Consider the following 279423-nt stretch of genomic DNA (forward strand, 5'->3'; position numbering starts at 1 on the left):
ACAACGCAATAATGCGTGCAGAAAGTGAAGGGGTCTGGATACTTTCTGAACCCACTGTGTGTGATTTTCATACTTTGTGAGTATATGTGAGGGTGTTGTGGGAGCAGTGCGGTAAGATTAGAGAGGGGGCCTTTCCAGTTTCAACACCCAAGGGTTTATAAGGGGTCTTAATGTGGCGTTACCTAAAAGGATAAAGTGTCAGATCAGGACTTGCTCCCTATGGTCATGATGGATGACACTGCATCAGAGGTTCTCTCTCTGGTCAGTTTTTTTTTAATCATCCAGTTTTAGGGTCTGTACTTTAGACCGCCCCATATCTAACCTGAAATTCACTAAAATGACAAATACTCGCATCACTTCATGGGTCAATTGAGGCCGGCTCCACTTTATTCAGCATCCTTTTTCTTTCTTCTTCCTCATTCTTTTACGCCACACTTTATGCGTTTCAAGAGTTAATGTCCCACAGAGTTTTGGGCAGGCTAGCTGAGCTCTAAGATGACTACACAGTGAGCTGAAAGCGTGCATTAGCTGGAATGACTGACTTGTCTCTAATACAGGATCTGAGGCAATGTGTTAAATCAGTAATGAGGTCATGAAGGCCTCGGTGTGAACTTTTAGATGTAACTCTGGATGAAGGCGCTGTGTTGATGCCACCATATATAGTAAAGGTTGCATTGCAGAAGAGAATTTTTGACCCCCCCCAAAAAAAATGATGTGCAACCGTGGCCCACAGGTAACTCTTTCTGGATTTAATGAGTGCGCCTCCGGGTGATCATGAGGGGATTCTCACTGCTCAAGGTTGAAGAACACCCAGTCAACATTCATTATCCTTTTCTTTCATCTGCAAAAGTAAGCTTTCGGTAAAATTCTACGGATATTGGGTATCTGATAGGTCTAAACAGATAGCTGTGTGATCTCATATTAAAAGTGATGAAAGTAAAGGCTCCTTCCATTGCGTTCTGCAAACAAAGGTAGCAGTACTACCCCTCACTCAGTGCCCCCTAGTGATCGATTTAACTGTAAGGCCTCGGTGCACCATTGATAAGCCACTTTAACAGCTTGATCGTTGGGTCCTGATCTGTGCTGTGGTAGACCACTAACATTTTACACACAAGTGTCTGCTTGTGGTGTACTATAAGTTGCAGGCCATGATGGAAAGTGCTGGCATCTTAAGGGTTAAGTTCACAGAGGCAAACAAGCGGAAACAACACAAGCTCCTGCTCTTGACCACAATATTGCAGTCTGTGGGTGCCGAGCCTTACTCACTGGTTTCTGTCTCTCTTGCTTTTGCACATGAAACATTCAGGCTGGTTCTTAGGGGGCTGAACATCTGACTAAGGCTGTGGGTTCAGATTTCACTGCTGACTTCCCCATTTATTACTGTGGGGTGAGTGGGGCTTAGCAGATTCATGATGGGTTGGCCAACTCCTGCATATCCTAAATCCTTAATCCAAATACGTCATCATGAGTGGTGCCTGCACAGCCTACCACTCCTCCAGTGTTCCCACCAGGGGCTCACTAGCTTAGAGTAGAGCAGACCAGACAGGTGTTATCAACACAATGAACGCTTCATCTTCTTCTTCGTCTTCTTCTTTATATTTTTCTACTTCTATGTGGGGTTGATGTGCTTGATCATTCCTCTGAATACAGCTCGCTCCTGCATCTCCTCACCATTCAGACTCTTTTCCTTCAGATTTTCTTTTACTTTATCCCTCCAGCTCTGCTTTGGCCTACCTTGCTTTCTCTTGGCCAGTACTTCCATTTCCATCATTCTTTAGCCCAGGGGTGTCGAAACTCCAGGCCTGGAGGGCCGCAGTGGCTACAGGTTTTCATTCTAACCCTTTTCCTAATCAGCGAGCAGTTTTCACTGCTAATTAACTCCTTTTCCATTCATTTTAATAGCCTTGTTTTTAAGGAATCAGTCCTCGAATTGATTCCTTTCTTCAGCAGCCAAACAGAAATGAGACATGAAACGAGCCAACAGATGACCAGCTAAACTGGAATTTCAAACTCCAACCAATTTCACTCCAAACAGTCTCTTAATGAGAAGCTGATTCTTGCTGTTAATTAAGCCCGTTATTTAATTCCATGGCTTGTTGCTGCTTTCATTCTGCCACAGCAGACATTTCCAAATTTGATGATTTTTCTGTTTTTTCTAAGAACATTTTCAAAATGTTTTGGTGACCTGAGAGATCAGCTTTACTGAGACCTTCACCTTTATTTATTTTCAGATATTGCATGATGGGCACAGGTGAGCTGGTCATATGGTGGCTTGTTTGGCTACTAATTAAGGAAAAAGAGACAATTAAGGGGCCTGAGTCAAATTAATTAAAACTAAAGCAAAAGAAGTTAATTAGCAGTAAAAACGACTCACTAATGAAGAAGATGGTTAGAATGAAAACATGCAGCCACTGCGGCCCTCGAGGACTGGAGTTCGACACCCCTGCTTTAGCCCACATGGTTATTGTCTCTCCTCATCAGACGTCCATATCACTTCAATCTACTTCTTTGTACTTCTTAGCTATCTATCCCACTTTTGTTGTACCTCTGATATCCCAGTTCTTATTCTGTTCTTTTTTGTAACTCCACATATCCATCTCGGCATTCTCATTTCTGCCATATCTAACTTCTTCTCATTTACTGTCCATGTCTCAGCTCCATACATCATTGCTGCTCTTAAACACCTGACCTTTAGCCTTTGCTTTACTACTTCGATCACACAATACTCCTGATGACTTCTTCCAATCGTTCCATCCATACTGCACTCTGTGGGTTATCTCTGCTTTTAATTGTCCATCTTGGGTTACCACTGACTGTCCAGAGGTGTCCTGGCGGTCAATGAACTGGCCTGTAGAGGCAGAAAGAGAGAGAGAGGCATTAGGACACAGCGCCAACCCCTGGAGCGGAGGTAGAATTTCAGTCACTTGGGCACTTTAGCTGTCCCCTATGAGTACCCATGTGAAAAAAAAAAAAAATATATATATCTAAATATACCTTATATATAAAGCAGACTGTAACAACCTTGCAGTCTTGTATGTACTGTATGTTATCATCCAGTTGACACTTGGAACGTTTCTGGTGTGCTCCGTAAAAGCAACTGACAGTTATGTCATGAAAAATCTGTAGCATTATTTGTTTGTCGTTTAATATTTGGTTTTGTTAATTATATTTTCATCTTGCATTATTCTTATTGTAACAATGTTGTAGTAGCAATAGAATTAAATCAACCTAATACTAATATTAATTTAATTGACATTTTCTTTTTGTCGTCAAAAATTCTGCATGTGAAAACATATTACTACACCACAAAACAAAAATTAATCTGTCAAGTTGTATTTTTTTAAATGATATTTTTCAAAACAATTTTTAAAAAAAAACTTTATTTTCCTCCTGTGCAATGCCTGGTATATACAGCATATATATGCGTGTGTGTACTGTATATATATATATATATATATATATATATATATATATGTGTGTGTGTGTGTGTGTGTTTGTGTGTGTGTGTGTGTAACTGTTTTTGGTTTCTATTTCTTTATGTTTGATTTCTTTTCTGTTTATAGTTCATATTTTGTTATGAAAAAGAATATTTGATTTTCAATAATAATTTTCATTTCAAATTTATTTTGATGAAGTTTCCTTGCAGCATTGGGTACAAGGCAGGAAATCGGCCAAAATGGAGCAATAGTCCATTAAGGTGCCAGAGATATATAATATAACTTTTGTTCTTTCTTACTTTCTTTCTTTTGAGTGTTTGTGATTGGAAAGATTTTGACTTTTGCTTTAAGTTTTTTGTTTTTTGTTAATTGTTACTAAATAATAAAGTCTACATAAAAATCTTTCTTTCTTTCTTTCTTTCTTTCTTTCTTTCTTTCTTTCTTTCTTTCTTTCTTTCTTTCTTTCTTTCTTCACAGAAGTTTTCACAGACATTTGCTTCAGTTCTCGTTATCATTTTTTCTCATGCCTTTTTTACAATGCACTGTAGGTGCCATGAAGGAAGGACAGGAATTCTATCCAAGATAAAGGAAGGATACTTGGCTGGACAGGAGGCCATAAAGAATGAATTGGGTGAACAGGCATACCGGGAGCAGTTCATTCCCCCCACACAACAGGTGGCAGAGTTCATCATAGCTAAACACAATTAGGGTGACATGGGTGTTGGAGTCCAGAAATGCAGCCTCGTGGGCGTCTTTGGGTGCCACCAGAGGGCACTGCATTGGCTTCCACATGACCCTGAAATGCTCCGGGTGACTTGGGTGTGAGTTAAAAGAAAGTCTGGAGGCTCACTTATTTGAGTCAGAGTCGAGAGGCAGTGGGTAACACTCTCTTGGTGGTGGAAGGAGATGATTTGTATTTGTGTATTGTCGCTAGTGTTCTTGTAAAGACGGTGCTGGTGGTCAATAAAAATGTTTTATTTGACCTGGAATTTTGTTTGGGCATTACTGTGTCTGTGGTTTGGGGCTCAGTGAAGCCCCCTTGTGGTCACAACAACCTAATGTAAAAAAAGGAAAAAATCAACATGTCATAAATGAACATAACATAATCTAATTTAGGGTCATACTGGTGTGGGTGGCAAAGCCCATCCTGGCATCACTGGGGGCAAGGCAGGAAATCTGCCAAAATGGAGCAATAGTCCATTAAGGTGCCAGAAATATATAATGGAGCAAAAGTGTAACACATATATAACTTTTTTTCTTTCTTACTTTCTTTCTTTTGAATGTTTGTGATTGGAAAGATTTTGACTTTTGCTTTTAGTTTTTTTTGGGTTTGCAATGATTGTTACTAAATAATAAAGTTTATATTAAAAATCTTTCTTTCTTTCTTTCTTTCTTTCTTTCTTTCTTTCTTTCTTTCTTTCTTTCTTTCTTTCTTTCTTTCTTTCTTTCTTTCTTTCGTGTGTTTGTGATTTGAAACATTTTGATTTTTGCTTTTAGTTTTTTGGGTTTGCAATGATTGTTATTAAATAATAGAGTCTATTTTAAACATCTTTCTTTCTTTCTTTCTTTCTTTCTTTCTTTCTTTCTTTCTTTCTTTCTTTCTTTCTTTCTTTCATGTGTTTGTGATTTAAACCATTTTGATTTTTGCTTTTAGTTTTTTTGCATTTGCAATGATTGTTACTAAATAATAAAGTTTATATTAAAAATCTTTCTTTCTTTCTTTCTTTCTTTCTTTCTTTCTTTCTTTCTTTCTTTCTTTCTTTCTTTCTTTCTTTCTTTCTTTCTTTCATGTGTTTGTGATTTAAACCATTTTCATTTTTGCTTTTAGTTTTTTTGCGTTTGCAATGATTGTTACTAAATAATAAAGTTTATATTAAAAATCTTTCTTTCTTTCTTTCTTTCTTTCTTTCTTTCTTTCTTTCTTTCTTTCTTTCTTTCTTTCTTTCTTTCTTTCTTTCTTTCTTTCTTTCTTTCATGTGTTTGTGATTTAAACCATTTTGATTTTTGCTTTTAGTTTTTTTGCATTTGCAATGATTGTTACTAAATAATAAAGTTTATATTAAAAATCTTTTTTTCTTTCTTTCTTTCTTTCTTTTTTTCTTTCTTTCTTTCTTTCTTTTTCTCTTTCTTTCTTTCTCTATTTTTTCCCCTTCTGCCATTTCACCTTTAGAGCTAAAGGCTGAATTTAGTAGAAGAAGTAGAGGCATCCATCAGCGGACCACCACACATGATTCTTTTCAGGTGTCTATAAGCCAGACTTTAAACAATAAACCTTTTTTCAGACAAGAATCTTTCTTTTCTTTCTGACCTATGAGTACCCAGCTTGACAGCCCAGCCTGAGGACACCAGAGCCTCTTGAGAGAACTTTGCAGAACTTTGTGAACTGCACCAAGCGGGGACTTCAGCCTGTCAGTGTTGTGAGGTGCAGGAAAGCCACCAAACATCTTTATCGGACTCTTCACCTCTCTGCCTGTGTGCCGGCATATTACATTTTGGGGACTGCTGCTTAATCAGATACGTTTCTAATCTTTTTAAGGAGAATTTTCTTTCAGTTCTCCGCATTTCGTTTTAAAAATATTTAAACAATGCATAATAAAGAAAAAAGCCCCGTTGTTACTAAAATAGAGAAATTATGAGCAAATCTGGAAATCTTCTGAATGTTGCATATTTTTTGGAAGTCCTCTTGCAGTTTAAACAAATATTTCAAAGTTTTTTACACCCTTAACGGTGTCTTGACTATTGGAAACAACACTTGAAGCCTGATTTGCTTGATAAGGAGTAAAACCTCCAGATATGCCTAGCGGTTGTAACCTGATACCTTAGATTCTTTTGAAGCCAGATATAGCTGATATTGTCACCACAAGCTCAAAATATGCAGACCATGAATTGGTTGATAATGTCATATTGTGATGAATTACAGAAAAGTAAAGTACTGAATACAAAGAATTACATGAGTCAGAAGAACCTGTATGAAAACATCAGATATAAATCTTAACTGCTTATTTCTTCCTTGGCAAAGAGTGTAGATGTGGCCTGGCACCTCCAAATAACAGGGTGTCCTGCCATGTCTTCCTCTGCTATGCTGCAGTTATGCTTAGGTCCTACCAAAGCAATTCAGTTCTTAACAGATTTCTTAGACTTAATAATAATTCTTTGCATTTATATAACGCTTTTCTCACTACTCAAAGTGCTCAGCAATTGCAGGTTAAGGGCTTTACTCAAAGGCCCAACAGAGCAGAGTCCCTATTGGCATTTATGGGATTCGAACCAGCAACCTTCCAATTGCCAGAGCAGATCCGTAGCCTCAGAACCACCACTCCACCCTTGTGTCATGCATGTGTGTCTGACTCATCAGAGACATGCAACGTCACTCCAGGACAAGAGAGGGCGCTGTCGCTAATAATCTCCTCTCCTTTTCACCCATCTGGACACTGCCATTTTCCCCCATTCATATTTGCAAAACTGCTCATGTTGATCGTAAGTGAATCGCCTTTGTCAAGTCCTTCCACTAAAGTTTCCCTCCATGGCCCTGAGAAGACACCCAGTGAGATCAACTGACTCTGCCCCTTTTGGGCAGAGCCCTACAAATCCCAGAAGACCCTGGAAGGAGGCACCTGACTTAGAACTGAGCAGACTCATCCAAAGAAAGACCTGCTCAACCCGAGCTATTTAAGATAAGCCAGGAAGGTCTTTACCTTTGGACTATTTTGATTTTTTACATCATCATGGGCCTGTTTTGTTTGACTCCGCTGTTTAAATTAAACTGGGTGATCCGGCTGGCACCCCAACATTTGTTTTTGGACTCGCCCCTTGTTTCATTTGACCACACTAATCAGTCAAAAAGGAAATTAAATCATGTGCTAAGACCCAGAAGTAGAGTTTATCATGTTCTCACCATCTCTGATACTCTTGCGTTTGTCCCATATCTTTACATGTTTCTTGGATGACCTAAAATGATCAAACATCACCAAGTCTGGATGTGTAAGTGAGTGTGCCTTGCTGTGGACTAACACGTCTTGTCTTGTGTTCAGAGTTCTAGGGATAGATGCTGGCTCATGATGGAGATATCTTAGACTAACCAGATACACAAAATGGATAACGGATACATGGTGCGTGGCATTTTACAGGTGGCATAAGACTTCACCCCCGAGAGGGTCAATGGATTGATAGTTGGAATGTTATATTAGAACAATGACCCATCCAGCCTAATAAGCTCGCTAGGCCTATTCACTTAATTCTTCCAGGTCAGGTTTTGAAGCTACTTAATAACTTATTCCATGTATCTGTGGTCCCCTGTGTGAAGAAGAACTTGATAATGTTTGTGTGAAATTACACAAATCACAACAACAGCCAATTGCATGAATCCTTGCTCCCAACCTGTCTTATGTCACTCTCTCAGGTTTATCCATCTGGACACTGCCATTTCCCCCCCATTCATATTTGCAAAACTGCTCACATTGATCACGAGTGAATAGCCTTTGTCAAGTCCATCCACTAAAATTCCCCTCAAAGCACCGAGAAGACACCCAGTCAACTGACTCCGCCCCTTTTGGGCAGAGCCCTATAAATCCCAGAAGTCCCTGGAAGGAGGCACCTCACTTAGAACTGAGCAGGCTCATCCAAAGACAGACCTGCTCAACCCGAGCTATTTAAGACAAGTCAGGAAGATCTTTACCTTTGGACTATTTTGATTTTTTACATCATCATGGGCCTGTTTTGTTTGACTCCACTGTTTAAATTGAACTGAGTGACCAGGCTGGTGTCCCAACATTTGTTTTTGGACTTGCCCCTTGCTTCACTTGACCATACTAGTCAGTGAAAAAAGAAATTAAATCATGTGCTAAGACCCAGAAGTGGAGTTTATCATGTTCTCACCATCTCTGATACTCTTGCGTTTGTCCCATATCTTTACAAGTTTCTTGGATGACCTAAAATGGGTCGAGTATCGCCGAGTCTGGATGTATAAGTGAGTGTGCCTTGCAGTGGACTAGCACGTCTTGTCTTGTGTTGAGAGTTGTAGTGATAGATGCTGGGTCGTGATGGAGATATCTTAGACTAACCAGATACACAAAATGGATAACGGATACATGGTGCGTGGCATTTTACAGGTGGGATAAGATTTTGCCCCCGAGAGGCTCAATGGATTGATAGTTGCAATATTATACGGGGAGATTCACTCGAAAGAGGCCCGGAATATTCTGTTGTAACTCCCGTTAGGATGAAGCAAACTGAACCAAAAAAATACGCTATATTCCTTGATGTATGTGTAATCAATTACATTACATGCAATGCTGGAAGTGGTTTCCGTTTTCTGCCAGACACATTTCAACGTGGCGCTCCATGTTCCTGAACGTATCAGCAAGCGTCTCGGGGGGAATAGCAGCAATTTCACATTAGATGTTTTCCTTCAAATCTTCCACAGTGTGAAACTTGTTCCAATAGACTTTTCCTCTGAGCAGACCCCAAATGAAGAAGTCTGATGGTGTCAGATCCGGTGACCGTGGTGGCCAAAGCCCCTTTAAAATTACCCTGTTGCCGAAGAAAGACTCAATTCCTGCCATGTTCCTTGCTGGTGTGTGACACATTGCTCCATCTTGCTGGAAGTAACCTTCTGGTAACTCACGATCATCCAGTTGATTCTGACAAATTGGTGACCCAATAGGTTTGCACGATGAAGACGCGCTGCTCAATACAGCACACCACCATCCTGATGAGAAGTCAAGTGACTGAGTGAAGGGATACGGGAGGTACGCACCCAGAAGTTGCAAATGAAGGTTAAACGTCACAACAGCTGTCTGGCGCCTACCTCATCGCTCCGATGCAGGGGCATCCTGGCTTGTTTGAAGCTCCGTATACTGAGGAGCACATAGTGAGAATTATTACAGAATATTTGGGGCTTCTTTTGAGTGAATCTCCCTCTTTTAGAACAATGACCCATCCAGCTCACCAGGCCTATTCACATAATTTTTCCAGGTCAAGTTTTGAAGTTACTTAATAACTTGTTCCATTTATCTGTGGTTCTCTGTGTGAAGAAGAACTTGGCAACGTTTGTGTGAAATTACACAAATAACAACAAATAGCCAACAAGCATGAATCATTGCACCCATCCTGGCTTGTGTCTCTCTCAGCTTTATCCCATTCATATTTGCAAATCTGCTCAAGCTCTCTCAGGTTACGTGTTGATCAGGAGTGAACAGCCTTCATCAAGACCATTCACTAATTCTCAGTTGGATTGAGGTCTGGACCCTGAATCGTCCACTCCAGGAGAATCCCATTGTTGTTTTAAAGCCATTCCTGTGTAGCTTTGGCTTTAAGCTTGGTGTTGTTGTACTGTTACCCTATTGATCTACCAACAGTCCAGGCTGATGCTGGTCGTGGTGATGTAATGGTGAGAGGGATGTTTCCTGAGCACACTTTGGGCCTGTAAACACCAATTAATCATCACTTGAATGCCACAGCCTATTTCAGCATTGGTCACAATTTACTCATCTGCAGATGGTTACATCCAGCATGATAATGCACCATGTCACAAAGCAAATGTCATCTCAAACTGGTTTCATGGACATGACAATATATTCAGTGATCTTCAGTGGCCTTCCTAGTCACTGGATCTGAATCCAGTAGAAGGCCTTTGGAATGTGGTAGAACAGGAGATTCACAGCAGGAATGTGCAGCTGACAAATCTACAGAAACTATGTAATGCAATCCTATCAAAATGGACCAGATTCTCAAAGGAATGTTTCCAACATCTTGCAAAATCCATGCCGTAAAGAAATGAGGCTGTTCTAAGAGGAAAAGGAGGTCCTACACAGAATTAATATGCTTGTAGCGGGGCTACATAGTAGTAATAGTGCTGTCAATGTTTGTGCTGAGTGTGTTTTGTTTCCATCGTCCCGTTTGCTGTTTATCATGTGTGCGTCAGTGAATGTTGTCCCCGTAAATACAGAGGGGACGGATGATGGAGGGAGACCGCAGCCCCAAGATGGAAAGACACCTGTTCACAATCAATTACATCTGGCTCTTTACTATTTAAATAATCAGGAAGGGAAAACAGAAAAAAAGAAAGAGAAAGACGAAGATTACATTTCACCACAACGAACCAACTTTATCTGCTGTTTTCTACATCGGGCTTTTGTAACCAGTTTGTTTTTCATTCCGCCGGACTTACTTCAATTCAATCATCACTAGAGACCCCGGGGTTGGACTACATCATCCAGCACACGCCGAGGATTCACTGTGAGGTTGCTCCATTTTTTCCGGGAAATTCAAACACATCACATATCTGTTGACCAGTCATCCGTATTCAGGACAGTTGTATACTCGGACTCAAGTTCACGATCATTGCCATTTTCCTTTTTCATTCATTGTTATTCGTGTTTTGTGTTTGTTATATGTTACTGGGACAAGGGAGGGTTTGTTATTGTATATATGGTGTTGTCACGTTGTTAGTTTGGTGGAGGGATATACATATCTATATATATACTTATTTTCTACGTGTGGAATTTGCATTTTTTGTTATTGTTTCATTTAATATATTTATCCACCTATTTTTACATATCTGCTTTTTTGTGCTTATGTTTAAACCGTCAATTGTGGGGAAAATTTTATTTTTTAGAGGTACGGCTTGATATACAGTTAGGTCCATAAATATTTGGACAGAGACAACGTTTCTCTAATTTTGGTTCTGTACATTACCACAATGAATTTTAAATGAAACAACTCAAATGCAGTTGAAGTGCAGACTTTCAGCTTTAATTCAGTGGGGTGAACAAAACGATTGCATAAAAATGTGAGGCAACTAAAGCATTTTTTAACACAATCATTTCATTTCAGGGGCTCAAAATTAATTGGACAATTGACTCAAAGGCTATTTCATGGGCAGGTGTGGGCAAGTCCGTCGTTATGTCATTATCAATTAAGCAGATAAAAGGCCTGGAGTTGATTTGAGGTGTGGTGCTTGCATGTGGAAGATTTTGCTGTGAACAGACAACATGTGGTCAAAGGAGCTCTCCATGCAGGTGAAAGAAGCCATCCTTAAGCTGCGAAAACAGAAAAAACCCATCGGAGAAATTGCTACAATATTACGAGTGGCAAAATCTACAGTTTGGTACATCCTGAGAAAGAAAGCAAGCACTGGTGAACTCAGCAACGCAAAAAGACCTGGACATCCACGGAAGACAACAGTGGTGGATGATCACAGAATCATTTCCATGGTGAAGAGAAACCCCCCTAACAACAGCCAACCAAGTGAACAACACTCTCCAGGGGGTAGGCGTATCAATATCCAAGTCTACCATAAAGAGAAGACTGCATGAAAGTAAATACAGAGGGTGCACTGCAAGGTGCAAGCCACTCATAAGCCTCAAGAATAGAAAGGCTAGATTGGACTTTGCTAAAGAACATCTAAAAAAGCCAGCACAGTTCTGGAAAAACATTCTTTGGACAGATGAAACCAAGATCAACCTCTACCAGAATGATGGCAAGAAAAAAGTATGGAGAAGGCGTGGAACGGCTCATTATCCAAAACATACCACATCATCTGTAAAACACGGTGGAGGCAGTGTGATGGCTTGGGCGTGCATGGCTGCCAGTGCACTGGGACACTCGTGTTTATTGATGATGTGACACAGGACAGAAGCAGCCGAATGAATTCTGAGGTGTTCAGAGACATACTGTCTGCTCAAATCCAGCTAAATGCAGTCAAATTGATTGGGTGGCGTTTCATGGTACAGATGGACAATGACCCAAAACATATAGCCAAAGCAACCCAGGAGTTTATTAAAGCAAAGAAGTGGAAAATTCTTGAATGGCCAAGCCAGTCACCTGATCTTAACCCAATTGAGCAGGCATTTCACTTGTTGAAGACTAAACTTTGGACAGAAAGGCCCACAAACAGCAACTGAAAGCCGCTGCAGTAAAGGCCTGGCAGAGCATTAAAAAGGAGGAAACCCAGCATCTGGTGACGTCCAGGAGTTCAAGACTTCAGGCTGTCATTGCCAGCAAAGGGTTTTCAACCAAGTATTAGAAATGAGCATTTTATTTCCAGTTATTTAATTTGTCCAATTACTTTTGAGCCCCTGAAATGAAGGGATTGTGTTAAAAAAATGCTTTAGTAGCCTCACATTTTTATGCAATCGTTTTGTTCACCCCACTGAATTAAAGCCGAAAGTCTGCACTTCAACTGCATCTGAGTTGTTTCATTTAAAATTCATTGTGGTAATGTACAGAACCAAAAAAAGTTGTCTCTGTCCAAATATTTATGGACCTAACTGTATAAGATTCATCTCAGTAATTTATCCAGGCCACAGGTCTTGGAAGTATAGCTGCTGGCTGGGTAAGGGGTCGGCCGTTACATGCTTTATTAATATACAGTTTTAATATATATAAATGATTTGGATAGGAATATAAGTAACAAGCTGGTTAAGTTTTGCAGATGATACCAAGATAGTTGGATTAGCAGATAATTTGGAATCCTATCATTACAGGAGGACTTGGATAGCATCCAGATTTGTGGTAGATGAAATTTAATATCAGTAAATGTAAAGTATTACACATAGGAAGTAAGAATGTTAGATTTAAATACAAAATCAGAAAATCAAGAGTACACCGTATGAGAAGGATTTAGGAGTCATAGTGGACTCTAAGCTATCAACTTCCCAACAGTGTTCAGAGGCCATTAAGAAGGCTAACAAAATGTCACATTATATAGCGCCCTGATGAGTTGAATACAAGTCACAGGAGGTTCTGCTCAAGCTTCATAACGCACTGGTGAGGCCTCATCTGGAGTACTGTGTGCAGTTTTGGTCTCCGGGCTACAAAAAGGACATAGCAGCACAAGAGAAGGTCCAGAGAAGAGCATCTAGGCTGATTCCAGGGCTACAGGGGTTGAATTATGAGGAAAAATTAAAAGAGCTGAGCCTTTACAGTTTAAGCAAAAGAAGATTAAGAGGAGACCTAACTGAAGTGTTTAAAATTATGAAGGGAATTAGTACAGTAGATCGAGACTGTTAATTTAAAATTAGTTCATCAAGAACACGGGGACAGAGTTGGAAACTTGTTAAGGGTGTATTTCGCACAAATATTAGGAAATTTTTCTTTACCCAAAGAACGATAGAAACTTGGAATAAGCTACCAAGTAGTGTGGTAGACAGTAAGACTTTAGGGACTTTCAAAACTCGACTTGATGTTTCTTTGGAAGAAATAAGTGGATACGACTGGCTAGCTTTGTTGGGCTGAATAGCCCATTCTCATCTAGATTGTTCTAATGTTCTAATTAGTATAGTGCAAGGGTGAGCAGTGCCAGTCCTGGAGGGCCGCTGTGGCTGCAGGTTTTCGTTCCAATCCAATTTCTTAATTAGAAACCAATGATTACCAATCTCTGAACTTATTTTATTGGATGGCTTGTGTGGCGGACAGCTGGGGCTCATGCCCAGCTGGAATGCCCAGAGAGTGGAAGGACCGGGAGAGGAGCAGTATCTTCCCTGGAAAACGAGAGGGCAGCCACCCTGGTGTGTGTTGGGGCCATGGGAACAGAGCTTGGAAGTTTAACCCTGTGGGCGCCCGTGGTCACTGCCAGTGGGTGCCTGGACATTTGCTAAGCCCTGAACTGCAGCACTTCCGCCACACCAGAAAGTGCCGCCGAAACAGGAACTAGGTACACCCGGACTGCATACCAGGAAGTGCTGCAGGAAGGTCACCAGGGAGCACCTGGAGCACATCCGGGTGAACTATAAAAGGGGCCGCCTCACTCCAGTCGAGGATCCAGAGTCGGGAGGCAGAGGATGGAGCTTGCGAGTGGAGGAATGAGGGCGGCAGAGAAGACGAAAGAAAGGAAAGAGAAAAAGAGAGAAAAGGACTGCGAGTATTATTGCGGTTGATTTGTGCACTGTGTGCTGTAGAGAGGTAGAGAAAAATTAAACATTCATATTTTGGGACTTCTGTGTGTCCTGTGTCTGACTGTAGTCGGGCTGATCTTCCACACTTGTTAGTCGGCAATGTTTGGTTCTTTTATCGTAGATTTTATTCCTTTCCAAGGATATCATCCAAATGACTTGAAGCCATTTTCAATCTGTCACATTTTTCCCGTAAGTGTTTTATTAAAAGAAGTAGTTCACGATGAACACACACAAGTGTAAACGGAGAAAAGTTAGATGGAGACCTGCTGGCTGCTTTGTCTTTTACTTCGTACTGCTAGTAAGGAGCCATTAAAACAGCGAATGCAACAATTTAAAACTGAAATAAGCAATTGAGGGTGGGGAACCTTAACAAGCGAGCCCACTAAAATGAGACATCAAAATGTCACTTGAGCAGTAAGTGCTTCATCAGCAATAAGTGACTTCTCATTAACAAACTGGGTTGGAGCAAAAACCTGCAGCCATTGTGGCCCTGCGGGACTGACGCTGCCCACCCCTGCTCTAGTGCTCCTAAGTATTTGCTCAGTGAGTGTACCACCTGCATAACCCGCCACATTGTTTTAACACCGATCTAGCCAAAGATCAAGTGAAGTAAGTTGTGGTCAGCCAAATGGAGTCACGGTCACTAGCTGCTCCTCCATCTTTTAGTTCAGGGTTTCTGATAAAGAAGACCTGTTAGTTATGGCTTCCCAAAGTCACTGGGCGTTTGGCGGCAGCTGCCACTTCCGTTTAGTCTTCACAAGAATAAATGTGGTGAGTGGAAACTTCACAAGCTGAAAAGGCTATTTTCCGGCTTGTGACATTTTCTGAGCGTTTGCTGGCTGTGGGAGTGAAAAATGGTATCTCGGCTGAGAAGTCATTTTTAGCAACAGAAGGTAGATCAAACGGATGATAAACCTTGTTGTTGCTAACAGAACAGGAAGCCAGGTGAAGACGGGTGGCCAAAACAAATGTGGTGTGCTGACCGATACAAAAAGAAAAACGGCACGTTTGGATTCATATGTATTATGTATTTACCTTATGAGAAAGAAAGAAAGAAAGAAAGAAAGAAAGAAAGAAAGAAAGAAAGAAAGAAAGAAAGAAAGAAAGAAAGAAAGAAAGATTTTTATGTAGACTTTATTATTTAGTAACAATTAACAAAAACCAAAAATGTAAAGCAAAAGTTAAAATCTTTCCAATCACAAACACTCAAAAGAAAGAAAGTAAGAAAGAACAAAAGTTATATTATATATTTCTGGCACCTTAATGGACTATTGCTCCATTTTGGCCGATTTCCTGCCTTGTACCCAATGCTGCCAGGAAACTTCATCAAAATAAATTTGAAATGAAAGTTATTATTGAAAATCAAAAATTCTTTTTCATAACAGAATATGAACTATAAACAGAAAAGAAATCAAGTATTTTAATATAGACTTTATTATTTAGTAACAATCATTCAATCAGAAAGATGACTGAAATGTTGGGTCACTCACCTTTTTTTGGAATAAAGTTTTAATTTTTTTCCTAAAAGGGTGTTCTATTGTATTTACCGAATAAAAAAAAGTTATTTTTAATGAGTGCATGAGTTTATTAAAAGCCTCAAAAATAAAATGTTCAACAGGTGTAGCATAAAGATCACAGCAGTAGCAACAGAGATTAGACAGACTCTGACCGACATGCAGCCCTCGTGGCATTGTGTCGGATGGTCAAAAATGTCAGTTTTTATTCTCATCAGACCAAAGAATCATCTTACAGCTGATGTCAGTGTCTTCCATGTCTTGCTCTTTGCCACTCTCCAATAAAGCTATGAATGGTGAAGCACCTGGACAACAGTTATATCTCCAGTTGGAGTCACTGTTACTTGTACCTTCTTCAGAGGTCTCATAGGTCTCTCGGTGGCCTCCCTCACTTGTTGTTTTCTTGCACAATCACTCAGTTTTTCTGGATGGCCTGCTCTAGGAGATTTACAGCTTTGCTCTACTCCATCATTAAACTGGATATTCAGTGACTTGGACATTTTCTTGCCTCCATCCCCTGACTTGTGTGTTTAAGTCACCTCTCCATGGAGATTCTTAGAATGTCTTTTTTGTCTTCATTATGTTGGTTAGTCCACCATACTGACTCACCACAAGTTGGACCTTCCAGATAAGGTACATATCCACCACAATCAATTGAAACCCCAGAAAGGTGATCTCCATTTAGCTAATTCTGGGACATCTAAAACTAATCGGCTGCACCAGTGTTGTGTCAAATGAATATTTATTCAATCAATTATTTTGTGTTTTATATTTATAATTAATTTAGACCACTTTGCAGAGATCTGCTTTCATTTTGCCATTAAAGGGTCTTTTTCTTCTGATCAGAGTCAAATAAGTCAAATTAAATCACTGTGATTCAATGTTGTACAGTATAAGAATATAATATCAAGAAAACATTTTATAGACACTATGTATTATATTATATTATATTATATTATATTATATTATATTATATTATATTATATTATATTAAAAAAGTTTCCCATCGTGTCCACGTTTTTCAGCCTTAACCATGCCGATTCTCTATTCAAGAATGTCAGATTTTCGATCTCGGTACAAAAAGAGTGGCAAGAGCTGACAATGAACATCGAAACATAGAAAATGAACAAATAAACAGCTGCATATAATAAAAGTCAAGAATAAAGAGAATCATCCAATAAATGAAAAAGAGAAAAATATCCCGAACAATAGGCAAACAGAAATGCAGAAAAAGTAATGTTTATAGAATTTAAGTTAGAGGATAATGATAATATTGCTTTTAACGAGGCATTAATGTAATTTAGTTTTTTATTTATTTTTTAATTATGTTTTATTAAGTTTTACTTTTTTACTTCTACTTTTTTAATTTTACCTTTTACTATGTTTTATTATTCATTTGTATTTAAAATAGACAGTTGTAGTGAGATACTCAAGAAACTGATTTTCTGTCCAGAACAACTAAGGACCAAACTGTCTTCTCCTGTACCCCGCATACTCTTCTATATACCATCTCTTTAATTAGAATCACATTCTGTAACGGAAGGACGCCCAACTCCCTCCAGGGGTTGGCAAGTGAAGTGAGCAGGGGGAGTGATCCCCCTAGTATATGATATGATATAATATAATATAATATATTATATTATATTATATTATATATATTATATTATATTATATTATATTATATTATATTATATTATATTATATTAGCTGTGTAAGCCCATGGGGTCCTAGAAACTATTGAAATCGTCAGAAAAAAAGTTGAACTGTAGAGATGTCAGGTAATTGTAAAGAACTATTCTGGGAGTCTCTCTTGTGTGTTAGCAGCTAAGCGACTTTGTCTTTCTTTGGAGGTATCATTTTGTTGACGTGCTCGCATCGCTTGTGTATTAGTGGCGGGAGGAAAAGTAAAAGAGATACCGTTTTGCAGATGTCTTCACCCCGCTTCTGTATTAGCCGCTAAGTCAGTATCTCTTTCATCAGAGTTTCGTTTTATCAACGTGCTGGCCTCGCTTGCATATCCTCAAAGGTGGAGCCCTTACCCTGACTCTACCTCTCATGTCCAGGCTGGACAGACAGACAGACACACACACGTGCACGCATAGATGTTTATATTATACTATATTAAAAGTTTGGAGATTCCACCCCGTATACTTGGTAAACAAGCAAAAAAGGACCAGGTAATAAATAGATCTTGGCAGACTTTAGTTCACAACAGAACTAAAGATAGTTACAAAATGACTGGTAAATATATGAAACTAACAGGAAGAGGTGGGATTAAGGAAGTGATGATTATGGCAGGGAAGAATCCTGATGACCAGAAAAGGAAACAATGTCATTGGAAGAGGCAGGTTTTGAATGACCAGAAGAGGAAATGTTGTCTGACTCCTGAGGACAGAGTGGTTAGTGCCTGGAATGTTCTGCTGGTCTGCAGGGGGAAAGGAGAAAGAATTAAAGGGCAGCGTCAACCCCCCGGGTTTGGCAGGGAAGTACATTTATTTGAGCCCATAAACTGTCACCCGTGCACACATGTGTGACATATTATATTATATTATATTATATTATATTATATTATATTATATTATATTATATTATATTATATTATATTATATTATATTATTCTCAAACCAAATTATTCTGAATCAGATGGTCCAGGGATTGCAGGATAGTCCAAACCTAACGTAAGCCTGTAGTTAAAAACCTCAGAAAACAGATGAATGGGTGGATGAATTATGTTAGGGGAAACACAGTGGCACAGTGCTTAGTGATGCTGTCACATAAGACCTTGCTCTAGTTTGGGGCCGATTATTGCCTAGTTGGACTTACGTTTGACCCTTCTCTGAGTACTCTTTTGTTATGTTACACCCCAAAGGTGTGACTGTTTGGCTATTTGAAATCTGTAAGCTGAATGAGGGTGGGCGAGAAATTTAACTCTAAGTGAGAAAAGAAAAGACTATAAAACAAGAAGTGCAACCATGATATCTGCAAATGAGCTCCGACCCTTCATCCTCACCAGATCGCTCTGACTCACCAAATGTTTGCTGGCTGACATGGCTTATGGTGCGTTTTACTATACAAAATCCCAAATATCAAGACAGCTGGAAGGCAGTGTACAGATAATTTTAAAAACAGTTAACCAGTTCAATAGACAAGTGCATAAAACAATAAATTAAACCATAAAGCTGAACAAAAATGACACTGTTCTGGAACAGCTGGACATTTCACCCAGTGCTTTTATAAACCTTTTATTTATGTAGGTGACACAGTTGGAATAGGAATGGTTAATCTTCAAATGAGATTCAATACAAAAAATAAAACTGAACATTTTGCCTCTGCTTCATTAGCTAAAAGACCTCTAAATGACAGTTTGTCCCATCACAAGAGGTTTTGAGTTGGAAATGGCAGTTACACATTTTTCCAAATAAGGGACTGGCCCTGCATGGTGAGATGAAAGGAAAGAGAACTACTGAGTTTAGTTTGAAGAGTCAGTTGGCTGAGCATTGGTTGAAACTACTTGCAAATAACAAGTCAAGAAAAAAATAAGAAATGCAGCAAGTAGAGAAAACACTGGATCAGCAAAAAGAAAGAATGGCAGGCTATAGGGCTGCAAGCTATAAAACACTTGAAATGAGTTCAGGTCTTAGCTCTTCTGCTGACTCACTTTGCTAATTTTATCAAAGTCTATAATGGAGAGGAACCATGTAAGGAAAGTGTGAGGAAAGAAAAGAAATGACATCTCGAGAGTACAGGCGATCAAATGACCTCAAACTGGACCAATCCATCTATTATATAGTGCCTTTCCTCTATGTCTGTCTATGTGTTAGAATTACACAGAATTGTACATAGTATCTATCTATCTATCTATCTATCTATCTATCTATCTATCTATCTATCTATCTATCTATCTATCTATCTATCTATCTATCTATCTATCTATCTATGAGAGATGTTCAAAAAGTTTCTGCACTCTTTTTTTAAATCTATTTATTATGAATTCCAAAAACAAATGACATCACTTTTCTACAAAGTCACCTTCCTTTGTGATGCAATTTTCCCAGCGTCGCACCAACTTTTTAATGCCATCAACAAAAAATTCTTTTGTTTTCACGAATCAGTTCCAGGGTTCTTTCTTCATTCCTCATGGTCGTGGCTGTAGCTGGATGTCCACAGTGTTCTGCTCCATCACACTAGTATGGCCATTTTCGAACATTTTAATCCAATCATAGATGACTCTTTGAGAAAGAGATGAATTTGTGCTCCCTGCACACCTTCTGCCCACAAAAAGTGTATGACAGAACTCTGTTCCTCTTTGGTGCAATTTATAAGTTTCTCAGCCATCTTCACCACAGGATGACAACTCTTATACTAAACTGTAAGGGCACATGACCCTCTCAGACATGACCAATTACTACTCCTCCAGCCTTCACCATTTCCAACGAAAATATAAAAGTGCGGAAGCCTTTTGAACATCCCTCGTATCTATCTATCTATCTATCTATCTATCTATCTATCTATCTATCTATCTATCTATCTATCTATCTATCTATCTATCTATCTATCTATCTATCTATCTATCTATCTATCTATCTATCTATCTATCTATCTATCTATCTATCTATCTGTCACAAACTTGACTCAGAGTCATAGAAAGGTTTGGGGCAGCCACCCGTATAATTGATTTCCTGGCTGCAAAGTCGTAAATTAGGTACAGCACTGCTGTGCACAAAACCGAGTCCAAAACAGAACTGAGGGAATAGGGAAAAGGTGGAGGCTTTTAAAGGGGAAGACAGGAAGTGAGGTCAAAGGGGCCGGGCTCATAAAGGTCTTCAGCCATAGGTTCGAGCCCGGACGTGATATCGCAGGGGCCGGAACCGGCAAGGACTCCTTCCATAGGCTCGGTCCCAGAAGTGACGTCACGAGGACCAGGTGGAATCTCCCGTGAATGGTCTACAGGAAAGGGAGAAAAAGAGTCAATGCACTCTGTCACATCCCGGTATGACTCGGAATTGCCCTTACTCAAGCCCTTTAGCTGCCTCCCATGCTCACGTGTGTGACACTATCTATCTATCTATCTATCTATCTATCTATCTATCTATCTATCTATCTATCTATCTATCTATCTATCTATCTATCTATCTATCTATCTATCTATCTATCTATCTATCTATCTATCTATCTATCTATCTATCTATCTATCTGTTTGCCTCAAAGATGTTTGCCAAAGACAGCAGTGACACTTTAGTGTAGGTCTCTCCATTTACATTGTACACAAATATTAAAACCTCTGAAAATGAATTGTTAAAATATATTTACTGGCTTATCTGAATAACAGTATGGGTAAGTAGGCATTTTGCTTTCCTGTTACATTCCTGTTTGCTGAAATGCATGGTAAGTAGTATATTTTTTTGCACTACGGCTTATCAGTTTCTAGTTATGCCATTGTTAAAGGGGAAGCTAAAAAGGTAAAACCTAATCAATTTAATGTCCATCCATCCATCCATCCATCCATCCATCCATCCATCCATCCATCCATCCATCCATCCATCCATCCATCCATCCATCCATCAGTCCGTCCATCCATCTAACGTCTCAATGAATATTGATCGAATGAATTCATGAAAGGGTTTTTCGTAGCCAATTTTCTGGTTCCCCTGGTGACCTTGTTTGCTGAAATTTTCCATGTAAATTTGCCGTGTTTCTGGCTTAGGTAAACTTTTTTTTCCCAGTGACCCATGATGCTTTGCAAAGCCAGTGTGACATCATAGAGCTGTAGCAGCCAGTGTTGGATGGGATGTCACTACCCAATCTATGCTACCTGTCCAATTTGAGTCCACAACTTTCATGAGTATTCCACCTCAGACTTTATGGTGCTGCCCAATCAGCCTTGCACATGTGAGAATAATTTATGGTGTATATGAATGAGTGATGTGACTAGCGATTTGGTAGATTTGCACCCCACATGTCTCAAAAAAAAAAAAAAAACTTGCAGTTTTTTGAGAGTTACATTAGCCAACTATATTGAGAATATTTTGCGAATAAACTGTTGTTCTGCCTAGATTCATTGTATATTGTGTCTTCACTGCTCGATTATACTACTCACTATGTAGTGCAGATCGGATAGTGACAGGGAGAGCCCCTGAGCATAGGGTATCACAGGCTTTGTGGGTGTTAGATAGTTGTAGTGATAGGAGCACAGGAGACGTACAGAGAGATAAAGGATTCGGGGTATTGCAGACTGTTGTGGTGTGATTTTATCTCAAGGAGCGACAGTGATTAGCACCGCTGCCTCACAGCTCAGGTCATATTTTTGGTCTCAATAATCAGTCCAGTATTAATGGCAAGTGATTCTCTAGCCCTCTGGAACTCTTAAAAGTCCACTGAATCATTATAATCCACTCAAAACTTGTTCAGTTTCTCCTTCCCCTTTGACTTCAATGCATTTCACTTCAATGTTATCACCAAACTTGAGGCAAACTGAATTGAGCAGGGATCACCCATAATTCGTCTCCACCCCCTTATCCAGGGGAGGCTGGAGAGTATCCCAGCAAGCATCAGGTGCAAAGCAAGAATAATCCCTGGACAGGGCACCAGTCCATCCCAGAGCAAACACACACATATACACACACACAGCCAAGGCTGATGTCACATTATGTGACTTTTTGTCATGGAGTATGTCAGTTTTGTCGATTGCTGATCTCATCGCTGCACTATGTCAAATTATATGACTGAAAAATCGCAGCCCATGTTATATTTACAAACAAAGCGTCGATCTTAAGGGGGTCATGCCTTCCCCTTTCTCATTACAGCCAATATTGTGCTCTTGATGAAGTAGTAAGAGCTGCAGTGGATTCAGCAGACATTTTATTTCTATTTCTGTTCTCCATTCTGTTCTGGTATGTAAAATATGAGACCTCAACCAAACAAGCTTCTCTTCTATTTGTGAGGACCACAGACCCCATGCTGCCTGACGGAGCCAGCGATGTACTGGCATGGAGTGAAGGGTTAATAGCTGTGGTGCTTTCAGCTGCTCTGAAAATCATTCAAAAAGTCGTCTGATGTGACATAGCCTTAACCTGCATGTCTTTGGGAGGAAGCCCACACAGATATGAGGAGAACATGTAGGGAGCACCCAGGACGTGAACCCTGGTCTTCTTGCTGTGAAGCAGCAGTGCCGCCATGCTGCTCCAAGGTAATCTAATTTGTTTAAAACATCAATAATTCAATAATCTTATAACCATGCAAAAACAAGATAATTAACTCTTTGAGGCCTGCATACTTTTTCCAAAAAACACAGCTTTCTGAAAAGCACTGAAAGCAACGGTTTCCCACAGGAATCAACATTAAACATCTGTTGCTGCATGCTGTGGTGGGCAGGTTACCAGTAATGTGCTGCAGGCTGCCTGCCAGGCTGTCTTTGCGTGGCCTAGGGTGGCAGCGGCTGTCGTGGTCACAGCACATCACAATCTGGTTTGTACCTCTTTTCATTGCAAGTGGCGGTCCTTGCGGGCAACCATTACCATAGGCGGTTCAGCTACAGAAACCTTTTCAGCACCACGAGCAGCTGGGGACCAATCAGGTCATGCTGGTAACTCACATTTGTTTTCGATCACTTGTATCAAAATTGGTGTCTGACACATCAGAGTCCAATTCAGCGATAATATGCAAAACGTCGTCCGGGGAATATTTTGCTTTACGCATTCGTCTCGAACTCTCATCAGATATCAATGCCATGTTTGATGTTGTTTGCTCCTCGCTACTCACGCAAACGCAGGGAATCTCGGTCAAACCAATGAAGCTGACTTTCTTTCTAGCAAAAAGAATCCAACTAAAACATAAGAGTGGATTTGCTCACTGCTTGATTACCACCGTTAACCACTTCTTTTGGCAAAAGTCGACATCAGCCCCGAAAAAGTTAAACAATACAGTACCACTCTATTTATTTATTCTTAAGAAACAATTTGCATAAAAATGTGACATTTTGTTCCTTTGCAATTTTTACTGATTTGTTCATAAAAGTCTTTCAAACGTTTACACAAATTGGCTTCGCCAGTACCCGTGGCTGCCTTGTTTGAATTGCTGGCACTCCTCTTTTCACTACCTTCGTACCTCCATGGCACCTTTCCTTTGATGACATTACACCAGGGGTCTCCACCCCTCCCCTCCCACATCCCAGACTGTCTGTCTTCATTGAACAGGTGAGGGGATTGCTGAGGTTGACCTTAGGGAATCAGTCACAGCGTGCTGAAAACATGTGCCAGCCAGCTCTGTGGAGTTTTTCAGTTTCGCGTCTCCCTTTCCCTAAGTTTGCAAAAGGTTCACCTGCTGTGGAAAATATCTTGTGTGATCCGAGTGACAAAGAAAGGGCAACCCAGTGCCCCCAACGACTTCAAATCAGTTGCTTTCACTTCATAGATTAGGAAGACCTTTGAGAGGGTGGTCCTGGTTATGGACCATCATGATCCTCTGCAGTTTGTGTACCAAACACATGTTGGTAATGAGGTTGCTTTGATTTATATGCTCCACAGAGCCAAGTCACAATAGAACAAGGCCAACACCACAGTCAGGATCATGTTCTTTCATTTCTTCAGTGCCATTAGCACCATTCTGCATCATAAACTAGAGAACAAGCTAAGGGGTATGGATTTCACCACCGTCTCCTGGATCAGCAGGTGGCAGTTTGTGAAGCTCAAGGGCTGGGTGTCAGAGATGGTGCCGTATAATATTAGAGCAACTCAGAGAATGGTCCTGTCACCCTTCCTGCTTACTCACTACACAATGAACTCCTACAATACCAGCTCTTGCCATCTACAGAAGTTCTCAGATGACTTCTCCATCACAGGTTGTAGTAATAATGGAGACGAGTCTGAATACAGGATGCTGGTGAAGGACTTGTCTTGTGATGTAGGGAGAACCATCTGCAGCTTAACATCAACAAGACAAAAAAGCTGGTGGTGGACTTTTTCAAAGAGCCCCCAAGATCATCCAGGATGAGGGAGTGGAGGTGGTGCAGAGCTATAAGTACATGGGGGTCCATATGAGCATGAAGCTGGACTGGTCTGACAACATAGTGGCGCTGTACAAGAAGGGACAGTTCAGTTCGGGATTCCTAAGAAGATTCAGGTCTTTTGATGTGTGCAGCAAGCTGCTGGAAATAATCACCGAGGGAAGTAACTTGAGTTCAAGTGATGCAATATGCCTGAACAGACAAATTAGAAATATCAGCCCTAGCACAGGACCCTGGACACTATGAAGGCTATTGTGGAAAAGAGGATGATGACAAAATTGGATGCCATCACGAACAATTCTTGCAGTAATTTTTGCCACAGGTTCATACCTCCACAACAAGGGACTTCAACTCTTGTCTTGGAGTGCTACTCTGGCTGCAGGTTTTCATTCTAACACTTTTAGTAATTAGTGACCAGTTTTTGATTCTTCTTTCCTCTTGATTTTAAAGAACTTAATTTTTAAGATCCAGTCCTCTGAATTGCTTAATTTTTTTCGTTAATCAGCAGCATAACAGAAGTGAGATTTGAAGTGCGCCAAAAGATGACCAGCTAAGTCGGGACCTCAATGTCAAACCAGTTTCTTAGTTAGAAGTCGTTTCTTGTTATTAATAAAACCTGTCATTTAATTCGATGGCTTGCTGGTGATCTCATTCTGCCACAGCGGACATTTCCAAAACTTAGAGTGTTGATTTTCTTTTTTTTAAGAACACAGTCAATGGAACTATGGACCTGAAAAGATCAGCATTACTGAGACCCTCACCTTTCTTCATTCTCAGATATTGTGTGATGGACACAGGTTGCTGGTTGTGTGTTGACTCATTTTGTATCTCATTATTTTTTGGAAGCTAATTAAAGAAAAAATAAATAATTAAGATGTCTGTGTCTTAAATAGCAAGTCAATTAAAATTAAAGGAAATGAGTTAATTAGCAGCAATGACTGGTCATTAAATATGAAATGAGTTAGAAAGAAAACTTGCAGTCACAGTAGGCAGCTTAATGCTTCTTTCTGACATTCCATTATGCACTCCAGCCAGAAGCCATAGGAAGATAGTATAGACTTAGTTTACTGCAGTTATTTTAGTATAATATTTAATGTATATTTTTTTAATTGTAATGTCTTATATTGTATTTTGAGTTGGTAACTGTGTATTCTGTTTTTGCTGCTGTATGATTTTGAAATTCCCTTTGGGGATTAATTAAGTATATTTAATCATGCCTTTTTAAATATGTGCTGCATTTCCACTAAATCTCTTGAAATACTGTCAGATATTTTTATGTTCAAATTAAGAGACAGCGTACCAGAAGATGAAGATCCTACATTGCAAAAATTCCCTCTATTTGTCTTTGCCTTTAAAGTAAACAAAATCAATAAAGAATAGATCTCCTTGTACTTAGGCTGTCATTTTGTTATATTGGATCAAACTATTAGGAAATATCTCAGAGCGGGGTTAAATCTGAGGGCAGAAGAGGAGGTGAAGTGTGCTTAAATGCCAGGTAGATCTGGTGCAGAGGAGTTTAATGTATACAGTGCATCCGGAAAGTATTCATAGCGCATCACTTTTTCCACATTTTGTTGTGTTACAGCCTTATTCCAAAATGGATTAAATTCATTTTTTTACTCAGAATTCTACACACAACACCCCATAATGACAACATGAAAAAAGTTTACTTGAGATTTTTGCAAATTTATTAAAAATAAAAAAATTGAGAAAGCACATGTACATAAGTATTCACAGCCTTTGCCATGAAGCTCAAAATTGAGCTCAGGTTCATCCTGTTTCCCCTGATCATCCTTGAGATGTTTCTGCAGCTTCATTGGAGTCCACCTGTGGTAAATTCAGTTGACTGGACATGATTTGGAAAGGCACACACCTGTCTATATAAGGTCCCACAGTTGACAATTCATGTCAGAGCACAAACCAAGAATGAAGTCAAAGGAATTGTCTGTAGACCTCCAAGACAGGATTGTCTCGAGGCACAAATCTGGGGAAGGTTACAGAAAAATTTCTGCTGCTTTGAAGGTCCCAATGAGTACAGTGGCCTCCATCATCCATAAGTGGGAGAAGTTCAAAACCACCAGGACTCTTCCTAGAGCTGGCCGGCCATCTAAACTGAGCGATCGGGGGAGAAGGGCCTCCCACCTGGAGTTTGCCAAAAGGCACCTGAAGGACTCTCAGACCATGAGAAAGAAAATTCTCTAGTCTGATGAGACAAAGATTGAACTCTTTGGTGTGAATGCCAGGCGTCACGTTTGGATGAAACCAGGCACCGCTCATCACCAGGCCAATACCATGCCTACAGTGAAGCATGGTGGAGGCAGCATCATACTGTGGGGATGTTTTTCAGTGGCAGGAACTGGGAGACACGTCAGGATAAAGGGAAAGATGACTGCAGCAATGTACAGAGACATCCTGGATGAAAACCTGCTCCAGAGCGCACTTGACCTCAGACTGGGGCGACGGTTCATCTTTCAGCAGGACAACGACCCTAAGCACACAGCCAAGATATCAAAGGAGTGGCTTCAGGACAACTCTGTGAATGTCCTTGAGTGGCCCAGCCAGAGCCAAGACTTGAATCCGATTGAACATCTCTGGAGAGATCTTAAAATGGCTGTGCACCGACGCTTCCCATCCAACCTGATGGAGCTTGAGAGGTGCTGCAAAGAGGAATGGGCGAAACTGGACAAGGATAGGTGTGCCAAGCTTGTGGCATCATATTCAACAAGACTTGAGGCTGGAATTGCTGCCAAAGGTGCATCGACAAAGTATTGAGCAAAGGCTGTGAATACTTATGTACATGTGATTTCTCAGTGTTTTTATTTTTAATAAATTTGCAAAAACCTCAAGTAAACTTTTTTCACGTTGTCATTATGGGGTGTTGTGTAGAATTCTGAGGAAAAAAATGAATTTAATCCATTTTGGAATAAGGCTGTAACATAATAAAATGTGGAAAAAAGTGATGCGCTGTGAATACTTTCCGGATGCACTTTAAATATTAGTGGAATTCCAGTGTTAATAGTGAAAGGAATCATAACAATAACATATGTAAAGGAACAGGCCAACTGACAGATCTGATTAAATCTCCAGCCAAAGCCGACTTTCATCTACTGGATATCCTTAGTGCCTTGTTCTCCCTCTTTTGCAGTTCTTTAGCCTCATCTCTGGCTTCACGTGCTCCATGATATGGCATACTTCTAAACTCTGAAAAGTCAAAACCTTGGCTAGTCAGCTGTGTCCATAAAAAATGTAGCCATGTACATGGCTAGTTTCCTAATTTTTTGTTAAATGCTTAGTTAAACCGTTTACATTCCAGTTTCTGAATTCACACAGAGCTTTCTGTATCAGCGCATGCTCCCAATCTCCTCCTCAGTTAAGAAATTGTAGTTCACAAAACTAAATTCTGCTTCTTTAAGTTTATAATTTTTTCTTTTAAATGTGTGCTCAATGCTTATAACTTGACACAGAGGCCTACAACTAGAAGCCGCATATTTCTTGCTTGTTAAGTGAAAATTACCAGTGATTTATAAAAAGACTGATGGCAACACATAAATGCACCCTTATGGGCCAGCTTTTCACACCTAAATGCAGCCTTGCTACATTTTACACCGCTGGTTCATTCTAAATTTACCAATTGAATACGTAAAGACAGAGATAAAAAAAGCAACAAATCCAATCCAACCAAGAATAACTTCCGATGAGCAAATGAGCTTAAGTAATATCCTGCAGCAGCACAAACTCATTGTAGACACAGTTGAGTTCCCCTCTGCTACATGGTCTCACTCTTACTCTGCTGTATCACTCACTTCGCCCAAACTTGTGTTGATTTACTATGTACTGCGCTGAGGGACTGCACTTAATCTGGCTCGTTGTTACAATCCGTTGCTTGTAAAAGCAACATTTTAGTAAACAATGCTATCTATTATGAGAAATACTGTATAATCAGATTTTATTTAGCTAGAAGGCTCATCTGGAGACTTCTGTATAGAAGGTGGGTGTCCTGTTGACCTTCCTACAGTCTGCAGAATGTTGCAATGGTACTGTACATATACAGTATATTTTCACATTTATTCTTTGTGCTATCTTACTTATTCATCTTATTTTATTTTATTGCTATGATAACTTTGGTTGCATGGAATTTGATCTTGTGAAGCTCAATCAGATAAAACATCAACAGAAATGGACAACCTAAGCAACACAGTACACATGACTAAATGACAGCTGCCAAATGATTAACCCATCAAAAAACTTGGACTAATTCATCACAAAGATTCTCCTTCTAGGTGGTCAATTGATCAGTCCTACCGTCTGTTCATTGTCCTAACCTGCTTATCCAGTTCAGCATCATTGTCTGTCGATACACCACTGGGATCAACACTAGACATGAAGCCAGCCCTGTGTCACATAACATTTTCTATGGCACACTTAATAATAGAACGCCTTCAAAGAAATTATGGCTGTATTGTCTCAGAGTCATGAACTTGGAAGTATCTAAAGACAAATGTCCCAAAAAACTAAAGCATAAACCTTTATAAGAGGAAGGAACAATCAAACCTTCTACTTGTGTAACATAGAGGAAATTAAGGATCTTTATAAATAGAAAATATTTATTTTCACATAAAATGCTCTTCTTAAGAAAAGATCCAAGGAGTGCACAAAGCACAGCAGGAGCTGGAAAACAATTCCCAAAAATGCAAATCCATATAAGGATGTCTGAGAATTCCCTTCCAGACTCTGCTGGGTCTGCTGTATGTTACCACCCCGGGGTGATAGGGTGCGCTGTCACTAACAGTACTGTCTCTTTTTCCTTATGCAGTACTGAGAAGATGCCCAGTGACGGCAATTGAGCCACACCTGCAACTTCTTCCGATCAAACCCTTTTCCCAAAAGAAGCTGTGTCATTTGGTAACTGGATGCTCTGTATGTTGGACGTCCCTGACCTTGAGTTGCTTGATAATGTCTCTTCATTCGAAAAGCCTTGTTGGCTTACCAGGTGATTCTCATGCCTTATTTCAGTTGTTGTGGCCTTGAGCGCCTGTTTTAGTTCTGTTTTTTTGGACTGGATGGCCAGATTGGCTCCACAATTATTCTGATCTTTCCTCTATTCTTTAACCCATTTATAATATACTGTATATATATATATATATATATATATATATATATATATATATATATATATATATATATATATATATATATATATATATATATATATATATATATAGTAAAGAGAAGATAAGACAACGTCAAAGAGTTGGGGCACCACCCTGGTGACTCGATATAATCAGAGTGGTTATCTCCATTCAGACAAGAGTGCAAAATAAAATTAATTTTAAACTGTCCAAAATTTTGGTCATATCGGTTCTAGGCAGGCAAACAACGGAAGTAACATCAGTGGCCATCAATCTTCAATTCTTCTTCAGTGGGAGAAATAGAGAAGGCATTAGGACACAGCGCCAATCCCTGGTTCGGTGGGTAATTCCCATCACTAAATATAAGAGTAAGTAAATGTCTCAGTTCAGATGAAGTATCCAGCTGTTCCCTCAAACCTTTAATTTATTCAGTTTGCCCTTCATGTTTCTTCTAAGAAAAGATTGCAGAACAAACCTGATGACTTTTGTCATTGACGTCAGCTTTAACAGGCACCCACTAGCATGAATAGCAATAATGAATTAAATCCACTCTAAACTGCATCAGCTGAACAGATTCTCTAATGATGGCAATTCCCTTGCTTCTTATACTGTGCTATCTCCTCGAGATAATTACTCAGTATTTAGTTTTTAGATTTTGTGCCCCAGTCTCTTAGAAATCATAGTGACATGTCTTCTGTGGTGGTACCCTGGGTCATTCCCCTTGGTTTGCTCATGATCAAATGGCTAGACACAAATCTGATTTCATCTTCACCCATGATTAGAAACAAAGATTAGACACCATAGAGGAAGAAGATAGAGATGTGACAGTGTCATGTCCTCACAGTAATTTCTCCTTTAACATCAGCAAAACTAACAAGCGTGTTGCTTCCTTTAAGAACATGGGCCTGCTGATCCAACAGCAGCAATTTGCCACCAGCAACTCCCCTTAGTTGAATCACAAACTTCAGTAATTTAGAAGGCAACAGAGCTCTATGTCCTCAAGAATACAATATGATGCAATTTATTTTTGTATAGCCCAAAATCACACAAGAAATACCACAAGGGGCTTTAACAGACCCTGCCTTTTGACAGCCCCCCAGCCTTGACTCTCTAAGGAGACAAGGAAAAACCTCACAAAAAAAACCCTTGTACGGAAAGAAATGGAAGAAACCTTGGGAAAGGCAGCTCAAAAAGAGACCCCTTTCCAGGTAGGTTGGGTGTGCAGTGGGTGTCAAAAAAAGGGGGGTGAATACAATGCAAAACACAGAACAGAACACAAGTAATTCTCAATATATTATAAAAATACAAATATTACAAGTACGGAGCAGAATTTAACAGTAGATAATATTACGTCTGCGGTGGGCTGGCGCCCTGCCCAGGGTTTGTTTCCTGCCTTGCTCCCTGTTTTGGCTGGGACTGGCTCCAGCAGACCCCCGTGACCCTGTAGTGAAACTGCGAGGCAGTAGCACTACCCACTGCGCCACCATGCCGCCCCATAATAATAATAAAACATGTTATTTATATAGCGATATTTGTCACAGATCTAAATTTTCCTGTTTCTGTAGACTTTCTCTACTCAGCTCTGTCTCCTCAATCACCCTACACTGGCCTTCTGGTATTTTATTTACCACGGACCAAACTGCCTATGGTCAGTGATTCAGAAAGGCATAAAGTTAGACGCTATTACAGAATCCGATTAGAACGGAGCTTGAAATGGACAGATAGATGGACGCTCTTTCTCGCTCTCACTCACTAAGGCAGACTGGACTGGCATAAAAGTTAGTCGTAAAGTCACAACTTTACACACTTAATAGAAATCCTTATCTCTTAAAATAAAGTCGTCTCACCCTAACAGTAAGACAAGTATCGTAGCTATTACCAACCCAACCCCCCTCACTTATTATTATTATTTTTAAAATCCTCTTGCATGACTAGTGAAGCACAAGTGCGGTTTTTCCTTTTTCTCGTGTTGAGTTGTAGCTAATTTGTGTCACGGAAGTGGTATCTTTTTTTTCTTTCTTCTGTGTTTTGTCACTACTTTACCTTAGTTGCCTTTATATTTAAAGGAAGGATGTGTATGTGTTTTTATGGCCCTTTCAAAGATCGATAATTTAAAAAACTACACCGCAGACCTCACCCTTAACACACAGGCGCGCGCGCACACAACGTACAAGATAGAGTAGTGCGCAAATCGGCTTGTACTCGCGCTCTCGCACTCTCTAAACCGCCACCCCCCTCCCTCTTTCTCGGTCACTCACACACTAATATCAGGCAGATCATAGGCTGCCTGTAAAAAAAAAAAAAAAAAAAGAGTTTGTAAAGGTAGGTTGGTCATCAGAGTGGGGGGAAATGAAAAAACTCAAGACATCAGTGAACAGCAAGTTCTGTGGCTTTCTTTCGATATCCGCTTGAGTTTTACCAGTTGGAACATCGCTCTGCCCATCAGTCTACAGCGGGTAGGCACAGGAGGAGTCAGTGTGGGTGGCACACATCGCCGGGCTCCTTCCGACAAAACGTAACGACCTGCACAGAGAGAGAGACGGGAGGACGGAAGACATGCTGAAGATTCACAAGGCTTTCTGAACCTCCGCAACTGTCAGAATGACAATTTTGAAAGCCGGGAATCCCAAGTCATCCTTAGAAGGTATTCATTAATCAGAGTGTTAACGTTAAATTCAGAGAATCTATCTATCTATCTATCTATCTATCTATCTATCTATCTATCTATCTATCTATCTTGAGAGTACAGGCGATCAAATGACCTCAAACTGGATCAATCCATCTATTATATAGTGCCTTTCCTCTATGTCTGTCTATGTGTTAGAATTACACAGAATTGTACATAGTATCTATCTATCTATCTATCTATCTATCTATCTATCTATCTATCTATCTATCTATCTATCTATCTATCTATCTATCTATCTATCTATCTATCTATCTATCCTGTCTACTATACAAAAATGAGTATCTATCTATCTATCTATCTATCTATCTATCTATCTATCTATCTATCTATCTATCTATTGAGAAGGTTCTGTAATTTTAAAGGTTCAGAAAAGAATGATAAATATGATAAATAATATATATTATAATAATAATGATAAATAAATGTATATAAAATGTGTGAGATCCCACTACCGCAATTGAAAGAAATGAATGTCAGCTAATTGCCGACTCTGTGTTGCTGTAATATGAGTGCAGGTGTGAGTCTGCCCCACTGTGAACGGCACTCTTGACCAGGATTTGTCCCACTCCAGCAGCCAGTGCCACTAATATAGGCTTTCACTCCTTGCCCCTTGATGGGAAAAAGTATACTGAATTGAATAAGAAATATAATCAAATAGAACAAGATATGGTTTAGTTGTCACCTACTCTCTGCGACCATGCATCAGACTAATGGGTGTTTGCGATTTTAAGCGTTTATTGTGTTTCGGTGTGTCTCTGATGCAACTCGTTGTCCTCTGTGTGGTGTTTACTTGTTCTACCTGTTCACGTTGAACTTCTCTCTGTGATTGCAAAAACACTTTGCTTTATTGCTCCTGCATTTGTTTTCAGTGCTGGACATTGCATCTCTTCTCTTCTCTTCTCTTCTCTTCTCTTCTCTTCTCTTCTCTTCTCTTCTCTTCTCTTCTCTTCTCTTCAAATACTTGCTCCTAAATTGCATTTTATGGTTCTTTCCTGGGTTGAGTACATCTTGACAAAGCACCGTTTTTATTCTGGGATGAGCTCTTTGCTAATGAAGTTGGTTCTTTGTGCTTTGAAAAACTTCCTAAAATCTTTAATGTGTGGTAGGCTACCTAGCAGGACACTAACAGATTAAGTAAACCCGATCTTGGGTTTATTGTTTGCTTTGCAGTGAGACTCATTGTTTTTTCTCAAATCTGTTACCATCTCTTCATGGTCATTTACTTTATAGAGTCTGCTATGGATCTAAATAAATGAGGGTTCTTCCTGGAGCCTTCATTTGGACGGGTCTTTTAGAAACCAAAAAAATGTCATCACTCTGAAGAACAGCATTGGCACTTTAATTTTTACGAATGTAGCTGCTCCAAGATATTTATTTCACACTAGAGTCACAATTTACTTATTTATTACATAACAGAAGGATAATGTCATTATACAGTACCTGTCCTACAAAGGGGGTCCCAGAGGCGTCGGGAGGAAGGGGTTTTAGAGGCTAAACCCCTGGCATGCTGTGCCAAGCCCCTGAACTTTCAGTTCGTTTTTTTTTTTTTTTTAAGTGCAAAACCACAAGTCGGCACCCAGAGATCATACAGAAGTATATGAGTGCACTCGAAACCCCAAGGGACCCCTGGAGTCAACTCCAGCTGTGTGATTTAACTAAAGATTATTTTCTCGTAAATGCCTTAATAGTTATTGATGAAGGTTTATTTTATCGTTACATTTTGTCACCTTTTACGGTGTTGGTTCCTTCTTTGTGCTTAATGCTGCTGGAAAAAAGCTGTTGCTATCCACGACCAAAAATTGGAGTCTGGGGTCCCGAAAATAGTTGGATGAATGGGTTCAGGAAATTTTCAGATAGATGGATGGATGAACGTTTCTTCTACTTAGGCCTCTTCTGCCTCTAGGAGATGCTGGGTTACGGTGTATACATGTGACTAAATGACAAGTGGTACTCTCTGGTGTGAATACTGTCACCAAGCAAAATGTCACCAAATGTTAAACATATGATATATAAAGTGAATTTCTGTTTTACTTAATTCAAGCCGGTAAGCAGGTTCAGAAAATGGACGGATGGGTTTTATTTGAGCAGCCACCCGCAGCACCCGCCGTGGCACATCCCGTTAGACTAAAAGTTACAGATACGCAGTTTAAAGAGTTATTTGGTATCATGGGCCCCGTTAACTGAAGCTGGATTAACAGGACGTTCTTCCTCCGGTCTGCTCTTCATCCACCTCACGATGCACCTCCATCATTGTGATATTTGCGCTGTGCTTCCAGGCCCACTCAAAAGGGCTGTCATAAAGGTGCAGAGGCGTGAAGAGGCACAAAGTGGCGTACTTAGTGACTCGTCCTGTGGTTACTTCAAGTCATTAAGTTATAAATAATATAAAAAGGGAAGATGCAAGAAAAAAAAAAGCCCTAAAGTCTTCTTCACCGTATCATTTGCATTTTTGTTTTTTTATGGTTTCGATGAGCTACACAATGTAAACTGCACATACTCATAAACAAACAAAAAAGAATAATAAAAAAAAAAGAAAACCACAGAGTCATCTTCTTTTCCACCAACCAGCCCGTGTGAAGTTTGCACGACCTCTTTGTGTTTTTTCGTGCCTCCCCCCACCCCCAGTTTTCTTCTTTGTCTCTTCGAGACCCCCGGTTTTCTTCTCACGTCCACAATACGCGTGTGGCGCCAGGTTGTAAACTGTATGGGTGAGAATGTGTCTGTGCCAGCTTGCCTTGCCACCCGCCCAGAGCTGTGTCCCCTATCTAGAGTGGCCCCCCGACTCTACAACTGCATTAAGTGAGAAATGGTCTGTTCACAGTATTGAGACTGCTAAACAAAGCTCTGCTGGCAGTATTTAACAGGCTGATATGAAAAACATAAAAATAGGACGATAACTCTTAAAAATATTTCTTGAATGGCACTTTACTGGCTTGTGGGTTTCATCATAGAACCATTGCTTGACATAAAAATATTTAATTCTGAGATAGGATCTTTGCAAGTAAAATTAGTTCTTTGGGCCTTTAAGAAGGAAAGGAAGGAAAAAACGAATCTTTAACATTTAGTAGTCTTGTGGTTCTCAGGCTGGGGATCTGCACTGGTAATCAGAACGTTGCCAGTTCAAATCCTGTAAATGCCAAAGGGAACTCTGCTCTGTTGGGCCCTTAATAAATCTTTACATTTATATAGTGCTTTTCTCACAACTCAAAGCGCTCTCCACACAGGGAGGACCTGGGAAGCAAACCCACAATCTCGTTACTGCAAAGCAGCAGCGCTACCACTGCGCCACCTTAGACTGCAATTGCTGAGCGCTTTGAGTAGTGAGAAAAGTGCTGTATAGATGCAAAGAATTATTATTATTATTAACCTGCAGGGAAAAACCTGAGGGTTGGTGGCAGAATTGGCACTCCAGCCACCATTAAAAAACCTCACAGTGTTCCACTTCATCTGAACTAGCGTGGTGCTGAGGTGTGACCCGTTGCATGGCTGCACTCGAGTCCTAATCTGGGATCCTGAGGTGGTTTGTCGTGTGGTGAGTGAGGCAATGCGCTGTATCAGCGTGTGCTCCTGACCTCCTCCTCCTACCAGGAAAGACCGAGTGTTGGCTCTGAGGCTGGGGATCTGCACTGGTAATCGGAAGGTTGCTGGTTCAAGTCCTGCAAACGCCAAAAGCGACTCTAATTCATTGGGTCCTTGAACAACAACAAGTGATGTAGCTGAACGTGGTTTACGGGATGAAGAAAGAGAGAACAAAAAGACAAAATATAAGAATAAAATTAGGCAATACTAATTAACATAGAATAAATGACTTTGTTAAATGGTGCGACTCCAATCACCTACAACTGAACACCAGCAAAACCAAGGAGCTGGTGGTGGATTTTAGGAGGCCCAGACCCCTCATGGACCCCGTGATCATCAAAGGTGACTGTGTGCAGATGGTGCAGACCTATAAATATCTGGGAGTGCAGCTGGATGATAAATTAGACTGGACTGCCAATATCGATGCTCTGTGCAAGAAAGTTACAGAGCCGGTTATACTTCCTTAGAAGACTGGTGTCATTCAACATCTGCAATAAGATGCTACAGATGTTCTATCAGACGGTTGTGGCGAGTGCCCTCTTCTATGCGGTAGTGTGCTGGGGAAGCAGCATAAAGAAGAAAGATGCCTCACGCCTGGACAAACTGGTGAGGAAGGCAGGCTCTATTGTTGGCATGGAGCTGGACAGTTTAACATCTGTGGCAGAGCGAAGGGCGCTCAGCAGGCTCCTATCAATTATGGAGAATCCACTGCATCTACTAAACAGGATCATCTCCAGACAGAGGAGCAGCTTCAGCGACAGACTGCTGTCACTGTCCTGCTCCACTGACAGATTGAGGAGATCGTTCCTCCCCCAAACTATGCGACTCTTCAATTCCACCTGGGGGGGGGGGGTAAACGTTAACATTTAACATTACACAAAGTTATTGTCTGTTTTTCACCTGCATTATTATTATTATCAATCTTTAATTTAATATTATTTATTGTATCAGTATACTGCTGCTGGATAATGTGAATTTCCCATTGGTATTAATAAAGTATCTGTCTATCTATCTGTCTATCTAAAAGTAAGGTCCGATGGCCAGGGAGGACAGAAAAAACAAAAAAAAACTCAAGACGGCTGGAGAAAAAAAAACCAAAATCTGCAGGGGTTCCAAGGCCACGAGACCACCCAGCCCCCTCTAGGCATTCTACCTAACATACATGATCTCAATCAGTCTTCATGGTTTAGAAGAAGTAGATGATGACTGTGATGTGAACCCCTGGCCTTCAATCCATCAGTGTAGGGACTGCATGGTGCTTTGATCAGGTGGTGGGGGCGCAGATCACCACCACAGAAAACCAGAAAAAGAACAGCAGAGAAAGTAGGGGTTAGTACGGACGGCAGAGATATGATAAAAATGAAAATTCATTGTATATACAGAGTATCAGGATTAAACTAAATGTAGCTATGAGAAAGCCATGTTAAAATAATGAGTTTCTAGCAGTTTTTTAAGGTGCTCCACCGTATTAGCCTGACGAATTTCTTTCGTTAAGCTATTCCAGATTTTAGGTGCGTAACAGCAGAAGGCCGCCTCACCACTTCTTTTAAGTTTAGCTCTTGGAGTTATAAGCAGAACCTCATTTAAAGATCTAAGGGTATGATTTGGAGTGTAAGGTGTAAGACATTCTGAAATATAAGATGGAGTGAGATTACTGAAGGCTTTGTAAACCATAAGCGGAATTTTAAAGTCAGTTCTAAATCACACGGGTAAACAAGGCCCTTAACCTGCAATGGCTCCGTCCTGGGTATGACATTAAATTACATCCAGCTGTGCATGTACAGTAGACCCTTCAATATTAAAAATATTTAATTCTGAGATAGGATCTTTGCATGTAAAATTAATTCTTTGGGCCTTTAAGAAGGAAAGGAAGGAAAAACGAATCTTTAATATTTAGTAGTCCTGTGGTTCTGAGGCTGGGGATCTGCACTGGCAATCGGAAGGTTGCCAGTTCAAATCCTGTAAATGCCAAAAGGAACACTGCTCTGTTGGGCCCTTGAGCAAGGCCCTTAACCTGCGATTGCTGAGCGCTTTGAGTAGAGAGATAAGCGCTATATAAATGCAAAGAATTATTATTATTATTAACCTGCAGGGAAAAACCTGGGCGTTGGTGGCAGAATTGGCACTCCAGCCACCATATAAAGCCTCACGCTGTTCCATTCCATCTGAACTAGTGTGGTGCTGAGGTGTCACCCACTGCATGGCTGAACTAGGATCCTAATCTGGGATCTTGAGTTGGTTTGTCATGTGGTGAGTGCGGCAATGCGCTGTATCAGTGTGTGCTCCTAACAGGAAAAAACAAGAGAGTGCAGGCAGGGTGGAATGAGTGGAGAAGAGTGTCAAGAGTGATTTGTGACAGACGGGTATCAGCAAGAGTGAAAGGGAAGGTCTACAGGACGGTAGTGAGACCAGCTATGTTATATGGGCTGGAGACAGTGGCACTGACCAGAAAACAGGAGACAGAGCTGGAGGTGGCAGAGTTAAAGATGCTAAGATTTGCATTGGGTGTGACGAGGATGGACAGGATTAGAAATGAGGACATTAGAGGGTCAGCTCAGATTGGACGGTTGGGAGACAAAGTCAGAGAGGAGAGATTGCATTGGTTTGGACATGTGCAGAGGAGAGATGCTGGGTATATTGGGAGAAGGATGCTAAGGTAAGAGGAAAAGCAGAAGGCCTGAGAGAAGGTTTATGGATGTGGTGAGAGAGGACATGCAGGACAGCAAGATGATGAGGAGAGAAAGATATGGAAGAAGATGATCTGCTGTGGCAACCCCTAACAGGAGCAGCCGACAAAAGAAGAAGAAGTCTAGCTAGCAGGATACTAATAGTTCAAGAAACCCTAAACAGCATGAGTCACTCGATGCAGTAGTAGCTTAGGAACCCATTAGCGTTTCACAGGTCTGCTATCATCCATTCACGGCTCTTTATGGACCCTGGTATAGATCTGAATAAACAGAAGTCTCCCACCTTGATGGCTCCCCTATAACATCTCTGTGAAGAATCACTTGGGCGCCTTTATTTTTTATGACCGCACTAGTCCTTGTAAAGGAATGGTTTGCTATATTCCTGGAAACGTATATATATTTTTAGCACCCTTTCATACAAGTACTTTCACAAGTTATTTCACACAGCAAACCTGCTAGTGTTAAAATGACCCTTACTGTGTCAAAGTAAAACTTCATAGTGTAAATACAGACGCAGAGGGCCATATATACAGTTACAGTGTTAATTTAACGTGGGTGATTTTACTATGCTGGGGTGGGCTGGTGTCCTGCCCGGGGTTTGTTTCCTGCCTTGTGCCCTGTGTTGGCTGGGATTGGCTCCAGCAGACCCTCCCGTGACCCTGTAGTTAGGATATAGCGGGTTGGATAATGGATGGATGGGTGGATTTTACTATGTGCAAACTTAATAAATAGCACAATTAAAAGTTTTAATAGGATAAAAGCACTACAGTTGTCTCGGCAGGAACTGAAAACATTCAGATGCGCTTTGTTAGAGATTGTAAAAGTCTAAGCCACCAGCAGTGAGAGCAGAGCAGGCAGCCTGCAGGAGATTCTGGCTGAGAGCAGAACTAAGGAAGCGAGGGAACAAAATGTACGAACGTGAAATGCTGTCTGATTTAGCTGACTTGTCACAGTTAAATTTAAAAGAGCGAATCTGATTGTGATTAATGGGGACTGGTAACTCTGAGAACATAAGCACTTGTTCATGCTGCTTAGGTGTGTGGTACCTTTTAATAATAATAACAATAATAATAATAATAATAATAATAATAATACTTTACATTTAGGGCAGAACGGAGGCAGGACTGGATTATCTTCCAAGGTCCTCCCTGCATGGTGTTTGCATGTTCTCCCCGTGTCTGCATGGGCTTCCTCCAGGTGCTCTGGTTTCCTCCCACAGACCAAAGGTTAGGTGCATTGTTGATCCTAAATTGTCCCTAGTGTGTGTGTGTGTGTGTGTGTGTGTGTGCCCTGTGGTGGGCTGGCGCCCTGCCCGGGATTTCTTCCTGCCTTGTGCCCTGTGCTGGCTGGGATTGACTCCAGCAGACCCCCGTGACCTTGTGTTAGGATATAGCGGGTTGGACAATGACTGACTACTTCACATTTATATTGCACTTTTCTCACTACTCAAAGTGCCCTCCATGCAGAGAGGAATGTAGACGTGAACCCATCATCTCCTTACTGTGTGCTTTGCATGGAGTTGATTTGTTCTGCGTATTCACACTGGGCATTTCTCTCACATCAGAAATGTACCACAGTGTTTGTACTCCTATCAATCATCCTGTGTAGGCGTAGCAGCAGCAAGCAGTTTCAGTATTAACAAATATTTAGGAATATAAGACAGTCAGGTTGGCAACACAAAGTAAAATGAATGTTCACAGCTCGGTGTCAGATGATCTCAATAGTTTGACTTGTAGAGCAACACAGAGAAGTGAATTGGAGCGCAGGACGGTTTGGCCATGCCTGTTAGCAGCATTGTTTAACATAACAGATGAAAATGATGGGACATCTATCCATCCATCCATCGGGTCATAGTTAAAATGTCCTCCACTCCAATACACTTCTCAATCCATCCATTCATCCATTAATCCATCCATCCATCAAATGTATTGATCTAGTGCATCGACGTACTGAGAAGTGTATCGGGGTGCAGCACATTTAAGCTAGCATTGATTAACACAACGCTTAAAAAAGATGGAGGATCCATCCAGACATAGTCAAAATGTCCTGCACTCCAATACACTTCTCATTCCATCCATCCATCCATCCATCCATCCATCCATTCATCCATCAAATGTATTGATCTAGTGCATCGACGTACTGAGAAGTGTATCGGAGTGCAGGACATTTAAGCTAGCATTGATTAACACAACGCTTAAAAAAGATGGAGGATCCATCCAGACATAGTCAAAATGTCCTGCACTCCAATACACTTCTCATTCCATCCATCCATCCATCCATCCATCCATCCATCCATCCATCCATCCATCCATCCATCCATCCATCCATCAAATGTGTTGATCAAGTGCATCGATGTATGTATGTGTATTGGAGTGTAGGACATTTTCATTATGTCTGTCAGCAGTATTGTTTATCATATAACGTGAAAGAGATGGGGTATCCATCCATCCATCCATCCATCCATCCATCCATCCATCCATCCATCCATCCATCCATCCATCCATCCATTCATTCCTCCATCAAGCTCACTGATCAAGTAAATTGATGTACTGAAACTTGTATTGCGGTGCAGACATTATATCTATGTTTTGTTTTTTGTAGTATGGCTTAATGTAAGACAGGAAAAGCATGGGGTGTCCATCCAGCTATTCATCAATAATTTCTAACCAGTGTATGTACTTCATGGTCACGGGCAGCCATTTCCTTTCCAGGCAGCTCTGGTCACAAGCCTTGTGCCAACTCTGGATAGTAGGGCACCATTACTCACGTGCACATTCAGTCCCATGCGGCTCTTTTACAGTTGATAATCTGCAGGTCTTTGGAATGTGAGAGGACCAACTGGACCACTGGAGAATAAGCTGTGCAGACACAGGTTGTGAAAGTTGGGTGGTCTGTCCACTATTGGCAGTTGCTGCCTCCACCATCAAATAAAACACAAGCTGGGGCAGATCACAAATAACTCTGCCTGAGTCAGAGGAAGGGAAAATAAACCTATATATAGGAAACGGCCTGCATTTACACTTTAAATGCTGACTCAAAATGTGATGACAGCTATGTGGCACTTTGTCTATAGGTTCTGTGATGATATGCACATTAAAGTCTGCATCCGTAGAGCATGGAATTCACCAGAGTAGCATCACTATTTACGGATATCGTATTGTCATCATTTCCTATCTTAACCACAATGTCATTAATGTAGAGTAAATTACGCTGAAAGCCGGAAGTGCAGCTGCAATTTATCTTTGCGTCATTGGCAGCATTTAGTGTAGGAATTTTTCAGGCAGATATTAATTCTGTTAAGCTAGGTTGGAAAAATAAGAAAAAGGATTTAGGGGTAAATGTTTAAGCTGATGTGACATCTTTCAACTTGTTCTCTGTAGGGTCCCACAAATTAGTGTGGCATTACACTAAATTAAATTGACAAGTTGGATTTTCTATGTACTCCAGATGTAAGAATGAGGGATTTTGATAAGTTTGTATTTGCTCTGTGCTGGCCATTAAAGGTGCACCCTATGACTCTTATACACCATGTCTGTATGGAGCGTTGAGTATGGCACTTGGCATGGCAGCAGCATTGGCAGGATGGCAGCATTCAGTCCGACCGCAGCAGAGGTCAGAGGTTTCAGAGTTAAGGTTTTTATTTGCATGGTTTTGATTTTAATTATCTACGTGCTATTGTTTTTATAGTTTAATGAATTCATTGTTTCTTGTTTTTGTAGCTGAGTTAAACAGCCTGAGGTCCTAAATAAGTTCTTATTATATCAAAGTCTTTGGATTAATTTATTTGTTTGTTCTTTTAATTTGTTTGGAAGCATGCTAGTAGAGATTGGGCTTTGGCTGCCTGGGGTGAGGCCTATTTCTAGGCAGGCTTTTGAAAACCCTAGTCTTTTTTGAAGCCTCACACACATTTTTTTTGTACACTGTGGTGTGGATGGAGGTATGTGAGGAGAGTGTCCTGTGATGAACTTGTGCCCTCTGAAGGATTGGTTCCAGACTTGTATCTGATGCTGCGAGGCTCCACATGAGTATAAAAGTAGATGATAAAGTAGATGAATGGATCAATGGAAGAGTCTCTGCATGTTAAGAGTAAAATGATGGACAGTATAGCAAGTCAGCTGTCACTACTAAATCCTTCTTCCTCATAACACTCAGAGAACTCTGTGGTTGTTCTAAGATCAGTATTTTGCATAAAAGTCTTATTTCTTAGGATTATGATCAATCAGTGTGTTAACATGCACTTTAATAACTTGGTTTTTCACAGAAATGTTAAAAAAAGGTCATGTATACTGTGGCAAACGCCAGGGCCCATACCCGGGCAGGACACCAATAGATTAGAAGGACCAGGGGAGAGAGCAGACAAAGATCATTATCTCCCCCCAGATCACTAGATGGCAGCCCCCTTGGGTTGCAGCGGTGCCTTGGATTCCCAAAGGGCTTCATGGGAGTTGGCGGTTCAGCACAGCTGTGTTGTGTTTCGTGGGTGCCGTCGAGGGGTGATGCAGGGGCTGCACAGCCGTACTTTATCAGGTTTCCTTCTCTCTTCCGCACCATGCTAAAACGCCACCGGAAGTATTCCCGGGTGCAGGATAAAAGGAGCCAGTTTCCACTGCTACGAGAGGCAGAATCAGGAGGAAGAGGGACAATGCTTGCTGGAGTAGGAGTGGAGGTGGAAGTAAAGAGAAAGAGAAGAAGTGAAAGGCATTGCTGTGTGCTCCTTTATGGTGCTTTGTGTTGTGCTTACAAGTGGGAAACATTTGGGAAAAGTTTACCACAGCAAAATAAAAACCCTTGCTGTGCTTGAATTGTGCCTCATGTCTGTCTGTGTCGGGTTTGGAAGACTGGTGTGCCCCCTGCAGGCCACAATACCCTTAGTCCAGTTATAGAAAACGGAATATTGGTTTCTGAGGAACCAGGTTAACACACGTAAATTTCTCCACAAGTAACCCAGTTATGTGGCCATGCATGCTCTTAACCCGGTTCCAATGAAGAATTTTGTAGTTTGCATGTATCTGTTGCACAAGTTAACTTCACACACGCATTCCAGCAGCCACAGGCAGAAAGCAGTGGAAGCATCCACAAGGATAAAATCAGGTGATCTCATTATCGCCCGGCTGAAGTAATCTGTTTCAGTATTTCAGAAATAGCTACATACTGTACGTGCTGAAGCTCAGCAGCACAATCTCGGGAGACACAGGCTCCATACTTGTTTTTGGATTCATGGCGGCCATTGATGACGTTTAATTGTTTTTTTAGCACATTTTTGTGATTTCGCAGCATTTGCTGAAGGAGGGCTCAAGAAGTGGACTTGCACATGTAAATTGGGGGTGATCAACAGGGGGCGCCACTGAGCCTCCAACCCCAAACACGAATACACAGACAAGCGCTGGGTTCAAAACAAAGGGATTTATTCAAAGCAATAGCTTTGTATGACAATCATACGTATCCTTGTGTTCTTTTCTCTGCACTGCACTGCTACTCCGGCTTCGACTTGCCTGGACAGGGCATGGCGGCCCTTCTTATTGTAAACCTTGAAGTACTTCCGGTGTCCTGAAACTGGGGCTGGAGAGCACTTCCAGGTACGTTAGAAGTCCTTTCAGCGGCACCCACGGGTGAGCCCTGTTGGGTCCCGTGGGCATCTGCAAGGGTACTTGTAGCCCAGGGACGCTGCCACTTAGTGTATGGGGGGAGACAATGATCTGAATATATTTCCTTCCCCTCTCCTTCCGTGACACTGGTGTCCTGGCCAGGTAAAGATCCCAAATCAAATCCTTCTGGGACACTGGACTCAGCATGTCATCCCTCATATGGGGAGTTTAAGAAACCCGGGTTTCTGCCTTAACCAGGTTACTCAGCTTATTTCGGTGTTGTGTGTGCATATAAATACGCTCATTATGACTGTTTCACGTTATTCAGCCTTATTTGTTGGGTAAGAAATTATTGGCTGAGCAGCACTCATAATCGTCTCCAGGTTTTTGGGTTACTTACTGTACTTTAATTCAGTTTTCTCGATTTCTTTATTTTTTCAGTTTTATTAGACTGATATTCTGCTTTTTTGAGCATCGCATGGCAAGAAGAGACAAAATGAGTCACAATAAAGAGTGAAAGTAGAGGTTAAGAAAGCCAGTAAGAAACCCAATGCAAAAACCGATACTTTCACAGCTGCCTGCGCTCTCTCTCTCTTCTGCTTTCCATTCCCTCCATGTGACCTCTTTGCCATTTTTATCTCGTCTTCCTGCGGTGGGTTGGCACCCTGCCCGGGATTGGTCCCTGCCTTGTGCCGTGTGTTGGCTGGGATTGGCTCCAGCAGACCCCCGTGACCCTGTGTTCGGATTCAGCGGGTTGGAAAATGGATGGATGGATATCTCCTCTTCTTACACCTTTATACCTTATATAGCCCCTCTCATGACAAACCTGATCACAAACCAGTTTAGAGTGCTGTTATGCTGTGGCTCTGGCCTACCAGCTTTCTCCTCTCTGTGAGCTTAACACTTCATCTGTGAGTGGCAGGACTTCCAGACGAAACACCAGGGAGCTGGTCACTACTGTTCAGACATCTTTTGAAAAGATCCAAAAAGGGAAATTGACAAGACTGGAGCAGATCTGTTCTCATCTGGTGTTCTGTGCTGTAACTTTTTACCCTGCTGTGTAATTGATGGATAAGCTTGGTCTTTATATCTTTCTTAGCTTTGTATATCACTATTGCATTGTACTTTATTAGAAGTTATGGGTTTGCAGAACTTATTGTCATGCATGTCACTGTATATCTGAACCACATCTACCCCATATGTGTCTGCGTTTTGCGTGATCCCTTGTTTTCTTATGACAGTCCAATAGTCATTATTGATGGGTGTGTGTGGTCTTCCTCCTGCTTCCTATGATCAGCTCCTTGGTTTTACTGATCTTAAGGGTGGGATTGTTGTCCTGGACCCATTGAGCTAGCAGTTAGACATCTCCTGTCTCATCATTGTTGATCAACCCAGTGATGGTGGTGTCATCAGCAAACTCAATGAAACGGTTGCAGGGCCTCACCAGTAGAATAACAGTGGGAGGTATCTGGTTTGAGATTCAGCTAATTTGCACATATGGGGCGGGGGGCTGTCTACTACTACAGTAATCAGAAAAACACTAACTGATTCACATTCAGAATAAGAATGTGTCAGAAGTAATACCACCAACGCTTCAGAACAGGTCATCTACAGGAAGCTAAGCATGATTGGGTCTGGCCTGTACTTGGATGGGAGACCATCTAGGAAAAGCTTGGGTTGCTACTGGTGTCCAGCAGGGGGAGCTTACCTTGTTATCTGAATGTGGATCCCAATGCCCCAATGCAGTGATGGGGACATTGTGCTGTAAACATGGTGCCATCCTTCAGATGAGACACAAAACTGAGGTCCTGACTCTCTGTGGTCATTAAAGATCATCCTTCATGAAGAGTAGGGTGTATCCCAATGTGCAGGCTAAAATTACCCACCATGGCCTAGTCATTCTGGTCACTAATTGTCCCCTGTCTCTCACCACTTCACTACCTAACAGCTAATGTGTGGTGAGCGTACTTGCACAAAAATGGCTGCCATTGTGTCATCCAGGTGGCTGCTACACATTAGTGGTGGTTGAAGTGGCTCTCCACTCACTTTGAGTAGTGAGAAAAGCGCTATATAAATGTGAATTATTATTATAATTATTTATAGGAAAATGAGAGAATGTGGAAAGGGAAACAAAAAGATTCAATGTACTAGGTTGGAGAGAGAGAGATAATCGAAATTAGAGAGATATTAAAAGCAAGAGTCAAACTTGAACAGCGAGCCTGATGACGAATTCCATTACCAAACAACAGTAACTGCTTCCAGAGAAAGGAGATGTGATGGTGAGCACTGAGAATTCGAGAGAAGGGAGGACAATAGCACCAATAAGAGAAAGGGGGAGGAGTCAAAAGCCTCAATAAAGGCAGAGGGGCGGGAACAATAGCACCAACAAGAGAAAGGGGAAGGTGTCAAAAGGACCAATAGAGTCAGAGGGGTGGGAACAATAGCACCAACCAGAGAAAGGGGCGTGTACAGCCTGACATATTTAAGTTAGAGTGCTACCATCTCCGTCTTTCTTTCTTAATATTATTGTTTCTGTCTGTTATTTATATAAAATCAAATATTAATCAAATGTTTCTTTCTTTCAGATTGAATTTTCAGTCTTAAAATAAAGAAGATGTTCACTCAAATTTTTGCACTTCTACTCCTGATGTTTTTTGGACTGAGTCATGAAAGTCAAGGTGAGTATTGGCTTCATCTTACAAAGATTTTAAATAGGAGATCAGTCCGATACACCATCATCCAGAATATTTGGTCCTAAGGGCGCCACACTGTAGGGTGCATTGCATTGTAAAAGTGACAACTGGCACTGAATGCCTGCTGCTGGCTGATGATTAGCCATGGCATGTTGGACATTGTTTAGTCTCCGGCAGCTTGTTGTAGATCACTCAGCGTGATCTGTTTTAAAAAAGAGAAGCAGAAAGTAAAATAGAGAACCTGAATTTTACACAAGACAATGAAGGATTGTTCATTTAAATCTTCAGTTACATCAAATACAATTTATTTGTACAGGACTTTACCATTCCCCTTTTTTTAACATTCTCAATCCTGCTTAATCTTTATCATATGGGATCAGAGTCGGACTCTTAAGTTCTGGGGGCACAGCAGGAGAAACTTCGTGGACTTAACGTCAGTCCATTTTTGGCTTTGGCCAATCTGGCTTTAGGCCTTATCATGATGTTGAGACGGCCCTCCTGAAAGTATTCAATGACATCTCTATCATTCCTGACTCGGGTGGCACTGCAGTCCTTGTCCTCCTTGACCTGTCCGCTGCCTTTGACACCATTGACTATGAGACATTGCTGTTGCGGCTTGAACATCTTGTTGGGCTTGAAGGGGCTGCTCTTAACTGGTTTAGGTCATATCTAACTGGTAGACACTTTTCAGTGACTTTAAATTCCTCTTTTTCGTCTACTGCTCCTCTTAATTGTGGTGTTTCTCAGGGATCCATTTAGGGTCCTATCGTATTCTCTATATACCTTCACCCTATTGGAGTAATTTTTAGGAAACTAAACATTTCTTTTCACTACTATGCCGATGATACACAGGTTTATATTCCCGTCTGCAACTCTGCAATGAATCAACTGCACAGCTGTCTTTCTGAACTAAGATCCTGGATGGCTAATAATTTTCTTGACCTAAATCAAAATAAAATGGAGGTGCTTATAGTTGGTCCATCAGCTAAAGCCCAAATTGGTCTTGGAATTCTCGGTTCTTTCTCTGTCTTTTGCAAACCTCAAGTCAGCAATCTTGGTGTTATCTTTGACGGTAACCTCTCTTTTGAGAAACAGATTAATTCTGTAGTCAAGAGTTGCTTTTTCCAGCTTCGTCTTTTAGGTAAGATCAAGCCTTTTTTATCTTCTAGGGATCTTGAGAAAGCTACTCCTGCTTTTATCTTTTCTAGCCTTGATTACTGCAACTCGCTGTATTCTGGGATTAGCAAATCCCTGATACGCAGGTAACAGTTGGTACAGAATGCTGCCACTTGTTTTCTGGTTGGGGCAAGAAAGTATGATTCTGTTTCTCCAATATTAGCTTCTTTACACTGGCTGCCTGTCAGTTTTCGAATTGGTTTTAAAATCTTGTTGCTAGTTTTTAAATCTTTACATGGTCCTGCTCCTGCCTATTTATCTGAACTGTGTGTTTTACATCAGCCATCTAGAGTGCTTAGATCTTCTGGTCAGTTGTCTCTTGTTGTCCCTCGTACCAAGTGTAAAACTAAGGGGGACAGCGGCTGCTCCTCGCCTGTGGAACTCTTTACCTCATCACATAAAGGAGTCGTCTACAACTGAACTGTTCAAAACAAGATTAAAGACTCATTTCTATGCACTTGCATTCCGTGACCTTCAGTAATACTGATGGTTTCCTCATTGTGATTATGTAACATTACTTCTATTTATTAGTTATTTTATTTATGTTCATTTGTTTTATTTCTACTTATGTTATTTATGCTAATTGTATGTTTTTCTTTTATTCTAATATTGTAAAACACTTTGGCTGCAGCATTCCTATGTTGTTTTAAATGTGCTAAAGAAATAAATTGACATTGATGGACCACAGCTGGGCCAATTTCCATCCATCCATCCATTATCCAACCCGCTATATCCTAACTACAGGGTCACGGGAGTCTGCTGGAGCCAATCCCAGCCAACACAGTGGCGCAAGGCAGGAAACAAATCCCAGGCAGGGCGCCAGCCTACCGCAGGGCACACACTAGGGACAATTTAGGATTGCCAATGCACCTAACCTGCGTGGGAGGAAACCCATGCAGACACATGGGAAGCAAACCCGGGTCTCTTAAGCACTACCACTGCGCCACCGTGCCGCCCACTGGGCCAATTTGAAATTGACAATTAATCTAATTTATATGTCTTTGATTATGCAGAGAAAACCTGGAATACCTGGGGAAATTTCCTCATGGACACGTCCTGATTGTACAAACTACTCATACAGTACACAGTGACTGGGCATGGGGTCTATGAAGCTCAAGTGCTAGCCTCTGCATTACTCTGCTGATTATTCCTGTTTTGGTTTTCCATTTTTTTGATTTACTTATTTTTTTTTTCTCTTTATATTCCACTTTGATTAGATGCTGGGGACACTCAGCTGGACTGTTTTTCTGATTTCAAGTCCACAATCACTTGTACCTGGAACAACACACAGAAATCACAAGACATCCAGTGTCACCTCAGCGGTTTGTGGATGTAAGTCCTTTTGGTTTTTTTCTTTTCTGCTCTGATAAAAAGCTGTAGAGAATCACTTTTCTTGATTAATAATATAGTTATCTCCATGACATAAGCGGAAGAACAGAATGTACATTTATTTGATTATCTTCACAGCAATTTTATCTTGACTTGCCTGTGGAAAAAAAAGACTAAAAGCTAACATTTGAAAGGTTGACAGATGGAAGAAATGACCAAATAAGATAGATAGATAGATAGATAGATAGATAGATAGATAGATAGATAGATAGATAGATAGATAGATAGATAGATAGATAGATAGATAGATAGATAGATAGATAGATAGATAGATAGATAGATAGATAGATAGATAGATAGATAGATAGATAGATACTTTATTAATCCCAAGGGGAAATTCACATAAGGTGATGGACGGTAGGACTTCAGGGACCATCAAAGCTTGACTTGATGTTATTGCGGAGAAATTAGATGGATAAAATTGGTGAGCTTTGCTCTGATGAATGGCCTGTTCTTGTCAAGACTGTTCTAGCGTCTTTAATGGATGTCATTTTTATTGTTACAGTAGTGAAACAGGCTGACCTACAGTCTTAAAATAAAATATTATGAAACGGCTAGGTATGTATAAACAACAGTAAACTCTCTGCTGATTGTTTATAAGCTGTGTCCTGATGGGCTTGCAGGGGCTGCGCTTTAATTACAATTTTTCTTAAATTCCTGAACATAATCAGATCATAAGCTTTCATTTAAGACCAAGCTTAAGGTTCTAGACCCATTATTCATGAGTATTTGTGTGACAGACAGGCCGATCTTAGCATCTTATATATATATACTAGGGGGCTTTGCCCCCTACTCACTTCACTTGCCCTCCCCCCAACCCCTCTCTCCAGGGGCGCACTTCACACTCGCCACTTTGTGTCTCTGCCGCTCGTATTGTGAAGGGGGGGGGGGGGGGGGGGGCTGAACGCACGCTAAGGAGATGCGAACGAATCAGCTGCTGCCGCCGAGCTGCGTGTTCTGCTTGTCGCGCTGCACGTCGATCATTTAAAAGCCTGGACAGCAGCTGTCATTTTGTTTCACTTCCTTGTCTCCTGGGATGTTAAAGTGTCTCTGAGAAATTGTTTGTAAGTAGGGCATGACGTGCAAGTAGTCTCACAAAACTTCAAAGTGTCTCCCCGAGATGATCACATCTCGACCCAAGATTTTTTTTATATAATAGATAGATATAATACATACAGTGGGTATAGAAAAGAATCACCTCCTTTGAAATATTCCCATTTCTTTTTGCTTTACAGCCTTAAATGAAAAAATACAAACCAACATTTTTTCCAGCTTTACTTACTCAATCAATAACAGTGCAATCAATAACATTCAAGTGAAAGATACCACAGCTACAGTTCAAAGAATTGTAGAAGACATACTGAGATGAATAAAGGATCCCCACCCTCCTAAACTCAATCAGGTGTAAGTGCCCACCATTTCCATTGTGGTTACTGGCTTCCTTCCACCGCTGATCAATTGTAATCAGTGTGATTAGTGAAGCTGTTCCTGCAGCATTCATTCCCTTGCTTGGTAGTGCAACTGACAGCAAACAACTGACTATGGGTGGCCAGCCACTTTCAAAAGATCTCAGGGATAGAGTTGTGGACAGACATAAGGCAGGAGATGGATACACAAAACAATCTCAAAGGCTTTATCAACCCCAAGGAGCACAATAAAGTCCATAATAAAGAAGTGGCAAGTGTTTGGTACTACTAGGACCCTCCCTGGATCCTCCAAACTGGATGGAAAAGTAAGGAGGAAACTGGTAAGAGAGGCCACCAAGAGGCCAATGGCCACTTTGAAGGAGTTACAGAATTTTAAGGCAAAGAGTGGTCATTGTGTGCATGTGACAACAATTTCACAAGCGCTCCACAATTGTGGCTTGTTCGGGAGGGTCGCAAGGAAAAAGCCACTTCTCAAGAAAGGCCACATTAAGGCTCGTTTGAGCTTTGCCAGAATGCACCTTGAAGATTCTGATGCCAAGTGGAAAAAGGTCTTATGGTCTGATGAGACCAAAATCAAACTCTTTGGCCTCAATACCAAACGGTACACCAATGCAGCTCACCATCAACAACACACCATACCTAACAGTAAAGCATGGAGGTGGCAGCACCCTGTTGTGGGGGTGTTTCTCTGCCGCAGGGCCTGAGGCTCTCGTTCGGGTAGAAGGAAAAATGGATGGGGCAAAATACTTGAGGGAAACCTGCTACCCTCTGCCAGGAAGTTGAAGATGGGCAGAATGTTCACCTTTCAACATGACAACGACCCGAAGCACACAACAAAATTGACCACACAGTGGCTGAAGGAGAAAAAAGTGAATGTCCTCGTGTGGCCCAGTCAGAGCCCAGACCTAAATCACAGTGAAAATCTGTGGAAAGATTTGAAGATAGCAGACCACCAACGCTCACCATCCAATGTGACCGAACTTGAACAGTTAAACTGTAAAGAACACTGGGGGGCAAATATGACTCAATCTGGATGTGAGAAGTATCCCAACAAACTCAAGGCTGTCATTAAAGCAAAAGGGGGTTCAACAAAATTACATTGGAGGGGTGATCTTTTATTAATTTTAGTATGTCTTGTTTTTGATTTTTCACAATTTTTCTGAACTGTAGCTGTGATATTTTTCACTTGGATGTTAGAGCTTGCATTGAGTAAGTAAAGCTGGGAAGAAAGCAAAAAAATTGGAATATTTCAAAGGGGGTGATTCTTTTCTATACCCACTATATATATATATATATATATATATATATATATATATATATATATATATATATATATATATATATATATATATAGACTAGCTATGCTACATGTCTAAGGTGGTTTGAAATCTAAGTAATAAACATAGACCTCAGTGTTAACGTTTGCAGTGCACCATTTCTTGGAATGTATTTTGTAATGCATGGAGTAATAAAATGCATTGGATTTGTCATTCCAACAGATGGCGCATCACAAACATTTGTAGTAATAAAACTAGTAAATAAAATGAATAAAATTGCATTATTACAAATGTTTGTGATGTGCCATCTGTTGGAATGACAATTGCAATGCATATGTCTGGATCAGGGGTTCTCAATGTCGGTCCTGGGGGCCCACTGTGGCTTCAGGTTTTTGTTCCAACCAGATTCCTAATCAGTGACAACATCTGATAACACTGAGCTCAATTAATTAGCAGACATTTTTTTTTTCTCTTCACTTATTCTTCATTAAGAAAGCACCGCAGCATGTGTTACATTTATAAGATATTTAGGAATATTTCTGCTTTTGCTAGAGATTTAAATGCTTAACAACCTTTTATTGATTTCATTCTATTTTGCCCTTTCTCTGTGCAGTTTGCTCCCTTCATTGTATCCTAATAATGACAACCAGCGGAGCAGACAGCCAGGCAAACAACAAGGCTGCAACTACTTCAGCGTTAGACCCACTAATTAGAAAATAATAATTTAATTAAACAATTAGAACACTCTACAAAAAACAGAATGAAAATCAAGATGAAAATAGTGTTAAAAAGAAAACAAAATACATTATTCCAATATAGCTGCTTGGTACATTTTAATATACCAAACTTAGTTTTCTTATTTCTACATTTTTCCCAAAACACAGAATTTGACAAATAACAGTTCATTTAATTAGCCCAGCAGTCCAATTAAAAGAATCTGGTTGGAACAAAAACCTGCAGCCACAGTGGGCCCCCAGGACCAACAACTGAGAACCTCTGGTCTGGATTATATGCCATTTGGTATGGGAATCATTAAAGAAGTATTAAAATTTGTGATATGCTCTCTGTTGGAATGACAAATGCAATGCAAATCTATTGCCAAAAATTGTTTGTTATGTGCTATTTGTTGGAATATCATAGACATAATAGCCAGATGAAATGCACAAACACTCAAGACACTTATCATTTTATTAAGATGGATTTTTGTTGGCAGATGTCTTTACCCACTTGCAGATTGAAATCTAAGTAATCAACGTAGATCACTGCGTTAATGTTTGCAGTATACTACCTATTGGAATGTATTTTGTAATGAATGGAGTAATAAAATGCACTGCATTTGTCATTCCAACAGATGGAACATCACAAACATTTGTGGTAATAAAATGCATTACAACAAATGTTTGTGATGTGCCATCTTTTGGAATGACAAAATCAATGCCTATGTCTCTGTTGCAAACATTTGTAGTAATAAAACTACTAAATAAAATGAATAAAATTGCATTATTACAAATGTTTGTGATGCGCCATCTGTTGGAATGAAAAATGCAATGCATATGTCTGGGTTATATGCCATTTGGTATGGGAACCATAAAAGCAGGGTTAAATGTTCATGATGTGCCCTCTGTTGGTATGACAAATGGAATGCATTTTATTACTAAAAATGTTTATGATGTACCATCTGTTGGAGTAACAGAGACATAGTAACCAAGTTAGAGAAGGGGGCTGAGTGATACAACAAAAGGCTACAAACTGTATAAACAACAAACATCAGTTGTTTCACACACGTAAGAGGTTAGACGTTTTGAATTCTGATCTTCTTGGTCATCTACATACACTTCTCTATCTTTGTCGCTTTTGCATTCGGTATCCTACACTTGACGCTTAGCAGATGTGGCTGCTCTTCTTCTTCTTACTGTTATGGTGTTCTTTATCATGGAATCTGTTTCTGTGATTTGCTTGATGCTCACCTGATGTCACTGCTCTTCTTCTTCTTCTTCTTTCTGTTGTGGTAGAAATAACAACAAGTTACCTTTTTAGGACTAATGGCAACATGATTATCATAAGATCAACATGAACACAAAGAGTGTTAATGGACTTTTAATATTTAGTGCACCTGTCCGATTGTTACAATGCGATCAATAAGGGTGAGGGGTGTTTGGGCAACGTCGAGCTCATGGCTGCTACAATTTCTGTAACCCACCAGACGTCAGTATTTTTGAAGCTTCTGATTATTTTCTGACACAGTCTGGAAGAAGCTTCAGAAGCTTCACTGGGCTTCTTCCATCCATCACTGCTGGTTTCTTTTGATAGACTTGTTTCATCCTGCTCGTCCTCTGATTGATAAGATTCTAGCTTCACAGAGGCCCTTAATTGTGTTTGTTAGTTTTAAGCAGTGGCATTCTCTGTTTTAAGTGCAGCTTTGTTTCTCAAGCAGTTAACCAATTAACAATGAAATGAAAGTGACAAAGGAGTCAGCATCTAACTTGGTCTCATTTTGAACTGTGCATGTTCATCATGATGTGTTTGTTGGAATAAAATAGTTTGAAAGAAATGGATAAAGCGAATAACCTGAGATTTCCATTTACTTACTTGCCTTATGCCTTTATCTAAGGTGACTTACAATATTTATGACACAATTGGCTCCATTTCTTTTGGTTTTCCAATTGGAGTGCAGGCAGGTCAAGTAACTTGTTCATAGCCACATGGTGTCAGTAGTGGGATTTGAACCACAACTTCAGTGTTTGAAGTCCAAAGCCTTAATCACTGCACCACACTGTCGGAGAATTACTAACCTGCTCTGAAACACAAGTCACTTGGGTGATCCATATTACTAACCGAGAATGGTAAACCGGATGGCAGGTACACGGCGATGGGACCATAAGACGTACTGTGCAGGAGCGTAAGCGCACATCTCATAAACGAAGCGAAGGCGTTTCCACCGCGCACGAAGGAATCATGGCCCAAAAACGAAAGAGCTCAACTGACGTGAATGAGAAATGAAGCAACAACGCGGCCATAGGTAACGACTACCGACACAGCCACACAAAAAAGAGGATTCTGCACAGCAGCCCAGATTCAAACGGAAGAGGCTATGGAGGACCCACAGGTCCACAAAGATGGTAAGGAGTGAAGGCACAGGCGTCACCGCCATATTGTGAGTGGCACTACTGCGGAGTGAAGTTAGGAATAATGTGCTGCTTGGGATTGTACAAACCGCTGAACGCTTTACACCGATTTCAAACACAATACAGCTCAACGATACAAACACGAGCCCACCTGGATAAGATCAATGAACGCAGGCGCCTACAACGCGCGTCTGAAACTGCGGAAGCAAAGCAGGCACAGGTTCAAAACGAACGAGCTCGACTGACGGATATACAAACACGAGCCCGCCTGGATAAAATCAATGAACGCAGGCGCCTACAATGCGCGTCTGAAATGCTGCAAGCAAAGCGGGCATGGCTCCAAGATGAACAAGCTCGACTAATGTATTTCAGGATACCCAACGCCGGGGGTAGATGAGCGAAGCGAGCAGGGGGCAGAGCCCCCCTTGTTTCCTCAGAAATGGAATAATGTGCAATGTAAGAATGACCTGGCATGGCAGAATTACATAGCAAGTTCTGTTTTCAGCCATGATTGTCTTCTAATTAAAAAACTCTGATGGAATAAAAAGCAGCAGTGAAAATGGCCCTCGAGGACCAAAGTTGAGGAACTCTGGATTAGAATGTCTAAGTTCTAGTACTTGAATCATTTTGTAATAATGTAATTTATATTTCAGATTCAGAGATGATACAAGGAATTGTCTTCTTCTTCCCCCAGAGGATGATGACACACTTCGTCAGTGCTCCTTAATTTTCGCAGAGCCCACTGTAAGTACACTGGTATTACATCTTTGCATTTTAGAGGGACACGGTGGAGGGGTAAAAGTAAAAGGAGCTGGGAGAGGAGGAAACACCGGAGGAGACCAAAATGGATGTTCTTGGACTTTCAGTTAACATGGCAACATTCTGTGTCTGGACAATTATTGGGAGAAAGAGAGAACTTAAATTATTTTTACATTGGAATGCATACTTTAGATTACAGATTCTTCATATTTTTCTAACGTGCCTTCCTTTTTGCCATGTGCACATTCAGAACAAATCTTATGGGCCAGCTAAAGTTGAGTTATGGGGTCAACTCTCATTGAAAATCAATCATGAAATATGAAACCAGGATCTCCTTACTGGTTGTCCCCAGTGGGCTCCTGAGATGAGAACTCAAAAAGTAATTGTCTTAATTAGTTGAGCAAATGTAAGAAACCATCAGCTTGCTTCTCAGACTCTACCATTTCAAGGCATGTTACTCACCTCCTGTCTTCTTTTTGACAACCTCCAATGGTAGATGGGTCCCCAATACCCGCTGTGGAAACATCATTCGTATTGCTGCAAACACCTTTTCTGTTTGAAGGCAACTCTCAGAGTTCCTTCTATGCCTTTCCTCTGTATCCTTGTGTGTCAGCCTCTCCTGCCCAGTGCTTCCTCTATCGATTGCATTTCCGTTAATCCTGCCTCTCACACTCTGTCATTTCAAGCTCTCTGTTCTTGCTTGCGTCCATTTTCTGCCTTCAGACTCAAGAAGTCTGCAGAGGGGCCTCTGGAAAGATGTCAGCTCAACATCTGATTTATCCCTTTGTTATTATCGTATATACTCACGTTTAAGTTCTCCCGTGGATAAGTCAGGACTTCATTTTACCGTATAATTTCTGGTATTTTATAATGTTGGTTGTATAAGTCGAATGCGAAAAACTCCCACTATTGGTAAAAGAGATTATGATATGCTAATGCCCACCTGAGAGAGTAACCACAGGGCACACTGCCTTTTTTTCCATATAGTGTGCCTACATGACTACACGGTAACACCCGAACTATTCTGAAGTGACGTTTGCACTGATTTGTGTATCTCACACCCTCATACACCTTTATTGTAAGAACATCCCTTATCTACAATGGAGCATTCGATCAGAATATGAAGCTGGTTTTAAATTAAACGTCGTTGAAGTAGTGAAAGTAATTGGTAACTGTGCTGCTGCAACAAAATTCGATGCGTCTAAGAAACTGATGCGAGACTGGAGGAGGCAAGAAGATGTAAAAAAAAAATAACTGTTGCATTTTTGAACGGGCGTTTAATTCAGGGTCTGATTTTATGATCAATTTTTCGGGTTTCAAGACCCGACTTATACATGAGCATACAGTATATGGTAGCTGAAATCTAAGCCGGAGTTCAGTCGCTAAGTTTGTAGTTCAAGTGTGGGAAGGTCAAGCTAGATGTCTGCTACGTCTGCTGCGTTACAGGTCTGGTGTGTGCCACTAAAGCCTGGCAGAATGGGCATTGCCCACATTGTCCTACAAAGCCTATCATTCAGTGACATGTAAGGCAGGTTGTGTGAGGAGGTAAGATCCATATTTGTTACAGAATGTCGTACAGCGATTTCCAAAAAAGCTTTTTATTAGGTAAAAAAACAACTTTCCCACAGCCCTAAAGGTTCCCTATTGTGTCGATGCGAGTTCAGCTCCATGCTCCCCTCTTCTGCTAGGGAGCCCTTGAACCCAACACCGTCGGTAATGTCACCGATGAGCTAGACAGTGAGACAATAACAATTGAGCAAGGGGATGATGTATAAGTGCAAAAGTGCTTTTATTAAAAGACAATCAAATGTTCAAACAAAGTGCTGTGCAGTTCAATAATCTTCAATAAATAAATAATCCATAAAACAGTTGTGAAGTGGAGGTGAAAATCCATTAGAAAACATCTTTAAAACAACGAGGTTAAAACCATGCAGCAAGCTGTCCTTTTAAAAATCCAGTGCATCCTTCTACTACTGGCGGCCTCCCTTGATCCTCCCACCTGGGCTTCTCAACAGGGGAGTCACTCTACATGCAGCTGACCTTCTCCGCACTGTCCTGCTTCAGCTGTTTGGATCGCCTCACCGACCCCTGGCTCCGGTAGGCTCTTCCAGACAGCGACTGGGGTTCCACAGCGACCGGGACGCCCACACTGGGGAATACGCACCCCAAGTCCTAACTCCCGCTGCCGTCCGCGGCCTTATGCGGAGAGTCATCCACCTTCCGGTCACTCCCGCCCTTCGGAATCAACTCTGCGGGAGTGACCACTACTGCTACTCCCCGGGTGTCGGCCCAACACCCAGGCTCACTGTTCAGCTGCACGCGAGCCTGCACTCGCTCACTTTCCCGCACCGGCTTGCTTGCTTGCTTTCTCTCTCTCTCTCTCTCTCTCTCTCTTGTCGCCGCCACCTCCGTCTTTCCTTTTACTTCTTTCTCTTCCTTTAACCTGCTCGCGCTTTTGTATATATATGCGGAAAGGACATGGCAGCTGCAGCCCATTAGCCACAGGAATGATCACGGATGTGGGCAGTCCCTCACCTGTGCACTTAGGTGAGAAACGCCCACACCGCAGATCGCCCTGCGGCTCGCTACAGTCACCACGCCCCCTCGCTAAGCCGCGAGCGCGGTGATTATTTACAGTAATCCCTCCTCCAACGTGGGGGTTGCGTTCCAGAGCCACCCGCGAAATAAGAAAATCCGTGAAGTAGAAACCATATGTTTATATAGTTATTTTTATATTGTCATGCTTGGGTCACAGATTTGCGCAGAAACACAGGAGATTGTAGAGAGACAGGAACGTTATTCAAACACTGCAAACAAACATTTGTCTCTTTTTCAAAAGTTTAAACTGTGCTCCATGACAAGACAGAGATGACAGTTCCGTCTCACAATTAAAAGAATGCAAACATATCTTCCTCTTCAAAGGAGTGCGTGTCAGGAACACAGAATGTCACATAGAGATAGAGAAAAGCAAACAAATCAATAGGGCTGCTTTTAAGTATGCGAAGCACCGCGGCACAAAGCTGTTGAAGGCGGCAGCTCACACCCCCTCCGTCAGGAGCAGACAAAGAGAGAGTGAGAGAGAGTTTGTCTTTCAATCAAAAATCAATACGTGCCCTTCGAGCTTTTAAGTATGCGAAGCACCGGGCAGCATGTCGTTTCAGGAAGCAGCTGCACAAAAGATAGCAACGTGAAGATAATCTTTCAGCATTTTTAGACGAGCGTCCGTATCGTCTAGGTGTGTGAACAGCCCCCCTGCTCACACCCCCTACGTCAGGATCAGAGAAAGTCAGTGCAAGAGAGAGAGAAAAGTAAGCTGGGTAGCTTCTCAGCCATCTGCCAATAGCGTCCCTTGTATGAAATCAACTGGGCAAACCAACTGAGGAAGCATGTACCAGAAATTAAAAGACCCATTGTCCGCAGAAATCCGCGAAGCAGCGAAAAATCTGCGATATATATTTAAATATGCTTACATATAAAATCCGCGATGGAGTGAAGCCGCGAAAGGCGAAGCGTGATATAGCGAGGGATTACTGTATTCACAAACGAACTGGCCTTTGCTGGAGAGCTGTGGACCCATAACACCACACCTATCCCTTGATTGCTCCAAGAATTGAAAGTGCAGCTTTGCTGATTTTTCAGATTCCTTTCTGCAACCTCAGGGTTTGGATTACTGCTCTAGATCAGGGGTCTTCAATCACAGTCCTGGAGGGCCGTAGTGGCTGTAGGTTTTTGTTCTAACCCGGCTACTTAATTAGAAAGCAATTCTTGCCAATAATTTAATTTCATGGCTTGCTAATGCTTTAACTGTGTCATGGCAGGTCGTTCTCATATCCTAGATTTTCTTCCCCTTTCTAAGGACATCATCCAAATGATTTGAAGGCTAAAATGGAGGAGTTATTCTCAGTCCTTCACTTTTTTTCTCTTCACTTTCCTTCCAAGTATGTAATTAAACCCAATAGTGCATGATAAATACACAGCGGTGTAAATGGTAACAAGATAAATGGAGAAATGCTGGTCTCTTTTGTCATTTGCATGTTAATGCCAATTAGGAGCAATTAAAATCCGAGAATACAGCTGTTTAAGACTGAAATAAGCTATAAGGTTCAAAATCTTACCGAGCGAGACAACTAAAGTGAAGCACAAGTGTTACTTGAGCAATAAGTGCTTCTTATTAAGTAACTGGGTTGGAACAAAAACCTGTAGCCACTACGGCCCTCCAGGACTGTGATTGAAGACCCCTGCTCTAGATTAAGCGAAATGGTGGTCAAGTCTTTAGTACTGTGTGGAAGAATCAGTATACTTAAAACCATAATGGAAGTAGACATATGTTACACGGAGATGATTAGAAGGGAAATAAACTATTTATCTCTTTTTATATATTCCAGGAAAGCAGCTTCAATTCAGTAAGCAGTTTTAAAATCCAAGTGCGTTGTGAAAATTCCACTATGGCAGAAATTCTAAATTTTAAACCTTCAGGCAAAAGTGAGTAATTTTCCTATTTTTACTCCAACAATTTTTTTTTCAGTTTTTCACTCCAGATCCCTGAATACAAGCCGATCTCGAGAGAAAGTGCGTCCTTATTTTAAGAGCAACGTTTCGACTCTGCTTGTGCTCAAAGTATTTGTGCTACCTGACTTGTCAAGCAGGAGCTCAATGTTGTGATCCACTTTGAAGGCCTTTGGTTTTTTAAAAATTACTGTAGCTTGGCCACTGAATAGATGTCGTGAACATCTGCGTTCCGAGTTTTTTTGTTTTTTCTTTGTTTGTTCTCCAGAACTTTAGCCCTTGTTTCACAGCAAAATGAATGGTTCCCTGGGGTTTTAGTTTTTGTGCACGATGAGAATTAGGTTTTGGTGGCTTCCTGATGTGCTTCAGTTTCTCTGCATCACACTTGTGACGTGTCAATACAGTTCTGGCTCACAGCTCCACAAGGACCAACCCAGTCAGCCTCTGTGTGAATGTTTTTCGACCCAGTGATCCAAAAGACGTGTCTTAAGCTGACCTGACATGTATATGAGTGTGAAGAATGCACTGCCCCATCCAACAATGGCTATTGACTTGAATTTAACCCCATGGTTAAATTCAGTCTGGCATTTTCAAGACCATTATATATTTTTCTTTTTCCTATCAATTCTTTAGTACTTTGTCCCTTTGGAGAATCCTTGGGTACCGCTGTTTTGACTTTGTGTTGCTCACGGAGTCCAAAATGAGGCACATTACCTGCATTGTGAGGGAGCGTAAGTTACAGCACTACGGCCACGTGGTGCAATTCCCAGAGGGTGATCTGGCTCACAGGATCCTCATTGTTGAGGACACGAGTGACTGGACCAGGCCAAAGGATCACCCAATTAACATCTGGCTGCGGCAGATAGAGGGTCATTTCCAGAGGGTGGGACTGGATTGTGTATCTGCCTGGGGGGTTGCCAACCGGGATCCTGAGCTGTTTCGTTTGTGTGGTGGGTGCAGCAACACACTGTACCAGTGCATGCTCCCCAACCTGACCTGACCTGACCTATCCGTTGAACCCTAGGCATGTCAACTGACTTGCCAAGACTCATATCGTGAATCAGAAGCAGAGATTGCTCTGCTAACTTTCTGGTGTTTGATGCAGTTCCTTAATGCTGATGTTTGGTGATGTGCTTCTATGCCCATGAGCCTCAGTGGTTCACTGATCTGGATGTGTGTGACAGACATGCTCACCTGGGTCTACTATTGAATGCTGGGTCTTTCTCTGGCTCAGATGTTCTCTGGTTTTATGCTGAGTGAATTGGGCTTTAGGTACCCAAGAGCTAATCTGTGATCAATAGTAGTTACTCACATAAACTCGGATCCCAGAGGGCTGGCTACAGTTTTCTTTCCAGCAATGTTGTTATATTTGTAAGCAGCTACTCAAATAATACGAAATTAAGGCACACTCTGAATAAATTTAAAGCAAATGATGTATGTTATATCAGCAGCAATTGCTTACTAATTAAGGATGTGTCTGAAATGAAAACCTGCAACCAGTGTGGCCCTCCCAGATCTGAGTGTGGCACCCCTGCTTTATAAGATACAGGGATAACATTTGAAATTTCATCAAACGTTTTTATCTATACTGGAGAGATATGGTGCTGGCGTGGTTTATACTTCTGCTTCATTGATCCCGCAAATTTGGTTTGAATCTTTTTTGCATGAACAAGAGGTTTTCCTCAAAGTTCTCCGGTGGTCTTCCCAGATCTCAAAGATATATATGTGAGTTGAACTGATGCTTCTTATTAGGCTCTGGGTGAGTGGACTGTATGAGGTCCCTGTTAAGATTTGGCTCCTCTCCTGTGTCTGATGCTGTCAGAAGAGGATCCAGCCATCCCATTGGATGATTTGGGTTTTGAAGATTGAAATTTTGCTGATTGAAAATGTTATGTTATAAATTTATGAAAGGAAAGATAGAGATACCAGTGACCAGTACAGGTGGCATTGTACGACCCTTGGGTTTATCAAGTTTGTGAATGTTATGTTGTTTCCACATTTTTTACAACATGAAGATAAAATGTTTTGATGTATTATTATTGATAATGTCTATAAGATACAAGGACGGTTTAACATCATGTCTCCACTGCCCATTCTGTCATATTTGGTCTCTTTACTGAAGCCACTGAATCCAATTTCAAGTTCATGGAGAGCATGGATACAAGGCAGGAACCATCTCTGAATGAAAACATCAGACCCTTATAGATCACAGTCAGTCAGCGTCTCACATCAGTCTAACCTGTGTGCGTGTCTACAAAATGGGAGGAAACCACCAGACCTGGAAGAAACTTGAGGAGAACTTGCCAAATCCACACAGACATTGACAGGGCCTAAAATACAAATCAGACCATCTTTACATTCCCTCATTACTCTTGGAGGGAATCCGAGAGAGGATGTGCAATATTTTTTTTTTATTGTATTCTCAAGATAACAGAATAATTTTTTCAAGGAAGTTATTTTTTTATTATTGTTTTCTCAAAATTAAGGGATAAGTTTCTTGTGGACCACCGTGGTGCGTACAGCCGCCCTTACCCAACACAGAGAGGCAGACACAAATTCCAATCCAACACACACTTTTTATTTACAGCTGGGGAGCGCTTTCTCTGCTCCCCACAGCACAGTACAAAAAGCACCACAACACAGTCCTTCCTCCAGCTGCCAATTCCAAGTCCTTCCTCCTCCACTCCTCCTTTGCAAGCTTCGTCCCTCTTCCTCCTGACTCTGGCTCTTTGAATGGAGTGAGGCGGCTCCTTTTATGATGGCTCTGGGAGTGTTCCAGGTGGTTCATTACCCAGGTGGCTCAATCCCAGGTGTGGCGAGAGTCCAATCTGGCAACCTTGGAACCCAACAGGGCTATGCCAAACTCCAACTCCCAGCATACCCCGCAGGAGTCCATGGTGCCACAGCCACCTAGGAGAGCTGCCCTCTAGAGTCCCAAGGAAGGTATTGCCCTGCCGATACTCTCTCCCCCAGTTCTTCCATACAGTTGGCAGATAATGGCTGTGGCCGCCCATCACAAGACCTTGAGAAGTGTTTCCCAGAGCCTTGATGTTTAAATTATTGGATACCATATGATGACTGGATTGTGGGTCACTAGACATCTTGTATGTGAAGTACAATTAGGTTTGGACCAAAGGGACATAGGAGATTCTGAAGAAGTGGACCACATTACAACTATAATAAACTCAACGGTTTTGCCTAAAAATTATTGGATTGGATCTTAGTACTAAAATCATGCCTAAATTAACCGTTACAGTTTGACTCAAAGCAACGCAAAGCAGACATGGAACAAATTATCCAACATGATTACACTGCTAGCAGAAACGCACAAAGCAAACAGGCATACATTTGTGCCGAAATCACACAAATTTCATCATTTGCTGTCATTTTTGTTATCAGTTACCAAATTCACCACACATAGGGAGATTTTGCTGCTCAAAGGTTGACCTCTGATGGCTCATGAGACTTAAAAGAGATTCTCAATGATGTTTCATTTAAGATTCAAGTTTGTCATAAATGTTTCTCCTAAAATTCTTTAGGAGAATTAACTTTAGACAAAAAGTTGACCTGAGATACAACTGTAGTAAAAGGAGTCCAAATTGAGAGTTTGGTTTGAAAAGTGTGTTCTGTTTTGTAATAATTCTTTCTAGTCTTGTTTAAATCTCATATTTTTTACTTATTATTAGGCTGATGCCGTCCCACATTTGGCCTATGATTGGTTATATTTCTTTTGTTTTTCCAATTGGAGTACAGACAGGTGAAGTGACTTTCTCGTGGCCACATGGTGTCAGAAGTGGGATTTGAACTCATAACCTCAGTGGTTTGAAGTCCATAGTCTTAACCACTACCCCACACTGCCTGCCTTGTCTTCTAGACTGAGGGTGACCTAATTGGAGCACAGCAATACAAGTTAGAGCAATTACTAGTATTATTCAGACGCAAGGACTACGGTTTTGTGATCGTAGTAAAATGTTTTATTACCACAAATAACTGTACATACATTTCACCACACATTACGGAGCACACAATGCAAATACTTCCAAACTGCAAAAAATGTGAAGACTACACTACTTTGAAAAATCCAAGCCTATCATGTGGCTTTGCTGAAATCCCCGCTGAAACTCAAGAGGATCCCCTCATGTAAACGCCGGTATGTGTTTCCACAGGAGAAAAATTGCAGAAGCAGAAGACCAAAGAAGATGTCTCCATTTTATTTCTTTCTGATCTAGGAGAAAGCAAAAAGATATGAAGGAGATCTCTTTTTAGATTATTCATTCCAACAGGCAGGAGCGAAGGTTGAGTTTTAATGTTGAGAAAATGATTCTGTGAGGGTTGATTTGTTTTGAACCTAGTTTTGTAAAACTTGACTTATTTGTGTAGAATGTTATTTGATTTAAATAAACTCAATAAAATCCCCCCCAAAAAAAATGATTCTGTTATCTCGAGAAAACGTTAAAAATAAACAACTAACGATATTGCACTTCTTCGAGAAAATGATTCTGTTACCTCGAGAAAACATTAAAAATAAACAACTAATGATATTGCACTTCTTCGAGAAAATGATTCTGTTACCTCGAGAAAACATTAAAAATAAACAACTAACGATATTGCACTTCTTCGAGAAAATGATTCTGTTACCTCGAGAAAACATTAAAAATAAACAACTAATGATATTGCACTTCTTCGAGAAAATGATTCTGTTACCTCGAGAAAACATTAAAAATAAACAACTAACGATATTGCACTTCTTCGAGAAAATGATTCTGTTACCTCGAGAAAACATTAAAAATAAACAACTAATGATATTGCACTTCTTCGAGAAAATGATTCTGCTATCTCGAGAAAACATTAAAAATAAACAACTAACGATATTGCACTTCTTCGAGAAAATGATTCTGTTATCTCGAGAAAACATTAAAAATAAACAACTAACGATATTGCACTTCTTCGAGAAAATGATTCTGTTATCTCGAGAAAACATTAAAAATAAACAACTAACGATATTGCACTTCTTCAAGAAAATGATTCTGTTATCTCGAGAAAACATTAAAAATAAACAGCTAACGATATTGCACTTCTTCGAGAAAATGATTCTGTTACCTCGAGAAAACATTAAAAATAAACAACTAATGATATTGCACTTCTTCGAGAAAATGATTCTGCTATCTCGAGAAAACATTAAAAATAAACAACTAACGATATTGCACTTCTTTGAGAAAATGATTCTGTTATCTCGAGAAAACATTAAAAATAAACAACTAACGATATTGCACTTCTTCGAGAAAATGATTCTGTTATCTCGAGAAAACATTAAAAATAAACAACTAACGATATTGCACTTCTTCAAGAAAATGATTCTGTTATCTCGAGAAAACATTAAAAATAAACAGCTAACGATATTGCACTTCTTCGAGAAAATGATTCTGTTACCTTGAGAAAACATTAAAAATAAACAACTAACGATATTGCACTTCTTCGAGAAAATGATTCTGTTATCTCGAGAAAATGATTAAAAAAAATAATACTCATATTGCACATCCTCTGTCGGCTTCAGTACTTGCGTATTGAGAAATCCGAGTGGTGCAGTGTGTGACAGTGCTGCCTTCCAGCTTCAGCATCCTCGGGTTGTACTTGGCCCCTTCCCATGTGCCATTGCATGTTCTTCTCAGGTCTGTACGTGTTTTTTTGTTTTTTTCTAAAGGTATTCTGGTTTACTACCCACTTCAAAGTTAAGTAAGTTAAGTGATTTGATGACTTTGTATACACGTTGGTGTTGGTGTGTGGATCACTAGGCCAAGATGTGCCCCATCCAGCATTGGTTCCTACCTTGCTCTGATGTTTCTCCATGACCCTGAACTGGATCAATGGGGTTCAGTGAGAAATATATTGAAAGATGAGTGGCTTTATAATAACAAAATGATTATCCATGAGTTTAATGGTTTTCTGTTTTTTTTTTTTTTGTTTCAAGTTAAAATGTATTCACCAATTGAAGTCTCTGTGGATGACAATGGAAATGTATCTTGGGCAATGAACAGAAGTTTAGTGTCCCACCATTTCAAGACTCTTATCTATGAATTACAGTATAAAACCAAATCGGACTCCTGGGAGGTACGTAGGCTTTTAATCTCCATTCTCCAATAGTCTCTGACACCTTTAATAGAATTTAAATATTAACATCTAATGTCATGTTAGGACTAGAATAAATGGGGGGGTGAACCAGATGGCAGTGCACACAGATAACAACATGGATTTTAATTGCTTAAAGGGGAAAGAAAAGAGAGAGAAAATTGACAAATCATAAAAAATTAAATCGAGGGGAAGAAAATTAGACAGAAACTTGTCTGATCATAAAATATCAAGCTGAGGTGTTGGTCGGACATTTCCTGCATTGATAGGACAATCTGATTATTAACAATCAAAGGTGGTTTTTAATGTTATGTTTATTTATTTATTTTTTTTAATCAGGGTAACCAAGACTATTATTTCCTGTCACATTGACAGTACACCTCCGCCTCATGACCTCAAGGTCCTCTTTATGATTAAAACACAGGAAATGAAAGCAATCCACCTCAGAAGGCAACAGAGCCATTCCATTGGCATGTACAGTGCCCAGCATGATGTCTGGGACAAAGACACATTTTTTTCCTTGATTTACCCCTCTGCTTCACAGTCAAAATTTACAAACTAAACAATTCAGACGTTATTTGTAGATTTAAATTTAAGGGTATTTGCATACATTTCAGTCTCACACCTTCTGAGACCCTCAGGGACACTTCAGTGACCATTACAATCCGCACAACACTAGTTCAGTTTCTCCTTCCCTATTCACATACAATAAGAGCTGCTAATTAACATGTGCAATGAATACTGTAAAAATTCTTTAATAACATTTTTTAACACAACCCTTAATTTAATCTGGTAAGTTTGACCTCACTTCACATTTTAATGAAACAGCGCCAACAGTTTCCAAGTCTATTAATATTGCTTAATTGTTTCCTGTTCTGTTTCTTCATAATGGTCTTCATCCACACACACCAGTAGAATCACCACTCGTCTCTTGTAATATCTCCCATATTGGAACATAAAATACAGTTGTGTCCAAAAGTTTTGAGAATGACACAAATATTGTTTTTCACAAAGTTTACTGCTTCAGTGTTTTTAGATCTTTTTGTCAGATGTTTCTATGGTATATTGAAGCATAATTACAAGCATTTCATAATTTTCAAAGACTTTTATTGACAATTATATTTGCAGTGTTGGCCCTTCTTTCTTTTTCAAGACCTCTGCAATTCACCCTGGCATGAAGCCAATCAACTTCTGGGCCAAATCCTGACTGATGGCAGCCCATTCTTGCATAATCAATGCTTGGAGTTTGTCAGAATTGGTGGATTTTTGTTTGTCCACCTGCCTTTTGAGGATTGACCACAAGTTCTCAATGGGATTAAGGTCTGGGGAGTTTCCTGGACATGGACCCAAAATTTCGATGTTTTGTTCCTCAAGCCTCTTAGTTATCACTTTTGCCTTATGGCCCTGTGCTCTATCATGCTGGCTTGTTCATTGTTGGTCACCAAACTGTTCTTGGATGGTTGGGAGAAGTTGCTCTCAGAGGATGTTTTGGTCCCATTCTTTATTAATGGCTGTGTTCTTAGGGCAAAATTGTGAGTGAGCCCACTGTCTTGGCTGAGAAGCAACCCCACACATGAACGGTCTCAGGATGCTTTACTGTTGGCATGACACAGGACTGATGGTAGCGCTCACCTTTTCTTCTCCATCTTTTTTCTGGATGCCCCAAATAATCGGAAAGGGGATTCATCAGAGAAAATTACTTTACCCAGCAGTCCTCAGCTGTCCAACCCCTGTACCTTTTGCAGAATATCAGTCTGTCTCTGATGTTTTTTTTGGAGAAAAGTGACTTCTATGCTGCCCTTCTTGACACCAGGTCATCCTCCAAAAGTCTTCGCCTCATTGTGTGTGCAGATGCACTTATACCTGCCTGCTGCCATTCCTGAGCAAGCTCTGCACTGGTGGTACCTAAGAACACAGCCATGAATAAAGAATGGGACAAAAACATCCTCCAAGAGCAACTTCTCCCAACCATCCAAGAACAGTTTGGTGACGAACAATGCATTTTCCAGAATGATGGAGCACTGTACCATAAGGTAAATGTGATAACTAAGTAGCTCGGGGAACAAAACATCGAAATTTTGGGTCGATAGCCAGGAAACTCCCCAGATCTTAATCCCATTGAGAACTTGTGGTCAATCCTCAAGAGATGGCTGGACAAACAAAAACCCACCAATTCTGAGAAACTCCAAGCATTGATTATGTAAGAATGGGCTGCCATCATTCAGAAGTTGACTGACAGCATGCCAGGGTGAATTGCAGAGGTCTTGAAAAAGAAAGAAAGGCCAACACTGCAAATATTGACTCTTTGTATAAACTTAGTGTAATTGTCAATAAAAGTCTTTGAAACTTATGAAATGCTTGTAATTCTACTTCAGTACACCATAGAAACATCTGACAAAAAGATCTAAAAACACTGAAGTAGCAAACTTTGTGAAATCCAATATTTGTGTTATTCTCAAAACTTTTGGCCACGACTGTACAGCGTATTGAATCAATAAGGGAATACATTTGACCCATATTTTCATAAACGTCATCTCATAGATCCACTAGCTCTTACAAAGGCACTGAATAACCCTGAAGCGTTCTCAGCACTCTAACTTCCATGAGTGCATTTCCCAAGACAGCTTATGAGGTACAGCACCACACATTTCCAGATCACTTGACTCTCATGGTTTTCTCAGCTGCCCATTGGTATTTGAATTGATATTTCACATTCAGCTTGGGATATTCATGTATTTATTTGGTTCCTTTCGCAGAGGTCCAAGCAAATTCAAGACATGACATCGATGAAGCTTAACCCTAAAGAATTTGTAGTCGGTCAGCTTTATGAATTCAGGGTCCGAGTTAAAACATCCAATTATCCGAGCTCTTGGAGCAACTGGAGTCAAGTTTATGAGTGGAAATCTAAAGTGGGAAGATTAGACCAAGGTGAGTTTGGGGTTTACATTTAGTCCAGTCTACAAAGTGGATTTGTGGCAAGTTTTCTGTACATGACAATAGGGATGCATTTAAATACACACAATGAAGAAGTTATACATGAAACAGAAATTAATAATTGTAAGTAACTTCCAAAATAAACGAGAAATTAAACGAGGATTCATTAAAAGCAAGTTTGGTCATTGAGGTAATTAAGCCATTAACATGGTAGGCATGTCCAGTTGTTCATTATGTTGGCCACTATACCTCAAAGAAGAGTTATCAGTGACTTTGAAAGAGGCTGGAGCTTCAGTGATGATGACTGTTCATCAAAATCATGATAAAACGTGGATAAGCTGTTGTGGGCTGCTAAGTTGGATGGAAAGACTTCACCATTTGCTGACGGCTGTGGAGGAAAGTACGAATTCTTTGAACGTGATGTCCCTGCATTGATTTGAGAAGCACATACAACTATGGATCATTTAAGGATACATGTCAATTTAAGGCAAGAGCAGAGAATTTCGTTAAGCTCAGCCAGAAGAGAATTTTAGAAAGAGGGATTTAATGGTCTTGATGTTTTATCAAGAACAACCAATTGGTACTTATCTTTAGAGTGAGAATATCTCATTAAGAGGTTTTTAATTTTATTGTGCCAAATATTTCCATTTTGCAGTTAAAGTACTGCAAAGAGCACAAGTGGTGCAAAAATTACATCTGGAAGTGTCCCGTCTGAATAGTCAAGCCACCTGAAGCGGAGTCATCCATCTCTATTTACTCAACAAAGGGGGCGACAGCATGTGTGGTGCATAACCGAACAAGTTTAGAGGCCTGAATGCTAGTTTCACACAGTGAAATGTTATGGTAGCTCTGCGTTTACCTGTGTCACGCACGTGTGAGTAGGAGAACGTTGTAGGGACCAAGCGAAGGTAGTTCCACGCCAGGCCAGGGGGTGCCGGGGTGCACTAAACCTCCTGTTGTCTCTACAGACGAGCCGTGGGAAAACCTGTCTGACTCAACATTGAAGATGTCACGTCTGGTTCTGGTGCCCAGAAAGACATCACTTCCGGTTCCGGCGCCTACGCTGACGTCAGAAAGAGGTCACTTCTGGTTCCCCTACGTCACTTCCGGGTTTAATTACTTAAAACTGTCATCTTAACAAACATTCATCAGTTCATGTCTGGACTCCAAACCAGACACTTCGTTGGAAAATCTAACCTTGCAGCCAGAAATAAATATACGGGTGGCTGCCCCAAACCTTTTTAAGTGTGTCAAGTCTGACCCTTTTACACCTGAAATGGTTTGGGTCCACTGACTCCCCAAGTAAATGCTAATACTTGCAAAACAATTCCGAGTGATCACATTCATTATGGGTGAAACGTCATTTTTCAGATGGTAGTGGAAACTTTCAGGATGACAATGCCTCTGTTCATGGGACATAGCGGTTATGTGGATGGTTTGAAGAACAGGACAATACTAATATATAATATATAAAATCCAATGTCTCTCTGTCTATATGTCTGTCTGCTTTTCACAAGAGAGCTACGGATTTAGATTGGGTTTTTTTCTATAATTTGCTTGAACATTCCGGCTGATTTTGCGACTTCTCTCATTTTGCTATGTATCATACTTCGCTTGTGGTACTGATTTATTTGCACGAATCCGAGAAGTATCTGAGGGTAGGGGGGTCTTCCTCACTCACTCGCCAGCTTCGGGGCATGTACCTTAACACCGCTTAGCTAGCGAATGAGAGAACAATTGAATTCAACTTTGTTTGATATTTAAAATAAAGTGTTACTTAGGTCTTGATGAGTTTGCGTCCAGATATTCTCTTAAGTGTGTGCCACATTGAAAAGATAGATTGCAATTCAGATTGTGGGACGTGATTTTGTGTTAAAAGGATCGTGATACGATTTTTTGGAAAGATCGCCCACCCCTAATTTGATTAATCAAGTTTTCAAATTTATGCAGGATTCATTAACCCTTTGGCGAGCTACTTGGAAAGGGATTGCGAGCTACCAGTAGCTCGCGGGCGACGTGTTGGAGACCCCTGGTTTAAACTATCTGCTTTGTTCAATGCATTTTTGTATTTGTAGTGTTGTTTTAATCGTTATTTTTATTTCTCTGCAGCTGTGAATAATGAGAGCACATTCAACTTGGTCCTATTTTCAATTTTTGCTGGGACAGGCTTTGTCTTCATTTTGGTTTTCGTAGGAGTTCGCTCTCAGTCCTTCTGGTGAGTGGGGTGGCTCTTGTCTTGTCTTCTATCAGCTATAGCTAGAGTCAGACATCTTTCTGTTGTAGCTAAGCATGCTGTTTATTAACCAGTCAGTGACAAAGAGCTTGCAAGAAGCAGCTTTGCCAGCTGATTTGTATTTAATTACTATGAACGTCTTTCCCATTATTCATTTTTGACTTCTTTACCTCATTTACAGTCATCTTAAAGTACCTGATCCATCCAAGTACTTTGACCCACTTCACTCTCTTCATGGAGGAAACTTTCAGGTAAGTTTTTAAAGTCTGTCTTGTCCCTTTAAAAATCAGGTTATAATGGCTGGACTTTGTGTTTCATGTTTCATTTTGTCAATCCAATGGTCTGAATGGAAGCTCTCTTAAACCCTATTCAGACAGAATTTTAGTCCCCACTGAATTGCTATTGGTATTTTCGGACTCACGGAGTTGTAAAACATCAAGATTCATCATAATCTCGAAAAGGAATTTTTGGAGGAATCCAATACTTTCCCTATACTTCGTATACGAGAAAGTCAGGGAGGTCTAAAACATCGAGATTCATCAAAATCTTGACATCGAATTTTTGAACGATTACAATAATTTCACTATACTTCGTATACGAGAAAGTCAGGGAGGTCTAAAACATCGGGATTCATCAAAATCTCGACATCGAATTTTTGGACGATGACAATACTTTACCTATACTTTGTATACGAGAAAGTAAAAATGTTAGTGGACGTTTCAGTAAAATTCCGGAACTTGACAGGACTAAAATTACAGAAGTCTCCCGGTAACAATTACTTTACCCGTTTTCCTAGTGTAAAACAAATCTTGTATGAACATTTCTTTACTTTGCTTCTTTGTGCGTCTCTTTTCTTAATAATGGAACACTAGCAATAAAAAGAGGCCATACTTAGAGGAAAACAGAAAAATGGAGATTTGGTATAGTATAGGTAATCAAGAAGACCAGTCCACAAAAGATGGCAGACAATAAGCATGGTCTTGAATTACTACAGAGACATCAATAAGCTACGGAATCTAATTGAAAAATCCAAAAGTCAATAAATTGAAAGAAAGGAAAATTTATTCAAGTAATCAGTTGATGAAAGCTGCAGTTAAAAAGTGAAGGTGGGCCTATAGGACCAAGTAATCTCTAAATATTCGCCTCGCTTTTAGCACTGTTAAGTTACTTCTGGAATATGATTGCATCTTCATCAGTGCTGCTAGTTGTTTTATCTGTTATTATCTGTCTGGCACAAGTCTGAGCTGTCATTTGATGACGCACTTCATCCATTAGGGCCTACTGGCTGGACAGATACTTGTCCCCAAATCCAGCTGGGATGACAATCTGGCACTTAAAGGGTCAAGGAGCCCATTCCTTATAGAACCCTGCATGAGATTAAGTTAGCTGGTCTATTGGTAGAATGGTGGTCCAAACCTAACAGACAGCAGGTAATAATTGTACGTATTGCAGGGCAGTTTTTCTACAGGACCACACTGTCTTAGAGGTTAGTTAGTTTCTCCTAAAGCCACAAGATGAACCTCCCCTGTCCAATGCCCTGGTGTGGACTTTGTCATCCAGTTTACTTTTTTTTTCTGTCAACCATAGCAGCATTTGTTCAATTCAGAAAGGCCCCTAGATGGATAACTGCTAAAAATCAGATACACGCCTACCATTCTACTAACATGCATCCCTTTTTCAAGGAAAGGTGTCTCAATTTAAAAAAAACACAAAAAACATAAGACTTCAGTCCCCAGCCGTTAAAATGTTTGCTTTGACAACAAACACTTAAAAGAAGCAATTCTGTCGCAAAGAATTTTTGATAAGGAAGTGCTCTGAACCACACGAAAAGCCCCACACATCTTCCACTTGGAAATGGCTCCTCAGATCTAAGCCTTGGTGTGGTTACTTTAATGAGTGAGTTGTGCCGAGGCTCGCGTCAAACTCTCTCGTTGCGTGACGTGACTGGAAACTGAACAGAAACTCTCAGTCTGTGGCTTTGCAGCTTCCTCAGTGCCATTGTTCTTGAGCTCACAGGACTGCCATACCTGTTGCAGTTTGGCCTCCCCGCCCCCTCTTGTTTCCGACACGAAGGGTGACGATGTCTTCCCTGCCTATTAACAATGAAATTCGGTGAAGAAGCAGAAATTGAGGAAATAGGTTCCACCAAGATGATACTTTCACATTCTATGTATGCACATTCCAGATGGTGATCATCATAATAAGGTTTAGGTTAGCCACGGCCAGGCTGGCACCACCACAGTTGCCTCCTACTAATTCTACAGCTTTCATTTCTCTTCTTTTTCAGAAATGGCTCAGCCCGATGTTTGCTCCAGAGTCGTTTAGAATTGATAAAACAGAAGCCATATCTCCAGTAGAGGTGTTTGTCAAAGACACAGCCAGCCTTTTCAAAGCATCAAGCTTCCTCAAACTTGGAGATCGATGGGAAAACAGTCATCAGTCATCTTCTGGCTTCTCTAACATGGGGTACTTTTTCTCCAAGTACCCCAGCTCCTATGAGATCGACTCTTGTCCTGTGTACTTTAGCTATGAACCCACAAAGCACGAGAACACTCTGTTGGACAAAAAGGAAAACCATGATGACAGCCAAGAAAGGTGTGAAGAGCGGATGTGTGAAAGCCCTACAGGACATGGGCCCTTAACACCACACCTGGACCCCGATTCAGGATTTGGCCCAGAGGAAGGCAGCATGTTTAGCGGAGATTTGTCTTTTTGGAATGGCGGCTCACTTCAAAGCACAAGCCAACCTTGTGGAGAAGTTCTGCACAACTCCCGAGACCAACCAGAGATGCAGAAGCCGTTCTTAACACCCACCCACACAAGCTCGCCACACTTCCTGGCTAATGGGTCTGACCCATCGCAGCCATTGGGCATTCCTGTATTTTTTCCTGAGGGCATGAACCTCAGCTCCATAAATGGCTGCCTGTCTAAACTTCCTGATGACCTCTTTCTATGTAAATCGGCCTCCTTGGCCATTGCGCCAGCCGCAGATGGGTATCTGAGTGTCAAAGATGTGCAAAACCGCTACTGCAACAAGTCGATTTAAAACATTTTGCTTCACTCATCCTGGAGACCTACTTCCTCTGTGGCAGAGCAGCTCTGGGGTAAAAAACCTGGAGCGGTCTCGATAGAATTAATGACAAGTCAACTCTATGGACACAAAAGAAATGCAACCAACCAAAAGAGCATCAAGTCACAAACGGTTTGGATTCACAGTTTTTTTTGTATGTCGCTGTACTATGCAGCTGTCCTCAGAAATAAAGGAGATTGTTTCAGTTGTTTTGAGTTAAATCTGATGATCTGAATGACTGCTCTTTGATGTCACATATCGACCTACTATGCTTGCCGACTACACCGTATACAAACATATGGTATGTAGCTAGCGCTCACACATACATATGCATACATGTATTTTTTGGCAGCTAATTCTACATGGCCGGACCGCCGAACATGAAATGTAAAGTGAGTGCCTACCACATTCTGAATGTCCCCAGACTTGTCATTGCCATGTTCAGTGGACCCCATGTTAGCATTTGGAAGAGGTTGTCTACTTTTTTTTGTGTTGTTTTTGCAGAGTTACGCCAACAACCACAACAAGAAATGATTGTTTTATGTCACAGCAAGCAAGAAGTGACAATTGTCTTTTGGGAAAAGTAAATAAGTAATGGCATAATGAATTGCAATGAATCTTTGTTTCAAAGAAGGAAAAGGTCAACCTTTTATGGAAACCAAAATCCCCGTGCAACCTCTTATTAAGACTGGACAATCCAGAAAAGTGGAATTATAAAAAAAAGAAAGATAAAGGGACTCTCAACTACTTGGAGTCTGCCAAACGTTGACTTTTGAACATTACAAACCATTTTATAAGCTATCGTTATATTGCCTCCTGGATGTAAGCCATGCAGTACTTTGCTCTTTTCAAAAACTCTAAATGGCAGAATTATGAAGAAGGAAAATCCGCAGCCATGGTGTACTAAAGGGGAAGAAACCTGCTGGTTGGTATTTGAGGAAGGGAAGAGTAAGAGATTGTAAGTGTTCAGCATGTTAGATGTCAGATATTCCTGGTCAGGGTTAAAAAGAGCTGGAGCGTATCCCATCGGTATGGGATGCAAGGCAGAATCTAGCTTAGTAAATATCAGGAAAGGTAATCAGGCATACTGCTTTGAGTGGTGCATGAACTGAACCAGAGCCCAAGGGGCAGCTGTCATGTTTCAGCCAGTGTTTCTCCCCTGACTGTGATTCAAAGTTGTGTGTTTTGTCTAATTTTGTGTCATTTACTTGTATCAACATTTCTTTTGTTTATTATGTATATTATTCTTTGTGTTTATTTGATTAGGACCCATGTGTTTTGTGGGTGGTTCCCAAAGGGGTGGGGCCACCTGCCAATCACCACCAGGAGCTGCCCTCTGCCCTATTTATTGGAGGGCCTTCCGAAGTTCCTGGCAGTTCATTTCAAATACGCTAGGGAGTGGAGTGTCATTTGTGTTCTTGTTGCGTCTTGTTACTTTTTATGAACCTGTGCCCTTCTTCAGGCAAGATGTTTTATATAGATTATTCAAGGCCCTTTTTTGGATCTAGTCGGGGTTTGGATGGTATTTTTCTCCTGGCTAGAGGGCCATTTTGAAAGTGTTTTTGAGACCCCCCGAGTCATGAGAAAAATTTTTAGAATTTAAAATGACAAAGTTTATGAATTCAGCTTTTAATAGCGGAAGTGACAACCACAATAGCCTGTAATTTGTGTGTTAGGGGTCCAGTGCAAATTTGAAAACATTCATCTCACATTTCATATGATTAGAAAAGAACAAATATTTATAAGTAACATAGATATTTGACACAGTTTTAAAAGATGCTGCCTGACATCTCTCGGGACTTGGGTTCCAATTTCAACTTGCACGTTAGTATTTATCGTGGAACTGGAGTTTCCGAATTGCAAAGATGTACATAGTAGATGAACTGGTCACTCCGGACTGCCTGTATTTGTGTGCCTGCTCCCTGTGATCGACTGATTTCCCATCCAGCCAAGTTTGAGCATAGACTTGGACTCTTTACGACCCTAAACATTATTGTATGGGTTGAAAAAATAGATAGGAGGAATTATTATTGTTATTATTATAATTGTACTCTAGATAGTGACGAGTCTCATGTAGAGGCAAAGCTAGTTCAACAAGTCAAATGGAAATATTCTGACATTAAATGAATCATTGTCAGTTCGCTTAGTGAATAGCAGCACATTAAGACAATGGCTAGCACTGCTGCCTCACAGCTTCAAAGACCAGAGCTGGAAAGTTCATTTCAGCTCTCTGCCTGTGACGAGTTGTCACATTCATGTCCACCGTAACAAAAGGACAAGTGTCTGTGGGTCCATCCAGTTGTTCTTGCTATCCAACAGATGGTGCATCATAAACATTAGCTCTGCTTTTACGAATCCTGTACCAAATAGTATGTGACAGGGACACAACAACCCACACAGACACACTGGAAACACTGCAAATATTAAAGCTGAGGTCTACGTTGATTATTTAGATTTCAATTCATCTTCGATAGGGAGCACAGCTAGTTCACAGTTTAGGTGGGTATTCACTGCGTACCCCAGTTTGCTCCCTCCTCCAAAAGCGGTTCATGTTAAATTAACTGAGATCTCTAAAAATGACCCATCATAGGTCAGTCCACATTGCATTGCTGTTGGGATTGATTCTGGTCCACTACAAGGAAAAAAAAAATCTTCAAAGATGGAGGCTTTATTGACTATCTTTTCATTTCAAGTTGTGACCTCCAACTCAAAGCAGTCGACGGAAAATAGACGACTATGAGACAGATTTGTTTCTTTTTTTTGATACTCAACAAAGCTGTTGTTTTTAAAAAATGCTTCAGAAACTGGCAACTTTTGTGGAGCTGCTTTCACTGGGGAAATTGTCTTGACACTGATAGTAGGACTTCCCTCAAGCTTATACAGCTCACACATTCACACACACCGAAGGGCAATTGCCGTTTTAACATTTTACATTCAGAGGAGGAAACCGAGCCCGTGGGCTCCACATAAGCTATTCTATTGTATTACTTAGCTGCTAAAGGCATTGCCGGATTTTATATTTGTCCTCAGCTGCCAACATGACATACAAAAATATATTTAAGCAGTATTAATTTATTAAGTGATGTTAAGAGTTTAATCATGCCTATAATTTTTTGAGACATCTGCTGCTCATGCTAAAGAACGACAAATCCAGCATGTGCAGTCTTGCTTTCCGTTGTGGCATGAAGCACTGAAATATGTGGAATGCGATTCCTTTATCAAGTAACTCATTTTGCAAACGTTAAAAAGGAAACCCCACTATAGTAGCAGCCGGTGGGGAAAAACACGCGTTATAGGCATTTGTAGTATTTATGTCTTTCTTACGTTAGCACTTTTTTGAAGAGCCTTTAAACACATTGTGTAATAAATGCCAATGGTTTTCATCTGAAATCAGCAGATGCTTCAGTCAAGTTAACTGTTGAGAATTCAGACAGACGTTTGGGAAATTTTATTGAGCTGTCTAACAAATACAGAGCCTTGACCTTAAAAAAAAAAAAATGCAAACAAACAAAACTAAATTCCCCATAAAGGGGAAGTTCACACTTTTTTGATGTATGGGCTTTTTAGAACAGCAAAGCAAATCTCTAAACTCAAACGCTATTTTTGTTTGATGCTTACACAAAAAGGATATAAGTTAATGAGTTTAAACTGTTAGATAGATAGATAGATAGATAGATAGATAGATAGATAGATAGATAGATAGATAGATAGATAGATAGATAGATAGATAGATAGATAGATAGATAGATAGATAGATAGATAGATAGATAGATAGATAGATAGATAGATAGATAGATAGATAGATAGATAGATTTTAGTATAGTAGGCAGGATAAGATAGACTTTAATTTTAGTGTAGTTGGCAGGATAGATAGATAGATAGATAGATAGATAGATAGATAGATAGATAGATAGATAGATAGATAGATAGATAGATAGATAGATAGATAGATAGATAGATAGATAGATAGATAGATAGATAGATAGATAGATAGTAGATAGATAGATAGTATTTGTCCTTAATGGGAAATTTATCCCCCACCCAAGACCAATGAATTAATTATAAACGATCTTCCCTTTTTCTTCTTGTCTCTCACTCTGACAGATTCTGTTTTCTTTCATCCTATCAGTTAAGATTTGGTTTCCTTTTACTTATAATGGTTTATTACGGCACCTTTTTTGGAATTTCTTTTTTATTTCTACGAAGAAAAACCCAGCCCCGACTGGACTGCTGGATAGTGCAATACATCCATTTTGAACGTTTTCGTGTCTATACTATTCTGTCATGGCTGTTTCAGGTTGAGATCATGTATAGACTATTCCTTTAGGCAGAGGGGGCATCAGGTAATAATTCTGTGTGATGGTAATTCCAACAATGTGTCTTTACTAAAAATATCTTAATATTCCTCGATAAAACATTGATATTAGTATAGTAAAGCGAAGTCTGGGAAATCATACAGAAGCAATAATTCATGCTGTATATGCTCTATTGAATAACGTTGCACTTGTGTCAAGCAATATGAAGATTATGGTTACATAATTATGTTGTACCAAATTAACCTGCAAAATAGAGAACTGCAACACAAAAAAGTGATTTTCACGATGCAGTATCCCCATCCTCACACATATACACACTCTAATATATTCTAATTCACCATCACCAATTTGTAATCCCATAACTTGAAAGTACATGGGAATGTGTTGGAGAGTTATTTCCTTTAGAAGAAATGTAACTAATAAAGTTTTCCACCGTGCCCAAAATCAATTACTACCATCATAGTATGCTAATTTAGTGCTACTGGCACCATCAACTCGTATTTAACTGGCTGCTAAAGCCCATTTTCCCAACACTTATGGCGGAGTTTATTTTTTCTTTAGCTCGTCTCTGAGAGGTTTGTTTAAATGCTTTCCATTATTTGCCCCAGTCCTCTCTGTGGGCTTTTATTTCTTTGGCTGGAGACACTGTAACATCATTCACATTTTCATAAAGGTCAGAAGCCGCTTCAGTTATTCGTTTTCTCTGTAGTTGTTGCTCTAACTGAGAAGAAACCCCATTTTAGTGATCTGAGATTTTGTTATGCCTTTAATAATAGAGGCAGAATTAACTTTTAAATAGGGAAACCGGGTAAATGTTTGATAGTAGATAGGACTGATTTTTTTCATTACAAAGCTCAGTCAGAAATCAAAAAGTGTAGTTGAGTAAACAAAAGTGAGTCTGTACTTTGGAAAGTCAAATTGAACATAAAGAAAAGCACACCACATGACCACACAATGACCGGAGAGTGCACGACGATGACCTTTTATACAATCTCACAAGAGACAACGCTGACCACATACTCCAGTCAGGGACATTGGCAACAGAAGCTGCAAGATTCAAAGAATGGTGATGTACTACACAAAACAACATGGTGTCCAAAAAAGAGACGCAAAAATAAACAATTGTCATTAAACGTATTTCCGTTAAATTTTTAAAGAACAGAATCACAGGCTGCATATGTTAAAATTCTTACAGAAGAAAAAGATATTCCAAGAAAAAGGTGCATAGTAAATCATAGTAAATAGAAAACCAAGAGATTAGCCCGCCCGTGTGCCTGCAGACTCTAGACTCATCTACACTTGTTATGAACTGTGTGCTCTTATCACAGAATGTAGATTTGTGCTACATTGTTTTGCAAATCTTTTTGGAATGATTTGCTTTAGGTTTTAGGTGACGGTTTATTATTGTTTTTACAAAGGGGGCATCATCATGCCGCCACATTATAGTCTATAGATGCCGCTCTGTGTTGATCCTTTTGTGAGTGTTACCTCATCATTCCAATGTTATATAACAGGGTGGCACCTATTACTCAATTTCCAAGCGTGACAGTTAAACCAAGTTAGCGTCAGGATGTTTGCTTTGAAGTAATTTTTCGTTAACAATTCTGGTTTATTTCTTTTTGGTTAGCCAACTTTTTCAGACCTTAACTTGGTTGCTCAGGGACTGCGCCATTGACTACCTCCAACTCTCTAAAATTACATAAATACTGTTGAAAATCGCTGGAAAAGTCGAGTAATGTGACATAGCCTCAATCGGTGCCAGGGTTTACATCTGAAAGTATTTTTGCAACTGATGCTTATGCAATATTCTGTAATTTAATTATTATGGTTTGGTCAGGGTCTTATGTTATTAAAAAATTTTTCAATACATTGTATTATTCTTTAATTAATATTGACTTCTGTTTTCATCATTATGTATTTTATGTTAATCCTGTTAGCCACTATACCTGTCTGTTATATTTAGAACCCACCCTTATGTAGCAGCCATGAGGACCATCCTCAGCCTTAATAAAGAGAACAGAGAACTCAGCCCAGTGCTGAGGCTTTAGTTTCGACTTGTATCGTCCAGATGATTTTGCTCATCTTTTGAATGCTGTAAAGCTCTCACTAAAGTTCTTGGGTTTTTCGATTATTGCTTTGTCCTTTTTTGAGCTTCTTCTTTGTGGGAACGTTTTATATTATTGCCTTACAATATTTTGTTAAATAAACTTTATTACTGTTATTCTTAAAAGAATTTCTGTTTTCATTCATTTGGGCAAGGGGTTTTCACAGTTCCCTTCTTCCTGTTATAAGAATTATAAGCTTTGCTCCTTGTTGGTGTGTAAGCCAAAAAAGTCTGTTTCTTGAGTTTTTGAGATTCAAGCTTACTTTATTTCTGGTGAGGCCTGTTTTGTGTTTTTCAGACCTGTCTTGGAGTACAATTTTAATTTCATCGAGGCCTGCTTTTAGGTTGACACCCTGAGTATGAAGGACCGGGAGGAGAGACTTTTCAAGACTGTTTCTCCCCCTGACCGACATTGAGCAGTCCCCTTGGCTTACAGTGGGGCCACCACAGGTTATGAACATGGAAGCTCAACCCTGCTGGGGCCCCTGACCACTGCCAGGGGGTGCCTGGTCATTTACAGGGCCCTATTTGGCAGTGCTGCTGGAAGAAGCTCGTTGGGCACCTGGACTCCTTCCTGGTGACCTATAAAAGCAGCCAGTCACCACCACTCAACAGCCTGAGCTGGGAGGAGGAAGACAAAGATCTTGAGGAGCAGTGGAGGATGAAGGACGGGCAGCAAAAGGGACTGTGTAGTGCTCTGTGAACATTGTGTGTTGGACTGTGTAAATAAACCATGTGCTGTGTGGACTAAAACCTGTGCCCTGCCTGCCTATGTCAGGGTTAGGGCAGCTGTATGTGCCCTGGGCTTCAAAACCTATATAAGAAATAAATCTTTTTTCCTTCCATTTAAATGTTAAACTCTGTTTTGCCATTTTCATTTTTTTCTGTGAATTGTATGCAAATGCTGACAAATAATGATCAGCAGAGCGGACACGGGTACAAATGACTCTGAATGCTAAAGGACAGCAGCTACAGTGCATCCGGAAAGTATTCACAGTGCATCACTTTTTCCACATTTTGTTATGTTACAGCCTTATTCCAAAATGGATTAAATTCATTTTTTTCCTCAGAATTCTACACACAACACCCCATAATGACAACGTGAAAAAGTTTACTTGAGGTTTTTGCAAATTTATTAAAAATAAAAAAATTGAGAAAGCACATGTACATAAGTATTCACAGCCTTTGTTGTGAAGCTCGAAATTGAGCTCAGGTGCATCCTGTGTCCCCTGATCATCCTTGAGATGTTTCTGCAGCTTAATTGGAGTCCACCTGTGGTAAATTCAGTTGACTGGACATGATTTGGAAAGGCACACACCTGTCTATATAAGGTCCCACAGTTGACAGTTCATGTCAGAGCACAAACCAAGCATGAAGTCAAAGGAATTGTCTGTAGACCTCCGAGACAGGATTGTCTCTCGGCACAAATCTGGGGAAGGTTACAGAAAAATTTCTGCTGCTTTGAAGGTCCCAATGACCACAGTGGCCTCCATCATCCGTAAGTGGAAGAAGTTCGAAACCACCAGGACTCTTCCAAGAGCTGGCCGGCCATCTAAACTGAGCGATCGGGGGAGAAGGGCCTTAGTCAGAGAGGTGACCAAGAACCCGATGGTCACTCTGTCAGAGCTCCAGAGGTCCTCTGTGGAGAGAGGAGAACCTTTCAGAAGGACAACCATCTCTGCAGCAATCCACCAATCAGGCCTGTGTGGTAGAGTGACCAGACGGAAGCCACTCCTTAATAAAAGGCACATGGCAGCCCGCCTGGAGTTTGCCAAAAGGCACCTGAAGGACTCTCAGACCATGAGAAAAAAAATTCTCTGGTCTGATGAGACAAAGATTGAACTCTTTGGTGTGAATGCCAGGCATCACGTTTGGAGAAAACCTGGCACCATCCCTACAGTAAAGCATGGTGGTGGCAGCATCATGCTGTGGGGATGTTTTTCAGTGGCAGGAACTGGGAGACTAGTCAGAATAAAGGGAAAGATGACTGCAGGAATGTACAGAGACATCCTGGATGAAAACCTGCTCCAGAGCGCACTTGACCTCAGACTGGGGCGACGGTTCATCTTTCAGCAGGACAACGACCCTAAGCACACAGCCAAGAAATCAAAGGAGTGGCTTCAGGACAACTCTGTGAATGTCCTTGAGTGGCCCAGCCAGAGCCCAGACTTGAATCCGATTGAACATCTCTGGAGAGATCTTAAAATGGCTGTGCACCGACGCTTCCCATCCAACTTGATGGAGCTAAACTGGCCAAGGATAGGTTTGCCAAGCTTGTGGCATCATATTCAAGAAGACTTGAGGCTGTAATTGCTGCCAAAGGTGCATCGACAAAGTATTGAGCAAAGGCTGTGAATACTTATGTACATGGGATTTCTTAGTTTTTTAAATTTTTAATAAATTTGCAAATCTCAAGTAAACTTTTTTCACGTTGTCATTATGGGGTGTTGTGTGCAGAATTCTGAGGAAAAAAATGAATTTAATCCATTTTGGAATAAGGCTGTAACATAACAAAATGTGGAAAAAGTGATGCGCTGTGAATACTTTCTGGATGCACTGTACCTCAGTGGTATCCACCTGAGCACTTTTTAGCAACTACTGACTTAAATGACCTGAACCTTAACAAAAAGCAGAATATCAAACAGCAAGATAAAAAGAATTCATTCCTCTCCATCTAAAGCCGGCAGCATATCAGATCTCAGTCCAGACTCTTTCCGTGTGTAGCTCCAAGCTGGTGGAACGAGCTGCCCACCTCCATTTGAAATTCCGAGTCCTGAGATGTGTTTGCAGACTCTCTTGTTTGGTGAATTTCTGTCTGAATGAAGCTGTTAGGTTTTGATAACCCAGCAATTGTAACTCCCTTGTATTTTGTTCTGAGCTCTTCACTTGTGATGATCAGTTTTGTAACCTTGTCCTGTAACTCTTGCTCCCAAACAGTCCTCCAGACTGATGTTGACTCCATTAGGTTGACCTGTTTTGTAAGTCACTTTAAATAAAAGTGTCTGCTAAGCAAGTAATTGTAAATATTAATGTAAATGCAACATGAATCCATGAACTCGACCTGCCTTGTGTCAACAGTCCAGGCTGGAGGTGGTGGTGTAATGGTGTAGGGAATGGCTTCATGGCACACTGTTAATGCCAATCAGTCGTCACTTGAAAGCCTCAGCCTATTTGACTATTTGTTGCTGACCACCTGCATCCCTTCATGGCCACAATTTACCCATCTTTTAATGGCTAATAATGAGCCACATCACACAGCAAAAGTCATCTGAAACTGGTTTCAAGAACATAACAATGTGTTCAGTGTTTTTCAGTGGCCTTCACAGTCACCGGATCTGAATCCAGGAGAACATCTTGAAGATGTGGTAGAACGGGACATTTGCACCATGGATGTTCAGCTGACAAACTGGCAGAAATTGTCTGTAGTAGTAGTAGGGTGTTGTACCATTTTAGCCACTTTGGATGCAATGAGAAGTCAAGAAAAATGACACCTTTTTTTGGCTAACTAAAAAGATTACAATATGCAACCTGTCAGTTTGCAAGGTGTCATTTATCTTGAATTCTCATGGCAGAAATTGTGTGATGCAATCAGGTCAACAGGGACCCAAATCTCAAAGGAATGTTTTACCAACATCTTATGAAATCCATGCCATGAAGAACTGAAGCTGTTGTGAGACCAAAAGGAGGTCTTATAGGATGAATAATAAATGACAGATAAGTTAGTAGCAGAAAGATCCAGGGCTTCACATTCCCTGTTTAAAGTGTGAATTTCCCATTGGGATTAATAAAGTATCTATCTATCTATCTATCTATCTATCTATCTATCTATCTATCTATCTATCTATCTATCTATCTATCTATCTATCTATCTATCTATCTATCTATCTATCTATCTATCTATCTATCTATCTATCTATCTATCTATCTATCTAAAGGGTTCTTCAGGTAAGGCATGTGATAGACTTTCAGTGAAGAGGTGACTTTGGCACCCTCTAGTGGAGCCACAGCCAGAATCACCGGAGCTTCTGTTGTGTTCAAGCTCTTCCTGTCAAATAAAGGCTTCTGGTGATCAAGTTTTCTTTAATTCATACTGGGAAGAGAAGGCAGATGTGATTCCCTCCTCAGTTCTTAGGAGTGAAATGGAAACTGTGAGAATAAATGTTGTATGCTGCTGCTACAACCCTGGTTTATTCTTAAAGTGTTGAGATTACAAGACAAACCAATCCTGCATATGCGACAATATACACTAAAGTGTGTGTGTGTATATATATATATATATATATATATATACATATATATATATATATATATACTGTAACCTGTAGGGGGAGCCACAGAGCCCCAAACCCAATAATACCCAACACAGTCACGGGTTCAAATAATGGATTATTTAATCTACTGAGCACATAAAACAAAGAAACACAGACATTAGCCATATCTATCTATCTATCTATCTATCTATCTATCTATCTATCTATCTATCTATCTATCTATCTATCTATCTATCTATCTATCTATCTATCTATCTATAACTACACTTCACACTATATTAATTCATGTATATACATTGTAATTTGAAATAACCATATAGAAGAAACTCACGACAAAGAACTTGAAAATGTCCTTTGTAATGCACATAAAGCAGGGATGTCCTACTCTGGTTCTGGTGGGCCGCAGTGGCTGCAGGTTTTCATTCTAAACCATCTTCTTTATTAGTGAGCCATTTCTGCTGCTGATTAACTTGTTTTACCTTTGTTTTAATTGACGTGACTCCTTAGTTGCTTCTTTTTCCTCAATGAACAGTTAAACAATAATGAGACACAAAACAAGCTGCCACAGGACCAGCTAACCTGAAAATAAAGAAAGGTGAAGGTCTCGGCCATGTTGGGCTGCTCAGGTCACCAAAACATCTTCATGGTGATCTTAGAAAAAACATAAAATCAACAGAATGACAGCAGCAACAAGTCCTGATATTCAGTAACGGCTTTAATTAACAGCAAGAATTGGCTTCTCATTAAGAAACTGGTTGGAGTGAAATTGGCTGGAGTTTGATGTTCCAGTTTAGCTGGTCATCTGTTGGCTCGTTTCACATCTCATTTCTGTTCGGCTGCCATTTAATGAAGAAACAAATCAATCTAGCGAACTGAATCCTTAAAAACAGGGCTATGAAAATGAAGGGAAATAGAGTTAATTAGCAGTGAGAACTGATCGCTGATTAAGAAAAGGGTTAGAATGAAAACCTGCAGCCACTGTGGCCCTCCAGGACTGGAGTTGGACACCCCTGACATAAAGTATGTAAACATCCTAGACCAAATGGGAGCCAATTTTACACCCAGCCATCCTCTTTCCAAACACACACACACCTCAATGCTGGATGAGTATTAATTCATCACAGAACACGTTTATGCAGATGGATTCATGGGTGGCTAACTTGGAGTCACCAATTTACCTAAGTGCACATCTTTGGGAGTACCCAGAAAAACTCCAAATGGACAATGTGAAAATGCACAGAGTGAACGTGAGGCTGGAATTTGAACCCTGAAGCTCTAAGGCAATAATATTTACCACTGCAATGCCATGTTGCCCCCTGTTAAATGTAGAATTATTTACACAGCTCGTACTTCTTCTCAGCTGGACATTCATTTTCTGAATCAACTTATTCTATCACTTAGTTACAGAGGACCAAAATCTGTCCTGGTTGCAGTGAGTACGAGGTGGGTGTAGCCTGCCCATTCATGACACTTTTGACTGTCCAAATGTTATATTTCATATTATATTATGATATTGTTATCCCTATTAAACATCTTGGGTTGCTACTGTATATATAACAGTTTGATTGACGGTAAATATTGATAATAACCCTTAGAGCATTAGAACATTCTAAATTTAAACAGGGTGCTTCTGCTGTAGTTTTTTAAAGTTTCAATAATACAATATGTCACCACTAGGTGGCTCCCGAGAACTGTAAAATCGCCTTAAAGAGACTCCACGCTAACGCAGGACATCTGTAGCCAAACAGAAAGACCGGCGGGGGGGAGCAGCTGGCATATTTTAAGCACATATGTCACTTTTGAATGACATAATAAAATTTCATGATGATTTTATTAAAACCATACCATAAAATAAAGAATAGTCAGCTCCTAAACAAAGTAGTCACACTATTTAATTTTAGTTTAGTTTGACTTATTTTTGGCAGTGTTTGACATGTTGTAAGAAACAAAACTGGACATGTGGATTATATGGCACAAGTAAACGTGATATTTTTTTCATGGACTTTTTGATATTTCTTGCTGGTGGTCACCATAGACCACTATTATTATCAGAAATCTAGATGAGAACATGAGATTAACTTTAATTCCAGAAACTCTGAATTCATCACCAGGGCCCTCATGTATAAACGGTGCGTACGCACAGAAATGTTGCGTAAGAATGTTTCCACGTTCAAATCGCGATGTATAAACTCTAAACTTGGCGTAAAGCCACGCACATTTCCACGGTACCTCATACCCTGTCATACGCAAATTCTCTGCTCGGGTTTTGCAGACTGGCGGCACCCAGCGTCAAGACAGTTGCTACTGTTCCTGTGTGGTTACCCATTCTTTTTCAGATCCACGTCCCTGACATATCGTATAAATACACTGAAATTAACCGCATATTGTTTATTAGTTTAGTGCATCTGATTGTAATTAACCAGTAACAATATAATGGTCCACGGAATGGTCAAACTATTCCAAATACCATAACTGCTTTAACATTGTTACTCTCACTGCACCTTCTTCTTCTTTCAGCTGCTCCCGTTAAGGATTGCCACAGCAGATCAGCTTTTCCCTATTATTCTCACTGCACCACTCGGAGCAGCTGAACGGAAAGAGAATTATCGGTATACAGCATCAAGCACATGCTGCCCCAGCCATGCTTCCTATTTGAACTGCTTCTCACATGGCAAACGCTTCAAAGCTTTCCTGTATGGACCTCGCGGTTCAGAAAGAGTTTCATCCAGAGCTCTAAACGCACTCGATCAGTCCATCAACTGCTCCTTGTAGAACTGTTTGGACTTATAAGTACAATCAACTCACTGTAAACCTTGCACTACAGTTATAATATTGTACAACCTGAGCCACTTGTAAAGCATGTATTTACATATGATAACGATATCATTTTTAAGATGAAATGCAGTAAAATATGTTTATTATATTATACAGATAAAAGCACTGTATGCTTCACTGGGACAGGCGTGAACGATAGAATAATTAAACATGTACTACGAAGATATTTCAATGTTCCTTAAAAGTTTTGAAGAATCGGTGTTATAAGCTTACAGATGACTTAACGTCTATTACAGAGCTGATTGTGTGGCGATTGGTTACTTGGAGAAAGAAAAGGAAGGACAGGAATTGGGAGGTTAGTACGTTTGAAAGAGACAGTACTGCAGGGGTGGCCTTAGGCATGTGCAAACTGTGCACCTGCACAGGGGCCGCCACGCCAATATATCTTGAATATAAAACAGAAAGAAAAAATAACGACACAGCTAAAAACGCAGTGGCAAATTTTAGCAAAAGTTAAACGCTTGTGTCATGAGCACGAGGCGGCTATGCAGTGTCCGCAACGGACGTGGCCATCCGCCGTGCATAAGATAACATATTGACATTGGCGGGTGAAGGGGCCACAAACGAGCCTAGAGCCACCCTGAGTGCTGCTGCAATAAATTATTTCATCGAAGGTCGCGCACAATCACTGTGCCACCATGTTTCCATGTTTAATAACGTGCTTTAACTCCTATCATCATGAAAATGATATCATGTATACATCTCAGTATTTTAGTTATTCAGAGAGCTGAAATATCACAAATGTAATGGATTCTGTGTCCTGTCAGAGGAAGAGAAAGCCTGTTTAAGAAGCACATAGTGATTCACACACATAGAGCACATAGAAGAACACATACAAAACAAAACATTTAACGTGCTACTTTAATTATGATGTGATTTGAGAAACTGGTTAATTAAATGATTTTAAGATGAAGTTTATGATGTTCTACTTTAATGACAAAATAAACTACATAATTAAAGTGGAAATTTCGAGATTGAAGTTGACATTCCGTGCTTTTTCCCACTGTGTGCCTTTTTTTTCTGTGTACCCTAATAAGCTTTCATATGACACTCAGACGGTAGGCTACGTCTCGCCTTTTCACGGCGACTTTGATATCTGACAGCTTCTTTTTTATTTCGGGCACTGTGCGACTTTGTGAACTTGAGCTTTCGAGTTTCTCCGACATGCTGTCGATTAGCTTGCTTTTTGTTGTTTATAATCACTGGTTGTGGGGAACAGCCCAAGACACAGACAGGTAGACATGGTTGGTTTCACCACACACACGTTTATTATACACTATATACATTTCCAATGCGCACAATCCCAGTGCCGCAGCACCAATCACCCCTTAAGTCCCTTGGCCACACAACACAATGCCTTCAGTCTCTGGTCCGCCTCCACTCCTCTCCTCTGAGCTCCGTCCTTCTTCCACCCGACTCTTGCCAATGACTGGAGGGAGGCGGCCCCTTTTATCCACCCCGGATGGACTCCAGGTGCATCCTGAGGAGCTTCTGTAGCCACACCCCTGTGTGGCGGAGAGCTCTGGCTGTGTACCCGGAAGTCCTCCGGGTGTCCCAATCATCTTCCCCCCAGCACTTCCAGGTGTGGGCGGAATTGCTGAGGGTTCCCAGGGCTCCCAAGGCATCGGGGTGCCCCCTGGCGGTGACCACGGGCCCCTACAGGTTGAGCTTCCAAGCTCTGTACCCGTTGGCCCCCGAAAGCAACCACGGCGGGGCGCCCCCTCGTGTTCTGGAGGAGGCACAAGCCCTCCTCCTGTCCTCCTGGGCATCCCCAGCCGGGCATGAACCCCAGCCGGGTACCACACGGTTTAAACCAACAAATAGTACGTTATTCCTTGCCTCCACTTGGTATTCGCTGAAATTCTTCCATTTTCCCTCTTGCTTTTCCCATTGTCTTTTCACAGAACACTGAGCTTAAGGGCTATTATATTGCTTTGCATAATCAAAGAGGCGTAATTCTGGGAAGAGTTGGGGCGGGACAGCAGGCACGTACACGAGCGTTACTTTCTTCACGCTGATCGGGATTTATGTAGCGGAAGAATGTGGAAGTTTGCGTACGCACAGATTCCTGCGTTCTAGATTTTTCTGTGCGTAAGCACATTTCGGCTTTTGTGCTTACGTCATGTTATAGTGCAAATTCTACACATGGCATTATGCACGAGGCCCCAGGAGTCTGCACTTTAAGTGTCTGCTGTAAATGTGACCCCTGAAGACTCAAGATTTATGTACACTACTATCTGAGCAAGGCCCTTAACCTGCTATTGCCTCATCCTGGGTATGACGTTAATCTGCGTTTCAGTTCTGCAAACAGGTCCTCCAATTTACAGGGAAAACTCAAGGGTTGCTGATCAGGATTGGCACTCCAGCCATTGTAAAAAAACCTCACACTGTTCCAGTGGGGTACTGATGTGTCACTCGTTGCACGGCTGCACTTCGGGGTCCCATCTGGGTGGTTGGTAATGTGGTGGGTGGCGGCAACGTGCTGTAATCTGGGCATTTTTTCCATCCTCCTTCTCCACCAATGATTCACCAGTCAAAACACAGCACTGGCTAGAGCCCACCCTGTCAACATTAATGAGTGAAAATGACAGTCTTCATTGCAAGTTGTCCATCTCCTACATGGTCACAGAAATAAATGAATAAATAATGAAACAAATATTCCAATAAATAAATAACAAAAACATTTCACGACACATTTAATTATTTATTCTTCCCATTGATATCCATTCATTTTTTACCACTTATCCAGTCTGTGTCGATGGCCAGCAGTCTAAGCTAAGATGTCCAGACATCTCTTACCCTGCCACATCATCCAACTCCTCCAGGATGTCACCTGGGCACTACCAGACCATCTTGGAGATATCATCTCTCCATCATGCCCTTGATCTGCCCTGAGGTCTCCTCCTGGGTTGTAGAGGCCCAAAACTCCTCTGTAAGGGGACATCTAGAAGCATTCTAATGATAAGTGTGAGCCACCTCGCTAACTCCTTTCGAAGGGGAGGTGTAGTGACTCTACGTTGAGCTCCCTCTGAATGTCTGCGCTGGTTTACCCCTGGTGTCTAAGGCTGAACCCATACACCCTACAGAAGAAAGATTGATCAGCGATTTCATTCTTTTATTCATTATCCACAACTCATGGCCATAGGCAAGGGGAAGGTATGTGGATCGATTGGTAAATCAAGAAGTTTTCCCGTTCAGCTAAGTTCTTTTTACGATGCCTTGACTGGTATAGTGACTCCATAACTGCTGTTCCGATCAGCCTGTTGAACTCTCTTACCCTTCTTCCCTTGCTGCTAAACAAAACTCAGAGATATGTAAACTCCTCCACTTCAGATAGTACATCCTCCTCAAACTGAAGAGGGTACTCCACCCTTTTCCTGGGAGCAATGACCTCACACTTGGAGGTGCTGATCTTCATCCTGACTGCTTCACACTTCAGCACAAACCGACTTAGTGTGTACCTGAGGTCATCACCTGTTGAAGCCAACAGGACCACATCACCTGTGAAAAGCTGGAGCCTCTCCACCCCTTAGCTGTGCTTAGAAATCCTGATTTTACTGAGGACAAACGGCAGCCATATTGGAGTCGAACGCCCAATGGTAACAAGTCTGACTTACTGCTGGCAATGCAAACCAAGCTCTCACTCTGGTTGTACAGGGACCTAATAGATGGTTAACAACAGGCCCAGTCTTCATATTCCCAAACACCCCCTCCACAAGACACCACCAAGGGATGTGGCCATATACTTTTTTCCAAGTTTACAAAACACATCTAGACTGGTTGGGCTTACTCCCAATAACCCTCAAGAATTCTAGTGAGAGTAAAGAGCTGGTACAGAATTCCACAACCGGGAATTCTGCATTGTTCCTCCTGAATCTGAGGTTAAACCAACAGATGGACTCCCCTTTCTAGCACCTTCCCATAGATGTTCTTAGGGAGGCTGAGAAGTGTGATTTCTCTAAAGTTGAAGCATACCCTCTAGTACCCCTTCTTAAAAATAGAGACCACGACCTCATTTTCCCAGTCCTGAGTCACTGTCCCCAACCTCCGCACAATGCTAAAGATGAGTGGTGTCAGCAAGACAGAGCCAACAACATCAAAAGCTTTCAGGAACTCTGGGAGTGAATATGATCCACTACTGAAGACTTACTTAACTACCACAGCGACCTCCCATGATGGACGAGAGCCCCTCCAAGTCCCCTGACTTTGCCTCATCTAAGGAAGGCAGTGTCAGGTGAGATTCAGGAGGTCCTCAAAGTGCTTCTTTTACTGCCCAACAGGACAGGTCATCGGCATTCCATCCCTCCTATTATGCCATTGTTCCTGCTTTTCTATTATATATTGTCATATATCCCAATACATTTATTTAATTTTGCCCAAAGAACTCCTCCACAGAGTTGATTTAACACTGGAGAATTTCCTGTGCGACATAAATATGGGTAGCAGTGAAGGAATTCCCCTGGTTACCAGAAGGAGATCAGGAGATAAGGTCCTCTGAATTTTCAGAAGGTGTTCCTGTGAAGATGTAAAAAAACAATGGAGTGGCAAAATCACTGAATGTTGATGACAGATAACTGGGATAAAAAAAAACAAAAAAAACAAAACAGTACATGAGCTAACTGGACTGGGAAATGAAGCACACAAGATGGTGTGAATAGTCGAAAAACAAGCAAGGTCCATAAGACAGTAGGTCAAACAAATGGTCAAACATTAGAAATGAACAGCAAAGGCGACAGGTTGTGAGGATAACTAGAAGTGCATGCCCCTTACATGCACTACACAAAAAAATTCAGATGTGAGCATCAGTGGGCTTTGCTCCTGTTATGGTGTATAAAATCTGTACATTTTGGTTTAATTTTCCATTATATTTTGGTCAAGATAAGATGAACTACATTTAAAGACAAATCAAAGCAGGTTTACTTACACCTCACACTTTTTAAAACAGCCGTTTCCAACATGAAAGGAAGACATTTCTGGTGGCTCAATTACTTTATAACCTGGGAAAGGGAGCCTGAGCTGATACCTCAGGCTATTGATTACTTTATGGATGGACATCTGGGACAACAATTGGGTTTATGGCCTGGGAAAGGGAGACTGAGGCAATATCAAAGAACTTTATTATCTGAGGAAAGAGTTTGAGCAAAATTCATCAATCACATTGACAGCCAGCCAATCAGGTGCATGTGTTGTGAAACCAAGGCATGACATTTCATAATAAATATGTCTTGGTTTGGAAGAGCAAAAGAAGGAGAAGAAGAAAGAGAAGAAGGAGAAGAAGAGGAACAGACGAAGACGGCACTGGTCGTCAGAAAGGCATCATGAACATCGATTGTTAAATCAAACGCCTCCCTGGGACATTCATTCATCCTTGTCATCTGTAACTTTTTCGTAAGCTTTTCCTAAAGACTATATACAGTATATTCAGACTTTCCTATCAGTACCTATTTTCTATTATTCTTTGTTCCAGTGGTATTATTATTATTCTTGTAATAAATACCATGCTGCTTTTAACTTTCTATGCTTTGTCTTAATGTCTAGAGTGATTGAATTAATAAGTTAGATTTCTTTGATCACCTGGTGACAGCCAGATTTTTTTGCCATTATTTCTGTGCTGCGAGGTTTATAAGGCTGAGAGTGAGGGCGTCACTCAATAGAAGGGGACAGTACGATAAAAAGAAGGTATTCTTGGCTGAATAAATGGCCTATAGTCAAGAGTGCTGAGTCTTTGTATGTTTAAATGTATTCTTGTAGACCAAAAGTAATATTTAGGTCTGAGATATCATTAAAACATCGTATGTTGTTTGTGCCGATAATAAGTAAGTCTCTTGAAGTGCTGAGTGACAGGCTGATGTGTAGTTTAAAGTGCTAAGGGTTAATCAGCGTGTGTGTGTCATTCATGGGGAACTGTTGTGGTCTGTGTGTGTGTGTTTATTTATGTGTGTGTGTGTTCATTTTAAAGTGCAACAGTAGACCAACCCGATAACGAACTTGACAAGAACATTATCCTTGAGAAAACAGGTAAAGGGTAAGTAGAGGGAAATACTACGATAATACTGCTCCCTAGAAAGCAAGTTACCCGAACTATTCTATAAGATGTCAGTAATTATTTACCGCTCTGATGTTGATCTTTCTGATCTTAAAATAGATCATTACGATAGCAATTGACGAGAAGAATTCATCATTAATAGCAGAATTACGGTATTTGAGAGTTTCCCTAGAGCTCCTCTTTCTCTTGCATGATTTGGCTCAAAAACTAATCGGCACATTGTCATCTCATAACATCCTTAAGTTTTGAGTTTGGCATTTTTCCGTCTAGCTGTCCTCAAGAAACCATGACACACAGACACACACCTATCGTCAAGAGATCAATGTTTTCTGTATCAGGGGACCCTAAAACATCGAGATCTGTCGAAAACCAGAGATTGAAATTTATGACAAAACTAAAACAATACCCATAGACAATAGGTTATGGTGGGGGAGGGTGCAAAGTAAAAATAAGTCATTGTTTGTGTTTAATCAGAATGCTTGGACATCTGGAGATGTGTAATGCCATCTTTGATAAGGAACATGTAGTGATATTAATTTTGTTAGACCTCAGTGTGGCATTTGACTCTGTCAGACATGACGTTCTACTGTTCAGAATAGAGAACATTTTGGGCATCCCTGGCACTGCCCTCCAGTGGTTTAAGTCCTATCAGACTGATAGGCAAGAGTTTGTTAGTCTTGGCAAAAGCAGGTACTGCTTACATTCTCCTCAGGGCTCTGTCCTCAGCCCTCAGCTCTTTTGTGTCTATATGCTTCCCCTTGGCCATATTATTTGCAGCTTTGGACTGGTTTATCATTTTTATGCAAATTATACTCAACTCTGTTTCAATGTTAAAAGCGAAACTTCATCAAGCTTTCTCACCTCACAACTTGCCTCGGTGAAATTAAAACCTGGATGGAGCAGAACTCTTTAAAATGAAATTGCAATGAAACTGAACTCCTTGCATATTGGCACTAAAGCACAACTTAAGAAAATGAGCTCCTTCTTAGTCATTCTTGATGGTGGTCTCATCAGACCTTCTTGTAATGCAAGGAATCTTGGTGTGATTTTTGATTCCCCCCTTTCTTATTCGACCACGTAAACCACATTAAGAAACTTTCTTACTTTCAGCCTCCATTTCATATCCCGTGTATGCTCTTTCCTCTCCTTTTCTAATGCTGAGAAACTTGTCCATGTTTTTATCACATTCTACATTGATTATTAAAACTCCCTATTGGCAGGTGCCCTTTCAAATGTTATATCACAACTCCAATTAATTCAAAACACTGCTGCAAGAGTCCTAATATGGACCAGCAATGGTGAGCACATCACACCCATCCTGCTTCGCCTCCACTGGCTCCCTGAGTCTTACAGGATTGAATATAAAATTCTATTAGTAACCTACTAAGCTTTATATGGCCTCACACCAAACTACATCAGTGGCCTTCTCCATCACTCTGGTCCTGTTCATCCACTAAAGTCCTCTGATTCTGGCCATCTTGTTGTGTCCCACACTAACCTGCACGCTATGGGTGACAGCAGGGCCTTCAGCTGTATAGCACCCAGACTTTGGAGCGACCTCCCGAAATTCATGAGATCAGCTGAGTCCATTCATTCTTTTAAAAAACTGAAAACTCATCTGATCAGGTGAACTTAATTATGTGATTTGTTCAGGCATTTCTTTTAGTATTGAATTTAGTATTATACTCTGGTTTATTCTTTCTTTTATTCTATTAAATATTTTTGTATATCCTGTGTTTATTTCTTGTTCTATGCCAAAATTATTTGTACCTTAAGCTCCTTGAGCATGGGAAAGATGCTATATAAATAATATATATTAATATTATGTTTTATTATCTTAATACATAATTCGCCAGCCTCCTCACTCACTCACTCACTCACATCCATCCGAAGCCAAAATGCGCAGTCCGCCTTCTGCGCAGCTGCCCGAAAAAACCTTACGAGACCGACATTGCGGCAGGCGGCGGACTTACGGCCCGAGAAAATTCAAAGAAAAAGGCGACTTCGATTAAAGCTCTAGAGGCCTGAAAGGCGATTTTCAACTACAGTTCAAGGCCTAATTACGCATTCTGATTCAATTACGCATTCATTCAATACACCTATATCAGGTTTGTGGTGCTTATACTTATTACTATTCCACTCGTGCCCGTTTCATCTTACGTTGTCGAAACGGGCTCTTTGTCCAGTTATTTATTTTTTTTTTTGTTCTTTATTTCGCCTTATACAATTTCTTGTATTAGGAATTTGGTAGTTTTTGCATACCCCTTGGGGTCAGAGCGCAGGGTCAGCCATTGTACAGCGCCCCTGGAGCAATTACAGGTTAAGGGCCTTGCTCAAGGGCCCAGCAGAGCAGTGGCCTTTTTTGGCAGTGACGGGGATTCGAACCGGCAACCTTTGGGATACCAGCGCAGCTCCTTGTATATATTATGTATTAATATTATTAAATAGGGCGGCACGGTGGCGCAGTGGTAGCACTGCTGCCTCGCAGTTAGGAGACCTGGGTTTGCTTCATGGGTCCTCCCTGTGTGGAGTGTGCATGTTCTCCCCGTGTCTGTGTGGGTTTCCTCCCGGTGTTCTGGTTTCCTCCCACAGTCCAAAGACATGCAGGTTAGGTGCATTGGCGATTCTAAATTGTCCCTAATGTGTACTTGGTGTGTGTGTGCGTGCCCTGTGGTGGGCTGGTGCCCTGCCCAAGATTTGTTCCCTGCCCTGCGCCCTGTGTTGGCTGGGATTGGCTCCTGCAGACCCCCGTGACCCTGTAATTAGGATATAGCGGGTTGGATAATGGATGGATTATTATTATGCTTTATTATTATTTATATATTATGTATTATTATTATTATCATTATTATGTTGACATCTCAGCATGTATTTGGCAATGGAGGGTAGCTGCTGGCCGTACTATAGCTTGCATACATCAAAATGTATAAATAAAACGGCATTGTCCGTAATAAAAATAATAATCAAATTGATGAATGCTAATTCCAATGCTTAGATATAATCAGAACACATTGGTCTGCCAGCCTAGGAAGAGTAACTCTTATTTCTTTTTTTTAAGATAACATGCCACCACCCAACAGGTGTACATGACCCACATTTTTGATTCTTCCCCTTGTAGAAGAAGAATGTTCTCCTCAGCACCATGTATTTTGTGTGTTTAGTAAATTAGAATCTTTATAATAACTATTTTGTAACTTGCCAGTGAGAGACGCTTTGGCTTATGAACTAACAAAAATATGTTATTCCAGGTTTCAGGAGAAATAGTGTCCAGATGAATAAAATGTAAGCTGTTTCTTGTTTTTCCCTTTCTCAGAGTGAATGTTTCAGGGACAAGGTCACAAGGCTGCAGAAAGTACATGTGGTTTATGCAAAGGCGTCTCTCCTGTGCTTAGCTTCCAAAACACAGATAATGCTTAGCTCAACAGACATATTGTTTAACTTTACTGTTTTGATAAGGATGTTCTTTCTGTCTTATTAATCATGAGATGCTGAAGTATAAAAAACCCCTCCTGCCTTTTGATCAGGGTTCAATTGAGCTTTGCGGCAATAAGTTATGCTCTTTTGAATCTCTACTTACTGCGACTCCGAATGAATAAATAAAGTGAATTGAGAAAATATTATCTGTCTGCTTTCCAGTGTGCCTTTTTCGTCCACAGTTTTTGGCGCCCAACGTGGGGCAGGAGACGGGCAGACGACTCCCTGGGCGGGTTCGTCCAAGTGGACCGATTTCCGCGGATCGAGGACCAGCTCCGGTAAAAGTTAGGACTGGCCAACCTTGGGCGTTTTCCTGCGTGGGGAGTCGCTGACCTCCTCCTGACCGAAACGAAAAGCAACTGGATGGGATTTTTCCAGGCAGGCAGAAGGAGTCGTGGTGAGTAGATTCGGGGGATTCCCGTTGGTTTGACTGGTGTGCTGGAAGAAATAGAAGTATACGGGGAAAAGAAAAAAGAAAATAATAATAAAAGAGAATAAAAAATAAAAGCATGCTGAAAGAATAGAGAATCATACCGTATCGACCTAGAAGGGTTTTAGGGATTCATAGAGAGTGACGGCACAGTGTGAATGCTAGTAAGTCATCCCTTAAGAATTCGAGTAGAAAGGACCGAGTGGCACGTTCCTATATTAAGAGGAATAGGGGTGAAAGGGGCAGTTAGAGTACGTGTGAAATTTGGAAGAGGGGAGGTTGATTTCCACTTGTCGACTGGTTGATTTCCGGGGACGACAAGTGGGACGAGAAATAATTGGGGATTGAGTTGCTCTCTGTTGAAGGCCTGCCGCTTACTATGGGAAATTATAATGGCACGCCAGTCAAACAGGTCCCCCAGGGTCCTCAAAACCTAATGTTAGAAGGATTATTTTCAGAGAATCACCAGGCTCCTAGTACACCGTCAGGATTGAAAGCGGGTCCCCTAAACAGTTAATAGAGAAGCAGACTGGGTTGGATTTAAAAAGGCATGTAAGAAGTGGAATAAGCAGAGGCGTAACAACCTGCTGGCTGCTGAAGTCAAAACACAAAAAAGACAAGGAAGAATTATTGCTAGCGTTGCAGAAAGTGAAGATAGAGACAGCGCCCAAGCCTGAAAGTAAAAGAAAGCAGACCGAAAAGAAAGACCCCCTATACCCCGTAATCTGTCCACCCCCTCCTTACCAAAACTCCCCCGCTTCCACCTCCTGCACCCTCTTCTCCAACAACACCCCTGTTAACAGACGAACCGTCTGGAGCAGGTTTTTACGATGAACAATATCATTATGACCCATCCTCACATATTGACCCTGAGGAAGATAATTCAGATCATTCACAAGGTGCTACTGGATTGCAATGGCAGAAATTAAAAGAGTCATCTGTCTCCCAGCGCACGAGCAGTCCGTGGACTGCAATTTGTGGAGCTGTTACAGCAGCTGGATAACATGTATAAAACAAATGCTGCACAGTGGACACAGGTGCTCCGTCGACAGCTGAGCACCACATGGGCAACTGTAAATCACGGTGATCATACCGGTGTCCCTTGGTGTTGGAATGAAGGTCCTTTCCTCGCCCAGTGAGAGCCTTTGAAAGGAGCCCTGGCAGAAAAATATAAAAAGGGCACAAACTGGTCACTAATTTCAGCCGGCTCACCGATTGCAAGATCTGATGGCTAATCACTCTGGGCTAGACAATATAAACGATAGAACTCATGCTGCAGTGCCTCCTTTCATCTCGAGACTGAGAAGTGACATTCAAAGCAAAGTCTGCACGTCCTGCAAAAAGGCTGGAAGACTGCAACGTTCGAGGAAGACAAGCGTCATGCAGAGCATGCTGACAGACAGACTAAATTAAAAGAGTCAGAGACACAGACCAAACTTTTTGGCTGCACAAATAAATTACTATACTGGAAGAACTGACCTGGCTAGGGGGAGAGGACGCGGAAAATTCTTTGGAGGGTCGAGGGCGAGGGCACAGAAGAGGACACGGGTTCCATTTATCAAACCCTAATAATCCTTTTGCTCAGATGCCTAACCCTTCGGAGCAGACGCCAGCGTCATATGCCTGCCGCTGCTAAGGTGAACTTGGACATTTTAGACGCAACTGCCCACACAAGCGCCTCCGTCACCCCCTCTCCCTGAGCCTAATGACATTCCTTGGTCCTAAGAAATATCAGGGACCCCAGCCACTTTTTCCAGTTTCCTTTGCTTACTCGTCATGCTGAAATTGATCTTTTATTGACTTTAATGGCAAAGAAACTGCCTTTGAAATGGACACAGGAGCCATGCGCTGAAGGAGGTTCCTGTGCAATTACAGCTCAGCATTAACAGTTTCATTATTGACTCGTTGCTTTCTGTTAAATCATTTGTGTCCTGTGAAACTGCTGGGATGGGATCTTATGACTTAAATTGTCAGTCTCAATTTTCTTTAACTGAACAAGGATTTTTGCTGCTCCATTCCTAAGCTCCTGTGCCACACTTCACACCCCAAGCCCTCTTTTACAGCCTGGACCCTGAACATCTCCCCGCACACCTTCCTCTTGAAAGCCCTTCATTCTTTCCCCTCATGCCTATTTTCCTCACTTACAAGTCCCGGACACCCTGCCTTGTACTGCCCAGTATTTCCCTACTGAAGTGGACACACCTTGGTTAGAATCTTTTCTTTCCTCCAGCACATGCCCTGAAACTTTGCACATTCCATGTATTTTTGTTGTCTACTAAAGCAGTTGCTTCAATGCACCTCACATATTCACAAAGCGTTTTCTGTTTAGGAGATTCGGTTCCCCATGTTTCCTTAGCACTGTGGTCCCAAGGGAAAAATGATTATGGAAGGATAGCACACTGAGCCACTGGTGATTTTCTCAAAATCTTCCTTCCGCCCGTACCATGTCCAGGATCCTCTGTCTCCAGAGGCAGAGGCTGGCATCGCCGCCGTACATTCTGATCTCGTGAGGCGAGGAGCAATTATTCCAATTACATACTTTCCAGTCAACTCCCCCATTTTTTCCTGTAAAAAAGGCTGACGGGTCCTATGACAAGTTAACTCTGCGTTTTTTTCCTAGAACACCTATTTTTCCTAATCCTTCCACTATTCTTTCCACAATGCCCCCGTCCGCCCGGTACTGCCCTGTTATTGACCTTGCTAACGCTTTCTTTTCCATTTCCCGTGCACCCTGATTCTCAATCCTGGTTTGCTTTTACCTTTCAAAACCGCCGATGGACCTGGACCGTCATGCCTCAGGGATATACTGAAGCCCCTTGTGTTTATGGTTTTGGCCAGAAAAAGATAATAAATTGATACAGTATATAGATAAGAAAAAAGAAAAGAAAAATAAATAAACAACAAGTGCACATGATACTCAGAAAATTGCTATTCTTTTTAGGTGAAAATGGCCATAAAAAAGTGTCGAAGAAAGAAAAAAAAAAAAAAAAAAAACTGCAGTTACTTCAAGCTATCGTTAAATATTTAGGTCATGACATTTCTTGCAATAGAAGAGCTCTCTCTAGCGGCCGTTTAACCATCATTCAAAACCTTCCAAGACCGGTCACAAAACAACAGGTTAAGTCAGCATATTTCTCTGTGGCTGCATAGCTTTTGGTGGGAATGTTTTCTTGTTGTGGAGTTGTGCTGTGTGTTTCCCGAGATGGATTATTTTTGTTTACAGTTGGCATTTGGGTCGCCACGGAAATTAGTGTTTCCTTGTTGTCGCTGACCCGGTTCCGCCTCAGACTTTTCCATGATCTGGAGGCTAGCATGTATGGCACCACGGTGAGATGAATTCCTAATTTAAAAGTAGTACCAGCTTGCGGCCTGAGAAGTTGTTTGATTGTAAGTTTTTCAGGAGGAGCACAGCCTTTACAAAATCTAGCTAACACTGCGATCTGGCTGCATGCAGTGATATAGCGGGCTGACAAGGCTCTATGTGATTAAAAAAAATAAATAAATCAATAAATAAATAATAATAATAATGCATTACTCTCACTGACCATATTCTCGTCCATTCACTGTGTTCGTGGACGAAAAAGGGGGGATTAATGAATGCAGTTTTAACGCAACCACATACAGACAAACAAAGTGCTCATGAGCCCCCTAACAGTAAAGGTACCTCACGCCGTTCATTCTATTTTAGTAGAGGATTTAAGACCAGCGCTGGCAAACCGATCCAACATCAAAAACTGATTGAATCCCTCTTAATAGCTATAACTAAACCATCAAAGTTAGCGATTGTTAAATGTCAAGCTCACATAGGAAAACAAGATCCTGTCAGCAAAGGAAACGAATTAGCTGATCACTTTGCTAAACAGGCTGCATATAATAATACACCAATTTCTTTATTCCAACAGAGAAATAACCAGGACCCTGATAATCAACTTGTTTCTTTACAGAGTGCAGCCACGGACAGAGAAAAAGAAAATGGTCCAAAGAATGGTCCCTCTCTTATGGAGTCTAGACCCATAGGCAAACTAACAAACCTTTCCTCCCAAAGGCTTCTTTCCCAGGTATGGCAAAAATCGCTCATGGTCTAGACCATGCTGGAAGGGACGCCATAATTCAGGATGTTGAAAAACACTGGGAAGCTGCAGGCTTTTCTACATATGCAGAGCAGTTCTGCAGACGCTGTGCATTATGTCAAAAGTCTAATGTAGGAAAGGGCACCCAGGTACGTTCAGGTAAGTCCCGCCGTTACACCTAATCCAATGGGTCCGTTTGAACACCTCCAAATGGATTTCATTGAACTAACTCCGTCTAAAGGTTATCGTTATTGTCTAGTAATTGTTGATGTGTTCTCCCGATGGGTAGAACTTTTTCCTGCTAAACACGCTGATGCTAAAACTGTAGCCAAAGCTTTAATCAAAGAAATTATTCCTAGGTGGGGCATACCACAGAAATTGCAAACTGACAATGGCACCCTAACATCTAAATTAGCCAAAATCTGTGAGCAGACAAATTTATCCTGGCCAGACACTTTGCCTCTGGCCTTAATGAGATTGAGGGCAAGAACACACCGGCAATTAGGACTGTCGCCGTTTGAAATTCTGACCGGACACCCATGCCTGTGGGCATGGTTATGTGAAATGTTAACCTGCATACTGTGGACAATGATCTTCTCTCTTGTCGTACAGGTCTCCGAGCTTCTCTGAAAGAAGTCCACGAGCAGGTTAACCAGGCCTGGAGGACTAGTCTTCCATCTAAAGACACGCCGATTCCCTTAGGCACTTGGATCCTCGTCCATGACACTCGGAGGAAACATTGGCATCAGCCGAGGTGGAGAGGACCATTCCAAGTTCTTCTATCCACACCACATGCAGTGAAAACGGAAGGATTGCCCGCCTGGATTTACGCCTCACATTGCAAGAGATGGCACCCTTGATTGCTGTGCTACTATGCTTTCTTTTCCCTTGTCTACTGCCCTGGTCACCTTGACTTTCCTGTTAGGAATCACCACATCAGTGCAGGTTGATTTCTGCTCTATTATCAACTGTGGGACTGGTCGACAAGCCCAGTGGACCTGGTCTGACAAATACGTGTGTATGACTGTTTCAAGGTATTATTGGGGAAGTAACTGCGACACCTGGCAATGGGTTTTTGCTAACACTGGAACTGAGGACTGGGGTTCTCAACCTTTTGAGGCCCAAAAATACGGTTTGAAAAATCGATTTTCTATCATAAAAGGACATGCTTCTCATAAATGTGTTGACAACCATTGTAACCCCTTGATCATCATTTTGAAGAACTCCTCATTACATGACTCAGGAACCTATATATTAGGGGCATATGTATCTGGAACAGACCCTTTAGGGAGATTTCTAATTAAGATTGACAATCCTGTTACTAACACCTCATTCTCCTGCACACACACCTGTCTCCCCAACTTCTGGTTCAGACTTTTCTTCTGTTAAGATTATGAATATTTCCACCCTCTCATCCACTTTTTCAATTGAAACTGGCTATGGCGATCAGAATCGTTGGTTACAGTGGGTATTATATTCGGCTAAGCAAGTAAATCAATCTGATTGCTACGCCTGTGCTATGGCCAGGCCACATTTGGCTACCATCCCTTTCCCTCTTTCTAATATTTACCCTGTTGGTCTTCCTTGTCTCCTTGCCCTTTTTACCTCTCCGTCCACACCAAAAGACTCTAACTGCATTACACTTTCTCTCCTCTTTCCCCCCCCACTTCTCATATGACTCCCCCGATGTTCCAGTCTCATGAAGGCAATTATACCTGCTTCTCTAGTAATTATAGTTCCCCCTTCCGAGGTACTAATGTTGGTCATATCCCTTCTTCCTTCTGTTCCCAGACTTTCCAGGTTAACTCCACCTCATTTAATTCTACATTATCACTTTTCCCGTTGACACAGTCCACTCCGCGTGCTGATGTTTGGTGGATGTGCAGTACATTAAAATTACTTGATATTCTTCCCCCTGTTTGGACTGGCACATGCGCATTAACCCAACTTGTTATGCCTTTCCGCCTCCTCCCTTTGAATTCTTCTCGTGTGTCGTCCAGCTCTGCCCGACGTCGTCGACCCCGCTCTGCTAACCCCTCCACATTCTCTCTTCACGGCCCTGGCGTTTACTTTGATTCCATTGGTGTCCCTCGCGGAGTCCCTGATAAATTTCAAGCGCGAGATCAAGTTGCTGCCGGATTTGAGTCTATTTTCCCCCAAGTTACAATAAATAAAAATGTAGATTAGATTAATTACTTATATTACAACCAACAGCGTTTCCTGAATTTTACTAAAGAGGCTGTTGAAGGGATACATGAACAGCTTGATAGAACATCCCTTATGACTTGGCAAAATCGATTAGCATTAGATATGCTCCATGCTGAAAAGGGGGGTGTATGTACTATGATTGGTGATGCGTGCTGCACTTACATCCCTATTAATACGGCTCCCGATGGATCAATCACCGTGCTTTGCCAGGTTTAACTGCCCTTTCAAATAAATTAGCTACCACTTCTGGCATTTCTAGCCCCTGGGGCTGATGGCTCAGGTCAGTTTTTATTTCACTGGCCGTTGCTTTTATCATTCTGTTGCTTGTGGCCTGCTGTATAGTCCCCCTAATTAGATATATTGTGTCCCAGTATTTCACTGCCTCCGTGGCCAAGGCTTATATGTTACACGAAGAATGCATGCTTCCCATTTCTTCCTCCTTTCCTTCCACTCCTTCCCCTTCTCCTACTCTCTCCCTTGTTACTCCTGTGTAACCCATATTTTTGTTGGTTCAAAAAGGGGGGAATGTAGAAGAAGAATGTTCTCCTCAGCACCATGTATTTTGTGTGTTTAGTAAATTAGAATCTTTATAATAACTATTTTGTAACTTGCCAGTGAGAGACGCTTTGGCTTATGAACTAACAAAAATATGTTATTCCAGGTTTCAGGAGAAATAGTGTCCAGATGAATAAAATGTAAGCTGTTTCTTGTTTTTCCCTTCTCAGAGTGAATGTTTCAGGGACAAGGTCACAAGGCTGCAGAAAGTACATGTGGTTTATGCAAAGGCGTCTCTCCTGTGCTTAGCTTCCAAAACACAGATAATGCTTAGCTCAACAGACATATTGTTTAACTTTACTGTTTTGATAAGGATGTTCTTTCTGTCTTATTAATCATGAGATGCTGAAGTATAAAAAACCCCTCCTGCCTTTTGATCAGGGTTCAATTGAGCTTTGCGGCAATAAGTTATGCTCTTTTGAATCTCTACTTACTGCGACTCCGAATGAATAAATAAAGTGAATTGAGAAAATATTATCTGTCTGCTTTCCAGTGTGCCTTTTTCGTCCACACCCTCTATGAACTGGCAATTTGGGAAAACGAAATATGGCAAAAAAACTTTTATACAGTTCTGGTGAATCACTGGGCTTTGATCACCCTTGCAAGTGAAATGCAAAATCTGTATTCTGGGAGCATGTGGTGATTTTACAGTGCGTTGCTGCACCCACCACACGATGAACCACCCGGATTGGGACTCGGGTACAGCCGTGCAACATGTGACCCCTCAGCACCACACTGGACAGTGTGAGGTTGTTTTTTTTTTACAGTGGCTGGAGTGCCAATCCTGCCACCAACCCCCAAGTCTTCCCTGAAGGTTGGAGGACCTGCTTGCAGGACTGGATGCAAAAAAACCCAAAAATTCACAGGAAGCTCTTCTGTGCCTCTCACTTCCCGTTAAGGCACAGAACATAAGAGGTGACAGTTTGGAACAAGGCACTTTAAGGGAAATACCAGTCACTCTGACAATAAGCTGCTTTACTGAAACCAAAGTCAGAGTCCAGCAGCTTACAGAGTAGCCTGACACACCTTGTTCAGTTTCTGGGTGTCAGTCTGAAGGTTCTTTTGTCTAAAAGTTCACAAATTTAAGTAAAAAGAAACAAACCCCACAGGTTGTTAATGCCACAGCACTTGAGTGAAAAACTTCACTAATTTTGTTGTGGCAGGCGTATAGGTAGGTGTATGCCTACCATCGCAAATCTTCATTCAGAGCTGATAAAAGCCATGGAATGGTTGGGGGTAAACAAAACAGTTTTTGTAAGTATCTCTTAACAGAGCTGCTTTTACAAATTTATGTTGTCAGAAAGCAGATGATCAAAGGTCATGTTTGTGTCTAGGAGGGGGTGATATTTAACAGAAAAAGACTTCTCAGACTCTTCATTGTCGTCTTATGGTCTTGAACATCTTGCTTCAGCTAACCCTTTTTGTACTCTGTGACCAAAGGTATGTGGCCACCTCTCCAAATTATTGAGCTGAGGGGGCTTCATTGTTTGCAGGTGCATCAAGCCATACAATCGCCAACAACAGTAGAATGGGTCGCACTGATAAGCTCAATGACATTAAAAGTGGCACTGTCATAGGATGCCATCTTTATGGCAACAATATGCTACATTTTGTGCATCCATGCTCTCTCTCTCTCTCTGTGGTGTACATTAGAGAAAGGAACTTAACATGAAGGATTTACTTTAAAAGGATTAACTCCAGATATAAAAACGATTGGCTCTAAAACAAAATTAACAATAGGTTGCAGATTTTCAGTTTGGCTCTACAAATTCAACTTCTTGAGAAACAAACAGGTGGAACAAACGTATGATTCTTGGTTTTGAAAGCGAGCCAAATACACAGCACTCTCAGTATGTTTCAACCTGACCCTGGTTAGTTGGCAACTTGCAATATTATGAACCAAACTACAATAAGCTGCTGAAAAATAAGTCTAGAAATGAAATTACTGATCCAGTCCCTGACTGGAGGAAATCAAAGACGATGAGATTTTGAAAGAGAGAAAATCTTTGGAGTGCAGAAATGCAGAAGTCAAACCGGTTATTTGCTGAAAGACAAAAGTAAGTAAAGAATGGAATCTGTGTAAGGACTGTATTACTCTAAGCTAAATAGATGCACTCAGCAAGTTTCTAACCCGCCTGGCCTGTACAGGTTGCCCTTGAGCTGGTGTCTACCTTGGCAGCATTGGGCACAAGGCAAGAATTAACCCAGGATAGGTAGATCAGATCATTGCTGGGAAGAAACCATACACAGAGGGAGTCTGGGTCAGCTTTTCAGTGTCGCCAAATAAATAATCTGCTTTGGCTCCAGGAAGAAAAGGCTGTTTCTGAAATTGGCAAAAAAAAGAAAAGATTAAAATGGGCAAAAGAATGCAGACATTGAATATAAGATGTTTGTAAAAAGCGTATTACTGTCAGCACCCCATAGTCGTCTTTTCAGTGTCATAGATGACACTGGTTTCTGCCATGTATCTAATGAAGAAGCCATCTGAGGACCTGTAAGGGGTTTGCTTCTCACACTACACACTCTTAATGTTGTTATCCTCTTGTGCAGCGGTTTATTTAGGTTCTCCCCTTCTTTTTCTGTCCTGGTTAGATCCACTTTGCTTTTTTCTCTCAAGACAGTAACAGGTAAGTTTGAATGGTACCTTCAGTTTCTTGGCAATCTGTCACATCAAATAATCTTCATTTCACAAAACTACACCAGACTGACGTGTTTCTGGAGAAAGCTGTTTCATTTTGGCCAGTTTTGAACCCAGGACTGAAGTTTAGAAATGCTAGTACCTTGCAGTGGTTCTAATGCAATACAAAAGGTTTCTTTGTTTAGCATTTAAAATGACTAATCAAGTATAAGCTAATGGAGGTGACCATTTGGATACTGCAGGAATGGCTGCTGAAAATGGAACTGTGTAGTTATATACAACTAATGAATTCAAAACCAGTCATTTCAAGCAGTAATAGCTATTAGCATAGCTGTACTGTATGTTAAAGCAATTTAATGATAAATTGATACAAAAATGTATCAATTTCTACTAAAAACATGCACATGCAAGAATGTGTCAAGACTTTTGGCTTGTTGTGGCTTAATTTAAGGTGACCATCCGTCCCCGTTTTCCGTCCCCTTTTTTGGACAACTGTCCCCACTCAGAAACATGTCCACGGTTTAAGATTTGTCCACATTTCCAGTCCTTGCACGATCTTGCGTTAAGTTTTGCTTGTTCGAGTAAGCTAGTACGTCGTAATGAAACTGCAACGTAATGACTCCCCCCCCATGTACCCGGATTGGCCCAAAAAATTCTGGTCACCTTATTTAATTATACATATAAATTACAGTTATATACAAATAAAGCATAATAGATGGGTATACTACAAAATGGAAAATAAATCAAGAGGTAGTTTCAAGGCTTTACATATACATATACATAGCTAAAGTATTTACAGCAATCTTGTTTTTCAGTCCATATAATATACTAGCTGTGCTACCTGGCATCACCCGGGAAATTTCGTAAGATAATGGGCGTCAGTTACAGTGTCGTCGGTTAATCGGGTGTTTTAGAAAAAGAAATTATGAGGTTTTATACAATCTTATTTTTCACCCCATATAATGTGTTCGTTTTGAATCCTAAACCCTTTCTTGCAAACATGCTTTTACGAATAGCATACTTTCCATTCAATCATTTTGCGATCCTACCTCCCACACAAGCTCACGCTTTAAATCGATTATAATGTAATCACTGAACGCTACAACATCGCGTCAGCCCAGGCGTCTTCCGTATGACGTATGTATGGCGTCATTTCCGGTAGCTGAATATTGACGCAGCAGGAGGCGGAGGAATAACAATTCATTTCTGGGCAGGTGAGGTAGACAGAGGGAATGCTGTTCGGCAAGCCGGAACTATTAGTTGAGACGCTTTGGCTCTTCTCGTCTCGCGGAAGGTTACGACTGTAAACAGACAGGCAGGTGCAGCTTAATGGAGACTAGAATTATAAAAAATCCCTGAACCTCACGGGCAGCGTTGGAACTGACTTGCGTGGGAAGTTTGGAGCATTTCAGATACTGCCGGTCATTTTCTTGAAGATATGGAAAGCAGTAACGTGAGGACCGGGAAAAGTAGTGGATATCCCTACTAGGAGGTGAGTTATACGACGTTGGTTATTATAATGTAAGAGGGCTTGGAACCCGGGTCCACAATATTCAGGTTATTTGACTGGGGTTTCCCGTGCGATGTGCTGCAGTTCTGCGCAACTGCTGACGACTGAGTAGTAGAGCTGTTGCCGGCGGTTTTTAGTATAAGCGCCAGCGGCGGTACGAGTAGCAGATGTTAGGACTGTCCTGATTGCACCTACGCTGCTCTCCGATCAGCAGATCGAGCAGTCGCAGGCTGTTTTATGTTTTATTCTTTTCACGCGGTGTCTGAGCCCTGTCACTATTTCTGGAGTCTGCCCTGCATGTGAAGCACAGCAGGTCCCCTTATTGCTGCAGCGTGGGTGTACCGGGGGAGGAACTGGCAGCTTTATGCCCGACTGTGATGGTTTTGAGGATTACTTTGGCTTTGATTACTTTTACTTACGATTTAAGACGCAGATCCCTTTTATACGGACGTGCCTTACGGCAGTTGTGAACCTGTGCAGCACCCGGAGTATTGCGTGTTTTCCGTGTAATGCACTTTGATGGGATCAGATGGTTGAAATTTCTCAATAAACCAAAGGTGTGCTGAAAAAAGAAAGCTTGTACAGCACAAGAAGTGAAATCATGGATATACAGAATGAACAAAGTTTGAAGAATGCTTTCACTTCTTATTAAAAATACATGTAAACGATACCCACACGATTTCCACAAATCTCAACTGTGAAAGACTTGAATGTACAGCTGCTCCATTTGCTTCCATCCAGTTATTTTTCTAAGATACTGTTTTCTTTTTCATATACTTGTGGCGTTTTGTGTCACTGCAAACTGAACTCTATGCACTGTACAAGGTATTTGCAGCCACTAATATTAGTTCAACTGTGTAGAAATTTCTTTGTGCCTAACGTACAGTATATCCTTGATCATCGGTGTATGCAAAGGCTGCAGCAGAAGTTAAAATGTAGTCATTAAACATATCAACTGGTCAGAAGTCAACAGATCAGTTCAAGGTTCTTTCAGCTATTAATGCTTTAGAGACCACCAAATATAGCAGTTATGACCATAGCCTTTTTTTTAATAGCAGTTTAAAAGTTCTTTAAAGATCTATCAGTTGTAAATAGTTATAAACCACTACAGATAGAGACTAGGGGTGATTTGTTGCATACAGCTAAAAAAAATCAGATCATTTTCTGAAAACTGCACTTTTTGTTTTCTTTCTGTACTGTCCGTTTACCTCAGAACAAGCAGGTTAGGCACAAAATGGTACAAAAATTTAAGAGTTAATTTGTGCAATTTCTTCAGGTGTCTCTGTAATTCAGTTTTCATCTCCCCTCCCAAATACAGTATGTGTTTGTTAGGTTATCTGGTAAATCAAAATAGGTCCAGATGGGTGTTTGCTTGAGTGAGCAAAACAATGGACTGGTGTCTGAAGCCTTTATAAAAGGTCGGTGTCTTGGGACATGGACACCACCATGTTGAGGCTAAGCCAGATTTTGCCAGCTCTACCAGATGTAAATAATAGGAAGTAATCTCATGAAAACCCTCCAACCCATGGAGGATTAAATGGCTAGTCACAGATCGCTTGAAAAATTCAGTCTTCTTTCATGATGTTCAACTGAGAAGAGGTTGCCAAGGGTACAGGCTCTACAGATCCCACTGACTACACCAGATGTAAAACATTGGAAGCACTCTCATGAAAGCCTGTTAACCAAATGAAATAAACAATACAACAAAACGTTGCCATTCATCCTGAAATACTCAAGTGGTGAATAAACATGTTTTACAAGTAAACCGAAGCTGTCCAGTTCTGCAAAAGCTAAACCTAGTCAAGGGTTGTCATTACTGTTGTCCTCCTTGTACTGCAAAAGATAATTGGAGGTTGATGGAGAAATTTAGTATCTGGCGAGTTATGGTAAAATTGTCTAGAGGTCATCATCTTTCTTCTTTTTTCCACTCATCTAATTATGAGGCAGACTTACTTCTATTATTTTACCCTTTGCTATCCAGCACCCTGCCACCCTTAACTTGATTTAAGTAGGTTTAGAAAGTAATGGATGAATAAACAATACTGGCATCTATGTGGCTGTGCAAAAGCTAAGGCTTAGCAGAGGCCACCAGTACCAATTAGAAAAGCTAAATGCTCCTCCAGGAAGACTAGTTGTATCACTTAGCAAAACGTTTCTTGAAGTCTGTACATAATTCTGCTTTCTGTCATGGAGCAATCAGGATGGGGAAATTGAATTGTGCAATTTGTTTGCCTAAATTCAAGTGAATTTTAAAATGTGTAAAATGTCTAGGGTCCTATCATCAGCCTATATTTGTAAATCAATGTACTTGTACTTTTGTTGAGTTTGTCCATCCTTTGATCATTCGATGGTGTTGCAGGACATCTCACGCTATTGAACCCAGTCCCTAGCCAGGCTTGTGAGATGCATTGGTCATGTCTTGTTACAGTTCTTTCTGCTCAAGCTAAATGGGACCAAAATAAAGTTTTCACCTGATTGTTGAAGTTTCCGCTTCATTGTTAGGCGAACTCCCCCTCCAGGTCTTTTCCATCCAAATTCAGGTTCCAAGAAGAGACAGATATGAGAAATTGTAGATGGTGCCATTCTCAACACATGCCTCACATATTTCCAATGTCTTAAAGCTGAAGTTTCCAATAAGGTTTGGCTTATGGCACATAGTTTAATAAGATTTTCATTTGAAATACAGAAACATGATGTACACGAAATAGTTCTAAGACAGCTGCGGTCAAAGACATCAAGTAGGTTTTGATCACTGGCCTGTAGTGGCCAAGTTTCACAGCCACACAAGTGTATTGATCGAATAGTAGAATGGTAAATTCTAACTTTGGTTTTTACTGAGATATCCTTTCGTTACCAAAATTTCTTACACATTCTAAAAGCCTTATGTGCCTGTTGTGGACAGTATTTTATATCACAAGAAGTGTTTCCATTACTACAGATCTGCCTACCAAGATTTTGAAACTGTTTCACAAGTTCTGTGTTCACTCCATTTATTGGTATTATAATGTTATTTGTGTCAAATCAGTTTGTTAGGATTTTACATTTTTCAGGGTTTAGGTTCAGGCCAGTTTTTGATGATATTTCTTATGTACGGTTGATCACTATTTGAAGATCCTCTGCATTGACATCAGCGAATGTCAAGTCTGTTAGGTGCCTACTGCTTGGAAACAAACTGATAGAACCTGTAGCTGAGAAAGCACCCAGTGCAGTTCGTAAAATGTGATCAACAGCCAGGTTGAAAAGTATGGGGGATAAAATGAAACCCTGACATACCCCTGATGCGACTTCAAAAGGAGTACTTAACTCGCCATATGCTTTAATTGGATACCACATTGATTAAGTAGACTCCGTAGGGTGGGCCTGTGTACATAAATCAATAAATAAACCTAGCAGACCCACTTTCTCTTTAAATTATGCATGTGCCAGTCTTAAACATGATAATATGATGAGATCAAATACTATGTTAGCTGTGGAACTGGTGTTCTGATATTTCTAACTGTGGAGAGAGATACAAAATAGTGCCTTAATTATTGCACTTTAGCTCAGAGGTAACTAAATGCATCATGGAGGGTGACATTAACAGTATGAGCTAAAGCTCACTTGGGCTGTGCTCTGCTACACTGGTTTCCCAAACCAGCTTTTTCTAATATAGGATTGTGAGCCTAACCCGAGAGCATTGACGGAAGATAGCGGTCAGCCTTGGAGAGGGTGTCACAGCACATTCCCTCTCACACATATTGGGACAATTTTTAGAACACATAAGTAAGAATTTCACTGTATTCTGTACACATGACAATAATGATCCTTTAAACCTATTTAGGGTCATTGATTAACCCATCCTGCACATCTTCAGGTTTTTATAGGAATCCATTAGAAAACCCACTAATTTTCTCCAAGAATATAGAAATGCTGCACAGGTTAGCAGTTGAATTTGATGTAAGAGCTCCAACTTCTGTATCACCCTTCCAAATGAACCCGTGCATAATTGAAACTGAGATTAGCTTCTTGTTTTCCACAAATGTGTCCCTAGTGAGCTGTCTTTCAGGACAAGTAGATCATTAAACTTTCTGAAAGGAATTTAAACGAAAGAGAATCCTATATATAAACATCTACACATGGAAGTGTGTGTGTGTCTGTCTGTCCATCCTGGAAGTGCGAGGCTACAGCATGAAGCTCAAAGAAAGCGACTCCGTTGCCAAAGTGAAACTGTCAACGAAAGACAAACTCGCTTAGCCGCTAATACACAAGCAAGGCAAGCACATCGGCAAAACAAAACCTCCGAGGAGAAAGAAACTCGCTTATCCACTAATACATAAGCAAGGCGAGCACATCAGCAAAACGAAACCTCCGAAGAGAGAGAAACTCGCTTAGCCGCTAATAGATAAGCAAAGTGAGCACATCGGCAAAACGAAACCTCCGAGGAGAAAGAAACTCGCTTAGCCACTAATACATAAGCAAGGCGAGCACATCAGCAAAACGAAACCTCCGAAGAGAGAGAAACTCGCTTAGCCGCTAATAGATAAGCAAAGTGAGCACATCGGCAAAATGAAACCCACGAGGAGAAAGAAACTCGCTTAGCCGCTAATACATAAGCAAGGCGAGCACATCGGCAAAACGAAACCTCCAAGGAAAGAGAACCTCGCTTAGCCGCTAATAGATAAGCAAGGTGAGCACATCGGCAAAACGAAACCACAGAGAAAAGAGAACCTCACTTAGCTGCTAATGCACAACCGATGCGATTGATTGATTGATTGAAGTACCAGAATCCATGGTTTCTAGGAGCCTGGGCTTTTTACAGCATAGCTTACATAGCTAGTACAGTATATTTTCAGACCTGCTCAAACCTAGTTCAAGGGCTAGAGGATATCCCAAACAGCACTTGGCAGAAGTTGGGAGCCTACTGTGGATGTGCTGAATGTATGTAATAGAATCCACTCACGTTCACAGGCCACACAGAGTCGCTCCGGGCCAATTCTGAGTTGCCAGTTAAGCTAACCTGTATGTCTTTGACTTGTGCAATGGTAAATATACCTTCTTGCTATGAAATATGATACTGGTATGCAGCTGTGAAGGACATAATTATGATGTGCGCAAGTGTCCTTTCATCCCAATCTGAAGATTGTCATATGAGAGTGTCAAGAGTCTGACATTGAGGAAACAGACATTAGCACTCCAAATCGGCAGCAGAAATGCACACTTCCTTTATCTGTGCAATTTCACAGGGTTAATTCCTGTGTTAAGTGGCTGTTTGAATGTATTTTTGTCTTGCTGTCTTAAATAAGTTCAGAGAAGTAAAAAAAAAAATCTTTCAACAGGAAAAGTATAAAAGTGTAGTTTTGGTCAGCTTGCAATTAAAGGTGCTTTAAAACAAATCTGGAGTTTAAAAATAAAAAGATGATATCTGTAACACGAACAGTGCTCCATTGACAAAGAAATGGCAAGTAATCCTGTTAGGAATTTACTTTCTTTTAGGAGGCGTTGACAGCATAGCTAAGTACTATGGTAGGTTTCTATAAATAGACAACTGGACAGTAAAAGCCCCCTTGTGTATTTATTATGTTTATACTGGTATGCTGGACAGGACATGTTTTTTAGTTAATAAATAGTGATTGTGATGTTTACTTTGAGAGGACATATTATGTACAGTTCCATGCAAATGTTTGGACACCCCTGGGCAAGTTACATAGTTTAAAGTAAAAGATAATACATATGACTTGTATAGCAAACAAATTAAAACAAAGGCATTATTATGGTATTGTTAATGGTCAAGTCAAGTTGGGGAGCATGCACTGGTACAGCACGTTGACGCACTCACTACACGACGAACCAACTTGGGATCCCGGTTGGCAACCCCCCAGGCAGACACGTGGTCCAGTCACACCCTTCCAGAAATGACCCTCTATCTGCTGTAGCCAGGTGTTACGTGGGCAAACCCTTGGCCTGGTCCAGCCACTCGGGTCCCCAACAATGAGGATCTTACGAGCTGGATCACCCTCCGGGAAACGCGCCACATGGCCGTAGTGCCATTACTGATGCTCCCTCACTCATTCAGGACTCCATGAGCAACACAAAGTGGACAAAAGTCAAACCAGTAGTACCCAAAGATTCTCTGAAGAGACACAGTACTGAAGGAGTCCAGTCTTCATCTCAGGTCACTGGATAGCATCCATGTCTCGTAACCATATAGCAAGACAGGAAGCACCAGCACTCAAAAGACTTGGACCTTCTTCCTTTTGCACAGATATCGGGAGTATGTATATAATGTACATTTACAATTTTTTTTGATTAACTAAAAAAAAATAAGAGTAAATGTGAGATTTGAAAATATTTGGACACCCTTTCCATAATTAGGTATAAGAATTAGTTAGTTTGCAAGTCTGGTTTGGCTTAGCTCATTAGATGTTTGTCTGGTCTGAAACTGTTATTGAGAATTGTCAGCTAATGAGCCTGATAAAGTTTTTGACTCTTCTAACATTGTGCAGCTCTCAACAACCATGGGCTGTTCTAAGCAACTGGCCAAGGGTCTGAAAATGAAACTACTTGATGCCTAGAAGGCAGTGTAAGGCTATAAAAAGATACCATAGCATTTTCAGCTTGCATAGTACAAAATCTCATTAAGAAATGACATTTGAAAGGAACCGTGGAGACCAAGACAAGATGAGGAAGACTAAGAAAACTGACAGGACTATAAGTAGGCAAAGCAAAACCACCATATGACTGCAAGGGTAGCTAAGAAGGGAGTGTTGGCGCACTTGTCTACTCTGTACGCAGCGTTACTTATGCAGACATGGTCTTCATGGAAGAGCCATTGGAAGGAATACTTACCTGTGATTTAATCACAAAATAAAAGTCTGAATAAGGCCGAGGAATCAATTATAATCAATTATAATTTTTTTTAACCATTTTATTGGATTTTTTTTAAATCAAAGAACATTCCATACAAGCAAGTCAAATTTTACAAATCTAGGTTCAAATCAAATCATCCCCCACCTATAAGAAAGAGAGCTAGGCCACCAGAGTAAAATTTTAATAGTAGGAAAAATAAGTCAATAAATAAATAGGATAAAAAGGGAAGAGAATCTGCTTCCTCAATTTAAATGTGTATTCTAAAATGTCATTGATTAGATCCCGCCGGGTTTTAAAGTTTTGCATAGATCCTCAAAGTGAGAATTTGATTTTTTCCAATCTTCTTCTATAATATGCTACCATGGCTGTTCGTTCGTCTGTCCAGAATTTTAAATCACCTGTAGCTCGCAAACCGTTTCACCAAATGACTTGAAATTTGGTACATATATACTACGTGACATATACTATCCACATTCGGGGTGATGATTTTATTACTCATTTTATTTTATTGTAGAATTTGCTCTCGGCAGCACGCAGCAGGGTGGCCGTGCGGCACATGCGTATGGGCGCCATTCTCATTCCCTACCACCTTCGCTAATCATTCTTGAGGCAGATTGAAGACTTAAGTGCCAGATTAAGTGAAAGATTAAAGAAAACGTACTAAGTAATTGCAACACAAAAACTAACTTAATCAGTATTAACACCAAAAGATGCCGATGAAAGAAGAGAAGAAGTGGGCCGCTAGGGTGGAGTAAAGAAGAGTTGCTCAGGAAGCAGCAAGCGCATCAACCTTTGAGCAAACGAATGCTAAACGTACAAAGAAAGAGGATGAATACTATGAATGCTCAAGTCAAGTTACTGGTTTCAAATAATACATAACATCAGTTACCCACGGTCTTAAAAGAGATGGGCTGGGATTCTTCCAGTTGAGCAAGATAAGTCTACGTGCTAATGGTGTAGTAAAGGCAATTACAGTTTGTTTGTCCTTCTCCACTTTAAGCCCATCTGGGAGTACACCGAACACATCTGTTAGTGGATTAGGAGGGATTGTGATGCCAAGGCTGTCTGATAGGCAGTTAAAGATTTTGGTCCAGAATGATGTTAGTTTGGTGCAGGCCCACAACACATGGACCAGTGAGGCTATAGCTTGATTGCAACATTCGCAGTTTGGATCTTGCCCTGGAAACATTTTGGACAGTTTTAAATGAGACCAATGTGTTTGATAGATGATTTTAAGCTGAATAATTGTATGCTTTGCACATATGGAGCTCGAGGGAATTCTGTGCGTGGCTGCCTTCCACTCCTTTTCTGAAATGTTGACTGAGAGATCCTTTTCCCGCTGTACTCTGGGATCTTTGAAAGGGAGGGACCTTAAAATGTTTTTATATGTTACAGAAATGCTGCCTAAGTCCTGTCATCTGTCCACAGCCCATGAAATCTTTGGCTTCAGCTACAAAAGGTTTGTTTGCAGGGACAAAAAGAGCAACATTTGAAGAAAAGAACGCCTTGCTAACTGTTAAGTACGGCAGAGGATCTCTTATGCTTTAATGTTGTGTGGTATCTAGTGGTACAGGAAATGTTGTTTGAGTCCAGAAAAGAATGAGTTTCTCTAAATATTAACAAATCCTTGGAAGAGAATGTCACCCAGTCAGTCAAGAAGCTGAAGCAAGGATAGCTTCTACCAGACAATGATCCAAAACACACTTTGAAATCTACCTCTAGAAATGCAAGGTGAAGGTTTTGGAGTGGCCCTCACACTTCCCACACTTGAACATCATTGAGATCTTAAACATGCTATGCAGATCTTAAACATGCTATGCAAGGAAGAATGGGGGGAAAATTCAAAAACAAGAATCCAACGATTCCTAGCTTCCACAAAAATGGTTTGCAATCTGTGATTTTTTCCAAAAGGGGGACTTACTAAGTTCTGACTTAGGGTGCCCAATCTGTTGTAAATACCACATTTATTGTAATTTTTTTAATCCTTTTTTAGTTCATCAGATAAAGTCAGTGTACAGTTATGATTTATACTAAAAATGCCATAGGTTTTCTTATTTGCCATCGATTTTTATTTACTACGTTTTACTTCAAATGCCAACAAAATATTAAATTTGGCCAGATGGGTCCAAACATTTGCATTGAGATGTATGTTTTTCTATTCTTGTTCATGTGAACAGGCTTATATAAAGGAGCACAAGTTAGCAAAGCTCCATCACAGGTCCACTGTGCTCAGTTTAGACCACTCCTGTGGTATCGCTTGTTGTCCACAATATCTGCTTAGGTTTTTCTCTGGCTACTCCAATTTTCCTTCCACCTCACAAAGGTTAATTTATTTTGATTGATGACACTAAATTTGCCCTGTGTATGTGAGTGTTAGAATGCACTTGAGTCGGCCGTGGGATGGAACTGCCACCCTGTACAGGGTTGTATTGTTCCTTGATAAGTGATGCTGCCAGGATCTCTAAATTGGTTTGAGTCCATCAATGCGTCACCACAATTTGGTCACGGAGGTCTGCAGAGCGTTCCTTGGAATTCATTGCTTGTTTTTTGTCCCTACTTGCAGTGTGAATTGTGGGATAGGCGTGTGCTTTTCTAAATGATGTCCAGCACATTCAGTTTTCCACAGGTGGACTCCAATAAAGTTCTGGACATAACTCAATGATAACTAAAGCAAAGAGGATGGACCTAACCACAGTTTGCATTGGCACAGTAAAGTTTCTGAATGCTTAACTGTATATAAGTGAATGATGTCAGTTTTTGATTTTTAATAAACTTGTAAACCTTTAGTAAAACATGTTTCTATTTTGTCCTTATGGGTTATTAAATGTAGATTGATGGAGAAAAATAACAAGTGTATCTGTTTAAATTTAAATCTACAACACAAAGTGTGTAGAAAGTGACTGGGTCCGAATACTTTCTGAATCCTCTGCACTTGTCTCACTCTCAAGTCTACAGTTCTTTCTTGAGTGCTGGTTTCTTCCCTACTATGCAAATCAACGTGAGAAAAGAAATTAACATTTAGCATAAACAATTTAGTATCCAATACAGAAATTAAATGTGTGGCTTAGTCAAGTAGAGCTGTACTTCTGAGTCTTGACAAAAGCTTATTCAGAGGCGTTTATGAATGTGAAGTTACAGGAGTGCTACAGAAGAAGTGGAAACCAACAAAGAGGCGCCATTCCTTAGCTTTCTGTGATGTAGTGAGAAGTTAAGCAAAATGACACATTTCATTGGCTAACTAGAAAGATTACAATAGGCAGGCTTTTGAGGCAACACAGGCCCCTCTTCAGGCAAGATGTAATCTTAGCTTTCTGTGACAAATACTGTCGTAGAAATTTGTATAAACAAGCAAGGTTGGTCAAGGTACAAAAATCTACTTTGAAACAAATGAGCCAGCCAGTCTCTCTCTCTCATTCTCTCTGTCTGGGTGAAGTAGTTTGAAACAATTAGAGAAATTCAAGAACTGTGCAAGCTGGGGATGTCTGATGAAATTCTGTGCCAGACGGTGAATTTCTGTTCAAGGTTTTAATCTGCTTAGGCAAGTGTGGTTTCTGTGTAGAATTTCTAAAGCTTATTCTGTCATAAATTATTATCATTAACCCGCCCTGTCTTTAACAATCCATGCTTACTTTGTCCATTTCAAGCTGTTTAAATGAGCGTTTTCTCGACCCATTTACAATTACATTTTCCTCCAACATCCTAATGATCTGAGTGTTACATTATTAACAACTTTGTTAGCCAAGTGGTGTGAACACTGAGTGCATTTACATGCAAACAAAACCTTGATATGATGAGAAACCTGATCAAGGCAGAAACCCGGTTTCTTAAAAATCTGCAGTTTACATTCAAGTCTGTCTATGGAGTTATCAATGGAAAAAACACTCCGATGTTCTTAAACTGCGCAGGAAAAAAAAAAAAAAAAAGAGTTAAACATCCTAATTGGCCGTAGTGAATCCAAAAACAAGCATGGAGCTCGTGTCTCCCAAGCACTTTGAGGAACGTTACTTTTTAAAAGCAACTTAGTTACGTTACTCATTACTTACCAAAAAAAGTAACTGAGATTTACTTATCTGTATATACAGTATTTATATTTTATATATATATATTATAAAATCCAATGTCTGTATGTCTGGCCACTTTTCTAACGAGAGAACTGCTTAACGTATTTAGATGTTTTTTTTTTTCCTAGAATTTGCTTGAACATTCCAGTTGATTATGCAGCTTCTGTCATCATGCTAAGAATCATAGTACGCTTGCAGGTGTGATATATTCGTGCTACTCCAAGACAGAGGCTGCGGGCCGAGGGGAGGGGGAAGTGTGACGTCAGGAGTGGGGAGCCGGTCTGTGTTTTGGAGTGTACCATGCCTCTGCTTAGCTAGCAACACCTTTTTGTTATTGATTTTTAAAGTTTGTCCTATTTCACACTGCTTTGCGGGCGGAGCCGCGGGGAACGGCTAGTCTTATATATAAACATCTACGCGTGGAAGTGTGTGTGTCTGGCTGTCCGGCCCGGAAGTGAGAGGTGGGGTTGGGGTAAGGGCTCCACCTCTGAGGAAACAGAAACTCACTTAGCCGCTAATACACAAGTGAGGTGAGCGCATTAGCAAAATGAAACCTCCGAAGAAAGAGACAATCGCTTAGCCGCTAATACACAAGCGAGGCGACGACATCGGCAAAACGGTATCCCTTTTACTTTTCTTCCCGCCGCTAATACACAAGCAAGGCGAGCACGTCGGCAAAATTAAACCTCCAAAGAAAGACAAAGTCACTCACCCGGTAATATACAATCGATTCAAGCATGTCTGCAAAACGAAACCTCCTAGGAGAGAGATGCCCAGAGTAGTTCCTTTCAATAACGTGACTTCTCTACATTTCAGTTTTGTTTCTGACGATTTCAGTAGTTCCTAGGACCCTGGGCTTTTTACAGCACAAGCTTACACAGCTAGTTTGTTATAAAATGTAATGCTTAAGCACTGTGTTACTTTTTCTTTACTTTTACTTTTGTATGAAAAACTGCACATTTGACTGGCAAGCATTTATTTAAATCCTAATTCTGTACATGAAACTTCATGAAATTGACTAGAAACACAGCCAAACCTGATCATTTTCTTGTGTTTTATAAATACATTTAGCCCATTATGTGCTGTGAAGTAAACCATATTGATCCCCTTTTTTTAGATCCTTGACCAGAGCCTCTCATCATTCGCAGTGTGAACACTGGTCGCTGTGTCACCTGATCCCACTGTTTCAACATATCCAAAGCAAATAGCTGGATGAAAACTAAACTGACATTTTTTATAGGTTTCTGTTACAGGATTGCATGCAGCACACACATTTGTGCTTGGCTGTACAATTGAGCCCTGTAAAGGAGTGTCATACCGGTACGTACGCTTCATGCCTGACACCAAGTGCTGCTGCATTAATACGAGGGACATTCAAAACGTTTCCACACTTTTATATTTTTGTTGTAAACGGTGAAGGCGGGAGGAGTAGTAATTGGGCATGAAAATGTTGGTACGACACTGGGGAAAATTGCATCACAAATGAAGGTATGTAGAAAAGGAATATAATTTGTTTTTGAAATTCTTAATAGAGTTAAAAAAAACAAAACAAATATGGAACGTTTTTGATCGTCCCTAGTAATAACAGGTATTTTTATGTAAATAAAATTAAATATCACATGGGTTACTTATTCTTTAAAAAGTAATCCGACTACTTAACATATGTTACTTTTAACATGTTACCTCGACACTGCTCCTGAGACTGGGCTGTGGAGTTTAGCCCTGTATGTTCAGCTCATCAATATAAATTTATCAATTTCTGAAATACTGAGATTATTTCAGCCAGGAGAGATAATAATGTGTTTGTCTGAGCATTTACCTCAGGGAATTATTTTTGTGGGTATGACAACGCGCTGTCCGCTCATGCTCTCAATCTCTATTCCAACTCTGCCTGCTGAAACCATGTGTGAAGCTAAGCAGGTGAAGAGAGCGTAATGGACACGCATGCCGACTACACATTCCTTAAGTGAAGCCCGGTTAATGTGGAATGTGGAAAAATGTACGGATTAAATAGGTTCTCATAAACCTTAAATTCCGGTTATTGGTCTCTAAGGCATTTGAGAAACTAGGTATCAGTGAATAACCAGGTAATTAAAGTGCAAGTAAACACCCTGACTGTATGTACTCCTTACAGTATTTATCCTTTTTATGGAAAAGCTCTCGTATGACTTATTCTTTCTGTCCCATTTTAAAACAAGTTGTTTGTAGCAGTAAATATTTGTGGCGTGCTGAACAAAGGAGTACCCATCAGCTTAAGTTTCCTGTTTTTGCTTCCTGGGTTGACGGAGAGCTTTGATGGAGACTTCCTCATGTGCCGCTTTGAATTCTAGTGGAGAGATGTGAATAGGTCGGCTTATAAACATAAAACATGTCAAAAAGCTTATTGAGCTAGTTCAGGGCACTGATGGGTGTTTTTTTTTTTTTTCATCTGATGCCAGTGTGAAAGTGGAAGTTCCTGACATAACAAAGCCCTTTTTAAAATGGAAACATGTTAATTATCCTCTAAAGTGCAAGTTGATGGAACTTGGGTTGTATTTGTTGTATGATCAAGCAGAGTAGCGGTAGACAATGTACTTAGGGCAGTCTGAGGCTGAAGGGGATAGCAGAATGTAACTTCTGAAACTTCCAGAATAAGCGGAGTAGTGATTAAGTAAAAGAGCTGAGGGTCCATAAGTCCTATTTTACTGTGCTGTTAGTGCTGTCCTTTATTTCATAAGTGTCTAATTTGGTGAAAAAGCTCATTTGGAGAACTAAAAGGGTAGCATATCCTATTTTTAATTCAATTCAGGGTTAGCTTTGAGCACAAGGCAGGACACCAGATCTGGGCAGGGTGTCACCCAATTGTAGATAATTGTAGTTGTAGATAATTGTAGATAATAATGAGACCAGTGGAGATCTATGATTTGATTTATGACGAGTAATGTCCTAGTTGTAAACATCCATCCTTCCATTTGACATCTGCTAAGCCAAAATATTTGGGCCTGAGCTATTCCTGGTAGCACCAGACAGTAGTTTTAAGCACTGCATTTCAAAAATGCTTAAAAGTGCGTACAATTACTCAATGAAATTATCTCTACAGTTATTTTCTTAAGGCCTTGCCACACTTGATTATTTTTCGGTCATTGCCTTCATTTACATAATCTTGGCGAGTCAGTCTGTTGGTGGCGAGCACCCGTGAGGTAAGTCACGCTATGTGACATACCCAGTGACGTACTCATTCCATAGGGGTGGGCTCTGTGTGCATGAGAGCTGACAACCAATTAACGCTCATCCAAAACTACAGCAAATATAATGAAGTGATGAGGATAAAGGAATGTGGGTGTTTTGGGTAGAGGAGAAGCTTGTCTGTCCGATGTTTCGTTTTTTACGTACCTCAATAAAATGGAAAATAGAAAAACACAAAGGGCAAAGGTTGCAGCTGAACTTGCCATAACTGTTACCCCTTTGTACAGCACCAGTTCTGTCAGGCAGCAAACTGTTACCTGTTAGAAAAAGAGATGAGCAAGACTGTTTTGGAAAGTTGGTAAGCAGTTGCTAAAATGGACATGCCCGACATGTTTAGTTGTATAAATTGGCATGGGCTGATGATGAGCTCAGCAACTGTAGTTGACAAGTCATCCCCAACGACTAGAAGTCGTGTAATGTTGCATCAGCTTTAATCTGCTTAATTCAATTTTAGGGCCAAAAGCAGACAGGCCGCTGATATCGGCATTAGATGCTGGGCAGGATGTACTCCTGGACAGGTGCCTTGTCAATGGGCACATTCATGTACATAACCACCCTTACCCACACTGGGCCAATTTTAAAGTCTTCATTAACTTAACATGCACTTCTTTATTGGTATAAACTGCAATGCTTTAAGAACAGTCCACATAAGACATGAAGAGTACATACAAGTGCAACGCAGGCAGTGACCTGCGTGAGATTCTAACCCAGGCTGTTGGCTGTGTGTGGCAGCAGTGCTAATTGCTGCACCAATCTGCCCTTGTGACCCTCTTTAAGAATTAAAATATTTTCTCTAAATATAGAAACAAGTGTGTTTTTTTTTTTTTTTTTCTTTGCTTGACTCACAGCTTTTATAAGGTAACATTTTGTTCACATTTCTTTGCTAATGGATTATAAGGGCAAGGACATTGCTTGTTGATGGACACAAAGAGGTAATTTAGCACAGAACTGCTACAAAGAAACACTGATTTAAAGTGATTTTTTTTCCTAGTGCATACAAATGAGTGAAACATGAAAGGCTATATTGATTTACCAGTGAAAAATAGATACAGTATATAAAGTATAAATCTACAACTTGCGCTGAAATGTCTTTGTGGAACAGTTATTGTTGCCATTATAATTGTGTCGATGCACATTTAATAAAAACTGACATTTTTCATGTTGTCTTTTTTGGCATTATCAGAAGAAGACAGTCAGAATCTGTTTTTTAGCTGCCATCAAACAGAATGCTAAGTGAGAATTGATTACCTAAGCAATGACTAAGCGTTACTTTTTTAAGCAGGTACAGTAAAAAGTATTGCCAGTAACTCCTTGTCCTCGTGATGATTCAGAGGTTCATTGGAAAACTTAAGACGGGCCTGTACATGTGCCTTCTTGAGCTGGGGGACCTTGGGAGTATTGCAAGATTTCAATTCATTATGGTGTAGTGTGTTACCAGTGGTGTTCTTGGTGACTGTGGTGGTCCCAACTGCCTTCAGATCATTAATAAGCTCCTTCCGTGGTTTTGGGCTGACCCCTCACCTTTCTCATGATCATTCTCACCACATGAGGCAAGATCCTGCATGGAGCTCCAGACCGAGGGCGACTGATGGTCATTTTATATTTCTTCCATTTTCAAATAACAGCACCAACAGTTGTCACCTTCTCACCAAGCTTCTTGCTGATGGTCTTGTAGCCCATTCCAGCCTTGCACAGGTGTATAATCTTGTCCCTGAAGTCTATCTATCTAGCCTACTATACTAAAATTAATATCTATCTATCTTGCCTACTATATTAAAATTATATATCTATCTTGCCTACTATACTAAAATGATTGATCTGTCTATCTTGCCTACTATACTAAAATGATCAATCTATCTACAGTATCTATCTTGCCTACTATATTAAAATTAATTATCTATCTATCCTATCTATCTAAACTGCATCAGTAGATAAAGTTGATAACAATCATCATGTCACATTTACCTTTTGTAGTCCATCGTATAGTTTATGTAAACACACATGCAAATTTTACATGTGGAAAAAGTAATTACACCATTACATTTATCATTAATCCTTCAAATACCTACAATTAGGCACCAGATCGGGTTAATGATTAAGCATCATTGGATAGGATCTGGTATGGACCTGTCTTATTTAAACCTCAGACATTTAGTTTGGTTTGCTCTTTGTTGTTGAAGTGTGTTATAACCATGCCTAAATAGGAGGAGCTCTCTGAGGCCTTCATAAATAAGATTACAAATCCCTTCCCAGACCCATAGGTATATTTAAAGATTCTCCCAGCAACTGAAAATTAACCATTCTGTGATCTGAAAGATTTGCCATTTAATCACGGGACTTGCAGGTAGCTCTTGCCACTGTCCATGTCGAAGGACATGAGTCTACCATTAGAAAGAGGCAGCACAAAATAGATCTGCATGGGTGATGTGCCAGAAGGAAAACATTTTGGCAAAAAGGAACATCTGGGTAAGGCACATAGGCAAAGACCAGAACTTCTGGAAATATGTACTCTGGATGGTCAAGGGAAAGAAAGTAATCTGGCCACAGTACCAGAAGACAGGTTTGTCAAAAACAGCATTTGACCTGATGAACCCAATACCAACTGTTTTGCAGGTGATGGAAATGTTTATGACTGCTTTCTTGCTTCAAGCCCTGGGCAGCTCGCTATCATAGAAACCACTAGAAATTCTTTGTTGTAGCAGATGGTGCTTGAGGATAATGTGAGACCATCTGTCAGAAGATTAAAGCACAACCAAATCTGGACCTTGCACCGTGGCAATGATTCGACATAGACCAATAGATCCACCAAGGAATGGCTGAAATGAAATAAATGGGGGAGCTCTGGAATGGCAAAATCCTGAATTCAATCAGGGTGATATATGGGCTGAACAAGCAAGAAAACTCTCAAACATTGCAGAGCTGAAGTAATTCTTCCTAGAGGAGTGAGAAAAACTTCCTCCTGGTCGATGTCGGAGACTGTTAGACAGTTATAGAAAATTGCTACATGAGGGGGCACTGGCAGCTATTATAGCCAAAGGCGGACTTGTTTTTTCTACAAACTTAAGATTTTTTATTGAATAAATTCTTGCAAAGACAAATTTTAATTTTATTTAAAATTATGTCACCTTTTGTTTAAAGATACTTTTTAAATGGAGAGCAAATCTTGATGTGCCAACAATACTGTATGTTAAAAGAAAAAGCATTTCATGGGGTATACTGTACTTGCTCAAACACATCTAAAAACTGATAACTCCCTGTCCTATGGACGCTTTCCAAAACAATAAAATGTGTAACAACCTTACTGTAATAATGTGAATTGCATTAAATGCAAGTTACACAGGTATCCTCTCAAAACTAAACAAACAAGTTTGAGAAAATCTGGCTGTCTGATCATTTCTAGTCTCCTCCTTGTTGTCACGCTGGATTTGCGTTATTAAAGGATATGGGCACTGTTTTTGTAGTCCAGCTTAGGTGATTGGTTGCATCGCATCTATTTTCTTGTTAGTTAAAAATCCATCAATTACACTATAGAAATTGTGATCAGGCCTATCCTAGCAACTACAGGTCAGTAAGCTTAATGTATATTGAAGGTAAATGAATGACAGTAGTTGTTTAAGGAATGGTTAAGTAAAACCTTTCAAAAACTGGTGTGTTAGTGAACAGTCAACTTGAGTTTAGACTGAGGAGACTGTGCTTCAACAACACTGGACAAGAGATTTTACTTACTGAACACTTTTGGGTGTATCTTCTGGATTTTGGCTCACTGATCACAAAAATTGCCTTTCAATTTTCCTATCACGTACTGTTTTATTGCAGTTGCCTATTTTTATGATTTCCTTCCATTTCTACATCTTGAACATCTGTGGTGATCTAAAAGTAGTGGCACTGCTACTAGTAATGCAGCTCAGATATACCAAGTGCTATGAATGGGACAGCCATGCTAAACATCTAGGCTTCTCCTTGAATATGTGGTTCTAATGCAGAAAAGTGTGGAACTCTTGTTGACCCAACAATGATATTTTTGAGTTCTCTTCGTATAAATCTTAGACTGATGCAAAATTATGTGAAAGTGATGAACAAGCAAGGTAAAGTATTTGATATTTGAGGTGGATGATCCCACAAATAACCGATGCTAAGAATAAGGAAAGTACGTTTGTTGGTCTGCTAGTGTGGCTGGAGGAAATCCCATGGAAGGCATTCAAGGATGTTAAGTGTAAGAGCCATTTTCCTAGTTATATAAGATTCATAAATATTTTACTAGATGAGAAAGCAAAATCTATGGGAGGTTCGTATAACCCCCATAAGTAGAATTGTATTGGTATATTCTTGCCATTTCTAACAGCTCTGACCAAGGTTATTATAGTTAACGAAAACTAAAATCAAAACTGAAACTATTATTAAAAAAACATTTTTGTAAACTGAAATAAAGTAATTAACAAAACCGATATGAAAAACTAAAACTAAACGTAACTATTAAAGAAGCTGGAAAGACTAACTGAAATAAAATAATTAACTAAAATATTTTTAGTTTTCGTTTTTGAATGAACATTCTTGCCGTTAGTCTTTAACCCTTGTAAGTTTTAACTCTTAAACAGAAAGTCATCCACCACGAGCCGCCCGCATATATTCATCCAGTGAACGGCGGCTGGTGACGGAGGGCGGCTGTTCACACAGCATTTGCGGTGACAGAGCAAGCTGAGTGCAGGTGCATAAAGCGTGAGAAATACAAAGCGATTTGCGTGCTTCCTTTCTTTGCGCTTGTTGTATATCAAGATGTAATTCAAACGGCTGAAATCAGAATGTGCTTGTCAACAAAACATTTACCATATGCAGAGAAAAATCACGAGTGAGTAACGTTTCAGTTTATTTCTCAGGTGTCTGCTTTTTGTTGACAGCAATTCACCTGCCACTTCACACTGGAGAAATCGTTTTTACTTTCTAATATTATTATAGAGTCTTAGAGAAAGTATAGTAATCATGAAAAAATTCAATCAAGATATTTTGATGAATCTTGACGTTATAGACTAACCAGTGTCCAACAATATTGTTCTTTGGAATCGTGTGTGTGTGTGTGTGTGTGTGTGTGTATATAAACACAATAACTCAAAAACGCAACTAGATAGATGGATGAAATTCAGCATGTGGTTGTTACGCCACAATTATAGATCTGTATTAACTTTTGGGCCAAATTCATCACCCGGAAGTGGTACTTTACCTTAACATATACTCGATTTTTTTTTTATTTATACAGCTGCAGAGTCCGATTTGTTCAACTTTACTTGTATAATAATTGTTCTATATATTATTAATTTGATTTGTTGTTGATGGTTCCTTAATGTACATAATATAAAAATATAATCATTGTCTTGTGGTTTACTCCTCAAATGTCCATCCCCATATCTGAGTATACAAGAAAATCGAGGGGAGAGCACTCCCGGTTTTTGATAGTTGAAATATCATATTCTTTTTGTTCTTAACATCAGCCTTATCATACATATTGCATACCAGGGATTTTTCCTGCCTTGCATCCAAACCTGCTGAGGTAGACTCCAGATTTCCTGCAATCCTACTCTGGATAAACAGGTTTAGATAATGTATATGTTGTTCTTAATCTCAGACTCTCTGAGATCTCTGTTGTTTTATGTCTGTCTGTACTCCTATTACCTGCTCCTGCTCTGCTCCTTATTGGTTTACTGTCCTTTATGGTGGTCTATTCAAGTCTCACTGCCCCTAACCTTGACACTACATGCTTGTTGTTCTTTGTTTCCCTCAATACAGCTAGGTGGGGTCTGCAAACTCATTCAAGTCTAAGATCCCTGTTCTTCCTAAGCCCCTGTGATTTTCATCAGAAAATAATTTTAAAATGATAAAATTGTGTAAAATTGTTCATATTCAGTGTCTAGTTTTGTTTATGCTTGTTTTTATCAGACAAAAACAAAACAAGATAGTAAACCAGGCAGTGTAGTAAGCTTCCACTAACATTAAACTCATATCCAAATCTGTTAAGTGTACAGTTCTGTCTGATTGTGACACAAAACTAACTCCGTAGGCGCTCCATGCCATAATTACTAAAACTAAAACTGAAACTAATATATATAAAAATAAAATAGAAATGTCTTTGTGAAATAAAAACTAAAACTAAAAATACACAATGAAGGAAAACTAAAACTAAACTGAATTTCCAAGTAAGGTCAGAAAAAATATAGAAATAAAAACTAATATGAAAAGGCAAAACTATAATAACCTTGGCTCTGACTAAACATTATCTTCAGTTAGTGACCAGCCTTGCCATGTGTAAGGTGTAGCGGGCACAAGGTTTTAAACTGTGCCTGTGCCTACGGGCCTATGGACCTTTTGAGTGTGTGAAGTAACTCTAAAAAATTTTTAAAAAAGCTTATTTAAGTACTGTGCCGTACGTTTAGTGCATACAGAAGAAGAAGCAGCTAAGAAAGATTCTTAACTTCTTATATACTTAAAGATTAAGTTTTGAAGAAGAAATTAAGAACTTTTAAGTACAGAAATAACTAAAGTTTCTCAAGAAAAGCTAAGTTTAGAGAAGATGCATTTTTCCTTTTTTTGCCTTTTATTCTATGTGTGTAACAACTTTTTTCTTTATTCTTGTGTGGATTATTTGCTTTTAACTTTCACTAAATATTTTTAAAACAAACATTTGGACTGAGAGATTTCTTTCGGCATGCATTTTACCTGTGCTTGATCTCACCTTATACTTCAGCTGCTTGAAGTTTGCGATTCATAGACATCACCAGGTGCTGAGGAGCTTCTCTGGTGATGCTCTGCCAAGCCTACAATGCAACCATCTTCAGCTCCTGCTTGTTTGAGGGTCTTATCCCCTTACATTTTGCCTTCAGTATATGGAAGGCCTGCTCAGTTGGATTTAAATTGGTTGACTGGCTTGGCCATTCAAGAATTTTCCATAGCATTATATTTGGATAATTTACCTTGTTGTAGGATGAAGCGCTGTCCAGTGAGTTTGGAGACATTTACTTGAACCTGAACAGATGTTTCTATATACCTCAATTTATTATGCAGCTGCCGTCAGCAGTTCCATCAGAAGTGTGCCAGTACCTGTGGCAGCCATACATGTTCAAGCCATAACACCCCCAGCACCGTGTTTAACAGATGAGGTGGTCTGCTTTAGATCTTGGACAGTTCCTTTTGGTCTCCTCACTTTGCTCCTGTCATCACTCTGATCATGTTCATCTTTGTCTTGTCTGTACACAAGACGTTTTTCCAGAATTCTGCAGGCTTTTTTTTTGTACTTTACAAACTGTAGTGTGGCCATCCTGTTTTTGTGGCTAACTAATGGTTAGCATCTTGCAACGTGGCCTCTGTATTTCTGAGTCTTTTGTGGATAGATGTTTCTGACACATCCACATCTTCCTCCTGAAGGCTGTTTGTGATCTGTGGGACAGGCATTTGGGGCATTTTCTTAACCAGAGTGAGGATTCTTCTGCCATCAGCAGTGGCCTACCAGTTCCTTTGTGATTACTGAGCTCACTAGTGCGTTCTTTCTCTTTGATATTCCAGACAGTTGATTTAGGTCTTCCTAAGGTTTTAATGATGTCTCTGATGGTTTTATTCTTGTTTTTAAGCCTCATGATGGCTTCTTTAACTTTCACTGGCACGGCTCTTGTTTTCATGGTTAATAATGGCAAGTAGTCTATAAGTAGAAGCAAGCCAAAGTATTTTATGCCTGCACTAATGAAGCAATGAAACGCATCTGAGTAATTTGATTTTGATTTGACTTTTTTGATTAGATACACTGTTTTAATCCCTGAGGGGAAATTGTCTTTTCGCGTGACCTTTTTGGGAGTCAAAGCACGGGGTCAGCCATTGTACAGCACCCCTGGAGCAATTTTCTGCCCAGCAGAGGTGAATCCCTTCTGGCTCTATCAGGATTTGAATGGGCAGCCTTCCAGATACCAGTGCAGTTCCTTAGCCTCAGAGCCATCACACTTGTGTTGCCAACTATTCCACCCATGATGGTGCCCTGAAATGGGAGGACTTTGTATAAAAAGTGTTGTGATTTCTACATGGTGTGACCGAAATGCCTGCAAATATCGTGAAATTTAGTCTGCATTGTGCACTTTAATCACAATGTTGAGTTGCAGAGTGGTGGCTCTGAGGCTAGGGATCTGCACTGGCAATCGGAAGGTTGCCGGTTCGAATCCCGTAAATGCCAATAGGGACTCTGCTCTGTTGGGCCCTTGAGCATGGCCCTTAACCTGCAATTGCTGAGCGCTTTGAGTAGTGAGAAAAGCGCTATATAAATGCAAAGAATTATTATTATTGTTAATGTCTGAATTGTATGATTTGTAATTTTAAACCATGGAGATGAGGGGTAAATAAAGCAAAAATGTGTCTTTGTCCCAAACATTCAGGAGAGCACTGTATATCCTACTAAGTAAGGGTCTTAATGAACAAGCACATCAATCACCAGAACTGACGTAACCTCAATTTATTAATTATTAACTCTTTAACTAATTTTTAAATCATGTATGTGTGTTATAGGCTGATTGGTGGTACGACTACAGTATGCATAGATGTGAGTAAGTGTGGCCTGTAGTTCCCCTTCCTAAATTGGGATAGGTTTTCTGAAAACACATTTTTATATTCTCTATCGTAACAAAACTTGGCTAATGGTTTGTGTGATTGTAAGATGAATTACTCCAACACCAAACTTACATGCAAGTTTCTAGTGTGTTCTTCCTTTAAGTAGCTTACTCTTCAGTATGCTGCTGTCATTGAGAGCAAGTCCTTGATGCCACTCAGAAGGGGTCTGTCTACTAGGTGCTGTAGCTATTTGCGCATGTTGAACGTTTCCTGGATGTGATCCGGAATGTGCTGGGGTGGGGTGTCCCGCCCCATCGGTTTGCTTAAGTTGTTTGCTCATCTTTTGTGTTGCATTCTACTCTTGTTCATTTAATCCTGTCCAGCATGGAGAAGGGCCTTAAGGTCTCAAGTATATACTGTATGTTCTTCCCACTAGTAGTCAGCAGTGGTTTTAAAAAAAAAATTGCAACGAACAGTTCATGCCTATTATTTATTTGTACTTTGGCCCGTGTTATCATCTTCCATATGTTAATCTCACATTCTCTGCTTATTATTTCTACAGTAGAGTATTACATGAAATGCCCCACCTAACTCTTTGCTCGCTTACCTTATTTCCTCACCCTAATGTGTCAGACTGACGCCCACACAGGGGTGCTGGTACATTTTGCTTGTATCGTGAGTGATCACAGTGGTGGTACATGTAGACGTGCCCCTCCCATTTGTCTCTGCATGCTGAACAGGTGTGTCCAAGCTAATGTTTCACACCCGCAGGTCGGTGCCTATCTAGGAACTGCCTTCCCCTCTGTAGTTGTAGCTCACACCCTCTTTTGAACTCTGGTATTTGGTACTCGTGTTTTAGAGGTGTGTCTGTTCAACATAAACTGAGCACACAGGTAACTTCAGGGCAGTGTGTGCACTAGCTGCTGGGCACATTCGGCGAATTTTTCTTCTTCATCACAGGCTGGGAGAGTGACTCACTGTACAGAACAGGCCTCTGGGAGTTTCCATGGCAACACCAAGAGACAGGAAAAGCCTGTCCACCTGCTCTGCTGAGCCCGGCGATGCTGACGTGTGTCGCCAGACTCCTCTGCTTGTATGAGACGTCATCATACTTCCTTGAGCAAGGCCGGGAGCTTCTGTGCTACATGCAGCAGGTCTGCTATCTCTCAGTGCCCAGAACGTGCTAGGGCCCACATGTGTCCATGTGCGCTTCAGATGAACTGGGCCTGCCAAGCTACTCGAACCACGTTGGGAGACGCAGAAGTGAGTGTCTTGGGTCTAGGTCTCGTATACACTGGATTGAGTTTTGTAGACTGGCGTCCGTCCATTTATTTTTAATGAAGTTTTTCAGTTACAGCACCTGTCTGTCAGCAGCACTACATGTTAAGGATGCACCTCTAAACATCATATTAAGTTATTCAGACCTGTGGGCCTGTTAATGTATAATTGATGAGGGTTTTTAGAAAATGTCAGGCCAGTAAGTGCATGTAGTATTGTATTGTACTATATAATGTATAAATGTAAACCAGGGGTGTCGAACTCCAGGCCTGGAGGGCCGCAGTGGCTACAGGTTTTCATTCTAACCCTTTTCCTAATCACTGACCAGTTTTCACTGCTCATTAACTCCTTTTCCCTTCATTTTAATAGCCCTGTTTATAAGGAATCAGTCCTCTGAATTGATTCCTTTCTTCATTAAATGAGAGCCAAACAGAAATTAGATGTGAAACAAGCCGACAGATGAGCAGCTAAATTGGGATTTCAAACTCCACCCAATTTTCACTCCAACCAGTCTCCTAATGAAAAGCTGATTCTTGCCGTTAATTAAACCTGTTATTTAATTCCACAGCTTGTTGCTGCTCTCATTCTGCCACGGCAGACATTTCTAAAACTGTTGATTTTCTGTTTTTTTCTAAGAACATCGTCAAAATGTTTTGGTGACCTGAGAGATCAACCTTACTGAGACCTTCACCTTTCGTTATTTTCAGATATTATGTGCTGGGCACAGGTGAGCTGGTCACCTGTTTGCTCGTTTCGTGTCTCATTATTGTTTGGCTCCTAATTAAGGAAATAGAGACAACTAAGGGGTCTGAGTGAAGTTAATTAAAACTAAGGTAAAAGAAGTTAATTAGCAAAAACAGGTCACAAATGAAGGATAGAATAAAAAGCTGCAGCCACTGCGGCCCTCCAGGACTGGAGTTCAACACCTGTGATGTAAACCAAGTGCAGTCACATTCTTAAATTTTTTTTTTTTTTTTTTTAATTTTTATTTCAGAAGCTTTCCTTTCACTCCTTTCTAAACAACTGACTGGAGTCTGCCTGCTGCACACCAGACTGAGGACTGCACAATGTCAGGTACACTGTTAACAACATTGGGATGTCATTAGGCTCGCAACCTTTGAAACAGTTAAGATGGCATCTTTTTCAGAAAGCTGTTTTGGGGTCACAGCTTCTGTAAAAGAGTGGCACACCATAATAATGAGGCCAAGGACCTTGAACATGTTTCTTTTCACAGGAAGCTACACTCCAAGGCCCGGGGGGCCCTTCTCTGCCCTGACACCCAGCATGTGGCCACAAGATATACTTGCCAGATACTGCCAGGTGAGTGTATTCTTCTCTTCAGATTTGACTTCTGAAAATCATACGTAACTTAAACTTGCAGAAAGGTTCATTTCCTTCCTATATTATTTTTTTTTGTATATAATAGAAGGAAGAATCTGATGAGCCTGAAATCCAGTATGATGAGTTTGGATTCAGAATTGACCAAGAAGGTAACTTGAAGTTATTTTACAGCTGTCGGCTTTCTAGAAGAATATCATGCCCATGATGAATAAATGATTGATTGAGTGAATGTAGGATTTTGGTTTTACTGTCATATATGATGTGGATTTTTAAAGTAAAGGATTCACATGGGTGCAAATAGGGTTTTTTTTTGAGCAAAAATTAAACTGTATTTCTTTCTTGAGCTTATTATTATTCAGGGACCAGTGGCTATCCGGGCAGCATCTGTCACATCACAGTGTTGCTCACACACTCAAACCTGTATTCTGATGGTTAGGTGAATAATACTTTTTTTGTTCTATGGGGTAAATTTAACATTTTTCAGAAGCTCAAGATATACTACAACAATAACAGCTCTACTCGAATATACACAAGAATTACAAAAAAGGAGAAAACATCTGACTTGGCTAAAGATGAGAGAGCAGAACAATTTGAACTAAACATATTTAAACCACCACAAAGCCTAAATGTCTACTGATGTTAATCAGTGCATTAAGAGGTGTCATTTTTCATATTAAGTTATTTGTCGGCTCTTGCTGTTTCCAGCAGCATCTATAACACTGTTGTGTGACTGAAGAGAAACCAGCGTACTCCAAAAAAGGGTGTGGGCACCAACCGGGATACCCCGTTTAATAAAAGAAACAGAAAAGACTGCTGTATTCCCCAAATCAAGAACAGAAAGAGATGCATGGTTTGCCTTAATGGTAGAGGCTGACTGGGAGCTCTGTTCTCTGTAAGCATCTGGTTAACTCATTGAGGGCTGAATATTTTCTCCAAAAACAGTTTCTGAAAAGCAATGGTTTCACACAGAAATCAACATAAAACATCTGTTGCTGCATGCTGTGGCTGCCATTTTGCCAAGAATATGCATCAGGCTTGCTGCCAGGCTACGTGGCTGAGTTCAAGTCACAGTGCGTTGCAATCTGGTTTCTACCTGCTATCATTAAGTGGCAGTCCTCCCTTGCGAACATTGTCAGTAACACGATTAGCTGGGGACCAATCAGCTGAAGCTGGAACCTCACATTCGTTTTCAATCACTAGTATCAAAATCTGAGTCCAACAAGTCATAGTCTAGTTCAGAGATAACAGGCAAAACATCTTCCACGCTTTCCGCATTCACTTTGATCTCTCGCCAAATGTCAGTGCCATTTTTGCCGTTGTTTGCGCCTTGCTACTCACACGAGTGCAGGAAATCTCGGTCAGACCAATGAATCTAACTTTCCTTCTAGCAACGAGCTTCCAACTAAAACCGAGCAGTTGGTTTTGTCAAAGCTTACAGTTGATTACCATCTAGATGATCCCTTTTGACAAAAGTCGACATCAGCCCTGAAAGAGTTAATGTTTGACACCGCCTTCTGAGAATGGCTCCTTTTTGTACTGATGGAACTGGAAGGGGCGGAACCTTCTTGGAATTTCGAGGTGAGGCTAATTATCCTCCTTGGGCAGTGGCTCGTTGCTGGAGGAATAGGAGAAGATACTGTTGGAGTCAGTCCTTCACATCTCGTTGCAGGGTGGAACTGCTTACCTTGCCTGATCCTGGAAGATGATTCCCAGACACCCATGCATGGCCCATATCATTAACAGCCTTCTTGAACAGAGGAATGTTGGCGTAATTGCAAGTGTTGATGCATCACCCAGCTCTGCAAACTGATAAAATTTGAGGTTTTGCACAGTCTTGGTTAAATAGTGAGAGAGAGGCTGGGATAAAACTAAGAACATTGGATCTCAAAATTACATTATGTAATTAATGTTTGAAATACTGGGCTGTTTTTTTGTGGCAGGGAAAGAATTAGTAACAAATATTCCCAAGATAGTTAAAAAAATATATATTGAGACAAGGATGTTGATGAAGATCACTGTTAGATGTTGGGCTTCTTTAATTGCAGTTTTTGAGAGAGGCCAAGCGAAGCTCATTATCAAGCCTTGTTCTGGCCGGTCAACAAGAGGATTCACTCTGGCGTTGCTTCAGTACGTTCATTTGCTCATTTAAGAGGACTGTAGAATTACATGTAGGAAGTTTAAAATTGGTATCCAAGAGATTATTTATATGTTAGGATATTCAAAAAGGTTCCACGAAGCCTAACCATCAATCATAAAGCTGTGTGAAAAGGAGTGTGTTTGGATTTGTTTTCCTGCCACAGGGCTTGAGTTAAAATCTTGTTGTCTTGGATCATCGCAGACAGTGAAGCATGGTTTCATCACTTTTGAACTGGAGGTTATAAGACAGTCAGTGGAATGGCGTTATTGACCTTTCCCGAAGAAAATGTTTCAGGATACACTTTCAGCAGGGAAAGTCATGGTTCCGGGTTTTTTGGGGATGTAGAAAGGGAGCTTTTGGTAGACATTAAGCCTTGTTGTCAAACAGTGAACTTACATCTGAAAATTCGAACTCTGTAGAAGAGTGAGAGCTCACAAAAATGTTACAGAAATCAAACTGCAACACAGCCACACAAGTTATAATAATTATTAGCAATATTAACAGAAATCGATTGAAAAAGTTCCTTTCAATGGTACTTGACAGTAATAAATTTGATGGTAAATAATGCATCCATCTGTTTTCTAGAACACCTTATTTTAATTAAGGATCATCGGGACAGTTCAGATGGATACTACAAAACAGACTCTGCTGAATGGGGTGCCAGGTCGTTGCTGGACTATGATAAATAAGTCTGTCTTTGTATGTTTTTGTATTGTGTCTATCAGAATAGCTGCTGTTACAGAGTAGGGTTCATAAGGAACTCCGCATACTGTACATTAAGGTAACTTGAATAGAACAATGGATTTCTTTATTGTTTTGCTTTACAGATGAGGCTGAACCCAATCACAGTAAGCTCCTGGGAGAGCCATTAACAGAAGATCCCCAACTTCGGCTAAGATGGCAGGCCCATCTGGAATTTACTCACAACCACGATGTTGGTGACTTGACCTGGGACAAGATCGACGTGACTCTGCCTCGCTCTGAAAAGCTGCGCAACTTGGTGCTGTCTGGGGTGCCGCACAGTATGCGACCTCAGGTGAGAGTCAGTTGGGTGAGGGAAGGTAGAAGGTTTTTGTGTACATCCTCCAAACTGAATAGTCCTTCCAGTTTTATAGTCATGGTTTGTTTATTTCCTCCTCGTTCTTATTTGGTCCCTAGTTATGGATGCGGTTGTCTGGTGCTTTGCAGAAGAAACGGAGCTCTGAGATGCCTTACAGGGAAATTGTTAAAAACAGCTCCAATGATGAAACCCCCTCAGCTAAACAGGTAAAAAGAATTTTGTTGTGATACCGAGCAAGTTTGATCGGCATGCTTATGCATAGTGTACTGTATGTCAAACACTGAGTCAGTGGGCTAAAAATACCAATCCTAATCAGCCTTTTCAAAATGTACAATATGTATTTTATCAATGTGGCTGCCTTTCAGCAGATAACAGTACAGTCTGGTGACGTGCAATAAAAGCCACAGATTGTTTGTCTCAGTCTGTCTCGCTTCAAGCTTGAACACTTTGTTGAAACTTAACACTGCAACAAATTAGTAGCAGGAATGAAACACTTAGTGGCGTAATTAAGAAAAAAAAAATTAGTCTCCTGCCAAAGAGTTTTTTATCCTTTATAAGTTTCTGAATGTTCATGGATTTCAGATGATATACATTTTATTGTAAGATTTTATTTAGTTATTTTTATTAACTAGGAGGCACTGCCCCCTGCTCGTTTCGCTCACCCACTCCCGGGTTTGGTTTACCGGATATACAATTTAAAGAGATTGTTGTTTTCATCTTAAGCGTTACATATCCAGTATTTTCACTTTTACCGTAAAACTTTTGTAAAAAAATATTTGTCCTTTATCTCTTGCCCTGGACGTGGTTAATTCTCTGTCTTGCGGGAGGTATAACGCTGTGCGCGTTGTGAACAGGGGTGCTGAATACACGTTAAGGAAATGCGCTCGGATCATCTGCTGGCTTGCTGCTGCTGGCGAGCTGCGTGTTCTGCTTGTCGTTGTTTTAAGAGCTGGGAGCACATGAAGTGTGTCTGCCAAAAGCATTCCAACAACTGCTAGGTTAGATGTCCGTGAACTTGTTTTAAATTGTAAGTAGGGCGTGACGTGCAAAAGTCACAATTTCATGGGTTTTGCTTCCTAAGGTTGTAAAGTCTAGTCTCGCGTGTCGTCCACGTGTCTCTCCGAGATGATTCTGGTCTCAATTGCTTCGCTCAACCCCCCCGGATGCGATCTACGCTCCTGCCACTTCGCGTCTCTCCTGCTCCCGTTGTGAAGGGGGGAAGCTGAACACACGCTAAGGAGATGCGGACGGATCGGCTACTGCTGCCGAGGTGTGTGTTCTGCTTGTCACACTGCGTTTCGATCATTTAAAAGCCTGTACAGCAGTTGTCCTTCTGTCTCACTGGCTTGTCTCACGTGACGTCAAATTGTCTTCCGAGAAGATCACGTCTCGTCTCCTTGGTCTCCTGGCCAGGATTTTTTTTTTTATAATAGAGAGATTTGTTTGGGTAGCATTGAATGAATTTTTCCTATCTGTCCCATAGTCTATAAATGTAGCATTAAATTCCATATGGTATGTTTTGCTGATTGGTAAGGATTTCATTACCACAAGTAAATTATTAATAATCTATATAATACGCTACTAGTAATTACAACCTGAATTCTGCAAACCCTTATTTTTCTCAAACAGTAGATAATGGCGCATGTAGGAACAGAGAAATGTATAGAATAGCAGTAATGTATGTTTGAATTAAATTTTTAAACACTAAGCTAAGTAATTGTGCAGTTTTACACGTAAACTAATGAGGAACAATGCAGATAGAAATGGGGACAGTTTAGGTCTTTCAAGGGATTTTGGAATGTAGTGTAAATTATTGTGGTTGTCGTTTATTTAAATGTTTTATGAAGTCAATCTGCAAAAGGTTCAGTGTATATGGTTTTTTTTTTTTTTTTTTTTTTTTTTACATATACCATATATACACACATATAAGTCGGGTCTTGAAACCCGAAAAATCAATCATAAAATCAGACCCCGACTTATACGCCCGTTCAAAAATGTGACACTTAATTATTATTATTATTATTTTTTTACATCTTCTTGCCTCCTCCAATCTCGCATCAGTTTCTCAGACATATCAAATTTTGTTGCAGCAGCGTAGTTACCAATTTCTTTCGATATTTCAATGACATTTAATTTAAAACTAGCTTCATATTTTCTTCTGATTGAACGCTTCATCGTAGATGAGGGATGCTCTTACGATAAAGGTGTATGAGAGTGTGAGATACACAAAACAGTGCAAACGCTGCATTGGAATAGTTCGGGTGTTACTGTGTGGTCATGTAGGCACAATAGAGGTTAGGAGCACGTGCCGATAAAGCACATTACCGCACCCACATAGAAAAAAAAGGCTTTGTGCCCCGTTGTTACTCTCTCAGGTGGCCGTTAGCATATCATAATCTCTTGGACCAATAGTGTGAGTTTTCCACATTCGAATTATACAACCAATATTATAAAATACCAGAAATTATACTGTGAAATTAAGTCCTGACTTATCCGCGGGAGAACTTATCTGCAAGTATATACGGGATGTGTACTGTGTAGATCAATTTTTGATCTTTGATTTTTCAGGGCATAGTGTGTATCTCCTTTCTTCCTCCATTGCCCAACTTATTTGAAAGTTTGTATAGTGCTTAGAAAATCCATACAGGTTGCCTAACCAGTTCTAAAATGCACTTTGAAATTTGTACATGCATATCTAAATACACGCACCTCAACAAATAAAACTGAATTCTGTTCCTTATTCTGAGGAAACACTCCATTAGCATTCTGCATTTTGTCTCTGTTGCCCAATGTAATGTTACTAGTGTATTTTTTATTAGTATTTATCTCTGATTCAGATGTCTACCTGCAAGCATTTTTATGGGTGTGACATTTAAAGGCAACACATTTAAGCAGTGGCTCTCCTAGACTGCTGTGACATGCTGTTTTTGTAAATGACAAAAGGAGAATGCAGACCTGAGTTACAGCACTAACATCCATTCTTCTTTACAGATTGAGAAGGATCTGTTGCGGACCATGCCCACAAATGCCTGCTTTTCAAACATGAATAGTATTGGGGTGCCACGTCTTCGAAGAATATTAAGAGGCCTGGCCTGGCTATACCCTGACATTGGTTATTGTCAGGGCACTGGGATGGTGAGGATGCCTTTATGTAGATTTATTTTGTTTCCTACATGTGAAAAAATATCCAGCCTGAAAATTATTTCTCTTCATCTGCCTTATGTTTTGTTGTAATTGTATCACCAAATTATCTGCTTCATTGGCCATATTTTTCTAGCACTATCAGAACACTGTATGAACTTGTCATATAGAGTGTATGTATGCATGAATGCATGCTTGCTTGCTTGCTTGCTTAGGTCAGGTTGGTGGTATGTCCACCTTACAGCTCAAGTCCAATCTCTGTCGTGTGTGTATGTCAAATGCTTTTTCAGCACTTGTTTTTATTTTTCTAACAGCACTATAATTATTGTTCCCCATCATAAAGTTGTGCAGAATTGGTTGCTCACAATTCCTTTGAGTGTGAGCATGAATGGGCCGCTGAGTTAAAATGGCACCCTGCCCAGGGCTTGTTCCTGTTTTACACCTCATGCTGCCAATGTAGGCTCAGGCCTTCAGAAACTCTGCATTGCAATAAGTGGGTTTGACAGTGTTATGTCACCTGTGTGTGTGTGTGTGTGTGTGTGTGTGTGTGTGTGTGTGTAAATGTGTATGAACACAGAAATCACGTGGAAAAAGAGTGGATTCAGAAGGTACTCAGACACTATCTGCACACTTTATCGTGTTGCAGATTTAATTTTAAATGGGAAACTTTACAATTTTTGCCCTGACAAGGAAAAAGCACTAACGTTATACTTAAGTAATTGGCTTAATGAGTAGTTTTCTTGGTTACTTTACTAAACATTTTAAAAGGTTCTGCATAACAGTGAAATTAGTATAAGTAAAATTGAGACTTGTCCAGAGGATGTGTTATATAAAATGTCATCTTCCACACCATGGCGTCATTTACTTCTAGGTGGTTGCAAGTCTTCTACTCTTCATGGAAGAGGAGGACGCTTTCTGGATGATGAGTGCTTTAATCGAGGACCTTGTTCCTGCCTCATACTTCAGCACCACTTTGCTTGGAGTACAAACTGATCAAAGGGTCCTTCGTCAGCTCATTGTGCAGTACCTTCCTAGCCTGGATAAACTTCTACAGGAACATGATATTGGTAAGTAAAACAAGGGTCTTCAGTAAACTAGTAAAGACTGCAAAGAAATAGTCATTGTTATCATTATCCCATCGTGTTCATCAGCAATATTTTAATTCTGCTTTTCCTGATGAAACTGAGCTAGATGTCCAAGCCTCCCAAACTTCAGTTACTTTATCTGTCCCATCTTTGGGAATGAATAGACACTCCGAAAATAGTCAAGAGACACAGTCCTTCCAACTTGTTCTGGGTCTCTCACTCATATAAGTGCTGATCCATTGACGATTCTCTTGGTAAGTGTCAAGGATTTGAATTTAATGCGTGCAGCTACAGGGAGCCAATGTAGTGATCTGAAAAGGAGTGACATGTGCCCACCTTAGCTGTGTACATCAAATGTGGCACATATTTTGAATCCTCTCCTGCAGTTTGGTAGCACATGCTGGTACTCTTGCCAACAGATAGCTGCAGTAGTCCAGATGAAACAAAACCAAAGACCCGAGTAAAAGTTGGGTCTTACACGGTGTGATCTTGCAAGTGTTTATATAGATTGAATCTACAAGAACAAGAGACTTTATCTGTCCCATCTTTGGGAATGAATAGACACTCCAAAGATAGTCAAGAGACACAGTCCTTCCAGCTTGTTCTGGGTGTCTCACTCACACTTCTCACAGTGGCCCTTGTCAGATGGAGGCATCCATGGCACATCCTAACTGCATGCCCAAGCCACCTCAGGTGACTCCTCTCAATCTGGAGAAACAATAGTTCTACTGAGGTCCTCCTCTAATGACAAAATTTTCACACTGAACCTCATTTCAGCTGCTTGTACTTGCAATTATATTTTTTTCACTGCCACAAGCTTGTGAACCAGAGATAAGAATAGAGATGTAGAGTTATCAGTAAATGTACAGCTTTGTCCATGGTCTTCTAATCCGGTTCACCAACATGATCTGGTACAACATTTGTAAAACTGCTGCTGATGCACTAGTTTGTTGGTTGGTCTCCCCATCACCTCTACTCTCAGTCAGGAATTAGATACAAAGGAACTTAACTCCTCCACTTGAGTGCAGCTACTCATGCCTCATCTTTGAGACAGTTTTTTATTATTATTACTATTATTATATTTTTTTTTAATTCTCATCCTAACCACATTATTCTACTTGGACCATCCCAAAACACAGCCAAGATCTTGGTCTGAAGCCAAGGGGACAAAAAGACCACATCACCTACAAAAAGTAGACATGCAAGCCTTAGGCCGATTAAATAGCTAGCTACTATCGTACTTTGTGACCAAATCAATAAAATTGTATTCCTTTCCTGATCAAACAGTTTCAAGTTTCTCAAGAGCTGGTAAATTTAATGTTCACCAAAGCTTTTTCTCCAAATCTGTCATGACGTCCCATGTTTATTTTGCTTTCTTTCCTCTTCACGTTTCAGAATTGTCCCTAATCACACTCCACTGGTTCCTGACTGCCTTTGCCAGCGTTGTCCATATTAAACTTCTGCTACGCATCTGGGACTTGTTCTTTTACAACGGCTCCGTGGTTTTGTTTCAGATCACCTTGGGAATGCTGAAGATGAAGGTGCCCTCGATGTTTTCCAGTTTATCTTGGTAGAACAGATGTCCTGTTCAGTCTTGACTGTGTAGCAATTTACGTATGATAATTTGATGTCTTCATAATAAAGTCTCTCCTGATCTGAGACATGAACCCTTTTGAATGACAGGAACAGTATAGTGGGATCTTTATTTGATGATACTTTTGCTCATCATTAACTGAGATATATTTACTGCGTAATGGTACTCTGTTGTTTTTATGTAATATAAAATATAAGCTTATGATTGACTTTAGAGCTTGAAGGTGGCTGATAGATCCTATAAGAAAATTTTGTAACAAATGTGATAGGTACTGTACTAGAGATGTTTACATTTATTTGCTTAGCAGATGCTTTTATCCAAAGTGACTCACAAAAGAGGTCAACATAATCATTAAGCATTAGGGAATTGTTCAAGAATAGGTGTAATGGGACAAGGGTAAGCAAGTTACACCAACAACTAATATCAGAAATTAATTCAAATGAAAGTCTTCATACGCTTCTTAAACACTTTGAGGGAGTCAGAACTTTGAATAGAGGATGGAAGCTTATAAGAGGGACGTTCAAAAAGTTTCTGAACTTTTTTTTTTTACTCTGTTTTAATAAGAATTTCCAAAACAAATTACATCTCTTTTCTACATAGTCACCTTCCTTTGCGATGCAATTTTTCTAGTCACATGACCCTCTCAGACACAACCAATTACTGCTCCTCCTGCCTTCACCGTTTCCAACGAAAATGTAGAAGTGCAGAAACTTTTTGAACGTTCCTCGTACCACCAGCTAGAAGCTACACTTAAAAAGAGACTGGACTGAAATTTGGTGCCACACAGGGGGTGGCATCACAAGATACCATTCATTAGCAGACCTGAGTGTGCTAGAAGGAGCATAGGACCTCACCAGTATCTCCATATAAGTGCTGATCCATTGACAATTCTCTTGGTAAGTGTCAAGGATTTGAATTTAATGCATGCAGCTACAGGGAGCCAATGTAGTGATCTGAAAAGAAGGAGTGACATGTGCCCACCTTGGCTGTGTACATCAAATGTGGCACATATTTTGAATCCTTTCCTGCAGTTTGGTAGCACATGCTGGTACTCTTGCCAGCGGAAAGCTGCAGTAGTCCAGATGAAACAAATCCAAGACCCGAGTAAAAGTTATCTATACTCTGTCTTACACGGTGTGATCTTGCAAGTGTTTATATAGAGTGAATCTACAAGAACGAGAGACAGTTGCAACATGGTCAGTGAAGAAGAGCTGGTCATTGATCACGGCCCAAAGTTTGCATACTGATTTGGTGAGTGTTAGCGGTAGTGAGCGGAGGTGAACAGAGCTGAATAGATGTATGAACTGGGATAACGAGAAGGTCCGTCTTTGCTAGGTTGAGCTAGAGATTGTGATCCTTCATCCAGGTTGCAATATCAGTCATAGCTGTAAAGATTTGACCATGTGGTCATCTAGAAGGAAGTATTGATACAGCTGTGCATCATTTGTATAGAAATGATATGAGAAACCATGGGACTGGATGATGGGACCTAATGAGAAGGTATATAGAGAGAAGAGGAGAGGACTAGGTATTGATCCTTGGTTGTGGTTGGGTGGGGGAGGGATGGGGGGGAATCCCCATGGTTGCTTTGCAACCTTGACTTCTCTCCTAGCCAGGACACATGATAGAATCTGCCAAAGAGGACTCGAATCACCTGAGGGCAGTCCCAGTGGTGGCAAGGGGGATTTGATGGTTGACTGTGTTGAAGTTGGGAGATCTAGAAAAATTGAGGATAGATGACATGTTGGTAGCTCTGGCCAGCCATAATGTCCAAACAACAGATGTTGTTGTTTTTCTAGGAGGAGGAGTTGGTTCAATCGGAAAACTCTGCTTCTATTTTCAACACACTCTCAGACCTGCCTTGCCAGCTGGATGATCCTAATCAGCTGCTGGGAGAAGCAATGCGAGTAGCAGGATCTCTAAATGAGACGATTATAGAAACACAAAGGCGCAAACACCTTGCCTACATCATTGCTGAGCAGGCGCAATTGACCAATCATCAAACAGCTGGTAACCAAACTGCCAATCTATCTAAGGTGAGCCCCATCATAAATGGTTGGCTGAAATGTAATGTGCAATTGTTAATAATTACTTAAATTTTTATATTTTGAACATGTTCTTAGTACTATTTAGTAAAATGAAAGACAAAATAATCTGCATTACAATTTTTTGAGCATTTGAAGTACAATAAATACAGCTGACTGCCTTCATTTCTTAGATTGTGCGGAGACAGAGTCAGCGTCGAAGATCCACCATCAGTTCCCTGTTGTTTGGGGATGAAGACGCAGAGGCACTGAAGGCAAAGAACATTAAGCAAACTGAGCTGGTGGCGGACCTCCGGGAGAGCATTGTCCAGGTGGCCAAACATTTCCACTGCTTGGATCCTCGCAACTTTACACTGGTAAGAATTCCAGTTTTTTATTTTAAAATGAGGAAGGGAAATGGAAGTCTCTCTTATCTCATGTTATAAGCTTTTAAACATTTACTTCAAATTTGGGAAATTTTAAGTGTTACTTTCTTCTAGTTCAACATCTTGGTTTTAGTTAATTTATTTTCTTGTTAAGAATACTAAATAAAACAAATTTGGGAGGTCATGGGATATTAACTGTGTAATTTATTTCCATCCATCCATTATCCAACCCGCTATATCCTAACTACAGGGTCACGGGGGTCTGCTGGAGCCAATTCCAGCCAATACAGGGCGCAAGGCAGGAAACAAACCCTGGGCAGGGCGCCAGCCCACCTCAGGTGTAATTTATTTCTGTTGTTTAATTTGATTTGTTGATTCTATTCACAGGCATTAAATAAATAATCCCCGTGACCCTATAGTTCGAATATAGCGGGTTGGATAATAGATGGATAAATAAATAATCAAACTTAGGTCATACACAAATTTTATAGAAAGATCTTATCTGCCTGTTATAAACAGAAACTTTAAAAGACACTAAAGTGCTTAGTAGTTATGAGAAAGACAATAAACTTGAAAAGACACAACATGTTGTTGGTATTTGATCAGATTGTCTTTGAAGGAGTGGGCTGATGTGACAATCTAAGACAAAAAACATGAGTTTCCTGCGATTGCACAGCCAGCACCTTTTTAAAAGACATTTGTTGTGGTGCAGTAAGGAGAAAGGCAGTTCAGACAATTTCTCATTTGTTATTTAGAGTAAAAAACAGGCTGCGTGATCGCTGATTTTTAGATAACTTGAACTAATCTCCATCTGATGACTGCTTGTTCTTCTGCCCCTTCTCAGTTCCACATTGGAAATGATCTGTTAGGACTAGTTGGATCTGGTTTCTTCTGGAATCATTTAATTTCCATTGTAGAATTGGGATCAGTTAGGTTATTTTAAGATTGCCACATTTAAGGTAATGTATCTAATGCTTGGGATAGCTATTCTACTAAATGAGTGATGAAAATTATAATTCCTAATGAAAATATTTTACTAAACTTTCAGATCATCTAATAAAGGGACTTTAAATCTTAAGGAGTTATAGAGAAGCAGTATAAACCAACATTTATTTTTTCCCTCCAAGTACACATCTGTTTCAGTAATTTTTTTTCCATCCCAACTTTTTTATGTAGGAGCTAACGCCAGATTACTCAATGGAAAGCCACCAGAAGGATCATGATAATTTTGTTGTGGTCTCGCGGAATCGCCGGCGGAGAGCCAAGGCATTGCTGGACTTTGAAAGGCATGATGACGATGAGTTAGGTTTTCGAAAGAATGATATCATCACGGTGAGCATCCAGAATTCTTGTTGCGTGAATATGTGGTGGCTGCTCTGTACTCTTCTTACTTGAAATCGACTTTTCTTTTTCAGATTATCTCGCAAAAAGATGAGCATTGCTGGGTTGGAGAACTTAATGGGCTAAGAGGTGAGAATTACGATACTCCTTTCTGAAAATGTGTAAAAATAGATTTATCTGCACATCCTAATGCTCAATCCTTAAAAACTATACATAGCATAAGGAAAAGAAAAATTAAAAATCAGGTTATACTTTAAAAAAAAAAAAAAAAAAAAAACAATAACAACAAAGTCATATTTTGAGCACCGGGGGCAAAAGGCAGCACCCCAGACACAAGTTCTGGTATAAATAAAAGGTTTATTTATACAAAACACCCTGAACAAAAGCTTTAAACGAGGCGTAAACCAGCCACAACACAATTCTTCCCTTCTGTTTCTCTCCTCCACACCTCCCAGGGGAGCTTTGTCCTCTTTCACCTCTTTCATCTTGCCTGGATGAGGTCAAGAGGTCTCTTTTATCTTGGACTAGGGAGCACTTCCTGTGCTAGGACACAGCCTAATGGAAACACCTCTGGGTCAAATGGAAGTCCCATAAAGTGTGGATGATTAGATAGATAGATAGATAGATAGATTCCTGGTAGCTCCCCATGGTGGCTCCCACGAAACCAAACTGTTCTGCCCCACAGGACTACAGATCCCAGCATCCCCTACTGAAAATCCTGACCCCAGGAATGCTGCAATCTATTATATTGGAGGAACAGATAGTCCTGAAAGGTTTTCTCCCCTTGTTCTTCCATCACAGTGGCCTCCTGGCTGGGTATTGTTCTTCAGCCCAACGACACCAACATGCCTACCTGGCATCTTCTGCCATCCTTCTGGTTAAGGCAGGGAACATCTTGCCACTCTGTGTCCATTTGCCACCTGGGCCTTCCAGCCAGATAAAGGAGGGGAGTTCATCCTGGCATGAACACCAGTCCTTGAATGCCATACATTTAATAAATATATATATAATTAAATCTACAGTATATTTATCTATAACTATCAAAATAATTTTAAATTGCATGTACTCTTCCATATTATATACTTGATCAAGCAGGCTCATGTACAGTTAGCGCAATACTTTGTTTACTGCAGTATGACCACTAAATTATACTCCATGTTAGGTCGATATTAGTCTCATGGGGCCATACTTCACTCTTGGGACGAGAATACATGTTTGGGGTTAGCTTGATAAACACTGTGCTGTGAATAGCAGAAAAATCCACTTCTGAAAAAGTTCTACTTTTCTAAAAACTCTTCCCAAATTTCCTTCAGTCCATGCACTTTAAACAGCCGGGGTTGTAATGTTCCGTTTCTTCTCATGTATTTGGCAAATGCCTGAAATAACTATGGGAAGATGAGGAGAGAGAAAATGAAACTGAACAAAAGACGACACTGAGAGAAAATAGAAAGTTAAAATTGCTGTTAACGATTTTAAGAGGACACAAGTCAACTGAGGCTTAATGATTGTATATCTTGCAGTCATTCTGATTATTGCATCACTAAATGGCATAACAACAGCAAATAGTTTTTGGAGAAACATTGTGCTCTATATATACTATATTTTAAAATGCTGTGCTCTATATATACTACGTGTTAAAACACTGCAACTGTGGTGGGTTGGCACCCTGCCCAGGATTGGTTCCTGCCTTGTGCCCTGTGTTAGCTGGGATTGGCTCCAGCAGACCCCCGTGACCCTGTGTTTGGATTCAGCGGGTTGGAAAATGGATGGATGGATGAAAACACTGCAACTATATTTTGGTATGGCATGTTTGGCATTTCCAATTAAAGACCGTAATCTAAAGGTGTTTTCACATCTAGTTCGTTTGGTGCAGTTTGTTCAAACGTTGGTGTGATTTCCCTGAAAGTCCGGTTTATTTAGGTAGATGTGAACATGCCAGTTTCACTCGGGTGTAGACTTAAACAACTGGACCGAAACTGTTTGGAAAGTGAGGTTTTGGTGCGGTACTAAGCAAACCCTGGAGCGATTTACATTAGGTATGAATATTATCTGACAATGGTCTGATCTAACCACATGAAATATTGTGCATTATGAGTGAAATTTTGCCCACTGTCATAGTCACGCTACATGTCTGCTGTCAGTAAATAGTATAATGAATCGAGAGGTAACAGGCAGTATTAAAAACGATAAAAAAGGAAAAAAATAAACGTGCACATAGGTATGAATATAACACAAAACCACTTGCACAATTACCAGTCCATCAGACCAAGCACAGCGTTTGATCAAGCACCTCATATGTGCCCGTAATACATAAGATCAAGCAACAGTTGGGGGTGAAGAAGAAAAATAAAATGGTGTAATTTGGTCAATCAAAACGCACACAGTGGTTAACAAGCAGTGAACTGCAGTGCCCAATGAGATCGACAGTCAGACCCCCCAAATCTTATACCACAATTGTTATACACACAGGTGGGGCACCTTCTCATTGCAATCTCTTTTTGTGTGTGATGAGGACACATTACCTACCTTTTGACATGTATACTAAATGTTAATCAAACAATACAAAATGAACACTATTAACAAATAGTTATAGGAGTTAAGATAGTAGTCATGTGATTTGAAATAGCCTAAATTGAGGTACGTTTATTTGGTGGCTACTAGATAGTAAATACGCAACATCATCTGCTAAAACACATCAGTGTATGCTTGCCTATTTGAAACTTGTCATTTTCGTACCACATGTAGTAGCGCCTGCTCTTCCAAGTATTTTTCCAGTTATTATGATTACAAACTGCCTGAAGAAGGGGCCTGAGTTGCCTCAAAAGCTTATATATTGTAATCTTTTTAGTTAGTCAATAAAAAGGGTAATTTTGCTTGACTTCTCATTGCATCCAGTCATTCAATAATATGCATTTTGCTCTTAGAGTTGTTTTCGGTAAATAAACCAAATAATTATGGAAAATACAGCCGTTGTCAACCTTCATTAGCATTTTTTCTGGGGGGCAAAAGTTTCTGCCCAATGAAACGAGCCCACGATGCACCTACAGAATGTTTACTAATGTTTTATTTGCTTGAAAGTTTGCATTGTGAAACACGACTAAACTAACTAGAAATTGAAACAAAGTCATGAGTCATTCCCTGATTCGGAGCAAAGGAAATGGTGTGAAAACACCTTTAAATGTACCTTAGTTATTCATATGGACTTGCAGTCGGTAACTGGATGCTTATTGCTGTCTTGTTCATGGCCTGTGGTTCTGTTGCTCGTTAGGTACATATTGATATTGCGGAAATCTGAATTTCATGTGGCTCTCAATTATTAACAACAACAAGTCCTTCTTTAATTGGAATTTTTTTTTTTCACCCCCTAATTTTTACTGGGGGTGACAGAACCTTTAGTTAGCTCGAATGCATATTTGAGTTAATCTTTTCATGGGCATAGCTGCCTCACTTTTACTTCGACTGTATTGTCATAACTGTGAGCCAAGAGGTGACAGATAGCCAGCGGCAATGCATTGTTCACTTTTACCATAAGCTTGGAAATGTGTGTGTCCTCTGATTTTTTTACAGAGCCGTTTTTCCCGTGCAGCAGGTTATGTTTGTAAATGTAATCTGGTTTAACAGAAAGGTTTTTCACATGCAACAGGTTTTGTTTGTTTGTTTTTTTTTTAACACTAGGGGGATTAGTTCGCTTCGCTCGCCAACCCCCCGGCCTGCACTATACGTCAGGCACTTCGCGTCTCTGCCGCTCGTATATGTGGATTTCACTTTCACCAAACAACAAATTCTTTTAATTCTCACGGATATACCTCTTCATTGGAAGAAACACTACTTTTCCCTGGTGGCAACACGAATTAGACGATTTAAATCTGAACAATATCTGTCATATCATCTATGTCCATATGTTCGATCTCTTTTCACTTTTCCCTTATTTCACCGAGTAATAATTTCTGTTTGTTAGCGCTAATGTGATCTTTACTATAATTTTTTTGAGACTCTCGAATTTTAGTAATTTCAGTATCTCTAACCTGCTCTGCATGTGTATCGCGCCAACGTTTTTGAACCTCTTTATGATGTTCTACTTTGTCATCAACTCTTTGTCTTTTATTTCCGGCCCCGGGTGTGGGACGTAAAAGTATCTCTCTGAAAAAGTCACGTCTCATCTCAGGATTTTTTTATATAATAGACATGTAACATGTACTCCGCCAACATAACACACATTTTTATGTTTAACAGGTGTTTTTTATCCATGGAATGTCTGCACATCAGAATCTCTGGCTTGCTGTCGGTCAAACCAGATTAATGAGTTCACATTGCTGTTTAAATCTTCACCCCTACTTTTGAGCTCCACATTCATGTGGCATTGAATTGGTGTAGAAATCTAACAATTTGTGAACCTTCTAATTGTTCCTACCCATATCTAAGCCAAATTCCCACACGGTTGTGTCCAGACGTTCGTATTTTGAGGCTAAGTCGATACTAGCTGAGGAGTGAGTTGCAGTGGGTAGACATCTGTGAAGAATATCTTTGAAATAAATGACTGTAAAGAGATTGCAAGAGACTATAAAAGCTACCCAGTACAGAGTGTTCACGCTTGATAATAACTGACCAGACCGTGCACAGACCGTGGCCTAAGGGTGAGTTACTGCCAGCTAGGGGGCACTGATTTAGCAGAGGCTTGCAGCCATCCAGGAGAAGGCACAAAAGAAGTAGAAAAGCTTGTTTCCCAGCTACTATGTGGCTGTTTTTATTTTTCTTTCCGGAATAATAATAAATGCTTACCTGGTTGCCAAGAGTGCTTTTCTCACCGGTGTCGAAACAGCTCTGTGTGAAGTCCTGTCTTTTGCAGTTTGCTGGTAGCCAGTTTCCAAATGCATTTGGCATTACCTTGAATCTTTAGCTGAAATAATTTATTACTCTTTGTTTTTTTCCATCAGGTTGGTTTCCAGCCAAGTTTGTCGAGGTTTTAGATGAGCGCAGCAAAGAGGTGGGTATCGGTAACATCTCTTAGCAGATTTAACTTCATTTCAGTTACTTGACATTACATGGTTATCCTTCTCATCAGACTGCAATAAAAGCCTTTTTTTCCTGTCTATTCATTTCTGAACCCACTCATCCTAAAACGTGGTAGTTAGGAGCCTTCCACCTGTCCTAGCATCTTCGGGCATAAGGCAGGAAGCACCATTGCAGGGAACACTCCCATGAGCATCCATACTTTCTCATACTGGGCCAGTTTAGAGATGCCAGATTTACATGCGTGTCATTAGAATGTGAGAGGAAACGTCCGTGTGCAGACCCACTAAAGTGTAGCAACTAAGATTCTGAAGCTCTGAGGCAGAAGTTGAAGTGAAAACCACCTGTTACAAGTGTTTTGAGAGGGAATGTATTTATACGCATTCAGCCTACAGATATGTCAGTGCTTTGCTATATTGTGTGCACGAAACAAAGTGGCCACACGAACACGGACTCTTTAAGTCAAACACTTTACTTCAGGACAGGGAGAGTCCGTTCTTAGGGCTGCATGCAAATTCAGCAGGTGGGACGGTTTTTTAACAAAAACAGTATACAAAAAAAAGTTTCTGAAAGCTGAAGTGTGTCAGTTTCAGCTGGTTTCTTCATTGCCTAGTACAGACGTGGCCAAAAGTTTTGTGAATGACCCTAGTTTTGGTTTTCACAAAGTTTTCTGCTTCAGTGATTTTAGATCTTTTTGTCAGATGTTTCTATGGTATACTGAAGTAGAATTACAAAGGCTTTTATTGACAACTAGACAAAGAGCCCGTTTCGACAACGTAAGATGAAACGGGCACGAGTGGAATAGTAATAAGTATAAGCACCACAAACCTGATATAGGTGTATTGAATGAATGCGTAATTTAATCAGAATGCATAATTAGGCCTCGAGCTGTAGTCGAAATCGCCTTTCAGGCCTCTAGAGCTTTAATCGAAGTCGCCTTTCTCTTTGGATTTTCGCAGCCGTAAATCCGCCACCTGCCGCGATGTTGGGGTGAGATGTCGGTCTCGTAAGGTTTTTCGGGCGACTGCGCATTTGGCTTCGGATGGACGTGAGTGAGGAGGCTGGCGAATTATGTATTAAGATTACATTAAAGTCAATATTTGAAGTGTTGGCCCTTCTTTCTTTTTCAAGAGCTCTGCAATTCACCCTGGCTTGCTATCAATCAACGTCTGGGGCAAATGCTGACTGATGGCAGCCCATTCTTGCATAATCAATGTTTGGAGTTTGTCAGAATTGATGGGCCTTTGTTCATCCACTTGCCTCTTGAGGATTGATCACAAGTTCTCAATGGGATTAAGGTCTAGGGAGTTTTCTGGCCATGGACCCCAAATTTCATTGTTTTGTTCCCTGAGCCACTTAGTTATTATCACTTTTGCCTTATCATGCTGGAAAAGGCAGCGTTGGTCACCATACTGTTCTTGGAGGGTTGAGAGAAGTTGCTCTTGGATGATATTTTGGTCCCATTCTTTAACAGAACAATATTCTCCAGGGCCAAAAGCCAGCCCTCACTGGGCATTCTGACATAGATGTTTCTAAATCAAACCTCTTAGTTTTCATGCTTCACATGATAGAATATGATGACATAGTAGTAGGATAGTTCACACTGAATACCACAGGCATAAATGAGAACAAGACAGATGGAGAACTGCTGTTCCCTTACGCCTTTGCATCTTATTACTAATAAGAATCCATTTAATAGCAGTAAATACAGAAGAAGCCAAGGGTGGGGAATCTTAAGAAGCGAGACAACTAAAATGAAGCAAAAAAAATATTGCTTGAATAATCAGTGTTTCAACAACAGCAGCAATTAAGAAATTGCAGACCACTTCTCTAGTAAATAAACACATATTTAGGAGAGCGCCCCTCTTCTAGTGTTTTTAAGCCGATTGCAAGCCCTGTGTTTGGTTAACTGAGTTTGATATTTGCTTATTTTGTCTGATTTCTTGTGTCTACAAATCTCTGCCCGGTTATAGATAATCATCTTGTGAAAGGGTGGATTTTGCCTTGTACTCGATAATCCCAGATTAGGCTTCAGGACCCCCATGATTGTGTAACTGAGAAAATGATGACCAGATGAACTATGTCTAAAGAGCAATTTCTTATCTGTCTTGCTTGTTAACACCAAAGAAGCACACCTCTCATTTTTATTTTCACAGATGTTTATTGTCTAAAATTGAAACTGATTGACCATTACAATGCTCATTCCTAGTTGATATTAAGGATATGCAGTATGAATTGAAATTATTCCACAAGTAATAAATATAAACGATATGTAAAATGCATTTGATTTTTATTTACCATCAAATGTAAAGCTAGTGAAATATTGGTTTACATCTTGGATTGACGTAAACAGCATGCATCCCATATCAAGACTGTAGTCATGAGCACCAATAAAACAGCAGCCGAGTTACAAACCTATAAACATAAACAGCATTATATTTGAGGACCAAAGGCTTCTCATCTTTATAACCACTTCCACGATAGAAATGATTAACTATGCAAATGTCCATCAAGGCGAAAATGTATTCCATACTGCTATCCAGAGGTGTCTAAGTTTCAGCATCATCATGTCCTTTGGGTCAGTGCATTGCGGTTATCACTCCTTCTTCAGTGCTTGACATTTTGATTTGTTGTAAATCATATCCATCATAAACTGTTAAAGCAAAATATGCATTTATTATTTATCACTTGGTTTCAATTACATCATATAGAAATTACACTTTTTCTACACAGTTTCCCCCCATTTCAGGGAACCATAATATTTGCAATGGCAGGTCTATTAAAGCCGTTGTCATGTTTAGGACTTTTGTCGCATATCCCTTGCATGCAGTGACTGCTTGAAGTCTGAGATTCATAGACCTGACCAGGTGTTGAGGATCTCCTCTGCTCTGTCAAGCCTCTAATGCAGCCATCTGTAGCTGCTTTTTGTTTCTGGGGTTTGTCACCTGAAGTTTTCTCATCAGCATATGGACGGCCTGCTCGACTGGATTTAAATCGGGTGAATAGCCTGGCCATTTAAGACGCCTGTGTCACCTCCGCAGTATGTTTGGATCATTAGCTTGTTGTAGGATGAAGCACTGTCCAGTGATTTTTGGAGTGATTACTGGAACTTGAGCAGATCAGATGTTTCTACACACCTCAGAATTCATTGTGCGACTGCTGAAGAGAGCCAGTACCTGTGGCAGCCATATATGCCCAAGTCATAACACCCCCAGCACCACGTTTGACAGATGAGAGGTGGTCTGCTTTGGATCTCAGGCAGTTTCTTTTCGTCTCCACACTCTGCTCTTGCCATCACTCTGATCAGGTTCATCTTTGTCTCGTCTGTCCACAACACCTTTTCCCAGAATTCTGCAGATTCTTTTTGGTCCTTTTTCACAAGCTGTAATCTGGCTGTCCTGTTTTTGTAGCTAACTAGTGTTTTGCATCCTGCTGCGTGCTTTCTGTATTTCTGTTCATGAAATCTTCTGCTGATAGTCGTCTCTGACACGCACAATTCTGTCTCCTGAAGATTGTGTCTGATCTCTCAGTCAGGTGTTTTGGGCTTTTTCGTGATCGTAGTGAGGATTCTCCTCTCATTGGCAGTGGAGGTCTTCCTTGGCCCACCAGTCCATTTGTGATTTCTGAGCTCACCAGTGTGTTCTTTTTTCTTCATGATATTCCAGAGAGTTGATTCAGGTCATCCTAAGGTTTTACCGATGTCTCTAATGGTTTTATTCTCGTTTTGTTGGACTCATTATGACTTTCATTGGTGGTGTGACAAAAGTGTATGCAAATGCCCGTAAATGAAAGTCCGCAATGTGCACTTTAATCAAAACTGAATTGTTTGGTGTATAATTTTAAACCGTGGAGCAGAGGGGTAAATAAAGTAAAAATATGTCTTTGTCCAAAACTTTATGGAGAGCACTCTATACCCTACTGGGGATTTTAATGAGCAGGCACATCAATCACAAAAAATTGCTTAACCTCAATTTATCAATCACTAACTCATTAATTTTTAAATCACGCATGCTGTTATCAAAACTCATGAAAATAATAATAAACTTGAGAAACTGTTTGAAGCCCAGCTTGATGCAGCTGGAAGCACATTTGTGGATTTTCAGAAAAAGGCATTTAGTCACAATTAACACAACAATTAAGGCGATGTTGCAGTAAGAGAGACTGAACTGAACTAATAGGCCATAAGCTAACATTCAGCTTACTGAAAATTTTCTGTAACCAGTCTGCTGTTTCTTTGGTGTTCTTGCTGAAATATACTGAATTTAATAATTAGATTATTTTGTATATCAAGATTGTAGCCATCTGTGCCTGAGATAGAAAGTGGTTGACTAAAAAATGTATTGTATGCTTAAGAACTGCTCATGCAAAATGATCTTCTGATGTGCGAGTGTGAGTCACTGCCCTTAATACTGTTACAATGTACGTTCCTCTGGTCAATTATCCTTTATATCCTCCGCATGCTACAAAGGCCATATAGCAGTAAAATAATGAAGTCCTAATACCTCCTGCCAGTGTCGGTGTATCTTTTCATCATTGTAATCTAAACAATTGGGAGGGTTGTGCTGTTGGCCTTATTTTGCTGAAGATCAACAAACTCTATAATGTGTGTAATAACGAGGCCAAATTCAGCTCAGAGTGTACAGTGAAGGGTTACGTGCTCTAGTGTCGTAATCAACTCGAATGCTGCTGCGTGTCAGTGACTGAAGATTATAGGTTTGAAATACACTGCCTGGCCAAAATAAAAGTCGCCACCAAAAAAAAAGGTCACATACTCTAATATTTCGTTGGACCACCTTTAGCTTTGATTACGGTACGCATTCGCTGTGGCATTGTTTCGACAAGCTTCTGCAATGTCACAAGATTTAGTTCCATCCAGTGTTGCATTAATTTTTCACCAAGATCTTGCATTGATGATGGTAGAGTCTGACCGCCTCTCTTCTTACCCTGATGCGCCCATCACTCAGGAACAGGGTAAATCTGGACTCATCAGACTAAATGACTTTCTTCCATTGCTCCAGAGTCCAATCTTTATGCTCCCTAGCAAATTGAAGCCTTTTTTTCCAGTTTGCCTCACTGATTAGTGGTTTTCTTACGGCTACACAGCTGTTCAGTCCCAATCCCTGGAGTTTCCTTCGCATTGTGTGTGTGGAAATGCTCTTACTTTCACTATTAAACATAGACCTGAGTTCTACTGTTGTTTTTCATCGATTTGATTTCACCAAACGTTTAAGTGATCGCCGATTTTTTTTCCGGCCACATTTCTTCCTCGAAGACGATGGGTCCCCACTATCCTTCCAGTTTTTAATAATGCGTTGGACAGTTCTTAACCCAATTTTAGTAGTTTGTGCAATCTCCTTAGATGATGCATGCCAATGATTTGACCCTTCTCAAACAGACTAACATCTTTTCCACGACCACGAGATGTGTCTTTCGACATAGTTGTTTAAGAAATGAGAAGCAGCTCATTGCACCAGTTGGGGTTAAATAACTTGTTGCCAGCTGAAAGATAATCGCCCATGCAGTAATTATCCAATAGGAGGCTCGTACCTATTTGCTTAGTTAAATCCAGGTGGTGACTTTTTTTTTTTGGCCAGGCAGTGTATTATATTCATTAAGTTGCATTGCACCCTGTATATTATTTTAGTAGATCCTGTATTTTTATTTTTAACAACAGGAAACTCTCTGTGATTATAGTAGCAGCGAAAGCCCAATATGCTTCTGTTTTGTAGATCATCGACTATATTGTTTTACATTTCAGTATTCCATTGCTGGAGATGACACAGTAACAGAAGCAATAATGGATCTGGTACGTGGTAGCCTCTGCCCAACTCTGAAGGCTATCTTTGAGCATGGCCTCAAGAAACCCTCCATCCTTGGAGGCCCCTGCCACCCATGGCTGTTTATTGAAGAGGTGAGGTAACCTTATTCTCTGCACTCGGTAGTCCATGCATCTCTCCCTGTCACTTGCTCTCCTTGGCTCTTTGGTCTTTTATGATTCCTCTTATCTTTAGCCGCCTTCCCGACAATCCATGGAGCTTGTATATTTTGGAATTTGGAAGGGAAGACAAAAACTAAGAAGGCCAAAGCTTTTGCTTGCACAAGTTCATAACAGTTTAGTAAAATGTGCTTAAAACTGTATGATTTAGAAAAGTTTAATTGATAACCGCTTTTGTCTTATTTCTTTTCAAGGCTGCTGGAAGGGAAGTTGAGAGAGATTTTGATTCCGTGTATTCAAGGCTGGTCTTGTGCAAGACGTACAGGTAGGGTGTTTGCATTTATGTCATACGATTGAATTCAGTTGATTTTTGGAATTAAATGTATTTATTGCTTGTCCTGCTGGTGTGGAAACATAAGACATGAAGCAACAATATAGTACGTACTGTACAGTAGACACGGATTACTGAATGCAACAGTAAAGTAGAATAGCAACTAATACATCCGTATCTGATTAACTCTTTCAGGGCAGGTGTGGACTTACGTCGACACACAGGGTTGAGTGGATGGCAACATTAATCGACATCCGAGGTTGAGGGTGATAATCAGCTGTAAACTTTGATAAAACTCCCTATCAGGTTATAGTTTGGTTCTATTTTCTGTCAGTATGCGGCTTGCATTATGGTGCCACTGTTTCAGGCGTGTGCTGCTACATACTGTGACCGCTGTCACCACCAGTTATTTGGCTGCAGCATGAAGACTGCTGATCAAAGACGGTTGCCACCAGTTGTGCAAAGATTGCCAGCTGCCATAGCGGTCACAGAATACGGCAACAGATGCCTGAAGTAGCGGTGCCAGTGTAACACATACTGGGGGTGTAATGCATGCCATTGGCCGCTTCTAGCATTACCATACCTTGCAGGACTATGCTGTGCAACAGGTATGTGAATTCACATAGTGTAGAGACTCATGGAACATAAAACACAGTGACATTTGTCATAAATAAATATTTTGATTTATGTGTGAAACCATTGATTTTGTGTTCTTTTCAGAAAAGTTTTTTGGAAAAAATATTCAGCCTTGGCCCAAAACGGGACTGGGGGAGAATTAGTCCCGAAACAGACATACACAATATGCCAGTAGTAAAGTAACACCTAACAATAAGCAGATACACAGAAAATTAAAATGACGTGGTGTGATAAAGTTGGTGATTTAAGCTTAATAAGTAAGTAGGCTTTAACTTGGAAGTCCTGTCCAAGGCTGTAAATGGTTACGGTTTTCTGTTGTGTAACAGCTCTAACATGGTGTGTCTACTAATAGGTAGACACTTCTGGGTTCCCAGGTGTCTAGTGTGGAGCATAAATGTATGTTTATTGATGTTAAATGTATGTTTGTTTATTTACTTATTGCTTTGTGCTCTCCTCCACCATAACCTATTGTCTACGGGCGAGGAGCGAAAGCTTTAGATTCGTCAAAAAATTCGATCTCCAGTTTTGGACAAATCTTGACGTTTTAGGGTCCCCTGATACAGAAAACCTCGATATCTCAATGATGTGTATGTGTGTCACAGTTTCTTGAGGATGATCGAGAGCTATAATGGTTGGATGGAAAAATACCAAACTCAGAACTTAAGCCTGTTATGAGATGTCGATGTCCTGGTTAGTTTTTGAGCCAAATCATGCAAGAGAAAGAGGCACTCTAGAGGAATCCTGAAATACCGCAATTCTGCAATTAATTATGAGTTCTTCTCGTCCATTGCTATCGTAATGACCTGTTTTATGATCAGAAAGAACAGCATCAGAATGGTAAATAGTTACTGAAATGTTATAAAATAGTTTGGGTAACTTGGTTCCTAGGGGCACAAAGCCTACTGACGCTCACATCCAAATTTATTTCTGTCTCTTCCAGGCTGGATGAAGATGGCAAAGTCTTAACTCCTGAAGAGCTGCTTTACAGAGTGAGTTGACTTCTCTGTTTCATCCGCCATGATTGTCAACCGTATGGTTTTGCACTTTATTCAGACTGGTCTTATGATGATTTTTTTTTTTTTAAAAAAGCTGAGTCACTTACCTGATTTGATTTCAAAGAGAAGGAGAAGTGAGGTGCTGTGACTGAGGTATGGGGAGGTGTAGACTGAAGGCAGACTGAGCATATAGTGAGACTTACTGTATCCCTGCATTCTGGTACAATAAAGGATATTAATGAATAAAGAAACATTATCATTTACTACCATAGTCAATAAATAAAGAATCTCATCATTAGAGAATTGATTTAAATGCATGCAGGTTAGGTGGACTGGCAGTACTTAATTGGCCTGGTGTGTGATTGGTGTTTGTGTGTGTTCACCCTGCGATGGACTGGCTTCCTGCCTTTCACCCTATGCGTGCTGGGAGAGGCCCCGGCAACCCACGTTGACCTTATTCAGGACTAAGCAGGTTAGAAAATGACTGACATCTAAAGACGTATCTTCCTTATATGGCAGTACTCCATTATCTGATCCCGCCCCATCCTGTACAGAACAGTGAGGTCTTCTTGCTTCAGCAGGCCCAGCTGTAGGTGTTTCACTGTTTTCCCAGTCAGGACTGGCTATCGATTGATTAATAAGGAAAAGATGTAATAATAAAAAAAAAAAAAATGTACAAGTTGAAGTAACCACTCCTAATGTAAAACTGAAGCAGTAAGCTAACTTGACGTTAAAGGCGGACAAAATGTTTCTTTGTTTTTAGATGGATGAGTTAGCAAACTTCCTATTGCTTCCCAATGGGAGATTTAGAAACTTCAAAAATGTGTACAGTGTGCTGTATTTGGGATACCTCTAAGAAAATTGAACAGTCCCGTCAAATTTCAGTTGAAGAATAAGTGTGTCAAATTTCAAGAAAATCTGCCATTGGGAGCCAAGTTGTTTTATGTCGTAGGACAGACAAACATGGCTATTGCAGTAGGTGCTTTTCGCATTATACGTGAATGTACCTTAAAAAAATAAAAGGGAGATAATTCAACCAAAAAATATAATTTTTGACTGAGCATCCGTAAACAAACCTGAGTGGCTTTCTGTTGCGATGCCGTCATTTAAAGTATCCTGCATTGTTTTAATGTATGTATGTACTATACGAACTTGATAATCCATCTGTCCATTATTTTAACTCATTCAGGGTAGCGTCTCAGGGAAATCTCAAACAAGTTTAGGGCACAAGGGCAGGAACGTGCACTATGGCAGTTCACCTAACCTTCATGTCTTTGGACTGTGGGAATAAACTAGAGCACCTGAAGGAAACTCGCACAAACACTAAGAAAACGTACAAACTTCCATACAGGGAACACCCACATGCGTACACCCTGGTCTCCTCCTTGTGAGTTGTGAGGCAGCCTCACTCCAACTGCACCACCAGAAACTGGATTTGTTTAACATGGTTCTTGGTATTTTACAAAAATAGCGTCCCAGGTGGGACACATTCCAGTAATCCCTACCAGAATGAATTCCATGGCACCACGTCTTGAAAAATGTAGCTTTAGAAAAAAGGCCAGATGGCTGGTTACAACAATCTTGAGATGGGTCATCTACAAGTTTACATTTTTATACTACACCCAATTTAAAACCACACACACACATAAGCAATAAAAGCAAAGGCATTTCCTGGTTCACGACAAATGTTCTAATATACATATTTGTCTTTTCTCATCTCCATTCCTGTTTCTTATATAAACTGAAGTTTACTTCCGCCTGTGTTTCTTTAATCAGGTCATTTGTGACATTGTAAGATGACAAATGGACAAAGCCAGTATTTCCTTGAGTACAGTTTACAAGTATGTGTGTTAGTTTGGTTTGCATTTTTGCAACTTTTATAAACTATCTGTGACTTTTAAGTGAAATATCTAGAATTGGCATTTTTGTGTGCAAATGCTTCCAGGTGGTTGTTGAAAATTGTGCTGATTAATGGAGAAGGAAGTTTAATTTGCAAGAAGGGTTAGGGACCGTCACTGGAAACATGCTGTCATCTGGAAATGGCTTTGGCTATTTGTGGAGTATTTGTAGACGACGTTTGAAGTCGAGCTGTTCAAAGACTTCTCATCCAGACTTGCATCTTGCCAGTCCTAAAACTTGGAAGGGGTGCCTTTGCTTTAAAGGGGATCTGAATTCTCCAGGAAGTGTTTTTTATTCCAGTTTTACCCACCCTTCTATTTTCTTACTCAAGAATGCCTTATTCATCCCATGTGGTTTTGGCATGAAGTAGTCGTACTTTTTTTTTTTTTTTTTTAATAGACTCAACTTTTAAAAGGAGCACACACCCAAAGCAACTAAGCACAAACACACGGGAGTGAATATTTGTATTTATTAGCTCAGAGCTAACCTTTTGTATGGGTGGTGTGAAAATGAAGTGGCCACAGTATGGCTGCACAAGCTTCACAAAGATGCATTTTTGCCTGTGATGTTTAAGACCTCTAATCGACGGTAAATGGTGACGGGAGGTTTAATGCATGACACTTGTTCTGTCACTGCAGGCTGTGCAGTCAGTAAACATGACCCACGACGCAGCTCACGCACAGATGGATGTCAAGTTCCGCTCGCTAATCTGCGTTGGTTTGAAGTAAGTACTTCTTTGTTCAGTGTGTCTTTTTTAAAACTAATGAGGTGAACAAAGCCGATTAGGCCCACTTTGGCGAAGCTTTTTGGGTATCAGGATTGATTATGGAGGTGGAGATCTACATTGAAAGGGCTGCTCCTGTCTTCTAACAGAGGTTTTACTACAGGTCATTACATGTAAATGTTTGAATGAAGATGTTGTTTCAATGTCAGATTGTAATGATCGTGCAGTGTTTCCCTTTCTTAAATTAAGATTAATGCTTTGAGAGTTTCTATATCTGCGGTGGGCTGGCGCCCTGCCCGGGGTTTGTTTCCTGCCTTGCACACTGTGTTGGCTGGGATTGGCTCCAGCAGACCCCCGTGACCCTGTAGTTAGGATATAGCGGGATGGATGGAGTTTATATATTTGCAATGGTTGCTCAATTGGATGTGTAGTAAGGATGAAAAAGCAAACCACTTCAGTTTTTGGTAGTAATGGTTGTCCTCACTCTGCAGTGAGCAGGTGCTACATTTGTGGCTAGAGGTGCTCTGCTCCAGCTTACCGACCGTGGAGAAGTGGTATCAGCCCTGGTCCTTTCTGCGCAGTCCTGGTTGGGTGCAGATAAAATGTGAGCTAAGGTGAGTACTTTTATGCGTTATTTTACATTTTTTAACTGATGAGTAAAATATACCACCTCGGGTTTGTTCAGGTGAATACTTAGTGGAGGTCCGGTTGGATAATTGAGACCTGTCTGCGAAGCCTTCAACGCCTCTAGTTGAAGCAGAAACCTTGACAACCTGGATGAAATATTGGGACAGCTTGTAATGGCCGACCCACTCACCCAGAACGGCAGCTACACCACCAAGACCCGTGGCCTGGCAAGCTGAGGAACGTTATACCAAACAAGTCATACTTCTTCCAAATAAACGTCCCCAATCAACAGTTAAATAATCATAAAGCAAACATTTTGCAAAATAATAATGTGTATATACTTGGGGGATTCGCTTGCTAACCCCACGGCCTGTACTATGTGCTAGCCTCTTTGTGGTTCTGCCGCTCGCGTATGGGGATGCGGATATATTGTACAGTTTAAACAGATTTTTATTTTCATGGGAATTGTTACATATGCATCAGTGCAACGTATAACTGCCCGTGATTGAATTTCGTTTCTTTCTCTCTATTAAATAAAACGACTTTTTTGAATGTTTGGCTCTGAGATTTGTTAGTTGTCTTCGCAAAAGCTATTCTAACAGGAAACTATTAACATTTTAATACAAATGGCATCTCAGGATCTAATGTCTAATGAGATCCACGATAGATGTACTACATTACCTTTCTTGGATACATCCTTCTTTCTACAGTAATTCATGCATTGTAAGACCAGACATTGTTAACGGTTGTAGATATTCTATGGGATATTGTAAGTTGTTGTTTTCATCTTCCACACGATCACCACCATCTGTTTTAGCATACTCTATTGTTACACATTTAGCCAATTTGCCGTGTAACCGTTCGACATTTTTGGACGCATTTAACCAATTTGATGTGTAACCGATCAACATTTTTGGCATTGATTCGTTTGAGTTCCTCGTTTCTCTGTGCTAGGATTGCCCGTGTGCTCATTCTTTTATGTTGGTAACCCTTCGTGATGAAATTCTTCAATAAGATTTGGACATAATACGTCTTCTTTAATTGGAAACTTAAAGTGAGGAAAACGTTAAAATGTATAAGAGCTGAAAGCGCAGGAAGTGTGTCTGACAAAAGCATTCACACAAATGAGAGGTGAGAGGACTGTGGTCTTGTTTGAGAGGAGGGCGGGACTTCAAAAAATCTCAAGGCAAAAGTCTCTTCTTGCAGGACTTCTTCCAAAAAGTCTTGTCACGTCGAAGGATATTTTTACGTAATAGAGCGAAATTAATAGTGATAAGAACCAAAACAACAGAACAATATATAATTCACTCCCTCCAAAGCTCCCACATCACACCCAACCTCAAAAGTGACCAGCAGAATGTAATAATAATAATTAAAAGGTAAAGCAAAAAACTAATATACAACACAAATCCTCCTTTGACACCACACTGAACATGAAACAAATAAGACACACGGAAACACGAAATGCACATAAAAGTCCAGATGGTTAAACGGATGATGAATAGTGATCGTGAACCTTGTTCAGCTGGAAAGAAAATTATACACGGATGAAAATGATGGCTTGCTCCACTCCCAAGTAACAAAAAACAGTCTCACCGTGCTTCTCCTCAGCATCTCGGTGTAATCAGGAACTATAGGGTTTTTTGCGTTGTAATGGTAAAGTTGTCAAGTCTGGTGTTGAAAGCGGCAAGCAGAGGAAGGTGTAGGTGGTTCGATCGATGCTCTCTCTTAGCTCTGAGATGAAGTATCAGTGTAGTAGACAGGATTTTTTCCTTCTTTTCGTCCTCCTGTTTAAATAGTAAATGACCTGGATGCAAATGATGGGATTCACAGGACAAACTATCAGAAGGGACCACAGTGCCACGTTATTATTCTTTCCCCTTTGTGTCCAGGGGACAATATTTACACGGATACACAGACCATGTAAACAGGAAAACGCTACGAAAGACGCGACTCAGCACAGAATACATTTAAGACGACGTTAATCATGTACCCGTGCTACAAGCTAAACAAATGGACCTGATGAACTGAATGGTCTCATCTCATTTGTCAAATTTCTTACGTTCTAACCATGTGCACAGTAACACCAACATTTGACAAAAGCACGTAGCTCCACCTTTGGTGTGACCATCACGTCCTGCTTCTAAATGTTTGCCGATTTGTTCAGGACATTTTTTCCATTATCGTTCCTAGCTGTGGGTAAACCAGTGGCAGTAGCTTTTCCTGTCTACTGGTTTCACAGAATGGTTCTTTCTGTCTTGGCCCTGGAAAGTACAATTACCCACAAGCACCCTGGCAACGCAGTAGGTAGTAGTAGTAGTAGCAAAGTAGTTAGGGAAGAGGAATTTTCAAGATTTCAACATACGAGACGTCCGAGTTCCCATTAAGGTTTGAGAATTTTGTCAGTTTATTTAGTGATTCACAGACTGTTTTTCTCTGAAAATGTTATTATCCCTACATTTAGTTTGACACTTTGAGCAAATGGGGGGCTTTTTTTTTTCTTTTCTAGTTTTCATACTCGTACGCATTACATTTACATTTATTTATTCGGCCGATGCCTTTATCCAAACCGACTTACATAGTCGTGCAGGGTGCATTAGTAAACCCTGTGATCCCCCAAAGCTAACAGACAGTCATCAGTGCATCACGGTCAAAATTTCCAGCATCCATCACCTTTACTGTCTGGCACCCACTGTGATCACTTTCTTTAGTGATCTGTCTACTTGTAGGCCACGTTTGGTAGCTTAGGCCACAGTAGAGAGCAAGACAGGCTGCAGTGGCCATACTCTTGAGGTTGTGCTCCTTTATCACCTCCAAAGTGGCATTGAGCAGATATTCTTATTTTGGTCCATTCTGTAGATGTATGGGAATGTATTTGTGTATATAGATAGATACTTTATTAATCCCAAGAGGAAATTCACATATCACATAGTGTATACGCATACACTACCAGTCAAGACGTTTTAGAACACCTTGGTTTTTTTCCAAGTTTAATCAATTGAAATGCAATGAATGACCTGAAATAGTGAAAAGGTAAGCAGTAAACTGCCAGAAGTTTAAATGTAAAGTTTAGGTTAGCAAAAACTAAAAAAGGGACATTCCAGAATATTACAAACTAGACATTAAGCCCGTTCCAATAACGGGCGCTAGAATAGTAGTGAATAAACATTAGTAGGAACAGTCTATATTAAATGGCAAAGGACTGTCTATTTTCTGTTACAGTAATACTGGCTTGTATGTGGCTGTAATATGCGTCACTGTATTGTGTGCCTTTAATTTTCTCTCACAGTAATACGTCTCTCCAGCAAGTATTTTAATCTGTGCTGGCGTGCAGCTGATTATTGTATGTATGGCGTCTCCCCAGCAACGGATTTTATGTGCGTGAAAATAAATCTACTTTTAAAAGTCAACCTATTGTAATATTATGAAAATTCCTATATTTAGGAAAACACTTTACCGGGCCAAGTTTGTTAATCGCAAATCTGACATCCTCAGAGTGAACAACAAACACTAATCCCACCTCTTTGGGGAAGCTGGTCTCCGCGTCTCAGTACCCGATTGGATTTTTCGTGCGTTATGTTTTAGGTCTTACCTCATTTACCGAAATCCGATTGGATCGGCCGCGCGATATTTTATAGGTCCCGCCCTCTCTGTCTTATGTGACGCGTCAGGTGGCCTTTGAAGTATTGCACCGTGCCCCGCGCATGCGCACTTCACCAGAAGACACGGGCATATGGACGCACACAGGGATTTTATTAAAGAGGATGGCCCTTCTACAGGGAACAGCTAATAGGTTACAACCTACAGATGTCCTACAGCTGTTAAAGTAAATGAAGCCTTGTAAGTTGAAACAAACAATTTGTGCAGGTGTCCCAACTTGTGATGATTACTCTCAGTCTGTCGGAACATACTGTGTTACTACTTGGACAGTATTACACTGGCCCAGAACAAATAAATAGTGGCAAATAAAAAAAAAAAAATAAGTCAAGGAATCATTAAGTGTACAAAATGTTATTCAGATTTTTGATTCATCAAAGTAGCCACCTTTTGCTGATATGATAGCCAAACTGTGGTAACCCTTTTGATTCAGAATGCCAAAATGAATTTAAATCCATTTTTATAATTGGTCAGTACCCATTGTGAATGCAATGGAAGCTGCCCTGGTTGGGGTGCTCATACTAACTGTTGGTTTGCATACATATTTGCTAATGGTATAAATAGTTCAAATGCAATATAAAGGTTTACATTTTCACTAACTCCATTTTAAGTTTGACCCACAGCTACCCAAACACCCAGGTACAGACATTAACGAACTACAATACTGAAAGAGTATAAAAGCCATCACATCCATATATACATAAGCCTTCCTTACGTAGCTGTAAATGACCTGAAGCCACAGCTTCCAGTACCACTAGCCGTGTTGAGCTTCTCCTCCATAAAATGTGAGTTTGTGACAGTTAATGCCTTTTCTCTTCTTTTTGTAGAGTGCTGTCAAAATTTGCCTTCAGCCTTTCCCAAGACTATGAACTTCCGGCGAAGAGAGAGGTAAGGTGTGAATGTAAGCGGTGGGTGGGCCTCGGCTCACCTATAGACTGCACACAGTGTCGGGACATTTCATCCCATGCTGGGCACATAAAATAATTGAGACTATCCGTTCTATCATGTGATGTTTATTTCATGTCCACGTTTTATCACGTCTTTGTGGAAACGCTGAAAAAATAGTCATCTTCTTGTATCTGCTCTTTTACACCCTTCCTGATGAATGATGTCACAATATACAAAGCAAAACAAATGAGACTTCTGTCATGTAAGAAAACTACGAATTTGTATAAATGAGGAACGCACTGTGTTGTAATCTTAGCTGAACAATACCCCTCTTTTTTTTAAAAAAAAATGTGTTTTTGACTTGGCGGCCCAGTGACCATTGCTGCTTCCTGACAGCTGCGTGGACCTGCTCACCATAGCAGCCTGCATGTGTTCTCCTTCCATATCCCACAGACAGGCAGGTTAGGACACTCTGTGGTTCCAAATTGTCCCAAAGTGAGTGACACCGAGTGTGTTCCTTGATAATATGTCACTCTTAGGGTAGGTGTTGGGCTCCCTGTAATCACCCATTCATCCATCCATTTCCCAACCCGCTGAATCCGAACACAGGGTCATGGGGGTCTGCTGGAGCCAATCCCAGCCAACACAGGGCACAAGGCAGGAACCAATCCCGGGCAGGGTGCCAACCCACTGCAGGACACACACAAACACACGCACACACTAGGGCCAATTTAGAATCGCCAATCCACCTAACCTGCATGTCTTTGGACTATGGGAGGAAACCGGAGCGCCCGGAGGAAACCCACGCAGACACGGGGAGAACATGCAAACTCCACGCAGGGAGGACCCGGGAAGCGAACCCAGGTCCCTGTAATCATAAAACTAGAATAAGTAAATTTGTGGATAGGATTTTCTAATACAGACGATTAGCGTTATTGGGGTTCTGCCACCCTGAGCTGTACACAAGTGGCACGAGCTTATTAACTGAAGTAAAAAGTACCGGAATTTCCATTCTTAGTAAACTGTATTTGCGTACACCGATCAGCCACAACAGTAAAACCCCCTGGGTAATATTGTGTAGGTCCCCCTCTTTCTATTAAAACAGCTCTGATCTGTCCACGCGTGGACTTCACAAGACCACTGAAGGTGGTATCTGACACCAGAATGTTAACTCCAGTAAGGTGTGACCACCATGGATAGGACTTGCTTTTCTAGCTCGATTGGATTGAGATCTGGCAAATCTCAACACCTTGAATTCTTTGTCATGTTTCACAAACCATTCTTGAACAATTTTTCTTACAGTGTGGCAGGGCACGTTATCCTGCTGCCATCGGTGAAAACTGTTACAATGCAAGGGTTTGCGTGATCTGCAGCAGTCTTTTTAAGTAGGTGGTATGTGTCAAAGCAACATCCACATGACTGCCAGGACCCACAATTTCCTAGCAGAATGTTGCCCAGAGCATCACAGAGCTTTGCTAACTTGTCTTCTTCCCATACGGCATCTATTCCCCCAGGTAAACGACATCACCCGATCATCCACATGATCTAAAAAAGAAAATGTAACTCATCAGGCCAGGCCACCTTCTTCTGTTGCTCCACGGTCCGGGTCTGATACTCACGTGCCCATTTTAGGCGCTTACGGTCAAGGACAGGTGTCAGCATGGGCACTCTGACCGGCCTGCCCCATATGCAGCAAGCTGCGGTGCACTCTTGTGTTTTGACACCTTCCCTCATTTTTCAACAATTTGTGCTACAGTAGCTCCTCTGTGGGAACAGAGCAGACCGGCTCGCCATCATACCCCAGCACATCAGTGACCCTGTTGCCAGTTGTCCTCCCTTGGAACCACTGCATACCAGGAACGCCACACAAGACCTGCCATTTTGGAGAAGATCTGACCTTGTTGGCTAGTCCTCATAGTTTGGCCCTTGTCAAAATTTGCTCAGATCCTTACCCTTGCCCTTCTTGCATGCTTCCGACACATCCCCTTCAAGAACTGCCTGACATATCCCACCCCATTGACAGGTGCCATTGAAGCCAGATAATCCAACGGGGTTTTAATGTTGTGGCTGATCGGTGTATGGTGGTGTTGTGTGCTTTTCTGAACTCTCCTGCTTATAGTTCACAATGCTTTCTTCTAGAAGCTACTGTTACAAAATTTGGTTTATTTGCTGATTAAAAACGTTCTCAAATGTTACTTTTCAGAGATGGCAGTAAATAAAGTGAGGAGTTCGGAACCAGAGAGGGTACAAATGATGCAAAGTTCATTCATTTGCTTCTTCAAGTATTGATTTATGAGGGGCAGGAATCGGTAATGGCAGCATTAAGAATACGCTGGAATTGAGCCCTGGACTGGGCACCAGTATATCACTGGGCACAGGTCATAGTTAGCAAAAAATGATGACAAGGGCAAGCCATTCGCTCAAAATCGCTCATTATTCCCTATTCACATTTTACTATATACCGTTATTGTTTCGTCTGTGTATTTAATTTTTTTTAAATATTAATAGTGTAGCTTTTGAGATACTTGCAAGATGTAACCAAACCTTATCAATCTGTCACTCTACGCCTGTCCACATGAAATGATTTTAACCATCTGGCCGTATTTCTAACTTATCAGTAGAAGAACCACCACCCCGGAAACCCAACACATTATTTAAAACTGGCTTGTGTTAAGTTCAGCCCCCTGTATGTCATTTTAGTAATGTACTCGGCCCACCGGCATGGCCTTTTGGCTGCTCTCTGTTACCCAGAGTAACGTGTTGTGTTCTTGTTTTCTTTTTCCTTTCTAACTGGGAAACTTTTCAGAGCTCGCCCATTATGAAATCGGGAGTGGTGGACATGTTGATAAAGCATCATCTCTTTAGCTGGGACCTTTAGGTATGCAAAGAAGCAGTTAACGGTTCCTTTAGCAGCACTGCATCGGCGGCACTCTGGTGATGGTGGTACATGTTGGGGTTTCACGCAGCTATTGACGTCAAGCAGCCTAAAGCTTCCATGCTCTGAGAATGGAAAATTATTTGCTTTTTCTGTTGAGAGTGTTTGTGTATACAGTAATCCCTCACTTATCGCGGGAGATAGGTTCCAAGGCCGACCGCGATAACTGAATTTCCGCAAAGTAGGGACACTATATTTATCTATTTAACGTGTATTTGGAACGTTTTTAAACCCTCCCTGTATTGTTTACAACCCACCATTTACTCTATTAAAAACAGGGACAACTGCTAAGCAATATGAAATCGGTAGATAAGTTTACACTTACTGTATAGCGAAGTACACGTAGCAGCTTGTAGGCGGCCATGACGTCGTCGACCTTGTTGCAAAGATTCCTAAAGAAGATTCCATCCAGACTACTGCCTTATCACGTCCACTTGCAACTCATTTTGCACCCTGGTTAAAGGACACTGCGGCCGTAGATCTTATATGCTTTTCCTCCTTTTTAAAGAAAAAGAATCGATGTCCTGCAGTGGTGTAGCTGTTCCCTTCCTTCAACATATCCAAAACTTTTACGTTTTCTGCAATCATTTGCATCTTCTGTTGGTGCTTGGACACGGCCCCTGAAGCAGTAGCACGTTAATGCTGAATGAGTGAGATGAGACTTCCTGGTTAATGCAGCACTCCGTCGCTGAGCCAATCAGCAGCACACAGGAACTTAACTGCGTGCTCTGATTGGGTAGCTTCTCAGCCATCCGCCAATAGCATCTCTTGTATGAAATCAACTGGGCAAACCAACTGAGGAAGCAAGTAAAAAGACCCATTGTCCGCAGAAACCCGCGAAGCAGCGAAAAATCCGCGTTATGTATTTAGATATGATTACATATAAAATCCGCGAAGTCGTGAATCCGCAAAAAGTGAACCGCGAAGTAGCGAGGGATTACTGTAATGCAAAGTAAGCAGCTTCTCAAATAAATATATACAGTGGGTATAGAAAAGAATCCCCCCCTTTGAAATATTTCCTTTTTTTTGTTTTACAGCCTTAAATGAAAAGACACACAAATATTTCTTCCCAGCTTTACTTACTCAATGCAACCTCAAACATCCAAGTGAAAGATATCACGGCTACAGTTCAGAAAAATTATAAAAACTCAAAAACAAGAAATCCTGAGATTAAGAAAGGCTCACCCCCACCCCCCCCAATGTCAATGTGTTGAACCCCCTTTTGCTTTAATGACAGCCTTGAGTCTGTTGGGATACTTCTCACATCCAGATTGAGTCATATTTGCCCCCCACTCTTCTTTACAGTTTCACTGTTCAAGTTCGGTCACAATGGATGGTGAGCGTTGGGGGTCTGCTATCTTCAGATCTTTCCACAGATTTTCACTGTGATTTAGGTCTGGGCTCTGACTGGCCACTCCAGGACATTCACTTTTCTCTCCTTCAGCCACTGTGTGGTCAATTTTGTTGTGTGCTTCGGGTCGCTGGTGTGTTGAAAGGTGCACATTCTGCCCATCTTCAACTTTCTGGTAGAGGGTAGCAGGTTTTCCTCAAGTATTTTGCCCCATCCATTTTTCCTTTTACCCTAACGAGAGCCCCCAGGCCCTGCGGCAGAGAAACAGCCCCACGGCAGGATGCTGCCGCCTCCATGCTTTACTGTTAGGTATGGTGTGTTGTTGATGGTGAGCTGCATTGGTCTACCGTTTGGTATTGAGGCCAAAGAGTTTGATTTTGGTCTCATCGGACCATAAGACCTTTCAAGGTGCATTCTGGCAAAGCTCAAACGAGCCTTAACTCTTTTAGGGCTAATTTTTTTTTTGTTTCTTTTCTCCCAGGGCTGAATATTTTTCCAAAAACTAACATTTTTTAAAAAAGAACACAAAGCAATTGTTTAACATATCAAATCAACAAAAGATATTTACTTTTGACGAATGTTACTGTCTTGCATGTTGTATGAGCCTGAATTCTCAATGTGTTGTTTTGATGCCTATTTTTCAATTGTCTGTTGCTGCATTTTCTAACATATATTGTTAGTGTGTACTGTAGAGAGACAAGTCACCCATTTGCCATCGTGCCATGCCACTGCTACCAAGTTTTCTGCCTGCATGAAAACCGTATTGTCACCTCTTTTCATCTTCTGAAACTTTATGAACTTTATGTATGGCATTATAGCCTGGCTCACCCCATGGGATTTGCTTCTGTTTATTACAGAAGTGAATAAAACTTTGCAGCAGCACGTACCTAAGCCACCAGGGGACAAAACACGTTTGGACCAATGCTCCCTGAAGTTATATCACCAGTTCTGTCCCATCTCTATTTGTAATGCCACAGCGCGCTTCATCTCGTCTTTCGTTGTGGGTTTCCACTTTGAAAAATGAGAATGCGATGCAAACGCAGCCCGCGATTCAAAAAAAATCTCTGCCTACCTGTTTGTCTCGTCTGACAGTAGCTGAAAAGCAGCATCAGGAGAGAGCAGCCTGAAGTACAGCAGCTGGTGATCTGTCGTGTCCAAAAGCAAGCCATGCCGTCTTGTAAACTCCGGTAGCCATATCGGCTCTCAACGGATCAATGTATGTGTATTTATCCCACGCGAACCTTGCCGTAGATGCATCGGCTGCGCGAAGGCACTCAACTGGCAGCAGATCCGCTCGCGCGGCATCGGCTGGTGTCTGATCAGCTGATGCCTGCTACTCACTCTCTTGCTCGATCTCCTGATCACTGCCAATAAAGTCCGATTCTGAAAAATCAAGAGTCCGACTCCGCGGTAATGCGCAAAACAACGTCTGCCAAGTGTTTTCTTTTCTGCACTTGCTTCGCTGCCTTTTCACATGTCGGTGCCATCTTGCCTTTGTTTACATTTCGCAACTCGCGCACACGCAAGGTTTAGTTGCCGAGTCAACAAGTCTAGCATTCCTCCAAGCACAGAGGGAATGCCTGTGACGTGACAGTGAGATTTGTCGCCATTAACAGCTGATTGTCGCCCCTATCCCTGGATGTCGACATTCGCCTTCAACCCCTCCTGTCGACAAAAGTCGACATCCGCCCTAAAAGAGTTAATGTGGCCTTTCTTGAGAAGTGGCTTTTTCCTTGCGACCCTCCCGAACAAACCAAAATTGTGGAGCGCTTGTGGAATTGTTGTCACATGCACACAATGACCACTCTTTGCCATAACATCATGTAACTCCTTCAAAGTGGCTATTGGCCTCTTGGTGGCCTCACTTACCAGTTTCCTCCTTGCTCTTCCATCCAGTTTGGAGGATCCAGGGAGGGTCCTAGTAGTACCAAACACTTGCCACTTCTTTATTATGGACTTTATTGTGCTCCTCAGGATTGATAAAGCCTTTGAGATTGTTGTGTCTCCATCTCCTGCCTTATGTCCGTCCACAACTCTATCCCTGAGATCTTTAGAAAGTGGCTGGCCACCCATAGTCAGTTGTTTGCTGTCAGTTGCACTACCAAGCAAGGGAATGAATGCTCCAGGAACAGCTTCACTGTAGCTGTGATGTCTTTCACTTGGATGTTATTAATTGCATTGAGTAAGTAAAGCTGGAAAAAATATTGGTTTGTGTGTTTTCATTTCAGGCTGTAAAGCAAAAAAAAAGAAGATGGGAATATTTCAAATATTTCTATACTCACTGTGTGTGTGTGTGTGTGTGTGTGTCTATATAACTTTCCAAAGCTGATCAACTGCATGTTTGGCTCTTCCTACAGACGTCAACTGCTGCCTAGTGTGCGTTTGGTGTTAAAGACATTCCCTTTAGTTGTAGATGTTTGTTTTTGATAAAATAAATCCTTCACTTTTGGGACCTTTTTATGAAGAGCGGTTTTGGCTTTGGGTCTCACTATGAAGAAGCAGCCTGGTAGTGGGTCAGTGATGCAAGCCGTCTGTTCAGCTATTGCTATGCATTAATAAGAGGCACTCCACTAGAGCTGAGCTGGCCAGGATGTCGCCATAACTCAAGTTGAAGGTTACTGTCCCATGCCCCAATACAATTCTTTCTTGCATGTCTCTTCAGAATAGTTGACAATAATACAGCGCCAGCAAAGATACACATAAAAAGAGAGTTTACCTAGAACATACAGTATATACACTCTGCCGGCCAAGATATAAAGTGATCTTTATATGGGACATACATGTATACATGGCGCACATGGTTAGAAGTACAGCTTGATCACGCATGAGGACTGCACTATAATCAGTATTTGGTGTATCCGCCACGGAGGGAAACGGCTGCTTATATATGATCTGGCATGGACAGGAAGAGTTGCTGGATGTGTTTTTGTGAAATGGCATGCCAAGCAGCCTCTATCCATGCCCAAAAGTTCATTTGCGGTAACAGCTGCTGGTCCCTGGTACAGCAGTCGTCGTCCGACCGAATCCCAGACATGCTCAGGCTTCAAATCCAGTGAACGTGTAAAGCCAAGGGAAAAGCAGGACATGATGATTGTCCTCCAGGTCCTGGATGTTTTGTTCCTCATGTACTCAAGAATTGTCCCTTTGGAATATGGCACAAGGGAATGTGTCTCTCCTCCTTTTTTTGTTAGGCAGCTTGAGCCATGTCAAAAACACCTCTGTAGGATCAGCCCATGTTTCTGCTCCGTTTTGAGCGCTGCATTCCTCTACCAAAGGTTGCAAAACATGGAGACTTCTAGCACAGCATCCCATGGACTGAGGAAGTTTGTGTTGCTTTCAGAAGTCCTTCCACTTGACGTGATAGGGTGCATTTAGAGTTTGTACCAAGTACTAGGGTGTTGTACCGTGTTAGCCATTATGGATGTGGTGAGAAGTTAAGCAAAGTGACCCCTTTTATTGGCTAACTAGAAAGATTACAATATGGAAGTGTTTTCAGGCAACTCAGGCCCCTTCTTCAGGAAAGACGTACTAATGAACCTTTATTATCTGCATATACTTGGTGAATGAGGAGCGATTTGTTTTGTGCAGCTTACAATGATCGTCTGGGTGGCACGGTGGTAGCCCTGCCACCTCACAGTAAGGAGACCTGGGTCCACATCCCAGGTCCACCCTGTGTGGAGTTTTCATTTGCTCTCCATGTCTTTGTGGTTTTCCTCCCACAGTCCAAAGACATGCAGGTTTAGGTAAACTGACGCTGCTAAATTGGCCCTTGTGTGTGTGTCCTGTGATGGACTGGCACCCTGTCTGGGGTTTGTTCCCTGCCTTGTGCCCCATTCTTCCTTGGATAGGCTCCGGCAGACCCCCACAACCCTGTTCAGGATAAAGTGAGCGGGAGACTGACTGAATGACCATGATCGTCTGGCCCTGAAAGCTGGAAGCCCACTTGACGTTGTCTTAGGGGTGAGTGGTGGTGTTACGTTGCTGCTCCTAGTCCTCCACCAGTACTGTATATACTCGCGGATAAGTCGGGACTTGCTTTTACCGTATAATTTCTGGTCGAATGTGGAAAACTCACGCTATTGGTCCAAGAGATTATGATATGCTAATGCCCACCTGGAGCACACGGCCTTTTTTTCTATGTGGGTGTGGCAATGCGCTGTATCAGCGTGTGCTCCTTACCACTCTCTCTCTATTCTGCCTATGTGACCACACGGTAATACCCGAACTATTCCTAGCCGACCTTTGCACTGTTTTCTGTATCTCACACCCTCGTACACCTTTACCGTAAGAGCATCCCTTATCTATGATAGAGCGTTCGATCAGAAGAAAAGTGACGCTGGTTTTAAATTAAATGTCGTTGAAGTAGCAAAAGAAATTTGGTAACTGCGTTGCTGCAACAAAATTCAATGTGTCTGAGAAACTGACGCAAGATTGGAGGAGACAGGAAGATGTAAAAAAAAAAAAAAAAGTCACATTTTTGAACGGGCATATAAGTCGGGGTCTGATTTTCTGATCGCTTTTTTGGGTTTCAAGACCCGACTTATACTCGAGTATTTACGGTATATTTTAAATGTGAAAGACGAAGCTCTCAGCCAGTATGTGAGATGACAGCTTCAAACACAAGGGCTCATGTCAAAGGGAATCACACAAAACTAAGCTGAGATGACGGACTGATGTGTGTTACGGATCAAAGCGGTGTCTTTTTCCTGTCTTTTCCACTGCTAAGATACTTGAAATTATTTTTTCAATTAATCCTTACAATATCTTCCACATGCTGACCAAATTCTGAGCCTTATGGATCTTTTCTTTGCTAGATTCTGGCACCCCCTTTTAGGTGCCCTGGTTGTCAAGATCTTTCACCCCAAGCCTAATTTCTATTGAGTGACCGTCTTCACCTGCAGTACCAATGGTCCTAACTTTTAGAACAGACAGCAGTGAGGAGGTTGTCATGGGTTAAGCAGATGACATGTAAGGTGTTTTCGCCGATTCCAAACACAAAATGTGGTCAGCTTTGACCCAAAGACAATGTAAGGGTTAAAGGACAAGTTTGCAGTTTTACAATTTGAAGCTGCTTCTTCACAATCACAGTAAATTTGCCACATGAAACTGTATTTTAAAGTGAAGCTTTTTTTCTTTTTTCTTTTCGAATTAAAAAAAAAAAATACCCAGCTTGCACTTCTGTATTATGGCAGTTTGGATTCTCTTGGTATATTACTGCCATCTGCTGTACAGACAGCTTGCATTTATACATTTTATAATTACGGTCAATGGTATTGGGGTCCTAAAGTAAAGACAAAAGCATTAAAATTAATTTTTTTTCCCCAAGCCAAGTGTTATAAAGTATTGATGCACATCTTTTGATTGCACAAAATATTACAAACCCAGAATTTTAGGAAGGGGGGAAAAATTGTGTGCGGTTCAGTCAGTTTAAAAGGAGTCAGGCTGTGTGCACCTCACCACACCGTTTAGTCTTCCTCCATAGAACCCTTCACCCCCATGGGCACAGTTTCAGCTTGAAAAGATATCTCTAAATGATGTCAATAACATTATTAAATGTTGATAATAATAATTCTTTACATTTATAAAGCACTTTTCATAGTGAGAGAGAAAGCCAATTAGAGACAGGGGATGATTAATGGGCCAGAATGACTAGGCCATGGAGGGCAATTTAGCCTGAACTTTGGGATGCCCAGGGATGTTTTATGACCACAGAGAGTCAGGACCTTGGTTTTTACACCCCATCTTTACAGCACAGTATCACTGTGAAGGCATTGGGAGCCACAAGGTAGGCACCCCCTGCTGGCCTCACCAACACCTCTTCCAGCAGAAACCCAAGCTTTTCCTAAATGGTCTCCCATCCAAGTACTGGCCGGGCCCCAATGAGCTTGGCTTCATGTGGATGACCTCTTGTGGAGTGGATGTGGTGTGGCTGCTGGCAAACTGCTGTCTCTGTGCTGTAGACAATCATAACAAGAAAAAGTCACACTTACGATTGCCTACAGTCTTTTATGATATGGAAGCTTATCCTACTATTGGACACCATTGTTATGTTGAATGATTTTGCCTGCTGTTGCCAATATTATAATGCACACGTGTGCTTCGGTGGTCTAGCAAGTGAAGGATTGAAATCCATTGCAATCAAGTGACAAGAACTGAACAGACATTACAGGCATACATTTAGTTTAATCAGGTTGAAGTTTAGCGCAGATGTTTTAGCACAGTGCCTGGTTCTCCATGTTCTCCTCGTGTATTTGTGGATTGAATGCCACCAGTCAGTCGCTCATTCAAAAACACCATCCACAGTTCATTTATTACTATATCCTTGGCACAAGTGACAAAGCAAATGCTCCAAAATACGTTAAGTCGTTTGTAGCACTTCAATCTGTTTCGTTGTGGTTTGGCTCTGTTGCGCACTTACAGTTTTATCGTGTGTACCGCGACAAAACGTGACCAAGAATCTCTGACAAAACATTTTACTTCCGCTGTCACAAGCAAATCCTAGAAGGCATATTTATTTAAACCAGACACCTTCGATGATTCAAAGTAGGCACATTTGGTAAGTTTTCACAGTGGGACCTCGGTACCTTTGACATCCACTTAAAAAACCGAAGTGCAAGCAAGGTATTAAAAAAAAAAAAAAAAAAAAATTCTCAAAGCATCGATTTAGAACTCTTGTTTCATGTGGGAAGTTAACAAGACTGTGAAGAAGTAAATAGTATAAAAAAATATAAAAATATATATAAAAAACAAACATCAAGGCTTTTTCTTATTAGGTATAGTAGACTGAGACGTTTTCTTTTATACAGACTTCCTCACTTCACTCGCCAACCCCCTCCGGCCTGCGCTACGTGCCAGCCACTTCGCGTTTCTGCCTCTCGCATATGTGGATTTCACTTTCACGCGCATAGGCCTCTTCATTGGGAAGAAACATTACTTTTCCCTGATGGCAACACAAATTACCATTTTTACTCGTGTACCACGTGCCCTTGTGTAAGACGCGCACCCTAATTTTTACAAAGAAAATCGTGGAAACTGTTTTGTCCCATCTATGTGTTGATTGTATAGGAAGCGTTTAGGGCACGTTTTCCGCGAAATGCCCTTCTATTTTTGCTGCATGACGAAAGTTTTTCTTCTGTTGCGAGCGAGAGAGAAAGCGCGAGCGAGCCCAAGCAGAAGAAGTAAACATTACAGAAAAAAATTTCCTTGTGTATGACGTGCACCTGATTTTCTAATGCTAATTTTCGGGGAAAAAATGTGCGCGTGGTACATGCATAAATACGTTAGACGATCTACAAATCTCCGACTTACTTTAAAGCCAAACAATATATTTGATCTCTTTTTGCTGTTCCATTATTTAACCGAGTAATAATTTACGTTTATTAGCACTAATGCGATCTTTAGTATCATTTTTTTTGAGCCTTTCGAATTTTAGTACTTTCATTATCTCCAACCTGCTCTGCATGTGGACCGGGCCAGCGTTTTTGGAGTTCTTCACGATGTTCTACTTTGTCATCTACTCTTTGTCTTTTATTTCCAGCCCTGGGCAGGGTTAAATCTCTTGGCACAAAGTCTTATTTTGTGGGACTTAAAAGAGTCTCTCTCAAAAAATCACGTCTCGTCCCAGGATTTTTTTTATATAATAGAGAGAGATGAGTTTACCATTAGATTAATGCCGTACTGTAACACATTATGTAATAGTGCAAAATCTAAAAATCTCTTACAATATCATGCTGTAGAAGTGCTAAATATTGTATTCTCTGTGGCGCATTCCCATGTTTGATCACAGGGCACGCAATGATACACTGCTGTCATAGTGCCACATTATTGAGGACCGGGTACGTGACAATACAGTGATGTCATATCGTCGTGTCATCGGCTGTTCCCACCTTTACCACACTGTAGCTCGTCAATCAATGGTTGTCCAATGCCCGTTTTCTCAACCCATGGTGGTTAGCTCCGGCAGGTACGTCCCAAAGTCCGTGCTTTAAAAACTTGAGAATTTTGTGTTCATAAGAATTATTTATGAATTCTTTAAAAGAATCTTTTGTTTTTTTGACCGTCTCCTCCTGACGCAGTGGTACAAGAAAAACCCCACATAAGGTACACCATTTAACTCCTCGTACACTGTAGTTCTACAAGATGTCAAACTTTTTGGCCCTCTAGGAAAAAAATCATTTTTTGTAGGCCATATTTTGTGCCAGAAATTTCTGCCCTTATGATTTAAGAGTAAAACCAATAGCCGTCTTCAGCAAAAACGATTAGAAGGATTTGAAGTTGTGCAAGAAACATCAGCCCACCCATTGGGGTTCACCCCGTAATGAGATATGAGCGGTTAAAGTTACTCCTTTTTAGAACTGATGGGGACCAGTACTAGAGGCGAAGTGGAGTGTCATGTTGTGCTATTTTGAGGTTGCTTATCATGAATGTGATAATATTGTTGCTATTTGATTCTTTACTGGTGGTCCTAAGCCCTCTGAGAGCTACTTGCTAAAGGTTAAAAATGACAAATTTCAAATGTAAGCATGTAGGATATCACTTTAGACTATTTCAGTTAAGAATGATGTTATTTTTGAGCTGTGATCCTTTAGCAGGTATCTACGGAGGGTGAAAAATGACAACTTTATTACAATCGAATATTTAGACTTTAAACTGAAGCACATGTTTTAACATTTAGTCAAAATTATGTTAACACTAATGGTACTGCTAGGTATATACTTACGTACATAATTTTTGTGGACAACTTATGTGCCACATATGGTACACGTGTTGAACATGATGGGGAACAGGTCGAGACATTCCTGTAAATCATCTTGCACATCTGAAGTAAGTTTTGTGAATAAATCGTTTCCGCCATTCCAATGTTAACATAATTTTGACTCGCCCTATCTTTGAGACGACTGCTCTTGTTCATTCTACCTCCTGAAGTAAATCGCTTCATTTGTTATGAACACCTGATTTAGGGTGTTTGACTTGCGCCAATCCAGCCTTACCAGCTCCATGTTCTCTCCGTCCTTTGACGTGCCTGTCCGGTGTAATCAAAGGGCTTTCACTTTGCTTGTTTCTTAAGCTGTTAAGGTCATTTAGAATCTGAGATGTACATCTCATCCCGCTAGCCTGAGAACATCATACACCGTACAGCCAGCCTTCCACTGTCCATACCTGTCACCACCCACCTGAACCAAATGGCCATGTTTTCCAGAATTCTCCTTGTAATGCGTTAAAGAAAACATGTCCTGCTGCTTACAAAGTTAAGAATTTATCTTTGCCAGCTCAGCTACGTCTGGAAAAGGGAAGAGTTAAACGTTGACTCGTCACAAACAAACACTGAACTTAAAGAAGAAGATGATCATTTTGACAAAGATTGTGTAATTAGTGTTTTTTTTTGGTCTTAACAGGAGAAGGAACGAAGACCACTGAAGGAGGGCGTGCAGGACATGCTTGTCAAACATCATTTGTTTAGCTGGGATATTGACGGTTGATGGAAGTTGAGGAAAAGCCAAAATTAGTTGCCCATTGTCATTTTGTTTCCCCCCATTTCTCTCGTTATTAAAAATTACACAAGAACACAACACTCCAGATGGCCCTAGTCCATAATTGCCACTGCTTTGGATTTCTTTTAAGAAGGTGACTGCCAGGTTATTTAGTCCTATCCTATCCAGCGTTTGTCCATTAGTAGCCCACTTTAGAGGACACAGTTATTTTTATAAGGCAACAAAAGCTTTGTGAGCTATTAAGAGTTTACAGAAAGAGCAGTGGACGGAGAGAGGCCACATCTACCTAATCTCACACACACACACATACACCCCACCACATCACTTTGTTTTTACGCTAACTTCAGATTTGGCTTTTCTGCGGATGGACTGCTGTCCTTTCAAGAGCAATGTATGCCAACTCCTACCACGGCTGATGGCACAGACACTGCAGTTATTGAAGTAAATGCCTACATATGGAGACGTGCACTTGGTGGTGGAGGAGAAGTGGGAATGGAATGGGGGGGGGACTCCCCATCAGTGGACAATCCAGTGGAACAGCTCTGAGAGACTGAAAGTAGACTCAATAAGGCCATACAGGCATGGGGGGGGGGGGGTACTTCAAAAAAATGAATGTATATTTGACTAAAGTCAAGAAAATATTGATCACATATAATGAAATTTATGACGGAAAATAGCTCTGCTTGTCACTTTATATCTTATCACAATGTAAATAAACTATATCTCTACAACATTTTGTCTGTTTTTATTATACTTCAGTTTGGTGACCATCAAAGTCAAACTCGATAATGGAGAAAGTTTTCTGAATAATACACGCCTGCGTCCTACATAATCGGCATGCACAGTTTTGAGGGTTTATCGATTTATTTATTTTTTTGTATTTACTACATGTTCCCCTTCTTGAACAGTTTGGTTGTGGCTTTTGTATTTTTGACTGCTAATCACAGAACTCCACTTTCCTATTGTGTCCCGTTTTACTGTAATCGCCTATTTTGGCAATTTCCTCTCCTAACTATACGCACAAGTACAGCAACTACAGCTGGGACCATCGGTGGTGGTCTAAAAGTATCCACACTGCCACTAGGACCTCATGTCGACTATGCCAAATACTATTAATGGGAGAGCCACGGTAAAGAGTCTCAGTACATTAAAAAGAACTGGCCACTCTGTAAGGACAGAAAGGTGTGGCACACAAACCACTTAGTCACCCATCAAAGGTGTTTTGCCTCCTCTTCATTCAACTTGCCCTGATCAAAAAGTTTGCAAAAGTGACGATCGACGGAAGGTAAAGGATTTTGATATTTTTGAAACATATTTCCATGAGTAATGCCAAGAATAAGGAAGGTATTTTATCAGACACATCACCAATGACAAGCGGTTAGAAGATCTGTTCGTGGGTTCGGAGGAATTCCTCTGGAGGCAAATTTTTCTGGCAACTACAGAACACCAAACTACGTCCAGCTGGTTGGTAACATGCTTCAAGCATACAAAACCACAAAGTGTGACCGGTCGCTCAAGATTCATTTTCTGCATTCACACTTGGACTTCTTCTCTGCTAACAGTGATGAACGCTGTCACCAAGACAGAGGCTGAGCACAAACGAAAGTCGCCAGCAAAACTTTTAGCTCAATTGGACGAATGTAATGTGTGAGCGTCATTAAGCAACTCACTAAAATGTAACTTTGTTTTGTCAGATTTCTACATGATACAGTCAAGCGAATGATATTTGTGTTCAACATGAAGCTGTCTCTCGTAATTTGCTTCCTGAAAGGGTTATTGTAAACTTCTGAGAAAACGAAAATGTCCCGGGATACCACTAGATAATGGAGGCAATAATATTAATCGATATACAAAATCTGTTGGGTATTTCATCAACGAGGTTTTATCATCTTTAGCACCAATTCACAGCCAGGCACAAGGTGCTTTCTAGAGATAACAAGCCTCTACAGTATCAAACACAAAAACTGAACAGTACAATACAGAGACTGTGACGGGCTTGAGCAGCACTCGGGTTTGATTCTCACCGTGTACATCAACTGGGTAAGAAGAACGGAAAATCAAGAGGAAAAAAAATCATGGTGGACAAGGCAGCTTTCAGATCATTTATCACACCCACTTTTCCTAATCTGAGTTAAAAGAACAAGGCGTTTAACCAAATGCTGACCCTGCTCACCCAGTACACAATGGAAAATAAAACGAGTCGGCTACCAACCTTTTGATGCACCACTGAAACCTTATCAATTACATTGCACTCTAAACATATAAATGTGTGACTTCTAGGATTAAGAATTTGTGATCAGAATTAACTACATTAAACCTAATTACAGCATTTTAAGATGGAGAACGTTAGCAACTCTAGTTTCTGAGACACAGGGTGTAAAATTCTGTATAATATGAATTCATCATCTCACGCATTTATATCTCAATATCTATATCCACATATATTTGCAGCTGGAGATCCACAAAGGGAGAAAATGAATCCCGTATGATAGTTTTTAATTCCTCAGCTTTCAGCCCCTACCAGGGGCCTTCATCAGAGCATAATGATTAGACTTACAAGAATCAAAGGTAATGGCATCATCCTCTGATGAAGGCCCCTGGTAGGGACTGAAAGCTCAGGAATAAAAACTACTTTATGATACGTCATTCATTTTCTCCCTTTGTGGATCTCCAGCTGCAAATATGCAAACCGTATCACAGACCTTCTCTTTCATATATATATATGGTTGAAATAGTTTACTGTCAAATAATGCAAAGAGTATGCGACACGTGTTTCGCCCTCATTCTGGGCTCATCAGGCGTACACACTCCACTGCACTCCCTCTCGGGAATCGAACCTCGGACGTCAGCGCCAGAGGCGATGCCCCTAACGTTGCGCCACGGCGTGTGGTTCGTTTATTTGACAGCATGTAGATCGGGGTAATTACATTCACGGCATTCGTAGTCTGTGTCACAATCTGATTTTATATATATATATATATATATATATATATATATATATATATATACACACACACACACACACACAACGTCAGTCTGTCTGCTTTTCACAAAAGAACTACTTAACAGATTTACATCAGGTTTTTTTTCTAGAATTTACTCAAACATTCCACTTGATGTTGCGACTTCTCTCATCACGCCAAGTATCACAGTTCAGTTGCACGAATCCGAGAGACAAGCTGCGGGCAGAGGGGAGCCAGGCGGGGTCCCTCCTCACTCATGCGCCAGCCTCATTTCGAGTCGCTCTAACTCTCGCCACGTGTTGGAGCGTACCTTGCCTCCGCTTAGCTAACGATACCCATTTGTTCAGCAGACATTATCATCTAGAGGTTATTAAGGAGTAACGTTTGACATTTTTGAGAGAGAGATCACAGCTACGTGTGTTTTAGAGGGTAGCTGCTCATTGGCAGAGACATCACACTCACGTGCTCTTCTCCCCACGTGGAAGGACACTCTCGCATCAGAGCTGAATGCGATCAGACACAGTGCCAACGTTTGGCATTTAGAGCGTACCTACCTTCCTTCTGCTTGGTCAGAGATACCTTTCCAACTTTTTATATTTTTGGCAAAGAGATTACAGCTACATTCTCGCCCCTAATATCAAAACCAAAAATATTGTATATCAAGAGGCCCTCAGCTACAAAAGCTATCAATCTAAATTCTTCTCAATATAAATGACTTTTATTTTTTTTATTATTGATTTTTAAAGTGTCCTGTTTCACTACTACACGGGTGGAGCTGCAGGGGACAGCTAGTATATACATAAACCGACACAATCTGCACTGAAATCTCAACTAATAATATGGAGATTCTTCTGCTTCCGATTATTTTTGTTAACACTTCAGCTACCTTAAAAATATTTGTTATTCACATATTACTATTCTAGTAGAATGATAAAGATTTTAAGAAAGCTTAGGGGCACAAAAGGAGAAATCACTGAAAACGAGAAGGAAATAGTAAAGGAACTGAACAAATATTTCACTAAGGCCAACTAAACGAATGAAGAGAGCCCCGTGGAGAAGTGAAATCAAGCTCCAAGTTCGTGGCTTTTAAAATAGAAGAGTCAGATGTGCTTCAAGCCTTTCATATGTTGAAAACCCCCCCGACTTGATGGGTTTTAACTGATTGTATTGAAAGACGTTATCTATAAACTGTATTAGGCATATTTGAGCAGTCACTTCAGCAAGGAGAAGTACCGGAGGACTGGGAAGTTACAAATGTGACTCCAATCTTCAAGATGAGAGACAAAATGAATCCTGGTAATTAAAGACCAATAAGTCTTACGTCTCTGCCATGCAAGACTATAGAAACTATAATAAGAAAAAAAATCAGAAATGTATCTTTATGAAAATAATATACTAAAGAACAGCCGGCAAGGGTTAATGAGAGGATGATCCTGCAAACTTATCTTTTGCATTTTTTTTGCACAGGCAACTGGAATAGCTGATAAAAACAAAGCATATGATGCAATTTACTTAGACTTTCAAAAAGCTTTTGACGCAGTTCCACAATGAAGACTACTTCTGAAACTAGAAGCTGGAGGCATAAGAGGTAACCTACAAAACTCACTCTGAAAAGGAGACAAAGTGTACAGAGAAGAGGAGGAGAATGCTCCACATGGGCGCCGGTGGAGGCTCTCAGGGTCTGTCTTTGCACCATTACTTTTCCTGATTTACAGTATCTCACAAAAGTGAGTACACCCCTCACATTTTTGTAAATATTTTATTACATCTTTTCATGGGACAACACTGAAGATATGACCCTTTGATACAATGTAAAGTAGTCCATGTGCAGCTTGTATCTCAGTGTAAATTTGCTGTCCACTCAAAATAACTCAACACACAGCCATTAATGTCTAAACCACTGGCAACAAAAGTGAGTACACCCCCAAGTGAAAAATGTCCAAATTGTGCCCAGTTAGCCCTTTTCCCTCCCCAGTGTCATGTGACTTGTTAGTGTTACAAGGTCTCAGGTGTGAATGGGGAGCAGGTGTGTTAAATTTGATGTTATCGCTCTCACGCTGGTCACTGGAATTTCAACATGGCACCTCATGGCAAAGAACTCTCTGAGGATCTGAAAAAAAGAATTGTTGCTCTACATAAAGATGGCCTCGACTAGAAGACGATTGCCAACACCCTGAAACTGAGCTGCAGCACGGTGGCCAAGACCATACAGCGGTTTAACAGGACAGGTTCCATTCAGAACAGGCCTCGCCATGGTCGACCAAAGAAGTTGACTGCACGTGCTCAGCATCATATCCAGAGGTTGTCTTTTTAAAATTGACGTATGAGTGCTGCCAGCATTGCTGCAGAGGTTGAAGGGGTGGGGGGTCAACCTGTCAGTGCTCAGCCCATACGTCGCACACTGCATCAAATTGGTCTGCATGGCTGTCATCCCAGAAGGAAGCCTCTTCCTTAAGATGATGCACAAGAAAGCCCGCAAAAAGTTTGCTGAAGACAAGAAGACTAAGGACATGGATTACTGGAACCATGTCCTGTGGTCTGATGAGACCAAGATAAACTTATTTGGTTCAGATGGTGTCAAGCGTGTGTGGCGGCAACCAGGTAAGGAGTACAAAGACAAGTGTGTCTTGCCTACAGTCAAGCACGGTGGTGGAAGTGTCATGGTTTGGGGCTGCATGAGTGCTCTGTGGAGCTACAGTTCATTGAGGGAACCATGAATGCCAACATGTACTGTGACATACTGAAGCAGAGCATGATCCCCTCCCTGGACCGCAGGGCAGTATTCCAACATGATAACGACCCCAAACACACCTCCAAGACATTCACTGCCTTGCTAAAGAAACTGAGGGTAAAGGTGCTGGACTGGACAAGCATATCTCCAGACCTAAACCCTATTGAGCAAATGGAAGGTGGAGGAACGCAAGGTCTCTAACATCCACCAGCTCCGTGATGTCATCATGGAGGAGTGGAAGAGGATTCCAGTGGCAACCTGTGAAGCTCATGTGAACTCCATGCCCAAGAGAGTGAAGGCAGTGCTGGAAAATAATGGTGGCCACACAAAATATTGACACTTTGGGCACAATTTGGACATTTTTCACTTGGGGGTGTACTCACTGTTGTTGCCAGTGGTTTAGACATTAATGGCTGTGTGTTGTTATTTTGAGGGGACAGCAAATTTACACTGAGATACAAGCTGCACATGGACTACTTTACATCGTATCAAAGTGTCATATCTTCAGTGTTGTCCCTTGAAAAGATATAATAAAATATTTACAAAAATGTGAGGGGAGTATTCACTTTTGTGAGATACTGAATATTTATGATATTGATTCTGATATAGTGATTAAACTTGTGAAATTTGCTAATGACACTAAAATTACACGTAGGAATGGCACACACTGAGGAGGCAACCAAAAAAAAAAAAATCATATACTTGGACAAATTTCAGAACTAGATGAATACTTGAGAAATGCAGTTTAATACAGAAAACTGCAAAGTGCTACATGGGCAGAATAATTATAGATACTAGGGGGCTCTGCCCCTGCCACTTTGGGGACGGACTCTTAGCGGCCACTATCTTGTGGCCGAGCCACTCGAAGGGTGTCGGGCACCCCTCTGTTAGAGGAAGTGATTGCATTTAAAGAGATGGTATATAGATGAGGATGCGGCGCACGGGAGAATGGCAATTTGGTCCTTAGTTATTACAGATAGAAAATCAGTTACTTGAGTATCTCACTACAACTGTCTATTTTAAATACCAATGAATAATAAAATGTAGTAAAAAAGTAAAAGTAGAATTAAAAAAGTAAAACATAAAAGGTAAAAATTTAATTACAAACGCCTCGTCAAAAACGATTTTATGAGTAATTTTATTCCCTTACATTCTATAAACGTTGCTTTTCTGCATTTCTAGTCACATATTGTTTGGGATATTTTTCTCTTTTTTGTTTATTGGAGGATTCTCTTTGTTATTCATTTTTATTATATGCAGCCCTTTTTTGTTAATTTTCTTTTTTCCGACATTCCTTATCAGCTCTTGCCACTGTTTTTCTATCGCAATCAAAAATTCAACGTTCTTGAATAGATAATTTGCTTTTCATCCTCGCCATTATAACCAACTACACTGAAGGACGAATTAGCAGCACTGAGTGTGTCACGGGTTGGAACGGAGAGAGGATGTGTGCAGTGGGAGTAATGATTGGGCGAGCCGTGTGGAGGGGAGTGGTCAAAGCTGAATAACGCGGACACAACGGAGAACATTTTTAATATAACGGACAACACTGGAGACACTCTCCTATAAAGGAAACAACCTCTGAGAAGGATTTAGGGGTTTATGTTGACAGAACATTTTATTTGCCATTTTAACCAATTCTCGACATTAGACAATGAAAATGTTATATAACTCAATAAAAACTGAATATACATTGACAGATTATGCTCAGACTATGTAATGCACTAGTGAGACAACACCGGTGTGCATTTCTGGTCACCACGGTACAGGAAAGACACAGCAGCACTTGAAGCTTTGCAGAGGAAAATGACCCAGTGCATCCTGGGACATAAGATCATGCAGCACTCTGACAGACACAGAGAATTAAACCTGTTTAATCTTGAGCAGAGGAGACTGTGTGGGGACCTAATCCAGGTCTTCAAAATCCTCAACAGCACAACAGTGAACCACGTGCATGAGAATACCCTGGAAATTATGGAGAAGGGCAATAAGGACTGAAGCCAGGAAGAAATTCTTTACTCAAAGAGTTGTGGGAATTTGCAACAGAGACATGGAGGTAAAACAGAAACCCTGACAACCTTTAAGCAGGATATGGATGTGATATTGGAACATCTTAGACATCGGTTAAACAAATGGGCTTGATGGACTGAATGATCTCCTCTTGTTTATCACATTTTTTACATACTTGGGAAACAAGACTTTCACCAAGAATCACTAATTCATCTCTGTGCAGAGTGGTGTATTAAGAGCCTTGAGAATATGAAAGATTTACAGGTCTTATATTGAAGTATGCAATATCAAAAGAAATATGTCTCACTTAAGTCAGCTCTGATCATTCCAAAGTGAATTTGTTTTAGATACCCACTGGTCTGTTATTAAGACTGAAGACGCCTTCGTTAACATTTTGTTATATAACAGTATTTGAGTAACAGATGCTCTTTTGCAGTTCCTAGACTGAAAGTGTTACCGTATTTTATAAACTGGCCTAGTATACTAACTGGTTATGGAGGGCTATGGCACACCCAAATTTTTGGGGTCCTGAAACTTGAACTGTTATGGGGGCCCTTTCGTAACCAGCAATGAGGTCTGAGTAACCACTGTTACCTTCTTCAGTGGGGTCATTCTTCGACACATCACCGCACATTGTTTGAAAATGAAACTACATTTCAGATTTCGATTAACATTTTTGTACTGGATTATCTCACACATCAAACTCACTGGTATGAAGAAAAATATTCTATACCTTTATGGTCTGAGTTATGGGGAGGTGAAAAAAATAGGGAAATATTATGGTGCATCAGCAAATAATGAAATAAAACATAGAAAAGACCACAGTTAAATATTAACCTTTTATTTTAGATATTTTGGAAATAAGTTACTGAAATGTTGTCCTTCCCAAAAATCGCAAGCAACGAAATATGCTTTCATTTTTTTTGATTATGGCTAGCCTAAGATAAATAATTTAGTAAGAATTTTAATTTCTGTCAAATGTTAAGCATTTTAGTTATTTCATATTAAGTATATTTAGAATGAAACATCCTTGAAACGTTCTATACATGCATGGTGGATCAACGAATGATGAAATAAAACATAGAAATGACCACAGTTAAATATTAACCTTTTATTTTAGACATTTTAGAAATAAATAAGTTACCGAAATGTCCTTCCCAAAAACGGCAAGCAACAAATTATATACTTTCATTTTATCGATTACGGCTAGCCTATGATAAATAATTTTAGTAAAAACTAATATTTTCTGTCAAATGTTAAGCTTTTTAGTCATTTCATATTAAGTATATTTAGACTGAAACTTCCTTAATTGAATGTTTTTTCATTTACGGCTAGCCTACACAATATTTTGGTAACCTTTTAATTTTTATTTTAACTATTATTTTGTGGGCAGCATGGTGGCACAGTGGTAGCACTGCCGCCTCGCAGTTAGGAGACCTGGGTTCTCTTCCCGGGTCCTGCCTGCGTGGAGTTTGCATGTTCTCCCCGTGTCTGTGTGGGTTTCCTCCCTGGTGCTCCGGTTTCCTCCCACAGTCCAAAGACATGCAGGTTAAGTGCACTGGTGATCCTAAATTGTCCCTTGTGTGTGTGCGCTCTGCGGTGGGCTGGCGCACTGCCTGGGGTTTGATCCTGCCTTGCGCCCTGTGCTGGCTGGGATTGGCTCCAGCAGACCCCCCGTGACCCTGTGTTAGGGTATAGGATATATATGGACAGTAACTGACTATCATTTTGTATTGTATTACATTTATTTTTATTTTTTTTTAAACCCTTTTCCATGCCCACATTTTTTAAGCAGTGTGGAATAAAGTTGCCTCTGGGACTTCTCCCAGATTAGGGGCCCTGATGCTTAAGCTTCCTGAATTTCATAGTAGATTTGCCCCTGGTGGAGAGTATTCTGCAGTGGTCTGACAGAAGAAACAAAATCTGGACAGGGTGCTCGACCGTGGCAGGACGAGCTCATCGTGGGCCCACTAAGTGAATGTCACATCTTTGAGAGTGGTCTCCTCGTTAGTTTGTTAATCTCAGACTCTAATAAATGAAATCATTAAAGCAAAAAAAAAAAGTCTCTGCAAGATGCAAAGGTGGATGCTTTTATTTGAAATGTAACACAATCCATCATTCTGCCTGATTTTTTTTTTTTTTTATAAGGGTTTCTTGAAATCTTTCTTAGAAAAAAAAAAAAAAAAAAAAAAGATCATGCAATAATGAAAAGCAATTTTCCAAAACAGAATGGACTTTTTAAATACATAAACATTCTCAATCTACTTTCATCATATCCAAAACCCCAAACTCTTTAGTAATTAATAAAATATCAAAAAGCATGAAGGTCAATAAAAAAGTTTTTGTTTTTTTAAATATCTGCATATAAAATAAGTCAGGCTATAATATGTAAAATCTTATCTTCACTCTTAATGCTTTTTCGGTTCTCGCTGTACCTTCAACTTGAACCCTTCATAAAGCAAAACAAAACAAAAAACACTTTTTACAGATAATGAAAATGTAGACTCGAGTTACTCACAGAAAACGTTCATTGTGAAGCAAACTTGGGTTACAGACAGTGGTCACCTGAAATCTGCCTTTTAATTGTACAGATTCCCCTCATTCTTCTCTTCTTTTCCCCAGGATGAAACACTGAAACCAACCAGACATTCTGGACAAAAGAACACAATCAAACAGGACAATCTCCTCAGTCAAGTGCTTTCTAAACTAGAAATTACATTTCAATACATAGGTGGTTTATTTAAGTATAATCCATTTAGTGTGAAACAGCAAGATTGGTTGCAGAGTTACGCTGGCCACAGGTCTCCAATAAAAGTTACTTTATAGGATATATGAAGTTTGTATCATCATGCCTTAGAAGATTTTTTTAAAAATCAGACTCATTGCCTTACAACACCATAAAGAAAAGATAACAAAATTCCCCACTTTCTTACATTGTTTATTAAAAATCTTGCAGCATAAAGTCACAAACTATTGGCACAGGATTACTGTGCCCTGCCAGTCACAAATGCATTTTCCTAACATACCTGATCCCATTCAGGGTTCTGATGTCCATCCATTTTCTAACCCACTTACACAGCTCCAGGGCCTTGAGAAAGTGGTGCCTACCCAGTCAGACAGTCACTCCCACACCCACACCCCACTCATCCAGAGACACTCTAGAGATGCCAGTTGACCTAACATGCAGGAGTTTGGGATGCGGAGTTCTTGGGCAGGAACAAGGAGAACTTAGAGGCCACGTTTGGATTCAAACCCCTGCCTACAAAGTGTCCCAACTACCCCTGTAGGTAATAAGCATTTTATCAGATATCCATTATGATGATGTGGTTTATAAAATTAAGGACTTGAGAATGTATTATTACAACATTTGAATGATGATTAACAATTGAGAAACACGGGGTGGGCCAAAAGTAGGTATACAGTATTTATTCATTAATTTATATTTATTTTACAGCTATTTTTGATTTGATACATTTCATTAATCTCCAAGTGGAAATGGTCTTTTCACAGGACCTTAAGAGGTCCGTGCGCAGGGTCAGCCATTGTACAGCACTGTTTGGGGTCTTGTTTATTCTCTTAGGTGCTCAAACTATCCTCCCATCAATACTGCAACATTCCTGATACCTGTCCCCCACACTGTGACACACAAATTCTGCTGAGCATCAATGTCCATAAATGCTTGCGAGATGTACTCCTTCGATTTATGTACTGTGTGAGCCTTCCTCTCAGAAACCTTCTCATTTACAAGCCCCGAAAAAAGAAGTTTATAGGTAAAGATTAGTAAATACTGTATTACCTACTGTTGGCCCACCCTGTATTTTGTTACTGAATAGTATAGTTCTCGAGAGAAGGACGGATTCAGGTCAGAAAATCACAGAATTGGTAACAGACTTCCAAGAGGAACTGAAAACACCATCTATTATGTTACTGGGACGCAATAGCCAGCCAAATTAACATTCAGAGATACCTCAAAATATGTAAAGGTTTCAAGAAATCTCAGAATGACGCACTATTTATGTCAAGATCTCTCAAAATGACTTTCTGCAAAACTGCCAGTATTTTCAGTCTTTTCATCTTAAAATGAGCAGGAGGTTAGTTTGAGATATCTTGAAATGTATTTCACATATGTAAACATGGACAGAAAGCTACTTTAAGATATCTGGAAATTTATTCATCAATATGAAACATTCCTCAATATGAAGAGATCTATAAACATTCTTAGCTCTCAAACCCATTTCATGATATCTTAAAATGTCTTTCAGGACACCCTCAATATTATTTTAAGATATCTTGTACACGTTTAAAAAGATACATTTTAAAAGAAATTAACCTATTCCATGATATCCGATCATTTTTAGGCATCTACAACACAAATGTAGATACCTTAAACATTTTTAGATCTCAAAAATAGCTTCCTGTCCATTTTCAGCTACCTGAAATGCAGGTCAAGAAATCTCTAGAATTATCCCCAGCTCATTTTAACATAGATGAAATGTGCCTCAATGTATTTTAAAATATTCTTTCAATGGGACTTGCAGTGTATGACATGCTATAGGAAGTGATTTTCAGATATCACGAAATGCATTTCAAAAAGCTGAAAATGCATGGAGAGTCAATTTGAGATGTCTGAAAATGCATTTCAGATATTCTAAAATATAAAGTAAGAGAGAAACAGGTTTCAGATCTCTTAAAAAGTGAACCGCATTGTCAGATATCTCTAAATGTTAGAAGGCACCTCCCACCCACCTAGTTAAATTGTTAGCAGTATTTTTTTTTATGAACGAAAAAAGATACCAGATCTTGCTTACTGCCTGTGAAGACTGAATCCCTCAAAGTATAGATGTTTAATACTTATGTTCGATAAACTATGCGATAAAGAAAATACCTCAAACAGAAGGAGATCATATTTGAAATCGGCCAAATCCGTATACTCCTTGATTTCCTTGCAACGACTCCTGCAAAACGGGCTGCGTTTTACCGCATTTAAACGGGGCCTGTGCAGAGCTGAAGTCAAACGCAGTCTTCTGTTTCCGCTCAGACTCAAACAATCAGCAATCAACGCCATGTCTTTACGTTTCCAGAGAAATCAGAATCGGAGCTAAAAAAAACTGATTCCAGCATCCATTAAAACATTAAATGAGCACTCAAAATGCAGAAGTCAAATAGTGTATATGTGGAATGCAAAGACGAATGAACGCCAGCAATGGCCGAGGGCTTGGTTAAGTATTTGTGTGTGCAAAATGTACCAGTTACAATATAACATGTTTACCGCTATTCCACCTCTTTTTTTTCTAATATTTTTCTTCTTATCTGAATATTTTAATTCTTTTTACCGTGACAGAATATTTTACATATTATATCATAATGAATAATGAGAATATATTTAGTGCTTATAGTTTATATACTACAAAGTAAAAAGTATGAGTGCAGTCATACACGTGTATACATGTACATCCTTATGCACCTACATTACATTACTTTCACTTCAGCTATTTTAATTTTTTTTTTTATATATAATAAGAGATATCACTACATGTTAATTTGGCTTGTGATAGGATATTGCTAATTCTGAACTGAACAATTCTGTACCTGTAACACAGATTAAAACTTGGTAAAGGAACAATGTCTGTGATATCCGTCTATTTCAGGTCCTTAAATCCAGATTCCTTACAAAAGAACAGTACTGGGCAGTACCTTGGAAATTACAAATGGAATCTGAGCAGTGCCACGCTGCCCACTGCCAAGTTCCTGTACCACTGCCTTCACTGCACACCACACACACATACAAACAAAAGTAGTACAACGTTACACTCTGCAACCAGTCTATCAAGATTAAGGAGACTGTCCTGAGAAAGCCCACCACTGGGTGAAGAAAAAGTAATAGCAAGATCAGTTACTGTTGATTTTTCCAAACAATAAAAAAATTAAAACAGAATATTTTACTGTCTGTTGAATTTGGAGATGTCCTACAAATATGAAAAACGGAAAGTTGGCTTTCTTTTAGCCATTCATCAAGTTTACTGGACATTAATGTCCGACTAGTAAATAAATAAAAGACTATTTTTTTGATGTGAATGTTAATTGTGAATTTTAGCTACAGGATGTAAGAAATATTGTAGAAAAAATAATATTTAAACTTTAGTTGTAGTCTTATGGTTTTGTTTCAGATATGAAAAAAAAATCAAAAAGATGTATTCCTGTTCAGATGAAGAAGTGGTGAAACACAGATCACGAAAAAAAAAAAAAACTACAGATTTAATTCAGTTTTCATTCATTGTTTTTTTTAAATATAACCACAAGTATTAATCAAGAAGAAATCATATACAACAGAGCACATTTGTTTCTTCTTCATACATAACATCTGCACCATTCTTGTGTGCCAGAAAAATTAACTTGTAGCTACATTTAAAAACAGAAAACAAAGTGGCATTATTGGGTTTTTTTTCTATGCATATTTTAAACTTTTTTTACATACTTTTTTTGTAGCATTTGTCTACTGGTCAGAAAAAAAAAGCTCTGGAAAATAATTAGACGCAAAAACATATACTGTACAGCTTTTCAGATTTTTTTTCTTCTTTTTTGGTGCAGTAATTTGACAAATAATTTCAAACAAATCTCACCCCTAGACTACTTCATTTTCATTTTTCAGGTTTTTTTTTTTTTGCTACTGGTCAGATTCTGACAATAAAAATTAAAAATAGAAAACAAAACCAAAAGAACTCTTGCTGCTTTTATGTTATTTCAGTAGCACTTAGTACAGCGAGCTCTTCACTGGGCCCTCATTCTCTCTCTCTCATCATAACCCAAGTGGACTGGTCCAGTTTTAGAATTTCTGGACAGTCGAGGGAAAATATCTAAAGTGCTCACACACAGCTAAGTCTGGACACAGTGGCCTTCAACTCCTAGAATTACCACCATGGCCCCTCAGGAAGGCTTGACGTTACCCATGATTTCCAGCCAAAGGATGTTTTACTGTACTCCTCACTTAAAATGCAAGATCAAAACTCAATTCAATACACGTGGACAGGCTACACATCACAAGCCACGGAATAACTAAGCAATGTTCACAGTGAATGGCTGTGCAGGTTTTCTTACAAAAAAATGTGCAATTAAAAGGACATGTTAATCAAACATATTGTTTAAAAGAGAAAAGAAAAAAAAAAAATCACTAAAACAAAACCTTGCACATTTCAAGGTACAAGGTCAGTTGGACCACTGTATTTATTCCACAATAATAGAAGTGCTGTTTCCTCATGTTTCTGGTTAACCAGGTGTGATAGCCCAGCATGAGGATTAGACAACACTGGAGTTCCACAATATACAGCCTATTAAAACACGGTGCTCTGATTCTACAGAACAAGACCTCCATTGAAAGGTGTAGGCAGAGCGTACAAGTAACCCATCTCTTTAATCTTTTAGGTTTTCCCCTCCATTGAGTGTCACTGAATCTGGTGCTCTAATAGACTAGAGAAACCTTTAATCAGTAAGTCAATTCAAAGCTTTAAAAGAAACATTCTCTATAAAAAATTGAATTTCTAAAATAAATCCCACAAAACAAATTATGCAGTCCATTTAAAGTGCTTTTGTCTCATTTTCATAACTTAGCCTTGATCAAAATTATTTTCCACAAGGATTCTGTAAGCTCACAGTCCACCATTATTTCCTTTCATTGACAAATAGTTTAAACCATTCTCTGTAACAGAATCAAGTCCACCGAAATTACAAAAAAATTTCTAGAACAGAGTCAGTTTTGAGGTGGACAGCATTAGTAAGCTTAACAGAGGAACATGAGATAGCCACATTAATGCTATTTGTGCTTTCAAAGTTGTGACGTATCTTTTTGTGTGCTTGGTTTATAGAATACGCTACTAGTCTGGCAATTTTTCCTTGCTGAATCACTTATGAAAAAATCTTTCACACAAAAAAAAAACCCACTAAAATATGTTAAGTGTAAAGGTTTCCTCATCCCTACAATTTTATGCCGGACTAATATGAAATATATTTTACATATTTAAAAAGTTTAAATGGGTTGTGTCAACAATCCATTAAGCGCTTCTTGAAATGCTGCTTAGGTTTACCAAAAACTATTTTTAAAAATCACTTTGAATGCTAAATTACTATTTCAAAATTAGGAAAAAAAAATAAAAAATAAAAAACTGTCACGTTCTAATTTGAATTTAGGCTGTATAGCAATATACTGTGTACTACAGAGTCATTGTATATTTTGTGGAATAAAATAGTAAGAATTTCTATTTTGTCCAATATTGGATTTATCAACTAAGCCAACTTAAAACTGGTTTGTAGTTTTATTTTTTCATGACTCCAGAATTTAAAAATCTTCTACAGCTGGCTGTTTTTAGAACATTGTAGTTTTTGGGGATTTTCTAAAAAAATAAATGAGAGGGGCATTTTCCATCATGCATCACACTACAAATTGTCAGAAAGGCCCTTACTGAAAATCTTTCTCACAGGTCTGAAAGCATTAATAGCAGTGTAATCCACCAACACAGCTGTTGCCATTGTGAATGAAATTAAAAAAGAGAAAGAAACCCTGGGGAACACCAGCATTCCTGAGCAAAATGCATCACACCAGGCTGGCATTGTACTTAGTGCTACTCAATAAAAAAAGCAACTCCCCTACATTCGGGAAAGGAGCAATGAAGGTCTGTGTTTAGCTGCCTCCACCACTAGATGTCGGTGCCGTCGAGCTGCTCATTGACTTTCCTTTATGCCTCTGGCCTCCTCTTCGTCTGCCTCCTCCTCCTCCACTCTTTGGCTGCAAATACATTAAAAGAGTCTGGTAACTAGTGCACATATAAAACCATACCTGAACAACTTCATTTTCTGGACTTTGGAACTGGCTGGCCATGTTCCTTAACACAACTACATCCATACGGCTAACACAGTACAACACCCTAGTACTACACACAATGTGACAAAAAATACAGAGGCTATAAAAAGATTTTAGGTTCCCACCCACAGTGGACATTTATTGTATATCACTGATTTAAGCGCAGATCAGTAAACCTTACGAAATATTTTTTTCTTTACCATATGTGGACATACCAAAATTTGATCTTTATTTAAACAGTATCTTTAGATAAAGGTGATATAACAAACATCATGCCACATTTACATTTTGTAGTCCATTGTTTAATTAAACACACATTTTTCCTCTGTAAAAAGTAACATCCACTCTACTGACACGGAGTACAGTCAATGTATTATTCGGCAAAAGTGCGTCAAGAAACACTACTGGGGCTCCTTCATACCAACAGCAATACGCCTGCAGTGGGACCGGGACTGCCAAGTCAGAAGATTTTTTTTCTTTTTAAATTTTCTTCCATTTTAGTAATTCTGGGGAGTGTTCAGCCTATAGTATGTGCATATATATATATATCATCTATTTAAAGAGCTACTGCAAAAATCCAAATTTCCCCCTGGGGACAAATACAGTTCTATCTATCCAAGTATACCTCTCCACTTATCTAAATCTACTTCTTTCAGCTGCTCCTGTTCGGGGTTGTCACAGCGGATCATCTTCTTCCATATCTTCATGTCCTTGTCATCTTGCTCTGTCACACATATCTACCTGCATGTCCTCTCTCACCACATCCATAAACCTTCTCTTAGGCCTTCCTCTTCTCCTCTTACCTGGAAGCTCTATCCTTAACATCCTTTTCCCAATATACTCACCATCTCTCCTCTGCACATGTCCAAACCAACACAATCTCGCCTCTCTGAGTTTGTCACCCAACCATCCAACCTGAGCTGACCCTCTAATGTAATCATTTCTAATCCTGTCCATCCTCGTCACATTCAATGCAAATCTACATTTTTAACTCTGCCACCTCCAGCTCTGTCTCCTGCTTCCTGGTCAGTGCCACCGTCTCCAGCCCATATAACATAGCTGGTCTCACTACTATCCTGTAGACCTTCCCTTTCACACCTCTCCATTTATCACTACCTCAAATACCTAAAATTGGAATGAGATGCACCAGATTGGGTGTAAATAATTAGAACATCATTAGAGAAGACCTGGTCTGAACCGGTCTTATTTAAACCTCAGACATTTTGCTTGGTTTGCTCTTTGTTGTTGAAGTGTGCGTTATCACAATGCCTAGAGTGAAAGAGCTCTCTTGGGCCATCAGAAAGAAGGTTATAGATCCCTAGGACTCTGTGAAGGGTTTTTAAATGTCCAAAAATAATTGGAAATCAACCATTCCACTGTCTGGAAGGTCATCTACAAATGAGCAAGATAAGATTTCAAACAAATGCGCAGAGTGGTGGCTCTGAGGCTAAGGATCTGCGCTGGTATCCCGAAGGTTGCCGGTTCGAATCCCCGTCACTGCCAAAAAGGCCACTGCTCTGCCCTTAACCTGTAATTGCTCCAGGGGCGCTGTACAATGGCTGACCCTGCGCTCTGACCCCAAGGGGTATGCGAAAACTACCAAATTCCTAATACAAGAAATTGTATAAGGCGAAATAAAGAACAAAAAAAAAAAAAAAAATGCAAAATTGTCCAGGCAAGGCAACCTCAGCAAATACAGCCTGAGAGCAGAATGCAAGATACCAAAAGAAATCTCTAAGAACCAAAGAATTTCTTCATGGGACTTGCACAAAGCTTTTGTCACTGTTGAATCCAAAGAGCAAGAGTCTACAAACAGAAAAAGGCTGCACAAATCAGATCTACATGGGAGGTATGCCAGGAAAATGATGTCCAAAAAACACATCACAGCAAAACTAAAGTTTGCCCATGAATAGCAAGTCAAATACAAGACATGTTTGGCATAAATCATAGACAGCATTTGATCAGAAGAACCTGATACTAAATGCAATGCACGGTGGTGGAAATGGTTTGGGGCTGCTTTGCTGCATGAGGGGCCTGGACAGCTCACCATCATAGAATCCACTATGAATTCCTGATTGTAACAGATGGTGCTTGAAGATAATTTGAGAAGACAGAAGCTCAACCGAAAATAAAACTTTTGATAGGTCAATAATCCTAAAACACACCAGTACATCCACCAAGAAATACTTGGAAAAGAAGAAAATGGAGAGTTCTGGAATGGCCAAGTCACAGCTTGGATCTGAATTCCATCGAGATGATATGGGGAGATTTAAAAATGGACTGTGCATGCAAGAAACTCCTCAAACACATAACACAGTTGAAAGAATTCTGCATAGAGGGATGGAAAAAAAAAAAACGTTCTCCCAGTCGACGTCAGAGACTGCTATACCATTATTGGAAGCACCTTCTCGAGAGGGCAATACTAACTATTAGAGTCAAGGGTGGACTTACTTTTTCCATAAATAGAAATAGCATATCTTTATACTTTTCAAAGAATAAAATCATTACAAGTCAAATTTTCAAAGTTTTTTTTTTTTTTAATTACATCACCTTTATCTAAAGATACTGCTTACATGAAGATCAAACTTTTTACATGACTGTATAATGCACATTGTAATTACATTTGTAATCTACCTTGTGACTTAACAGCAAAAACCAAAATTTAAAAACCTTTTTCATTGTTTCATTTTATTCTATACTGACATTTAAACAAAAGGTATGTTGATGTTCATTTATGAAACACTATTTCACACCAATTTAAATGGAATTGGGAACTGCAGTACAACAAATCAGAAATGTATGAATCATCTTCTGTATTTCAGCATCTGCATAAATCCAAGTAAATGAAAAAGTGTATAAGCAATAAAACTATACTTTTAAAACAAGGTAGAAACTGAGGTGACCAAAGTGAGGCCACCCTTATATTTTGACAAAAAATAAATGTAATTGCACCATGAATTATGTGCTGGGTGGCTGACTATAAAGATAATGAAAAATTAACATAAAAATTAGACTCTTTCTCCTTGTGATCCCCGAAAGCATCAAAATAATAAAAGACTTGAGTCATCCTGATTAAATGCTTACAGATGACAGAATTGTCACTGAAAGAAATAAATCACATTTGCATTCTTTACTGAAGATTATCATACAGCAAAGCTCAAACACATTGACATTTAAATAACTGTTACAAACAAAAATATAAAGATTTGGAAATTCATATACCTACATTAAACAGAAAAGTACAGAATTAGAAATTGGCACTTCAGATTCATAAAATGATATCTTAGTGTTATGCAAAAAGCTATTTAGGTGCAGTGCATAAAAGAAATATGTAAGACATTGTCTGCAAGAAATACATATGACTATATTCAGACACCTTGTGAAACTAGCCAAGACACTACTAAAATCCTTACACATTACAATTACTTGAAATAAATTATTAATTAATAATGCTTGAAACTACACAGCATACAGTTAAACTTGCTTACAATGCGTTTTCAGGTTTGTAGGCATTATATCAACATTAAAAGATCTGTTGTACTGTATTTTAAAGGCAAGTTACTGTGTGCTGCAATTCTGTTATGTTCTACTGTGTAAAGAAAATTTTAAAAAAAGGCAACACAAAACACCACAACAAACACAATTCCAGGAAAAAGGAACAAATGAAACAAATGAGCACGTATTACAAAAATATTGTAAAAGGGAACTCTGAAAGGCCAAGGCCAGATTTCATCCATCCTAATAAGTAGAAACATAAAAAGGGAGTAAGTCACAAGCCAACTGCAAGGAGGAATTACCTTGTTTTCTTTATTACCCTCTTGGTTCTGAGTGTCATCCTCAGGAGCCATCTGCTTACGTGCAAGCAGAAAGAGACAAGAGAAATTGGAGAAAAGGCATAGAGAGTGATCCAGTGGAGTAATGCAGAAAGGATAGAAGTGGAAAGATTTGTAATATGGAGAATCTAACTGAAATGTTAGAATGGAGATGGGCACAGAGATGTATAGCATAATAAATTTAATAGAAGACAAACCGAAAAAACTAAGAATGTTTACAAATTCCTGGTTCATATAACAAGAAGCCTATCACCACTATGAACAATTTTAACAACTTTCACAACCAGAGAGTAATACTAGGGATGCTCCGATCAAAGGGTCACCAATGTAAATAGCAGATTTTCACACAAAAAAAAAAAAAAAAAAGACTTGATCAATGAGCAGTAAATTGTCCGATCACAAAGCGCTATAATTTTCAACTGTGCTTTTCCCAAACTTTATGGTAATTCAGTTGCACCTTTATGCAAGGTATTATGGTAGCTGAGCCAGCATGCATCTTTTTTTTTTTTTTTTTTTTTGCAGCAAACACTGCATTATAAACAAAGAGCAGCAAGTGAAGGTTCGTTTTATCAGACAGTGAGAGGTGATTGGAATATTAGCTTTACATTAAAGTGGAACAAATAAACTGAGAAAAAGGAATCGGAGAAATGGTCATGTGCAATTAGAGAAACGGCAAGAAAAGCTACTTTAATAAATTCAGTCCTTTTAATTTTGTCCTTTAAAATTAAAAATCAGTCACTGTCCGAGCAAGCTTATTTTAAGTATAGAAGCTTACATTTTGGAAAAAGAAAAGATAAAGATGAATTTGAAATTGCTGCTTGGTAAACAATAGGCTTTTTTTTTTTTAAAAAAAAGAGCTGTACTATTATTTGTTGCTGTGTGTCGTACAGCTAATTAATCACCTTGGCTTTACATTTTTTCTTGAAAACACATGTAAAAAGCATTGCATTTTTTTTGCTTGAAAAATGACATTTATTAAATCTGATCTTAGTTTTGTAAAACGTACAAAACACTAAAAGTACAAAGTCAGAAGTGTAGAAAGTATAACAACAATAATTATAATAATAATGAATAATAAAAAATAATGTTAATACCATATATACCGTGAAAATGTTTAATTTGTGTGGTATATCTTGAAGCATAATGAAATACACAATCCAACGTCACAGTCGGGACAAGAGTAGTGTGATTCCTTGCGAATTTTCTTTCCAGACTGATCAGCTTTTGAACAGCACACTGCACATATGCGATTGACACGAATGTCACGTTTGGATTCAATTTTACTGTCCATTTTAATTTCACTCCCAGAAGACACATTCACTTCTTCATCTCTGCTAGTATCACTGTCAAGAGTGTGTAACACCTGAGCTGCTGAAAAACATTTCTTTCGACACGCCATTATGAGGCCCGGAGAAGACATGTCTGTTCTGTTGCCTGTGTATCACTCAGGCATGTTACTTACACAAGACACACCTATATCGTTTCCCGAGCAATGCTCGGCACTAATACTGTTGGTACTTTTACAGTGAGTAATCCTTGGGTCTACCGCTTACCAGGGCTGTGAAGTCGGAGTCGGAGACCATTTTGGGTACCTGGAGTCGGAGTCGGCAAAAATGTACCGAATCCGACTCCTAATATGTTTATATTGTAATGAAAAAAAAAACTACAGCAAGTTCAAATGTCCCATTTCACAAACAGTCATAATTAAGTACTTCTTTGATGTAAGAATAAAGCCCAGTACATAGTTGTGTTACTACTAGTGTTAAGTTCAGCTGAGCTATTATATAACGTGACAGTCACATATTGTAATCTGGATTATGGTACATTACAAAAAGTGTTTTCATTTTATTTCAGATATAATGTGTTTAACAAGTTAATCTCAGTGTAAACAAGTGTAATGATGTAGGTGGAGGTGTGTGCTATGGCATGATGTGTGTTCAGGGGTTCTTGTCTTTTGTTTAAACTGGTCAATACGGTAGAGAGTCGGCTTCCTAGCCAGTAGTTCTGTAGTTAAATGACGTGTATGTTGCCTTCCTTCAATCAACATGGAAAATACATTAGCATATTAAATACAGAGGAGTCTGAGTCTAAGGATTTATCTACTGATTCCACAGCCCTGCCGCTTACATGAGACATGTCTATACAGTTGCCCAAGTGACGCTCAGGGCGAACGCTTTCAGCACTATTTTTACAACCTGAGTGATGCTCGGGTCTAATACTAAGGAGGTTAAAAGAGTAATTTATATTTATAATAACACCTCAAGAGTTATGAATGTCTAGACACAGACACACACACATAGTAAATGTATATTTTAAACATAAAACAGCTGTAGTGCAATTAATAATTTAAAATGATTAAAATCTATAAGTGTATGTATATGTACATTCTAGCAGTGTTTAACTGCCAATATCAATTAACAGATCGTGTGAGAGTATACTTAATTTTATTTTTGTTAGCAAAATGGTGAAAAGTACTTTTTAAAATAAAACTACATTACAAAAAAATATAGAACTTGTAATTATGAAAAGCACTTTTTATTTTCTCTTATGCCATAAGTATTAGGGGTAAATATTTTTGTATATTTTATTAGTTAAAGTACATACTGCAAGGGATTTTCTATCTAGTTTAACTCCTAAGAATAGCAAAGTTAACACTTTAATATAGGACATAAGGCTTCTATGTATTAGGATATGCTGGAGCTTAGTGTAAAACATTTTTAAAGGGATAAAGAAGAAAAAAAAATTGGAATCAGCCGATAAAGTAACAGGACATCGGAGATCAGTATTGGCCTTAAAAAATCTGATCGGAGCATCCCTAAATAATAAGAGTTATAAACTGGCTTGATTAAATTACAGTACTAGCACCAAGATATAACAAATATTAAAAAAATAATAAGGCACAAAACATTTAGGGATTAAATACATTGAAACTACTGTAATCATCGCAATCCTAAATGCTGAATAAATCTAAAAAGGACGTGCTAGTTTGACATGTATGACTATACGAAACATACAAAATGACCATTTCTATATGACCCAAATTTTCACTTCACTGGCCTTGCACAAAGATAAGCTACAAAAGAAAGGGTGCAAAGTGTATAACCGACAAACGGGCAATTAAATGATGTGGTTTTCTTAGCCTAGTTTTAGGATTTAAGTTGGAAATTCTGAATTACAAATATCAAAATACATGTTTCATGGACTAAAAACGTCACATATTTAAATGTTTGTAGACATTATAAAAATCCAAACATCCTTCTTCATACTGCTGAACCTTTCTGAAATATATCATTTAGAGATGGAAACGCCATCCAACCTAATATAGTTCATGTAGGCATTAGGCACAAGACACAAACCAGTCCTACCTACTGAGCCACCCCATGCCCCCCCCGTTCAATTAAACAAAACAAAAATTAGAACATAAAATGTTTCACAATGTGCATTTTAAGCACATCCAATATAGTAGAAATAGAACATATAGGTTGTTTGCTCACCATTACTGCAAGTGGGCTGTTCGGTCGACCCAGAACTTGCTGACTCGGTGGGTTGTCCTCTGCAGTAGCCCCTCCACCAGCTGGTAACCCCTCCTCTTTCCTCAGCAGAGGAGTTTTTCTTGTGGACTGCATTTTAATCTGTTGGGGTTTGGCGTTGGAGGGCAGGTTATTGGTGGTCTGTAATAACTACAGAATTCAAAAATAACCAAACCAACAAATTAAGGAACCAAGGAGATACATTTAATATACCCAAGACACTACTGAAGTCTTCCATTTTATTTACATGCATCTAAAAATAAATTTACTGTAAGAAAAGCAAATAGTGGAGAGAGAACAGGAGGGGGAAAAAAAAGAAATTCTCATTCTGATTAAAACAGAGGTTATCCATTCAAGAGCACATACTCAGAAAAAATTCAGAACGTCGAGGAATGTATTTATACTTGAGATGCAAAGAGGACACTTTGAGACATGTTCATTTATAAATGATTAGCTGTGCTACCTGTCTAAGCCAGGTTGAAATCTAAGTAATCAACACAGACCTCAGCATTAACGTTTGCAGTCCACCATCTACTGGAATGTATTCTGTAGTGCTTACGGTAATAAAAAGTAATGTATTTTCCACTCCAACAGATGGCTCATTACAAACATTTGTAGTAAAAAAATGCATTACTGCAAATGTCTGATGTGCTCTCTGTTGGAATTAAAAAACAGATTCTAATTACTACAAATCTTTATGATGCTGCATCTGTTGGAATGACATAGCAACCAAAAAAAACACACATATACACTGACACACACAAACACCTGTCCTTTTATTAGTCTTGATGCAATCATCTGGACATTTACAGAATTTACGGATTATACGGAGACTAAAAAACCTGCTCATCAAGCAAAAGGTTAATCAAAAACTAGCCTAGCCCTAACCAACTCTAAATGAAGAAAATACTTTTAACACTATATTTTTAACTGAATAAAAGTTTGTATTACAAGTTCTAAACTGATGATGCCAAGAAATGCGGGTTGAAACATCAATGTACATGAAATGTAGAGTCTCGCTTAACATTAACAATGTCTGTTCAGGATAGCATGGTACTGTAGCAGTTAACATTGCTGCCTCGCATATTTAGAGGCCCGAGTTGTACTACTGACCTATACTTTTGGATATATTTAAATAAATAAAAAAAAAGTTTTGTTTATGTGGGATTGGTTTGGACATGTGCAGAGGAGAGACACTGGGTTTGTTGGGAAATCTATGCTAAGGATAGCAGTGCCAGGCAAGAGGAAGGTCTAAGAGAAGGTATATGGATGTGGTGCGAGAGGACATGCAGGTGATGGGTGTAACAGAACAAGATGACGAGGACATGAAGATATGGAACAAGATGAACCGCTGTGGCAACCCCTAACGGAAGCAGCTGAAAGAAAAAGATGGTGTGGGAAATGTCATTAGACTTCTGTGATTGCTAAACTGTGGACCAAAATATATATAAAAAAAAGTATCACTGTATGATTTCATCCATCCATCCATTATCCAACCCGCTATATCCGAACTACAGGGTCACAGGGGTCTGCTGGAGCCAATCCCAGCCAACACAGGGCGCAAGGCAGTAAACAAACCCCGGGCAGGGCACCAGCCCACCACAGGGTGCGCACACACACCCACACACCAAGCACTCACTAGGGACAATTTAGAATCGCCAATGCACCTAACCTGCAAGTCTTTGGACTGTGGGAGGAAACCAGAGTACCCGGAGGAAACCAACACAGACACGGGGAGAACATACAAACTCCACGCAGGGAGGACATGGGAAGCGAACCCGGGTCTCCTAACTGCGAGGCAGCAGCGCTACCCACTGCGCCATCGTGCTGCCCTGTATGATTTCAGCACTATCGTATTTAGAGCATTATTATAAATCCTGGGTCTATAAACTCATTGGATAAGATGCTTAACAAATCAGTGAGGGCCTTGTAGAAAAGCAAAGAAAACAAAAAAACTTTTTTTTTTTGCTAGAATGTCTGGTTAAAGCAATAGTCAAGTGAAACTAGCAGATGAGAAGAAATGATTGTGCCTTTAGGTCTGCTTTTTGGAAAACAATAACTCACACGAAGACACTGTGTTACTGTTTGTTTCATCACCCAACCTCTCAAAACAAAACAAAATATATAAAACCAGTTGCCGGGCTCAAGGGGAGGGTTACTTAGTATGTATTGTAATTGATAGTTAGGGAATTTCCCATTGTCTCGATTGCATACTGCACTGCAATATTGCATCATCAAGTGAAACAGGCAGACATTCCAAAGCCATAAATACAAACATCTCTGGTTACCAAAAGAGGGAACACGTTTCAGATCAATAAACCTGTTTTAGTCAGGTCACAAACAACACCTGATCTTAGAACACTTACATAATTGATGCAAAAGAATATAATATAGGGTGTGAGTCAAAGTGTTCATCATCTTCTTATAGTGTCTCTATGCATTCTCTATGACTTCGTTAAAAGATGTCTTGTTATCTCAGACCAGAAAGCTGCTAATCTTACCTTGGTAATAGTTCCGACTGCCTTGGTGCGTCCCTCCCTGAAGACCAGCCTTTGATCAGTATGTAAGTACTCGGGGGTCTTTATGAAACGGAAATGAACGGTGGCTTTGTCCCCTGTCCGCAAGCAGTCCTTGTTCATTGAGAGGATGGTTGCAGTTTGTCGGATACTACCACAATGCACTAAAATACAATAATGTAAATGTGCAAATAAAAATTGGTTTAAAACAAATCAAAGAGTTATAAACCTGGGAGTTTCGTCTGTTCCTGGCCAAACAGAAGCAAAAATGATTTGCAACAAGGGTAGGCATTTTTTTTTTTTTTTTTAATTCTAAATTGAAGAATGAATTTATGCAGTCCCAATAGTTCTGCTATAAATGGATTAAACTCTCAATAAAGAATGTTCAATCAAGTAACTTTTCAGCATTCTGTTAGATGATAATATAAATGAAAAGTGCACTACAATATGACAAACTGTTTTAATAAATTAATAATGCCAATTACATCAATTTTACAGCCATTTGCATCAAAACTACCGTCAACTCTGATACTGACAAAGCCCTGGTGATGTCTCTTTACATGGCTTTTGAACCACTCCAGCATCTTTTTGCAGCTGTTAACTACACCAGCAGTATGAAATCAAAGGCAAAAATTAGCACATTCAACAAGCAAACATACACTAACACTAGTACAGTATATTCCAGGTAGAAGTTACTTTCTTTATGACCGTTTATAGAAGAATCCTTTAATACTAATCATTCTTAATTTACTACCAACCATCCATGCATTTTATAATCCCACTTATACTGGCAATGGTAGCGCAGAAGCTGGAGCTTGTACTAGCAAGCACTGCGTGCAAGCAGGAACAATCCCTGGAAAGGGCACACCAGTCCATTGTAGGGTCAACACACTGGCCCACACAAACTACGGCCAATTTACCTAATTTGTATGTCACTGGATTGTGGCAGGGGGATTATGTAAATTCCATGCAGGGATCACCTACACTACAGCCAATAAATTTAAATTTTAAAATAAATTCCTGATCTGCAGCCTCACTCTTCAGTGCTGTTCTGACAGCAAATCATCTAGACCATAGTAGCATAGTACACTCACCCATAGCCTGGTACCGGGGGCTAATTGTTGTCGGGTGATGCAAGACTAGAATTTCAGCTTCAAACTCCCAGGATGCCTGAGGATTAAGCTTTGGAGACACCATAACCATTCCTTTCCTTATGGAGGAACGTTTGATCTGGAAGGGACGTGAAAGATGTTGATCAATCACTTGTACTAAGACTGGAGTAAAGGAGATACACCTAGGTTAAGGGTAGCTGTAAAATACATTCAAGACAAATTAAATGAACATACGGCTTTAACCTTTACTTATTCACTCTAAATTTTATTTTGCAATGATATTCACAGTGAAAAGCTAGTATAAAATATCTTAATATATAAAACATTTAAAAAATATGTTTTAATGCTTGCTGGGTTCATAGTATTTCTGAAGTTATAAGGATGCATAAATTTAAAGAGAGTCATGCGTCACAATTTTTTAAAAAGTTACAAAGTAAAAAAATTTGTTTACCATCTGACAAAAAGCTCTGGTAAGAGCTTAGACAATTAACAAACCCCTGGATATTTACCTTCTTCAGTGCAAAAGAAGCAGTCTGTCCACCACGAACTTCCTTTACAGGCATTCGCTTCCGATGGATTGACTTGACAGCAATATGAATAAAGTTGCCCAGTGGGTCTGGACCAAGCAACAAAATATCATTCAGGCGTATCAATCCGCGTAATGTAGTTCCTGAAACTACTGTCCCCACTCCCTTTATTAAAAAAAAAAAACAAAAAAAAACAAAAATAATAGTAATGTTTTACTATACTTTCTTTCTTACTGCAATGAGATTAGGTGCTGCAACAGACCACTAAGATGGCATAATTGAATATGTATTTTTAGCAAAGACTAAACTAATAATTATATACATTTGCCCTTTATCATTAAACAATTACCATTATATAGTAACCTTTGTTATATATGTCACCTTTAAAGGTCATTGGTGACTAAAGTATAAATCTGAAATAAATCTTGCTGCCCTACATAGAGCTGTAGAATGTGCTAGTTGCTTCTGAAAAGAGAAGCAGGAACTTTTACACTGGCACCCGGCTGGGGTTCCTACCTGGCCGGGACTGCAGGGGAGACAGGAGGAGGGCTCCAGACCACGAGGGGGCGACCGCCTTGGTTGTATTGGGGGCCACGGGTACAGGGCTTAGAAGCTCAACCCTGTAGGGGCACGTGGCCACCGCCAGGGGGAGTCCCCGTGCCTGATGGACCCTGGACCCCAGCACTTCTGCCACACTGGGGCGTGTCGGGTGGAAGATTGCCAGTGCACACCTGGAGCACATCCGGTTATGAATAAAAGGGGCCGCATCCCTTCATTCGAGGCTGGAGTCGGGTGGAAGAGGACGAGGTCTTAGAGGAGAGTCAGGAGGCGGCCTGAAGAGAGTGAGGCATTGTGGTATTGGCCTGGACTTTGGGGAAATCTGTGGGTTGTGTGGCACTTCTGTAAATAGTGATTGTATAATAAATGTGTGTTGGGTGACAAAATGATGTCTGCCTGTCTGTGTCTGGGCTGTTCCCCACAACACAGTTTGAGAACCTCTTAAATAAACCTAATTAGTTTGCATCAACCTAATCAAAACAATAACTTCTTAAATTATAGCTTTTCATATATAAAAAAATGATCTTAGATTTAGATGTAAACTATGAGTACCTAAGGCTGGCAATTTGTTTTATTTATTTATCCATTTTAACAAATAGATAAACTACTATACCCCTGCATTATACAATCTCCTATATTACAGTAACAGTATTAACAAAATGTGTAGGACAATAACAATGTGAAACATTCTGACATCCTGATCATCCACAGCAAGGAATATTAACATAAGAATACAGATTTACTGTTTAACAATTAATACTTCAGTGTTATAAATGAAAAATACATTAAGCAAAATGTTTACAGTTAAAACACTAACATTAAACAATGTAAAATGCAAGTACAGACATACTGGTACTGAGTAGGTGTCATCAATTTGAAACTCTGCTGGCTCCTCATCACTATATGATGTTCTAGAAGAAAGCAAGTTCAAGAACATCTTAAGGAGGTCCATGTTCTCGCCTGTGACATTTGAGATCTGGAAAATGGGACACATTCTAGAAAATAACAAAACACGTTGATTACTCATCCAATAAATTTGAGAAGGGCTTTTTGTTATTTAAATTTTAACTTTCTACACTACAGTTTTATACTCTGAAGAAATAAATAAATAATGCTTTATGTAAGATGCTCCTTTCTTTCTAGAGTATCTGCATTAAAAATGTCCAGTTCTTAAGAGCAACAAACCTTTCGGAGCTGAAATTTGAGGCAGTTACAATAACATCATCTTTATTCTGCACTAAAACTGGAATTTTTCTGCAACCTGGAGATTTCAGCAAGCGCTGCAGAAGTTTCAGAGTTTCTAAATATTAGGAGAAAAAAAAATGACCTTTAACTCTGGTGTTTTGCAAACCCAATACATACTGCCAAGTCTAGAATTAAAGTACTAAATAAACACAAAAAATAGTGTAGCAGCTTTAATATAGAACACAATTTCTGCACAAAATGCCTCAAAGTATTTGACATATAAAAGAGACACAACAGGTGAAATTAAACAATAAAGACAAAAAAGAATGCGTAAGGTATACAATTTATAAAAATTACATCAACTATCTTTTTCAACTAATGCTGTGAAATTTCCTGTTGAAGACCGAAAAATACAAATGCTTAATTATTTTCTGGTAATTTTCAATATAAATATTTTTTTTTTTTTTTTAAGCCAGGCAAAAGCAAATGTTTGAATAAAATCACAACTTAAGAGAATGTAATCATGCTCTCAAGGAGCATACTGACACATCCTACATTTTTTGTCATTGTATACAGTTCAGATGAGGACTAATGGGAGCAGAGATATTGGGACCTTTTCACCCAGGACTAAGTACACAATGAAAAATGATAAATCTCCTCTGAACATATTAGTCTCTATAGCACAGATATCCAAACTAGGATTTGTAAATCCCTACAGATTTTTTATATAGAAATCATAAAAATTTTATACATACAATAGCAGATACAATACATATACATGCATATACTGTATTATGGCCTTCATATAAAACCATTTCAAAGTAAAACCTATGTAAATATACTGGCATAGTCTTTAAGCATCTACATAATCTTTACTTAAAACCATATTGTTCTTCTTGTTGGAACTGAAATGATGTAAACTCCTTTTGGAGGTCCGAATTCCCAGTGATGAATAATATTTAAATTTTCCCAGTTGTTTATAATGCAATATAGGTAATTAATATTGACAGAAATGAACAAAAAATATTCAAATTAATAACTGACATAGAGAAGACAGGTGAAATTTAACCCAAAATTGTTTTTCTCTCACCTTGCAGGATATTTGCCGGACACATGTCAATTTTGGTTACCACTACAAAAACAGGGACATTCAGTGCCAGTGCCAACCCTAGATGCTCCTTGGTCATGCCAACAATGCCAGCATTGCTGCCAACCTGCAAGTAAAACATTTTAGCATAGCATAACCCAACACACAAATAAAGGGAACATTAAAGCATTGACAGGCAAATTGTGCATTATTGATACACCAAGGCTTTAAAATTTTCTTTTTTTTTCCTAATGGTGTTTTCTCAGACATTTTGGAAGACTTAAGGCATGAAATCTCAGGAATATTACATGGCACTTTAGCAACCAATTCTACTTAAAAGTATGCATATTATTTTAATAAAAAATAGAAAAATCAGAAGAAAAACAGAATTATTCAAAATTTTCCACCAAACTAGATTCATCTTACTCAATATATATTTGAATCATTATGAATTTTATGATAAACTATCAGAAAGCAAAATAAACAGTAGTGACACTATGGAAAAAAAATCAGATTAGCTAAATTGCGGAAAAGAGATTAAATCAGATGCTGACTATTTATTAAACTTTTTGTCTTCACAACAACATATAGACATGCAGTCTGATTGCACCAAAAGAAAAAAAAAGACTGAACAATTCGTACTGCATCAAAACAAGGTCACTCATTACCTTCTTCTTCAGAGTGGATCATAATCATTGTTACATATGCTTAAACAATATAAATACAGGTTGATGAAATCTTGTCCCGGCACTGTTTTCATATGATCAAAGAATAGTGGAAAACTATCTCATAAGTGTGTCTCTAACTCAAAAGGAGTATGCCGTTTTCTAGCATTTCATCCCAAGTTTACATTAAGGTTACACAAGTTAAATTGAATGATACACACAGATCAGCCATAACATTAAAACCACTGACAGGCGACATGAAAAACACTGATTATCTCATTACGATGGCACCTGTCAAGGGGTGGGATATATTAGGCAAAGAGTGAACAGTCAGTTCTTGATGGTGATGTGATGGAAGCAGGAAAAATGGGCAAGAATAAGGTTCTAAGTGACAAGGGCTAAACTGTGATGGCTAGATGACTGGGTCAGACCATCTCCAAAATGGCAGGTTTAATTGGTCTGAGGAAGGACAATTGGTGAACTGGAGACAGGGTCATAGGCTCATTGACTCTTGTGGGAAGAGAAGGCTAGCTCATCTAATTCGATCCCACAAAAGATCTACTATAGCAGAAATTGCTGAAAAACTTAATGCTAACCATGAGAGAAAGGTGTCAGAACACAGTGCATCACCACCTTGTTGTGTATGGGGTTATGTAGTCATAGACCAGTCAGAATGCCAATGCTAATCCCTGTCCACCACCAAAAGCACCTAAATAGGCATGTGAGCATCAGAACTGGATCACGGAAAAATGGAATAAAGTGGCCTGGTCTGATGATGAATCACATTTCCTTTCAGATCATGTGGACAGCCAGGTGAGTGTACGTCGTTTACATGGGGAAGAGATGGAAACAGGATGCACTATGGGGAGAAGGCAAGCCAGCAGAGGCAGTGTGATGTCCTGGGCAATGTTCTGTTGGGAAACCTTGGGGCCTGGAATTCATGTGGAGGTTACTTTCACACATACTACCTACCAAAAGGTTGTTCCAGACCACATACACCCCTGCATGGCAATGGTTTTCCCTGGTGACAGTGGTCTGCCACACTGCAGAAATAATAAAAAAAAAACTTTCCTAGATTTGGTAAACATAATATGATATTCTCACCATAAGCATGCAGAAATCTGGCAGGTGTCCAGTCATGCCAAATACTGTCGTCTTGAGGTATTTCTCATGGCCCGCCAGGTCAATGAAAGTGATTACTTTAGAGGACTTTTCGCAGATCTTGGTCCAATCAAGACTACCCCCATGGCTATCAGGCTTGTTGACCACTTGACCCTGTTGGTCAAAGCCCAAGATATCGTTTCCAACACTACTGGTACGGCCAGACTCCATTTCATGCTTGTGCCGAAAAAGTTTCTGTCGTGCAAATCCACGACCGTTATCCAGCTCTCCATGCGTTAGAACACCCAGCAGTGTACTCTTTCCAGCATCCACATTGCCAACTACAGCCACGCTAAAAATAATTTAAAAAAAAAGAATAAAAAATTGTTTCTACTCAAAATGTACAAAAAGTTTGAAAAACTCCAAAAATAGAATTTTCAAATAGGAACTTTGCACATTCTTCAAAAGGTCTAAGGAAATTATACTTAAACATTTAAACAAGGGTTCCTCATAGGTTCACTGAAATGCCTCCACTAATAGCTAAAACACTGAGCAGTACTTTAATGGGACAACAAGACATTTCCGAATTTTTCAAAATATACGCAAGTGTTTTCACATTCTATAATGCAAACGAAATAGCATTTCATTAATAAAAGTTTGTTCTTAGTTGTTCACCCATCAACCAATTTTCTTTTGAAATCACAATTCAGCAACGAAGCAGTTTAAACATCAATCCATCATCCATGGTCTGCTGGAGCCAATCCTGGCCAACACAGGGCGCAAGGCAGGAAACAAACCTCGGGCAGGGTGCCAGCCCACCGCAGCAGTTTAAACATGTAAATACTAAAAACTTTCAATTATTTGGGACCAGATTAACCAGTCTACAGTTTAACTATGGGTCAGTGTAATAAAGGTTAACTCAATTTTTCATATATAAAAAAATCAAGGATCCTACAATGCATTTTCTTAGTGTTTTAGTGCATTTTGGGCATGTTTTGCAAAGAACCATAATGCTTTATAAAGGGTGTAATTTGAATAATTGTATTACACTTTATGACTACTTTGGCCACAGGAAGCCAGAGTATCTTATGGGCAAAAAGCAGGAACTCGCATTGAGCAGGTAACCATTCCCTCACAGTGTCTGCTCACAAATACACATACATAATTTATACTAAATACATTTTCAAATATGTTTTCACTACTTTTGATCTAACTTTCATATTCTCTGCGAAGTTCCCCTTCTGAAAATTAAAACTACTTTGTGTTTTTTACTGACACTAATTGAACGTGGGAAGTACTGAATCTGTAAGACTAATATGATCCTTAGACTGCAATATACAGTTAATAATAATAATAATAATAATAATAATAATTACAGACAAAATAACAAAAACAGACAACTAGGACACAAATCTCTTTAACAGCACAAATTTTCTTAAATACTTTAAATCACTTGCACCTACCGCACTTCAAGGAAATCACTCTCACCAACACGTCTGCGTATAAGATAGTCCCGCACTTTGCCTCCTGCCTCTTGCCGCTCTCTGAGCAGGATCATGTCAGCATCCACCTGCTCGGACAGTGAACGCACTGTTGCTATAGAAGCTTCCATGTCAGCCTCATTCAGACCATAGTCTCTTCCGTCTTAAATAAAACAAAACAATCAATCAGTCAATAAACAAATAAAGAGTGGATGTTCATATTTACTTATAAGGCCATAGCCTTTTCTGAATCAATTTGCAGTAATTTCACATTGTTAATATTAAGATTAAAATGTTTGTCACGACTATGACTAATTCAAACAACAGAAAATGGGTCTCATTTTATAGTCAGGAGACATTTAATATGCATAACTGGACCCAGCAGAATTCAAGTCCATGGAATCCTCACAAAAAATAACTTTTAGAGAAATCTAGGCGAGAACAGGCCATTCAGCCCAGCACAGCTCATCAGTCCAATCCACTGAATTCTTCAAAAATAACATGAAGTCTAGTTTTAAAGGTTGCTAAAATCTTACTGCCTACCACACTACCCCATGTGTCTATGGCTCTCTGTATGAAGAAAAACTCCCTAATTTACCCTTGTTATACTATGTATTATTAATTTTAATGTCACTGTTCTCTGTGCCCACTGTTATAGATTCATTCATACAGGCAGACCAAGTATAGGTACACAGGGGCACAGCTTCAGTATTTAGAATTGCCGAGCCAAGCACAGGACTAGATAGCCACAGACAACTGGAGAATTGAATAGTCAGCCTAAAGACAGACTAGTGTATATTTCTGTCTTCTGTCAGCACAGAAACCTTTCCTTGTTGGGAGAATGGAAACTGTATATGGGCATTGTGCTATTCCTGTATTTTTTGAAGGTGGGACTGGAATCCTTCTTGTCCTTGTTTGGATCAGAGCCAAGAGCCTGCCCATGGAGCAACTGAATATAAGGATGGACACCTACGGCCAACACTTTGAAGCTTCCGGGCGGAAGAGTATGTCTTCCGTCCGAGGCCGGGCAGAAGATTATTTCTGCTGTCCGGCTAAAATCCTTTCAGCGTGGCAACGAAAGATGGCAGGCTGCGTAGGTCGAGCCTCCCACATGCTTGATATGTCTGTCATAAGCTTCCCGTTTGTAATGCCGCATAAAACCGTCAATTAAAGAGCTAGAATTATCCTAACTTGTCGTGCAAGCTTGTAACCGCCATTGCATGCTGGGGGAGGGTAATAATTTAATATTTTAATTTAAATTTAGGTTATTAAAACGCCGCAATTGAAAAAGAACACATTTCCAGAGAGCTAATACCTCTCTTCAGGAAACAACCCTTAACAAGTTTCCAACTGAAGACTGAAACACAAGATTTCTTTTTCTTTGGAAATAGCAGCAGTGGTTAGAAGTTTATCGATAAGGAAAAGTAGTTTTGAGGTAAACTAGTAATATGGAAATGGAGAGTGGCAACGTGTTGTATGACAATTAGCACAGGCAATAAGAATTTCACTGTACTCTGTATATAAATCCTATATAAATAACTACAGAAGGAGTAAAGCCGATATTAATGCAAAGAAATTAGCACATGCTGGCTAAAATGATATTCTGTGTAGGAAGGTAAAACCCACATAAGTGACATATTGACTTGAAAGAAATATACAAGCAAAATGTTAATACTGAGGTAGGATAAGCAATGAAAAGAGATCAATCACTCTGCTGGATTCTTATGCAAATCATCAATTCTCACAGAAACACATATTCTAATCTCATCTGCTTCTTGGAGCTGGGTTTCTCACTCTCTGCGTGAATTTTGTGTGCAATCTAAAAAAAAATGTTGCAGGAGGTAAAAACGACATTTAACCATAACAGAGGATTGAACCCCCCTTATTCTTGTTTTTGTGTCTTTGTAAATCTTCACTTGCTTATGTTGACATTACAATTCATCTACCTGGTGTGTTATCTGCATTAATAATAAAGATGAAAGGAATAATTAAAATAAGGTTTCCCTCTGTTTCTTTCTGGGAAATACTGTCTAGAATGCATTTAGGTACTGGTTATACATTTACAAAATGACTACTCACTGAATTGGTGCTGATTTCTAATAAGCGAGCAACGTGCGATAGAATCATTCACTCTTTCAAATTTTCACTTATTCAAAAATTCATATATGAGAACAGAAGACAATTCTGGCCAGGTATCACAGCTGTTCAATCAAAAATAGCTTTGCCAAAGCACTAATTTCCAAAAATCAAAGGCTTACCTGAACCAACTCCAATGACATAGATGGTTTCTCCACAACCTTCATCCATCCTGTCTCGAAGCTGTCGAAGCAGCAAGTCATACTGCTCCCCACTGGGGCTCACTAGGGCCACCTGTAATCAAAAGCAACATGATCCTTGTGATTGTAGGTTACACAGATCACTTATGAAAATGTATATTGGGAACAACTGTAAAGAGTTTTTCTAGGTGCGGATAGAATCAGAAGCTTAACTCTATGGATCCTGAAAAGTCTAAAGGAGGAACAGTGGATAAAACATTTAAACAGAACAGGACATGAAATCCATCTTGCAGTATATGCACCTTCAGCTTACGATTTAATAGGAAATCAAGTAATCACTATGGCTGTTATAACCTTCCGTAATGTGGCAATCAATGCTATGCAAAAATACTTGCGTCATTATTTAAATATGTAAACTCAATATGTAAAATAACAAAACTGCTTCTTTCTGCCAAACAAAACCAACACAGGCACACATGTTGGAACCAGATCATTAGAGACATTAGAAAAACAATTCCTATATTTTTTCAATAAAAGTAATGTTCCATTTAAGTGTTGCAATAATCAATAAGAAATTTCCAAGTAAAATTCCACCCTCCATCTCAGCCAATCAAGTATAATCTCTGTACAAACCCTTCCAAAAGACAAAGAGGTGCATTCATATCATTACTACTGTCACCATGACATTCTTGGCCAGCACTATCTCCTGTAAAGAGGATTCTGTTTCAACTAGCGCATCTTCTTGTATCCACCCATCAATTTTCTAACCTGTTTATCAAGTTCAAGGTCATCAAGAGCCACAGCCCCCAGCAACATTAAGCAGAAAGCATGCACTAATATGCTGGATGGGGCATTGGTCCATCACACAGCATGATTAAAACGCTCACTTACTCACACAGGGTCAAATTAGAGTTCTCACTTAAAATAACATGCATGACATTGGGATGTGAAAGGAAAAACTGGAGTACCTGGAGAAAAACTCAGGAAAACATACAAATACCAGACAGGCAATACCCAAGCTGGAACCTGAACGTAGGATTCTGAAGCACTGACACTAACCACAACATCACCATACTACTTTATGTCTTCAGGCACATGGTTAATATTACCCAGAAATAGGCTTTACCCAGTTTGTATTTGCCATCTTGTTTTGTAAATTGCATCCTCTATATTGTACAGCAATGGAATTGCCACAACAGTTGCCAGTTTATATTCCAGCCAACCCCCCTTGCCTGCACTACGCGCCAGCCACTTTGTGTCTCGGCCGCTCGCTTTGTGAAGAGGGGGGGCTGAAAATACCCCAAGGAGACGTGGTCGCTCCGGAAACCCCCTCTCAGACAGTGATACAATGGGAAACAAATAGTTTTTTTTTTTTTATATACCTCCTCTTTGCTCGATCAGCTGCTGCCGTACCGCGTGATGTGCATCTCGTGCAGCGCTTCAAACATTTAAAAGCCTGTACAGCAGCTGTCTTACTCTTTGTCTTTTAGTTCCGGCCCCGGGTGTGGTTAAATCTCTTGGCACTCTTGGTTAAGTCTTGTCTCGCGGGATGTGAGTTCTTGATTTTATGTCGCACTTTAAATCAGGCTTATTTTAAAACCTACCTATATATGTTTGGTATCATTCTTTTCAGAATTTATCTAACTTTAATATGATGTTGTTAGATGTTTTAAAATTATAAACTAAAAAAAAAAAAAAAAAAAATCAAGAACTCGCAGGAGCGACCGCGTCTCCTTGAGGTATTTTCAGCCCCCCCCTCTTCACAACACAAGCAGCAGACTGGCCGCAACTGGGGGTTGGGCACCAAAGGCGCTGGGGGGGTTGCGGGGGAGCTTTCCCCCTAGTAAATATATATACACATACAAATATATATTAAAATAGTAATTAAAATTTTAAATTATTCTATACAATTCTTCCTCACTTCTAGCAAATACATTGTATTTAACAGGTTATGTTGAACTTTAATAAGGAAATCTAATTATTTTGTGGAACAGAGTGGATCACTGTATCTGACTCCCAGCTAGATTCCCTTTATTTTCACTCTAAATATTTAATTTAGTTAAAGCAGCTACTTTATGTGAACACAGAAAGGAGTTAATCATTTTATGCTCTCTGCACTTTGACAAATGGTTAAGGAAAAAAAAAGAAGGCTTTGGATGTTTAACACACAAGTAAATTAAAATTAAACACAGTCAGACTAAAGATAAATCCCAGTGTTTCTTTTTGCAGATACCCAGATGAATCTTGCTAGTTACTCCAATTAGCTTTATGTAGAATAATTGACTCACTGATGTGATGAACTAAAATCTGTAACTGAAGTAAGAATTTTTTAAGGTGCACAATTTGTAATTTAGTGACACTACAAACAACCAAAGAAATTAAAGGACCCGTTTAACTAGCAATAAGGCATGGTTTGCAAATATGTCAAGTCAAATTTATTTATATAGCACTTTTAAAAGATATTAGAATAAAAAGATAAGGCAAAGGTAACATACAGCTAAGAGCAATGCTGGTCAATTAACAGCCATAAAAATGCATTTACAGTTAGAAAATAAAACTGGATTAAACTATAAAGTTAAGCTAGACTGTCAACGAGACCCAAAAACAAGTGAATAAAACTACGTTTTTAAACTGTGTTTTAAAATCATCAGTTGTGAGAGCTGATCTTACTGAGAGGGACTGGCTGTTCCATAGCCGAGGACCGACTACAGCAAAGGTATGATCACCCAACAGCATCAACCACATGTGTGGAAAAGACAGTAACACTTGATTAGAAGATCTGAGGGACCTCGTGGATGAGTAGGGACAGAGGAGATTAGCAAAATTGGCCATAGCAGACCTATGTAAGCTTTGAACACAGTCAGTAAAATCTTAAAACCCACCAGTATTGCACAGGGAGCCAATGACGAGAAGCTAATATGGGTGAAATGAGATGTATTTTTTTAGTGCCAATCCAGACTGTGGCAGCACCATTTTGAATGAATTGTAGTCATGCCAGATTTAAGAGGCAGTATAGAGGGAATTACAATAGTTTACACAGGGCGAAAAAAGCATAAGCTTCTGCAGATCATTAAAAGCTAGAAAGGTTTAACTTTAATGATGGCCCTAACCTGGAAAAAAAAGATATTTTATTTACCACAGCATTTAACTGCTTATCAGGTTTGAAATTTGAATCAAACAGATTGCCAAGCAAGACCTGATGTGTGGAGTTAGTAGCAACTAGTTAAATTAAGAAATTGGTTGGAACAAAAATCTTTAACTACTGCAGCCCTCCAGAACACAGTTAAGTGCTTTGAGCATGGAAAAGGTGCTTTATAAATAAAACATTATTATAATAATAGTTTGAAGCCTTATAAACTGGTGATAAAAAAAAAACAAACAAAATATCTGATTCAAAAAGCTGGTTCAATCTTGGGGGGGCAGGCTGGACTCGCTGGAGGGTGAGGTAGAACAGAGGTTTGCTCAGCAAGCTGCCTACCATCCTGGACAATGACTCCCACCCCTACATAAGGCTTTGACTAAACAGAGGAGCACATTTAATAACAGACTTAGATAACTGTGTTGCTCCAAAGAACACTGCATACTGTATATAAAGGTTGATCCTACCCTCAGCCACCAGGCTCTATAATGAGTTACCCCTCGGCCGAGGCACTGGGGTTGTTCCTTGTTTGCTGAATGGTACTGGGCTGGTCTAGTCTAGCAAACATCTTAACAGACAATGTCAAGATGTGCAATGCACTGTGCCAAAGACTGACATCCCGTACGTACTGTGAAACTGTAACATCTAAGTATGTGCAAATCTAATCATTTAACAAATCCATACACTTGTTAGTTTACTTATAGATAATTCTTGTTAAATGTGTATACTTAATCTTCTTAGCATACTTAAGATTATTATGTTTGTACTTTTTTGTCTGCTGCTGTTACCCTGCAATTTCCTTCTAGATTAATAATGTTTCTATCTATCCGCTGATGGACAGGGAATAGGTCTGACTCAATTAGTTCAGCATTCACTCCCAGCATCATTTTACTCATATCCTCTACCTTTATAGCGCCTTTCAAGACAAACATATTAAATCCATGCCACGTTTAATATCCATTTGCACCTGCCAATCCATTTCTCTCACTAGCTGCCCCCCCCCCTCCCTATTTTTACTTTTCTTTTCACAATAACACTCGCCCAAATAGTGAATGAACTTCTTTTTTTCCATTCCACGAGTTCAGAAAGGTTTTGAGGTATTCCCATTGAGCAGACTTCATTCATTACCCAAAGTTTGCTCCTGCCTTAAATGCACTTGTTCCACAAGGTTAGCCAGAGTGCCTTTCTCGATAAGCATACGTAACCCCCGCTGCGGTGGCAATTTTAGCAAAGGACACTCTGACGAGGCCTACCTTACTGGTGAAGTCGAGCTGATCCCCGACACTGCCGTTCATCGCCTCACCGTCTTCGCAGTGCTCCGTCTCGGTTACATCGTCGCCACTCCCTCGGTCCGGAGCGAACATGCATGCCGGCACCAGCGGCTCTGGGGCCAAAACGGGTCCCGGGCCGGCTTGTGTCACCGTGCCCGATGCCATCTCCACCGAGGAGTCTCTGGGACTTTTATACTACCAAAGTGAGTTGTTTTGAGAAACTACAAATAAGAATGAGAGGGACACAAACAAGAGCAAGGTTATCAACGTTCACACTTTGATGATATGCGATGTGAAACTGTATATTTATACCAGCGCGGCATGAAAAGAGGAGGAGCTGAATATTATCGTGAAATAACACGTCCACGTACATGCCCGAGTCCAAGAGTATGATGCAAAAAGCAGGAGTATCGAGCAACAACCGTCACGCGAAGAAGCGTCTGTGACGGGCAGCACCTTTAACGTGCCTTAGAAGCGAGCGGACACGCACCGATCAGGCGGCGTTTCCACTTAACACATATATGCATACAGCCGGGATGAACAGAAAAGAAGGGATCGCTCAAAAGTGCACACAAATGTACCAAAGAATGTCTGCTTTCTAAAGTGATCTGCAACAAATGACGTGGTACTCACACCGTCCCTCTAATTTCCAAAACACCGCCTGTTCCAGCAGCGAAGGGTATCATTTCCAAAACACAGAATGAGTGTGGGGACTTAACTATATTTGAAAACAACAGTATTACTGTATTAACTAGACGATGACGTATTTATTATTGTAAGCACTCTCTTTGCAATCGTTAGTACTAGGGTGTTGTACCGTGTTAGCCATTATGAATGTAGAGAAAAACCAAGCAAAATGACATTTTATTGGCTAACTAAAAAGATTACAATATGCAAGCTTTCGAGGCAACTCAGGCCCCTTCTTCATTGAAATATATTTAATCGTGTGCCAATATTAACACATACTGACAATTTCGTATGGCGCACTCGCAAGAAATACGTTCGCAAAAAATAAAAAATAAAAGTTCTTTTAACGCAGAAGAGCCAGTATTACATATATGTATGTATATATACATAATTTAAGGTCAGTATCAATATGACATGGTCCTTTAGTAGAAGTTTTGCCCAGTCGGGTACGGCCCTCATTCTGCTCACATATTACATTCAGTAATAATTTAATACAATATAAATGAATACATTCACTGCTGTACTGCTTAATTAGATTGTAATGCATTTTTAAATCGTAAAGTAATTCCCAGCTCTCATGTTAAGGTGTTAATTATATATCATTCAGAGTTTTCCCGTTCGATATTTATAATGCAACACACGAGGAAGGACGAACCAATCGGTTCTCTCAAAAAGTGCCAACTCCGCCCACCTCATGAATATTACACAAGCCACGACTTCTCTTCACGGAACGTTGCTTTAACGCAGGCCCATAAACGCTTTTTAATATTACCTTTCTTATTCCAGAACAGATATTTTGGAATCTTTCCGATCCTTAGCGAACCCCTAGTAATCTTCAGTATTAAGGGAGCTGACTGTTGTCTTCCGAAACAGGAATATCAATATTATTTTATTTCCAGTTTTTTTTATTTGAATAGATTCCTTCTTCAAAAATAGATCCAGTCCGGCGAGTGATGGTGACGTCATCACCATAAACGTCGGATAGAAACGTCGCAGCCAAGAAGCGCAATACGCATGCGTGTACGGAAGGGGTGGGAACTTTGCTCGTTTTCCCGATTCGCAGTTATCAAAGGGTCCGGCGCTAGACGCCGCTTTAGCCGTAAACCCTAAGAAAAATATAAATATCATGCACGATCTGAAGTGAAGTTTCCTCCAGTGCAGCGGTAGAAAGATATTGTTTGATCACGGACTAACCAACAAACTATTACTCAGGTAATGATGTTCTTACAATTTTGGAAGTATAGTGTAAGACTTTTAATTTCCCACGTAGAAGTATTTGTTAAAATTGTAACTAGAGGTTTAGTCTATTAAACGTTATTTCTGGTTGTAATAACTTCGTTAATAAGATGTTATCAATTAATAAAACATCGTAGATCATGGGTCTCAAGTATGCTAATAATTAATATTTATTTTATGTAGCACCTTCCACAATAGCGATCATAAGGTGGGGAAGTATAAAGTAAACAAAGAAACGGTAGAAGAGAAAACGTTTAAAGCAAACCTAAGACATTATTACTACTTAAGGCAGGGTTATTTAATCAGTCCTGAGTATGGGCCAGATTATGAAAGTAATACCAGCCAAGGAATCATATTTTTTTTAAAAACTCTTAAGATTTAAAAAAATCGTATTTTAACCTTTCAGTAACATTAGTTGGTACTGTATAGTAATTCTAAAAGGGTTATAATCATTAGAAACTGCAGAATTAGATTTGCGTTCCGATATTATTTTGCGCTTGTATTCGGTAATTTTCTCACATTCATTTCAGAAACATGCAACAAATTCACCACGTCCTTATATTATACATCTGTAAACTGCAGATCTCTGAGTGCATATTATTGTGAAGACACCCATAGATGCATAGTACAGTATCAGTTGGCATGCCTGAATGGCACTCTGTCAAGACCCAAGTCATTTCCATTTTCAAATGACCCTGTAAATCCTCACACATATTTTACTCTTTTACTTAACGGATAATATCTTGTTTACATAAGCTATATTTTTCACTTTAAAGTAAAATGTCATTTTGTCGCTTTAACAATACTCGTATGTTGTAAGCACATTACACAGGTAGCAATGCAGGTACTGTCCAGTGATGTGACAGCTTGTCCTCATTGTATTCATATGCAAGAATGACTTGCGTGTATACATCGAGCTAAACATGGTGCATACATTAAAATAAATGGCAGATGCCTCCTTGAATGAGAGAATACATTGCATGGCCAAAAAAAAGTCACCACCAAAAAAAAAAAAAAAAAAAGGTCACACATTAATATTTCGTTGGACCGCCTTTAGCTTTGATTACGACACACATTCGCTGTGGCATTGTTTCGATAAGCTTCTGCAATGTCACAAGATTTAGTTCCATCCAGTGTTGCATTAATTTTTCACCAAGATCTTGCATTGATGATGGTAGAGTCTGACCGCTGTGCAAAGCCTTCTCCAGCACATCCCAAAGATTCTCAACTCTGGAACAGGGTAAATCTGGACTCATCAGACCACATGACCTTCTTCCATTGCTCCAGAGTCCAATCTTTATGCTCCCTAGCAAATTGAAGCCTTTTTTTCCCGGTTTGCCTCACTGATTAGTGGTTTTCTTACGGCTACACAACTGTTCAGTCCCAATCCCTTGAGTTCCCTTCGCATTGTGCGTGTGGAAATGCTCTTACTTTCACTATTTTTCGATTTGATTTCACCAAACGTTTAAGTGATCACCGATCACGAAGGATTTTTTTCCGGCCACATTTCTTCCTCACTATCCTTCCAGTTTTTAATAATGCGTTGGACAGTTCTTAACCCAATTTTAGTAGTTTCTGCAATCTCCTTAGATGTTTTCTCTGCTTGATGCATGCCAATGATTTGACCCTTCTCAAACAGACTAACATCTTTTCCACGACCACGAGATGTGTCTTTCGACATGGTTGTTTAAGAAATGAGAAGCAACTCATTGCACCAGTTGGGGTTAAATAACTTGTTGCCAGCTGAAAGATAATCGCCCATGCAGTAATTATCCAATAGGAGGCTCGTACCTATTTGCTTAGTTAAATCCAGATGGCAACTTTTTTTTTTGGCCAGGCAGTGTATCTCCCACATAGCCTCTGCGGTTTCTGTTGGTGAGTATGTCTTGTTTTGAAGTACCTCTGAAAATTAATATTCCTTTATCACCGATGGGCTCTAATTTCACAGTAAACACACGGCTTCACTCTAATTGGAACAAACAGGTATGTTTCTGTTCTCAGCTTGAGGATGATGTGTCTTTGGGTGACCAATTAAAATTGACTGGTAATACTGATTGGGTGGGACAAGTAAGAACAACTGAATCATATTATAGGCCTAATAAGTGCCTACAAAAATGAAAATTCAAAGTTATTTTTCTTTATTAATTAATTGTCAAGAATTTGTAAAATTCAGCCTGTGTGCCAAATTTGACCTAAATGCCGCTAATTGAATAACCCTGTCTTAAGGCAACTGAAAAACTGTCTACAGCCATACTGTACCTAAAGGCCACAAATCTATCTTTGTTTCCACTTAGATGGGAATGGCTGGTTTAAGTTCTGATAGCTCCTAATATTATAGCAATAACATGGCCATTGATCAATGGACAATTTGCATATCATTGATCACACAGCCCATTGTTAGTCAATGGTACTAGTTTCGGTCATTATGCAAAGGTACTGTTTATAAGGTTGGAGAAACCTGCAGTCAACTGAGACTGAGGAGGTCACTTGGATGAGTGATGTAACGTATCTCCCTGGAAAATAACAATGTCTAGATGAACTGAATCAACTTTCTAGAATTTTTCTTAACATTTCTCAAGAAAAGCAGTCCATGCTGTGCAGTGTTTACCAATGTCTTATGTAAAAGTGGTTGTTCATTAGATCTGATGCTTTGTGTTTAGACATTTTTTTTTCTCCCCAAAGATAATTTTTTTCACAGCTCCTGGTGTACCAGTCATGTGCTCCACACCTTTTACAATTGAGATGAAGCGTAAGCTGATTCAACAGCAGCTCATATTGCTCATGCATGCTTACAAGTGCCGACTGTGGGATATGTTTAACAGGGAGATGAATCCATGCAGCATTGCACATTGCCATACTATGAAAAATGTGCTTAGTCACATGACTCACTGTCAGGCTGGTAGATCTTGTGAAGGTAAGTAAGACACAGAATATACAACATTTGAAGGTTCATTTCATTGTTTTGAATCTATAAATCAGTTAACCTCTATCCACAAAGTTGCTGGATCTGGGCCTATTCTGGCACCATTGGGCACAGTGCAGGAACACACTGGACGGGCCTTCAGTTCATAACGGGGCACAATTGGTTTACCTATGAATCTTAATTTAAGACTGAATAATTTTATAAAATGTCTTCAAAATCTGCACCTATTCATTTGTAAATATCCGAAATCCTTCCATCCATCCATCCATTGTCTCCCGCTTATCCGAGGTCGGGTCGCGGGGGCAGCAGCTTGAGCAGAGATACCCAGACTTCCCTCTCCCCGGCCACTTCTTCTAGCTCTTCCGGGAGAATCCCAAGGCGTTCCCAGGCCAGTCGAGAGACATAGTCCCTCCAGCGTGTCCTGGGTCTTCCCCGGGGCCTCCTCCCGGTTGGACGTGCCCGGAACACCTCACCAGGGAGGCGTCCAGGAGGCATCCTGATCAGATGCCCGAGCCACCTCATCTGACTCCTCTCGATGCGGAGGAGCAGCGGCTCTACTCTGAGCCCCTCCCGGATGACTGAGCTTCTCACCCTATCTTTAAGGGAAAGCCCAGACACCCTGCGGAGGAAACTCATTTCAGCCGCTTGTATTCGCGATCTCGTTCTTTCGGTCACTACCCATAGCTCATGACCATAGGTGAGGGTAGGAACATAGATCGACTGGTAAATTGAGAGCTTCGCCTTGCGGCTCAGCTCCTTTTTCACCACGACAGACCGATGCAACGCCCGCATTACTGCGGATGCCGCACCGATCCGCCTGTCGATCTCACGCTCCATTCTTCCCTCACTCGTGAACAAGACCCCGAGATACTTGAACTCCTCCACTTGGGGCAGGATCTCGCTACCAACCCTGAGAGGGCACTCCACCCTTTTCCGGTTGAGGACCATGGTCTCGGATTTGGAGGTGCTGATTCTCATCCCAGCCGCTTCACACTCGGCTGCGAACCGATCCAGAGAGAGCTGAAGATCACGGCCTGATGAAGCAAACAGGACAACATCATCTGCAAAAAGCAGTGACCCAATCCTGAGCCCACCAAACCGGACCCCCTCAACACCCTGGCTGCGCCTAGAAATTCTGTCCATAAAAGTTACGAACAGAATCGGTGACAAAGGGCAGCCCTGGCGGAGTCCAACTCTCACTGGAAACGGGTTCGACTTACTGCCGGCAATGCGGACCAAGCTCTGGCACTGATCGTACAGGGACTGAACAGCCCTTATCAGGGGGGCCGGTACCCCATACTCTCGGAGTACCCCCCACAGGATTCCCCGAGGGACACGGTCGAATGCCTTTTCTAAGTCCACAAAACACATGTAGACTGGTTGGGCAAACTCCCATGCACCCTCCAGGACCCTGCTAAGGGTATAGAGCTGGTCCACTGTTCCGCGACCAGGACGAAAACCACACTGTTCCTCTTGAATCCGAGGCTCGACTATCCGACGGACCCTCCTCTCCAGGACCCCTGAATAGACTTTTCCAGGGAGGCTGAGGAGTGTGATCCCTCTGTAGTTGGCACACACCCTCCGATCCCCCTTCTTAAAGAGGGGGACCACCACCCCGGTCTGCCAATCCAGAGGCACTGTCCCTGATGTCCATGCGATGTTGCAGAGGCGTGTCAGCCAAGACAGTCGTACAACATCCAGAGCCTTGAGGAACTCCGGGCGTATCTCATCCACCCCCGGGGTCCTGCCACCAAGGAGTTTTTTGACCACCTCGGTGACCTCAGTCCCAGAGATGGGGGAGCCCACCCCTGAGTCCCCAGGCTCTGCTTCCTCATTGGAAGGCATGTTAATGGGATTGAGGAGGTCTTCGAAGTATTCCCCCCACCGACCCACAACGTCCCGAGTCGAGGTCAACAGTGCACCATCCCCACCATATACAGTGTTGACACTGCACTGCTTCCCCTTCCTGAGACGCCGGATGGTGGACCAGAATCTCCTCGAAGCCGTCCGAAAGTCATTCTCCATGGCCTCCCCAAACTCCTCCCACGCCCGAGTTTTTGCCTCAGCAACCACCAAAGCCGCATTCCGCTTGGCCTGCCGGTACCTATCAGCTGCCTCCGGGGTCCCACAGGACAAAAGGGTCCTGTAGGACTCCTTCTTCAGCTTGACGGCATCCTTCACCGCCGGTGTCCACCAGCGGGTTCGGGGATTGCCGCCACGACAGGCACCGACCACCTTACGGCCACAGCTCCGGTCAGCTGCCTCAACAATAGAGGCACGGAACATGGCCCATTCGGACTCAATGTCCCCCACCTCCCTCGGGATGTGGTCGAAGTTCTGCCGGAGGTGGGAGTTGAAGCTACTCCTGACAGGGGGCTCTGCCAGACGTTCCCAGCAGACCCTCACAACACGTTTGTGCCTACCACGCCTGACCGGCATCCTCCCCCACCATCGAAGCCAGCTCACCACCAGGTGGTGATCAGTTGACAGCTCCGCCCCTCTCTTCACCCGAGTGTCCAAGACATGTGGCCGCAAGTCCGACGACACGACCACAAAGTCGATCATCGAACTGAGGCCTAGGGTGTCCTGGTGCCAAGTGCACATATGAACACCCCTATGCTTGAACATGGTGTTCGTTATGGACAATCCGTGACGAGCACAGAAGTCCAATAACAAAACACCGCTCGGGTTCAGATCAGGGGGGCCATTCCTCCCAATCACGCCCTTCCAGGTCTCACTGTCATTGCCCACGTGAGCATTGAAGTCTCCCAGCAGAACGAGGGAGTCCCCAGAAGGTATGCCCTCTAGCACCCCCTCCAGGGACTCCAAAAAGGGTGGGTACTCCGAACTGCTGTTCGGTGCATACGCACAAACAACAGTTAGGACCCGTCCCCCCACCCGAAGGCGAAGGGAGGCTACCCTCTCGTCCACCGGGGTAAACCCCAATGTACAGGCTCCAAGTTGGGGGGCAATAAGTATACCCACACCTGCTCGGCGCCTCTCACCGGGGGCAACTCCAGAGTGGTAGAGAGTCCAGCCCCTCTCAAGGAGATTGGTTCCAGAGTCCAAGCTGTGCGTCGAGGTGAGCCCGACTATATCTAGCCGGAACCTCTCAACTTCGCGCACTAGCTCAGGCTCCTTCCCCTTCAGAGAGGTGACATTCCACGTCCCAAGAGCCAGTTTCTGTAGCCGAGGATCGGACCGCCAAGGTCCCCGCCTTCGGCCACCACCCAACTCACACTGCACCCGACCTCCTTGGCCCCTCCCATAGGTGGTGAGCCCATGGGAAGCGAAATCCTCATTGTAATTAATTTTTTGTGCAGGCTGTCATGAATAAAGAGTGGAGAATAACTGCAGGTTAAGATAAATCTTCCAAATTGACCCGTACTCACATCAACATTAATGAGGCAAATGTAGAGAATGGGAGTTAGAGGAGAGGGTTAATCTCAGAAAACAGAATAGACAGATAAAATAGAATTTTTATTTGTCCTCGGGAGGAAATTTGACTTTTTACATAAGCACATTAAATAAATAAACACACACATAGCACTATGGTCTGTACACACACCAGACTGACTAAAAATAAAGAAAATGTCTGACTTGACAGTCCCAGTCCCAGTGAGGCATTATGCAGGCATATTGCTGTTGGTATAAAGAAGCCCCAGTAGCATTTCTTGACACACTGAATGGTGTTTGAGAAACTTCCTTATGGGCGAGGACCCATGGGCACACCCATGACATGCTGTAGAGCCCATATCTCTTACCTGGCCTAACTGTGTCTGGTAATTCACCATGGGGGACTGGTAGATGTCGCTGAGGAAAGGGTGTCCTAGTTAAGCCAGCTCTACAGAGAACCTCATCGGGATAGGTGGCATGAAAATGATGAAGATGAGCTGTTTGAGTATTTATTATATAAAATGATTCGATGTAAAGTAATTTGACCTCAAATATGTTTTGTTCATGCCAAAGTACACAGAATAACAAAGAATAACTGATTTGTAGAATATCAAAGGAGCAGCCATTTCAACCTTTGTATTGTGCCTACTGTATGTGGTGTTCATGGTACTGTAAAAGAATAATTTTGGTATTTATTTGACTCTTAATTTTTTTCCTGCTTAAAACAAACAAATATCTGAGACATAGTTGTACATTTATACTATTGTTGCACATCATACTAGGCAAATTAATTTTAATCATCTGTTGAAATGGCAAGACACCACTGTGTAAATTCCAAACACCATGCATCCGCTTTCTTCTCATCAATAGACAACATTTTAATTTTCCTTAAAATATATTGATTGAGGTGGCATAGTGAATGACTCTCCTTCATAGACCCAGGAACATCCGTTTGATGTTGCTGAGATTGTATAGTCTTTTAATTTTTTCATCGGCTTTCTCTTGGTACTCATTTGTTCCTCTTGTATAGCAAATCAACGCATAACTTGTTAACTGACAACTATAAATTGGCCAGGTTTAAGCACGTGTGCCCTCTGATGAACTGGTGTTCAATTAAGTGTTGGTTCCAGCATTGTCTCTAAAGCTGCTGGCATATGTTTTGGCACCTTCTGACATACACTGGAAAAAAAGGGTACAGAAAATGAATAAAGTGATTTGTTTTATTTATATATGTCAATGAGTGGACGCTTGAGGGCGCTGTTGCCCTGTGAAACCCAACAGACAGATGCTGACACTGGTTTAAAAGCACTAAGAAATAATTTAATTTTATTCTTCAAGGTGCCCCAAAGCACCTCCACCACCATAAACACAATCAATAAACAATAATACAATAAATCAATCCTCCTGTCCCAGCAGCTCCGTCACTCTGTCTCCCAACTCCGGCTCCCTTTGCTGGGTCTCTCATAGTCTTTTATATAGTTCTTGACCCGGAAGTGCTCCTGGCCTTCTGTCCATGTGATTCATTAGCACTTCCGGGTCAGATGGAGACTTGTATTTTTCTTCAGCCCGGAAGTACTTCTGTTCCTCCGTCCCCGTGACTTGGGAGTATTTCTGGGCTATACAGGAAACAAAAATCCCCTCGTCTTCCTGCAGCATCACACGGTGGTGCCCAGGGTACCCAGCAGGGTTGTGAAGCCAAACTCCATCTTCCATGATGCCCTGCCGGAATCCGGGGCACCTCTAGGCTGCAGGGAAGACGCCATCTAGCATCCTGGATGTGTCGGCCGGGATGAGCTGCTGGCCATCCATCACAATAACACAATTATTTCGTTACAACTTTATTAATTGAGTGCTACACAAAATCTTAATGGAGGATGCATCGATTAATAACTGTTAGTCCAGTTGGTTATTTTCATAACAAGGTCCTCATATAAATAAATAAATACATTTTTTTAATTATAATTATATAATTTTACATATTATATGTAGCTGTCTAGACTATAGGGAACCTCCCTTTATGTATATTTTTCAGTATCAAGGAAGGAAGACCAGTGTTTGCTTTGAATTGGATTATAATATTAATAGAATGGAATTCTCCCTTTCAATCCAAAATCTTAATTTCATTGGCATTATTATATTATTCATCCAAAGCCTTTTTTAGCCTGCAAAAACTGGCGATTATTCATTTGTTACAGTGTAGACATAATTTAAATTGTTTTAGAGTTCCTGTGTTAAAAAAAATGCAATTTTTTGAAAACAGTATTTGTCAGTGTACTCACATCGTCAAGTGAAAGAGTGGAGATATTCATAAGGAATACTATAAAACAACACTCGGAGGGTGAAAAAGAAAGCATCAGTTCCTGCCTAATCATTTTGAAGTTTCTGAAAAAGTGTTCCCATTAGTAATTTACTTTGTTTCAAAGAAAATATCTATAACTGACATTAAATCAATTAAATTATGTGGAAGTGGTGGAGGTGGAGTAGGTGCTATGATTTCATACAGCTGTTCAGGTTAACATAACCCTAACTCTGTTATTTTGCTCAACCTATTCTACATTTTATTTCACACACAGGAGCACAATAAATATGTCTATTTCATATGTCTCGATGGGGTGGCACGTTGGCACTGTGGCTGCCTTGCAGTAATGAGACCAGCATTCAAGTCCCAGGGTTAGGGGTAGGGTTTGCATGTTCTCTGTGTGTCTATGTGGGGTTCCTTTGGTTGTTTACGTTTCCTTCCACTGTCCAAAGACGTGCAAGTTAGATGAATTGGCGATGCTAAATTGACAGGTGTGTTAGCCCTGTGATGTACTGGAACTCTATCCAAGGTGTGTTCCTGCCTTGCACCCTATGCTAACTGGGAGAGGCTCCTGCACCCCAGCGAGCCTAGTCTGGATTAAGTGGGTTGAAAAAAATTAAATGACGTGATATATGCCTCATTAAGGCAAAAAGTCTGGTCCAACTCATTTTTCAAACGGACATTGTTTGCCATCTTTTGGAAACCCTCACCCAGTCAGTTCACAATGAAGTGTATTGTGATACATAACTGAAACAGAGCTTTTTTTTTTTTTTTTTTTTACTTTTCCCAGTGGCACACTGTGCATCCTCTCAAATGATTATACTGCATTGGACGAACTGCAGAGCAGACAGATGTTCCATCTGCTTACCCATCAGATGCCAGCTGCGCTTAAAGTAAGTATCAGGTTAAAAGACTTAACTTTTTTTGTGGGAAGGTTCCCCCTTTTCCTGTACCTTAATAATAGAAACTGTGATCCTGTACACTGGTACAGATGTGAATATCATTAAACAGTGGTTCTTGGGTTGTTTCAAATGCTGCAAGTAATCCAGTTCAAGATTACTTATGCAGCCCAGAAATGCATTAACTACTTTACAAAAATAGATGGATGGGTTGATTGGGTTTTCAGCTAATGATGAACCTGTAAACTGTTACCAGTTAGAAAAGAATTGACCGTTTTGGGGGAAAAAGTTTTTTGTTAATTGTTGACATGGCCCCCTCTAGTTTTGAGTATCTCCTGTTGGTCAGATTAGTATGAAAGGGTTAATGGAGCAGTGCTATTTGTTTTTTATTATGTTATGTTTTTATGTAAAATATACATTATTAGGTGTTCTCTTAGTGAGAAGTGATGCATAGCACTGTACTGTTAAACAGATGTTTGTTTTAATATTTTCTTTATGTTCTTAATTCAGGTTTCTGGTGGAAGCAGCATGAACTGAACTGTCCAGATGTGCTTTAAATTCAGTGATAAAGCATTTGTTGTGCAGTACATCAACAGAAGAAAACCCGATTTGATTTTTTTTTTATTTTTATTTTTTTTTTTGTAGAATAAACTTGTCAACAAGATATTATATGCATCAACATGTTTTATTCCCCAAATTTTAAGTTTTCTTATTGTAAAGTACTTTTTAATTGGTGTATTTTGAGAATTAATAGTTTTTTGACTTGTACAGTGAGGCATGTCACTCCCTAGACCTGATCTAAGTGGTCACAAAAGGTTTAGGAAATGCATGAAAACAAGTTGTACTACTGGCAAACTGACCACAAGGGGGCGTACACACCACAGATTTAGACTGTCATAGAAGTACACTATAAAAAGATGTGCACAGTATACTTCTGTGAAGATACAGAAACAGAAGGCTGCATAAGCACAAAGTTTTTGTGATTTAGGGTTAGGTACCTAATTGGTAACAATATGTTTTATTGCATATACTATATATTTATAGATGAAATATATAATAATATGTGTATTATAGAGTGAGCTCTAGTCAGTCTTGCTTTCTGTAGTTTTTCCACACAGCAGGCATGCCGATAGGTTGCTTAAAATTATGGCTACTGTTAGTAATGGTAACAACATTAAAGCAACTATATTGGTCTGTTGAAAACCGTTCTAAATCATTGCAAGAAAATTCAGAATGCCTGAACACGCCAGATGGATCATACAAATGAACTGGCATCAAATCAAAAAAGATTGCATTGAAAGAATATAAGAGTTCAGTGAAAAAGTAAGTAAAAAGTCATTCATGAGTGAATTACTCAGTAAAATGTATTAAGGATTTTTGTATTGGTAATACATGGGACATCTGAGTTCAATGCAGTAAATGTTAGATTTACTTTTTTTTATTTTAATAATTACTAGAGTTGCTAAGTCTATTTCTAATTTCATACACTATAATTTTATATACAGCATATGCATATATGTATACTTTGCTGTGACTTCCAAGTAAAAATTGTTTGCTTTAATTCCTGGGGTGTATGTGGTGTTCATGTCCAGTAAGATTTAAACAGTTTTTTTGAGAGAGACATCAGCTTGGTATTTCTGTTGTGTAGACCCTTAGTATTCACTAGTCTGGATGTGTTTGGTAAACTAAATTAAAAGGATTCACCATGGTACCATTTTTTAATCATCCTGGTGTCCTATCCAGAGTTGGTCCCTAACCTGTACTTAATAATAATAATTCTTTACATTTGTATAGTGATTCTCTCACTACTCAAAGCGCTCTCCATGCAGGGAGGACCCTAATATAGGCTCTGGCTTCCTTTGACCCTGAATCAGAGAAGAAGATAAGCAGGTGGATTGACAATTCTTTCTTGTATTAGTGTATTGAAAATGTTTTATTATTTTCTATTATTCCACAACTCTTAGTGATACAATGAGCTCATTTCTGTTGCATTGTTTTTAAATGTAGTAAATAATCATGTAACAATACATTTTGTTTCAATATCTGTATATTTCTTTCCTTTGCTGAAAGTATTTTAAGAGATGACTGCACGTGTGGAACCCTTCCTTCCTTCATTTGATATTTCGCAATGCAGCGAATGACTAAGCAGAAAGAGAGTAAGTGGCCCTAGAAGATCATTTATGCCCCTCTAACAGAGTAGGCAATCAGTGAGTTGAACTGGCAGTGTAGCCCCTTCAAGGGTGGCTGAAGCAAATGTAGGTGCCACTTTTTACCCTGAAAGTGATCCCTGCATTTAACACACTTGTTTTGGGTCTGCAGGGTTGTCACAAGAATGCTTGACTATCACAATTGTGTCCTTTCGATGTCTTGATAAGAATCAAAATAATATTTTGTGTCTACCTGCAGTCTTTGTCTATGCATTGCATAAACACGAAATGTACTGCATACCCAAGCACTGTGTTTTTGTCAGATTCCTTATCTAAACTGGCCCTGTAATGACAGCATGCACATGTGGGCCCTGAGGTGGACTGACTTGGGTGTCCTCTCCAATGTCTGTTCCTCCCTCGCATCTGGTACTCCTGAGATGGACTACTGACCCCCTTGACCCTAAGCTTGTCTAGACTTAAAAAATAGTGGAAGGGACCACCTGCACAACCCTTTGTTAGTTAACTGTAGTTTTAAAAAAACTATCCCATCATCTTCTGTGACCAAAGTTAGAGTAATATTTGATCTTTAAAATCTCTTCTGTAATCAAATATTCACTTACAGAACATAATTAGAGAGCGAAGTTTAACAATATAACTGTATGAAAAACATATAGCAGTCTCAGAAAGCTTCTGCCAAAGTCGCCTGCACACAATGCAGACACAACCCCTCTGCTGGCTCATCTGCACTGATTGATACTGTAGATGTTCTGAGCTCGGCCACTGAGATGATTTTACCACTTTAGAATTACTGTCTGTGGCATTTACATCTAGTATGCCCATTCGACATCTTCAAGTTGTTCTGTTTCTGAGAAATGTACTCTTGTAGCTTTGCATGTGCGAGATGAATGGCTAATCCATCCATCCATCCATCAGATGTCCCCATTAGACATTTTAAGTTTTTTCTGGCACTAGCCCTCTTTCTGTTACAAAGTCCCAACTCTTAATGAAAGCTCATTCCGCTTTGAGAGTCTTACTTGCTGGGGCTCTCTTAGTTTGTCATCAAATTCAGATTCAGACTAAATTGACTGCTATCTCTGACATTTGAATTGCTTTCCTCATATTTTGAGGTTTCACAATTGTTCACTCCATCCATCTTCTAAGCCACTTACCCAGGTCAGTACCGCAGGTTTCTCGTGTCTTTCCCTCATGACAATTAGAAGCATATCAGGAACCAACCCTGGATGAGGTGCCAGTCTTTTGCAGGTCACACTGCATGCCTCTGAATTTCATGTTCAAGGATAAGTTATAGTATTTACATCAACTAGTGGTCTTTATGACCTTATAAAGAAAGGGCTGTATACTGTAATAACAAAAAAATCTGCTTACCTTCAAAACTTAAATGTTGATGTGTCTTTTTTTTCTTGCAAGCTTGAAAGATTTTTGCATATTTTCACGAATGACCCTTTCCTGCAGTATCTACTTTATGGTGTCACTAGCTGCGTGTGGTCTTCGGGGGGAAAAAAACAACCTGAAGACTCCCTAGTAGATTTACTATATTCGTGAACTTAGAGAGGTGTCTGCTCACTCTTAAGAATTAACCAGTGCAGAGGACATGGACCTACCTGTGCTTACTGCCCCACTGGCCTTTGTAAGAAGACACAAGCGATACCATACCTTAGCCGTGTCACCGGCATATGAGTCCTATCAATCTTTGTCTCAAGAAAATACCTCCAGATAGACAATGTTTTAGTTTTCTGTTGCTGAGGTGTTTCACTTGCACGTTGTTGGGCCACAGCATTTGCTTCATTTCGACGTGGTGGCCTTAGGCCAATGTTGTTGTTGCGTGGCGGTGTTTGCTGCACACAGGTCTTTCGTAGTGAGAAGTAAGGTACATGCAAGCGGTGGAAAATTTTAAAAGTGCATGGATGTGCTGTGGTTAAGAGTGGACTGCTCCACACACACACACACACACATGTCTTTCATTTATATATGTCTGACTAGCTGCATGTGGTCTTAGGGACAAAAAACAACCAGAAGACTCCCTAGCAGTTTTATTATATTGGTGTACTTGTACAGGCGTCGTCTAACTCTTAAGAATTAATCAGGGCAGAGGACGTGGACTCCCCTCTGCAGTCGGGTCAGGTCGTACCTTTTCCAAGACGGACGTGTAGTCGAGTGCAGCTGTGGCACAAATTGAGTGGGACAGGCAGGAACCCATCACAGGCAAACGTATGTTAGCTCCCTATGTGAACGTACCATGTGCACTTACCACAAAATTGAGTTTGTCTGCTTGGGCTGAATTAAAAGTGAGGTGCATGCAAGCGCAGAAAACATTTAAAAGTGCGCACTGTGCCATCTCGCCAAGTGCAAGTCACACTTGTATAAGCTTCAACATCTTACACAGAATTCACACCAACTCCTGTGGCCGTGGTTGAGTGTGAGCAGAGCGGACTGCTTCATATACACACACACACAGGTCTTTCATTTATAAATGTCTAAAAGGCTAACTTTAAAGCAGTTTGGTTGAAGGTAAATGACCGTCCTGAAACCTTAGCCTATCTGTACTTTTAGGAACAGCATACACCTGATAAAATCACATTTCCTTTCCCTCTTAACTAGGCCACTTTACCAAACAAACATATTTTTGGGATGTAAAACAAAAACTGATGCACCCTGGGCATAATTTATGTACGCACGGGGAGGATCTTCACACTCCACACAGGTGGTGCACATGCCAGGATTCAAACCCTAGAGCTGTGAGGTAGCAGCACTGTGCCACCCAATATGGAAAATGTCATTCTGGATATTAAAAATAGACTGGACATGAAAGCGCTTTTTCAAGAAAAAAAAATTATTTAACTTTTAATGTTTATGCTGTGGGTATTGTAGAATGACCTTTAAAACAAATAAAGTGTGGTGGCTCGGAGTCTGTGCTGGTATCCAGAAGGTTGCTGGTTCAAATTCCATTACTGCCAGAAGAGATCCTATTCTGCTTGACCCTTGAGCAAAGGCCTTAACCTGAAAATCGCACCAGAGGTCCTGAACAATGGCTGACACTGCACTCTGAACCCCAATGTTGATGCAAAAAGACAATTTCCTTTTGGACACAGCCAACGACTACATCATGTGACATCATCTTTAAGCAGACTGCACCCTATTTCCAATCCTAAATAATTAATAGTAGGCTGGCATGGTGGCACAGCTGTAGTGCTGCTGCTTTGTAGTAAGAAGACCAGGGTTCCCTTCCAAGGTCCTTCCTGTGTGGAGTTTGCATGTTCTCCCCGTGGCTTCCTCTGGGTGCTCTGGTTTCCTCCCACAGTCCAAAGACATGCAGGTTCGGTGCATTGGCGATTCTAAATTGTCCCTAGAGTGTGTCTTGGTGGATGTGTGTGTGTGTGTGTGCACGCCCTGCGGTGGGCTGGCGCCCAGCCCGGGGTTTGTTTCCTGCCTTGCATCCTGTGTTGGCTGGGATTGGCTCCAGTAGACCGCCGTGACCCCGTAGTTAGGATATGGCGGGTTGGATAATGGATGGATGGATTAATAAAGTGTATAAAAAATATATACTCAGTGTAATTCAATTCATTTTTGTGTACACATTTGACATACAGTATTATACAATACATACACACAAACTAATCCTGCCTACTATACTAAAATATCTATCTATCTATCTATCTATCTATCTATCTATCTATCTATTATTTTGTGAACCTATCCACCTTTCCTGTTTACCTTGGACCTGATTTAATCAGGCTGTCTATACGGTATCTGAATGTGCTTTAAAATCACTAACTAAAGAATATACAATTTTATAAGAAGGAAATTTTAGACTATGCCAGCACTGCTATATTTTCATTTAAAAACATAGTTTTTAAAAGCAAAACAATCTATCACATCATTTACAGAAGTATCTCTGTCTGAAACTACTGAAAACCCACCTACACTGTATGTGTGCATTGACAGGAAAATCTTCATTTTACAATGAAGGGAGAGAGTGAAGAGAGATAAGGACAAAAGTGAAATTCTATCTATCTATCTATCTATCTATCTATCTATCTATCTATCTATCTATCTATCTATCTATCTATCTATCTATCTATCTATTTTTTCACCCCAACCAATCTCCCATTTAGATGTTAATGAAACCTGCTGTTTAATTCTATGTCTTGTTAGTTCATTGATTCTGCAACACCACTCATTTCCAAGACGTGTTTTCTTTTTCTTGAGATCACCATCTCAATATTTTACCGAACACAACAGATCAACATTTCTCTGACCTTCATTTTTTTCTTTTCAAAGATTTTATTGAGACAAATGGATAGGCAGGATCAGATGGGCACAAAGTTAGCCTGGTCATCTGTTGGCTCGCTTGGCATCTCATCATTCTTTGGCTGCTAGTTAAAATCAAGGCGATATAGTGCGTTTCATTAGCATTCGCAACTCTCCACTTATGGAGAAAGCGGCTGGAATGAAAACATAGAGGCACTGCACTCCTCCAGGAACTGATGTGGATAAAACTGGGCATTATTAAACACACAATGGGACCCAGTATAGATGGAAATGTAACAGTTCTACATGTTGAGTTACTCGTTTGTCACTTTTTGGACTGCCTTTATACACTGTATAAAGGGGTGTTGCACAGAACCTCGAGCCCCTATACATACAAGAGCAGTCTCTGTGGGCCCCTTCTTCTCAATCTATGTCTGTCACAAGTCCTTTTCATTCCAGGTTTCGAAGGCCCCCCCCCCCAACTCAATCAGTGGGCCCTGGATAATCATTAATTACCCCCACCCCCCTCAAACTACAACACCCATGCTGTAATGTTGCGGGGACTGTGTTGGTGTGATGGTGCAAATCAGCTCCCCATTTCTGGGAGCTTCTGGGATAACGTACCCAAGGGATGAGCCTAGCAGATGAGGTATACATACACACAGCAAGGGGTTGGTGTATAAGTGATAAGTGCTTTTATTTAAAATAATTCAAAACCAAGGTGTCCAAAACAGTGCAGTGCTCAAAACGTTCCTCATAAATAAACAATCCATAAAAACAAGTGATGGTGGATGTTAAAAAACAGGTCAATAAATAATCCACTAAAAACACCAGAGGTTTAAAACCAGAGACCGTCCACAAAACAATGAGCCCGAATGCTCCGCTTTAACACCTGGCGCCTCCTCCCCTTATCCTGTTCAGACCTCGCACTGACAGGTGCAGTCAACCTTCTTACATGGGTCTGAGTGAGTCCCTGCTGTCCCATGCAGGGCCGGCACCACAATAAAGGTGAAATAGGCATTCGCTTAGGGTCCCAATCATAGGATGGGGGGCCCAGCCACACGGGTTAGCTATCAAACAGTTGGTAGGTGCACTGATAAGCTTGGTCTAGAGTGCAAAATAACATAGCACTGGCACTGGTCCCGATCCAAACCCAGGCTTGGGTCCCTATCGTCCATGGCTCTCCATAGGGCTCCGAGCCTCACATGTCCCTTGCCACAAGTCCCTGAGGGAGACACCGCATGCATGTGGGGCCGCTCCTACTCCCAGGCAAGCACTCAGTAGAACTGCCCTTTCCTCAGCCTCAGGCTCCTGTCACCCTGAAGCTGATTCCCAACCACCTGCCTCTTGCTGCATGGGCGCTGTCACTTGCTTGCTTACTTTCTCTCTCCCCATCTCAGTCTCTCTCTGCTTCTCTCCCTATAACCTCCGTCTCTCCTTCGTCTTTCTCCCTTTTCACTTGCTCGCTGGCCAGTCTGTTTTCTTCTTCACCCTTTTGTTTTTTTTTCTTCTTCTTTTTGGACCACCCCATTTTCTGTGCAGTGCAGGCTCCTTTGATTCTACTGTCGAATTAGGCACGGGTGTGAGGAGCTGTGCCCTCCGTGGCATCATTGAGGTGCCTAACTGACGTTTATGTGGCTTGGTCAGCCAGTAGCTGTGAATTTCCCCTTGGGATTAATAAAGTATCTATCTATCTATCTATCTATCTATCTATCTATCTATCTATCTATCTATCTATCTATCTATCTATCTATCTATCTCAATTAACCGTTAAGCGAATCGCACTCACGCACACCAGCGCCCAACTGGTGTCTGGTTTTATTCTTGGGTGTGACCATTTATTTAAAAATGGACCTCTAATTTCCTAGCTGAAGACCTGCTATACTAGTTTGACACGCCTGATTTACAGTTTTAAGTTTGTGCTGGACCATCTAATATGATGAAGAATCTTTCCTTCCTTTGATTCCAAGGTTACCACTGTCTCATGCATCTTTCCCATGGGCAGGAGAAGAGCTTGAAAACAGAACAATAGCATTAAGTGCCACAGCAGGACACTGAGAAGAAAAGCAGAACGGAGGAAGGCTAGTAATGATTCATGCTTATTGTATTACTTATATTTTTTAAACAAATAACCAGGACTGTTGCTAGGCATTGTCAGTCTAGACAAACATCTAGGGCGCCCTCTAGCCATCAGGATGTATTACTGCAGCCCCATGTAGAGATTCTTATCTTTATTTTGCTTAGAAAAAAGATGTATGATGAGTTGTATGAAAGGATGGACACTAAGGATCGGTGGGCTACAGAGAGGGACCGAGCTGGGAAAGATGTGCAGCAGGCTAGGGTGATAAAGGATAAAGATGGAAACGTACTCACAAGCGAGGAGAGTGTGTTGAGCAGATGGAAAGAGTACTTTGAGAGGCTTATGAATGAAGAGAACGAGAGAGAGAAGAGGATGGATGATGTGGAGATAGTGAATCAGGAAGTGCAACGGATTACCAAAGAGGAAGTAAGGACGGCTATGAAGAGGATGAAGAATGGAAAGGCCGTTGGTCCAGATGATATACCTGTGGAAGCATGGAGGTGTTTAAGAGAGATGGCAGTGGAGTTTTTAACCAGATTGTTTAATGAAATCTTGGAAAGTGAGAGGATGCCTGAGGAGTGGAGAAGAAGTGTACTGGTGTCGAAATTTAAGAATAAGGGGGATGTGCTGGACTGTAGTAACTACAGGGGGATAAAATTGATGAGCCACAGCTTGAAGTTAATGGGAAAGAGTAGTGGAAGCTAAGTTAAGAAGTGAGGTGATGATTAGTGAGCAGCAGTATGGTTTCATGCCAAGAAAGAGCACCACAGATGCGATTTTTGCTCTGAGAATGTTAATGGAGAAGTTTAGAGAAGGCCAGAAGGAGTTGCATTGCGTCTTTGTGGACCTGGAGAAAGCATATGACATGGTGAGGAGAGAGGAGCTGTGGTATTGTATGTGGAAGTCAGGAGTGGCAGAAAAGTATGTAAGAGTTGTACAGGATATGTACGAGGGAAGTGTGGCCGTGGTGAGGTCTGGGGTAGGAATGACAGATGCATTCAAGGTGGAGGTGGGATTACATCAGGGATCGGCTCTGAGCCCTTTCTTATTTTTAATGGTGATGGACAGGTTGACAGACGAGATTACACAGGAGTCCCAGTGGACTATAATGTTTGCTGATGACATTGTGATCTGTAGCGATAGTAGGGAGCAGGTTGAGGAAACCCTGGAGAGGTGGAGATATGCTCTGGAGAGGAGAGGAATGAAGGTCAGTAGGAACAAGACAGAATACATGTGTGTAAATGAGAGGGAGGTCAGTGGAATAGTGAGGATGCAAGGAGTAGTGTTGGTGAAGGTGGATGAGTTTAAATACTTGGGATCAACAGTAGAGAGTAATGGGGATTGTGGAAGAGAAGTGAAAAAGAGAGTGCAGGCAGAGTGGAATGGGTGGAGAAGAGTGTCAGGAGTGATTTGTGACAGACGGGTATCAGTAAGAGTGAAGGGGAAAGTCTACAGGATGGCAGTGACACCACCTATGTTACATGGGCTGGAGACGGTGGCACTGACCAGAAAGCAGGAGACAGAGCTGGAGGTGGCAGAGTTAAAGATGCTAACATTTGCATTGGGTGTGACGAGGAAGGACAGGATTAGAAATGAGGACATTAGAGGGTCAGCTCAGGTTGAATGGTTGGGAGACAAAGTCAGAGGCGAGATTGCATTGGTTTGGACATGTGCAGAGGAGAGATGCTAAGTATATTGGGAGAAGGGTGTTAAGGATAAAGGTGCCAGGCAAGACGAGAAGAGGAAGGCCTAAGAGAAGGTTTAAGGATGTGGTTAGAGAGGACATGCAGGTGATGGGTGTAACAGAACAAGATAACAAGGACAGAAGGATATGGAAGAAGATGATCCGCTGTGGCAACCCCTAACGAGAGCAGCCGAAAGAAGAAGATTTTGCTTAGTAAAATGTGTCCGGACCAGAGAGGAGCACAAAGAAATGTTTTCGATGTGTGACTCAACAGCACCTGCACTGTCTGCACTCTTCACAGCACAATCTGCTGCACAGAAACGACCCCGGGCGACACATTTTTATTAAACAATATGGACCAACGGACACTCGGACTCAAAGCAAAATCAAAATGTTTTGTGGATCTGAGCAGATCAACATGGCTGAGACATTCACCTTTCTTCATTTTCAGATATTGTATGATGGATACTGATTTGCTCATCATGTTTTAGCTTGTTTTGTATCCTGTTATTGGCATCACATCTGGAGGAAACCAGGCACTGCTTATCATCTGCATGATGCCATTCCATTCAGTGAAGCATACAGTAGTGGTGTCAGCATCCATGCTGTGGGGTTGTTTTTCAGCGATGGGGACTGGAAGACTAGACAACATTGAGGCAAAGCTGAGCAGAGCAAAGTACAGAAATTTCCTTAATGAAAACCTTCTCTTGACTGGTCTGGACCTCAGACTGGGCCAAAGGTTCACCTTCCAATAGGACAATGACTGCACACACAAAGTGAAAGCAATAAAAGGATTGGCTTCAGGACAATTCTGGGAATGTTACCCTGCTAGAGCATGGACTTGAACTCAACTGAAGATGTCTTGAGAGACCTGAAATTAGTTGTGCACCAATGGTCTCCATCCAGCCTGACAGAACTTGAGAGGATCTACAAACAGAATGCAGAAAATCCCAAAATCCAAGTGTACAAAGCTTCTTGCGTCACACCTAAGGTGACTCCAGACTCTTATTATTGCTGCCAGAGGTGCTTCAACTAAGTACTGAGTAAAGGATCTGAACACTTATGTCACTATATTTCACTTTTTTATTTTTAATACATTTGTAACAAATTATAAAATCCTGTTTTTGCTTTGTCATTCTGGGGTATTGAGTGTTGCTTGATGTGATAAAAAATAATTAAATGTGCGGGGCCTCTGCCTACTTTCTGAATCCACTGTTAAGTCTTCTACTTGGGTGTCACGACCTTTCTTTCTTGATCGGTCCTCAGAAGTTACACTCATAAACACAATTTTCAAAACAGACAGGACGCCTTCACTGGCTGAGTTTAAACTTTAAATCAGTGAGATTTTAAAAAGATTCCTCAAGCCTGTCCTGCGTATGCTGTATCAGCAGCAGTGGCATTGATTTTGTTTTACACTCCAGCTAGAACCTGAACACTCTTTCTATACACTGCACCATATTTAAAGACCTGAAAGCTGACTGCAGTAGTAATGAACGTGAATAGCTGACTGCTGCCTAATTGTGAGCCTTATGTGCCTTTTAGGCACGTGGCTGTCGCTTTAGCTCTCGTACACACCCATTTTTTCTTGACATACGTGAGCATTTATCATGGCAATGCCTTGATTTTAAAATGAATAAAAATGCTATAAAATGTGACCATTTTTTCAATATGCAACGTTTCTTTTTTCAAAATATTTGAAAAGTGCATCTTGAAATTTACATAACATTCTCCAAATAACTTAATTCTGTCGCGGAGGACTAAAGCCTAATCAATAACCAAGGGCGGAGGACAGGAAAGGACAAGACAAGGCGACAGCACTGCTCACTCAGATACACAACATATAATTCTTCTTCTCATAAATAAATAATAAATAAATACTGATAGTAAGGTGTCAAAAGAAAATAAAACTTCTGTTATTATTCTAAAGAGTACATTCAATTGCCAGGCTATTGGAGTCTCGTTATCAGCGTTAACATTCTTAACAGTAACTTTTTTCAAATGCGTCTTTACACAGATTTAAAATATTTAGAAAAACTTACCATATAAAACAAAATATAAACTACAAGTCATATTTTTTAGACAATTCAGACAATTTGATGTGAGATTTTTACGTCAAAAAATAAGATGCTATTCTGTAAAGATATAGAAAACCGGCATTAAAAAGAAAGCTGTAACACAGAACCGCTAAATAGCAGAGCGACGGGCGTTGCCTCCATCTGATTGGTTAAAGCTGCTGCCCGTCACTATTTCCTAACGAATCAGCGTTCTACAAGCCCAGTCTTAAATGCAGCTGAAAGAGCAGCTGCTCCCTTTCACTTGAGACCTTCAGTGGAAAAAAAAAAGGAGAAAGAGTCTGCGCAACTGCTGGCAATGACTTCAGTGAGTATAAAACTATTTGTTTGCGATTAATATGAAACCGTTATGAAAAAGTGATCGTTATTACTTTTGGAAGCTGTCGCTAATATTTTGTGGTCATTTTGTTCTGTCGTGGTCGATTTCATTCGACCCTGATACATTAAAAGCGAGTCAGCAGTATCTTGGGTGGAAAGAAGTCGTAATAATAAAATAAAGAACATGATTTACTTTCTTTTTTTGTGTGTGTAAGAGTAGCACGCATCCTTGTCTATTTTAGGTACTCAATAGGCATTAGGTTATGGGAATGTGTATAATTTCAGTATGGCTTTTTATTGCATATTACATATGCATACAGATTTAAATAAAAAAAAAAACCTTGCAAGGTCGATTTTACTGTTTTTTAAAAGGGAGAATTTGGTTAATTTAACTCGGTGAAACTTCATAGCTTGACCAGCATCTACAGCACCTATGTGATCACCTGCCTCAGTGATTCGTTAACGACTTGTTGGCGTGTTTAACACAGAAACATTTTTCACGTCCCTGAAGTATTGTAGCGAGGCACCTCAGCATCAGTCTACAGCTTGTTCGAGACAACAGCTGGCGTCTTATAAATGTGCTGCACAACAATATTTTACATGTAATCCTAGGCATTTGTCAGTTTCAAGGAGTCACGGTAGTCCTCAGCCAATCTTCCTGGCCCACCTCTTGCACGAAATGCGAATGCCAGGCATCACCTTGGCATGCACTTTTTGTTTTGGTTGACTTTTTAAAACCTGAACTAACAGGTTTGATTAAGATCATTTTCACCTACTTTGTTTATAGCTGATAAGTAAAAAAAAAAAAGACACATTTTGATCAAAATAACAGTCAAATGCTTTACCATATCTCTTGACATGCATGTGTAAAGTCACAACTCTCTATAAGCTGCAGTGAAGGGGCTCTGCTGCTGTGATGACCCAATGCCTGTTCCATTCAGCCCACACTTTAGGCCATCTTGCTCAAGTTATTTTTATTTGCTGACTGAAATCTGGTCTTGCTGCTGATGTGCCTCTTCATGCAGTTTCACTCTTTTGAAAAAGGGCACTATTAGTCATGCACTTCCACAGAACTTCTGCTTTATTTACACATTTGAATAGGGCGACCTATGCTTGATATCACTTTACAGGAAGTTTTCAATAGCAACTAACCAAACAAATATGCATGCCCTTAAGTGTCACAAGCAGGTGAACTCCAGAGTGATGTAGGCCTGCAAAAGTCATGCAGATATTTCCTAGAGAACATTTGGAATTTAAAAAAAATAATAATTAAAACCACATTACAAAAATCAAAGTCTGACAGAAGTGCTAAAAAGAAAATTAAAAACAGACCATTTGGCTTTGAGTTGTGCTTTTGTTAAATAAAATTGCCAAAACCTCTGTTTCTTTTTCCTTAGATTCACATTTATTAAGTCACAGAAGCAGTGCCAGCTTTAATTTTTGGTATTTTTAATGCTAGAATGGCTTCTGCCTCACTGAATCATCTTCTGGAGTCCCAACCCAATGCCTAGTCGTTCTCTGTATGCTGCTTGTATGTTTCCCACTTGCCTGCGTAGGTTTTCTCCCAGCATTTCGGTTATCCATCCGTATCCCCAGATTTTTGCAGGTCCAGTTAATCGATGTTTCCAAATTGGCATGGAGTGAGTGGGCTCTGCAGGTGGACTGGCGCATAATGGTGCTAGCATTGCCAGTGGTCACACCAAACCTGAAATGGGTTTAATGTGTTTGAGAATGTAATGTTTTGTTCCAGAAGATTTTTCATGTAGATAGTTTTTATGCTTCCAAAATATTAGTAACACATTGTAGATAATTTTTAATATTTTTTTAAAATATTATTTAAAAAAATCAACTAAATTTACAAACAATGGCTTTATAGTACAGGCCCACTAATAGACTAGTTTTTGTTCTGCCTTGAGCCCATCACTGCCGGTATAAGCATTGCCTCCTCATAACTTTGCACTGAACTAAACAGGTTCAGAAAAAAAAGTTGATGAAAACTTGAAAACCTGGCCTATGTAGTGATGGAGGATTATGTTTGAAGGACGGAATCTTCCTTATAATTAAGGTGAATGGAGAATATTACATTATAATATATCCACTTGCATTGTGTAAACTGCCTTTTTGAATCTTCAAGAAATGTTATAGGAAGAACTGTCCGCAACAAAGTAATTTTGACATGTGCAGTAAATCCCCCAAATACAGCTGTCTAAAATAAATACAAAAGCAAAGTCCTGTGTAGGGCACCCAAATAACTAATACATTGATAGTCACCCTACAGGAAAAATAGGAATTGTTAAATACTATACTCATGTGTGAGGATACTTGGTGATTCCAAATTGACCCTGTGTGTGCATGCACGCATTTGTAATTGTGTGCGTGTATGTGCGTGCTCATGTGTGCAGGGCTGGTGCTCCAGGGTTAGTTCTTGCTTCCAGATGTTGCCAAAATACTAGGTTTCAGCCCCCTGTGACCCTAAATTAAATGATTTTCATAATGTTACACAAATGTTTTATTTATAATAAAATAAATATTATTATTGTTGCTATTGTATCAAATTATTATACTGTATTGTTGCTATTATAGCAAATTATTATACTGTATTATTAACAATAATAAAAAATAATTAATAATAATACATAATGACATTTATTTATTATTATAAATAACATTTTATTTAGCCTTAGTTCCTCCCTTAAACCTAATTTTTACTGTGGCTCCCTATGACAATTAATGGTAAAATAAATAAATAACGGTTCAAATTGCATACTTTGTTTTTCCTGTGCTGCTGCTATGTCTAGTGTGTGCTGGTAGTGGACAAGCAGCAGAATAATGGAAAGACTTTTTTTAAATAAATAAAAAAGAGGTGCTGAACCTTTTTATGTCCAGTTCTATTTTATATAACTCTCATTGCAGATTCAGTTTTTATGGCTTCTAGAGCTGTGTGGGTTTGATTGGTTTTATCCAGATTGGATTGTGCTTTGTTTTAATTTTTTCACTACCATGATTTAATAATTTCATTACAAAGGTTGTGTGAAACGAAAATCACCCCTCTGGGATTAACACCGTATATCAAAATCAAAATTACATATTTTTTTTTCTCTCAGAAAGCTGAAGTTTCTGATCTAGTAGGTCTGGAAGTTATTTTCTATCATATAGATTTCTTTTAGCCTTGCAGTTCTGTGTAACACTGTACGTGTACACTGGGCGGTCAGGACTTGTGCATCTCCTCTGCCGAGTCCTGTAATTTTGAGTGGGTGTGCATGTCCAATTTGTTTGTATTACCAGAGATTTCCTACCAGCTGCATTCAATTTTCTTTGAGTACTGCAAGACTTTGTGTTTTGTTTTTTTTTTTCCTTCAATATTTAAATTTGCGGCTTTACTTTCAAAATTCAGATTATGACTTTACTGTTGTCTCATCTCTGCAGCATTTACAGTTTCAAGCAGCAGCACATGATTTTTTCCATTACCTTAATTATGCCTTTTTGATGTACAACCTTGATAATTAAATTTATTTTCTTTTTTTAGATCAAAGAGTTGATTGCCAGTTTATTTCTCTGTAATACTTTCTTTGTAAGATGACTTTTACTAGTGCTATCTATAAAAGATGCTACATTGATAATAAATAACATGGTGTGTGTGAAAGAGGCCTGACTACTACCAGCATCTGAATGAATGGATGCACTCAAATCTTTACATTTTATTTGACCCGTATTCATTCTTAAAGTTCAGGCAGCTGGTTTGTGCATGATAATAAATCATTGAATGGTTTATGGACGTCTACTCTTACAATATGTATCTTTTCTTGTACAGTATTTCATCAAAGTTTCTTTGCACAAACACCTCTGCTACTTAACTGAGGAATGATCCAAAACCTCTAGTGAGCTATCAAAAGTGTATGAAATACGAGATGAATGCAGCTGTTCAAGAACTACTGCCAATTCATAAACCCTGACATAATTGCTCTCCCTAAAAATGGAAAGCACAGAATTGGAAAAACTTAGTCCTACAGTAGTTATAGCTGCCTCAGATACAAGATTCCATTTTTAAGTTGCATTTGTCATATTATGTATTCACCCATCCATCTGCTTTCTTTTTATTAAAATGCTGTCCATTAAATCAAATTTCCAGAGCCAAAGGACCATGGAAGTAGTGCCAATGCATCATAGGGCACACTTGTGTGCGCACACACACACACACACGTGTATGTATGTTGTAGAAGAAATGTGTTCCCCTAGATTCTCTGAGTCAGAAATCAAACAGGAGGAAGCTTGTTGATGCGTCTTTAATTTCCCGTCATGAAGAGGGAGCGTCCCATCACAGCAGTCTGCTAAGGGATCATGCCCTGAGCAGAAGAGTTAAGGGATGTTCCCAGAGCAAAGACACAGGCGAATATTCAATTGACAACGGAGTTTACAGAGTAGTGCTCCATTGATACTTACATACCATCTGACATTTACTCTGATTGGTTCTTTAGCTTACATACCTACAGTAAAAGTAGGGTGCTGCACTGTGTTAGCTTTAATGGAGGCAATGAGGAGTCGAGCAAAATGACACTTTTTATTGGCTAGCTGAACAGATTACAATACACTGTCCAATCTTTTGAGGCAGCAAAGAAGGGGACTTAGCTTGCAGTTGCCTGAAGATGGGAACCTTAGCGACCTTAGAAACTGGCATATTGTAATTTGATCAGTTAGCCAAAGAAGGTGTCATTGTACTTCTCATTGCATACGTACAATATATAAAAGTCTCAGTCCACTACATTTTTGTCCTTCTCAAAATTTATGTTCTGCTGTTACCCTTAATATGGAAATTGTGTATTTACAACTTTCAAGTCTTTTCTGTATATGACCTTGGCTAATTTGTTAAACCATCACCTAGAATATTTCTGTGTTTTTACCCAACAATTGCAGCAGTCTCATCATGTTATTTCTGAAGACAAATTATCTATCTATATAATCCTGCCTACTATACACTAATATCTGCCTATCTAGCCTACTACACTAAAATTAATATCTATCAAATGCATTTTTTATTCGATATGAAAGATGTTATGTAAGATATCTAAGTATCTCTTTTATATGGTCCACTTTCTCTTTTAGAATGGATACACAGAAAATTAGGAAACTCAATCTATTACAGGATGCCTTTGATATCTATTTAATATAGTCTGTCTGTCTGTCTGGTCGTCCTATTATAGGGTGCCTTTCATATTATTTGTCCTATATAGTGCCCTTTAATACTGAAGTATTTCTTTTATGTGGCGCCTTTCCTATCTATCTGTTGATCTGTCCATCTATCTGGTAAATTTTCCACCCATCCAATCTATTAAAGGGTGCCTTTCAAGTCTATCTATTCTATATAGTGCATTTCATATCTATTTCTCATTCTATTTGTCTGTCGTCTGTTTCTCTTCTCACATGCACCTCCCGAGACATTCAATTGTTTGCTTCTGACTTCTCACCCACAGGCAGACATTTTCTCTCCGTTCCCCCATACCCTGATTCCTCATTAGGTACTTGGCCACTGAGACATGCTGACTCCACACGTTCTTTTTATTGGTAGACGCCTCAGTAAAGCAAATTCAGAAAGGGACTTAATTGTTGATGCAGACATATGCCACACAAAGAATTAGTTAGCTTCCCACCAGCACCTTTCAGGTACAGTGCAAATTCTCAGATGGATAAGAAAAAACGTTGATGGAAACCCAGCAAGGTTGCCAGTCTCTTAATACAGGAGACATCTTGGTGAGGACTTGTTTGTCATTTGTAGCTGCACCGCTGGTTGTGTCAGAAGTACAAACTGAACTTTTTATGGCCTAATTCTACAGAGAAAAGTCAAAAAAGAACTGACCTGTCTAAAATTGCTCCATGTAATAATGTGATTGTGTTAATACAGTAACTGTTTTTTAATTTTTACTTTCTTTTGTAGTCCTGTTTGGCCATTTTTACTCTCGCATATAGAAGTAAATGTTACTGTTATTCAATTGGTTGAAATTGACTATTCATTCCTTAGTATCTATCTATCTATCGCAATGCATACCAAAACACTATATGCACAGTAACTATATTACACCTAAATAACTACAGTATATTACCTCTTAATTTTCTTACTGTATATTATTTATAAATAATAATATAATTAATATAGTATACCTATACATTGCTGAGCAGGACTATCGAACTGCCCTAGGGTGTTCCCCACAGAGCACAGTGGGAGAAGGAGACGGGACTCGTGGGGTCCTTGCAGATGTCAGGGGGACACGACCAACATAAAATGTTGACTGCACTTACTGGAGGGTGTCTCCTCTCGCTGAGCAGGAGGGATGTTGGTTTTAGAAGCACACCAAGGCTCATAACTTTTTTTATTTGGACCCTAACTGTTTTTAACTTATTTCAGAAATATGCATTCAATTGCATTGTAACCTCCACTTGATCATTGCTTCTTATTCTGGATTGTTTATTAAGAAGATTGCACTGCACTTTATTTCTGATTTGAACATGGTGTGGCAATAAAAGCACTGCGCATTTTTGCACAACCCTTGCTGTTCTGTGGCCTCATTGCCCGTCCTCTGTTTATAACTATGGATGTCCGGGTTCAAGAGTGATGCCAGCTGCAAGAAAACTGTGCATCACAGGATGATAAAAATTTGAGAGAGAGAGAGAGAGAGATGGAGATGCACCCACCACACGACAAACCACCTGGATTGGGACTGAGTGCAGCGGGTGACACCCCAGCACCACCAAAACAAAAAAAAAATGCACCTAATTATTTCCATGTAACATGTATAAATACATATTGCTACTTTTCATTAAACAAAAAAAAATTTTTTTGTATTAATACCAAAAACCAGAAACTCTGAAATAACAGCTTCCTTAAGGTAGGGTAGGGGCCTAATAAAGCAGAGATTGGGTGGGACAAAAGCCTGGAGCCACATGGGACCCCAGGCCTGAACTTGAAAATGCTTTATAATGCTGTAGTGTATTTCCTAATTAACAGGCAAGCTAATTAATGCTGTGGCTTGATGAGCCAGCCAGGAAATGAGATGCTAGTGGAGCAAGATCAAGAAGTTTGTTAAATAAATACGTCTATTAATTGTGCATTATAGCTAGGCTTCACCACAGAGGCTGCAAGCTATTCACAGGAAATGTTCTGTTAAAGTGTAAAGAGGTAAGCATATACATTTTTTTGAAGCACTTATTTTCAGTTTTATTTATTCATCATCTTCTTCTTTCGGCTGCTCCTTTTAGGGGTTGCCACAGCAGATGATCTTCTTCCATATCTTTCTGTCCTCTGCATCTTGCTCTGTCACACCCGTCACCTGCATGTCCTCTCTCACCACATCCATAAACTTTCACTGAGGCCTTCCTCTTTTTCTCTTCCCTGGCAGCTCTATCTTTAGCATCCTTCTCCCAATATACCCAGCATCTCTCCTCTGCACATGTCCAAACCAACACAATCTCGCCTCTCTGACTTTGTCTCACAACCATCCAATTTGAGCTGACCCTCTAATGTCCTCATTTCTAATTCTGTCCATCCTCGTCACACCATGTATTTATTTACAAAAACTCCTGGATTAGTGGCACCCAAAGCTAAGCTTGTTTAGACCGGTCCAGAATTTGAAAGAGGCCATTTAGGAAAAGCTTGGGTTGCTGCTGGAAGAGGTGTTGGTGATGCCAGCAGGATGCGCTTCACCTATGGTCTGTGTGTGGATATCGGTGTCATAGTGCAGTTACGGGGACACTGTGCTGGAAAAATAACACCATCCTTCTAATGAAACGTAAAAGTGAGGTCCTGACTTTGTGGTCATAAATGATTTCTGGGCCTCCATTAGTACTAGGGTGTTGTACTGTGTTAGCCATTATGGATGTAATGAGAAGTCAAGCAAAATGAAGAAAGGGCCTATGTTGCCTCCAAAGCTTGCATATTGTAATCTTTTTAGTTAGCCAATAGTAGGTGTCATCTAGCTTGACTTCTCATTATGGGCCTCCTTTGTAAAGTGTAGGGTGTTTCCCGATGTCCAGGCTAAATTGTCCATGACCTGGCCATTCTGGCCCTTTAATCATCTCCTTTCCCTAACTGGATAATTTGTTTTTCTCATCCTTTCACCACCTAATAGCTACCGTGTGAGTGCACTGGCTGCCATTGCATCATTCAGGTGGATGCTGCACATTGGTGGTCTACATGAAGCGGTTTGAGTAGTAAGACAAGTGTTATGTAAATGGAATGTTGTCATCTTATATGGCTAAGGCTTGTATAGCAGGGCAGAAAACAAAGGAGAGACTCGGCAGTATACATGGCTTCTTCCTAACAGACACAAAGTTAAGAGATGTGTCATGAGACTTTTACATCATTAGATTATAGCTCAGAACTGCATGGCTCCTGTGTGTATTGTGCAACTGGCTACCCCTTTTTTAGTCTTATCATATTAATACTACTGCCACAACACCTGATAGAATCTGCATTTTTATGTGTAAAATATAAATTAGTAAATTAGTATTATACACTAGGGGGTTCGCCCCCTGCTCACTTAGCTCACCAACTCCCCCGGTCTGTGCTACACTCCAGCCACTTCGTGTCTCTGCCACTAGCATGGTGAAGAGGGGGGCTGAACACATCCCATGGGTACACGGTGGCTTCTCCGAAACCCCCTCTTAAACCCCCCTTTACCTCCTCTTTGCTCGATCAGCTGCTGCTGCCGTGCCATGTGATCTGAATCTCATGCGGCGCTTTGAACATTTAAAAGCCTGTACAGCAGTTGTCCTACTCTTTTTGTCTTTTATTTCCCCAGGCGTGGTAAAATCTCTTGTCACAAAGTTTTGTCTCTTGGGAGATAAGTTCTTGATATTTTTTAGTTTAGAATTTAAAAACAGAATGATAATCTGAATCTAACAACATCACATTAAAGTTCGATAAATTCTGAAAAAGAATGATACCAAACATAGGTTTTAAAATAAGCCCGATTTTAAAGCGTGACAAGAAAACGTCGCATAAAATCGTTGCACTTTTAGGCTTAGGATTATATATATTTTATTATTATTATATAATATATATTATTATTTTTTATATATATATAATATAATATGAATCAGAATGCGTAATTAGGCCTCGAGCTGTAGTCGAAATCGCCTTTCAGGCCTCTAGAGCTTTAATCAAAGTCGCCTTTCTCTTTGAATTTTTGCGGCCGTAAATCCACCGCCTACCGTGATGTTGGGGTTGGATGTCAGTCTCGTAAGGTGTTTCGGGTAGCTGCGCAGAAGGCGACTGCGCATTCAGCTTCGGACAGACGTGAGTGAGGAGGCAGGCGAATTATGTATTAAGATATTGTATAATACATACACTAGGGGGCTTCGCTCGCCAACCCCTGTGTTTGGTTAATCGGATATACAATTTTAAAAGCTTTTTTTTTTTTTTTTTTACTTTGGAATCTTTCAATTTCATTATTTACTTTAAAGCTTCGTTAAAAATATTTGGAATTACCTTTTCTTCAAGATTGCATTGAATTTTGATTCCATTTTTGGAGACACATTGTGACAACGCAACGTATAACTGCCCATGAGTGAATATTGTTTCTGTTTCCCTAATAAATAATCCGAATTTTTCTAATGTTTATCCCTGTGATGTATTGATTGTCATAGCAAAAGCTATTCTCACGGTAAACTGTAAACATTTAATACGAATGGCATATCACAATCTCCTTTGGTGTCTGCTATTCGCGGAATATATACATTACCTTTCTTGTCACCTGTTAAAATTTACATCGCTTCTCCATGATCATAAATATACACCTGACCGAATTGTGTATTCTTTGAAATTAAAATTGTCATTGCATTAACTGTTGCAGGACCACAGATTCTCATAGCGTATGGTCCATTATTGTATAAATCCACGTTTTGTGCATTTACTGATACGAAGGCGAAAAGACTTTGTTTTCCACTCTTTGCCTTTTATTTCTGACCTCGATTTGTCTGGCTGTTTTTTCAATTACACCTGGTTCTGATTGATTACCTTTTTTTTTTTTTTTTTTTTTTTTTTTGTGGTAATGCGAACTTTACTATCTTTTTGATACTGTAGCGACTGATGTAATAAAGTGTCACAAAAGTTTTACTTGAACAATCACCGACTTTGTAACCCCAAACACAACTTTCTGGCACCCTCTCCAACCCCTCCTCCCCCAGGTCTCGCCCCCCCCTTACCACATCAATCAATACCCCTCTATCAGTCTTCCGTGCTGTACTTCGTGCTCCCTCAATCGGACCTAACAGTCACTTAAAACAAAAGAAGGATTCAACCTGGCTGGGATGCTACAATACTTTTGAATTTTACTGCTTTCATATTCTGTACCTTTCTCTGCATGTGAATCGCACCATCATTTGTTTGAGCCTTTTGAATTCCACTGCTTTCATAATCTCTTATCTGCCTTTTTTTCTTTCCAACCCTTTTGGGTCTCTTTTTTCTCCATGCTGCTTTCTTCTTTGCGTAGTCATTGATGTTTCATCTAGAATGTATTGTCCTTGTACGCTTTATATGTGCCGAGAGCACAGGATCGGTGTGTGCTATGTGCCTTTACACGACTGAGTGTTTTGATGGCCGTGCACTTATTTGATATTGTTTGAAAGTAGGGCGTGTCTTGCAAGAATCTCATGTTCCACGTCCCCACGAGACGGCCCTGGGACAATCTCTTGGAACCAAGTCTCATGTTTACGGTTCCAGCGAGACGTTCCGTGGCCAATCTCTTTTGTCTCGCGGGTCTTTTAAATGTCTTCCGAGAACTTATAATATAATGAATGTATTTTGTCTGTACACATTTACAGTGTATAGACATCAAACTATTCTTTTCTTTTGTGTTTGGAAGTATTTATATTAACAGTTTTAATTAAAATCTGTAAATTCAAGAGCAGATGCAAATATGCAATCTTTAGCAGTGCAGATAAGAAAATGACTTATATTAAACACTTTTTTTTTTATATACAAGTCGTCTTCTCTTCTCTTTTGATCTTTTTTTTTTTTTTTCCAAGATGTCCCTTGTTTCTAGAAAGTACCCCCAAGCTTTACTCCAGAATTAAACCCTGGAATATCCTGTAATCTTAATGGCTGCTCTTAGCCATTGTTAAATGAGTGTCCCTGACATCGCGTCTTGCCATACCATGTAATTGAAAAGAAAACAGGAGAGGATGTGGGAATGATTTTTATTTTTATTTTTTTTAATGTGCCACTTAATTCCACTTAAGCAATTACAGATTAAATATTTTTACCAGCTGGGCCAAAAGAAGCAGCTGTGGTTTATTCAATGATCCATTTAATTTTAATGTGTGACCACATATTTTATTCCTTCCTTCCAGCTTCATGTCCCCATTTGGGGTGATAATAAATGGTGTTTCAGCATTTATTTTGTTACAGTACCTCCATTTAATGCCCATACACCCACCCAGGCAACTTAGTCAAGGAGTGAGCTAAGAGCAAGCTGGTATGTTAGTCCTAGACGGGTACCAGCATACCAGCATGTGAAACTGCCAACTGAAGAAGACTGTTCGCAGCAACTTTTAGATAAGGAGTGCCAGTTCATGGCCTTCTCTTCTCGATCTCATGCTCCCTGTGTGTGTGTGTGTGTGTGTGTGTGTGCTGGACATGGGCTGAGGGAGTGGAAGATGGCATCATGGAGGAGGCCAGATCTGTTACTTTCTAGAAGTTACTATCACAGTCACATGCTCACAATTGGCAACAGGTTATTAATTCCTCCACCCCCAACTGGCCACAGGCAGCCTTGGCAAGATCCCATGTCCAGGAACAAAGTCAGGCTGCATACATGAGAACAAAACGGCAAATAGAAACACCAGTGATGTGTAGAGCGCTGTAATATTTCTTTAAGAATTTAAGGACTGGGCATAGAGCCAGAGCACACGGTTTCCATTTAAGGCAAATGGCCTCCAGTTGAAGTGAGCTGCCACGGAGCCGCATTAGCTGCCAGGTTGCTGGATTTGTCATTCTCTCTCTCTCTCTCTCTCTCTCTCTCTCTCTCTCCAGCTTTTATTTCTCGAGAAAGAATTTGAACTGTAGCAGCACTGTCCCATTTGCACCCACTCGTATAGGAAAATGTGATTTTTACTGCATTACTTGGCACTGATATCTTTTGACTTTCCCCAGCGTTGATCTTTTCCAGATTTATTAATGCTGGCTGTGGTTTTCATCCATGTCTTGTGTGGCTAGACAGAGCGGTAGTAAAGATTCAGAAATTCCACTGGGATTTCTCCTCATCAGCCCTAATTGATTGTGGAATCATCGGTTTACCATTAATGTGTCGCCCAACCCTTTACTGAACCAGCTTGCCCAGTCAGTATACGGGACATCTGATATTGACGCCCTGCGTCTCCCACTCATAGTGCATTTGATGAAATTCAGCCTTGTCTGTTTTAAAAATTTTGATTTCACCTGGATTTGAGGATCTATATAGGAATTCCCCCTAGACTTTTCCTAACCCTACAGTGTTATGTCCATTAAACACCATAAACATCTCTACAATCGTGACTCCTGTCTAGAAAGGTGTTCCATTCCCCATTTTTTAATTTATTTTATTTGTATACTAGCAGTCCCCCGCAGCTCTGCCCATGTCATAGTGAAACAGGACAGTGAGGAGGGCCCTGCCTGGCTCCCCACTCCTGATGTCATGCTTCCCCCTTCCCTCGGCCCACAGCCTCTCTCGGATTAGCAAGTATATATCGCTCCTGCAAGCAAACTACAATCCTTAGCACAATGAGAGAAGTCACAAAATCAACCAGAATGTTCAAGTAAATTCTAGAAAAAAGCCCAATCTAAATTAGTTGTTCTCTCGTTCATTAGCTAAGCGGAGGTAAGATATGCCCCGATGCTGGTGCGTGAGTGAGGAGGGCCCCCCTCCCCACGGCCCGCTGCATCTCTCTCGGATTTGTGCAAATAAATCGGCACTGCAAGCGAACTATGATACTTAGCGCAATGAGAGAAGTTGCAAAATCAACCAGAATGTTCAAGTAAATTATAGAAAAAAACCCGATCTAAATCCATTAAGTAGTTCTCTCGTGACAGACAGAGACAGAGACCCAGACACATGTTGGATTATAGATCGATATAGAGATAGATATAAATACTAGCCGAGGTGCCCATTCTTCATTTGGGTTTCTGGACCTGCTCACCATAAATTGAGTAATTAAAGACTGAGTTATGTCCTAGATTGGTTAGTAATTGGGGCCTAGCACTACTGCTGGTAAACTTAGTTCTTCGTGTTTTTTTTGGGTATGATGTGGGGATGGAGGAAGGGGCATTGGGATTGTGCTTCAGTTTTCATGTTGTAATTGCAGTTTGCCATTTTGGTTACAGATAATGGAAAGCCAAAAAAAGAGCGCTGTAGCTGGGGGACAGGGGACTCTAGGCTGACCTGCTTGGCCTGCTGCCACCACAACCCTCTCCAGCAAAAGTAATTTTGGGACATGACATGAGATGAGATGATGGAAAAAAAAATATTACTAGGAGTTCCCAAAATTAGAACATAGACTACAAGTTATCCCCCAGTTTAATTTCTATTTATATGTATGGATTATTAGTGCTTTGCTCGCTTCTGGATGTGCAGACGGTGCCATCTGGTAGGTCTGACTGAATTTACACAAAGCCAAGAACAATCCTGCCCCTTTTCATGCACACAGCAAGCCAGCAACAGGAGAGCAGCTGCCACAGGGGTTTTCTTTCAAACAAGAATGCTAAAGTTAGTGTTACTTGTTAATTATTTACATAAAACGTGAGCAGTAGATGATTTCATGCTCACCTCTTTGGTGACATGAAGGGAACAGATGGCAGTGCCAAGCTGTTTTTTTTTTTTTTTTTTTTTTTTTTTTAACCTCAGTTTAACATGGCGCACGATGCCCATTCCTTCCAGCTTCTTTAACTGTATATGTTTTACTTTTCCTGAATCACTTTCTAAGTAGCATAAATGATATGTTTGCACTGCATCTGAGGACCAACACACATCATATACGTGGTGACACTGGTTCAAACCACTAGGTGACTGTGATGTCAGCATGGCCATTTTGAAAGCATTCATAGGTCTTGGTTGTTTCCAAATACCTTTTGGTGGGAGAAGATAAGTAGTGGATATGAAAAGTGAACCAGGATTGGCTTGATCCAAGGTTAGTAGAAAGGCAATACACGTTTGTATTTTTATTGGGCATCTCATTCATAATTTTTTTTTTCTTCTCTATCATTTATCAGAACGTACTGATTCAGAATATGGCTTTCAAGCCTGGTCAAGTAATGAAGATTAAAGGAACTGTTGCTGAGGAGACTTGCAGGTGAGCTTCTTCCCCATCTCCCCCCCCAATAAAAACCCATAGCCTTATGATACTGTTGCAAATTTTTGTGCTTTGATTAATATCTGTGTGTGTGTACGTGTGTCTGTGTGTGTGTGTATGGAGTAGTCGCTCTGGTCAGCTCAACCACAGCCACTAGATGGCGCTTGCATGCACCTCACTACGAAAGACCAATGTGCAGCAAATGGTGCCGCACAACGACAGTGTGACACAACTCACACAGATGTCGAAAGGAAGCAAACGCCTCAGCTCAGCAACGTGCAAGTGAAACACCTCGGCAATGGAGAGCGAGGCTTGAGGTTTTCACTAAAAACATTGTCTATCTAGAGGTATCTTCTCGAGACAAAGACTAATAGGACTTGTATACCAGCGATACGGCTAAGATATGGTATTGCCAGTGGGGCAGCGAGCACAAGGTGGGTCCAGTATTTCAGCAGTGACATTAAGTTTATTGAATTAACAGAAAATATGCAATATGCATCATAACAAAATTAGACAGGTGCATAAATTTGGGTACCCCAACAGGGATATGACATCAATACTTAGTTGAGCCTCCTTTTGCAAATCTAACAGCCTCTAGACACCTCCTATAGCCTTGGATGAGTGTCTGGATTCTGGATGGAGGTATTGTTGACCATTCTTCATACAAAATCTCTCCAGTTGAATTTGATGGCTGCCGAGCATGGACAGCCTGCTTCAAATCATCCCATAGATTTTCGATGATATTCAAGTCAGGGGACTGACGGCCATTCCAGAACATTGTACTTCTCCCTCTGCATGAATGCCTTTGTAGATTTCGAACTGTGTTTTGGGTCATTGTGTTTTTGGAATATCCAACCCCTGCGCAACTTCGTGATTGATGCTTGAACATTATCCTGAAGAATTTGTTGCTATTGGGTTGAATTCATCCGACCCTCGACTTTAACAAGAGCCTCAGTCTCTGAACTAGCCACACAGTCCCACAGCATGATGCAACCTCCACCAAATTTGACAGTAGGTAGCAGGTGTTTATCTTGGAATGTGGTGTTCTTCTTCCGCCAAGCAAAGTACTTTTTGTTCTCACCAAATAACTCAATTTTTGTCTCATCAGTCCAAAGCACTTTTTTCCAAAATGAATCTGGCTTGTCTAAATGAGCATTGGCATACAACAAGCGACTCTGTTTGTGGCGTGAGCGCAGAAAGGGCTTCTTTCTCATCACCCTGCCATACAGATGTTCTTTGTGCAAATTGCGCTGAATTGTAGAACGATGTACAGATACACCATCTGCAGCAAGATGTTCTTGCAGGTCTTTGGAGGTGATCTGTGGGTTGTCTGTAATCATTCTCACAATCCTGCTCATATGCCACTCCTTTATTTTTCTATGGCCTGCCAGACCTGCTGGGTTTAACAGCAACTGTGCCTGTAGCCTTCCATCTCCTGATTCCATTCCTTACAGTTGAAACTGACAGTTTAAACATGAGAGGTTTTTTTTTTTTTTTTTTTGTAGCCTTCCCCTAAACCATGAGACTCAACAATCTGGTTTCAGATCTTTTGAGAGTTGCTTTGTGGATCCTATGCTGTCACTCTTTAGAGGAGAGTCAAAGGGAAGGACAACTTGCAATTGACCACCTTAAATACCTTTATAGCTCACGATTGGACACATCTGTCTATGAAGTTCAAGGCTTAGCGAGCTCATCCAACCAATTTGGTGTTGCAAGTAATCAGCATTGAGCAGTGACAGGCATTCAAATCAGCAAAATTACAAGGAGACCCAAATTTTTGCCCAGCCAGTTTTTCAGATTTGATTTAATGTCATAAAACTAAATACTGCTTCACTAAAAATCTTTGTTCGGAAAACACCCCAGTACTCAGATGTTACTAGGAAATGAAAGACATACATACCACTGTTATCTTTATTGTTGAAAGTAGAGTCAATTATTATGCAGGCTGAGAGGGGTTCCCAAACTTTTTCATATAACTGTAGTAAAAATGCTAGGGAGTCTTTGGGTTGTTTTTGTCCCAAAGACCACACACAGCTAGTCATCCATAATCATCATCATCCTCATCATTGCTGTCGTGTGTTTACAGGCTGCTATTCCCATTTAACCTGGGTAAGCTTGTACCATGAATTCATCATCTCCAGGCATGTTTATTCTGTGTGTCTTTCATGGTTGGCACTTACTACCTCCTTCAAGGTTTTCTTCAGCCTTCCTTTGGGCTGGGTTCTGCTAACTTGCAAGGTCATTTCTCCTGCAAGATCTTCAGCATCGAACAAACTAAATTTCACAACTCGTTCTGTGCTCTCAGTGACACACCCGCCAACCAGTTTGGCATCCTCCTCTCCGTTCGCTGCACTACCATGACTGCCTCTCCTTTCACAGGCCATGTCTCATACATGTGCGGCCTGGCTGACCACTCGCATTCTTTGTGTAATTTTTTTTTTAGAGAACCTCCTTATGTTAGATGTATTTCAGTCTGATTTCCTGCTGCTAGGCCTTCATTTGGAGAGATTTGACTTTTTCCATTTTGGCTCCTGGCAGTTTTGAAGACTGAAGACATAGAAGCAAAACCGATTCTGAAAACATTGCCTTGTGTTTTGAGGCTTTTGAGCCTAAGGCTAGGTCCAGTATCGATTTAATACTGGCTGTCGGCTATCTGGACAGTACCTCTTGCCCCATTTCAACCATGAATCGTGTCTTCTGAAGTGAATCCAATCACTTTCAAAACTCACTTGGCATTTATTTCAGGGCTGTGGGGCAGGAGCACCCTCTGGCAGCATTTCTTTCACATGTGGCAAGAAAATACCAATTGCATTCAAAGAAACCGATGTTAAATTTTGTACAGGTCTAAGTGGCCTATTGTACAGGGCTTATGTCGTACTAATATCATCAAGACTTTAGTACTGCTTTTATTTGCAGAGAATCGACAAATTTCTTGTATAATTACAGATAAGAACACATTCAAGGTCAAAAAATAAACATCAGGGTTCTGTATGTCTAAGTAACTTGTAACTGAATTTGTGCTCCCTAAATATGTTATGAGCATTAGAGTGTAATGTAAATCCTGATGTCCTTCGGCCTCAAACTGCCACTAAGATTGCAAAGAGAAGGTGCTGACAAACACTCTGTAATCTAAAATCTGACAAGAGTTATACGTTCAAGCAGTCGGATTACAGGACACTACCAAAATGCACTTGCAGAGTTTTTTAAAATGTTACATTTGACTCTCATTTCAGCACATTTATCCAAAGCAATGGCCAAATCTCAAATCCGCTATTTGTGACACTAGCACACGAGTTCACTTGTTTGTTTAAACTAGTGGGCCGGTGCTGGGGATTAAACTAGCAACTTTGAGCATTACAGTTTGATGTTTTAATGTGTCTTATTTATATAGTGAGACATTATAGAGCGGTTTCATAGTAGGGCAGCATTGAGATGAAGAAGTCGATTATAGTTTCTCTCGATTTTGACTGTTACAGGCACATATGGAAAATGAGGACAATTAACCTAGAAACAACGTAAAGTATGTCAACAAGTTCTCAGGGATGGGATATTTGTCCCTAACTTCTTTTGTATAAGCCAGGGGTCTCCAAGTAGCTCGCAACCCCTTTCCAAGTAGCTCAACAAAGGGCTAGTGAATCCTACATAAATTTGAAAACTTGATTAGTCAAATTAGGGGTGGGGCGATCTTTCCAAAAAATCATATCCCGATCCATTATCTGAATTGCAATCTCTTTTCAATGTGGCATACACTTAAGAGAATTCCCGGATTCAAACTCAAGACCTAAGTAACAATTTATTTTAAATATCGAACAAAGTTGAATTCAATTGTTCCCTCATTAACTAGCTAAGTGGAGTTGAAGTACATGCCCCAAAGGTGGCGGGTGAGTGAGGAGAGCCCCGACTGTCCTCCACCAAAGGCCCACTGCGTGTTTCATGGATTTGTGCAAATAAATTGGTACCGCAAGCGAAATATGATACATTACAATACAATCCGGAAAGTATTCACAGCGCATCACTTTTTCCACATTTTGTTATGTTACAGCCTTATTCCAAAATGGATTAAATACATTTTTTTCCTCAGAATTCTACACATAACACCCCATAATGACAACGTGAAAAAAAGTTTACTTGAGGTTTTTGCAGATTTATTAAAAATAAAAAAATTGAGAAATCCCATGTACATAAGTATTCACAGCCTTTGCTCAATACTTTGTCGATGCACCTTTGGCAGCAATTACAGCCTCAAGTCTTCTTGAATATGATGCCACAAGCTTGGCACACCTACCCTTGGCCAGTTTCGCCCATTCCTCTTTGCAGCACCTCTCAAGCTCCATCAGGTTGGATGGGAAGCGTCGGTGCACAGCCATTTTAAGATCTCTCCAGAGATGTTCAATCAGATTCAAGTCTGGGCTCTGGCTGGGCCACTCAAGGACATTCACAGAGTTGTCCTGAAGCCACTCCTTTGATATCTTGGCTGTGTGCTTAGGGTCGTTGTCCTGCTGAAAGATGAACCGTCGCCCCAGTCTGAGGTCAAGAGTGCTCTGGAGCAGGTTTTCATCCAGGATGTGTCTGTACATTGCTGCAGTCATCTTTTCCTTTATCCTGACTAGTCTCCCAGTTCCTGCCGCTGAAAAACATCCCCACAGCATAATGCTGCCACCACCATACTTCACTGTAGGGATGGTGCCAGGTTTCCTCCAAAGTGACGCCTGGCATTCACACCAAAGAGTTCAATCTTTGTCTCATCAGACCAGAGAATTTTCTTTCCCATGGTCTGAGAGTCCTTTAGGTGCCTTTTGGCAAACTCCAGGCAGGCTGCCATGTGCCTTTTACTAAGGAGTGGCTTCCGTCTGGCCACTCTACCATACAGGCCTGATTGGTGGATTGCTGCAGAGACGGTTGTCCTTCTGGAAGGTTCTCCTCTCTCCACAGAGGACCTCTGGAGCTCTGACAGAGTGACCATCGGGTTCTTGGTCACCTCCCTGACTAAGGCCCTTCTCCCCCGATCGCTCAGTTTAGATGGCCGGCCAGCTCTAGGAAGAGTCCTGGTGGTTTCGAACTTCTTCCACTTATGGATGATGGAGGCCACTGTGCTCATTGGGACCAGCTCTAGGAAGAGTCCTGGTGGTTTCGAACTTCTTCCACTTATGGATGATGGAGGCCACTGTGCTCATTGGGACCTTCAAAGCAGCAGAAATTTTTCTGTAACCTTCCCCAGATTTGCGCCTCGAGACAATCCTGTCTCGGAGGTCTACAGACAATTCCTTTGACTTCATGCTTGGTTTGTGCTCTGACATGAACTGTCAACTGTGGGACCTTATATAGACAGGTGTGTGCCTTTCCAAATCATGTCCAACCAACTGAATTTACCACAGGTGGACTCCAATGAAGCTGCAGAAACATCTCAAGGATGATCAGGGGAAACAGGATGCACCTGAGCTCAATTTTGAGCTTCACGGCAAAGGCTGTGAATACTTATGTACATGTGCTTTCTCAGTTTTTTTTATTTTTAATAAATTTGCAAAAATCTCAAGTAAACTTTTTCACGTTGTCATTATGGGGTGTTGTGTGTAGAATTCTGAGGAAAAAAATTAATCCATTTTGGAATAAGGCTGTAACATAACAAAATGTGGAAAAAGTGATGCGCTGTGAATACTTTCCGGATGCACTGTAGCGAAGTGAGAGAAGTTGCGAAATCAGCCGGAATGTTCAAGCAAATTATAGAAACCCAATCTAAATCCGTTAAGTAGTTCTCTTGTTTAAAGCAGACAGACATACAGACATTGGATCTTATATATTATATATTAGTAAACCTTCAAAATAATGTGCAGGTAAAGTCCCAGCATTTCTGGAGCTTAGTAGAGCCAGATAACTATAAGAATCTTCACCAAGCAGCTCTGAAAATGTCTGCTTTGTTTGGGTCTCCATACCTCTGTGAGTCTGACATGAATGTCATGAAATCAAAGTTCAGAACAAGACTGACAGACGGACATTGAAATGACTCCATAAGAGTGAACCTCAGTGGCTCCACTCCACCATACACCTCGGTGCCAGTCATCTGACTCACTAAAAAACACAAATCACATGCGACTGGACCTGTGAATAAAGTGACACAGTGACGTGTGCCAAAATGACAAACAAATAAGTCCTATCTGTGTATTTGGAATTGCATTGTTTTGTTCTGACAGCATTCATGTTTTAATTCAGTAGTGTGAGATACACTAGAAAATGCATACAGACGTACAAAATGCACTTGCAGGTGAACTAAATTTTTTGTGATGTTTTAATGCAAAATGTGAGTTGTGGATACCAACATTTTGTAAATTTTCAGGCAAAACAAACTTATTCAGTTTGTTTGGGTTGAAATAAGCTATGAGAATAAACGTTAGAAAACATGAGTAGCTCTTGGCCATTTTCATTTTGTAAAAGTAGCTCTCTGAGACCCCTAGTATAAGCCATTGGCCCAGTGTAAAGGGCGTGGGAACACAGATGTGGTGAATGGATTAGAGAAAATGAAATTGTCTTAAACTTAAGTTTTCTTATTTTTTTCTTTCAGCTTTGCTTTCAATCTGGGAAAAGATAGCCAGGAATATTCCTTACACTTTAATCCACGGTTTAATGAGCATGGAGACTCCCAGACCATTGTGTGCAACTCGATGTCCGATGGAGTCTGGGGTGAAGAACACCGGGACAGTGAGTTCCCTTTTGAACTGGGCAAGGAGACCAAGGTGGGTTGGGTGTTTCTGGTCTGGTGCTGTTACATCTGTGCAGTTGATTTAATTCTAAGACACTAAGCACTAAGAACACCTTTAAGTGTTCATTGAGGTCATCTTCTGTCGTAGCAAATTCTCTGAGCTGATCATTAGCCTTTTATCTAAGGACCCATGTATGAAGATTCAAAAGTTGACTATTTTATAACAGAATTGTCGAAACATTTCTCAATTAATCAAAGCAGGATTTAAGGAATGTAGTTATAACAAAGCTAAAGGTGCTCCTTCAGTGCAGCAGTTTATTATAAAACATTCAAATATTTGGGCAATCAACACAAACGTTTTTATAACTGTTGCTTGGATCATTTTTTTACATTCTCGTATACGAAGTATAGGGAACGTATTGTAATCATCCAAAAATGTGATGTCGAGATTTTAACTGTTTTAGACCTCCCTGACTTTCTCGCATATGAAGTATAGGGAAAGTATTGAAATTGTCCAGAAATTCCATTTTGAGATATTGAATCTCGAAGTTTTAAACCTCCCTAATTTTCTCGTATACGAAGCATAGAGAAAGTATTAGAATCATCCAAAAATTAAAGGTTGAGATTTTGATGAATCTCAACATTTTGGACCTCCCGAGTCCAAAAGTACCATTTTTGGAAGTGTATGTGTATGCGTGTGCGTGTGCGTGTGCGTGTGCGTGTGTGTGTGTGTGTGTGTGTGTGTAAACACGATAACTTGAGTATGCTTTCACTTCAGTCAACCAAATTTTGCATACAAGTATGAGGTACAAAATGTAGATTTCTATCAATGTTTGGACTTATTTCTGCTAACCGGAAGTGGTACTTTATTTTTTATTCATGCAACAGTCCAATTTTATTCAACTTTACTTTTATAATAATTGTTCAATATATTGATTTTGATTTGTTGTTGATGGTTCTTTAATGTACATAATATAAAAATATAATCCTTCTGGTTTACTCCTCAAATATCCATTCCCATATCTGAGCATACCAGAAAGTCTAGGAGAGACCACTCCTGATTTTTTTTTTTTTTTTTAATTTTATTTAAATTTCTTGTAAAAATATGTGCCTCTTGTCGACTATTGACAATGACTATTGATATTGTTGTCATTTTCTAACTCACTTGTGAGTTGATCAGTCATGTTCATACCTTTTCAGTTGGCCAACATTTCTAAAAATCCTTTTTTTGCATTAGTGTTAATTGATATTCTAATTTTCCGAGATACTGAATTTGGGACTTTCATTAGTTGTCAGTTATAATCATCAAAATTAAAAGAAATAAACATTTGATTAAACATCAGTCTGTGTGTAATGAATGAATCTAATATACAAGTTTCACTTTTTGAATGGAATTACTGAAATAAATCAACTTTGTCATGATATTCTAATTTTATGACCAGCACCTGTATTTGAGGAGTTTTATTTAATACGTAATACGTGCTCTGATTGGGTAGCTTCTCAGCCATCTGCCAATAGCGTCCCTTGTATGAAATCAACAGGGCAAGCCAACTGAGGAAGCATGTACCACAAATTAAAAGACCCATTGTCCACTGAAACCCACGAACCAGCGAAAAATCCGCAATATATATTTAAATATGCTTACATATAAAATCCGTGATAGAGTGAAGCCGCGAAAGTCGAAGCGCGATATAGCGAGGGATTACTGTATATCTATGGTGTGCGGACGTCACTGGATAGTGTGTAAACAATACAGTGATGAGTAGCAGACAATCGGGTAAACAGTAGGATTGTTAGTTACATCACAGATTACAACTCGTATTTTTGTCAACGAAAAAGCATCTTTTCGTGTATTTCAACACAGGTAACATTTTCAAGCACTGATTTGAAGATCTTTGAGTCCTGAATTTATTGTGCAATGTTCTAGTTTACGTGAACTTCGTTGGTGCTGCTGAAAACTGAAATGTACTGACCTCTATTGGGGCATGCTGTCACATGTCACATGCGTCAAATTCCGTAAAAACAAGACTTCATTTTCATCTTCCCAGAAAAGGATGAAATATGGGAGCATGACGCCACTAATATCATCCTGTCCCCAATCGTGTTGGTGGAACTGCCAGAAGCAGCAAGCAGTTTAAGTTTCATTATGGATTGCTGTGCAGTTATGGTGCTAACATAGGCCTGGACTAGACCTGTAACAGTGAGCAGCCTATGACTGTAAAATTGTTTTGTTACAGGAACATGATGTTGCAACGGAGTTAGTCTGTAGTAGTTTGTATGTTCTAAAGGCCTACTTGATGACAGCTTTAACTATTCGTGACAACAAGCCCCTGGGGTATGTTATCACATCTTAAGTGTCCCGGTTTAAATTAGTTTATTACATACTAAGTATCCGTTGATAATGGTTGTCATTTTGTATCTGTTTAATGGTAATTTACCTAATCAATGCAGGCCTTTGCATGGCAATAACTTTATATTTGACCCATCCACAGCTGACTAAGTAAAACTTGAGACAACTTGCCCCGTCTTCCCCTACATTAGAAGTGATTAGAAAGGATGAAGGGGGTTTAAAATATGCAAGGTTGGGGTTGGTGGTTCCCTTTTGGGGAAGGGCTCTACCTATATTTTAAGTACATGTTTGTGTAAGCAACGGGCATAAAAATGGTTTGAGTTGTACTGTTTTTGTATATGGTCTTAATGAATTTATGTCAAAATGGGTGACCTCTCCATTTAAGTGAGTGAATCTTTGCACATCGAGTAGTAGAAGTGATGCCACCACTTGCACTGAAAAAAAGAAATGTGCCTCTCGCTTAGCAGGGCCGAGTGAGTTGGTGAGTATGAGTAAAGAAAATGAATGCGTGTCACAAATATTTCACTTTAGATTGATTTTTACAAAATGTGTATAACACATATGAAGTTGCAGTGGCTTCTTTTATACTTCCTCATATTCTAATTTACTTTCCATCTTAATGGTACGCAGAACAACATCTGTGTGTATCTGGCATCCTCTGGTGGCAAAGATCTGTCACTACATGTGTGTCTTTGTGAAAACATTGCTGAAAAAACCAAAGATGTCCTAGAAGGCTTTCTTTCTTCCTTGTAAGCGGAAGAAAAGGGACCCGTTACTCTTGCTGGAGGGAAGCAGGTTGTCCCATTCCACGAATCTGCAGTTTTCCATTGCTGTTGAAATGATCAGAGTGAAAATAAAAACCTGTTTTCTGTCTTCATGCAGGTATACATCACTTACCAAAATGATGCCTTTGAGATCAAACTCACCAATGACCACGTCGTCAAGTTTCCCAATCGCTATGGCAACCAAACATTGAATCACCTGGCCGTGGATGGCGGTTTCAAGATGATCTCATTCAAGGTCCTGTGAGAAGGACGGCAGTGTGTCTTCATCTTGAAAAGTGAAGCACTTGTATGCATTGGTGAAGTATTAATGGCCAAGTTAGTGCCTTACAGATGTGGCCACCTGCTCTTGTTGAAATGCTGATGAATCAATTTGAAAATTCCTCTCAAGATAGCGTAATCAAGACTTTACTCCTTTCCCCTTGCTCTAGTAAAGCTAACAGTTCCCAAAGAGATGGAACTTTACAGTAAGAGTTGTTGGAAGCAATGCAATTAATAAAAATTGACATTCGAACATGTATTGTGAATTCTTGATTAGGGGTTGCCTCTCTCCTTGGCTGTATAATTAGATGCCTGATCAGGTTCTGGTTACTGGGTCTTACCAATAATTCAATCCTAGCCGTGTATATTACCCCTAAATAAGAAACCTCACATCTGAGCTCTGTTGCACCCTTAACAGTTTCTGCTTGGTACCAAAATTTCTTTTAACATTTTGATTTTTTTTATTAAAATCCAGTAGCATTCCATACAAGCAAGTCAAGTTTAATTAAAATCAACCCCAACCCCCATGAGAAAGAGAGCTAGACCAACAGAGTAAAACTTTAATAGTAAAAATAAATAGTATAGAAAAGAGGAGAGAGAATCCACTTCAATTTAAATGCTTAATCTAAAATGTTATTAATTAGATCCTGCCAGGTTTTGAAAAATTTGTACAGATCCTTCCTCTAAGTGCAAATTTGATTTTTTCCAATTTCAAATAATATATATAACATCAGTTACCCACAGACTTACAAGAGGTGAGTTAGGATTCTTCCAGATGAGCAAGATAAGTCTACTTGCCAATAGTGAAGTAAAGGCAATTCCAGTTTTTGTCCTTCTCCACTTTAAGCCCCTCTGTGAGCCCACCAAACACATCTGTTAGTGGATTAGGAGGGATTATGATGCAATACAATATAGTTTATTTTTTGTGAAGCCCAAAATGACACCAGAAGTGTTGCAATGGGCGTTAACTGGCCCTGCGCCCTTTGACAGCCCCCCAGCCTTGACTCTCTAAGAAGACCAGGGAAAAACCCTTTGTAGGGAAAAAATGGAAGAAACCTTGGGAAAGGCAGTTCAAAGAGAGACCCCTTTCCAGGTAGGGGTGGGTGTCAAAAAGTAGGGGATCAATACAATACAATACACGGAACAAATCCTCTATACAGTAGAAAAATAAAAATTTTACAAGTATGGAACAGAATTTAACAGTAGATGATATCACATAGGGCAGCACGGTGGCGCAGTGGGTAGCGCTGTTAGTAGACCCGGGTTCACTTCCCTGGTCCTCCCTGCATGGAGTTTGCATGTTCTCCCCGTGTCTGCTTGGGTTTCCTCCCACAATCCAAAGACATGAAGGTTAGGTGCATTGGCGATTCTAAATTGTCCCTAGTTTGTGCATGGTGTGTGTGTGTGTGTGTGTGTGTGTGCATGCCCTGTGTTGGCTGGGATTGACTCCAGCAGACCCCCGTGACCCTGTAGTTGGGATATAGCGAGTTGGATAATGGATGATATCACATAATATGATTTGGATAACCAAGGCTGCCTGAAAGGCATTTAAAGATTCTGGCCCAGGATGATAATTTGGTGCAGGCCCAAAACATGTGGCCCAGTGAGGCTGGAGCTCGATTGCAACATTTGCAGGTTGGATCTTGCCCTGGAAACATTTTAATCAATTTTAAATGAGACAGATGTGCTCGATTTTATATAATTTTAAGTTGACTAATTGTATGCTTTGCGCATCTGGAGCTCAAGTGAATTCTGTGCATGGCTGCCTTCCACACCTTTTCTGAGACGGTGAGTGAGAGATTCTTTTCCCACTGTACTCTGGGGAAAATTTTAAGATTAAAATGTGACATTAAGGCACAAAAATGCCTTTGTGTATTCTCTGACAGCCCTGTTCTAGACCAAAATATGCACACAGTCGAGGCCTGTGGGCCAAGTCCGGCCCTTGGACCTTTTTTAAAGCAGTCTGCTTCATCAGTTTTCATAACCCGTTGCATACAGGATGTGATGATCATTAGGTTTTTTCACAAAGACCCCCTCTAATGTGCATTTCATGTTTAGCTGGAGTACATTTTCCCCTGTTATTAAAATGTATCATAGAGTTTATCTGCACAGTACAGCTACTAATCTGTAGTTTGAGTGGGAAGTGGCTGACAAGCTTTAGTGTTTTAACACGCCGTGAATGTGACATTCTCTTAATGGAGATGGTAGATCAACTTCACACACTACTTTGCTCACATCTTAAAGCTGCACAAGTCACTCTTCTGTGGCTTACCTGACTGCTGTTCCCATCCTCTTGACTTTTCTGCTGACTTTTGTATGTGGACAGAAAACTCATTTCCATTTCTCTTTGTGTTAAACGTGGTTGCTGTTTGTTTCTGACCAACCCCAAATGTGTTCTGTTCTGTTCCTTACACCTACTCAAGTCCCATGTGATTGGGATTCGTACCTGTGCTTGTGTAAATGGACTTTACTTTAGCTACAAATTCTTGTCTGTGTCCGGACTGCCGCTCTCACTCAAGTCTGTATGCTACGTGGTTTTTCCTTCAACGCAGATGTTAGTCCCATTCCATTTTTGATTTGAGAGGTGCCTGTGTGTCTTTTTAACAAATATGGCAGTAGTCGGTATATACTTGCCCGTTTTTTTTGCCCTGAGCCTGATGCACCTGCCCTTTAACATTCTAATCCTTTAGGTTCCCTTATCTGTTGCTTTTACTACTTTTTAGTTGCATCTTTAACCTTTTTGGCCTTAACTCGGAGCGTCTCTCAAGCTTGGAATTCTATGTAAATACGGTTAACCCAGAGTATCTGAGCTCAATTTGGAGTGCCACATTAAAGACTCTGAATACTTAATAGGAACGAGACATTACGGTTTTGGGTTTATTAAATCTGCAAATACGTTTTCACTTTGTCATTATGGGTTATTGAGTGTAGAGTGATGGTCATGAATGGCAAATGTATCCATTTTAAAATCTACACAAAGTGCAGGGGTCTGAATACTTTCTGAATCCACTGTATGAGTTGAAGCCGCATTAGAATAACTGACATTTATTTGACCAGTGGAGAGGTGACTTTGGTAGCTTTGTGTTGATTAAGCGTGTCATGGTCATGTGTTGGTTAGCTGACCCATCTCTCTGTAGGAAGTTTGCCCTTCTACTCTGATTTTATTTTGGTGCCCTCTCACAATCTTAAGCATGTCCACGTTAGATTCGTCATGGACACATGTAAAGTTTCCATTTAGTGACTGTGCCATGAGACTAACCTGTATACCATCGTAGGCTGGCTTCACTTTTAAACTGCTACGGCAAGAAAGTTTTGGTTTCCTTAACCTTTTTTTGTGATGATTCGCAAATGACTTGTTGAATATTCATTCTATCAAAACTGCTCGTTCGTGTGCCAGAGGAGCACAATTTAGCCATCCCCTGTTGAAACACTTGAGACTTTGGTGGTATCTGACAAAATGAAAAGCAGGAGTGGGACCTCCTGTAAGTTAATTTACAGAAAAATGTGAAAAACTGCACTTATGCTTGAAATGGATTCTGAGAGAGGAGGTTTAAATTCCTTCTGCGGCAGTAAGGGTTATCTTTAGAAACTCCACACTCCTAGGAACTGATCTTGCACGACCGTGAGGGAACTCCCGGGCTGCTTTATAAATGTGTGGAAGCAGAAGAGATGTTCTCCATTTCGGTGCAGAGGAAGTGGTTTTAAAAGTGCATGTTGTCCTCATAAAAAGCACCCTTAGTTTAGATGGATGTCATAGGCAGAAGTCTTTAAGTAGAGTTGCACCAACTCACTCATTTTGAACCAGTTTAGCATTGCTGACCGACCTAATATGCATGTCAATGGGCTGTAGAAGGAAATCGGAAGGAAAGCACAAAGACACACGTAGAATGGGACAACTGGGATATGAATCAAAGTTCCTAAAGCTGTAAGATTGCCAATAACAGGAAACCTGATTACTAGAATAAAAGGACACAGACACTGGGAGAACCTGCATACTGTACAATACAGGGTGGAGAACTGAGCCCCGGAGGTGTGAGGCATTACTGTTAATGGTTTACATCTCCAATCAATATTTGAACTGTTGGTATGTAAAGTATAGGGGAGTGATAATTTAATATTTTTCATTGAATGGAGCTGTTGCTATAGACATAGCATATACAGGCAATGAATACTTCAATGCCTGTTAGGACACTACTGGACATTATGGTAAGTCTGATGCCTGGCTGTTAGATTAGCCACAACCCCTGCATTAACCTAATTTATATGTTTTATATAATAAAACAAGCATGGACAGTCCAACCCATAACAAGTAAAAATGATTTGAGTATTAAGGCACATTTTGGGCCAAGAATGATGGCCAGAAGGCTTACTTTGCCACTTTAACACAAAGTCAGTTGTGAAGAAGAATTTTGATACCACTTCCTCAAGTAACAATTTTGTCCTGACAGGTCTTCACCAATCTTATATACCATTAAATTGCAACAGCAAGGCAGACATGAGATATCAAAGTGATATTTATATGGTGGATTACTTTTGATACGTGATTAGAAGTACAGCTCAGTCACACAATGACCTGTTCTTTGTTGTATCCACATAGGTGCTTGTGCACTGTCAAGTATAGACAAGAAGATACATTGGATGCGTGTTGGTGGTGCAACATTGCATTAAGCCACTGCCCAAAGTTCATCTGTGGTATCCACGGGGGGGTCTCTGTCATGCAAGTGTAGTGGCAGAAACACGGTGCTCAAAGAAGGCATTTGGAGACCTCGGGATGTGCATGCAGAATCGAGACTTACTGTGTGATGTACACACACAGTCTCAGTTCAGATGAATTGAGCAATTATCAAACTCATTGAGCTTGCATTTATTACAATTCTTATCAAATGGTTTACCTCACTCAATTCATTCAACACTCCAATCTGACTCCAATTTCCTGTGGCCTTGGTCTTACCTCTATCTAGTCCCACCGCCTAATGAACATGGCAACCTATCTTATCCATCAAGGCCACCTGGCAGGCTTTCTCCCCTCCTTGATCCTGTCCAGTTCCTGTCACCATTATCCCTAGTCTTCAGCCCTCGTCCACCACTTGGAGAAGAGGGGGGACCTGTTTGTTAGCCTCTTTCTACACACTTGACCCTTGACTCATGAAATATTGGTGGTCTCCAGCTTGCTAAGAAAAATATGAAGATACACGGGCACAAGCCTTTTTGTGACTTAACCCTTGCTATACTAACGTACATCAAGATATACTGCTTATTTTTATACATACGTACAATTCTATTTGAATATGTATAAATCAACTTTAAGAATATACTCTTCTACAAAAGCAGATTCGTCTGACACTGCCAACTGCTGAAAGTCTACTTTCTCGAAGTTCGGTTACTATCATCATTGGTAGGGTGAGGAAAAAGGACACCATCTACAGGTAGATCTCCAAAGCCACTAGTCAACATGAGTCTTTAACAAATCCCTTAGCCTTAAAAGAGGAGGCCACTGCACTGTAACATTTCATACTAAGAGTAGTTAAGATAATGATACCTGCATTCATAGTCAGAAGATCAAGGCTTAGCAGGATTCTGCAACCTAATTCTCCAAAAAAAACAGTAAGTGCACACCACAAATGGGACAGTGCATGGGTACAAGAGATCTGTCCAACTAATGAACTTCAGAAGTCACATGATTGGTAGATTAGGGTCCACCTCTGTGTAATCAAAGTGTCACATGATGTCCGTATAGCTATACCTGTTCTTAGAGGCCCCTGACTCTGCAACACCACTAAGCAAACATCATGAAGACCAAGGAGCATTCCAAACAGGTCAGAGACAAAGTTGTGGAGAAACAGAGATCAAGGTTGGGTTATAAAATAATATCCCAAACTTTCAATATCCCAAGGAGCACCATTAAATCCATTATAACAAAATGGGAAGAATGTGGCACCACTACAAAAACTGACAAGAGAAGGACGCCCACCAAAACTAACAGTCTGGGCAAGGAGGCCATTCAGTATTGACTTTGGGGGGTGAATACATACACACACTCAAGATTTCTGTTTTTGTTTTCTTCATTATTATTCATGTCACAATAAAAAAAAATATTTTGCACCTTCAAAGTAATAGACATGACATACCCCCCAAAATCAATTTTAATTCCAGGTTGTAATGCAATAAAATGGGACAAACACTGAGGGGGATGAATGTGGGGGAATGAGTGCTTTGTATGATCACTCCTGTGTTCTTAAAAAAATGGCACACAACTTGCACGTTCTGCCCGGGGTGTGTGTAAACATACGAGCACAACTGTCGAACGTTTGCAAAGAGATAGCTTAATGGCTTGTTCTTCTCACTCCTCTATGTTAGTGCAAATAATGGAGTGGACCCTCATCCCAATGTAACTGAAAAATAGAGAAAGTGTACCCTGGGTGCCCAACTACCGAAGGAATATGAAATAAATTGCTTTTATTTATCCATTCATTACAGAAAGAATTGACTGAATAGCTCAGAGTGGTCCCACCACAACATACATTTTTTTCTGTATACAATATAAAGCAACATGCTTTTGTTACATGAAGAGCAACAATGAAAAAGCAAAGCATTAAAATGTGCCCCTCGACTTAGTGTTCAAAAACGTGTCAGGGTTGGAATTTCAGCTACACAAGTGACGTCACTACTCATAAATACTGCTGGCATAATTGACAAAAAAACACTTGTGTACAGCAGAATAGGCATAAAAAAATGCAGAAACACAAAACGGCAGAATGTCAAGTTTCAGTTTCTCCCCAAAACTGATCACTTCTAATACAGCGTTAAAGAAATGACCCCATGCTACCTCCAGCAGCGTGTCCAAGCTCTGATTTCCTCTGTGTGAAATACAGAATGGGACATTCTTCATATCACACGTGCACAGCTGTACAAGAAGGCGGGAGGTACGATTCCAAATGATTCTTTGAGTAATTTGACACCATTCACAACTCTGCCAACAAATGATTACACTTTAAAATTGAAATCTGGTGACTACCGAAAAATCTACCCATTCTGTCCTTCCTTCCAAATCACAGTTAAATTCAAATAATCAGCTCTTCAAGTCACAACGCAGCCTCCTTTGAATCATCCCAGTATGTAATCAGCCGTGCACTTCCTCAAATTTTGCGTCGGATTCAGTCTCTCATTTATAGGATTTAAAACGTTTGCAATGCTAGTAAACACGTCCAACATGGGTGCCTTCAAAGCACTTTGGATGAACAAAAGAAGGATTTCCTCTGGGACTCAGTGCCATTGTTTGCACCCGTATGCCATTATCTATACTACGCTGTAATTAGAATACAGTATAAGTTTAATGTCACTGTGCTCTGTGCAAATATTTAAAATCTGTTTTTCTTTTCTTTCTACATGCACAGCTGAGCTAGATTTAGCACACAGGGGCTCATCATTTAGAACTGCTAGGCAAGCATTAGAAGATGAGAAAGGGACAACTACGAAAATGGGCATTGTACTATTTCTCTGTGCATGAAATTGAATCCTTGTTTGGAATGGCATGATTTACCCAAGTAAGGGCCTGCACATGAAGAAAGAGTATAAAGCCTTGAAACATTGCCCGGCACACCTTGAAGCCGACTGACGGATGGAAGATAACGTCATCCGGTCCTGAAAATCCTTCCAGCACAGCGACGAAAATGGCAGACTCTCACATGGGCTTGTCATTGTCTTCCTCGTCTGTTATGCTGCGTAAATCGTCATTAAAGATAGCTAAGTTATGTTCTCTTATGTGATTTCGTATCACTATGGGAGGGATATCTCCTTTTTACATTATATCTCTGTAGTTTCGGGTTATTTAAAACGCCACAATTACAAAATAACTTATTCCAACCAGGGATCTAGTGCCCCCTGCTGGATAGATATGCTTACAAAAGAGTTGGTCCT

The 279423-nt window shown here is 40.3% G+C and overlaps 4 protein-coding genes and 1 long non-coding RNA gene across 9 annotated transcripts; 4 read left to right on the forward strand and 1 right to left on the reverse strand.

The window, feature by feature from the left end:
* The first annotated feature begins 32342 nt into the window (after positions 1-32342).
* On the forward strand, positions 32343-79173 carry il2rb (interleukin 2 receptor, beta). Its single transcript, XM_028815224.2, has 10 exons — positions 32343-32620; positions 47102-47194; positions 49603-49717; positions 56257-56347; positions 60748-60844; positions 66837-66976; positions 69751-69922; positions 72038-72143; positions 72343-72412; positions 74449-79173. The coding sequence occupies exons 2-10, from the start codon at positions 47131-47133 to the stop codon at positions 75205-75207; spliced, it is 1614 nt and encodes a 537-aa protein (XP_028671057.1). The 5' UTR covers positions 32343-32620; positions 47102-47130; the 3' UTR covers positions 75208-79173.
* A 30191-nt stretch (positions 79174-109364) lies between these two features.
* On the forward strand, positions 109365-182993 carry sgsm3 (small G protein signaling modulator 3). Of its 2 annotated transcripts, XM_028815226.2 has the most exons (22): positions 109365-109670; positions 134667-134746; positions 134907-134992; positions 135099-135162; positions 137978-138186; positions 138309-138416; positions 141202-141345; positions 142223-142418; positions 143832-143977; positions 145830-146066; positions 146249-146431; positions 147617-147772; positions 147856-147910; positions 152716-152765; positions 158550-158702; positions 158981-159051; positions 160634-160682; positions 163226-163311; positions 163803-163925; positions 168423-168483; positions 171290-171361; positions 182165-182993. In XM_028815226.2, exons 2-21 carry the CDS (start codon positions 134740-134742, stop codon positions 171359-171361), a joined length of 2256 nt encoding a protein of 751 aa, XP_028671059.1. In that variant the 5' UTR covers positions 109365-109670; positions 134667-134739; the 3' UTR covers positions 182165-182993. The 2 variants fall into 2 exon arrangements, with proteins under 2 accessions (XP_028671059.1, XP_028671058.1); XM_028815225.2 differs by lacking the exon at positions 171290-171361 and having other exon boundaries at positions 109367-109670.
* A 9047-nt stretch (positions 182994-192040) lies between these two features.
* gtpbp1 (GTP binding protein 1) lies at positions 192041-224707 on the reverse strand. Of its 4 annotated transcripts, none has more exons than XM_051935126.1 (15): positions 224556-224707; positions 223079-223317; positions 218669-218780; positions 216393-216573; positions 214933-215281; positions 213167-213290; positions 212077-212191; positions 211742-211886; positions 210316-210498; positions 209789-209924; positions 208680-208858; positions 206143-206328; positions 202613-202663; positions 194151-198740; positions 192041-194112 (listed from the first exon to the last, which is right to left on the reverse strand). In XM_051935126.1, the coding sequence occupies exons 2-14, from the start codon at positions 223259-223261 to the stop codon at positions 198636-198638; spliced, it is 2049 nt and encodes a 682-aa protein (XP_051791086.1). In that variant the 5' UTR covers positions 223262-223317; positions 224556-224707; the 3' UTR covers positions 192041-194112; positions 194151-198635. The 4 variants fall into 4 exon arrangements, with proteins under 4 accessions (XP_051791086.1, XP_051791087.1, XP_051791088.1 ...); XM_051935127.1 differs by lacking the exon at positions 224556-224707 and adding an exon at positions 223468-223785; XM_051935128.1 differs by lacking the exon at positions 224556-224707 and having other exon boundaries at positions 206143-206280; positions 223079-223428.
* A 123-nt stretch (positions 224708-224830) lies between these two features.
* Positions 224831-236578, forward strand: LOC114661960 (uncharacterized). Its single transcript, XR_003717934.2, has 4 exons — positions 224831-224995; positions 227702-227933; positions 234428-234530; positions 235047-236578. It is a non-coding gene; the product is annotated as an uncharacterized LOC114661960 (long non-coding RNA).
* A 10383-nt stretch (positions 236579-246961) lies between these two features.
* On the forward strand, positions 246962-271759 carry LOC114661961 (galectin-1-like). The gene is made up of 4 exons (XM_028815231.2): positions 246962-247095; positions 261340-261419; positions 267976-268147; positions 271346-271759. Exons 1-4 carry the CDS (start codon positions 247087-247089, stop codon positions 271490-271492), a joined length of 408 nt encoding a protein of 135 aa, XP_028671064.1. The 5' UTR covers positions 246962-247086; the 3' UTR covers positions 271493-271759.
* The last annotated feature ends 7664 nt before the right edge of the window (positions 271760-279423 follow it).

The sequence above is a fragment of the Erpetoichthys calabaricus genome, chromosome 12 (genome assembly GCF_900747795.2).
Source record: "Erpetoichthys calabaricus chromosome 12, fErpCal1.3, whole genome shotgun sequence".
Classification (NCBI taxonomy): Eukaryota; Metazoa; Chordata; class Cladistia; order Polypteriformes; family Polypteridae; genus Erpetoichthys; species Erpetoichthys calabaricus.

Excerpts from the sequence above, each read along its gene's own strand:
- gtpbp1 (XM_051935126.1), bottom strand. The coding sequence starts at position 223,261 with ATGGCATCGGGCACGGTGACACAAGCCGGCCCGGGACCCGTTTTGGCC. Across the intron at positions 216,574-218,668 it reads TGTCATTGGAGTTGGTTCAG|ACGGAAGAGACTATGGTCTG; the intron begins GTAAGCCTTTGA and ends GTTTTATTTAAG. Across the intron at positions 215,282-216,392 it reads AGTGATTTCCTTGAAGTGCG|CGTGGCTGTAGTTGGCAATG; the intron begins GTAGGTGCAAGT and ends AATTATTTTTAG.
- il2rb (XM_028815224.2), top strand. The coding sequence starts at position 47,131 with ATGTTCACTCAAATTTTTGCACTTCTACTCCTGATGTTTTTTGGACTG. Across the intron at positions 47,195-49,602 it reads ACTGAGTCATGAAAGTCAAG|ATGCTGGGGACACTCAGCTG; the intron begins GTGAGTATTGGC and ends CACTTTGATTAG. Across the intron at positions 56,348-60,747 it reads TAATTTTCGCAGAGCCCACT|GAAAGCAGCTTCAATTCAGT; the intron begins GTAAGTACACTG and ends TATATATTCCAG.
- LOC114661961 (XM_028815231.2), top strand. Across the intron at positions 261,420-267,975 it reads GTTGCTGAGGAGACTTGCAG|CTTTGCTTTCAATCTGGGAA; the intron begins GTGAGCTTCTTC and ends TTTTTCTTTCAG. Across the intron at positions 268,148-271,345 it reads AACTGGGCAAGGAGACCAAG|GTATACATCACTTACCAAAA; the intron begins GTGGGTTGGGTG and ends GTCTTCATGCAG.
- sgsm3 (XM_028815225.2), top strand. Across the intron at positions 141,346-142,222 it reads ATTGTCAGGGCACTGGGATG|GTGGTTGCAAGTCTTCTACT; the intron begins GTGAGGATGCCT and ends ATTTACTTCTAG. Across the intron at positions 146,067-146,248 it reads AAACTGCCAATCTATCTAAG|ATTGTGCGGAGACAGAGTCA; the intron begins GTGAGCCCCATC and ends TTCATTTCTTAG.